Below are 233,547 nucleotides of genomic sequence, written 5' to 3'. Positions count from 1 at the left end.
CATCCTCTGGTTCTCTTCCCAGATGGTCTTATCTGCTGGGCCTGGGCCAGGCCAAAGCCAGGAGCTGCTTCCAGGTCTCCCATGTGGGTGCAGGGGCCCAAGCACTTGAGCCAGCTTCTGCTGCTTTTCCACGCATATTAGCAGGGAGCTGGTTGGGAAGTGGAGCAGCCAGGACTCAAATTGGATCTCAAATGGGATGTCAGTGTGATAGGCAATAGCTTAAGCTGCTGGGCCATAACACTGGCACCTGGAGGCAGAATTCTTAACCAGTGATAATGAAAAGAAGCAACTGCAAACTATATAATCTTGCCTATCTCATTAGTCCTCCCTCTGTTATCACAACAAATGGGTTGGGAGAATTGTGAAAAGAAAGCACACTATCATTCTGATTTTTAATTCACTATTTGCCAAAACATTGAAACACAAACCTTATTGCTTTTCTCAGTTAAACAAAAATCATAACATTTTCTGTTGAGGCAGTAACTGGTGTTGGCCTATACAATAAATTTAACCTTTCATATGAAATTGTCATTATCTTGTACGTCAATACTAATATATATGTACAGTCCCGAAATAATGGACATAAAAAGCATTTACGAGACTAGAAGACTATCCCATCTTCATGTTACAATAACTTGTTTTAGCTCTCTTAGCCATTATACAGTGTGGTCATATTTCTATTTAACAAGCTATCCTTTTGGTAAAAATTTAGAATTTCCAGAGGCAAGGTTTCAAACTGTCTAGCCCAAAGGAAATTTGCACTCGTTCTTTACTCAGGCTGTGCACACTGTATTGGGCCCCTAAAAAGGAATAAAGATATGCTTAAAAAGCAAATTTCTACGGCATCATCCAGGTAATAGTAGAAATAAGACAGTTTTCCCCTCCACCATCTGCACCAGAAAACACTGATGAGAAATAACTGAATACATGACTTTGAACTTGTCCCTTAAAAATTATTTGTTTCTTTATTTGAAGGGCAGAATGACAGAGACATATAAAGAGCAACCGGTCTTACATCCACTGGTTTACTCCCCAAATGCCTGCAACAGCCAAGGCTTGGCCAGGCTGAAGGCAGGAGCCAGGAACTCTATCCAAGTCTCCCATGTGGACGGCAGGATGAATTTTTCCTACGTATTTGGTGCTGCTTACAAGTTATTGTTATTTCCTCTTCATGTTAAACCTCAACCCCACTCCCCTTCCTATATGAGGGCTTTCTGGGTGCTAGTGCTAAGGCTTATTCACTAATAAAACTAGCCAGGTTGACCTGGAGCTGGGGGTGGATAGGGATAGGGAGATAGGCAATAAGCGAGTCAAGCAAGGCAATTTCAGTGGTGATAAACAGTTACATATAATGTACACTTGTTAAATAAAAATTATAAGAGGCCACTGTTTTGGACTAAGCTATTGCACTGGTCCCAACAGAACATATGAAAAATAAAAATGAAGTCATTTGGGGCCAGCGGTTAAGTCACTGCCTGCAACGCCAGCAGGCATCCATATGAGTGCTGGTTCAAGGCCGGACTGCTCCACTTCTGATCCAGCTCCCTGCTAGTGCACCTGGGAAAGCAGTTGAAGATGGCCTAAGTGCTTGGGCCCTTGCAATCCACATGGGAGACCCAGATGGAATGCCTGGCTCCTGGCTTTGGCCTGGCCCAGCTTTGGTCGGCAGCCATTTGGTGAGTAAACACTAAGATTTCCCTGTCTCTATCTAACTCTGCCTTTCAAATAAATAAATACATCATTTTCAAAACATGAAGCCATGGGGCCAGTGTTGTGGCACAGCAGACTAAGCATCTACCTGAGTCACTGGCATCCTGTAGGAGTGCCAGTTCAAGACTTGGCTGCTCCACTTCCAATCCAGCTCCCTGCTAATACACCTGCGAAAGCAGCAGAAGATGGCCCAAGTGCTTGGGCCCCTGCACCCACGTGGGAGACCTGCTGTGGCCATTTTGGAGAGTGAACCAGCAGATGGAAGATTTCTGTCTCTCCTCTTCTCTCTGTAACTCTGCCATTCAAATGAATTTTAAAAATTAAAAAAAAAAAAAAAAACTTTAAAAAAATGAAGTCACTCATTCTAAAGTTCCTTAGGTCCACACTGAAGCTAAGGTTGTTATCTACCTTAAGAAATTCAGGTCAGGGGACAGCGCTGTGGCTCACTTGGTTAATCCTCCACCTGCGGCACCACCATCCCATATGGGCGCCGGGTTCTAGTCCTGGTTGCTCCTCTTCCAGTCCAGCTCTCTGCTGTGGCTTGAGAAGGCAGTGGAGGATGGCCCAAGTGCTTGGGTCCCTGCACCTGCATGAGAGACCAGGAGGAAGCACCTGGCTCCTGGCTTCGGATCAGCATAGTTCCGGCTGTAGCGGCCATTTTGGGGTTGAACCAACGGAAGGAAGACCTTTCTCTCTGTCTCTCTATCAGTCAAATAAAAAAAAAAAAAAAAAAAGAAATCCAGGCCAATTTTAATTGGCATAATAACAAAGTTCCTTTTGCTTTAATCCTTACCAGGAAAAAAAAAGTTAACCTGAAGTTGTCCAATTGTGTTGCTTTTCTATTGTTCTGTCTCCCTGTCCCTACCTTAGAAGGAAAGTAACTTTGAATCTGTTCTTTGTGTCTGCTTCCTTCAACACTTCTTCGTCTATGAAACCAACCTCTTCTGCTCAGTTCATTTTAATACTTACTCTATTTTATGGAATCAATGTTCCCAGGTTCTACAATTGAAAATTATGGCACCTGCATGGGAGACCAGCAGAAGCACCTGGCTCCTGACTTTGGATCAGTATGGTGTGCCAGCCGCAGCACGCTGGCTGCAGCAGCCATTGGGGGATGAACCAACTGAAGAAGGAAGACCTTTCTCTCTGTCTCTCTCTCACTGTCCACTCTGCCTGTCAAAAAAAAAAAAAAAAACTGTCTTCAATTAAGATCTTTGAATTTGTTGTAATTTTATCTTTTGACACTTTTGAGGGAGTGTGACACAATATGAAGTGATGATCTTAGGTTGGCTGGTCAAGAAAGGCCTCTGAGCTGAGTCGTGAAAGATGGGAAGAGGGGCTGGCACTGTGGCATAGTGGGTAAAGGTGTTGCCTGCAGCACTGGCATCCCATATGGGTGCCTGCTTGAATCCTGGCTATTCTACTTCTGATCCAGCTCTCTGCTATGGCCTGGGAGAACAACGGAAGATGGCCCAAGTGCTTGGGCCTCTGCATCCACGTGGGAGACCCAGAAGAAGCTCCTGGCTCCCAGCTTCGGCCTGGTCCAGCCCCAGCCATTGCAGCCATCTGGGGAGTGATCTAGCAGATGGAAAGTCTCTCTTTCTGCCTCTGCCTTTCCTTCTCTGTAACTCTGACTTTTAAAAAACAAATAAATCTATATTTTAAAAAAAAAGAAGAAATAAGAAGAAGAAAGGAAGGAAGCCTCTGTGCTCATCTCTCTGGGAAGAGCATTCTAGATAGAAGGAGTAGCAAATATAAAAGCCCAAGAGCAGGAATGGACTTGGCATTTTAAAGAAAAAATATCAACATTGCTAAAGCTAGTGAGTAAGGAGACAGTGCTGTAAACCATAGGAGTGGCTTAATAATTTCCGATAAGTCTGAGTCAGGCAGAGGAGCAACAGGAATCGATCAATAGATTTAACTGATCATTTTTGCTCTTTATGTAATTGAAAGGGAAGGAGGAAACAGGAATAGGAAGACTGCTTGCAAGAGCTAACAGATGGGGCAGGTGTTGCGGTGCAGTGGGGTAAGCCCCTGCTTGGGACACTCACGTTGAATGTTAGAGTGCCTGGGATGGAGGCCTGGCTACTCTGCTTTCAGTCCAACTTCCTGCTAAAGCACCTGGGAGGCAGCAGATGATGACCCACACACTTAGGTTCCTGCCACTCATGGAAGACTGATGGAATTCAGGGCTCCTAGCTTTGGGTTGGCCAAGTCCTGGTTGTTGTGGCTATTTGGGGGGTAAACCCAGCAGGTGGAAGATCGATCTCTCTCTCAATCTCTCTCTTGCTCGTTCTCTCCCACCCCGTCACACTACCTTTCATAAAAAATAAATCTTTCTAAAAATATTTTTAAAACCACAAAGTCAATAATGACATTAAAAAAAGTGTTAATACATGACTCTAAGCTTTTGGCTTAGAGTTAAGTGAATTGAGGAAACAGCAGGGTAAAAACAAGATATTTTTACTTGTATGTTTTTTTAATTAATATTTTGAGAAATTTGAGCGGGGGCTAGGAATTGATAGTTCTATTTGCTCTAAGAGCTTTGCCTTCTAGCAAGACGTCAGATCTGCAGAAATAAGTCTGGGAATCACCAGGGCATAAAATCCATTAAGGGCTATGAATGGATGAGATGATAGGAGAGAATTTATTTACAAAAAGAATGTTAGTAGAATTCAAAAAACACAACATCAGACTCTTAACTAATTTATTTTAAAATAGACCAACTATTAATTGTAGAAAATAGTAACATAGCAATTTAAAATGTACAGTTTTAACCAATACAAAACAGCAATAAAGCATTACCTGAAGCCTTATTTAAGAAATCCGATACACGATCTCTGAAATCCCTAAAATTCTGTCACTAATTCTAATGTGAACTTGTTAGCAAAAGATCCAGAAATACGGTAAGCTCTTGTCTAAAATTTACTGATTGATATGCTATTCATGCAAAAATTAATGAAGAAATGAAATAAAGCTTTCTAGTGCCTTTGTTATTGAGATAACTGTCAACATAGTAAGTTTGATACTTAATTGAGCACAAAATAAAAATTTTGTTTTCTAACAAATAAAATCAGATTTCTTTTTCAAAAGAACTCTGAGTAGAAAAAGTGACTTTCCTAAAAGCTGGCTGCTGCTATCTTAAATACCACCTATTTTAAATTATACCATCTCTAAATAAGTTAATCACACAAGATAGTTTAAATACACCTTCAGGTGTAGGGAAGGGGGAAAGCGCCTCTTCTTCTAATGCAGCTATTTTAATTTGAAGCCTTTGCACAGTCAAATAGAAACATTAATGCCTAAGTAAGACCTTCGTTTACTTGCAGTTTGGACTAGAAGTAATGTGGCTTTGAATGTGCCAGTGTTAGACCATACTGACTTAAAACCCACCCACCCACCCACCCCACAAACACGCACACACACACTCACTCCAGACAATTGCCAGTTCAAAAGATACACGGAAGACATGTACCATTCCAGAGAAAACACACACCTTCCCAGATTTAGGAGGGCAGAATAATTGTTGAGATGCAATTAAACAAATCTCTATGAAAACAAAAAATTAAGGCTCCTATCCTTAACAGTCTGTTTATGAATAAAGCTACTTTGTATCTTGATTCTTCAAGGACCCAGAAACATTAGAAAGTGCACTTATGATAGATATACTGTGTTAGGGTCCTCTTCAGCAAAGCTCTGGCAGGAACACATCACTGTTTCAAGTACTACATGGGTACTTATAAATTCAGTGATCTGAATGGTTTAAAAATTACTATCAATAATCCCTCATTTTAAAGCACGAGTTGGATGAAGAATAAGTTCTTATGAATTCTGAGGTATGAAATCTGTGTCAGTAGTATGACAATATCATATGATTATATTTTGTTTTTTTGCTTGTATTTAAAACCTAAAATTTATAAAACAAGCACACAGTACATCAGCTTCCAATAGTAAAATAAAATCTAATGTGTAAAAATTAGCAATTTTTCCTAGTTTATAATAATATCTGGTAGAGCAGAAGAGTTCAGGATAATTTGGGTGCATGGGCAGTCAGTCAAATTGCATTTGGAAGACAGGACAAATTTTCTAGGGGTGTTCATGTTAAATTAAAAAATATACATATAAATTAATAAAAACAAGAGCAAACGTCACATATATGCTACAAGAGAAGGCAAAGTAGTCAGCCATGGGTTGTCAGGACTCCCACTTCTGGGGCATCCTTACTATCCGTAAAGCAGAGCAATTTTACTGTGGAAATGGAAATATCTGCCACAACATTCTAAATAACAGGATTTACACAAGATTTTCAATCTTGCACAGTAACAATGTATATCCCATTGACTACAACATTGCAGTAGCTTAGGAATTACCGACACACATATTCAACTCGGATCTGCACATTTTTTATCTACAAAAGAGCTGAAAATATTAAATATGGCCATAAGCAGAACCTGGGAGACACATATAGTCACATCGTGAGAGGCAGAGGTGTCCACGGTGTCCACCAAGCTCCTGAGATCCTCACTTTTCTTCCTTGTTTGAGGTATCCATATTATCATTCATTTTTTGCTTTTGCATTCTTGTTCGAGTAGATGCTGGAAGAAAAACCGAGAACTTGTAAATAGCACTGATAGTGCTGGTTAGGTTGGCAAGGGGCTGCCATATGTATTATGCCATGTCTGATCAATGGAGCTCAGTACCTTACAAAAGCAGCAGTCTCCAAATTTTTAAAAATAAATCTCTGGCAGTAAAACTGTTCCCAAGCATGTACCACTAAATACATATGTATGTATGTATGTATGTATGCATATATGTTATACGTATGTGTGCATAATTGCAAAACACATACCTGAAACCAACATTATAAAAGGACAGGATAAAGTAGAACTTCCAGTACTTTATTTTTGTCCCCCAAGGATGGTCTTCCACACTCCTGGGACTTTGTAGAGGATTGTTCTAGAGACAACGAGGCTGAGTTTGGCACACTAGAATTCTGGCCTGGCTCAGACTGGATCTGTCAGAGGGAGGAGTATCCTCTACAATGTCAGGGAATCCTTATGCTGGGACCTGTCTTGCAGCTAACTACAAAGGTATCAGCTCACAATTCATTTAGATTGGGTACTGACATCTTAAACGTACAGTACTGTGGCCGGCATTGTGGTAAATCTGTTGCTTGTGATGCTGACATCCCATAAGGGCACCACCTCCCTGCTGATGTGCCTGGGAAAGCAGCAGAAGATGCCCCAAGTGCTTGGGTCCTGCACCCATGTCGGGGACCTGGATAAAGCTCCTGGCTCCTGGCTTTGGCTTGCCCTTCTCTTCCCTTAAAGCTGTTATGGCCATTTGAGGAGTGAACCAATGGGTGAAAGATCTCTTGCTGTCATTCTGTAACTCTGCCTTTCAAATAAGTAAAACTTTACATATATATAAACTTTACATATATATATATATGTGTGTGTGTGTGTGTGTGTATATATATATATATATATATATTAACTATAATACTGACAAACCTTAAACACCTATTTATCTAAAAATCCTTAGCTTGACTTTAGAGGTAGGCAGGAGCTTTTCATAAAGAAGCACAAAGAACATTCACATTTGGAATAGAAGGAAAACAGCCAGTAGTTCTAACCCTTCCCCCACTTCTTGATCTTGCACTTTGGACAATTCAGTCTTTTGAGATGGTCTTTTTTTGAAAGCAATCCTTGAGGGCTGCTGAAAAGTATCTTAGAGAATGCCTTACCTAGCCTTTGGGGTTCAAATCGCTTGTCCCCAGTTTTCCCAGCTGCACAAAGGCCCTGAATTTTCGAGCTGGCTGAGGAAACACCTCATGGCCAAGGGTGTCGCTGGGAAATGTACCAACTTCAACAACTGAACAATCTATCCATGCTTTTACAAACTTTCTGCTCCCTTAAAAATGCATATTTGTGGGCTCTAAAATGTTTCCATGTTTTCAAGTCCTGATATTGACTATAAGTATTTATCTATTTTTATGTATGTGGTGGGGCAGGGGGGAGGCAAAACTATTTAAAAGTTAAAATGAGAATATATTTTTAGTGTAAATTTTTTTTTTAATTTTTATTTAATGAATATAATTTCCAAAGTACAGCTTATGGATTACAATGGCTTCCCCCCTCCATAACTTCCCTCCCACCCCCCGCTCTCTCTCCCCTTCCATTCACATCAAGATTCATTTTCAATTATCTTTATATACAGAAGATCAGTTTAGTATATATTAAGTAAAGATTTCAACAGTTTGCACCCACACAGAAACACAAAGTGAAAAATACTGTTTAAGTACTAGTTACAGCATTAATCCACATTGTACAACACATTAAGGACAGAGATCCTACATGAGGAGAAAGTGCACAGTGACTCCTGTTGTTGACTTAACAAATTGACACTCTTGTTTATGGTGTCAGTAATCACCCTAGGCTCTTGTCATGAGTTGCCAAGGCTATGGAAGCCTTTTGAGTTCGCTGACTCTGATCATATTTGGACAAGGTCATAGTCAAAGTGGAAGTCCTCCCTTCAGAGAAAGGTACCTCCTTCTTTGATGACCTGTTCTTTCCACTGGGATCTTACTCACGGAGATCTTTCATTTAGGTAATTATTTTTTTTGCCAGAGTGTCTTGGCTTTCCATGCCTGAAATACTCTCATGGGCTCTTCAGCCAGATCCAAATGCCTTAAGGGCTGATTCTGAGGCCAGAGTGCTGTTTAGGACATCCGCTATTCTATGAGTCTGCTGTGTATCCCACTTTCCATATTGGATCGTTCTCTCCCTTTTTTTATTCTATCAGTTAGTATTTGCAGACACTAGTCTTATTTATGTGATCCCTTTGACTCTTAGTCCTATCATGATCAATTGTGAACAGAAATTGATCACATGGACTAGTGAGATGGCATTGGTACATGCCACCTTGATGGGATTGAATTGGAATCCCCTGGTATGTTTCTAACTCTACCATTTGGGGCAAGTCCGATTGAGCATGTCCCAAATTGTACATCTCTTCCCTCTCTTATTCCCACTCTTACATTTAACAGGGATCACTTTTCATTTAAGTTTCAACACTTAAGAATAATTGTGTATTAATTACAGAATTCAACCAACAGTATTAAGTAGAACAAACAGAAAAAAAATACTAAAAGGGATAAAGTATTAAGCTGTTCATCAACAGTCAGGGCAAGGGCTGATCAAGTCACCGTTTCTTTCTTTTTTTTTTTTTTTTTGACAGGCAGAGTGGACAGTGAGAGAGACAGAGAGAAAGGTCTTCCTTTTGCCATTGGTTCACCCTTCAATGGCCGCCGCGGCCGGCACACCACACTGATCCGATGGCAGGAGCCAGGTGCTTATCCTGGTCTCCTATGGGCCATCCTCCACTGCACTCCCTGGCCACAGCAGAGAGCTGGCCTGGAAGAGGGGCAACCGGGACAGAATCCGGTGCTCCGACCAGGACTAGAACCCGGTGTGCCAGCGCCGCAAGGCGGAGGATTAGCCTAGTGAGCTGCGGCGCCGGCCATCAAGTCACCATTTCTCATAGTGTCCATTTCACTTCAACAGGTTTTCTTTTTGGTGCTCGGTTAGTTGTCACCGATCAGGGAGAACATATGATATTTGTCCCTGTGGGTCCCTTGGTGTATTTGATTTTTTTTGTTTGTTTGTTTGTTGACATGCAGAGTGGATAGTGAGAGAGAGAGACAGAGAGAAAGGTCTTCCTTTTTGCCGTTGGTTCACCCTCCAATGGCCGCTGCGGCTGGCGCATCTCGCTGATCTGAAGCCAGGAGCCAGGTGCTTCTCCTGGTCTCCCATGTGGGTGCAGGGCCCAAGCACTTGGGCCATCCTCCACTGCCTTCCCGGTCCATAGCAGAGAGCTGGCCTGGAAGAGGGGCAACTGGGATAGTATCCGGCATCCCAACCGGGACTAGAACCTGGTGTGCCGGCACCGCAAGGTGGAGGATTAGCCTGTTAAGCCACGGCGCCGGCCAATGTGTATTTGGTTTTAATTGTAATAGAAAAACTTGTGTAGAAGAAACTCAAGGTATTGTTTTAAATAATTCATATCAGTGTTTGTATCTACAAAGACATGTTGAAGGCCTCTCCTCACATTATTATTCCAGTTCAAGTCCCTACTGCTCCTCTTCCAATCCAGCTCTCTGCTATGGCCTGGGAAAGCAGTAAAAAATGGCCCAAGTGCTTGGGCCCCTTCATCCACATGGGAGACCCAGAAGAGGCTCCTGGCTCCTGGCTTCGGTTCATCGCAGCTCCAGCCGTTGCGGCCATTTTGGGAGTGAACCAATGGAAGGAAGACCTTTCTCTCTGTTTCTCCCTCTCACTGTCTGTAACTCTACCTATTAAATAAATCTTTTTTTTAAAAAAAAAAGAGTTCCTCATTACAATTTTGAAGTATTTTCCAACACAGTCATTTTGTGTTGAACATGTGGTCAAGCAGGATTTCACTTCTTAGTGTTCCTACACCAAGGATTTTAGAAGAGGTGAAGACATCCTTCACGTTGCTTCAGACTCAATCACTAATGTTTACAGATACATAATATGGTCTTGATTTACACTTTAAATGCATAAGTGAGTCTGCTAGTTGAAAGAAATATATATATGTATATTCTTTAATAAAGTAAAAAGACTGCAAGATAATCAATTTCTTCTTTCATTTACATAAGGTCAGATGATAAGTACTTACTCATTTCTGCGAGTTTCTGTTGAAATTTGGACTCCCCTGGAATATGTTTACTGCAGATTAAAAAAATAAAAAATAATTTATACATGTATAAATGGAAAACTCAAATTTCCAGTAACTGTATTGCTTTCAATGATTTATTTTGTTATTTCTTTGTGAGTAGCTTTTAATTTCAAAGATTTATAAACTAACCACTTAAAATATAAATGCCAAAAATTTGATTCCATATATTTTCCAGTATTTCTTATAAAACACAGTAGTCAATATTTTTCTAAACACTTTTAAATCTAATGTTAAAACTAACAAAATTTTATCAATAGCTTTGTAAAAAAAAAAAAAAAAAAACAACAGATTTTAAATGCCTGATATCTTCTTTGAATTTTGGTAGACAGTAGTATAATACTTGTTTAGGGTTTTTAACTTTGGGCTATATTCATAGCTATTATTTTGAGCCATTCTCACAATTTCCAAATGAAATTGGCCTGGAAGGAACTGGTAGGAGCGGGACGAGAGCTAGACTCAGGGTTTCCAGATGACTGGCTCCACTCCTGGGAAACATCCTGAAGTGGTTCCTACCTTCCATCGGCTTCATCCGTTCCTTCAATATCAAAACGCAGTTTTTTCAGGGGTTTGGGAGGGTTGCTTCCTTCAGCACTTCTTTTGAGCACTCGATCGCTGTTACATACCATCTGGTTTATTTTCTGGAACTTCTCAGAAGTCTACAAATTACAGAATTCTTTAAATCATTAGGTGGCAGCGTTTTATAGTTAGCAACCCCAAACTGTAGTTCTTTTTTTTTTTAAGATTTTATTTATTTATTTGGGAAGTAGAGTTACAGACAGAAAGAGGGAGAGACAGAAAGGTCTTCCGTCCACTGGTTCACTCTCAAATGGCCGCAATGGCTGGATCTGGACAGATCTGAAGCCATGAGCCAAGAGCTTCTTGCGGGTCTCCCACGTGGGTACAGGGGCCCAAGCACTCAGGCCATCTTCCACTATTTTCCCAGGCTATAGCAGAGAGCTGGACCGGAAGAGGAGCATCTGAGACTCAAACTGGCGCCCATATGGGATGCTGGTACCACAGGCGGAGGTTTAGTCTACTACCACAGCGCCGGCCCCCAAACTGTAGTTTTGAAGGGTGTCAAAAAAGCAGGCAGAGGTAATCTCTTCATTTTAATTTTTTACTCTACTGGACCAAGTTAAAGGTATGAAAAATTTCAAAATCAGAGTAAACTGTACCTAATTCTGTCCCAGCCACTCTTTGTAAATCCTCCTGACTTTTCCCATGAGGCTCCCACTCTTTCTCAACAGCCCTGACCACCCCAGTGGAAGCCCTGGTTCCTCATTTTCAGAACTCACCCACACACAGAAGCAGGGCAACTTCTAAGAAGCAGCCAAAGTTGGAACAACAGACCTGGTTTCTGTTGGCTTTTTTTTTTTTTTTTAAAGAATATTATATAACTAGAGGGATAGTCATAGGAATTTGATAAGAGGGGATAGGTTCGGTGGATACTTTTTAATTCACTTAATGGGTATTATGTTGATAAGTCATATAGCTTACATATTTTAAACTATCAATCTATGGTATTTGTTGAAATGCTGCTAATTCATAAAGTATAAAAATTTTTAAAAATCCCAAGAACTACAGAAATTAAGTATACCAGGAGTGTGTGTGTGTCCCCTAAGGGAGAATCCTGAGACAGCAAAGCAAAAACCTTTGGTAAGAAACACTAACGTGGGGGCTGGCAAAGTAATAGAAACACACATTGCATGTGGGACAGAATTAATGACATTAACAGGAGGCCAACTAGAGTAGTGAGTTCTCAGGCTAGAATTAACTGTTTCAAAGTTAAGCTTTCCCTTGGATCTCTTAGAACAAAGATTAGCATACCTAGGCCCTGCCATTTTCACTGAGGTGGGGGTGCATGTAACCAATTCCTAATCAATATTCCAGGGAAAGAATATCCTAGAAGCTTGAAAGGAAGAACAAACAAAAGAGTACACACAAATGTATGGAAGGAGAAGACCAGTGGTGACATCTGATTGTGGTGCTTATAGTTTGAAGTATCTCATTTCAAATCATAATATTAGTGAGTTTCAAAACTATTTTGTAAACATTTCTGTGGGATTATATACATACACATGTGCTATCACAGAAAGATTTTTAGTCTTTGTCCTGGGTTCCTGGGACAGGGCTCTAATACTCTTGGAACTTCCTGAATGATAAGAGTGATAGGACCATCTTTGTTCAATGCTTTTTGGGCTCCTAGATAGCAGCAGGATGGGGGCTGGTCACCAGAAAGACCAAGCTTTGACTTGGCACTTTCAGTGATACACCCATAACCTTCAGGGAGGGGTGAGGGGCTAGAGACCCTGTTTATCAATTATACCTATATAATCAAACCCCATAAAAATTCCTCAACAACAAGGTTGAGAAAGTATTGGAGTCAGTGAATTCCATAGGGACAGAAGCTCCTGTGTGAGGGACCCTGCTGCACCCAGCCCCATGTTTTTCTTCATCCTGGCTATTGGTTTTTTACCATTTATAATAACTTAGGGTAAGTAAAGTATTTTTCAGAGTTTTGTGAGCCACTCTAGCAAATGACCAAACACAAAAGGTGAGAAAGGTATTATGGAAACCTCAACTTTAACCAAGCTGGATGGGCCTGACCCCTGTGATTAACTTCTGAAGTGAGGACAGTCTTGTGGTATCAAGCCCTTGAACCTGGAAACTAATGTTAACTCCAATTAAGAACTATCAGAATTGAATTGAATTGAATTGTAGGTCACCCATGGGATTGGCACTGTGACACAGCGGGTACAGTTGCTGCCTGTGACATGGCACCCCATATGGGAACTGGCTGGACTCCTGGCTGCTCCACTTCCCAACCAGCACCCTGCTAATGTGCCTCGGTAAACAGCAGAGGATATGAAACCCAGATGGAATTCCAGGCTTCTGGTTTCAGCCTGGCCCAGCCCTAGATGTTGCAGCCATTTGGAGAGTGAACTAGCAGATGGAAGACAGTTTCTTTCCTGCTCTGTCTCTTCTTGTTATAACCCTTTCAAATAAATAAATAACCTTAAAAAATTGTAGGACAATATTTTGTGACCAGAGAATTGGAGAATAGATTGGCATGAGAACAAAACCTCACATTTGGTGTCAGAAGTGTGATTTGTTAAACCATCTCACAGATGCATTCGTGTATACACATGAATGTCTGTATAGGTATTATATAATCTTGAAGGAATGCCTAAGCACCATTTTGAAGTTCACCAATTATGATTATGATTTATATTTTACTTAAAAGTAAAACTATATACTTAGAAGATACACATGCAAAATGCCTAGATGAATATCTGAATAATAGAATAATAGAATTACAGAATTTATCAATTCGAATTATAGAAATATTTTATTCCTTATGGTTATGGTATATGCCATTATGTCTCATAGAAAGAAAATTACTCACCCCAAAAGATTCACCAATTGATACTAAGATTCTGTCAAGTGAAGATGAAATACAAATTAATAATGGAAACCATACAGTATTGTGCAGAGATGAACACAGACATCATTCTGAACTATCAGCAATTCTAAATCAAAGGCTTCCTTTACTTTAGATCCTCTGACAAACTATATTCATTAGGTGCTTATTCTAACAGTGCTAGTCTAATCAAACACTCAGCTGGCCTCTTAGGTTTTTACAGAGAAAACTGTGAGTCTACAAGAACATATTCTGCCAAAGCTCACATTTAAAGAGCGTAAAAGATGGTTTAAAGTTCACCCTTATTTTGTTCTCAATAGGTAAGTTATAAAATTTCTTTCACATTTCCTCATTTAAAGTTCAAGTTATATCTGCCAAAACTTACAGTATTAATTATCAATTCTAATTAGTATCTACATTGTATATAGTAAAGGCTATTTATCAGATACCCTAGAATCAGAGATAGTTATTAGTGTCTTTGTTTGAACTATATATTCTTATAATAAATCTGAAGAACAGATTTAGCCTGATATAACTCAATAGCTTTGAAAATATGTACATGGAACTAGAAGACCCATAGATTTTATTGTCTTCTAACTCCTTGACAAATAGTCATCATTACACACACACATACTTGATTAACTACAATGTGTAAATATGCTGGATAAATAGTGCTAAGATCATTTCTTAATGCCTGATTAATGACTTACCAGTTAGGCTTTTCACAATATGACTTTTTTTTTTTTTTTTGGTAAAGAATACTAACAGAGAATTGATTTCACTAGGATCAGCAAACAGCCCCTATTATTACCATAAAATGGATTAATTGTCATTATTTTAAAAACCACCTGCATGTACATCTTCATGTGATGGCATGGAACTGTGTAAATTTATTTAAATAAACATAGCATGGCATCCTAACAGCATATACATTATAAATATCACTGTGTAGATATCTAACTGAAGGGATACCAAGTAACTAAAGAATGGGGCATAGAAGAGCATTTGGAGTATATTACCATCTTTTTTTTTTTACTTCATAGTTTTCTGTAGAGTTTAAAATTTTCTGGAGATGCATTACTTGTATTTTCTGAAAGGCTCATTAATGTAGCTCCTTATCCTTATTTGTTTTTCTTGCCCATTAGGTGCCAACTGTATGGGCTGACAATTTTTAAGGTGAGACTACATTAATTATACTAGTTAATCTGCCTCCCACTTTAGACAAATAAACTCAGTTTCAACTAGCCCATGATAACATATAATTAGTCAATTGAAGCACTTCAAAGCCAGAGAGTACTTGTGGTTGGATGTGGAAGATAATATAATGATTTGTAGTTGCACATAACCTTTCATCTGAGAATTTAAAATAGCTTTACACATCATTTCCCTGGTCCACAGACCCTTCTGAAGTAGAGACAGAGACCTGCCCACAGTAATACAAGGAGGCCAAGGCAGAATTAGGGATGCATCTCTAAATACTTAATTGACAGTCATCTACATTTAGTAAGTCGTCCTCAATGTTAAAATAAGCAAAATGAGTAAGGTCTAAAAGGACTTTATAGGACATTCAATAAATTACAGACTAAAAATTCTAAAACTAATGTAATCTACTTTGTTCAGCAGATTGGCTACTTACAAAAAATATGAAAGTGCTTTGAAACATATAACCAAACTGGTTCTCAAGCTGTTTACAAAATGAGAGACCCCAATAGCCAGGAAAGCTGATGAGTAAATTTGCAAACATATCCAAGCAATTTTTCTTTCCCTCCAAATTCTTATAATGTCACTCAATATAAACAAGCAATTGAGACTCAAGAGTTTAGTTTATTTTTAAAACAAAGAAATCTTTATGGTTTTATGCCTGGATCAAAATAATCCCTCATTATTTTCCATATCCCTAAAGAGAAAACACAAACCTTGATCTTGGAGTCATTTTTGTTGGTGTTGGCAAACCTTCTGAAATTTTATATGGACTCTTCAGGGGTGATATATAGATATTCCCCCCAGGAATCCGTAAGGGCGAACTAGAAAATTTGTAAGGGCTTCGAGGAATGTGAGGTATTGGTGACAAGGTAGGGGGCTAGAGCAAAACAAAAAGGCATATTATTTAATGTATTAGTGGCATTCACTACAATTACATTTTCTCAATGAAAGAATACTTTGTACATACCCTGGTGGAAGCATACTGCAAAATATTTGTTTTCAGCCTCTGCATGAAGACCGAGTTGTAGAATACTATAATGGAGTCATATTCTTCTTCTCTTATCAAAACACGTTTGAATGTCTGAGGAAGAATAACAGACACTTGCTGAATGAACTTAGGAATTCCTCTCTTTAGGTTTAATTTTATGTATTTTGTAATTTTCTTTACCTAGTAAGAAACATCTATTATATAGGAGAAAATAACCTGAAAAAACTTTCTTAGTGTGTAGCTGCTCTAAGAGAAGCAAAAGGCCACAGAATGCTCCAGAAAAGCAGCAGGCAGCAGAGCAAAAAGGAACAAAAGCAAACAATTTAATCCATCAATATTGAAACCACGTTAGGCCGGTGTTGTGCCACAGAGAATTAAGCATCTGCTTGCAACGTAGGCATCCCATATCAGAGAAGCAGTTGGAACCCTGGCTGCTCTATTTCCAATTCAGCTTCCTGCTAATATGCCTGGGGAAGCAGAGGAGGATGGCCCAAACACGTGAGCCCCAGTTAGCCATGTGGGGAGACCTGGATGGTGTTCCAGGCTCCTTGCTTCAGCCTGACCCTGGCTTCAGCCTGACTTGGCTATTGTGGCCATTTAGGGAGTGAAGCATTGGATTGAAGATCTTTATCTGTCTCTTCCTCTCTCTGTCACTCTGCCTTTCAAATACATTTTAAAAAAATCTTAAAAAGGCCGGCGCCGCGGCTCACTAGGCTAATCCTCCGCCTTGTGGCGCCGGCACACTGGGTTCTAGTCCCGGTCAGGGCACCGGATTCTGTCCCGGTTGCCCCTCTTCCAGGCCAGCTCTCTGCTGTGGCCAGGGAGTGCAGTGGAGGATGGCCCAAGTGCTTGGGTCCCGCACCCCATGGGAGACCAGGATAAGCACCTGGCTCCTGGCTTCGGATCAGCGTGGTGCGCTGGCCGCAGCATGCCAACCGCGGCAGCCATTGGAGGGTGAACCAACAGCAAAAGGAAGACCTTTCTCTCTGTCTCTCTCTCTCACTGTCCACTCTGCCTGTCAAAAAAAAAATTAAGAAAAAAAAATCTTAAAAAAGAAAACATGGAAATCACATTCTCTGGCTTGTATCTCCTTGCTCCTCTCCCCTGCTAATCTATAAGGGTTCTAAAAACATGCATTATCCCATTGCAAGAAGTAGATACTTAGAAAAAGCAATACAATTTTTGAATAATTTTATTAATATTTTAGTTAGGTAAAAGCACAGGGGTTTTATAGTACGCAGATATTAAAGTGAATGAATTCAGAAAATAACTTCAAAAATATAAACAAAAATAACCTCACATGTATTACTTTTGAAAACTCCACTGATAAACTAGAAATACTCATTTTCAACCCATCTGTCACAGGGTATAAAGTGTGTGCCACACCAATTGCATTTTATCACTGTTGTTGATTCTGTAAAGAAAGGTAAACTAGAAACACAATGTGTTTGCACTTAAAGTTTTTATTATTTCTTTCTAAGGCTGTACTTACATTGCCTTTTCCTATACAGTAATAAAAATAATTTAGAAGGACATCTGGTGTCCTATTACTTTTTTTTTTTTTTAAAAAAAAAAGATTCATTTATTTACTTAAAAGTCAGAGTTACACAGAGAGAGAAGGCGAGGCAGGGAGAGAGAGAGATCTTCCATCTGTTGGTTCACTCCCCAACTGGCTGCAACAGCCGGAGCTGCGCCAATCTGAAGCCAGGAGCCAGGAGCTTCTTCTGGGTCTCCCATGTGGATGCAGGGGCCCAAGGACTTGGGCCATCTCTACTGCTTTCCCAGGCCATAACAGAGAGCTGGATAGGAAGTGGAGCAGCCAGGTTTTGAACCAGCACTCATATGGGATACTTGCACTGCAGGCTGTGGCTTTACCCACTATGGCACAGCGCCAGCCTGATGTCTTATTACTTATGTCAAGTTTATTATAATCATCCTGTGTATTACTGGTATGCTGTATTGTTTATTAAATTCATTTAAAAACTATTAATTTGGGGGTGGGACTTTGGCACAGCAGTTAAGTTGTTGCTTGGGATACCAACATCCCATGTCTGAACGCCTGGTTCCAGTCCTGGCTCCTCCCCATCCAATCCAGCTTAGCTCAAGTGTGGGTCCCTGTCACCTACATGGGAGGCCCAGATGGAGTTCCAGGCTCCTGGCTTTGGGCAGGCCCAACCCTGACTGTTGTGGGATTTGGAGGAAGGAACTAGTGGATGGAAGATCTCTGTGTGTCTGCCTCTCTCTCTCTCTCTCTCTGTCTCTCTGCTTCTCAAATAAAGTAGGGGGGGGGGGGACTTTACAACTTGCCTTGGCTTTTCAATTCCATTTTAGATACAAATAATCAATAACTCAAAAATAAATCTTGATTTTTGAATTTACTTAATAAGGTCTGAATATATGATCTAATTAATGACTGAAATGATCTGTATTATGGAAATGGATTTATCAAAAAAAATCTTGCCGGCACCGCGGCTCACTAGGCTAATCCTCTGCCTGTGGTGCCGGCACCCCGGGTTCTAGTCCCGGTTGGGGCGCCAGTTCTGTCCCGGTTGCCCCTCTTCCAGTCCAGCTCTCTGCTGTGGCCCGGGAAGGCAGTGGAGGATAGCCCAAGTGCTTGGGCCCTGCACCCACATGGGAGACCAGGAAGAAGCCCCTGGCTCCTGGCTTCAGATGGGCGCGGCGCCGGCCATAGCGGCCACTTGGGGGGGTGAACCAACGGAAGGAAGACCTTTCTCTCTGTCTCTCTCACTAACTCTGCCTGTCAAAAATAAAAAAGAAGCAAAAATAAAAAAAAATCTTATAATGAAAGATCACTTACCTCCTGAACAGCATGAGGAAGATCCTTGTATGCTGTCACAATGATTTTGAATTTAAGATCTATATTCTTTACTTTGCATATGCCATACATGGAACACATCATAATCTAATAAATAAATGTGATATAAAAACAGTCAACATTTTATTACTTTTCTTTTGGCTTCAAAAAAGGGTAATTTAATTTCCTAGAAGGTTATTTTGATGTATCCCAACCCCAGCCTGAAAGTCTATGTGAATTGTTTAACCAAAATTGTGTTAAAAGAGCAATATGCAAACAAAAAACACTAAATTGTTCAGGACTGATTATATGGTGGATAAATTACCCTAACTTTGTCTTCTCTTCCTTAAATGTTTCCCAGAAAAGTTGAAACTGGAACCTGCACTTCAAAAAAGCCAGGTGTGAGAAGTTTAAAACGGCTGGGTAAAACAATATAGCTTATACTTGATGGTGATGGTAGTAAGAGTGATGTAGTGATTGCAAAAGGACATCTGTATTGCTGATAGTGTTCTGTTTCTTGACGTGGATGCTGGTGACACAGGTGGGTTCAGCTCAAGAATTTCCATTCAGATGTACATATCTTTTTGACACACAGATTTTCTGTATGCATGTTACATTCCAATAGAAAGATATTTTAAATATAGAACTAAGGTTTGAAAATACACCCTGTGACTTTAAAGCATCAAAGTGTCTTAAATTTATTGCCTAATTTACATATCATCACTTCTGCAACATTCGCGTTTTCATCCATTGCCAAAAATACCTACTCAGCATCCTGCCAACCCAAATCTATTATTCCTCCCACCTAGAGAATCACTTGGTATTCTTCTTTACTAATTCACACTTTTCTTCTACTTTAATATTTTACCTAGAGCACCTTTCATTTTAAAAAAATATTGATTTCAGAGACATACTCTTTAGAAATCCCTAGCATTACAATGTTTTTACTTTGTGGAAAGAAGTAGAACCATAAAGCAACAAATACCTATTTTTAAAAAACACCAAAGTACTAGAATTTATACATCTAATTAAGCTCTTACAAAATACACATATTAGAGTAGGAGATTGGCCAGTAGTTATGAACCACATCTCACACTGGAAGCTCTGCTCTTTATTCCAGCTCCCTGCTAATGCACACCTTAGGATGCCATAGGTGATAGCTCATGTAGTTGCATCCCTGCCACCTACATGGGAGACCTACACTGGAGCCTAGCCTGGGCTGTTTGCAGGCATTTAAGGAGTGAATAAGCAATGGGAGCTCTGTTTGTTTCTTTTTCAGTCTTTCTCTCTCCAAATAAATAAAAATAATCTTAAAAATAAAATGTACATATTTTATAATGACATGTTCATGTACCAAATAAAATGATGATTATGCAATATTATGAACAATTGCATATCAATAAAACAGGCAACTAAGATGAAATGGAAAAGTTCCTGGAATATCACAAACTACCAAAACTGACTTAAGAAGAAAGAGAAAATCTGAGCTTGAATTAGTAATCAAGCTATTCACAGGGGGCCGGTGCCGTGGCTCACTTGGTTAATCCTCTCTGCCTGCAGCACCGGCATCCCATATGGGCGCCAAGTTCTAGTCCCGGTTGCTCCTCTTCCAGTCCAGCTCTCTGCTGTGGCCTGGGAGGGTAGTGGAGGAAAGCCCAAGTCCTTGGGCCCTGCACCCACAAGGGAGACCAGGAAGAAGCACCTGGCTCCTGGCTTCGGATCGGTACAGCGCCGGCAGTAGCGGCCATTTGGGGAGTGAACCAACGGAAGGAAGACCTTTCTCTCTGTCTCTCTCTCTCTCACTGTCTATAACTCTACCTGTCAAATAAAAAACAAAAATCTATTCATAAAAAAAACCCCAAGACCAAGAGGGCTTTAGTGGTAAATTCTACCAAACATTTAAAGAAGACTCAATACCAATTCTTTACAATGTCTCCTAAAATTAGAAAAGTTCCAAATTAATTATATGATGTCAGTATTTTTCTAATACTAAAACCTGATGAAGACATCATAAGAAAATGACGAATACCTCTTATGATTATAGATTCTAAAAATCCTCAACAAAGTAACAAGCTGCATCTAGGAAAACAGTTATATACTGTGACTAGGTGGGATTCATTCCAGAAATGCAAGAGTGGTTTAACATCTGAAAATAAATTAATCTAATACATGATAGCAATACAATAAAAGGAAAAAACCATATGGTAATCTCCATAAATATAGTAAAAGAATGGGACAAAATCCCACATTTTTTCATAATGAAAACATTAAAGAAACGAGGAATACAAGAAAACTTCCTCAAATGGTAAAGGGCATATACAAAAATACACAGCGGTAACAACATATGTAATTGTTAAAAGACTGAATACTTTCCTCTAAAATACACAGGGGTAACAACATATTTAATTGTTAAAAGACTGAATACTTTTCCTCTAATACTTTCCTTTCTAATATGCAAAGAAATCCTCTCTCAAGCCACTTCCATTCAACACTGGAGGTTGTACTAGAGGTTCTAGTCAGGCCAATTTGGCAAGAAAATGAAATGAAATCATTCAGACTGAAAAGGAAGAACTATGTACAGATGCCATCGTCGTAAGTGCAGAAAAGCTTAAGGAATCCACTATAAAATATTAGAACTATTAAGTAAGTTTAGCATGGCTACAGAATACAAGATCAATATAAAAACATCACAATACTTGTGTTGAAAAATCCAAAAATGAAGTTAAGAAAGCAATTCTGTTTATAATATTGTTAAAAATAATAAAGTACTTAGGAATAAACAATAAAATAAGTATAAGACTTGTAGTTTGCAGGCTATAAAAAACCATTGAAAGAAACTAAAGATGGTCTAACTGAATGAAAAGATATCAGATGTTCATAAATTAGAGGACTTAATGTTGTTAAGATGATGATATACCACAAATTGATCTACAATTCAGTGTCATCACTATCAAAATATCAGCTGGACTCTTTGTAGAACCTGTCAAGCCAATCCTAAAAATTCATATAAAAATGCAAGTTTTAGAATAGTCGAACCCAACATCGTAGAGCACTCACGCTTTCTTAATTCAAAGCTGTAGTAATCAAGACAGCATAGCCCTAGTAGAAAGAATGACTATATAAGACAATGGGATAGAACTGGGATTTCAGAAGTGAACATTTATACATTTTAGTCAATTGATTTGTTTCTTTTCAAGAAATGGTGCTGAAACAACTAATTATTCACAATCAAAAGAATGAAGCTTGGCCCTTCACTCCAGCTCAAAACTGATCAAAACTTAATATAAGGGCTAAAACTATAAAACATTTGGAGGAAAACAGGAGTATATCCTAATAACTTCAGATTTGGCAATGATTTCTTAAACATAACATCAAAGCACCCTTAATAAAAGATAAAATAGATAAATTAGACATCATCAAAAACTAAAAACCTTAGAATAGAAAGAAATATCTACAAATCAAGTATGGCATAAGAGAATTGGATGGAGAATATATAAAGAAGCCTTATACCTCAACAATAACAGGAAAAGTAATGTAATTGCAAGATGAGAAAAGGACCTTAGACATTTCTCTAAAGAAATACAAACAGCCTATAAACACATGAAAAGCTGCTTCTATCAATATTGATCAGGAAAGTACAAATCAAAACTACAATGAGATACCACCGCATACCCACCAGGATGGCCATAATAAAAGATGGAAAACAAGTTGACGAGGATGTAGAGAAATTGGAAGATAATACACATCTGTTATGAATGTAAAATGGTATAGTCACTTTGGAAAATATTCATCTTCTATTACCATATGACACAACAGTTTTAATCCTCAGTATATACCCAAGAAAAATGAAAACATATGTCCACATAAAATTTGTACATCAAAGTGAATAGTATATATAATAGCCAAAAGTGGAAACAATACAAATGTCCACCAACTGGTGAATGATAAACATAAACATAGTATACATCCATATAATAGAATATTATTTGGCAATAAAAATGAATGAAATACAATCTACAACGCAGATGAACTCTGAAAATTTTATGCTGAGTAAAAAAAGCCAAACACAGAAAATCCTATATTATAAGATTCCATTTATATGAAATATCCAGAAGAGGCAAATCCATAGAGACAAAGTAAATCAGTGTTGCCTAGGGCAAAAGGGGGTGGGTGATGGAGGGAAGTGAATGCTAAAGAATATGGGATTTCTTTTTCGTGTAATGAAAATGTTCTAAAATTGATTGTGGTGCTGGTTGTACAACTCTATGAATACACTAAAAACCACTGAATTGTAAATGGGTGATATGTATGGTATGTGAATTATAGAAATAAAGAAGTAACCAAAAATGTTCTTATTAACACATTTTACAAAGAAGAAAATGGAGGATATGAGAGGTCATTCTCTGTTTGTAAATACACATAAAATGCTTCCCATTCATAAACTGATTCATTAAATAAGCAACTTTAGATAAGCTAATTCTTAAATGTCATGCTTTTTCCATACTAAAAGGAAATCTAGCTTACTGCAACATAAAAAAAGCCTAAGACACACAGGATCTTCTGATTTTCTGTAAAGATCTTTTGTGTCATTAAATAAGTTACTAAATAACTTGTCAATAAATAAAGTTACTGAGCTCTAATTTGTAAGAATAACAGAAATATAAATGAGAACCATCAAGTGAATACAAATTAAGTCTATAAAATAGATCTATGTTCTCATTTCCACTCTTTTCTTAAGAAATCAGTATACAGTTAACAAATAAGTAGGGAGAAGAGAGGAGGAGTGCTTAATTTTCTTACCTGGTCCAAATGCCTATCTCTCATGAGTTCATACTCATTTTGCAGAGTGTGCTGGAAAAGGGTCCAGATGATGTGCTCTAGTTCTGGGTGGTCGGACAGAAGGCGTGCACATAGGGTATTTAGTCGGAGATATGCTAGCCGGTACACTGTGGCGACAAGAGTAAATCTGTTTAGTGTTCATTTTGAATTACAAACAGATTACAAGATTTTCTGCCATGAATTTTTGAAGATCCCTTGCATACATCGATTGCAGTTTTTTGCACCAAAAGGAACTTATCTTTTAATTTCATTTTTTTAAGATTTATTTATTTATTTATCTGAGAGGTAGAGTTACAGACAATGAGAGGGAGAAACAGAGAGAAATGTCTTCCTTCCATTGGTTCACTCCCCAGTTGGCTGCAACGGCCAGAGCTGCACTGATCCGAAGCCAGGAGCCAGAAACCAAGAGCTTCTTCCTGGTCTCCCACGTGGGTGCAGGGGCCCAAGAACTTGGGCCATCTTCTACTGCTTTCCCAGGCTACAGCAGAGAGCTGGATTGGAAGGGAGCAGCCTGAACTAGAATCGGTGCCCATATGGGATGCCAGTGCCGCAGGCGGAGAATTAACCTACTGCACCACGGTGCCGCCCCTTAATTTCATTTTCCACAACTTTTTTAAGTACCTTGATATAATGCTGTTGTAAACAGAATTTCAATAGCAACTTTGCCTCTACCACTGTTATTCTTAGGAACAGATGATTCTTAGTATTAGCACTATGTTAAGTACATATACAGAAGGCACAATAACACTTCTGAATTAATTGTTATAGCATGAAACTGAGGCAAAAGTAGTAGGCAGAAGAGAAAAGGTGATATTAGACAAACAATTAGCATCTGTTTCCATTCCACTGACAATCACTTATCACAGATGTTAGAAATTCCCACTATCAGTATTCAAGAAGATAATTATTTTTAAAAATAATAGAGCTGCTTAAGCCTATTAATTTTTCCAATACTGAAAAAAGTCAATTTACACATTTCTCTATGAAATATCAAAGGACATATTCTAGAAAATAGTAGAGTTGTAGACTACCTAAGTATAACATTACTGTGAAATAAATTTATTCAGCCACTCTATAAAAATTCACTAGAAATACAAGTTTTGAGGAAAGTAAAATTGAATTTTCCTACATCTACTTTAAAGACCCTTGGTTAAAAATGTACCTTTCAAAGATTTGCATAAAGTAATCAGAATTTTTAAAAGCCAACAATTATCCCAGTTGTTCTCAAACTTTAGCATACATCAAACTTGCCTAGAGAGTTGCTAAAACGAGAATTTGGGGCCCAATGCTAGGATTTCTGAGTAAGAAGCCCTAGGTAGAGGCCCCAGATCCTCATTTCTTCAACTTTCCATGTCCCCATGGTGGCATGGATACTACTGGTTGGGGACTATACTTTAAGAACCACTGTTCTTAGCGCTGGCCCGAAGCACCAGCATCCCATATGGACGCCAGTTCGAGACCTGGCTGCTCCACTTCTGATCCAGCTCTCTGCTATGGCCTGGGAAACCAGTAGAAGATGGCCCAAGTCCTTGGGCTCCTGCAACCACATGGGAGACCTGGAGGAGGCTCCTGGCTCCTGGCTTTGAATCGGCACAGCTCCTGCTATTGCGGCCAATTAAGACCTCTCTGTCTGCCTCTCCTCTCTCTCTGTGTAACTCTTTCAAGTAAATAAATAAATATTAAAAAAAAAAAACACTGTTCTGAGGGACTATGTCATACCATAGACCTGTAAAGCTTAGTGTATCTGTGACTTGAATAAAATCAGGAAAGACTTTTCACAGAAGAATCTGATCTTTCATTCTCCTTCAAGGAACTTCAAGTTGGTGTACATTTGTATGTACATACACACACACAGCCACTCATATCAACCTCCTGCCCTGCCACATTGACACACAGTCAGAGAATGCTACATAACCTGGTTACTAGCCTGTACGTATCCAGGAAATGTGTCTGCATCAGGCAATGGCACATTGCATAATCTCAGCTTTACATACACACTGGAATAGCATAAGTAATGGTAGGAGCAAATTTTTACAAATATTAACTTGAAGGTATAACAATGGCAGAAGCAGCAACAATATCTGACACTTTTCTGAGTGCTTTATGCAAGGCACTAAGGGAAGTGTTTTATATGTATTATTTCATTTAATTATTTAAAGAATCCCACAAAGTAGGTTATTATTATAAGGTACTTATTATCTTTTCCATTTTATAGATGAAGAAACTGAGGCACAGAGATAGTGAGTGACTTGCCAAGGTCATACCTAGTAAGTAGAAGAGCCAGGATTTGAACCCAGTCATTCTGGCTTCAGAGTCCATGCTCTTGAAAGTAATTATCCACTAACCTTTTTTGTAAAAGAGTGAAAGGGAGGTAGATTTCACTGGCTTCTGAGTCTGGAAGGCTGAGGTTGCTTGTGTCTCTACATTTGCAGTAGAATTTACACGTGTGGTTGAACTTTTTTTCTTTGGGGATCTTACAGGAGAAAGATACCTAGATATATTCAAAGGAAAATTCTTCATTTGAAGTTTGCTAAGAATCTCTCTCTCTCTCTCTCTCTCTCTCTCTTTTTCACACACACACACACACACAGACACACACACACCCTCTCCCCAGGGTTGAACACATACACCCAGATACATGTTATCTATTTAATCTGTGGTTCTACACTTAATTCCCTGGGCAGACTATTTAAATGCAAGTTGGGAAAGAAAGCTTAATAGAAAAACCACACATCATCATATCTAATTATTTTAGTAAGAGTCTCTTTCTGGGAATTACTGCCGTATTGGTAAAAATAGTTATATATGAATAATGTCTTATTAATAATTATAGGATTGAGACCATTAAATAATTTCTGCTAACAAAGCAATTTGTTAATACCAAATAGTGTTTTCATATTTCTCTGGCTTCCCTCCTGCAATTGTTTAAATTGAGAACTATGATTCACATATATGATGAGACTTAGGTTACAAATACAGACATACATACACACACACATATAAAGTTAAATTACATAGTACAGAATTCCATGAATTAATATGTAAAATAACAAGACAGATTTATTTACATCTGTATACTAAATATGTCAGGCATAAATCAAAGCAAAAATATTGATAAATATTATCAATTTCTGGCAATTCTCATTGCTCTGTATTACTCTCTATTTAGTAGAATAATTCAGGTCTTCTTTCCAATTTTGTTTAGTAGCTGAGAAATAGCTCTGAGCAGGAAGTAGGCTATGTACCTTACTACAAATGTTTCTACTACTTAAAGTATACTAACTAGTACACTTGGAAAAGGGACTCACTGTCACAATGATTCTATAAGTATGGGAGTCTGGTCCACCATGAATTTCCATTCAGTTCCCTAACTAACATATTGTAGACTGAGTTATCTCAGGCTGGCATCATGGTGTAGTGGGTAAAGCCACTGCATGAGACACTGGCATCCCAAATGAGCACTGGTTCAAGTCCTGGCTGCTCCACTTTCAATCCAGCTCCCTGCTAATGTGCCTGTGAAAGCAACAGAAGATGGCTCAAGTCCTTGGGCCCCTGCACCTACATGGAGGACCTGGAAGAAGCTCCTGACTCCTGGCTTCTGCCAGGCCCAGCCCCAGCTGTTGTGGCCATTTGGGGAGTGAACCAGTAGATGGAAGATATCTTCTTTCTCTCTCTCTCTGTCTCTTCCTCTCTCTGTGTAACTCTGACTTTCAAATAAATAAATAAATCTTTTTTAGAAAATTTATTCTTCCCTAAGTGCAAATATCCAACTACCTAACAGATAGCACAACTTGAATCTCAAACTTAATAAGGCCAAAGTGGAGTTCTGGATTTCTTCCCCAATTTGCTCATCTAAAAAAAAAAAAAAAGTTCCATATTGCATCTCTGAGTTATTAAAATTCATAGACCATGAGTTATTAAAAATATTTGAAAAAATTATTTGAGAAGCTGAGAGACAAAAAGAGAAAGCTCCCATCTGCTAGTTTACTCCCTAATTGCCAATTTTTGCCAGGGTTGGGCTGGGGCTGAAGTTGGGAGACAGGAACACGCAATCCAGGCCTTCTACACGGAAGCAGGAACCCAATTAGTTAAGGTATCACTGATACCTCCCAGGGTATTCATTAGCAGGAGGCTGGAACTAAATCCAGGCACCTTGAATTGGGATGTGGACATCCTAACTGGTGTCTTAATCACTAGGCTAAATGTTTGCCCCAGGAGTTACTTTAATTTCTCCATTTTTCTAAACTCTCAAATCCAATGTAAAAACCTACTAAATCTATCTTTAGATATATCCCAGATCTTTACATCTGTGATACCCTATCTTAGACCAAGTCATTATATCTCTTGAACTACTGAAATAGTCTCCAAATAGGTCTTCCTACTTCCTTCCTTGCTCCTATTCCTTTCCCTCCACAAACCTACCTGTATTGAAAATAGCACGCAGAGAGTGGTCCTTTAAAAATGCAAATTATAGAAAGCTGCGTCTCTCCTTAAGTTGTTTCCACTACCCTTCAAAAATTCAAATTCATTAAGATGGTCTATGAGAACCTGTAAGACCTACCTCCAGTCTTTCCAACCTAATCTTGTACCATTCTCCTCTTGCTCACTATACCCCAGTCACATTGGGATTTCTTTCTGGAACTCAAACAAGCTAAGTTTTCTCTGCCCTAGGACCATCACACTTGCCCTTTGTTCTGCCTGGCATACACATCATGCAGATTTTGCCTGGCCATCAGCTACTGGTCCTTGAGGTCTCAGGTCAAAATACCACTTTATCAGAGTAAGGAAGGCATCCCTAACCATTTCATCAATCTCTCAGATTCTTTCACATAATTCCATTTATTTCCCTTGTAGCACTTATCATACTTTAAAATCATCTTACTTATTAGTTTGCTTGTTCATTGCCTTCCTCCAAATCGAAGCTCTATTAGAGGAAGAACCTAGATTGTCTTACTACTGTATTTCCAATGCCTGGAACACATCTTGGCATTTAACGGATAACTGTTTATTTAATTAAAGAACAAAAATAAGGGTTGGCTTACTTATATGAAAGTATTGCCCAGCAAACAAATTCATGCATGAAGGCAGTTTCCATATGCCAGAAATACTTTGGGTATAAGTATCTCTGGAAAGTTGTCTCTACGTTATTCATAGAACACAGTAATATCAACCTCTCTATTGGACTAAAAAGGAATATAACATTAGGCACATTCCTTTGGAAGGCAGTGTAGCTAGAGTGATTAAGAGCATGGGCTTTGGGGTCAGAGTGCTTGCGTTGGATTTCTGTTGACTTTAAGCAAGTTACTTTATTTATCTAACTCCCATTTTGTAGAAAACTAAGTTTATAGCAGTTTTATAGTGTCATATATAATTGTTATGAAGATTAACTTTTTCAAAAGATTTTATTTATTTATTTGACAGGTAGAGTTACAGACAGTGAGAGGAGAGAGACAGAGAGAAAGGTCTACCTTCTGTTGGTTCACTCCCCAAATGGCCGCTATGGCTGGAGCTGCACCAATCTGAAGCCAGGAGCCAGGTGCTTCTTCCTGGTCTCCTATGCGGGTATAGGGGCCCAAGAATTTGGGCCATGTTCTACTGCTTTCCCAGGCCACAGCAGAGAGCTGGACTGGAAGAGGAGCAACCAGGACTAGAACCAGTGCCCATATGGGATGCTGGCGCCGAAGGCAGAAGATTAACCTAGTGCGCATGGCGCCAGCCCCGAAGATTAACTTTTAAAATGAGTCTGAAGTACTAGGCAATTGCCCAGCACAAAATAAGTCCTCAATAAATACTGCTTTCTTCTCCCATCATCATCATCATCATCATCATCACACTAATGAACAGTGTGGGTCTATATCACACACTACTGCCTATATCTTCCCTATGCTTCACTTCAAATGAATTGGTCTATGCTATCTGAAAAATGCTTCCTGCTTCCCTGGCAGTTACGCATTGGGGTTCACATCATGTCTGGTTCTTAGAACACTCTTCTGTCTCCTTTATTCTTTTTTAAGTTTCCATGTTTAAATTCTATTCAATGTGTAATGCCTATCTAAATTGACATTTCCACCATGAAAACTATCCATTTTATACCAATACTAGGTGATTCAGTAGTATTTTATATGACTGTTACATGGTCATGTATCTTATATTCCTAACTTTTAAAAGTAGAAACAATGCCTTATTCAGAATTCTAATCCCTGTAGCTCCTATATAGTACCTCGCACACACTAAATGCTCAAAACCTATTTGCAATTTGAATGGATGACATAACATTCTACTTACATATCTGCTGCAGTGTGATTATTTTGGAGAGGAAGGTTGAGAGGACAAGCAGATTCAAAATGATCAGCTGGTCCCTCTCTGTCCTTTGACTGTTTAATAAGATCAAATAAAGGTGAATCCTATATGAATGAAGATAATATTAAAACAACATTAGTATATACAACTTTCCCATGTCATTATCAAAATCACATTGTTTTACATGATGAGTACTATGAATGTCAGGCACAATTGACAGTGGCAATTTAAAAGTCAGAGTGAGATCTGTTTTTCCACTTTGAAATTCCTGATTGCCATTTTTTTTTAACTACACATCAATAAAGTAGTAGGAAACTGTAGAATCTTTAATGCTTTTATTAGAAAAGAAGTCAGAAGTTAGGGGAAAAGACACAGAAAACAAAAGAGCCAAAGAATGCAGAAAGAGGGAAATAATTTAGAAACACTTGGATAAGTTAAGACAATTGGTTAAATAAGAACTTAATATGAAACTAAAAACAAAGATAAAATATGCTACTTGATCAACAAAACAATTGTTTTTCTTTAAATAACTGAAAAAAAATAAGTAAACTTCCAGTCAAATTGATCAAGAAAAACAGAAGGGAGAGAAAGAAAGGTAAGAAAAAGAAATCAAAGGTATACAAATTGGGAAGGAGGAAGTCAAACTATCCCTATTTTCAGATGACATGATTCTATATATAGGGGATCCAAAAGCCTCCACTAACAGACTATTGGAACTCATAAAAGAGTTTGGTAAAGTGACGGGATATGAAATTAAAACACAAAATTCAATAGCCTTTGTATACACAGACCATGCCATGGCTGAGTAAGAACTTCTAAGATCAATTCCATTCACAATAGCTACAAAAAAAAATTAAATGCCTTAGATAAATTTAATCAAAAATGTCAAATATCTCTATGATGAAAATTACAAAACATTAAAGAAAGAATAGAAGACACACACACACAAAAAATGGAAAGATCATCCATGTTCATGGATTGGAAGGAACAATATCATTAAAATGTCCATACTACTGAAAGCAATATACAGAAACAATGCAAATCCAATCAAAATGCCAAGGAGATTCTTCTCAGATCTAGAAAAAAATGATGCTGAAATTCATGTGGAAACATAGGAGACCCTGAATAGCTAAAATAATCTTATACAACAAAAACAAAGCTGCAGGCATCACAATACCAGATTTCAAGACATACTACAGGGCAGTTATAATCAAAACAGCCTGGTACCAGCAAAAAACAAAACAAAACAGATGGTGGATAGAGCAGTGGAACAGAACAGAAACTCCAGAAATCAATCCATACATCTACAACAAACTTATCTTTGACAAAGGAGTTAAAATCAATCCTTGGATCAAGGATAGTCTCTTCAACAAATGGTATTGGGAAAACTGGATCTCCATATGCAGAAGAATAAAACTAGACCCCTACCTTATACCATACACAAAGATCCACTCAAAATGGATTAAACACCTAAATCTATGACTCGATATCATCAAATGATTAGAGAACATTGGAGAAACCCTGGAAGACACTGGCATAGGCAAAGACTTCTTGGAAAAGACCCTAGAAGCACAGGCAATGAAAGCCAAATTTGACAAATGGATTACATCAAATTGAGAAGCTTCTGCCCTGTGAAAGAAACACTCAGTAAAGTGAAGAGGTAACCAACAGAATGGGAGAAAATATTTGCAAACACTATAACTAATAAAAGATTATATCCAGAATCTATAAAGAGCTCAAGAAACTCAACAACAACAAAACAGACAATCCCATTAAGAAATGTGGAAAGGACTTGAACAAGCATTTTTCCAAAGAGAAAATTCAAATGGCCAACAGACACATGAAAAAAATGCTCAGGATCACTAGCCATCAGGAATATGCAAATCAAAACCACAATGAGGTTTTCCCTCACCCCAGTGAGAATGGCTTTCATACAAAAATCAACAAACAAATGCTGAGGAGGATGTAGGGGGAAAGGTACCCTAATCCACTACTGGTGGGAATGTAAACTGGCACAGCCACTATGGAAGACAGTATGCAGATACTTCAGAAAGCTGAATGCAGATCAACCATATGACCCAGCCATTCCACTCCTGGGAATTTACCCAAAGAAAATGAAATAAACATATGAAAGAGTTATTTGTATTCCCAGGTATATTACAGCTCAATTCACAATAGCTAAGATATGGAATCAACCTAGATGTATGTCAATGAAGCCTGGAATACTACACAGTGGTAAAAATAATGAAATCTTGTCAGTTGTAACAAAATGGATGCAACTGGAAACCACCATATTTAGTGAAACAACCAAGTCCCAAAAAGACAAATACCATATGTCCTCCCTAATCTGTGGTAATTAATAGAGTACTAAAAGGTAATCTACTAAAATAAAATAGACACTTTGAGATGTGATGATTTTGAACAGCTCTTGCCTCGACCATTGAAGAACAGTTTTTCCACACTATTTGTTGAACTCCTTACTTAGTGTAGGGTTAATCTTAGGTGTATAAAGTTAACTGAAAACAGATCTTTGTAAGAAATAAGAACATGAATGGGAGAAGGTGAAGGAAGAAGAGTGAGAGTGAGGGTGGGAGGGAGGGTGAGGTAGGAAGAATCATTATGTTCCTAAATTTCTATATATGAAATGCATGAAGTTTATATACCTTAATAAAAGGTTTCTAGGTAAAAAAAATAATATTTATAAAAAAGAAAGGCTAGCAATAAAAATTAATCAAAACATTGATTCAGAACCTATAATTTTCTAGAGGTGACTGCAAGTACATATAGTGGACTCCATTAAAAGAGGGATCATGTGTATTCTACTAGTGTTTTTTTAAAATATTTATTTATTTAAAATTTTTATTTGAAAGATGGTGGGGGTGGGGGACAATGAGAGAGGGATGCTGCTCAGGATGCCTGCACACCATACTGAAGTTTTAAAATACCATCCTCAGTCCACTCCAGCTTCCTGCCAATGCATACCTGGGCAGCATCAGGTGATGGTTCAAGTAGTTTGAGTCTCTCCACCCATGTAGGAGACCTAGTTTGAGTTCCAGAATCCTTGCTTTAGCCTGGCCCAACCCCAGCTATTGTGGGCACCTGGGTAGTGAACCAGTGAATGGAAATTTTTTCTTTCTCCCTTTCAAAAAATAAAAATAAATTTAGGGGCAGGCACTGTGGCATGGCAGCTTGTCTCTGCTTAAAATGTTTGTATTCTATATTGAAGTGCTAGCTTAAGACCCAGCTACTCTGTTTCTAATCCAGCTTCCTGTCAATGTAACTGGGAGACAGCAGATGATGGCTCATGAGCTTGGGTTCCTGCTACTCACATGGAAGATCAGGGTGGAGTTCTGGACTTCTAGCTTTTGTCTAGCCCAGCCCTTGGGCACTTGGGGAGTAAATCAGCAAACAGAAAGTCAATTTCTCTTTTTTTTCTTTCTCTCTCTCTTTCTCTTTCTGCCTTTCAAGTAGATGAAAATAAATAAACATTGAAAAATACCAGTTAAGGACGATTAATTAAATGCATACATTAGCTCCTAAAATCTCACTAAAATGGCAGTAAATGGGATTTTTTAAAAAAGATTTATTTATTTATTTGAAAGTCAGAGTTACAGAGAGGCTGAGGTAGTGAGAGAAAGAGAGAGAGAGGTCTTCCATCTGCTGGTTCACTCCGCAGATGGCTGCAATGGCCAGAGCTGAGCTGATATGAAGCCAGGAGCAAGCAGCTTCTTCCAGGTCTCCCACATGGTTGCAGGGGCCCAAGGACTTGGGCCTTCTTCTACTGCTTTCCCAGGTGTTTAGCGTGGAACTGCAATGGCAGTGGAGCATCCAGGACTAGAACAGGCACCCATATGGGATGCCAGCACTGCAGGCAGCAGCTTTACCCACTACACCACAGTGTCAGCCCCAAATGGAATTATTTTAAAAGACATAAATCTAAGAATAAAGAGAATGAAGAGCAGACCTCAGATACTTGATTTGGAAATCTGGAAAGCAAATGAATAAGTGGTAATCTACACAGCTGTTAAGAAAAACGCTGGCCGGCGCCGTGGCTCAGTAGGCTAATCCTCTGCCTTGCGGCGCCGGCACACCGGGTTCTAGTCCTGGTCGGGGCACCGATCCTGTCCCAGTTGCCCCTCTTCCAGGCCAGCCCTCTGCTGTGGCCAGGGAGTGCAGTGGAGGATGGCCCAAGTGCTTGGGCCCTGCACCCCATGGGAGACCAGGATAAGCACCTGGCTCCTGCCATCAGAACAGCACTGTGCGCCGGCCGCAGCGCGCCTACTGCGGCGGCCATTGGAGGGTGAACCAACGGCAAAAAGGAAGACCTTTCTCTCTCTCCCTCTACTGTCCACTCTGCCTGTCAAAAAAAAAAAAAAAAGAAAAAGAAAAAAAGAAAAACGCTGAATCAAAACCCAGCAAAGGAAAGCCAATAGGCAAATCAAATGAACACTTAATCTTTCAACAGGGTCTGGAAGTGGTGATACCAGATACTTTGGGCAGTAAGGTCAAAGCAGAGTTAATGAAGGATTGGCTGGAAGACCTCTTAAGAACAAGTTAGGCTTCGAAATATCCTCATCCTTTTCTCTTATTTTAATTGATGGAGAAAAATGAGTTTATTATTTAGTGAGAAAAAACAACATTCTCTAGACTGAGAGACTCTAGACAGACACATGAGAGGAGTTACTACACTAAAACTCAAGAGGATTAAGAAAAAGTTTACACAATGAATACTGTGTATCCTAACTGTTTCCTGTCTCCTGATCCTAGACCGTCTGCAGCCATGATCATATCCTTCAGGCATGAAATCAGAAGCGTCAGAGTTGAGTAATATGATGCATCTAAGAGAAAAGACCTACAAAATGGGGGCTTCTTAAGGCATCATCCAACCAAATCAGCATACAATTAAGTTCATAGTCTCTATCCACGTGCTCAGAGCTTCTAATTTTAGTGGTTTATACAAATATGAGTGATGATCAAATATCTCAGGCAAGTCTCTAATATGGAAGCATCAAAGAAAAACAAAATGGGCCCAGTGTTGTGGTACAGCAGGTAAAAGCTGCCGCCTGTGATGCTGGCATCCCATATGGGTGTGGGTTAGAGTCCCAGCTGCTCAACTTTTAATCCAGCTCCTTGCTAATGTGCCTGGGAAAACAGTAGATGATGGCCCAAGTGCATGGACCCCTATATCCACATGGGAGACCTGGGGGAAGGTCTAGGCTCCTGGCTTTGGGTTGGCCCAGATCCAACTATTTGGAGAGTGAACCATCAAATGGAAGATCTCTCTGTGTCTCCCTAAACATACACACACACACAACAAAACAAAACCAACTTGGGAGACACGGAAGCTACATAGGGAGAAGACATTTTAAAAGAAATAATTGGGACCGTTGTTGTGCCACAGAGGGTTAATCCATTGCTTATGATACCGGCATCCTGTATCAAAGTGCTGGTTTGAGTCCTAGCTTCTCTGTTTCCAATACAGCATTGTTGCTAAGGTATCTGGGAAAGCAGAACATGATGGCCTAAGTATTTGGGCCCCTGCTATGCATCTGGGAGGCCAGGATAGAATTCCTGGCTCCTGGATTTGGCATGGCCCAACCCTGGCTGTTGAGATCATCTGGGGGGTGAACCAGCAGATGGAAGATCTTGCTCTCTTTGTCACACTCTCTTTCAAATAAATAAAACTTAAAGTAAATCTTTAAAAATAAAAACATGAGGTGGTGGTGGTAGAACACTGTGGCACAGCAGGTTAAGCTACTGCTTAGAGTGCCTACATTCTGTAGTGCCAGTTCAAGTTCCACTACTCTGCTTCTGATCCAAGTCCCTAATAATTCATCCTGCAAGGCATTAAATGATGTCTCAAGTGTGTGGACCCCTTACATCTATGTGGGAGGCTCTGGTCTTGCCATGGCCAAGCCCTGGGTATTGCAGGTGTTTGGGAAGTAGTCAGTGGATAGGAGGTATCTTTCTCTCTGTCTCTGCCTTTCAAATAGGTAAAAATAAATAATAAGCGTTAAAAAAAAAAAAACCAGCAAATTACTCAACAGTCTTTTTGAATAGAAATTTACTCACATCTAAGCAATATATTCCCAAACACTATTTTTTTCTTATTCATCCTGTTCTCAACTCATAACAAGAAACAAAGAATAAAGAACTAGTAAATAAAAGTCAACAGCAGTAAACACACAGATTCTGGATTTAGAGGGATGTAAACTCAAATTCTGATTCCAAAGCTTACAAGTAATGAAAAGTTTTGCTCTCTGAAATTAGTTTCATTACCTAAAAAATAAGAATAGCAGCGGGATCAAATGACATAATGCATGCAATACCTACATCATTGCCATTTATATTTTTCTTCCTCCTTTCAGTGATTTGGCTTGATGATATTTGGGCCTCTAGAACTTATGAATGTACTTCATGAGTTTGTGGAAATAACAGAATTAAAAGTTAAATGTAGGGGCCAGTGTTGTGGTGTAATGGGAAAAGCTGCTGCCTGGGATGCCAGCATCCCATATAGGTGCTGGTGTGAGTTTTGGCAGCTTCCCATCTGATCCAGCTCCCTGCTAATGGTCTGGAAAAGCAGCAAATGATCCAAGTGATTGGGCTAGGAACTCAATCCAAGTCTCTTATTCAGGAAGAAGGGACCCATATCCTTGAACCATCACCTGTTGGTACCCTGCATACACATTAACAGCAAGGTGGAATCTGGGGTGGAGCTAGGACTTGTACTCAGCACTCTGATATGGGATATGGGTCGCTTAAGCAGCATCCTAACTGCTGTACCAAACACCTGCCCTTTCATAAACATTTTGAAGATCCCTCATATATCTGAATGTATTAAAGATGTACTGTCAACTCTTAACATTCAGGAGGGAAAAACATTCCTTTAAAAAAATTTACTCTCTGTAGATACCAAGTAGGTAACCTGATCAACTTTTTTTTTTTTTATAAAAAGAGATGTGATGATTACATAGTCATTATTACATGTATCACTGCAAAAGCTTGGTGGTTTTCAAAACTTTTTCCATTCTGTAGACCAACAGAAGATAGGCTACTGCATGTCACAGTAGCTTACCACAGAAATAATTCTGTAAGTGGAGGTGGTGGTGGCTGTGGGTTGTCTCTTGTGGAGGCATCAGATGAGAAGGTGACACACATGATTTGGAAAAACAGAAGTTCTATAATTCCCATGATGTAATTTTTATTGTTAGTCATTGTTTCCTGTTTTCATTAGAGACACTCTGAAGTGCCATCTGAGTAACTGCCTTCATCTGAGTTAACGATTGGCACCCAACAAATTCATCCCAGCTCATGCATGCATTGTTACGCTCAGTGTTTTACATTTTCTTGCCAATGATGAACTGAATATCTCTAATTGAAACAGTATGTCATAAACCCACACAGGTGGGATCTTCAAAAAGTTCACGGAAAAGTATATTATGAAAAACTATGCATGGATTTCAAAATTTTTATACCAAAATAAACATGCTTTAATTCAATTTTTCATGAGCTTTTCGAATTTTTCTTGTATATTCAGCAGAAATTGCCTACTGCCATTTTTCTCTCAAACAGACATTTTAGGAGACCCTGAAACCTGAGAAACATAGGCAATTAATAGGACTTAAATATGCTACTAATTAGGTGCTTTATCTACTTTTCAAGTTAAAACTTGATTCATACTTCAGACTAGCACAAAACAGCCATAATTCTCACTTATTTTCTCCCAACTCTGCTCTATTTTCTTCATAGCACAGATCAGTTCTTAAATTATATTATGTGCTCATTTATTTACATTTTTATTTATTGTTTCCCTCACTGGGATGCAAGATGCAGGCAGGGATGGGCTTTGTCTACCTTGATTACAGCTATATTCCCAGTTTTTTAAAACTGCCTGGCACACAGTAGGGGTTCAATAAACACTTGCCGAATAACTATATGAAGTGAGAAGGTGCTCAAAGTTCTCTGAGATTAATTTTTCCTTAAAAATGGAAATTTCTTGGGGCCAGTGGTGTTGTGGTATAGAGGGTATCACCACCGCCTGCAATGACAGCATCCCATATGGGTACCGGTTCAAGTCCCAGCTGCTCAACTTCTGCTCCAGCTCCCTGCTAGTGGCCTGGAAAAGCAGCAGCAGATGGTTCAAAGTCTTGGTGCCCTCCACCCATGTGGGAGACCCGAAAAAGATTCCTGGCTCCTGGCTTCAATCTGGCCCAGCCCTGGCTGTTATGGCCACTTGAGGAGTGAACCAGAACTCTGCCTTTCAAATAAATAAAATAAATCTTTAAAAAATGGAAATTTCCTAGTTATATAAACCTTAGATACTTTTAAAATAAAATATTTTATCTACTTTTCTTCCCCATTTTTTTGCTTCAAATATTAGTCAAACATAGATTGTGCACCCTGGCCATAAAGAAGGTATAAACATGTATATGGTTTCAGAATGCTTATTATTTAAAAAAACATTTTTAAGTTGCAATAGAGTACAATAGAATACTTTAGCCAAACTGGAGTAAAACTGAAAATTATTTTTATCTGTGAAACATTATCCATGGAATGTCAAGCATTACTTGAATACCTACTGTGTACTAGGCACTAGGTACAGATCTGGTTTCTATCCATACAGTGTCTGCAGTTTGGTGAAAAAAGACAGACAATAAATAAGCAAGGAAATAAGTATGTAATGATAAATTAAGAAAAATTCTATGAAAGAACAGTGAATGTTTTTGAAGTGTGGAAAAATTCACACCACAGGAAGAATTAACTCTATAAAGGGAACTAAACTAATGTGAGAATCAGACATTGAAAGGGGAACAGGACATGAAAGTTCTTGAAAGGAAGCTAGGATGTCTGAATATGATGAAACTCAGCAATGCATTGCCAAATATTGAAAGAGAGGGTTATGACTGAATGGAGAAGCAGGAGGCGGCCAAGAATAAACATGCTTGTACTGAGGAAGTGAGCTACGTTATTAATAATGCTGACGACCAATATTCGTAAATAAGTTAAAAACAAACAAATATCCTATGATTAAATGATCACAATTAAGGTCATTTCCTCAAATAATTCATGCATCTTAATGAGGGCTTCTATAACAGAAACTCAAAATCACCAGATTTTTGTCTATGCAAATCAAAACTAATACCCTTTACCCTTATATATTATTCTGTGACAGCAAATACTATATTAGGTTTAATCTATTTATAGCACCAAAGTTAATAACTGAACAGTTTTGTTCTCAAGAATATAAAACAAACTTAGAAACCTAAGCTAATTTCACTTGTCTTGTTGCTTCTGATTCTGGGTGGATCTACTCTCAGATCCCAGAAGTTCATAATGAAAGTTTCCAATTCTGAAACTGAACTAGATTGAGAAAGTAAGGGTAGGCTTATTGGCTGGGCTTGGGTTCCTTCCTAGTAAGTGATTTTTGTTGACATGTACACGTTACTATTTCCACATCTCATCTGGTTTCAGAAACCAGTTGGACATTCTTGTCCTGGAGCCTAAAATCATATATGGGTATAATAGAGATTAGACATGTACAGGTAAATATAAAGTTCCCTTGGCACAATTTAGGCAACTCCCTCATGAAAGGGATGAGTACCCTTCTTAAATAACAATACTGTCATAACAAACTCACTTCTTGTTTTCTTAGGTTCAACTCTGTCCCAAATTCTGTTTTTTAAAATAGTAATAGTTCAGGCAAATTTGAAGTCTGTCAATGTACAAATTACAATCTCTATTGTGAAGCTCAGAAATTCACTAAATCACAACATAGTCAAGCACTGGCAGAAGAGTTTTGCTACTCTTTTCCCAGCACTTGGGCTAAAATAATGATAGGGTGGAAAGGAGAATTTTAGAAATATCTCATTATTTTAGTTCCTGAAGATTATTTTTTTACTTTACCCACAAAACACAGGCAAAAAAATGTTGTGTTGGCCAGTTTAGGGTACTGCACAATAAAGAAGAGTAACAACCATGATTTTTCTACCATGCCTAATCTTTTTTTTTTTTTTTAAAGATTTATTTATTTGAAAGGCAGAGCAAGAGATGTGGGGAAAAAGAGGGAGAGTTTTTCTTTTTTTTTTAAGATTTATATATTCATTTGAGAGGCAGAGTTACAAAGAGAGGGAGAGAGGGAGAGAGAGGGGGAGAGAGAGAGAGAGAGAGACAGAAAGAGACAAAGAGAGACAGAGAGGTAAGTCTTCCCTCCACTGGTTCATCCCCAAATGGCTGCAACAACCGGCACTGGGCTGGTCTGAAGCCCGGAACCAGGAGCTTCTTCCAGGTCTCCCACATAGGGTAGGGGCCCAAGCACTTGGGTCATCTTTTATTGCTTTCCCAGGCCAGAGCAGAGAGCTGGATCAGAAATGGAGCAGCCGGGACTTGAACCGGCACCTATATGGGATGCTGGTGCCACAGGTGAAGGCTTAGCCCACCATGCCAAAGAGCTGACCCTGAGAGATATTTTTGATCCACTGATTCATTCTCCAACAGCCTAGCTGGGCCAGGCTAAAGTCAGGAGCCAGAAACTCCATGCAGGTCTGGCACAGGAAGGACAGGGGCCCAAGCAGTTTGGGCCACTATGCTATGCCTTTCCAGGCACATTAGCAGGAAGCTGAATCAGAAGCACAAGAGCTATCTGATACGAGATGCTGGCATCACAAGTGGTAGCTTAACCCATTGCACCACAATGCCAGCCCTCACACCTAATCTTGACGATCAAGACTAATGAATGATTCAAAGTCATTACCACTATTAAATAATCCTCTTTCATTTTCCTCGTTACCAAAATTCTATCTTTATGATTCTCTGAATTTAATAATAGTACAAATTAATGTTTCTCAAGCATCTACTATATGCTAAATATTTTACATATATTACCTCACTTAAACCTCATAAATATGTCTAAAGTAGAAAACAGAATTACCTCTATTTTGTAGATAAAGAACCAGAGGCACAGAAGTTGAGAGTTGTCCCATGTTACATGGCTAATAAGTGGGGAAGCAGGGATTCAAACACAAGTCTGTTTCTAGAACTTGTGCTGTTAGCTACTATACTAGGATGTAAGTCATGTTCCTTTCTCTTTTCCTTCATTCTTCCTTTGTCTGTTTTCATGCTTTAACCATGTTTACATGTTGTTGTCAACCTCTACAACTAACTCTGCCCCCCTCAGTTCCAACTAAAATTCACTCACACATTCATCTAGGCAGGTAAGGGAGATTCTATTACATTACATTAACAGTAGTACCTACTACACATGGTTGTTGTGAAAATTAAATAAAAATAACCTACACAAAGGGGTTGGTACAGTGCATGACATATAGTAAGGAATCAATAATTCTGCCCTTAAAGTTTATAGGCAACATTTATTAAATGCTACGAATACCAGCAAGTACATTATTTGTACTACTTCATTCCCCCAACAAAGTCTTAGGAGAAGGTGCTATGTTTTCAGTGCTAGTCTATAAGTGAAGAAAGGTAGGCTAAGAGTAAACTGTCTAGACACTTAATAAATGGTAGATCCAGGATTTGGCCCCAAGCTATTTGACTCTGATTTTTAACTCTTAGTTGCAGCTTATAGTCTAATGAAGAAAACAGATAAGTTAATAAAAAAAATAGCAACACAGAGTGGTAAGTACCATAATAAAAAAAATGCACAAAATACTATGAAAATCAAGAAAGGGGGCCAGCATTGTAGCATAGTAAACTAAGCTGCCTTCTGCAGTGCAGGAATCCCATAATGGAGTACTCATTTGTGTCCAGGCTGCTCTGCTTGTGATACAGCTTCCTGCTAATGCTAATGTACCTGGGAAAGCCCCTGCCACCTACCTGAGAGATCCAAATGGAGCTCCAGGCTCCTTGTTGAAGCCAGAACCAGCCCTGGCTGTTGTGGCTATCTGGGAAGTGAACCAACAAATGGAAGATCTCTGTCTCTACCCTCTCTTTTTCTCTCTGTCACTGTCCCCTTTGAATAAATAAATAAATCTTTTAAAAAACAGAGGGGGAATCTAATTCAGCTTAGGTGCATCAGCAAAAACTCTCTGGAAGAAGTTATGCCTGAGTTGAGTTCTAAAATAAGAAGAGAAGTTATTTTAAGCATAAAGCTAAGAAAAAGAAGGCTCAGAAGCAAGACAAGGGCAAATACGGCCCCAGAACAACTTCATATAGCTCATTTGTAAAATAAGGAAACAATACTTCTTCACAGGACGATTTTGACAATTACATGAGATGATAAATGTAAAATGTTTATAATAACATTCCATAAGACAGAAATTATTAGTTCTTTAAAGCTAAAACATAGATTACCAAGCAAGGAAATAGCAAGACATAACTCACTGAAAGATTTTCAGCAAGTGACTGCCTGGGTCCAGATAGTACTTTCAGAGACTTTTGAAAATAAAATCCTAATGCCTAACATATAATGAACATTCAGTAAATATTTTTAGAATATTAACATACTACTGAGCCATATCATGGGTTAAATTAAATATAGCAAAGCACAAACAGGAAAACTCATGGTATGATTTGCTGTTTAATTGACACTGAATGACAACTATACAGCCTCCAAGATCACTCCGGTAATCCCTGACACTGGGTGTTTACACCCTTGTGTAGACCACTCCTGAATTGTACTAGGGTTAGTGTATGTGCCAATAGCACACAGAAGTGATGGCATGTCACTTCTGAGACTAGCTTATACAAAAACTTCTAGTTTCCACACTAGGCACTCTCCCTAGGATCTCTTGCTCTGGGAGGAGGAAGCTGCCACAGAGGCTGCAGCTCTATATATAAAAGGACCCAAATAACAAAGAAATCAAGCCTCTGGCTATTAGTCAGTGAAGAACTGAGGCCTGCCAACAACCATGTGAATCCATTTGGAAGCAGATCATCCAAAACAGTTAAAGCCTTAAATTGACTGCAGCACTGGAAGACAATTTAAGGATCTCTCATGAGAAAACCTGAGCCAAAAACCACATGGCTAAGCCACTCCGAGATGCCTGACCTTCAGAAATTATGAAATAATAAATATCAATTGTTTTTGAGTTGCTGATAACTAATACAGCAATCCATAACTAATACAACCACTAACTTTTTAAAGAACTGTAAAGGAAAGATTTAATGGAATACTTAATGTTTCAAAGTAAGATAGATGTGGCTATAGATACAGATATTTCTTTCTGTATCACTGTTTCCATCTAGGACTCAGGCAGCAGTTTTCTCCCATACTCAAGAATGCTGTTCATGTCTTTACTTATCTGCTCAAATTACCTGTCAGCATAACTGCTCTCTGTACAACATTTCACTGTTTCACTACCTAATCTTTTTTTTTTTTTTTTGGACAGGCTGAGTTGGAAAGTGAGAGAGAGAAAAACAGAGAGAAAGGTCTTCCTTTTTCGTTGGTTCACCCCTCAAATGGTCGCTAATGCCCGCATGTTGTGCTGATCCGAAGCCAGGAGCCAGATGCTTCTCCTGGTCTCCCATGCGGGTGCAGGGCCCAAGTACTTGGGCCATCCTCCACTGCCCTCCTGGGCCACAGCAGAGAGCTGGACTGGAAGAGGAGCAACCGGGACAGAATCCAGCGCTCCAACTGGGACTAGAACCTGGGGTGCCAGCACCACAGGCGGAGGATTAGCCAAATGAGCCGCGGCACCGGCCTCACTACTTAATCTTGTGAAGGAAACCAGACTCTCACTGTCAGCAAGATTAGTATAGGTCCCACTGAATAAATAATATTGATAGTAAAATTAGAAGATAACAGTCTATTCTAAATGATCTTTCATGATTAACATATATATCTAAAGCAAGTAGGAACTTCTCCAGAGGATAAAGGACTCTGAAAAGAAATTGTGATTACCCAGAGCTACAAGAAAAATTACTAGAGGAAGTAGAAAGCAGGAATTGCCATTGTTTTCTGGGTATTTTAAGGAATATTACTGGACCTACATTACAGGAAATGTTTTTGTACTATCCAAAGCCAAACTCTAAAAGTGTTTTGCCTTGTAAAAGGAAATCAGAATAGAAAATAGAAAACTGTTGGCAGACCTTGACCTTTCTGACAGTTCTAACATAGTTAAGCTTTAACATTGACAGTCCTCTGGATCCTCTTGCCAATATATAAGGGGACTTTGAAAAGTTCATGGAAAATGTAATTAAAAGGTATTTTGGTACAAAAAATGTTTTGAAGCCCATGCACAGTTATGTCATAATATGCATTTTTGAGAAACTTTTTGAAGTGCCCCAGTGTATGCTGGATGATCCACTATCATAGCTCTGTAGTTATATGAATCTACATCTCTGACTAAAACCACTCTTTCAAGTCTCAGTTCCATATTTCCAACTGAATTCTAGAAGATCTCCACATGGGTATGTCACAAACAAATCAAATGTAATATGTTCAGACTTTAACATGAATTCATCACCTCCAACACCAATCAGTCATCAATTTCATCAATATCTTCTTTGATTAAACATGTTACCAAACATCTGATCTCCCACAATACAAATCTTTTATCTTCAGTTATACTTAGTTTCATCCAGGCTACTGATTTTTTATTCAATCTTTTGTTTTTAACAATATTTGTGTCATTATATTTAACATTGATTTCCCTGTGGCTAGCATAGACTTGGGTCTTGCTTTTTATCCACTCAATAATCTCTACCTTTTAACTGAGCTGCCTAGACCACTTATAGTTAATACAGTTTTGATATGGTTAGTTTAAATCCTACATCTATTTTCCTAGTCTATTCTTTGTTCCCTTTTTGACAAAGGTGAAAAAAGAAATCCATGGGAAAAGGACAGCCTGGGTAACAAATGATGATGAAACAACAGACAAAAAATACAAATAAAAAAGAAGCTTGACTTCAATCTCAAACCTTGTACAAAAATAAACTCAAAAGGGATCACAGATACAAACATAAAATGTGACATAATTAAAAAAACAAAAACTAGAGGAAAATCTTTGCGATCCAGAGTCCTTAGAGTTGACATCAAAAGCATGACTTACAAGAGGAAAAAATGATAGACTAGTTTTCATCAGAATTAAAAACTTTGGGGCCAGCATTGTGACACACTCGGTTAAGCCATCACTTGTGATGCCAGCACCCTATATTGAACGCTAGTTCAAGTCCCAGCTGCACCACTTCTGACTCATCTTCCTACTGATGCACCTGAGAAGGTAGCAGATGATAGCCCACGTGGTTGGGCCCCTGTCCCATATGGGAGACCTGAATATTGTTTCTGGCTTCTGGCTTCAGGAGCACCCCCTCTTCTGTTGCTCTTTCAAATAAATAAGTAAATAAATAGATAAATACATAAATAAATGTAAATAAATAAATCTTTTTTTAAAAAACTAAAACCTTTTCTGATAGGAATTTATTTTAGCAGTTAAAATGCCTGTATCCCACATCAGAGTACATGGATTCAATTCCCAGCTACATTTGCCTACTGACTCTAGATTCCTGCCAAAGGGACCCTGGGCAGCAGTGGTGATAATATATTACTGCCATACAATGTTTGGGGCACCCAGCTTTGGTCCCAACCATCTGCAGAGTGAACCAGCAGATAGACTCAGTGTGTGTGTGTGTGTGTGTGTTTGCCTCTCAGACAAATTTTTTTTAAGAACAGCCCATAATTTTTTTTTTTTCTATGAGAAAGACCACGAAGATAAAAAAAGAAGTTAAGATCAGGAGAAAATATTTGCTAACCACATATTCAACCAAAGACTGGTATCTACACTATATTAAGAACTCTCTAGGGGCCTGCACTGTGGCACAGTGAGTTAAAGCCCTGGCCTGAAGTGTTGGCATCCCATATAGGTACTGGGTCTAGTCTCAGCTGCTCCACTTCCGATCCAGCTCTCTGCTATGGCCTGGGAAAGCAGTAGAAGATGGCCCCAGTCCTCAGGCCCCTGCACCCACGTGGGAGACCCGGAGGAAGCTCCTGGCTTCGGATTGGCCCAGCTCTGGATGTTGTGGCCATCTGGGGAGTGAACCAGCAGATGGAAGACCTCTCTCTCTCTCTCTATCTCTCTGTAACTCTGTTTTTCAAATAAATAAAATAAATCTTTAAAAAAAAGAGAACTCTCTAAATAGTAAAAACAAAACCCAATTTAAAAAGGGGCAAAGATTTGATGACATATTTCACCAAAGAAGAAATATAGATGACAAATAAGCAAAGGAAAAGATGTCCAAGATCATTAGCCATCATCATGACAGGAAATGCAAATTACAACCTCCATGAGCTATCCCTAGACTATCAGAATGTAAAATAAAATTAGTGATAATAACAAAGCATGGCATGAATACACAGGAATGTGATAACTCATATGTTGCTGGTGGGAATTTAAAATGGTTCAACAGGCATTCAAAGAGTGAACCAGCAGAAGGAAGATCTTTCTCTCCCTCTCTTCCCCTTTCTCTCTCTGTCTCTCCTTTTCTCTCTTCAAATAAATAAAGTAAATAAACATTTAAAAATAAAAGGATCAACCAGCCTGTAAGATACTATGACAATATCATTTTTAAAAAAGATTTATTTATGTATTTGAAAGTCAGAGTTACATAGAGAGAGGAGAGGCAGAGAGATTGAGAGAGAGAGAGGTCTTCCATCCACTGGTTCACTGCCCAATTGGCTGCAACAGCTGGAGCTGCACCGATCTGAAGCCAGGAGCCAGGAGCCAGGAGCCAGGAGCTTCCTACAGGTCTCCCATGCGGATGCAGGGGCCCAAGGACTTGGGCCATCTTCCACTGATTTCCTAGGCCACAGCAGAGAGCTGGATGGGAAGTGGAGCAGCCAGAACTCAAACCAGTGCCCATACGGGATGCCAGCACTGCAAGTGGCAGTTTTATCTGCTACACCACAGCACCAGCCCCTATGACAGTATCTTATAAAAAAAACACTGACAACAACCATACAATCTTGCAATTGTACTCTCTGGGCATTTATCACAGAGAAATAAAAACTCATGTTCACACACAGTCCATATATACAACTTCTCACAGCAGCTTTGCGATCAGATATTCTTCAGCACACAGACGGTTAAAGAAAATGTAGTACATTCACACTAGGAAATCCTAGTCAGCAGTAAAAAGGTATGAACTATTAATACATGCAATATCTTGAATAGATCTCCATAGAATTATGCTGAGAAAAAAGCTGATCCTAAAATGATAATATTGTTGGATTCCATTTATATAACATTTTTGAAATATCAAAATTTGAGAAATGGAGGACAAATTACTAGTGGCCAGGGGTTAGAGAAAGAGATAATGGGACTAGAGGGAGGTGGGTACAATTCACTGTGGTAAGGTAACTGTTCTATATCATAACTGTGCTGGTATATAAGTGAACCTAGAATGCTGTGTGACAATGCTAGCCCAATTTTAAATGTTTTAAAACATCCAAGCATATTTTCTGAACATCTAAATATGATTTTATAAATAGAAAAGCACATGTACTTTTTAAATTAAACTCTGAAACAAGTGAATCTATTTCTAACAGGTTACATTGTGAATATGTCATTATAGTACTGAGGATTTAGCAGTTGATATGTATGATCATGTTAGAAATTAACTTATTCATTTCTCATATTTAGATAAGTGTTAAAAACACTGAGAAATTTATGGCAAGACACAGCATATAAAGTATAGTAGAAAGTATTTTAAGAGTTCACTTTTAAAACTTTAATATTTCTTTCCAAATATTAAAAAAAAAGCCTAGAATGATGTCATATATGATGAAAGTTGTGGAACTGGTCAGAAAAAGGTGAAATTTTGCTTCAAGGTAGTCTAGTGGGGTTGGGTAATGGTAATGGGAGTAAGGCCAATAGTTGGTTCTCTGAAGAACACAGATTGACAGAATCTGAAGGTAAATCCAAATTTAGGACACCGTTATTATCATGGAGAAAAGACAAATAAGATATAAGCATCTTCTAAGATCCTGGCTACTCATCCATAGGTAGGATAAAAGACTGTTGAAGCCATCAAACTGAGCTTTTTTTTAAAAAAAAAAAAAAGTATTTTATTTATTTAAAATGCAGAGTTACAGGAGAGAAACAGACAGATCTTCCATCCACTGGTTCACTTCCCAAATGGCTACAATCACCAGGGCCAGAACAAGCCACAGCCAGGAGCTTCATCTGGGTCTCCCACATCGGTGCAGGGGCCCAAGAACTTGGGTCATCTTTCTCTGCTTCCCCAGGCACATTTTAGCAGGCATATGAAGTGGAGCAGCTGGGGTATGAACAGGCACCCATATGGGATGCCAGCGTTGCAGGCGGCAGCTTAACCTGCTATGCTATAAGGCTGGAGCTGGGGCTCCTTTTAATGAAATACAGCTACTCTCTTAAAAGTATTTTGTTTGAAGAACACTGTCAAGACGTCAAAATAAAAACAAACATTCCTAGTCTATAAGATGTCATACAAAACAAAACCAGAAGTAGACATGCGGAATTTTATCAAGTTAAAATGTAATTTAGCAATTTCTAAATGCCAGGAAAATCTTGGAGACATGAACTTAGTGAGTAAATTTATGGGAGCTGAAGCTTAAAATTTAAGTTGGGGGAGACATTTTAAAGATGTTGATGACTTAAAGGCTAATTCCCTAAGCAAGCCCATGATCCATTCCTTCACTCCTTTCAAGCCCCTGTTCAAATGTCCCATTATCAGCAAGGCCTTCTTGGACCTTCTACAGAATAGTGAAAACCGACTCCCAGAACTCCTAATGTATTTTCTTTAGATAACTTATCATAACATGATCAATTATATAATTGCTTACTTACTGACTGTCCCCTTCAAATAAAATACAAGCTTAGGAATTTTGTTTTATTCACTATATTCCCAGCCTCTAGAAAAATACCTGGCTTGGAGTTGGCATTCAATAAATATTTGCTATTGAATTCACAAGTAAATATCAGTGTGCTTAGAGATGAAGATAACATAAGTAGGAAAAAATTTTAATGGCCTGTCCTTTACTATCTATATGACCAGGACAACAATCCAGCAACCTTTCTTGTTCAGGTCAAAATAGTGCACTTGTGTTTAACTAAAACAACAACAAAAGGCTGGGCTTTAAAAAGGGGCCTTTTGTAAAGGCAGTCTTTCCGGTCTTTTGTCTCTAACCTTTTGGAGGCAGTGCTGGCAACATCTGGTATTGACAGGAAATTCTCAAATTTTCCAAGAATGTGGAATCAATTGATCAATAAAAGAAGTGACTACAAAAATGTTATTGTAGAATTGGATGACTAACAACTTACTCATAGTTCTTCTGTTCCTTTGGGTATCAGTATCTGTTAAAGAGCTAATCTCTTTCTTCTAATTCTAATTGGGTTAAATGAAAAATATCTACATAAATGCCAAAAGTCAAAATACGTTTCTGATTTTAAGTGTACTTCCAGCAGTATTCCTAGAATTAGACCTTAAAAAAATCTGTCATGTGTTAAAAACATCCAATCAAATTTATAGTCATTTTGAGTGTGAAGGTCAAAACTAAAGAAATTAAAACAGTAAACATGGGTACCTAAAATTGAGAACCACTATTCAGTTAAGGACAAATATGATAAACCTATTCAGATTCTTTTCTCAATTTTTTGGAATGGTTTTTAATTTTTATTAGATTGTTCTAACATTTCTTTCCATAAAGAATTTTTCCATTTATAATATAAAATGCAGTAAGATAGACTGATATTTTCAAATAAACTCATATTTAATATTAATACTTAATGGCATTCTTGTAACAAAATTAAAATATTTAATTAAATTTATCTTTTTCTTTAAAACTTCAGACATATAATACTTAGCCTTTAATAGTGTACCATTATTCTTTAAATGTACTTATTTTCTTTCCTAATACTTCTATGGAGTCAATTTTTAGTGGAGTCATTTTTTATTGAAATTCTTGATCCAGCTAGAATTTTACTTTAAAAATATTTAGGTATTTATGAGAGAGAGAGAGAGAGAGAGAGTGAGCAACCATCCACTGGTTCACTCCCTAAATGCCCTGGTGGGCCTAGCAGACTCCAGGAGCTGGGAATCTGGGAACTCAATGCAGGCCCACCAAGTGTGTGGCAGGATTAACTGAGCCATCCCTCCATCTTCCAGAGTCTGCACTGACAGGAAGCTGGAGTCAAGAATCAGACCCAAGAACAGACCCCAGGGTCTATGATGTGGGATAGAGGCGTCTTAACTGCTAGGCTAAATACCTGGCTCCTTACTAGAATTTATTTTACTATAAAGATTAAGTTGAAATCTACCTATTTTTCTTTTAAAATGACTCATTAGCATGACCAATTAGCATTGAATTATCCATATTTTTCTTCAATAATTTAAAGTGCTAAAACTTTCATGTATTAACCTCCCCTAGGTTTGGGGTCTTTGGGGTCCATTTCTAGGCTCATCTCACATATGAAATATTAAAATTAGACAAGATATTACTTTAAAAATCTTTTATGTATTTGTGAGGCAGAGAGACTCGAGAGATTAACAGAGAACTCCCATCTGCTGGTTCACTTCCCAAGTGCCTGCCACAGCTGAACCAGGCTGGGGCTGAAACTGGAAACTCAGTTCAGGTCTTCCACATTGAGCCATCACCTGCTGCCTCCAGGGATACATTATCAGGAAACTGGAATGTATAACAGGACTGCGACTTAATCCCAGGTAATCCAATATGGGCTATGGAGTCCTGACCCATGTCTTAACTGATATGCCAAATGCCCACCCTCAAGATACTATTTTTGACCTATTAAAAGTCTGATTATAGGGGGAGGCACTTGGTACACTGGATAAGATACCACTTACCACTTTTGGAACATCTGTATCCCATGTAGGACATCCTATTTCCTGAGTTCACTTCAGATTCCAGCTTCCTGCTAATGTGCACCCTGGGTAGCAGGTGATGGCTTAAGTATTTGGACTCCTACCAGACAGGTGGGGGACTTAGATGGAATTCCTGGCTCCTGGCTTTAGCCTGGTCCAGCCCTGGTGTTTGCAGGCATCTGGGATGTAAAGCAGGCATTTGGGATGTAAAGCAAAGCTGTCTCTTTGTCTCTCTCTGCCTTTCAAATAAAAAGAAGATAAACAATTATTTTTAAAATCTGATAATCTCAAGTTAGCTGAAGGTAGGAGGAAGTAGGAAATATGAACTATAGACAGAAATACCAATCAGGAGAGGAAGAAAAATTTTCTTAGAAATGAAAATTCTAGGTTATATAACCCATACATGAATTCCTACAGGTGAACAAAGTTATAAGGACATTCACTGAAAACCTATTGGGTTTCTTTTATTGAAATGGGATTAAATTTATAGTTTTGTCCCAGAAAAACTGCATAGCACATATTCAAGTGTTCTTTAATGATCTTCATTAAAGTTTTGTGGTCTTTTGCTTTGTTTTCATCTAGAGACTGCACTTTGCTTATTATATTTATTCCTAAGGTATTTTACACTATTTACTGTTACTACAAATTGAATTTTTCTCCTGCTACATTTTCCAGTTGAATGTTGCTGATACAGAAACAGATTTAATCAGGAGTTAACCAAACAAAACTAGATAGGAAATCATTTTTAAATGATAACACATAATTCTTTAAAACATTTACCTGAACTGAAAAAATAAATAAGATCATTCAACAGTCTTTTAAAAGTCAAAGTTCTTTTTTTTTTTTTGACAGGCAGAGTGGACAATGAGAGAGACAGAGAGAAAGGTCTTCCTTTTCTGTTGGTTCACCCCCCAATGACTGCTGCGGCCCGGCTGGCGCACCGACTGGTGCACTGCGGCTGGCGCACCAGGCTGATCTGAAGCCAGGAGCCAGGTGCTTCTCCTGGTCTCCAATGCGGGTGCAGGGCCCAAGCACTTGGGCCATCCCCCACTGCACTCCCGGCCACAGCAGAGAGTTGGACTGGAAGAGGAGCAACCGGGACAGGATCCGGCACCCCAACCTGGACTAGAACCCAGGGTGCAGGCGCCACAGGCGGAGGATTAGCCTATTGAGCCACGGAGCCGGCTGAGTTGAAAGATTTTTGATAACTACAACCCACCTAGCATTTTCAAATACTAATTTATGACCAAATTAAGCCCTTATGCCCTAAAGCATACACTGTATGTGAAAAATTAACTTTTGGGAATTTAGAGTAGGTTATACAGCATGCCTGAGAGAATGGAGACAATAGTGACAGAAATAATTTTCTGTGTTTTAGGTTGAGAAAGGCCACATGACTTTGCTAATGGTACAACACCAGGACATTAACGGAACGGCTCTAGCTTTCAAGACATAAAATTTCAAAATTGTATTCAACTACAAAGGCTAGTCTTCATTAGACATTACCTCCTTTGGAAGCCCTTTAATGAACCGGTAGACTATCATCTCTGTGCTGTGCAAGTACTTACTGCTGTATTATGTGCTCCAATTATTTCTTTGTTTTAAAATCTTAAGTGAATTACACAAATATATCTTAAAAGCAAAATAATCTAAGTACTGTGGAAATACAGAAAAAAAAATGATGAGGCTGTGAGGACTCCACAGAAAATGATAGGATTTTAAGAGGTGGAAATGAAGGAGAAAGAGCAAGTAGAGAGAGAAAAAAGTAAGAAAGAGGAGGTGACTAAGCATGGGCAGACATAAATATGCTCACTGAAGTTTTAGATCTTACACCACAACAACATTCCTGCTCCTCTTAATTTCCTTACCCTGTTTGCTTGAACCTGCTTCAATCCTCCTTCCCATTCACTTTTACTTTGCTTTTACAGTCATTCATCAGCCTCTAAATCTTTCCTCTTCTACTCCCACCCAATCCTTACAAGCTAGTTCAACCCTTTGAACTCAGGTAGATGACTCATGCTCCAATAAAAAGCAACACATTATTAAGTGTTTGCAATAATGACGGGAAGGTAAATCAGTTTTAAATGATATCAACAGAATACGGTAATACTAGATTTGTCTAGAATTTAATAAATATTTTTCTTATGCTAAAAATTATTTTTATAGAAGTATATTCTGTCAACCTAAATTACAAATGTTCATTTATCAAAATAAAAATGTTTTTGTTTCTCAACTGAAATAGAAAATTTATTGTAGATTTTTACAAGAATTTAATTTTAAATTACATTTTAATTAAAACTTTAATCTTTTAATTTTAAAAGAATCCACAATGAAAAAACTTCTTTTTTCAAACCTGTATTACTAAAGATGGAAAAGGAAAAAAAAAAGGCCGTATCTTACCATGGCAAGCATTTGCTGCATTAAAATGAAAACATTTACAATAATTTTTCTGGTATTTTAAAATATTGTTTAACATTTTCTTTTGACCTTGAACAAATTAATTTATTGGTTTCATATAGTCACTCATCCATTTTTTTTGTACACTCCCTATTCTAAATGTTATTTCAGGCACAACTCCATATGTTTTTTTAGTTTTTACTGAGAGAATACTTTCAGGTTTTGGTCAATTTGTCTTTGATTAATTTCATAGTAAAAGAGTATGGTATTTTATTTGTATTTTGGAAAAGAAGAAGAGGTTCTTGTAACATTCCTCTTTAAAATATAATATAATAAAAATACTTTTTATTATAGTTAGTCAAAACAGCACAACAAAATATTTTAAAATTTTTGTTTTATAACACTCTTAGCTTAAGCAAAGACTATTTCTTGTGCATATTTCTTACACAGCCTGGTTTCAAAGTGAGAAATTCTTAAATATTAATAATGTAAAGTGATTCCTTAAATTGTTATATCTAACAGTGAAAAAAAACCAATGTGGCAGCTTAAGAATTCAAAGTATTCAAAGAATCAGAATCATATCCAGAAGCAAGAGGGGCCTTTGTGCGGTCCGACTCCCTTTCCACACTCAAGGAACCAGAATCCTGGAAAAGTCAAGTGGGTATACATATCATCAAGTTTTCCTAATACTCTGCCTGGTGTTCTTTATGCTCACACTTTGCCATTTAAACAAACAAAAAAATACAGATTTACATTTTACTATATCCACATACATATTTTACTTCATTCATAAAGAATCTGCAGTCTTGATCCCTTCTAGCCTGTCCACAGAAAAACACTTCACAAAATATTTTAGAGCTATTTCTAGATATTTCAGAGGACTAGCTTGCAAGGCTTGGTGGTCTTTCATTTCCTCATATCTTTGTTTCTTACTTGTTTTGAGTTACAGTGATAGGGAATCTCATAAAAATTATGGAACTAGTCTCCAAGGGGGGGGAAAGTCAAGTGACTGCACAGTAGCCTTAAAAATTTCAAGCTCCCCAGGGGGAGACTATTTATCCCAGGCTGCCAAACTTATCCCAACATTCAACCAAATTACCACATATAATTAATATACCAACAAAAATATGTTTTTCCAGAACCACGTTTTAACATTTGGTACTTTTCCTAAAATGAGGGCAAATAAGAAATGGTACACGATAAGTAAATCATTTCTGCCATTAGAATACATTCAGCAGCAGTTCATGTATAAAGATTCACAATATATTTCTGAGATAAAGCAAAAAATGCTTTTCCCTTCACACTCCAGAATATTTCCTTTCATTAAATGAGAGCTTCATAATTAATTATATATGCATTTTTAAACCTTGTGCCAAACGTGTCAGCTTCCATCAGGCTAGATTTTTAAAATCTTATTTCATACACCTTCCCAAATCTTCTCTCCCCACTAGAATTTGATTTTACTCTTTTACTGATAGATAAATGGATTTATGTTTTAAGAATTTTTTTAAAAGATTTTATTTATTTATTTGAAAGAGTTACAGAGAGAGAGAGAGAGAGAGAGAGATTGTTCCACCTGTTGGTTAACTCCCTAGATGGCCATAACGGCCAGCAATGGGCCAGTCTAAAACCAAGACCCAGGAGCTTCCTCCAGGTCTCACACATGGGTGGCAGGTGCCCAAATGCTTGGGCCATTTTCCACTGCTTTCTCTATGCCATTAGCAGGGAGTTGGATCAGAAGTGGAGCAGCTGGGACAAGAACCAGTGCCCATATGGGATGCTACTATTACAGGCTAAAACTTTACCTGCTACTCCACAATGCTGGCCCCAAGAATTTTTTTCTTTTGCAACTATTTACTGCATTCAAAATGAGTCATTTTTTGAATGAATGACTAACGTTTACATGGTTTATACTACATTTTTTAAATTGCTAATTCTTCCACTTTCTTTTTAAACTTTTTCATTAATGTATATTTACATATAATAAAATCTTAAATGTTTAATTATATCAGTTTTAACAGTATATTCATATATAATTTGTTTTAAATTTTTAAAAAAGATTTATTTATTGGAAAGGTACAGCAACAAAGGGAGAGGGAGAGACAGAGACAGAGACAGAGACAGAGATCATTCATTCCCAGGTTTACTCCTCAAATGCTGCTATAGTTAGGGCTGGGCCAGGCAGAAGCCACCAGTGTTGGAATCCTCCATGGGACGGTGTCAGAGACCCACGTATTTGAGTTGTCTTCCACTGCCTTACTAGGCACATTACCAGGAATGTTGGATCAGAAGCAGAGCAGCAAGGACTTGAACTGGCACTCTGATATAAGATGCCAGCATCTCAAGGGGCACCTTAACCTGCTGTTTTACAGACTCTGCTTTAAATTCTTTTTAAAGGCAAGAAGAGAATAAACAACTAGTTAATTTATTCATACGTCCCAGGAGACATACGGAAGAGGGCAGGCCTACATATAGGGAGATTAGATAAGACATTATAACAACTCCTTAGATAAGAGTGACTGGGTTTATGCAGAAATGTGGCAGTGAGAATGAAAATGGGGCAAGACAAGAAATATTACTATCAAGTCAGAAGTAAACACTATTAAAAACAGAGGAGAAAGAAATATAATTGGTATTCAATAAAGGTTTACTTATTCAACATACATTAGCTAGTATGAGCTGGATTTGAATTGCGCTTGAGTAAGTCAGGTTCTCCCTACCTCTTCAAAGTCAGTTACAGCAAAATTCAGTTAAAAACCCAGAAGTTATCCAAATCCTTAATTTCTGAACTTTAACAAAATATTCTCTCTCAAATTGAAAAAAAAAAAAAATTTACACATGGCTGGCGCCGCGGCTCAATAGGCTAATCCTCTGCCTGTGGTGCCCGCACCCCGGGGTTCTAGTCCTGGTCTGGGCGCCAGATTCTGTTCAGGTCACTCCTCTTCCTGTCCAGCTCTCTGCTGTGGCCGGGAGTGCAGTGGGGGATGGCCCAAGTGCTTGGGCCCTGCACCCCATGGGAGACCAGGAGAAGCACCTGGCTCCTGGCTTCGATCAGCCTGGTGCACAGGCCGCAGCACACCGGCCGTAGCATGCCGGCCGCAGTGGCCATTGGGGAGTGAGCCAACGGAAAAAGGAAGACCTTTCTCTCTGTCTCTCTCACTGTCCACTCTGCCTGTCAAAAAAAAAAAAATTTACACAACTAAGTGATTTATACCATTACTATACTGATAGGTAAAACCTGGCTTCTTGGTGTAATTAAATTCTGAAAAGCGATGATCTGCATAGTGAGATTCAATATATTCCATATCAATTTTACTTGTGTACAATTGCAATAGGTCTAAATAAAATCTGTCTTCATCACTTTAACTTCTGTCTGGCTCGGGTTTTCTTATTTCACTACTCCCAAAAAAATCCATAAAAGAAGAAACAGTTCCCAGATGTAACACACAAAAGTGTACAAATCTCCCATTAAATAAGAGTTGGACTCTATCAAACAAAGAAGCACCTATTAAATATAATTGATTCCTTGGATTCATTCAATTCCCTTTGAAAGTATTCTACATTTTAAAAATCCTAACCTAAGAATTTTTCAAGGTAGCTAATTTCACTTTCCTTAGAAGTCAAATAAAATATGAAAAATCCAGCATTCAAATATCTTCTTCCTGCTGAATCAGACAGCTCCTCTGCTACTGAACTTCCTCAGCAGAAACAAGTTTCAATAAAATTCAAGTTCACTGATCTGATTCACTCATCAGCAAACGTGTCTACTAAGGATCAAGACCCGTGGTAAGAATTAGAAATACTGGATAGAAGATTGCTCGCGCTCTCTCTCTCTCTCTCTCTCTCTCTCTCTCTCTGTAGTTCTGCTTTTCAAATAGATAAATAAATCTTAAAAAAAAAAAAAGGATTAGAAATACAAACATATATTCATATACTGATAACAATGAAAAGCTTAATTCAACAAACAGTAATCTATCTGTCCATTTTTAAGCACCAATAACCCAAACATGGAAAGACTACAAATGAACAATTTAAATGAACAAGGCAAGTGAATAATAGCAACATGTGGAAAAATATTCTAGTATGGAATTAATATATTTTAATTCTTTGAGAAAGTGCCATTCACAAAATGAAAGTAAAAGTAGAGAAGGTCAGGGAATGTATTTCACTATTTAAAGGTGACTAAAGAAGAAACTATAAATTTAAAAGTGTATTACTAAGATTTTATGTTTTTCTAAAATAACTGTTAACAGAAATTTTTTCTCCAATGAGAGTATAAGCTTCTTTTTTTCATTACTGCCCAGTTTCTACCAGTTTTCTAATATGAACACATATATAGCTTTTTTTATCCTAAACGTGATACAAAGAAATTTTGCCCTTCAAAATCTTAAGTTTATTGGTTATTAGCAATACTCCTATTTTTGTGTATCATTTCATTAGATAAATTTCCTAATCAAAACAATAAAAACAGATATAATTTTCCAATAACAAATTGCTGAGCATGAAAGATAAGTCCAATACATAAAAGATTTTTTAAAAGGTGTAAAATGATAATTCCTTAATTGATACTCCAAAAGGAAGAGTTTCAGTTCAAACTGATCCAAATATAAACATAGAAACAATAAAACACAACTATGTCTAGCCCCTCCTTGGAAATGGTAGCTTAAAATAAGAAAGACATGTATCTCAGAGGTTGTATTATCTTCAGGCTTTGAGGAAATAACATTCAAATTCAACTACTCTCATGCTACACATGCTTTTTTCTGATTAAAGGGTTTTAAAAATATTAAATATTTATTTAAATATAAATAGGAAAATCATTCATAGCAATTTTTAAATAAAGACAAACTGAAATATATTCCAAAATATAATATCATATTAAAGGAATTAAGGGAAGAGCTAGAGAGAATGAAAACAAAATTATGAACCTAAAATTTAGTCAAGTAGTAGAACTTTTATACTCCAAAATTTATTTCAGTCAATTAGGGTGGGGAGGGGGTTTCTTTAAAAAGATACAACTTAAATTCATGGGTACCATAACATTAATACCACACCAAAGATACATATTTTAAAATTTATTCTTTGGTTAAAGGAATGCTTTAAAAATCAAAATGGCCCTAAAATATTTATTCTATTTCAAAGTAAAGAGCATCATTAGAAAATAAAAAACTAAACACATCCAGGATTAGACCTATTCACAAGCTTACCAATTAAATCAAATTAAATCTTGAGGGGTGATTATGAAAAACAGAAGCCCAAGAGTGGCAGAACTTACCACTGGTCTCTCAGTCAAATCCTTTTTATACATAAAGGTTAAAGATCTCCCTTTCACAGTCAAAATTAAACAGTTCTTTAAAATGCTGTATTAAGATACCCCTAACAATTTCAATTTATAAACACATATGCATATACATTTTATTTTTGTAAAGAAAGTCATATCCCAAATGCAAAACAGAAAACAATCAAGTAAGAAACAAGCTCAGTGCTGATTTGTTTTCTCTCAGTTATTACTGCCAAACCAAAACAAAAAACCCAAAGAGGCTGCCAGTACCCCAGAAGGCATTTCCGCATCCAAAGAGTTAATGGGCAGCTAAAGAGCCAGTGACCATTTGCACGCCTGCTAGGTATATTCACAGCAGCCACATTATCAGATTAAAGGAACTGCAAACAAACTGGGCTGAAACCTTTCTTTGTCCAAACCCAGCCTCTTCTTCCTGTGATGTCACATTACAAACCTAGCAAGCCTTTCTTTTTCACTTCAGAGAAAGCCCATCTCACAATACAGCTGGCAACTGTGGAAAAAGCTTCGATTCAGCAAGAGCTAACATGCTTAGGAATTTCTTTGGGAACTTTTAAAAGAGTTTTCTGCTTACCGCCATCTGGGATTCACTGCAGGACTACCAAAAAGGAAAACTTCATGTAAAAGAAGCAAGAAGTAAAAGAGGACAAACTGGGAATGTTTAAGTCTCTGAAACTCTACACTGGAAAGCAAAGCAAGATTGAGAACTTCAGCTTAAACATCCCAGAACATAAAATAACTTTAATTTCGGAATATTCACCTTGACAACTTTACAAGAAAAACAACTTTACAAGGCAAATGGTTGTTTTCCTGTCTGGGAAGGCAACTTTTCTTTAAATTTATATTCCATGGATTGGCTTCATTGATTGCATGTTTTAAAAATTGCTCGTCACTTAACTAGACCCTGGATTTATGGATTTTTCTGGAGACTTGAAAATGAGAATTTTTTCTTGTTGAAGAACCGAATGGAAACCTTATAGCAACAAATTTCATGTTTCATTTGGAGATTTCAGAGAAAAAGGAAATATTTGTAAAACCACGCCTGGGTCCAAATAATTTGCAAATAAACTGCAGGTTTTAGTGGTCACAATCTGAATACCAAAGAAGACTGCGGACAAAAGGACTTCTATGCTGTCTACTGGCCGAGCCTTTATAATGGTAAGCGCTAACAGCTCCCACTGCTCCTATGATGACTCCTTTAAGTACACTTTGTACGGGTGCATGTTCAGCATGGTGTTTGTGCTTGGGTTAATATCCAATTGTGTTGCCATATACATTTTCATCTGCACCCTCAAAGTGCGAAATGAAACTACAACGTACATGATTAACTTGGCAATGTCAGACTTGCTGTTCGTTTTTACTTTACCCTTCAGGATTTTTTACTTTGCAACACGGAATTGGCCATTTGGAGATTTACTTTGTAAGATTTCTGTGATGCTGTTTTATACCAACATGTATGGAAGCATTCTGTTCCTAACCTGTATTAGTGTAGATCGATTTCTGGCGATCGTTCACCCCTTTAAGTCAAAGACTCTAAGAACCAAACGAAATGCAAAGATTGTTTGCATTGCTGTGTGGCTAACTGTGATCGGAGGAAGTGCACCAGCAGTATTTTTTCAGTCTACTCACTCTCAGGGTAACAACACCTCAGAAGCCTGCTTTGAAAATTTTCCAGAAGCCACATGGAAAACATATCTCTCGAGGATTGTGATTTTCATCGAAATAGTGGGATTTTTTATTCCTCTAATTTTAAATGTAACTTGTTCTAGTATGGTGCTGAGAACTTTAAATAAACCTGTTACATTAAGTAGAAGCAAAATAAACAAAACTAAGGTTTTAAAAATGATTTTTGTACATTTGGTCATATTCTGTTTCTGCTTTGTGCCTTATAATATCAATCTTATTTTATATTCTCTTATGAGAACACAGAAATTTGTTAACTGCTCAGTAGTGGCAGCAGTAAGGACAATGTATCCAATCACACTCTGCATTGCTGTATCCAACTGCTGTTTTGACCCTATAGTTTACTACTTCACGTCGGACACAATCCAGAACTCAATAAAAATGAAAAACTGGTCTGTTAGGAGAAGTGACTCCAGATTCTCTGAAGTTCAAGGCACAGAGAATTTTATTCAACATAACCTACAGACCTTAAAAACTAAGATATTTGACAATGAATCTACAATATAAGCTGCCTGAATAAACCACGGGGACAGAACTTCCAAGTTTCTTCAACTGTGAAAAGTGTTCTCTTGGACAAAATATTTCTCAACTCCAAAAGAAATGAACATGTGGACATTTTAAAGTTTTTTGTGTAAAGAAAACTTGTATTCTATGTATTAAAGCATTAAAATATATTCTATTCTTGTATACATTCCATCCTATTTTTTCTGAGCCATTTTGATTTGTTCCTTCTTCATTAAAAATCTGTAAGGCAGTTCGTCAATACGACTATGATTTAAATCATGTGGTGACCATCTGCACTGTCTTTGAATTCCATTTTTATACTAATTTACTAAGTTTTTTATTCTAAATGACTTATTCATATTAGAAGTTTAAGTATTTACTATTTTTATTCAACATACATCATTTCTATTTCACTATGAATTAAAACTACTAATCTTTCTTAAACTATAATCACAAAAGAGAATAATTTGAAATAATCAAATGTTTTTGGAGTATTTTATATAAAAGTAACTTAAAATGTAGTTTTCTGTAGAATTACTCTTGACTCATTTTCTGGATGTAACAAAATTCAGTTTCAAAATGATATATGTCAATTGGGAGGGAGGAAATGTTAATTTTGCTAAGTAAATTTTTAAATCATATAATACTAACAGTGGTACATTTTAAAGATACATTAATATCACAATAAAGAAATTTAAGTCAGAAAAACACTAAAGTTAGTGAAATATAGCACTTAGCACTTATAAAGTATTTTTTACTTCCTTTCCCTCTTCTGATCATTTAAAACGAAGAACAGTTGAAAATGTTATTTCAAGTGTCAAAATGATATAAGGATACATAAGTCTTTATATATAAAACAGCATAACTGCAAAGCCAAATATCCGAGTGCAACTATATTTTCATTCCACTAAACATAAATGAAGCTATAATTTAGAAAAGAAGTGTCAACTGTACAAAGACTTTTTATTTTTCAACTTTTTTTTCTCAAAATTCAAGCAGTTCTCAAAGTAAACCAAAAAAATGTTTTCTTTTTGAGAAAAAGGACATGTAATTAAATTCAGTGATCTATCTGGTTTTTACCATTTTAATCTTTTAAGTCCTGAACACAATGTGGACAAGATTTAAATTTACTTTTTGCTATCCTCTGTGTTTGAGTTGCAATGATTTCAGACAAAGCACACTGACTTGCTAGATTAAGTAAATTAATACTCAATAAAATAACAGTGGAGTTCTTAGGGAGAGGACCCATGATTTCCCTTAGATACGCCTAAAGCAAAAATAAATCGTTCTGAAAAACCAGAACAAAACCAGTGTTACATTAGGCATGGTCCTTCCCAACCCAAGAGAAGTAACTACATACTGAAAGCATCTCTTCTTCAATTGACCTGAGGTGCCTTTATCTGATACCACACTTCAGAAAACAAAAAATACATTCAGTACTCTTAAACATGTATTTTTGCATTAAAAAAAAGCACTAATAACTTACTGATACAGAGGTAAGGAGTTGGGAATTTTTGTAACTATGAGATTTCTTAGCACTTTCCACTGCTTAAGGGTCTGTGAATAAAACCTAGCGTAAGATCATAAAGTAAGGATATTACTTTGAAATACAAGCAAGAGTCATCAGATAATTCTTCATGTGTTCACTAGAGAAACTTTTGTTGCCTCTTATCAACAGGAGGATACATGAATCAAAGTTCTGTAAGATTCTTCATAAAGTAACAGATAATCAAGACTAGTTTTCTCATCCAGAGCTTCAAATATTGACTAAATCTTACCTGTGTGGCCAAAAAGGGTAGTTGAACAAAATTGAAGTTGACTTCCTTTGTCATGGTTGTACATTAAGGTATATTACATATTCTCAAATTTTTTTCTTTCCCCTTTACTCTGAAAACCTATATTAGTATTAGAACTTTGAGATTTTTTTACCTTAAAATGATAATGCCAACTCCACTCCCACAAAACCCTGCCTACTTTTTTGAACATTTTCATGTAAGAACAGATGACCTGGGTCCAGTGGTGTGGCACTGGGTAAAGCTGCCTCCTGCAACTTGTCCCAGCTGCTTCAATTCTGATCCAGCTCCCTGCTAATGGTCTGGGAAAAGTAGCAGAAGATGGCCCTGGTGCTTGGGATCCTGCTACCCACAAAGGAGATCTGGAAGAAGCTCCTGGCTTCAGCTTGGCCCAACCTGGCCATGGAGGCCATCTGGAGAGTAAACCAGCAGATGGAAGATCTCTTTATCCCTTTCTCCTAGCTCTGACTTTCCAATAATAACCCTTCTTCCACCACATATTAACCACCTTTAAATGAACAGAGTAAGAGGAGACATTTTCCAGGTGTGGAAAAAGCTTTCCAGCATCTTAATCATTGGTTCTGAACTGAGGAATCTTTCCTGAGCAAATACCAATCAAGTAGTTAATCAAAAAGGAGAAAAATGTATGTATTGTATTACCCGCAGAGAGTTAAACAAACACCTACTTCATCGAAGACTTACAAGCAAATCTTAATATTCTACATTCAAAATGCTGAAAGTAAATTTGATGTGTAAAACCTAATTATTGATATTGATATTTAAAGAAATTAGCCACTCAGCTGAGGCAGAGAAAATGGAGCAAATTTGATATTCCCAACTGATGTTTATCAGATGTTTGATTTATGACTGGTAAATAGTTATCAAGAATTTGAAGAATTGCTTTTTGGTCCTGTGACTTTGTATCCCCGATAAAATATTTTGGCTTATGTCAATACAGTTACTACTGCCTGGAAGAACCTCTGTATTTCTCAACACCCAAACATTTTAAGTGCCTGCATGCCAATCCAACTCCATATGTCTTCACAAATGAGAAAAGATGTGACTTGGTATTCTCAGTTGTGAATGAGTTTTTGCATAGAAACAATTTTATAAAGAGTACTTAAGCATGGATGAAATCTTAATTTAGGCCGGCGCCACGGCTCACTAGGCTAATCCTCCGCCTTGTGAGGCTGGCACACCGGGTTCTAGTCCCGGTCGGGGCACTGATCCTGTCCCGGTTGCCCCTCTTCCAGGCCAGCTCTCTGCTGTGGCCAGGGAGTGCAGTGGAGGATGGCCCAAGTGTTTGGGCCCTGCACCCCATGGGAGACCAGGAGAAGCACCTGGCTCCTGCCATCGGATCAGCACGGTGCGCCGGCCGCAGCGCGCCAACCGTGGCGGCCATTGGAGGGTGAACCAACGGCAAAAAGGAAGACCTTTCTCTCTATCTCTCTCTCTCACTGTCCACTCTGCCTGTCAAAAAAAAAAAGAAATCTTAATTTAATATTAAAGTAAACTGTTTTTATAAAATTGTGTTGGGTTGGCCTGGAAACTAAATTACCCCTTTACAACATGACCTCTAAGAAATAAATTCTAAATTAAAAAGGACTAATGAATAAATTTAAGAATATAGAACACATTTAAATCAATCAAAGTATGAGGGGTCTTTAAAAAGTTCATGCAAAATATGTATTATGAAAAAACTGCATTGACTTCAAAATTATTTTGCACCGAAATAAACATTATTTTATTTTATTTTCCTAAACTTTTTGAAGAACCCTCATTTGGTGAGCAATAATATGACTTAATTAGCAATATTTTCCAGAAATTAACATGTTCATACTCTTTTTAAAAAAAATATGGTGACTGTATTTTCTTCTTTTTTAAAGGTTTTGAAAGGCAGAGTTACAGAGGCAGAGAGGGAAAGTGAGAGGGCTTCCATCAGCAGATTCACTCAACAAATGTCTGTAACAGCTAAAGCTGGGTCAAACCTGGCCAGGAGCCAGGAGTTTCCTCCAGGTCTCCATGCAGGTGCAGGGACCCAAGGATTTGGGCCATCTTCTACCGTTTTCCCAGGCCATAGCAGAGAGCTGGATTGGAAGTGGAGCAGCCAGGACCTGAATTGCCGCCCATATGGGATGCCAGCAATGCAAGCAGTGGTTATGCCACTGCGCTATGCCACTATGCCACAGTGCTGGCCCCCATGCACCTACTCTTAAAAGCACTAATTCTCAAATCACTTCTCCTTATTCTCAAATCACTTATTCTCAGATTTATATTTTATTCTTTTCGTCATCACTTTTACTTGATACCTGTCAGTTTTATGAAAGTACAAAGAATATCAATTAAGCAAAGCAGCAGAGCCAATAATAAAACAAGAAATTAACTGCAAGCAAATTTCTCCACCAAGTCTTTTCCCCTCCCTATCTCAAAAAGATTTATTCCAGTAACTTAAAAAAGAGTACAAAATTCTCTTCAGAAAATCAGTGTTCTAAATATAATCCAAGAGATAAAACTTCACAAGTAGGTTTAATTCAAGAATTTAATAATCAGTTTTCAAATTCCAAACTTGATTTACTCAAACAATCAAGAGACTTTTTAAAATATAATTAAAGTTTAAGTGAATGTTAAAATTGAGAAACAAGTGTATTGTTTACTTACACCTGACTATCAGTTAATAGCCAGAGGAAGAATGTGTCCATTATCTTCCTATCAGAATGGCTCTGGAAAACTCACAATATAGGACAAAAAGGGTCTGGAGGTCATCTGATACAACTACAGCCCAGGTTGAGAAACTGAGGAACTAAAAGGCTAAGGAACTTGCATAAAGTCACATAACTAGTTAAGGAAGTGCCTTGGTAAGAACTCAGGTTTTCTGGACTTGCTGAATTCTTTAAGGGTAGCAAGGGAAATCACACATAAAGAATAGATTCAGACTTGAGTTACAGGGCTGAGGTCATGGGAGCACTACTAGACCATGTCAACTGCTGAGAATTTGTGAAAAGTGATGAAGGATTTCAAGGAGGAGAGACATGATCAGATTTGCATTTCTTTTTCTTTTTCTTTTTTTTTTTTTTTCTGACAGGCAGAGTGGACAGTGAGAGAGAGAGAGAGAGAGAGAGAGACAAAGGTCTTCCTTTTCCGTTGGTTCCAATGGCTGCTGCGGCCTGTGTACCGAGCTGATCCGAAGCCAGGAGCCAGGTGCTTCTCCTGGTCTCCTATGCGGGTGCAGGGCCCAAGCACCTGGGCCATCCTCCACTGCACCCCCAGGCCACAGCAGAGAGCTGGACTGGAAGAGGAGCTACCGGGACAGAATCTGGTGCCCCAACCGGGACTAGAACCCAGTGTGCCAGCACTGCAGGTGGAGGATTAGCCTACTGAGCTGTGGCACAGCCAGATTTGCATTTCAAAGAGCCCTCTTCCACAGGGTAGAAATGCATTTGCCTGCAGCAAAAAGGGAAAAAGTAACTACAGTGAGAGCCACATATACAATTTTTTTTTTTTCTGACAGGCGGAGTTAGAGAGAGAGAGAGAGAGAGAGGGAGAGAGAGAGAGAAAGGTCTTCCTTTTCCGTTGGTTCACCCCCCAAATGGCTGCTACGGCCTGTGCACTGCACTGATCCGAAGCCAGGAGCCAGACACTTCTTCCTGGTCTCCCATGCAGGTTCAGGGCCCAAGCACTTGGGCCATCCTCCACTGCCCTCCTGGGTCACAGCAGAGAGCTGGACTGGAAGAGGAGCTACTGGGACAGAATCCGGCGCCCCAACTGGGACTAGAACCCGGTGTGCCGGAGCCGCAGGTGGAGGATTAGCCAAGTGAGCCGTGGCACTGGCCCACATATACAATTTTTAAAGAAGATTTATTTGTATTTATTTGAAAGGCAGAAACAGAGAGAAGGAGAGATAGAGAGATCTTCCATCTGCTGGTTCACTCCTTAAATGGTCGCATCTGCTAGGACTGGACCAGCAGTAGCTGAGCCAGGAGCTTCATCTAGGTATCCCAAAAAGGAGCAGGGGCCCAAGGACTTGGGCCATCTTCTGCTGCTTTCCCAGGTGGAAGCTTAACCTATTATGCCACATTGCCAGCCCCCATATATACAATTTAAGAGCTGTTCTTATCATTTATTTTAATTATGCCCTTTCTCCCTTATTAAAATGGGAGAAATTATTTTTAAGTGATGGTGATTATAGAAGGAGAGAATATTGTGAGGTTTCCTTCCTTTACCTTCTTTCATATTGGTGACCATGTTTCTGTGTTTCTGTGTGTAACACATCTTTAAGCATCTTTTGCAGGGCAGGATGAGTGGCAACAAATTCTTTCAGTTTCTGTTTGCTATAAAAAGTCTTAATAAACCTCACAGCAAAAGATCACAGGAAGCTCAATTTCTCTTTGACATAGAATTAAACTCTGATGCTCTGTTAAAGCAATGTGTTAAAGTAATCTATTATGTTCTCTTGATGTCTGGTAAATTCTAATTGTTCAAAAACAGCTGAATTTTTATTAAGAGCTATGGGTTATTTAAATATGTGCTTATTTTCAAAGATTTGAATAATCACCTTGTAACAATGATCAAATTTGGTCTATATTATGTCATGATTTTAAGGAATCTTATTTCAACCAGATATTTTGGATTTTGAGCCTTCTTGGCATTCTTGACAGGCATTCAAAAAATCAAAGTTTCAAACAATCTGGTCTCTAAAATTTCCAGTAAATCCTGGACTTTGGTTTTTCCAGTTTGGGCCCAACTGAAAAAATCGAAGGACCTATGTCTCTCATCTTATAGAGACACCAACTAATCAGTCTATTTGGAGTATATTAGAAGGACTGTCAAGATGTGATGTGGTACCAGACTTTAAGTTTCTATAATGGAAAATGCTATTAATACAAATGTTTGAGAATTAAAAAGTCTAATGATCTTGTGTTACTAGACATGATAGTTATCTTAATGAGAAAGCCCCAGAGGCCTAAAGGGTTAAATACTTGTAAAATCCTACAGGTGCTTTCAAAAATACTGTGAAGTAAGAAAAAAAAAAAAAAAAAAAAAAGAAGGAGAGAATATTGTAATGCTACTGGGTGAAGTTTGCAGTCCCTGTAGAGCAGTAATTCATATCTTCATACATTGCTAGTGGGAATGCAAAATGGTACAACTCTTATGGATTGGAATTTGGCAATATCTAACACACATACTCATACATATGTATATACTCTCTGACCCTGTATTCTCACTTCTAGGTATTTATCCTGAAGACACAATTTCAATATTATAAAAATATATGTGTACAAGGCTATTTATCACTTCTAGGCATTAATCCTAAAGATATAACTGTAATAATAAAAAAGTATACATGTACAAAGTTGTTCATTGCAACATTATTTGAAATTGCTAGTACTAGAAACTACCTAGATTTTTAACCATAGATTGGTTGAATAAACTGTAGCAAATATCTACAATGTAGTAATGCAACTATAACAAAAGAATGATCTCGCCGGCGCCGTGGCTCACTAGGCTAATCTTCTGCCTTGCGGTGCCGGCGCACCGGGTTCTAGTCCCGGTCGGGGTGCCGGATTCTGTCCCGGTTGCCCTTCTTCCAGGCCAGCTCTCTGCTGTGGCCAGGGAGTGCAGTGGAGGATGGCCCAAGTGCTTGGGCCCTGCACCCCACGGGAGACCAGGAGAAGCACCTGGCTCCTATCTTCGGATCAGCGCAGTGCGCAGGCCACAGCACGCCAGCCGTGGCGGCCATTGGAGGGTGAACCAATGGCAAAAGGAAGACCTTTCTCTCTGTCTCTCTCTCTCTCACTGTCCACTCTGCCTGTCAAAAAAAAAAAAAAAAAAAAAAAAAAAAGATCTCAACAAACTGATATGGAATGATTCCAGAAAGTGCTGTCAAATGCAAAAAGCAAAGTGAGGAAAAGCATACATAGTATATGTACCATATGTGTGAAAGGCAGAATAAGAAAACATATGTAGTATTATACAAAGAAATCCGATAAACCAGAAAACAAGGGCAGGGGTAGGGAGTGAGGTAAAAAATATATTAGAATATGACTCTTTTCTGATTACACCTTTTTGTATAGGCCTTATTTAGGGGAATATGTTAATGTTGTACATTAGGAATTGGCAAATATTTTCCTCCAGGGTCAGGCAGTAATCATCTGCAGGCTCTATGGTCCTATTACAACTACTCAACTCTGCATTGCCATGTAAAAGCAGCTACAGACAAAATACAGATGAGTAAGGCAGCAGTTTTTCCAACAAAACTTTATTTACAAAACCAGTGGTCAGCCTGTGGGCTATATGTGCTGTTCCTATTATTCAGAATAAAAAAATTAAGACTGGGATGGGAGACAGAAAAAAAGACCCCAGAACTTCATTTATCTTGGTGCCTGGCACATAAGTGGTCTCATTAATTACCTGTTGAATGAATGAACTTTAATGTTCTATCAAAAGGGGGATATAAGTTTACTCAGTACTTTCCTACAAACTAGTATAACTTTCGTTAACTCCTTTTAACCTGTGTTGATCTCTTCATCTTTAGTGAAGGCTTTTGAACTATATACTACGGAAGATTCCTTTTACATCTTATGATTCTCTTCTCAGTTGGGAATTTCATCTATTCCCTCCTTTTAATAACCACTATCAATACTGTTCCCATGTCATATTGGGACTACAGCAATTATTTCCTCACTCAGCCTCCTTGTTACTTCCCTTCAATCCCAAACAGGACTGTTCAACCATTTTCACCTATTAAGTCACCACATTATGCTTGTCACTGAATGTCTGGTTTTAAAAGCTGTCAGATTCCCCATTGAAGATGAAAGGGAAAGTCCACTTTCAAAGTTCAAAGTTCTCCAAAATATGAACTTGACCTACTTCGTGTTTTAGTTTCTTTTCTGACTCCAAATAAGACTCCTCTACTTCAGTTTGTGATCAAAAGGACAAGTAGTAGGACTCTTTTCCTAGCTCTCACTTAATTTTTTTTTAACTTATTTTAATTCCATTTTCTAAGAACTTGTTTTTTTTTTTTTTTGTTTGTTTGTTTGTTTGTTTTTAAAGATTTCTTTATTTGAAAGGCAGAGTAACAGAGAAGGAGACAGAGAGAAAGTGAGTGATCTTCTATCCACTGGTTCATTCACAAAATGCCTGCCCACAGCCAAGGCTGGGCCAGGTTGAAGTCAAGAGCCAGAAACTCCACCTGGATCTCTCATGTGGATGGCAACAACTTGAGTACTTGAGTCTGCTGCCTCCAAGGCACAATAGAAAGCTGGACTGGAAGTAGAGTGACTCGAACAAGGCATTCTGAAATGGGATGTAGGTATCCCAACCCATAGCACCACAATGCCTACCTAGTCCCTCTCACTTTATTGATTCCAGACATTTAGGCAGACCACATGTTCTTTAGCTGCCACTTGTCCAGTCCAGAAACTCACTCTGCCCTCTTCTTTGTTAAAACCCTTTTCATACTACAAGGCTCAACTCAACTTCTAGTCTAAAAATCTTATTTGATAATGCTTATTGTCTGTATCTCTTAATTGGTATTTATTTACTGCTTCTATTATTTACCTTTTTACATGGGTTATAGCTTAACTTCCTCACTAAACAAATAAAGCTTCTTGAAGAAAGGCAATAATATAGGATTGAGATAGGGAAGATAGAGATTGGAAGGAAGAGGCCTAGTGTTAAGAACAAATTAGTATAGAGTTGGTCTTCTGTGTATAATTGAAAATGGATCTCAGTGGAGAATGGGTCTGAGAATAGGAGAGGGAGGAGGAGGAGGGGAGGGAGGGTGGGTATGGTGGGAAGAATCACTATATTCCTAAAGTTGTATTTAGGAAACACCTGAAGTCTGTATTCCTTAAATAAAAGGTTTTTTTGGGGGGAAAAATAAATTAAAAAAAAAAAGAACAAATTAGATGTCATTTACCTGCCATGTTAATTCTACACAATCAATGCCCATCTATATTTATAGACTTAATCTGGATATTTATCACTATTGTTAATAAATGTCCTATACTTATCTACAAAAATATAGAGAAAATAAAGATTGCTCTCCCGCCCTGCCCATCAAATCCATCACTCATTTAATTCTATAAAAGCTCTAGGAAAAAAGGCAAATTTTTTGGCATTATTACTCTGACTTGAAAATTCAACTCTTATAGAGTTATCATTACAACTCTTATTACCTGATTCATCGACTTTAAATTGTACCTGTTTAATTACCACCACTTAGATGAGGTCAAACAATTGCTAAAATAAACCACTTTGCTCTAGAAGTCTTTCATTATGGAACTGACTTCTTATTTGGAACAACTATTTTCTAGGCCTGCTGCATCCAAGGATTTTTCCCAATTTTTTCTTTCTACACTGCTGTAATAATTTCACTTTTTCTTGGACTGCATGATATCTCCTTTCTTGAATTCCTTTTTCATTTTTCTAAAACAGGTTCTCTAGTAACTTCATGTCAGAAAGAATAGCCAAGAGATAAACTTGCAAGTCTGAAAATCATTTCATTTTGCCTTCATGTTTGACAATGTAAATCAGAGAAATAATTTTAGGTCAAATATCCAATATTCCTGGGGAGAGCAATTAGTCTAGCAGTTAAGATACCTATGTCCCCATATCTGAGGGCTAGGTCCTATTCTGGCTCCTACTCCTGATTCCAGCTTCTTCTGCTAATGTAGTCCCTGGGAAACAACCACAGTAATTGGGTTCCTGCTACCCATGTGGGAGACCTAGATTGAATTCCTGGTTCCTAGTTGGTCTGGCCCACCTCTAGCCATTGTAGGCAAAAAAAAAAAAAAAATCAGTATTCATAATGAAAACTATGTTGCTGATCTGAATCTTAGTGCCCTGTAAATAACACTGTTTCTCTCTGGAAGTTTTAGAGTTTCCTTGTTATTTTCAGAATTTTGATTTTTCTACCAACATATATCCATATTCATTCATTATGTATAACACTATAGGAGTTTTCCAGCTGAAACCTCCTAGTTTTCTTTAGTTTTGGAAATGTTTCTTCTGTTGCTTTTTATTATTTTCTCTTTTCCATTTTCTCTGGTCCTTCACAGAGGGGCCCCAAAATACCAAAGTAAAGAGCTATATAAACTAACGTCACAATAGTTTAGAGCATTTTCCTCTTAGTAAGAATTATTTTTCATATGTCTTTCCTTTATCCAAGTCTGTTGCAGAAGTCTGAAACAGAAACTGTTACCTCAGTTTCTGCTCAGCTTCTCTCTTTGGTACCATCAGGAAACCCTAATCCTGTATGTGTATGCATATATAAAATTTAGGGTGAAGAAGAGGTATGCATGTACAAATGGTTCACAAGTTAAAATGGTCTGACTTGCAATTCCTAAACTTTATGATGGTGTGGAAGCAATACACATTCAGTAGAAATCTTACTTTTGAATTTTGGATTTCCCTGGGCTATTGACATGTAGTATAATACATTCCATGATGTTGGGCAGCAGCAGCTCAGTCAGCAATGCTATAATAAAGTATTGTGGTGCTACCATGGCTGGTATGCCAGGTATAGTGAATGCATTTTTGACTTATGCTATTTTCAAATTACAAAAGGTTTATCAAGGCTAACTGCATCTTAAGTCATGGAACATCTATAACCATAGTTTGTGTTCTACACAACAGCATAGTCTTCAACCTGATCTCTGCATACCAAGCTCAGGGCTATGTCCAGAGGAGCATCTTGCTAATTCATTAATACAGATGGAGGTGCATTTTCCTGATTCTTATAGGCTGCTATGGCCTTAGATGGGAGAATGGTCCAGGTTTCTCATGTTCTTAAAACATGATTCTCAGATCAGCAGCAGTAGCAGCACTGCCTGGAAACATGTTAAAAATACAAATTCTTGGCCTTTACCCTGAAGACTTTGGGGTTGGGCCCATCCATGTGAGGTCTGTGCTATAACAAGCCCTCCAGATGTGCTATATTTATGCTAAAGTTTGAGAACCATTGCCAGAGGGTACTTAAGAAAACTCTCCTGATTATTGCCCCATTCACTGTGTCAGCTACTTGGAGCCTGGAGGCTCTCTAAGACTTCCACTTCCACTGGAGATCTTTCCAGTATGAGTTCAGTGCTGTCTTTCTCCACCATGACTTTCATCAATACATTCCTCACTTAATTTATATTCTCAGAAATGAATCAACATTAGTGGGTGCTGTGGTAAATGTTAAGCCACTTCTTCGGACAGCCACATCCCATACTGTAGTGCTGGCTCCCATTCCAGCTCCACTGTTTCCTATGTAGCTTTCTGCTATTGCACCTGCAAAGGCTTTGGATGATGGCCGAAGTTCTTGGACCCCTGCCACCCACAATGAAACTCAGACTGAGTTCCAGGCTCCTGGCTTTGGCCTGGATCAGCACCGGCTATTGCAGGCATTTAGGGAATGAACCAGTGAATAGGAGATCTTTCTCTGTCCCTCCTGCTGTGTCACTCTGCTTTTAAAGAAACAATTTTTAAAAGAAGAATTAATATCTCTACTTCTCTCCTTGGTTTTTCACTTCATAATACTGCTTGGTGTGTGTGTGTGTGTGTGTTTTACAGAGAGAGAGAGAGACAGATATTCTTTTCTATCACTTTAAGATTTGGGAGGAAAAAATGTAAAGGTGTGTGGTAAGTCTGGTAGTGTGAACGAGAAAACAATTTATACAAGAAAAAGTCACACTACTTAAATCCCTTTAGTGTTGGCCAGCGCCGTGGCTCACCAGGCTAATCCTCCACCTGCGGCGCCAGCACACTGGGTTCTAGTCCCAGTTGCTTCCCTTCCAGTCCAGCTCTCTGCTGTGGCCCGGGAGTGCAGTGGAGGATGGCCCAGGTCCTTGGGCCCTGCACCCACATGGGAGACCAGGAGGAAGCATCTGGCTCTTGGCTTCAGATCGGCGCAGCGCGCCGGCCGTAGCAGCCACTTGAGGAGTGAACCAATGGAAAAAGGAAGACCTTTCTCTCTAACTCTGCCTGTCAAAAAAAAAAAAAAAAAAAATCCCTTTAGTGTTGCTAAACAATAATAAACAAAAGGCTTCTTTATCAAAACAGTATAAGTCCTGATATTATAAACAACACAATCTTCATTTTCTTTAAAAAGACTAATTTTCCAATTAATTTTACCAATTATTGTTACCTCATATTTTAATAGAACATAAAGGCCTATGAATCATTTATTGTAATTCTTTTTTACTTAATTTTTAAAATTTATTTTCATTTTTATTTGAAATGGCCCAAGGACTTGGCAGAGGGCTAGGCCAGGCCAAAGCCAGGATCCCAGAACTCTATCCAGGTCTCCCACATGGGAAAAGCCAGACTGAGACTCGACACAGGCATTCCAGTATGAGTTTACAAGCATGCTAAGTGGCAACTTAACCCTCTGTACCAAATTCCTGCCCCTGTAATTCTTCACTTTAAAATAAGGAACTTTAGGTACAGGTGTTGGGCATGGCAGTTGACATGCTGCTTGGGATGCCCACATCCTCTACTGGAGAGACTGAGTTTGAGTCCCAGCTCGGCTTTTGATTCCAGCTTCCTGCTCATATGCACCCTGGGAGGCAGCAGAAGATGGTTAAAGAACTTGGGTCCCTGAAACCCACATGGGAGACCCAGACTGAGTTCCAGGCTCCTGGCTTCCTGCCTGGCCCAGCCCTGGTTGTCATGGGCATTTGGGGCTGAGACAGGATACGGAGGATCTCTGGTTGTCTCTGCCTTTCAATAAGTAAACAATAAAATAAAAGAACATTTATTTTTTATTTTTTAAATAGAAAGCTTTTATTTAATGAATATAACTTTCATAAGTACAACTTTTGGATTATAGTGGTTCTTCCTCCCATTCCCAAACCATCCCACCTCCTACTCCCTCTCCCATTCCATTCTTCATTAAGATTCATTTTTAGTTATCTTTATATAAAGAAGATCAATTCTATACTAAGTAAAGATTTTGACAATTTTTACCACCCAGACACACAAAGTATAAAGCACTGTTTGAAGACTAGTTTTACTATTAATTCTCATAGTACAACACATTAAGGGCAGAGGTCCTACATGGGGAGCAAGTGCACAGTGACTCCTGTTGTTGATTTAAAAATTGACACTCTTAAGAACATTTATTTAATCACATGAGTGAAAATATTTACACTGGAGGCAGGAATTTAGCACAGCAATTAAGATGCTACTTGGGATGCCAGTATCCCATATCAAAATGTCTGAGTTTGAGTTTAGTCTACGCCCTCAATCCCAGTTTCCTGCTAATGCATACATGAGAGACAGCAGGTGACAGATCAAGTAATTAAGTCCCTGCCACTCACATGGAGACCTCCTGTGTTCAGGCTGGCCCAGCCTCAGCTGTTGTGGGCATTTGGGAAATGAACCCACGGGTGGGAGATTTCTGTCTATCATTCTCTGTCTTTCTGCCCTTTAAATAGGTAAAATAATTTTAAAATTGTTTTAATTCATACTATACTAAAATGTAGGTTTAACTGAAAGTTTTGTTGAACTGAAGCAGTTTAATTAGAAATGAATACTAGTTAAGACTCAGCATTAAAATATTGTATTACGTGACTTACATGTAACATATATAATTTTTGCTTATTACCACAGTAAGTGGTTTCAAATTGTTCGGCAAAAATTACTTTATGTTGTGGTCTCATAAGACTTCTTCAGATGAAAAAGACTAACACAGACATAATTTAAAACCATCTTTGCTCCTGACTGAAGAGAAGAAGAAAAAAAGATATGTGTTTTAAAAAAAGAAGAGGACAAGTTTACATAGTTTTTGTATAGGAGATTATAGAGTTGTTCCTAGGGAAATAACCACAAAGGCTAGGGATATCATTTTTACATTATCACATCAATCCTTATCAGTCTCTAACTGGCCCCCCACTCCAGGACAGTTAGTCTTCATTGGAACTGAACAGTGAAAAGTTTATTCTCAAAAGACCATGTTTAAACATGTGTATCCAACTAAAATAGAAGGTGATCTAAAGTCTGTAGTATTGGGGCCAGAGCCGTGGTGTGGAGGGTTAAGCCACTGCTTGTGAGGCTAGCATCCCATATCAGGTGCTGGTTCAGGTTCCCTGCTATACTTCTGATCCAGTTTCCTGCTAATGCTCCTGGGAAGGCAGTAGAAGATGACTCAGTACTTTGGCCCCTGCCACCCATGTTGGGGATTAGGATAGAATCATGGCTCCCAAATTTGGCCTGGTCCAGCCCTGGCTTTTATAGCCATTTGGGAAATGAAGTAGTCAAGGGGAGATCTCTCTCTCTCTCTCTCTGTCACTCTACCTTTCAAATAAACAAATAAATAAATCTTAATTTTAAAAGTACATAGCATTGAGAGTTCCCACTATTGCTATTTATGGATAATGTAAATGATTTCATTTTCAAGAACAACAGGGGCTGGTGCTGTGGCGTAGCAGGTAAAGCCGCTGCCTGCAGTGCTGGCACACCATATGGGCGCTGGTTCGAGTCCCTGCTGTTCTACTTCCAATCCAACTCTCTGCTATGTCCTGAGAAAGCAGTAGAAGATGGCCCAAGTCCTTGGGACCCTGTACCTGCATGGGAGACCTAGAGGAAGCACCTGGATCTTGGCTTCGGATCAGCCCAGTTCTAGCAGTTGCGGCCATTTAGGGAGTTGAACCAGCAGATGAAAGACTTCTCTCTCTGCTTCTGCCTCTGCCTCTCTGTAACTCTGCCTTTCAAGTAAATAAGTACATCTTTAAAATTATGACTCATATGTTAGTAAAATACAAGCCACTTCACTTCTCTCTTTCTCATTCTAATGCTTAAAAGAAAAAAATCCAGATGACAAGAGTATAAAAACTAGCATGACTTAATATGTAAATAAAAAAGCTTTTAGACAAATTATCTTAAAATATGAAAAAGATAATAAAAATGACTAGGTAGAGGTGCAAAAAAGGAAATGAATTCAAAGGATAGCTAAACAAATTTCTGTTAGTCTTTGAAAAATTTTTAGAATATAACCAAAATCTTAAAGAGAAATTCTCTTTTATATTTTAATGGAGGTAAGAAACACTGAAACTTAGCAAGAATAATAAAAAGGAAAGGGTAAGAAATGAACGCAGCTGTTTCCTATTCTACATTTCCTTATCATGTTCTAAATCTAGCACTTACAGGAAGACACCAAAAATATTTTTGATATTTAGCTATTTCTGACAAAAGTACAGAGCAAAACCACAGTAAATTAATAAAACCACATATGCAAGGGCAACAAATATGCATACTAAGATGACTGGGTTGTGACAGTTCAGAATTTTTAAAATACTTAGAAAAAAGAAATGCCAAAAAGTTGTTCTATCTAATAATTAAATGTGAATTTGACAATTTTAAGAATAACTGCCCTAGAGTGGTTCTAAATTTTTACTAAACTCACTAGTTAACAGCAACCTCTTACTCTGCTGGAGAAATTCAGGAGCTACATCAGTTAGGATATATATTTCATAAAGTATTTCTTTTCTTTGTTTTATGCATATCCAGAGTTCCAGAGCCCTTCCTTATTATTCCAGTTCATATGACTACAAGTTTAGAAGAAAATTCTAAGATTATATTCAAGTAATTGTCTAAATCATGATCTTGTACACGTGCTTCCATTGCCCCAGATTGAGTACAGAAGATAATTCCTAGCTATTCTTCTACAGTTGCCGTCTCCCTTCTTGTTTGTACTTGCAGAGTGAACTAACGCTGCCCTCAGGGAAATCACTGACATGAATCATAACTAAAGCAAAATAACCAATTCCAGCTGCACTGAAACAGCGAGCAGGGCCCACACTTAACAACGTGGGGCTCAGGGCCACCTCTTTCCCGTGGATCCTTTCCATTTTGAGAAAGCGATAGCAGTAGAGGATGGTGGGGTGCAGGAGAAAAGTTCTCCACACTTACAGTGAACCAGGATAAACATGTCCAACATAGTTTAATTGTAGTCTCCCTCTCTGTCTTTAAGAAAGCACTGCAGAGTTGAGGAAAGGGAAGGAAGCAATGAAGTGTTCTTACAAATGTTCATTTATTACTCACAACTCTGAGACATAAGTATTATCATCCTCACTTTAGAGACAAAGAAACCTAAGATCCAGAGACAGAACTTGCTCAGAACCACACCCAAGCAAGTTACATGACATTTTTGAACCTCAGGCTTCTTATCTATAAAATAAGGAAAGGAATGTTTATCCTCCCGGTGTCTGTGAAGATTAAATGAGATCTGGTCATGCAAAGCCCAGGCTTCTTCTGCTACGGCATAGTAACCCTCACCAAGAGGAAAACACATACTGATAAAACACGAGGAAAGAAACTAATCATGACGATGCACATACCAAACAGTAAACCAACATACACAAAGAAGGCAGTACAGAGGTTAAAAGTGCAGTCTCTGTAACCAGATAGCCGGAGTTAAAAATTTTGGCTCTGACACCAACTGGCTTTGTGGAGAAGGGATGATTCCTTAATTTTCTTTGCCTCTGTTTTTTCATCGTGAAACAGTCCCAATGATAATATTTCAGAGTTGTAAGAAGCATAAGAGTTAACACATTTTTAAAACACATTTACTTAAAAGTTGGAATTGAAACAGAGTATCTAGAACTCAAACCAGCCCTAAGGTGTCCCAAGCAGTGGCTTAATCCACTGTGCCACAACGCTGGCCCCTAATGAGATAACACATTTAACAGTTTCTGTATCACAACACATCTATCAACACTACCTGCAATTATTCCTTTAGACTAAAATGTCATATGTATAAGTGAGGATCATTTTGATGCTAGTCTGTATGACAACCAGGGAAGAGTCCAAAGAAGTAAACAGATCTTTTCTAACTACTTGTTAAACCAAACTTCTCTGAGCTAACTAAAGGACATTCTTGAGTTGCTGTTTCTTGTTTTTAAAGATTTATTTATTTGAAAGAGTTACAGAGAGACAGAGAGAGGAAGAGACAGACATAGAGATCTTCCATCTGCTGGTTCACTCTCCAAATAGCTGCAATAGTCAGGGCTGAACCAGGCCAAAGAGCCGGGAGCCTCTTCCAGGTCTCCCACATCGGTGAAGGGGCCCAAGCACTTGGGCCATTTTCTGCTGCTTTCCTAGGTGCATTAACAGGGAGCTGGATGGGAAGTGGGGCAGCTGTTATGCTGCCCATACAGGATGCCAGCATAACAGGGTAGCAGCTTAACCCACTATGCCACAATGCTGGCTCAATGAATTATTGTGTTTTTGTTACAAAAAAAAAAAAAAGAAAAAGGATATTTATTTGCTAATTTGAAAGGCAGAGTGACATAAAAACACAGAGAGAGATCTTCCATCTGCTGATTCATTCCCCAAATGCCTGCAACAGTCAGGCCTGGACGAGGTCAAAACCAGCGGCCAGGAACTCCATCTGGTTCTCCCACATGAATGGCAGGGGCCCAAGTATTTTAGACCATCAACTACTACCTCCCCAGGAACATTAGCAAGGAGGTGGATCAGAAGTTGAACAGGGGGCTGGCACTGTGGGTGCATGCAGTAGGTTGATTCTCTGCGTGTGGCACTGGCATCCTATACAGGCACCAGTTCTAGTCCCAGCTGCTTTTCTTCCAATCCAGCTCTCTGCTATGGCCTGGAAAAGCAGTAGAAGACTGCTCAAGTCCTTGGGTCCCTGCACCCACGTGGGAGACCTGGAAGAAGTTCCTGGCTCTGGATCAGACCAGCTCTGGCCACTGAGGCCATTTGGGGAGTGAATCAGAGGATAGAAGACCTTTCTGTATCTCCCTCTCTCTGTCTGTAATGCCACCTCTCAAATAAATAAATAAAATGAAGGGGAAGGGGAAGGGGAAGGAGAGGAAGAAGGAGAAGGAGAAGGGGAGGGGGAGGAGGGAAGGGGAGGTGAGAGTGGAAGGGGGAGAAGGAGAAGGAGGAGGAGGAGGGGAAGGAGAAGGAGAAGGAGAGGAGGAGAAGGAGAAGGAGAGGAGTAGAAGGAGAAGGAGAAGGAGAAGGAGAAGAAAGAAAGTCCAGCAGCCAGGACTCAAACCAGTCTCTGATTTCTGTTGCTTGTCATGGCAAGCAGCAGCTTAATCCACTGCATACAACAGCCATGAATTTTTTTTTTTAGCATCTCTGAATTTCTTTATTTCTTTGAGCTAACTCATGAATAAAGTGGTAATGTATACAGTATAGATGGTGTGATGAAGATGGGTGACCTGAACAAACAAATCATGAATAGTCCTCCACAGGGAACTTCAGTCAGTAATCCTTCTGTGTTTCACAGTGTTTTAAATGTTAAAAAGGGGCATATGTATAGAAAAAAGAATAGATTTAGGGGTTAAATACATCACTTGAAGGAAAGCTTAGATGTGGAAAAATCTTATGTTTAATACTATAACACAGCTGGGAATAAGAAATCAGGCATACAGAAGCATCTAATACAGAGAAGACCTGAATCACAGTTATTTCCATTTCTTTGGATTTTCTGCTTCTTGTTGTTTTTATGGTAACATGCACAAGTCTATTTAATGTCTCATTTAAAAATTTATGACAGTTATTAAGTTGAGCTCATACTCTTAATTTTTAAACAATCACCTATTTATATTTCAGTAGATAATTATTTATATGTACTATCTTTTTCTGTATATCTATATTTTTTAATGCTCTTTAGAATTCAGAACTTACCATTTATATTTCTCCCTCTTATACTGTTCCATAAGCCTGACTACACATTATAATGGTAATAAAAGCAGTGTGAATGACTTAACAGAAACAAAGTGGGACAGTGATGGAGCACTTTACTATAAACCAGCACAGAATTTGAAACTAAACTAATCTGGTTTCAAATGGCAAATGAGTGACCTCAGACAAATTACTCAACTTTCCTCAGCTGGTTTATACCGTTATAAAATGAAAACAGAATTATCAACTTCTCAGAATTATTATGAAAATTATATCAGGCAAATTCTTCTGGTGTACAGCATACTGCAGCTGGTCAAGAAATATTAGCTTTTTCCCTTTTTATTTAAGATTTATTTATATATTTGAAAGGCAGAATTACAGAGAGAAAGGGACAGACAAAGAGGGATAAAGAGGTCTTCTACCCACTAGTTCAATCCCCAGTTGCCTGAAACAGCCAGGGCTGGGCCAGGCTGAAGCCAGGAGCCCAAGCACTTGGGTGATCCCCTGCTGCTTTCCCAGACACATCAACAGGAACGGCTGCTAGACTGGAGCAACCAGGATTTGAACAAGTGTTCATGTGGAATGCCCACGTAACCCACTGTGCTACAGTGCTGGCCCCTACTTTTCCCTTTCTATTCATTACTAATTAGTTCCTGGATAGGATGCAGATATTCTCTTTCCTCACTTGCAAACTAGAGTCTTGCCTTCACTTTTAACTTTGCAGTTAAAGAACAAACAGGGTATTTCATTTCAAAGTCCTACAAAATGATATTCATCCAGAATCAGTCTTCTAGAATCTTGCTAAAGAGTGGCCCACAAACCAGGAACTCTGAATTACCAAGGAGCTTGTTAGAAATGCTGACTCTTGAGCCCTACCCTAGACCTACTTGCTAAGAATCTGTATTTTCATAAGCTCCCCAGGTAATTCCTGTGGACATTAAAGTTTGAAAAGCACTACTAAAAAAAAATAATTCTCAATTTGGAAGAAAAGAATTCTGTCAATTCAGTTGTTCCCGAAACCTAAAAGGACAAAGGCCATGTAGAATAATGCATATTTATTTAGGAGAGCAGGCTAGAGGCAACAGGTGCTGTGAACTGGTAGAATCTGAAACACTGAGAAATAACAACTCACAGGGAAAGGGGTTAAAAAGGCAGGGGAAACAAAACACCAGGCAAACAGCACAATATTCTCCAGCGGCAAATGAGGAGTCCAGTGCACAAACAATTGAATAATGTTTATAAAGATGTCCTTAGTTCAAAAGGTAGCTTGAATATTCTCTGCTGAAGAAAAAAGGATGACTTTACTATATTTCAAGATATCCCTCCAAAAAGTATGTGTGTGTACTCATGCACACATACTTTTAAAAAATTAGTGAATAAAGTTATCTGATACATACACTTTTGTACAATATCTCAACTACCAGAACTATTTTTCATTTTTAAAGATTTATTTATTTATTTGAAAGGCAGAGTTAGAGAGAGAAGGAGACAGAAAGAGAGAGAGAGAGAGATCTTTCACGGGCCAGCACTGTGGTATAGTGGGTAAAGGCACCACCTACAGTGCCGCCATCCCATATGGGTGCTAGTTCGAGTCCCAGCTGCTCCACTTCCGATCAAGCGCTCTGCTATGGCCTGGAAAAGCAGTAGATGATGGCCCAAGTGCTTGGGACCCTGCACACACGTGAGAGACCTGGAAGAAGCTCCTGGCTCCTGGCTTCAGATCGGCCCAGCTCCAGTTGTTGTAGCCATCTGGAAGACCTCTCTCACTCTCTGCCTCTGCCTCTCTGTAACTCTATCTTTCAAATAAATAAATGAATATTTTAAAAAAAAAGCAAGCAAAGAAAGACATCATCCATCCACTAACTCACTCCCTAAATGGCCACAATGGCCAGGGCTCAGCAAGTCCAAAGCCAGGAGCTTGGAAATTCATCTGTGTCCCCAATATGGATGGCAGGAGCCCAGTTATTTGGGTCATCTTACTCTGCTTTTACAGGCACATTTCCAGGGATTTGGAAGGGAAGTGGAGCAGCTGGGACTCAAATCCATGCCCATTTGGGATGCCTGTGTTGCAGGTAGCAGCTTAACCCACTGTACCACAATGTCAGCCCCCAGATTTTAATTTTTACAAGGTTAAAAACTCTATAACATAACTTAGAAGGCTAATTGAACATTCATCTACCACTGCCAATTCTGGGTCCTAATTTTCTCCCAATGTGCTTCATTCTAGGATTGCCTACTTCTGCCTTTTATTTCACAGTTTATCACACTGATGCACTTACCTACTAAATTATAAGCTTCTTTAAGTCTAGGGGTTATTTTCCACGTCTCTATACGCAATTACACACATTTACAAGAGCAATTCCACTAAAATAATTAATGTATAGAATATCAGGTTTGGCCCACACAGAACTGAAAAGAAATGAACTACAGAACAGAGCAATGAGACCTGTGTCCCTTTACTTGAAAGGATTTTTCTTCAATATTTTGTATATCATGAAACAATCCAAAGCAATATGGATCCACATTTAATAGTGGAAAATAATTCTGAACATTTGAATAGTTTTGTAGAAACAAAATATTTGAGCTAAAAGGACTTGAATCTTTTGATCTGTTTTAATTTACAGAGGAAGAAACTAAGACACAAAGACATTAACAGGTACATAGAAGTGCTAGGACCCCAATGAATCTTCTGACTCCATGTGCCACATTAGACCAGGTTATCTCTGACTGAATAAATGTGGTTTGTTTCAGAGATGAAAGAATTCTCTGGCTATAATAAGTGTCTAAGAAATAGTAAGGAAGGAAAGAAACTAGGGAAATAAGAAAAGTTAGGCTGTGATACTAAGGCAGGGTCATATTAACACAACCACAGAGAAGGTAGGCTCATCTGTGTGGCAAAAGAAAGCTACTCCAGGTTATTCAACAGGAGCTTGGCCCAAATAAGCATTTAAGAAGAATCACTTGGCACCAAAGTATAAGACAGAGAGGCCAAAGTTGGGAGACAAAATAGAAGCCTATTAATTGTAATATACATGTAAGAAGGTAGTGATCTGGTCTAGGGAAATGTAAATTAAAACAGATCTTTAGGCCGGCGCTGTGGCTCACTAGGCTAATCCTCCACCTGCGGCGCCAGCACCCCGGGTTCTAGTCCCGGTTGCCCCTCTTCCAGGCCAGCTCTCTGCTGTGGCCAGGGAGTGCAGTGGAGGATGGCCCAAGTCCTTGGGCCCTGCACCCACATGGGAGACCAGGAGAAGCACCTGGCTCCTGGTCTCAGATTGGCGCGGTGCACCGGCCACAGCGCACCGGCCGTAGCGGCCATTGGGGGGTGAACCAACGGAAAAGGAAGACCTTCCTCTCTTGTCTCTCTCTCTCACTGTCCACACTACCTGTAAAAAAAAAAAAAAAAAAAAAAAAAAAAAAAAAAAAAAAAACCGGCCGGTGCCGCGGCTTACTAGGCTAATCCTCCGCCTTGTGGCGCCGGCACACCGGGTTCTAGTCCCAGTCGGGGCACCGATCCTGTCCCGGTTGCCCCTCTTCCAGGCCAGCTCTCTGCTGTGGCCAGGGAGTGCAGTGGAGGATGGCCCAAGTCCTTGGGCCCTGCACCCCATGGGAGACCAGGAGAAGCACCTGGCTCCTGCCTTCGGATCAGCGCGGTGCGCCGGCCGCAGTGCGCCTACCGCGGCGGCCATTGGAGGGTGAACCAACAGCAAAAGGAAGACCTTTCTGTCTCTCTCTCACTGTCCACTCTGCCTGTCAAAAATAAAAAAAATAAAAATAAAAAAAATACCGATCTTTAAAACAGTAATTGGGGGGCCAGCACTGTGTGGTGCAGTGGGTTAAAGCCCTGGCCTGAAGCGCCAGCATCCCATATGGCACTGGTTCGAGTCCTGGCTGCTCCTCTTCCCATACAGCTCCCTGCTATAGCCTGGGAAAGCAGTAGAAGATGGCCCAAGTCCTTGAGCCCCTGCACCTGTATGGGAGACCTGGAGGAAGCCCCTGGTTCTGGGCTTTGGATTGGTTCAGCTCTGGCCACTGCGGCCAACTGGGGAGTGAACCAGTGGATAGAAGACCTCTCTCTCTGTCTCTACCTCTCTCTCTAACTCTGTCATTCAAATAAATAAAATAAATCTTTTAAAAAAATAAAACAGTAATGAAATAACGCTGGTAAAGTATTTATTTTATTTTTTAAAAAACTTACAGATCTCATCAAACCACAGAGAAAGAGAGAATGCTCAGTACTCAAGCCTAGATGACTTGAAAAGTAATGGGAAAAGACAGCAGTTGTATTTACAAGAAAGCAAATAAGTTTGTGGTGCAGTGGCTTAAGCTGCCAGTTGAGATGGCTGTATCTCATGCAAGAAATGCCAACTCTAGTCCCAGTACTTCTACTTCCAACGCAGCTCTCTGCTAATGCACCCGGGGAAGCAGAAGCTGATGGCTTAAGTACTTGAGTCCCGGTAACCTAAGTGTGAAACCTGGATTGAGTTCCTGGCCCTTGTCTTCAGAATCCCCAGCCCAGGCTGTTGAAACCACCTGAGGAATGAACCTGCAGATGGAAAATTCCTCTCTCTCTCTCTCTCTTTCACACATACACACATACTTTGCCTTTTTAATTAATTAACAAATAAATAAGTTTTCATAAGGGTAAAATATTCAGAACAAAATTCAACCATTTCACTTTTGAATAGTGAAGTCAAGTTTCTTAAATCACTGAGAAGCTACTAGATAGCTGTGGAAGTTTAAGGGTAAGATATTAGGAATAAAGTGAGTCAGACTGAAAAAGGTTAAAGCCTTGCCTATGTCTTCAGAAAGAATCAGATTTTTAAAAATTACTATATGTTCTTCTTGCTGGAAAAAAGTAAATACATGGTTATTTTAAATAACTCATAAGTAGTTTTTAAAAATAGAATGCAATTTTTCATTATAGCCACATGACTGTTATGTATGGTATTATACTGCTTCCATGACCTTATCCTTATTTTTAAAAGGCATAAAATGTGGCTTCATTATTTTCTTACAATTCATTTCCTCTCCTGAGAAGTAGCTCTCAGTAAATGTAACTTTTTTTTTGGTAAACAATGTCTAATGGTAAATGCTAAAACCTTTGTGTTAAGTGTACCAGAGGTTAATGATCCACCACATAGACATACAACAGATATCCTTTCTGGCTTTTTCAGAGCAACAGGCTTTTCTCCCTTTTGTGTTCACTTCCTGTCAAGTCTGACATTTCAAAATACCAAAGCTTAAAAATGTTTTTATAAGTTTTCAGTAAATAGGGACTTCAAAAATGTGGACTATTCATTACAACTATTCTGATGTATAAAAGAAGCTTCACTCACACATTTGCAAAAGTAATTTGAAATATTTTCAATCTTTTCCTATAAATTAAAATTTTGATCAAAATTTATAAAACTGAATGAAGAAACTTGCTAATGTTTGGTGACCACAGAAAAATAGCATGAGATAATCCAATTTAATGATTCAGCTACTTTTGACAGTGTTTAAAGGAGACAACTTTCTTGTGATTTCTTATAATTTAATATGAGGAAAGAGTTAAAAACTAGTATTTCTCTGTTCTTCATGCAGTAAGTTCTCCTCCAAAACAGGAATACTCAGAAGACATTGAAACAGAAATAAAAGACAGAAAAACAGAAATAAAAAACCTTAAATATTCTTTAGGTATATATATATATAATATATTTAACATCTATAACTACATCATCAATCAGTAAGTCTTATGTTTTTGTTTGTTTGTTTGTTTTTGACAGGCAGAGTGGATAGTGAGAGAGAGAGAAACAGAGAGAAAGGTCTTCCTTTTTGCCGTTGGTTCACCCTCCAATGGCCGCTGTGGCCGGCGCATCTCGCTGATCTGAAGCCAGGAGCCAGGTGCTTCTCCTGGTCTCCCATGCAGGCGCAGGGCCCAAGGACTTGGGCCATCCTCCATTGCCTTCCCGGGCCATAGTAGAGAGCTGGCCTGGAAGAGGGGCAACCGGGATAGAATCCGGCACCCCGACCGGGACTAGAACCCAGTGTGCCGGCGCCGCAAGGCAGAGGATTAGCCTGTTAAGCCACGGCGCCGGCCAAGTCTTATGTTTAATAACTCAGAGTTCCAAGATCCTGGCTTCAGCCTGGCCCAGCCCTGGCTATTGCAGGCATTTGGGGAGTAAATAATGGACAGAAGGTCTGTCTCTCTCTGCCTTTCAAATTAAAACATGAAAATAAATAAACAAACAAAACACAGCAGATGGGATTAGTAGAGTAGATACTTCAGAAGAAAAAATTAATGAACTTGAAGATGTATAAAAATTATCCAGGCCGGTGCCGCGGCTCAATAGGCTAATCCTCTGCCGGCACACCAGGTTCTAGTCCTGGTCGGGGCGCCGGATTCTGTCCCGGTTAATCCGCTTCCAGTCTAGCTCTCTGCTATGGCCTGGGAGTGCAGTGGAGGATGGCCCAAATGCTTGGGCCCTGCACCCGCAAGGGAGACCAGAAGAAACACCTGGCTCCTGGCTACGGATCAGCACGGTGCGCTGGCCGCAGTGTGCCGGCTGCAGTGTGCCGGCCGCAGCAGCCATTGGGGAGTGAGCCAACGGAAAAAGGAAGACCTTTCTCTCTCTCTCTCTCACTGTCCACTCTGCCTGTCGAAAAAAAAAAAAAAAAAGTAAATAATTATCCAAAAGGAAATATAGAACAAACACAGCTGGGTTAAAAAAGAAAGAACAGAACTTCAAGCAACTACATGTGGCCAGAGGTAGCAGAAGCCAGTAAAACTATTTTAGAAATAAGCATGTAATGCAGTGGGTTAAGCCATTACTTGCAACCAGCGACTCTGCTTCCAATTTAGCTCCCTGCTAATGCACCTGAGAAGGCAACAGAAGAGCACCTGAGCCTCCGCTACTGCTATGGGAAACCCATACATGGAGTTCCTGACTCCCAGCTTCAGCCTGGCCCAGCCCCGGTTGTTGTGGCCACTTAGGTTGTGAACCTGCAGATGGAAGATATTTCTGTCTGTCTGTCTCTCCCTCTCTCTCTGTTACTGTCTTTCAAATAAATGAAAAAAATACTAATTTTTTTTTCAAAATAATGACCAAAACTTCCAGATATGATGAAATCTAAAAGCCTACATATCCAAGCAGAAACCTAACCAAAACAAACATAAAAAAAAAAAAAAAACTAAACCAAGGCACATAATAACCAAATTGCTTTAAATTAACAACAAAGAAAATCTTACAAGCAGTTAGAAAGAGAAATCCCATTACATACAGATGGATACAAGGTAAATTTCTTCATCAAAAACAATGCAATGAACAGGGAGTACACCAACATTTCATTAACATTGGAAGAAAAAAATTTATCCACATAGAATTCTATATCAAAGAAAAGATCTCAGGGGCAGTGCTGTGGCATTATAGGTTAAGCCACTGCCTGCAGTGCTAGTCTCACACAGGCAACAGTTCAAGTCCCAGCTGCTCCACTTCCAACCCAGCTCCTTGCTAGTGGACTGGGAAAGCAGTGGAGGATGGCTCAGATGCTTGGGTCCCTCACCAACATGGGAGACCTGGGGGAAGCTCCTGGCTCCTGGCTTTGGATTTGTCCACCTCTGACCGTTGAGGCCATTTGGGGAGTGAACCAGCAGATGGAAGACCTCTCTATCTCCCCCTCTCTCTGTCTGTGGCTTTGCCTCTCAAATAAATATATAATTTTTTTAATTTGTGATAGCAGTTTTATTCAAGTCTCTGTGTGCTCTGGTGTTGGGACTAGGGCTGAGATTAGTATTACACTGTAATACACTAGGTATTGAACTAAGCCTGCTTGGCATCCCTAGTTAACAATTTATAGTACCTCAAAAGAAAAACAGAAAGCCAAAGGAAAGAACCTGATGAGTTTCCTTCAGGATATATAAATCTTTTTTTAAAAAAAGAAAAGATTTTCAAAAGCTAGTAAAATAGGGGTGTGTGTTCCATCTAGTGGTTAAAGAAACTGATTAAGACATCCATACCCTGGGAGCTGGCGCCGTGGCTCACTTGGCTAATCCTCTGCCTGCGGTTCCAGCATCCCATATAGGTGCCGGTTCTAGTCCTGGCTGCTCCTCTTCCAGTCCAGCTCTCTGCTTTGGCCCGGGAGGCAGCAGAGGACGGCCCAAGTGCTTGGGCCCCTGCACCCATATGGGAGACCTGGAAGAAGCACCTAGCTCCTGGCTTCAGGTCAGCGAAGCGACGGCTGTAGAGGCCATTTGGGGAGTGAACAAATGGAAGGAAGACCTTTCTCTCAGTCTCTCTCTCTCTCTCTCTCACTATCTATAACTCTATCTATCAAGTAAGTTAAAAAAAAAAAAAAAGTCCTTCCTCTGGATTAAAAAAAAAAAAAAAAAGATATCCACATCCCATTTGAGAGTACTTGGATTTAAAATCCAGTTCTGGCCCCCAACTCCAGCTCCTATTAATGCAGACCCTGAGAAACAGTGGTGATGACTCAAATAATTGAGTTTCTGCCACCTTGTGGGAGACCTGGATTCAGTCCCCAGTTCCCAGTTTCAGTCTGATGCTGCCCTGGCCATTGTGGGCATCTGAGGAGTGAACCAGTGATGAGAACTCTTTCTCTATCTACATGTCATTATCTCTTCTCAGATAAATAATTTTTTAAAAAAATTTTTAAATAATAATTCATCAGATCTCTCTCTCTCTCTACATATATATATATATATATATATACATATATATATATATATATATATAATGTTCTATAGGAAGAAGGGAAATAATACCAGATGGAAATCTGGATCTACACAAGGATTGAAGAATTCTGGGAAGTTAATATATGAATAAAAATACTTTTTCTTTTATTCTCTTTAAAAGATAATTGATAGCTTAAAGCAAAAGTCATATCAATGTATTATGGGTGTTTTAAAATAATTTTTATTTATTATTTATTTGAGAGGCAAAGTTACAGACAGAGGGAGAGACAGAGAAAGGTTTTCCATTGGGGCCGGCACTGTGGCGCAGTGGGTTAAAGCCCTGGCCTGAAGTGTCAGCATCCCATATGGGAGCCAGTTCTAGTCCCGGCTGCTCCACTTCCGATCCAGCTCTCTGCTATGGCCTGGGAAAGCAGTGGAATATGGCCCAAGTCCTTGGGCCCCTGTACCCACGTGGGAGACCCAGAGGAGGCTCCTGGCTCCTGGCTTTGGATCAACGCAGCTCCGGCCGTTGCAGCCACCTGAGGAGTGACCCAGCAGATGGAATACTTTTCTCTCTGTCTCCACCTCTCTCTCTAACTCTGTCTTTCAAATAAAGAAAATAAATCTTAAAAAGGTCTTCCATCTGCTGGTTCACCCCCCAAATGGCTGCAAAAACTGGAACTGGGCTGATCCAAAGCCAAGAGCCAGGAGCTTGTACCAAGTCTTCCACGTGGGCTACCTTCCACTGCTTTCACAGGCCATAAGCAGAGCTGAATGGGAAGAGGAGCAGCCAGGACATGAACTGGTGCCCATAAGGGAGGCTGATGCTGCAGGCAAAGGCTTCTCCCACTATGCCACAGCACAGGTCCCATATTAGGGGTTTTATAACTTAGGTTGATGTAAGATGTGTGACAAAAATAGCACAATGATTGGTAAGGAAAAATCAATGTACACTGTTCTAAGGTCCTTGTACGTGAAGTGATGTGATACTATAATGAAATATAAACCAGGAAATTAAAGAAGCATATTATAAGTATAAAGCAACCAAACAAAAAGGAAGAAGTACAGCAAAGAAGTCTACAAAGGATAAAATGGATGAAAAATATTCAATCAAAAAAAGTTATAAAAAGAAGAAGAGAACAAAAAGGAGATAGGACAAATAGTTGGGGGTTGGTGCTGTGCCGTAGTGGGTAAAACTGCTGCCTGCAGTGCTGGCATACCATATGGGTGCCAGTTCGAGTCCTGGCTGCTCCACTTCTGATCTCACTCCCTGCTATGGCCTGGGAAAGCAGTGGAAGATGGCCCAAGTAATTGAGCCCCTGTACCCTCATGGGAGACCCAGAGGAAGCACCTGGCTCCTGGCTTTGGATCAGCCCAGCTCCAGCCGTTGCGGCCACTTGTGGAGTGAACCAGCAGATGGAAGATCTCTCTCTCTCTCTCTCTCCATCTGCCTCTCCGTAACCCTGCCTTTCAAATAAATAAATAAATAAATCTTAAAAAAAAAAAAAGCATGATGGAGAATTTAAACTGAAACACATCAATAACCACATTAAATTTAAACCTGATAACCATCTCAATTAAAGGCAGAGATTTCAGACTAGGTTAAAAATATAGCAGGAATCAATTATATGCTTCCTATAAGCCCACTTTAAGTACATATAAAGACACAAATGGATTAAAAATAAAGACTGGAAGAAATAGTAATGGCTTTAGTAATATTAGCCAAAGTAGTTTCCAGAACAGAGAATACCACTGAGATAAAAGTCTTGCTTCATAATGATGAAGGGGTAAATTTGCTAAGGAACCTTACAGTTTTAATTGGTTATGCTCCTAAATTCTGTGTGTGAGACATTGGACTAGGTACGGAAAAAGATTTTTTGAAAGGAGGGACAGTAATTTTGCTCTTCAGGACCTCTCTAGTCCTCTGCCCACCTGGTCCCTCTTTCTCCTGATCACTTCCCTTACATAGAGAAGATTTCAGCCCCCAGTTCATGCTCCTTGCTAGCGCATGTTCTCTGTGACTTCTTCTTGATTCCTGGACCTCCTCATTTCCAACGGCCCTCATCTTCATTCCAATGCAGTGATGCACTGCCAAGTTCATGTCTTAGAATACATTAAACAATCATCAATGTTCTGTCTCTGGTATATTAGGTTGAAACATCCCACACTAACTATAATCTCTTATTCTCTACCTGTTGTTCCCACTGCACCTATTAAATTTCATTAGAAGTACCTATGTCTTTTTTTAAGAGATATTTTTTTTCCTAAAGAAAGCTTTTATTTAATGAGTACAAATTTCATAAGTACAACTTTAAGAATGCAGCGATTCTTTCTATCGTATCTGCCCTCCCACCCACACTGCCACCCTACCTTCTCCTCCCTCTCCCATTCCCAGTCTCATTCTCCATTAATATTCAATTTCAATTAACTTTATACACAGAAGACCAACTCTACACTAGGTAAAGATTTCAACAACTTGCACACACACACACACACACTGAGAACAAGTTTTACAGTAAATCTCATAATACAACATAATACAATCTCATAATACAACAGTAAATCTCATAATACAGAAGTCCTGCATGAGAAATCAGTGCACAGTGACTCCTGTTATTAATTTAACAATGAACACTCTTATGTATGATGTCAGTGATCATCTGAGGCGCTTGAAATGAGCTGCCAAGGCTATGGAAGCCTTCTGAATCCACAGTCTCCGACAGTATTTAGACAAGGCCATAAGCAAAGTGAATGTTCTCTCCTCCATTCAGAGAAAAGTACATCCTTCTTTGATGGCCACTTCTTTCCGCTGGGGTCTCTCTCATAGAAATGCTTCATGAAGGACATTTTTTTGCCACAGTGTCTTGGCTTTCCATGCCTGAAATGCTCTCATGGGCTTTTCAGACAGACCAGAATGCCTTAAGGGCTGATTCTGAGGTCAGAGTGCTATTTAAAGGGATTGTCATTCTATGAGTCTGCTGTGTGGACTGCTTCCCATGTTGGAACATTCTCTCTTTTTTAATTCTATTATTATTATCAGACATTTGATCTTATTTATATGATCCCTTTAACACTTAATCCTATCTATATGATCACTTTACCACTTAATATGGTCACTTTAACACTTAAGATGGCATTTTTAACATCTGTTCCTGTGTCCTTTTAAGAATTGTTTATTTAATTGAGAGATGAGACACAAGGAAGACAGGGGAAGAGGGAGAGATAAGGGGAAAAGAAAGAGAAGAAAGCACACTACCATCTACTAGTTCACTCCTCCAAATACCCAAAAATCCAGGAATGGGAAGGGGCAAAGGTGGGAGCTAGGAACTCAATCCAGGTTTCCCTCGTAGGAACCCAGTCACTTGAGCCATCATCCGCTGCTTCCCAAGGTCTACGTTAGCAGGAAGCTGGAGTCAGAAACCAGAGCTAGGAATTGAGCTCATGTCCTAAATTGTGTCTTACCCACTAGGCTAAAAGCCCACTCCTTTCTGTATCTTTTTTTTTTAAAGATTTATTTATTTATTTTAAAGTCAGAGTTACACAGAGAGAGGAGAGGCAGAGAAAGAGAGAGAGAGAGGTCTTCCATCTGCTGGTTCATTCCCTAACTGGCAGCATCAGCTAGAGCTGCACTGATCCGAAGCCAGGAACCAGGAGTTTCCTCCGGAACTCCTGCATGGGTATAGGGGCCCAAGGACTTGAGCTATCTTCTACTGCTTTCCCAGGCCATAGCAGGGAGCTGGATCGGAAGTGGTGCAGCCAGGACTCAAACTGGTGCCCATATGGGATGCCAGCACTCCTGGCCCCATCCCAGTTTCTTAAAACTTCTACTTTATAATTCTCCTCCTGTCTCCTCCATGCAGCTGAAAACTTCAAGCCTTAACACTCAAATCACTCTGACCAGCAACCTCAGCTTCCTTGCCCCATTATGATTCTATCACTTCTACTTAGTCATACCTGCTAGCCTGGTTCAGTCCTGCTGTTCACCTTTTCTAACCTCATATCTCACTGCTAAGAGATACTAGGGAAAAATACCATCACACTGAGTTGTGGTGGCCCTACAATTGCACAATTTCTACCCTCCGAATTCTTTTTGGAACTACCAAGCAATCCTCTTAACTTTCACTAGTCAATTGTCATTATTATTCTCCAGAGCAACAATTTCAAATTGTACCCCTTTTCCTCAAACTTCAGACTATGTTATTTTGTATTCCTCCTCACCCCACCCCCACACACTTCCACCAAATTACCTCAGGTTTATTTTACGTTCTTTTAAAAAAATCCTAAAATGAAAATTTTCTGAATGTCCCACCAAGCAACTTACCTGCTCTTACTATTTCCATTTTGCTCCAGCATTATTTGCCATTACACATGCTCCTCTGAAATGTGACCTCCCCTCTCCTAAAACAAGAGATGGTACCTATTCCCTGTTCCCCTTGAATCTGACTGCTTTGACTAACCAAAAAAAGCTTTTAACTTATGGTTCACTCATTCACTGATTTTTTGAAAGGCAGAGTGACAAAGAGGGAGAGATATAGAGAGAGACATCTTGTAGTTGCTGATTCACTCCCCAAATGCCCACAACAGCCAGAACTGGGACAGGCCTGAAGCCAGAAACCATAAACTCCATAAGGGCCTTCCATCTGGTGGCAGGAACCCAAACACTTGGGCCATTATGTGCTGTCTCCCAAGCACATTAGCAGAGAGCTGGATTGGAAGCATGAAGTAAAGTACAGAGTAGTCAGAACTCAAACAGGCACTTCAATATGCGATGTGGGCATCCCAAGTAGTGGTATGGTCCTTATAGAAGCCTTCTGGAAGACAGCAGCTATGTAAGAAGTGTAACTATCCTAAAACCAAAATGTTGTGAGAAGCACAGCTTCTCAAGAGTAGACCAGAAGAATGAGATGCCACGTGGAGGAGGAAAAGAAGGAAGGAGGGAGGCAGGCAGAGGCAATTGTGTACCAAGGTGCAGAAAAGTATTGGACTTATGAGTGAAGAAGCTTCTTGGAAGCGGATACTCAACCCCAGATGCCTGCTGGCAGCACACGGTCAAAATCTTCTCAAATTCCTGACCCATGAAATTGTGAGCAAAATAAAATGGTTGTTTTAAACCACTAATTTGTTTTCCAGCAACAGAGAATATTCCTAACATCTCTTTTCTATCAACATTTAAGTCCTACTTCACCCATTAAAAAAAAAAAAAAAAAAAAAAACCTTGCCATTTCACACACCTCAAGCTATACCTTTACTTCAGCTCTATAGCCATTTATCTTAATAAGCAAAACTCTCATGAAAAGCCATCAATAATCAGTCTTCACTTCTTTATCTGTCATTCACATCTCGTCCTATCCTCACCACTTCATTAACAGTTCTTGCTACTGTCCTTATTGCTAGACTTTTCTGTTCTTACTGGCTGCTTCTATTGTATCTAAAACAGCAAGCACTCACTCGGACTCTGTAATGCTCTCTCTCTTCATGACACCACTTCGGATATTCTTCCTGTCTCTCCGGTTGCTCTATTTGATCTATTTCCATCTCTTTTAGGCATAGGAATCTCTTTTCTCTTCAAGGTTTAAGTGTTGAAGCTCTTCAGGATTTTATCTTGAGCCACCTTCCTGTCTCACACTACTTTTTCCCCTTGGGTGGTCTTATCCATTCTTCAGATTTCAGTTTTCCAGTAAACATAAGGTTTAACAGCTTTGGAGCTAGAAAGACCTGAGTTCAAATCACAGCTCTGCCAGTTGGCTTCTGTGGTGGAAAACAAGTTATTCAACTTCTCTAAGTATTCATTCCCTCATTTAGAATAATACCACCTCATTCGTGGCTTATTAGAAAAATTGAATGACATTATAAGTGGTCAGCAAAGTGCTCAAAACAAGGTAAACTGTCAATAAAAGGTGGCAGTTTTTACTGTATCTGTACAGCAGTTCTCACATTCCCATTCCCAGCTTTTCCCAAAGTCTGACAAAAATATCCAGCTGCCATTTCACACCTCTATTTGAGTAATCTGCTCATGATTAATCTAAACTCCACATAATCAAATGGAATTCATCTTCCCAAACAAATCTGATCCAATCCTAGGTATTTTATTTTAATGAATGACACTACTATCTCCTTAGTTACATAAGCCAGAAACCTGGGTGTCATAAGTTGACCCCTCTCTGTGCCTTACTCACCCTTATATCACTAACTACTACATATTTTAATACAATGTCAAGCACTGTTTTAAGTGCTTCACAAGCATTCGTTCATTTAAAATGAGGTGTGTACATGTAATAAGATGTAAGGTGAAGGGAGGAGAGAACTTCCACTTTGACTATGACTTTGTCTAACTAAGATCGGAGTCAGTGAACTCAAAAGGCTTTTATAGCCTTGGCAACTCATGACAAGAGCCTACAGTGATTACTGACACCATAAACAAGAGTGTCAATTTGTTAAGTCAACAACAGGAGTCACTGTGCACTTACTCCTCATGTAGGATCTCTGTCCTTAATGTGTTGTACAATGTGGATTAATGCTATAACTAGTACTCAAAAAGTACTTTATACTTTGTGTTGCTGTGTGGGTGCAAACTGTTGAAATCTTTACTTAATATATACTAAATTTATCTTCTGTATATAAAGATAATTGTGCACTTGCTCCTCATGTGGGATCTCTGTCCTTAATGTGCTGTACATTTTGATTTAATGCTATAACTAGTACTCAAACAGTATGTTTCACTTTGTGTTTCTATGTGGGTGCAAACTGTTGAAATCTTTATACTAAATTGATCTTCTGTATATAAAGAGAATTGAAAATGAATCTTGATGCAAATGGAAGGGGAGAGGGAGCGGGAGAGGGGAGGGTTGCGGGTGGGAGGGAAGTTATGGGAGGGGGAAGCCATTGTAATCCATAAGCTGTACACTGGAAATTTATATTCATTAAATAAAAGTTAAAAAAAATTAAAAAAAAAGATAATTGAAAATGAGTCTTGATGTGAATGGAAGGGGAGAGGGAGCGGGAGAGGGGAGGGTTGCAGGTGGGAGGGAAGTTATGGGGGGAAAAAGCCACTGTAATCCAAAAGCTGTACTTTTGGAAATTTATATTTATTAAATAAAAGTTTTTAAAAAAAGATGTAAGGTATATAAGTGATTGGTAAATAACAATGGTAAATAATGGTAAAGTGTGGGGGGAAGGCAGGTGTCTGGCACGGTGGTTAAGACACCACTTGGGATGTCCACATTCCATATCAGAGTGTGTGGGCTCTGGTCCTGGCTCTGCTTCTGATTCCAACTTCTGGCTAGTGCACACCCTGGGAGGCAGCAGGTGACAGTTCAAGTAGTTAAGTCCCTGCCACACACGTAGGAAACCTAGATTGAGTTCCAGGTTCCTGGCTTTAGCCTGGTCTAGCCCTGGCTGTTGTGTGTATTGGGGAAGTGAACTAGTAGATGGAATCTCTCTATCTCAAAAAAATAAAAATGAGGAAAAATTTTTAAAAAATAAAGAAAGGTGAAGTGGAAGAAGTCCTTAGAATCTGGTAAACAAAAAGGTAGGGGAAAGCATTTTAAGAATCAGGCACAGGCAAACATAGTTGTATGAGTGATATTTAAGTAGATCAGTCTGGGGGCTGGCGCCATGGCACAGGCTAATCCTCCGCCTACCGCGCCGGCATCCCATATGGGTGCGGGTTCTAATCCTGGCTGCTCCTCTTCCAATCCAGCTCTCTGCTGTGGCCTGGGAAAGCAGTGGAAGATGGCCCAAGTCCTTGGGCCCCTGTACCCGCATGGGAGACCGGGAAGAGGCACCTGGCTCCTGGCTTTGCATCGGTGCAGCTCTGGCCGTTGTGGTCATCTGAGGAGTGAACCAATGGATGGAAGACTTCTCTCTCTGTCTCTCCCACTCACTGTCTGTAACTCTACCTCTCAAATAAATAAATAAAATCTTTTTAAAAAATAGATTAGTCTGAATGAAAAAGAGCATATAGACAGGGTTTCTCAAACTTTCTGGATTTATAACTCCTGAACATTCTCAAAATTAGGAAGGATTCAAAAAACTTTTGTTGATGGGGCTCTTATCTATTAATACAAGTATTTACTGTATCACACTGATCAAATGCTAATTTAATTAAAATTTAATTAAAGCTGAGAAATTTTTCAAATATGTATTTAAAGAATAAATCAGCTACATATTAATATAAATAAAATAATAAATAAAATAAATAAATAAATAAAATAAATAAATAAAAATAATCATATCCCTTAAAACAAAAAATTAGAACAGTGGTGCTCTTTTACAATTTTGCGTGTCTTTAATATCTAGATTAATAAAAGAGACATGACTCCTCTAACGGGTTGGTAAAGACGCCACCAGTGACACTGGCATCCATATGGGTGCTAGTTCAAGTCCTGGCTGCTCCACTTCTGATCCAGTTCCCTGCTAATGGCCTGAGAAAAGCAGCAGAAGATGGCCCAAGTGCTCGTGGCCCTGCACTCAGTTGGGAGACCTGGAAGAAGCTCCTAGCTCCTGGCTTCAGCCCAGCCCACTACAGTTATCTGGAGAGTGAACCAGCAAATGGAAGATCTCTCTCTCTTTTTTCTCCCTCCCTCCTTCCCTCCTTCCCTGTGTCTCTGTAACTTTCAAATAAATAAATAGATCTTTCAAAAATTTTAAAAATTTAAAACAAGAAATATGAATTCGCTACTATATTTCTACACTTACTTTGGTACAACACATCGTTTTGGTTGAAGTATACAAAGAAAATCTTGCCTCCATGGGAAAAACAAAGAGTATTTTAATAGGCTTTTTCCAGAAAACTATTGTATTCTTTTTTGATAGTACACAAAAACTCAACAAGTGCTAGTTTCTTAAAGGTTACTTGCAATGTGGAATTGGAAACATCAATGAACAAAACCAAACTTCATATTCTAAGACTTTTAAATTTGCTGGTTTATCTTGAACTTTTAATAAATCTTTTAAAAAATTATTTATTTATTTGAAAGTCAGAGTTATACAGAGAAGCAGAGATAAAGAAAGAGATTTTCTATCAGTTCATTGAATTCCCAGAGGGCCTCAACACCCAGAGCTAGACTAGGCTGAAGCCAGGAGCCAGGAGCTTCTTCCGGGTCTCCTACATGTGTGGGTGGGGCCCAAGTACTTGATCCATCTTCTGCTACTTTCCTAGGCCATTAGCAGGTAGCTGGATTGGAAATTGCCCAAACTGGCATCCATATGGCTTTACCTGCTATGGAACAACATCAACCCTTTCAATGAATCTCTTACTCATGCTTACTTTTATACCATTATATACAGGCCATTTAGAAATAATTAATTCATTGAACTATGTGGATCTTCCAAATGTTGACAGCTTTCTTCACACAATACTTAAAAAGCACATTTTCTGGCCGGTGCCGTGGCTCACTAGGCTAATCCTCTGCCTGCGGTGCCTGCACCCTGGGGTTCTAGTCCCGGTTGGGGCGCTGGTTCTGTCCTAGTTGCTCCTTTTCCAGTCCAGCTCTCTGCTGTGGCCCAGGAGGGCAGTAAAGGATGGCCCAAGTGCTTGGGCCCTGCACCAGCATGGGAGACCAGGAGAAGCACCTGGCTCCTGGCTTCGGATCAGCGCAGCACACCAGCTGTAGCGGCCATTTAGGGGGTGAACCAACGGAAGGAAGACCTTTCTCTGTGTCTCTCTCTAACTCTGCCCGTCAAAAAAAAAAAAAAAAAAAAAAAAAAAAGGCACAGTTTCTGATCTAATCAAAAAGACTTTTAAGAGTCAGGAAGCTGTCAATCTTACAATGTTGGGTATAAGCTTTTCAAAATTCTTTCATTTGAGAACACAAAATATATCATTTTCAACCTTTACTGTAATTTTCCTTAAAATGACAAGCTTAACTTAATTTTAAGAAAATTTTTCCAAGTACTCAAATTCTGAATAAACACAATTGTTCCATGTTTCATGAAAACAGTAACTATACTAGGCCAGCTCACAACTCAAACAATAACATAAGTGCTTTTACTCACAAGAAAACTATCATACTTTGGCATGTAGCTCTAGGCATTAATTTCATCATACTGAAATTAAAAGTTATACCCAAGAGATTTAATAAAACTATTAAAAATAAAACGGAAAAAAGGAGGAAGCAAAGCTTCTGGAAAAAAAAAAAAAGCCTTGGAGGCCTCTAAGAGTTGATTTAGCTCCCATTCTAAACATATGCACTTGATTCCTTTCACATTCTCTGTATGCTGAATAATTTTAGAGTAATACCTTGACACTGTTAGTGTTATATTGTAAGGAATCTAAATTCTTTTACTGTTCTTAAATGAGCATTATTCTTTTGTTTGTTTGAAGAGGCATTATCTTTGCTGAACTTGAACTGCACACTACCTCATGGGCAACAGGTCCAGTCTCAGTTCAGATCTCTTGTCCTTCATTAAGCAGCTCTGTGTCACACAGGAATGATTAAGGTTTCAGTCAGAGTTATGGGTAGACAGATTTGATGCCCTCTCTCTAGCTCTTTCCCTTGCAGGATTCTTCTACTTTCTTCAGTGACCAAGGTTTCCTTAGTTTCTATTTTCAAGTTTCCGTGGCCAGAAATTCCAGTTTTCCTGCTGGAAATTCAATGGCCCTTCCCCACAGCTCCTGCACTTAGCTCAGACTAAAAGCCTGTTCCCCAGCTCACAGCTCCCCTCCTAAACAATTACAGTCAGTTTTTCCTGTCCAGTGATTTCATTGTTTTTTTGTATCCTGTATAGGATGTACACTGGCCCATTTTACAGGAGGTCATTTGGTAGGGTCTTCTTTCATCAGTAGCTGAACATGTCTCCACAGAAGGTTTTTATCTGAGGAACTGGCATAACATCTGCATTAGAAGATTTCTCTGGCTGCTGTGAGGGAAATGGTCTCAAAGTAGCAGATGGGAGATCAAAAGGAAGAAACCATAAAAAAAAACAAAGAATCAAAAAAAAAAAAAAAAAAAAAAAAAGGAAGAGACCACAGCAGTAGTTCAGGAAAGACAGACCACTTACAAAAGAGTGTCTGGTATATCTTGGCTTATAAATATTTATTTTAAAAATCTGTTAAGTTTTTTAAATACTGAAACCAAGATATCCAAATCTCACTCTATCACTTGCTGATATTATGAACTTCTAAACAAATTTCATAGGTCTAATCACTTAGAAGTCATTTCATCTAACCCTTAGTTACAGTGCATTCTAAATCATTTCTAATCTCCCAAATTTCAGAGAATGACATTTTGCTAGATTTTTTCATTAGACTGTCCCAATATCTTATGCTTATACATAAGCATATCTCTCTGGGAAGAAAAAAGGGCAGAAGTGTGTTTTTTTTCTTATTATGATTTCTCAGGACTGTCAAGCAAGGATGTTGAACTTGTTGCCCCACATAATCACTAAAAATACAATGATGGAGGAGGGCATTTAGCCTAGTAGTTAAGACACCCAAGTCTAGATGGGATTCATAGCTCTGACTCCTGACTCCTGGTTCCTGTTAATGCAGACCCTGGGAGGCAGTGGTAATGACCCAAGTAATTGGGTTTCTGCTACCCATGTGGGAGATTTGGATTGAATTCTGGGTCTCAGCTATACTCCAAGTCAGGGGCTGTTGCAGGTCTTTGAGAAGAGAACCAGTGGATGAGAATTTTTCTTTGCCTGCTTCTCAAATACATTTTTAAAAAATAAAAATAAAAAATTATTTTTTCATTGTTCTAAGATTTTATTTATTTGAAAGGCCAAGTCACAGAGAGAGTGGGAGAGACAAGAGAGAGCAAGGTCTTCTATCCACTGGTTCACTCCCCAAATGGCCACAACAGCTGGAGCTGGGCTAGGCAGAAGCCAGGAGCTAGGAGCCTCCTCCTGGTCTCCCATGTGGGTGCAAGGGTCCAAGCACTTGGGCCATTTTCTACTGCTTTCCCAGGAGCATTAACAGGGAGCTCAAATGGAAGTGGAGCAACTGGGACTTGAACCGGCGCCTATATGGGATGCCAGCACTGCTAACAGAGGCTTAACCTACTACGGCACAGTCCCAAGTTGCCACTTCTGATACCAGCATCCCATATCAGATGTCAGTTCACGTCCTGGCTGCTGTGATTCTGAACCAGCTTCCTGTTCATGTGCCTGGGAAGGCAACAGAAGATAATCCAAGTACTTCCGCCCGTCACTCATGTGGGAGGCCAGGATACAGTTAGCGACTTCTGGTTTCAGCATGGCCCAGATCTGGAAATTATGTCCTTTTTGAAGTGAACCAGCAGATAGAAGATATCTTTCCCTTTCTGTCTGTCTCTATCACTCTACCTTTCAAATAAATAAATCTTCAATGAAAATAATCTGTAGTTCCATCCCCCAGAGATACCATATTTAGAATTTAAATTCAGAGGCTTATGATTTCCAGATTATCCCGTTATAATTAAACTATACTTTTTTCCAAACTTTAGGACTACCGCTTCTTTCTCTCCATTCTCAAAAATAAAAGAATATGGTTTAGAATCCTTGAATGCCATTCATTAACTAAAGAGGCTTGAATATAAGCATTTTTAAAACAGTGAATTTCTATTACTTCCTCCACAATTTTCAGAGCCTTCTTAAAACCACTTTCTGCAATGCCAGCATCCCATAAGGGCAATGTTTCACGTCCCAGCTGCTCCACTTCCAAAACAGATCCTTGTTAATGGCCTGGAAATAGCAGTAGAAGATGGTCCAAGCATTTGGGCCTCTGCCACCCACCTGGGAGACCCAGATGAAGCCCCTGGCTCCTGGATTCAGCCTGGTTCAGCCCTGGCTGTTGTGGCCATCTGGGGAGTGAACCAGTGGATAAATGATTTCTCTTTCTCCTTCTCTCTCTCTCTCTTTCTGCCTCTGCCTCTCTGTTACTCTGCCTTTCAAATTAACAAATATCTTTTTTAAAAGTACCATTACAATGTCTACTCCAAATCAACAAATAGAGCAGATGGTCAATAAATTTGTGCTGATGGAAACAGAGTTAACTCTTTAAAAGAAATAAGAAGAGTCAATTTCAGATGATATAATCAAGTCCTGATTTCAATTTTTGAGAGAAGAGGATATATAAGCTTCCGAAAATAAGTACTTTATTTATTTATCCATTTATTTATTATAGGTACTTTCATTTAATCCTTCAGATTCTAAAAGTTTTCTTCCAACCACTCATTTTCTTATCAAGAGGAAGCTGATTCTAAAAGTAGTTACCAAGTTCAGTAACAGCAAAGCAATACCTTCCTATCCTCTCTTCTCTATTTACCATGTGTACATAGCAATATAAGGAAACACCAAGAGAGGATTATCTTAACCACCAAGTATTTCAAAAATCAAAAAATTAAAACTAAGGTTAAATTGCAGATTAGGATTCTAATGTATCTTAAGTCTTAGTGCTTTAATTAGCATTTCTACAGACTAGTATAATCAAGTTTGAGGATCCCTTATCTGAAATGCTTGGAAACAGAGGTTTTTCAGATTTCACAGTTTTTCAGATTTTTGAATATTTGCATAGACTTTACTGGTTAAACATCTCTAATTAAAAATCCAAAATGTGAAATGTTTCAAAATCTAAAATTTTGAGCACTGTGTTGGCACTTTATACAATTAAAAAAAAAACTTTTAATCACAAATTTGATGAATTACAAGCTATTATCCAACTATCCAGATGTGAGGAGCACAACAAAACTTTCAAGTATGTTATTATTACTACTTAAGAAGTACCACTTTTATTAAAACAAACGCCTTATCAATACCTCACCCACAAACAGAATACTTACAGAACATGATTTATGCCCCCTTAATGCTTTTAAAAATACCTATAATCCAACTACAGTGTAGATTTTTCAACTACAGTGTAGATTTTGTGTGATTTTTAACAATGGAACAAAAACAGTCCTACTAAATTGAACAAGAAAAATGCTTTTTAATCATCTAAAACAGCATATTCTCAAAATTTTTATTTTGTTGAAATTTAATAACACATTTTCAAAGGTAACACCTGTATTTTATTTATTTATTTATTTATTTTGTATTTTTGACAGGCAGAGTGGACAGTGAGAGAGAGAGACAGAGAGAAAGGTCTTCCTTTGCCATTGGTTCACCCTCCAATGGCCGCCGCGGCCAGCGCGCTGCGGCCGGCGCACTGCGCCGATCCGATGGCAGGAGCCAGGTGCTTATCCTGGTCTCCCATGGGGTGCAGGGCCCAAGCACTTGGGCCATCCTCCACTGCACTCTCTGGCCACAGCAGAGAGCTGGCCTGGAAGAGGGGCAACCGGGACAGAATCCGGTGCCCCGACCGGGACTAGAACCCGGTGTGCCAGCGCCGCAAGGCGGAGGATTAGCCTAGTGAGCCACGGCGCTGGCTAACACCTGTATTTTAAACAAATTATCTGAATACTTTAAAGAATTCTCCTTCCTTTTAAAGCGCTATGTTTTAAGAAAAGCTATTTCTAAACAGATCAGTGTATTAGGTGGTTTGGGGAGCTCAAATAAAACTCCATTCTGATATTCCACCAGATTCTCATGCTATATACTGAAATAATACTACTCATTAATTGCATATTGATCTTGAGGTAAATGCTACGAAGCACCTCACAGTAACAAATGTAAATGAATACCTTATTTTAGGTAGTTACTTACTGAAAGCCATGCAAGGGACTCCATGATTCGATGTTCACATCGTTCTAAATGTTTTATCATTTCTCTTGTCAAGTTAGCTTCAGCTTTGATAAAACTTTCAATCACTTTGTAAAAATCAAAGGCTTTTAAATTAAGTACATTCAAAATCCATGGGAAGGACAAATCTGTTCCAGAATCAAGATTCTGAGATGTACTTCCTAAAAAAGAAAAAAAAAAAGAAAAAGCATATATAGATATGAAATGTTAAGACTTAACTAAGTATTTTCACTTGGAAGGTCTTATCAAACAAAGAATTAAAACACAGTAGGAAGGTTAAGCAATCTTTATTTAGAGTAAATTTTTTTTAAAGATTTATTTATTCATTTGCAAGGCAGAGTCCCAGATAGAGAAATAGAGACAGAGATCTTCCAATTTTGGGCCCATTCCCCAAATGGCTACCATGGCCAGAGTTCAGTGAAGCTGAAGCCAGGAGCCCCATCCAGGTCTCTCATGTGAATGGCAGGGACACAAATACGTGGGCCATCATCAGCTGCTTTCCCAAATACATTCGCAGAGTGGTGGATCAAAATCAGAGCAGCCATGACTCGAACTGGAACTCTAATATAGGATGCCAGCATCATAAGTGATGGCTTAAACACTGAACCACACCACCTAAATCTTCAGCAGAAATTTTTAGTTATGAGTCTGTGGACTCTTGGAAAATAGACTTCCATATTTCAAGTATATGTGCATGGTATAGTTTCCTTAGAGTAAAGGCTCACAGGTTATATCAGAATTTCAAAAGCTTAAATATCCTAAATTTATATCGTGGACAAGTTTAATATCTTACCAGCAATTTATTAGCATAACCATGTTAACTCTCTCATTAATCCTTAGTAGAGGGAGAGAAGGATTCTTTAAAATTTTGCTAATTTCACTTGTTAGAAAATAGCATCTCATTTTTTATGTATATTTCTTGGTTAGTAAATAAAATTTTCCACATCTATTTAGCAATTTTATTCCCTCTTATTAATTGTGTATTTTTTTGTATCCTTAGATAAATGTCCCTCTTTTGTTTTGGCAACTGAAAATTTTTAGGCATTTGTAACATTATTTGCAAAACAGTACATATTTAAAATTATACTTTAAGAAAACACCATTATCAGGGGCCAGCATTGTGGTACAGCAGCTTAAATCACTGCTTAACCCATATGCATCCCACATTGGAGTGCTGGTTTAAGTTCCAGCTACACTACTTCCAATCTAGCTTCCTGTTAATACACCAGGGAGGGTAGTGGATGATGGCCCAAGTGCTTGGCTGAGCCCCTGCCACTCATGGGGAAGACCAGATGTAGCCTGGATTAGCCCTGGCTGCAGCAGCCACCTGAGGAGTGAACCAGTGGATGAAAGATTCTCTCCCTCTCTCTCTCTCTCTCTCTCTCTCTCTTTTTATTAGACAGAGTTAGTGAGAGAGAGAGACAGAGAGAAAGGTCTTCCTTCCGTTGGTTCACTCCCCAAATGGCCGCCATGGCCGGCGCTGCGCCAATCCGAAGCCAGGAGCCAGCCAGGAGCCAGGTACTTCTTCCTGGTCTCCGAAGCGGGTGCAGGGGCCCAAGCACTTGGGCCATCCTCCACTGCCTCCCGGGGCCACAGCATAGAGCTAGACTGGAAGAGGAGCAACAGGGACTAGAACCTGGTGCCCATATGGGATGCTGGCAGCGCAGGCAGAGGATTAACCAAGTGAGCCAACGGTGCCGGCCCCAGATTCTCTCTCTCTCTCTTTCTCTGTTGCTCCCTCTCTGTCTGACATTCCATCTTTCAAATAAACAAACAAGTCTTTAAAAAAGAAAGAAAGAAAAGAAGACACTATTATCAGCCTTTGCTCTGTTTTTCTGATGGATTCTCTCACAACCATGGAGATTACAAGCAGTGCTTCCACATTTCACACAGGATACTCCTCTGGCATTTTACAATCTTACGGGTCTTTGAAGAGATTTCAGTAGGTACATTTACTGGATTCAGTATGCTCAGAATAGAAGCCTAGCAAAATACTTTCCTCAAGAGGACATGAAATGATTCAGATAAGCCAGTTAAATGGCTTATGATGGCCAACGATATTCTTCAGTATATACTGATCTAAAATATACATTTCTTCTCCTTAATTTCACATTGTTCTCTGTCCCAAAGAACACACAGCACACCTGAAAGATTTTTTTTACTGTAAATTGAGCCAAAATGTTTATTTATTAAAATTTAACTTACTGCTATATGTAGCCATTACAACTTCTAGAGCACACGCCAATAAAGACATATGAAAGATGTTGTCATTCAGGAGTTTGCTAATGAAAAAAAGAAAAAATGATTTTAAAATCTTTACTTTTAGAAAAAAGAAAAAGAATGCTATACTAAAACTAAAAAAGTTACCTAAAATTTTGAATGGATAATCGTTCTTCTTCCTAAAACAGATAATTTTAAAAACAGTTTAGTTGAGACCTTCTTTGGGGCAACACTGAATTTTTTTCAAGTATATTCTTTTTAACTTACTGATTTAAGCATGGATTCCATTACTCGGTAATACAATCGGACTCCAAGTTTGTATCGCTACAAACAAACAAAAAAAGAAAAAAAAAAATAAGATCCCTCTACTCTAGAAAAATTACAATTACAATGTTTTTAAGTCTTTTAAAAAATTTTTTTGAAACACTCTTTTGACCTTTCTTAGAAATAAGGCTACCAAGAGATGAAAAATTATTTTGTCTAAACTTAAGAAAGACTTCAGGGGCTGGTGCTATAGTGTAGCAGGTTAAGCCTACAGGGCTGGAATCCCATACAGGCACTGGTTCAAGTCCCAGCTGCACTGCTTCTGATCCAACTCTCTGCAAATGTGCCTGGGAAATCAGTGGAAGATGGTCCAAGTCCCTGGCCCCCTAAACCCACATGGAAGACCCAGATGAAGCTCCTGGCTCCTGGCTTCAGCCTGGCACAGCCCTGGCCATTGCAGCCATTTGAGAAGTGAATCAATGGATGGAAGATCTCTCTCTGTCTCTCCTTCTCTGTCACTGAAACTCTGCCTTTCAAATAAATAAATAAATCTTAAAAAAAAAAAAAAGCTTCAGTATAAAGTGATGGTTAACATTTCTAGTAAATTATCAAGAGGGTAGATCCACTACCTGATTTTCCTTTACTCCATTTCAGTTACGCCATTCATACTAAGGGTATGTTAAGTGCCTGGTACTACTGAAGCATTTCATGAGTATCATGTTTAACAGTAATTCAAAAAATTGTGGAAAATTGGAATTAAAGGGTATCCCCCAAATTTTGAAATTCATGCATAGCTTTATTTCATAATATACATTTTCTATGAGCTTTCTGGAGACCTCCTCATAAAATATTTTTTGAAATCTATAACATACACTTTCCAAAATGGCTGTCTGGGATTCAAAGAAGAGTCACTATCCATCAAACTTAGTAAAACTGGACAGGCAAAAACCAGACCAATCTTATCAGCAAAAAAGTTTTAACCAAATAACCTAGTAGTTGAAAGAATAACTAAATTTCAGATTTACACACACACACACCATATTCCTTCATCCCAAATTAAGAGCATAAAACTAGAAAGAATTTTTAAATATAGTTGGTTAAAACCCTGAAGGCAGCAAAATGTAACTGGAATAAATATGTATAGTGGATTATAGTTTTCAAACTCATTTTTACATATTACCTTCATTAATGCCATACAACAAAACAGAATACAGAACCTGAATCTCAGAGAACTTAAATGATATGTTCATAAATGGTAGAACAAGATATAAACCCAGGGCTGTAACTCCAGATTTTACACATTCTTATCCAATATATTGATTTTAGATTTCTGAAATAGTAATATCAATAAGAAATGGCATGTATAGTATGCTCCCATTCACATAAATATAAACATATGTGAAAATTCCTACATATAGAAGTCAAAGCATACACCCCCTAGCTTTAATAATATCAAAGATTTTAATTATTTTCTTACTGTACTTTCTAAAATTACAATTCGCATGTGTGCTTTTGATTTTTTTGTAATGCAAGTCAAAGTGCTTTCCCAGTTTCCCACAAATAGCAGCCTACACAGGCAGCTGGCATACAACATCTGCTAATAGTTTATCTATTGGTCATATAATATTATAGTATTTATACAATCTGCAGAGATGCTACCTTTCTATACTGTGGCACCAGTAAAAATAAACTCTAGTTACCTGTGATCCAATATCAACACAACCCTGTCCCACAGCTTTGGCAAATTTTTCTTTAAAGATGCATCCAATATCCTTCACTCTTTTCAGAATATTTTCTTTTGGATTCACTGTGCAGTTCTTTAAGAGGTATAAAGAGAAATCAACACTGAGGATTAATTTAATTAATCACAATTAACATTTGCTGTTTCATAATATATGACTTTAAACTTTCAATTATCTATAAGAAATGTGTAATATTTCCAAAGTAAACTTCGCATATACAACTACAAAGAATAAATAGGCCACAAATTTTTCATTGGATGTTAGCGACCAAAAAACATTAGAGTTCAATTTAAAAATCCTATTATCTATATTTTCTGCTGTTAGGCTAAGGGAAGAGCAGATTTGCCAGCATTTCCATCCATAATATATTTGCATAAAATGCCTCCAATTAAGATTTATTTATTTATCTATTTATTTATCTATTTATTTATTTATTTATTTTTTACTTATTTGACAGGTAGAGTTAGTGTGTGAGAGAGAGAGAGACAGCGAGAAAGGTCTTCCTTCTGTTGGCTCACCCCAAAAATGGCCGCCACGGCCAGCACTGCGCCGATCCGAAGCCAGGAGCCAGGTACTTCCTCCTGGTCTCCCACACGGGTGCAGTTGCCCAATCACCTGGGCCATCCTCCACTGCCTTCCCTGGGCCACAGAAGAGAGATGGACTGGAAGAGGAGCAGCCAGGACTAGAACCCGGCGCCCATATAGGATTAGCCAAGTGAGCCACAGCGCCAGCCCCTCCAATTAAGATTTATATTAACATGCATGTTAACACCCCAAAAGCTCATGAAGTAAAAAAAAGGTCTGAGCCTGGTATCGCTTTCTAATTTAAAACTGTTTTTGAAAGAGTTAAGAATTAATGGGGGGAGGGGGGCTGCACTGTGGTGCAGCAGGTTAACACCCTGGCCTGAAGTGCCGGCATCCTATATGGGCACCGGTTCAAGACCCGGCTGCTCCACTTCCAATCCAGCTCTCTACTATGGCCTTGGAAAGCAGTAGAAAATGGCCCAAGTCCTTGGGCCCCTGCACCCATTTGGGAGACCCAGAAGAAGCTCCTGGCTCCTGGCTTCAGATTGGCGCAGCTCCGGCCATTGCGGCCAATTGGGGCGTGAACCAGTGGACAGAAGACCTTTCTCTCTGTCTCTGTCTCTCTCTCTCTCTCTCTCTGCCTCTCATCTCTCTGTGTAACTCTAACTTTCAAATAAATAAATCTTTTTTTTTTTTTTTTCAAAAAAAAAAAAAAAGAATTATTAGGGTTAGCATTGTGGCACAGGATTAAGTTCTTGCTTGAAACACCCACATCCCACATTGTAGTGCCTGGTTCAAGTCCTGGCTACTCCATATTTCTAATCTAGCTTTGCTGCTAATGTTCCTATGAGGCAATGATCAAGGCCCAAGTTCCTTTTACCTACATAGGAGACCTGGATGGAGTTCTTGACTTCTGGCTTTGGATTAACCTAGGTTGAGCTACTGTGAGCATTTGGGTAGTGAACCAAAAACGGATCTCTCTCTTTCTCTTTCATCTTTCCCTCTCTGTCACTCTTCCTTTCCAAATAAATAATTTTTTTTGAATGATTAGACCACTTTTTTATTATAGTTGAATTGGCACAAGATTCATTTAAGATACATACACTTCATTTCTACACAGGCTTGTAAATAGAAAAATACATCTTCTCCTCTCAGCCTGAATCTTAAAGAAGTATCTACAAAGCTGCAGCAAATTAACTTTGAAACTATATACCAAACAGATAACTTAATGGGGATGGGGAGAAGCAGTTTGTACAAGACACCTATCAATCTCCACTGTGCCTTGTATCAGCTACAGAGAAGGTCACAGACAAGGGCCACTGGAATTAGTGGGTGCTCACTGGATGCTTCAACAGCTACACGACCCTTTCTCCTTTTCTTCATTTAACGGATCTGCAGAGGTATGCCCAGTGGAGCGCACCACTCCCTCAGGAATCCAGGACCTGTCCACACACTGTTCCATTCGCTTCATGATCAAGTCCAGGAGCATTTCAGTGGCTTGGCTTATGTTTGTCCCATTGGTAGCACTAGTTTCAAAGTAGGGGATTCCGTACTTCTCTGCAAGTCCTCTGGCTTCCTCCTCCTTGACCACTCTCTGCTCCTCCAGATCGCTCTTATTTCCACACAGCACTATGTCTGGGTTTTCACAGTATGCATGCATTTGTAGCTGGCTTATCCAGTTCCTAACATTGAGGAAACTTTGCTCATTTGTCAAGTCAAAAAGCAGAAGAAAACCCATGGCGTCTCCGAAGAACACCGTAGTCGGGCTACGGAACCTCTCCTGCCCAGCTGTGTCCCACAGCTGCAGGTGGATTCTCTGGCCTCTGCCAATGGCCCCATCGGGCCCATTGGCTCTGTAGGCCACTCTCTTTTCCCTGAAATCAATGCCCACAGTCGTGATGAATTTGGAATTAAATTTTACATCTGTGTACTGGTAAAGCACACTGGTCTTTCCTACACCAGAGTCTGCCAAAGCTAAAAACTTGATGAGGTAATCATAGTCTCCATCAGACTTAATGAAGGATCAGTGGTTCACCTTGGCAGGTGGAGAAATGTCCGTTGTGTTTTTCCAATTCTTTAGAGACCGGACCTGCCGACACTTCAGCAGTTGACAACTGCCAACCACATGTCCGCTTGAGGAAGGTTACTTCTTGTCTGTTGATGGCATCCCACAATATCCAGAGTGAACTCCCTACTCCTGAAGTTTCTGTCTCCAATACCACTTACAATTCCCTGCCTCCTGCTGACGAGCCACTAGGTTCCCCAAATAAATAATTTTTAAAAGGATTAAAAATCAGCTAAATCATTTAACTACATTTTCTGAAACATAAGATAGGAAAATAGTGACAAAAGAAATTATAATACATATTGGGCAAAGCTGCATAAACTTTAATAATTAAAACATATCACATAAAATTAAAATGAAAATCAGGATGTATTATAGCATTATGCTTTTCTTATTATGATGTTAATATATATATATATATATATATAAAACAAGCATGATTCTAACTTACTAAAATATAAACATGATTCTGATTTGCTACACAGATTGATTTTGTTTTAAAATCTTTATAGAGGGGCCGGTGCTGTGGCATAGCAGGTAAAGCTGCTGCCTGCAGTGCCAGCATCCCATATGGGCGCTGGTTCGAGTCCCGGCTACTCCACTTCTGATCCAGCTCTCTGCTATGGCCTGGGAAAACAGTGGAAGATGGCCCAAGTCCTTGGGCCCCACGTGGGAGACCTGAAAGAAGCTCCTGGCTTTGGATTGGCATAGCTCCAGCTACTGTGGCCAAATGGAGAGTGAACAAGCAAATGGAAGACTCTATCTGCCTCTCCTTTCTCTGTGTAACTCTGACTTTCAAATAAATAAATAAATATTTAAAAAATAAATAAAATCTTTATAGATCAAATACATTAAAATATTATACATTAGAAAACAGTCTAAAATTAACTATAATTTTCCATGTAACATATACAATGTCATTCAAAAATTTCATTCTAGAATATTAATAATTGTATATTATTAAATGAAAACATACAAATTTTAGAAACATATAACGAAGAAGTATTTCCAGGCCTAAATCATTGTTGCCAAAATGTTCATTAAAATGTCCACAGATTCTAAAACTGAAAGACAGGAAGGTCTCAAGTTTAAAAATGAAGACACATGAACTGATAAAGTCAAAAAAAGAAAAAAAATGTAATGACTTTCAATGAACACTCACTCTGAGATAGGCAGTTTGTCAGATGTGCACTAAACTTCAAAGTTAAGCTGTTAAGCTTCATTAAAAGTCAAGCTTTATATTGAAGCTCCAGGAAATATTTTTTAATTAAGATTTATTTATTTATTTATTTGAAAAGCAGACTGATAGAAAAAGACAGAGACAGAGAGGGATCGCATCTGCTGGGTTTACTCCCCAAATGGCTGCAACAGCCAGGGCTGGGCAAGGCTGAAGCCAGGAGCCAGGAACACCATTCATGGGTTGCAGGTACCCAAGTATTTGCCATATCTTTTGTTGCCTTCCCAGTTGCATTAGCAGGAAGCTGCATAGGAAGCAGGGTAACTGGAACTCAAACCAGCATTCCAATATAGAATGCTGCTGCAGCAGGCAGCAGCTTAACCCTCTGTGCTGCAATGCTAGCCTCTCCTGGGAATTTTTAAAGCAGAATTTTCTGCTCAAGTAATGTAATCCAAAACAAAAAAGAACTCCTACATATTCTAAATGTTGGAGGACATATTCAGAAATAATCTTTGAGAAGGAAGAAATTCATCATTCTTTTAACTTCTATCATTACCCCTTGCTAAAAGTTTTAGGTAACTGGGTAGATACCTCTTGGTAAATCTTCATGTGTTACAGACAACCCATAAACAAATGCAATATTATCCAAGTTAGACAAACAGTTCTTTTTTAAAAAAATTTTTTTATTTGACAGAGAGAATTAGACAGTTAGAGACAGAGACAGAGAGAAAGGTCTTCCTTCTGTTGGTTCACTCCCCAAATGGCTGCTACAGCCGGAGCTACGCCGATCCGAAGCCAGAAGCCAGGTGTTTCCTCCTGGTCTCCCATGCGGGTACAGGGGCCCAAGCACTTGGGCCATCCTCCATTGCCTTCCCAGGCCACAGCAGAGAGCTAGACTGGAAGAGGAGCAACCAGGACTAGAACCCGGTGCCCATATGGGATGCCGGTGCTGCAGGTGGAGGATTAACCAAGTGAGCCACGGCGCTGGCCCCAAACAGTTCTAAGCCAACACAATTATGACTATTCCGACAAGTACGACTACTAATTCCTGGGAGGAACATAGCAAGAGAATAAAAATCACAGGTAGGATATGGTAATAACTAAGTTGTAAGCTACAAAAAAAGTACATAATTATTGCAACAAACCAAGTTTAATAAGTATCCTGGTCTTACATCCAGTTTCCATAGAATGGGATTTCAGCAGATACTAACCCTCAACTGAGTTTAGATAAGGAATGAAGAAACAAGCAAGCAATACAGATGCTAGTTTTCATTCACTCTTCCTTTTTTCAGGGGAGGGAGGGTAGCAGGATCTTTCAGGTATCAAACTCAAAGTCTATTAGAAGTTTGCAAACTGCAATGTACACAGACCCAGGCAAGAACCATATTATGAAAATGGGTTGAATAAAGGATAAAAAACAGATTGCAGGGCTATGGCCAATATTAACTCCTTATGTAACATCACATTCAAAGATCTGTTTTTTTTTGTTTGTTTGTTTTTTGTTTTTTGTTTTTTTGACAGGCAGAGTGGATAGTGAGAGAGAGAGAGAGAGACAGAGAGAAAGGTCTTCCTTTTTCCGTTGGTTCACCCTCCAATGGCCGCTGTGGCCGGCGCATCGCGCTAATCCGAAGCCAGGAGCCAGGTGCTTCTCCTGGTCTCCCATGCGGGTGCAGGGCCCAAGGACTTGGGTCATCCTCCACTGCCTTCCCGGGCCATAGCAGAGAGCTGGCCTGGAAGAGGGGCAACCGGGATAGAATCCGGCGCCCCAACCGGGACTAGAACCTGGTGTGCCAGCCGCAAGGCGGAGAATTAGCCTGTTGAGCCACGGCACCGGCCAAAGATCTGTTTTAAAGATATATTTATTTTATTTGAAAGTCAGAATTACAGAGAGAGGGGGAGAGACAGAGAGATTTCCATCCACTGGTTCAATCCCCAAATGGCCACAACAGCCAAGGCTGTGCCAGGCTGAAGCCAAGGGCCAGGAACTTCATCCAGGTCTCCCATGTGGCTGCAGGGGCCCACGGACTTGGGCAATCTTCCACTGCTTTCCCAGTGGAAAAATCACAGGCATGAGCAGGGAGCTGGATCAGAAGTGGAGCATCCAGGACCAGAACTGGTGCCCATATGGGATGCTGTTTTAACCCACTGTGCTACAACGCTGCCCCCCACATTCAAAGATAATAGAAGCAGTCAGAAAAGAAAAGACAGATTAACCACAAAGAAGGAACAATTCGGGGAAGGTGTTTGGAGCAGTGATTAAGTTACCACTTGGGATGTCTGCATCCCAGATTTGAGTGCCTAGTTCAAGCCCTGGCTTCTCTTCTTCAATTCACCCTTCTGCTAATACATTCCCTGGGAGGTAGCAGATGATGGCTCACGTATCTGGATCCCTGCCACCCATGGGGGAGACACAGACTGAATCTGGGCTCCCAGCTTCAGCCTGACCCACCCTTGGCTTTGCACACATTTGGGGATTGAACCAGCAGATGGAAGATCTCTGCCTGTCTGTCTCTCTGCCTTTAACACAAATAAATTCTCCAAAAGAAAGAACAGAATGACAGAAGATTCCTTAATTAATGACAAAGGCAGCCAAGTAATAGTAAAGTAATATGTTTAAAATAATAAAGTAATATCTTAAACTTTTAATAGTAAATGTCAGCTAGAGCTAAGGATCCAGTTATCTTACTAAAATTGAGGAAAAGGATATTTTCAGACAACAAAACCAAGCCTTGTAAATTCATTCCAAACTAACCTCACTAAAGGAATTATTAAAGAATATTATCTGGGAAGAGGTATTTGGGCTACCAATTAAGACACCTGCATCCCGTATCAGAGTACCTAGGTTTAATTCCCAGCTCCATTTCCTGACTCCAGCTTCCCACCAAAGCAGACCCTGGGAGGCAAAAGGAAATGACCCAAGTAATTGAATTGCTACCACCCCTGTGAGAGACATGGATTGAGTTCCTGGCTCCCGACTCCTGGGTGTGGCCCTAGCCCTACCCTGGCCACAGTAGGCATTTGGGAAGTAAACCAGAAGATGTGAGCTCCCTCTGTCGGTCTCTGTCTCTCACTTTCACCTCATGTCAAGTAAATAAAATAAAATAAATTTTAAAAAGTAATGTATATGTAGAGGAAAGAAAATTATTTCAAAAGTGAGGTCTAGATTGCAAGAAAGAAAGCGAGCAAGACAAATGGTAAATATTAGAAAATGTAAAAATAGCTGGCGCCGTGGCTTAACAGGCTAATTCTCCGCCTTGTGGCGCCAGCACACCAGGTTCTAGTCCCGGTTGGGGCGCCAGATTTTATCCCGGTTGCCCCTCTTCCAGGCCAGCTCTCTGCTATGGCCCGGGAAGGCAGTGGAGGATGGCTCAAGTGCTTGGGCCTTGCTCCCGCATGGGAGACCAGGAGAAGCACCTGGCTCCTGGCTTTGGATCAGCGTAATGTGCCGGCCACAGCGGCCATTGGAGGGTGAACCAATGGCAAAAAGGAAGACCTTTCTCTCTGTCTCTCTCTCACTATCCACTCTGCCTGTCAAAAAAAAAAAAAAATGTAAAAATAGCACCTTCTAAATTAAAACAACACTACTAATAAAATCTATTTGGGGGTTAAAAGCAAGAAATAAGATCAAGGATAACTACATGTTGGATAGGAGATAAATGTCTTAAAATATTGAGTCTTTGATGTTTAATTTACAAATGTTTTGTCAAGATTAACAAAAATAACATTATATATTTGGCTTACATTGAAATAGGAAATCAGATTTTCTGATGGTTGATCACTTGCTGAGTTTAAAATCATCATTAATTGTTGAATGGTATTCATAACAGTCCTAGAAGAAAAAACAAAGAAGAGTTAAGCAATGAAGAGAAATAAAGAAAAAATGAAATTCATATATTTTCTAAATTAAATGTACTTTTAAATACACTTGCTCCTCTTTATCTTTTAAAAGTTCCCTGAAATAAGACTTTACCAGGGCTGTTTATGAAGCTGCAAGTTAAGTCACTGGCATCTCATATCATATGAGTGCTAGTTCAACTCCTAGCTGCTCCACTTTTTCTTTCTTCCTTTCTTGCCTTTCTTCCTTTCTTCCCTTCCTTTCTTCCTGCCTTTCTCTCTCTCTCCCTCTCTCTTTCTCTCTCTTTTTTTTTCAAGATTTATTTATTTGAAAGGCAGAGTTACAGAGAGGCAGAGAGAGAGAGAGAAGTCTTCCATCTGCTGGTTCACTCCCCAAATGGCCACAATGGCCAGAGCTGCACCAATCCAAAGCCAGGAGCCAAGAGCTTCTTCCAGATCTCCCACATGAGTGCAGGGGCCCAAGGACTTGGGCCATCCTCTACCTCTTTCTCAGGCCATAGCAGAGAGCTGGATCAAAGTGGAGCAGCCAGGACTTTACCCGCTACACCACAGCGCTGGCCCCACTGCTCCACTTTCAATCCAGCTCTCTGTTAATGCGCCTGGGAAAGCAGCAAAAGATTGTCCAAGTGCTTGGACCCCTGCACCCATGTGAAAGACCCAGATGGAGTTCCAGGTTCTGGTTTCAGTCTGGCCCAATCCTGGCCATTGTTGCTATTTAAGGAGTAAGCCAATGGATGGAAGATCTTTCTCTTTGTCTCTCCATCTCTGTAACCCTGCCTTTCAAGTAAATAAATCTTTTTCTTAAAAAAAATTCCTATGTGTACTGTTGCTTGCAAGAAATTCCATTTTACTTAAATCTTGAAGAAAAGATGTACTCAATAGCCAATGAGTTTATAATTATAGAACTGATATTTACTAATAATACTACATATCAATAAAACATTAATGGGTCAAATCAATGACACTATTTTTAGGAGTAAAGACAATGGCATTATATATTTTCATATTAAACAGAAATAAAGGGCATCAAAATGGCATTCTTTCAAAAAATTACAAGAAAATACTAAACACTTTTGAATAAAAACAAGCAGATATTTAAAAGCTCAAATAAAGAATCAGGTGACTGCCCTTTATGGAAATATTTGAAGAAGAAAGGCACTAAGTTCCTGAATAATTTTTAAAATCACTATTTTCAAAGCATAAAATCAAGTCAGTATCATTACATCTTTTTAATTGTATAATATCAAGTGTGTGTGTGGCAGAATGTATAGGAAATATGAGCGCTCCAATTTTGGAGTAGCAGTGTATTTGAGACATTGCTTAATGATGCAAAGATTTTCAGAATGTTTTGGGCTGAAAGGGTCCTTAAATATTAAGTAAAATATTTTCAGTGTTCTCAGCTAAGCCCCTCAGAGCTATAGCTACACTTCTTTACCTTTCACTCACAGTATTGCAATGTGGCTTTCCTGTGCGACTATGCTTACTAATGTATTTCAGCTAGAATGACTAGAACCACAACTGTTAAAATCAAAAAACATTTGTCTTTCATATCATTTGTTCTGATATTTGACTTCTTTGATGCATTTGACACCTAAACACTCTTTCCTCAAACCCCCTCCCTCCTTGGACTTTTCTTGGCTTCACTCTCTGGGCCTTCTCATTCTTCAGAATCTAACTTCCATTTAGTCCTTAGATGCTAGCATTCTTTTGGGTTTGGCCCTTAGCCAACACACTTGCCATTAAAAACCTTTGCTTTAGGCAATCTCATCTATTTTCACGGTTTAAGCTTCCCCTATTTGTCCCCTAATTTTTAAGAGCCTTACATTATACCATTTACCAGATATCCTCTTCATAAGTATCCCAAGAATAATATTCTAAATATGAGTTCATCAAAATTTATCAAACCTTCATTCCCACCAGCACCCTATTGGTTCAGATCTTCTACATCTCTGAACTTAACTATCACAATAGATCAGTCCAGAGATTTTCACTATGCCTGTGGTCATAAAACCTAGGCATGTGCACCTTGAAAAAAAAACCCTCAGGTTATCCTAATTTGCACCCCTAGTTAAGAACCACTGAGATAAGTAGACAGGTGGATCACCTTGTCTTATCCTCCTCAGTCCATCTACTCACAAACTATTGCCATGCACACCTGTAAAATGAAGTCTGATTTTAATTCCTACCCCTGTTTCATAACTATTTATAGCACAAGCTGTATCATGTACAAGCTACAGTGTAAACCTGTGAGTATGCCATAAAAGGTCTGTCATGTCTAATACCATACCTCCATGCCTACAATTTTATCCTCTTATTTTACAATCAACATAGAGCTACTAACAGTTCTAGATACACTGTGTTGTTTTACATTTCCATTACTTTGCACATGCTGTTTGCACATCTTTAAGATTTTTTTTTATTTGAAAGGCAGAATTACAGAGAGAGAGAGAGAGTGAGAGAGAGAGAGAGAGAGACATCTTTCATCTGCTGGTTCACTCCCTAAATGGCTGGAGCTGGGCCAGTCTGAAGCCAGGAGCTAGGAGCTTCTTCTGATATCCCATGTGGATGCATTTGAATATGTCCCAAGCATTTGAGCCATATTCCGTTGTTTTCCCGAGCACATTAGCAGAGAGATGGATTGGAAGTGGAGCAGATGGGACTTGAACCAGCACCCATATGGAATGCCAGCATTGCAGACAGCAGCTTTACCCACTAAGCCACAATGCCAGCCCCTATTTGCACATCTTAAAATGTCTGTCCTGTTAAACATTTCAATAACATTGCTTCATAATTCTGTGCCATCTCATTAACTTGTTCATTAGTCTTTTATGATATTAATATGAAAATGTATTTGTTTCATGTCTATACAGTCATTTAAAATATATTAATGATTGTCTACTATGTACCAGGTATTAGGCTAGGTTCTAATTATTAAATGGTAAACAAAAATAGCCATAGCCCATATAGTATGAAATTTAAAGGATATTGTGGGTATTGGTGAAAACCATATGCAAAGACAAATGAATTTATAATTATAATTGTGATATACATTATGGAAGAAATAGAACAGTATGCTATGAGAAGGAATAATACAACACTTTAGGGAGAAATATAACCTTAAAAATGCAATATTTGTGCTGAACCTTAAGGAAGAATAGCAGTTGACAATCCACAGAAAGAAGAGCTTCAAGAAGACAGAATATCAAGTGTGAAGGTTTTCAAGTTCAAAAGAGTTCGCAGAATGCAATAAAGTAGAAGACCAAAGTGTAGCTAAAGCAGAATGTGCAAGAAAACAAATAAGATCAGAGAGGCACACAAGCCAGATCATACAAGGTCTTATAGGCATTGTTAAGGAAACTGCATGGGAAGTAATCAGCAGGTATTAATAGCAGGATACATATCATATGATTTACATATCTAGAATATTATTCTTGGGCTCAGTGGAGAATAGATCTGAGGATGGGAAAGGAGGGAGAGTAGAAGCAGTCAGATCAGTCAGTAGGCTACTGCAAAGAACTATCCCAAGACGAGAAAGATGTCTTGAACAAAAGTGGTAAGAATAGAAACAGAGAGTAGTAGATGGACTTAAGAAATATTTTAGAGGAAACTGGCACTGTGGTGTAGCAGGCAACGCCACTCCTACAGTGCTGGCATCCCATATGGGCACCGGTTCTAGTCCTGGCTACTCCACTTCCGATTCAGCTCTCTGGTATGGCCTGGGAAAGCAGTAGAAGATGACCCAAGTGCTTGGGCCCCTGCCACTTCGTGAGAGGCTGTGAAGAAACTCCTGTTTCCTGACTTCAGCTAGGCCCAACTCTGGTGATTGCGGCCATCTGGGGAGTGAACCAGTGGATGGAAGACCTCTCTCTCGGCCTCTGCCTTTCTGTAACTCTTGACTTTCAAATAAATAAATATTTTAAAAAATATTTTGGAGGTATATTCAACAAGACTTGACAACATACTTAGATGTGAGAAGTGAATAAGAAAAAGGACAGACAATATAGCTCTGCAAGGTTATATGTAGATAAAATGTGATATATATTTTTTTCTTTTTTGTTTACTAAGATGGAACACACTCCCATTTCAGTAATGAAAACTGAGGGCAGGTAAAGCCAGGTTTAATAACCATACTATTGGCAACTAGTAAACCACCTGGCACACAAAGCACATCCAATATGTATTTGTTGTATATGTGTACAAATATATAATGAAGCAAATGAACAAATCTGCAACACTACAAAGCACTGAATAATTACAAGGAAAATGAAAAATAAGGAAATTCATACCTAACTGGAGTGTGTGGAGGAATCACATTTACTTCTTCATCAGGATTATTTTTTCGTGGCGTTCTCTGCAATTCAAAACTAAAAAACAAAAACAAAGTCATTCTTAACTAAAAATTTACAGTTTGTGCTTTATAAGTCAAAAACATAATACTTCCTGTTGCTTCATAACATCATACAAAATGATAGATTAATAATAAAAATGATAGTAAATACATGATCCAACTGCTGTTTAAATAGATAAAAAGGTTTTTCACACCATTGTTTTTTAGTATAGACCTCTTCTCATGACAAACAGGGACATCATTCATTATTTTTTGAAAGGGAAAATTAAGTGGTTTCTTCCTGATAGTATTAATAACCAAGTTGTTCAGTATTTTAAAAAAATCAAAGCTCAAATAAATCAATCTGGCCATTGCAGCCATTTAGGGAACAAGCCAGTGGATGGATGATCTCTGTTTCTCCCTCTCTTTCTGTAACTCTGCCTTTCAAATAAATTAAAAAAAAAGAGCCAGGCAGGCAGCAGTAGATGAAAGTATGGAAAAAAGATAGAGATCAATGCTTCAGTAAATTATTACTGCAAATATTTTCTTTTGATATTTCTTTTGATATTCAGCTAACTGAAAATAAAGATAGCTGTTACTGAACATAATTCATATTTAATCCTAATAAATTATATGCTTAGAATAATATTATACTTTTTTTTATTTAAAGGCATTTGAAAGTAATTTATTATTATTAATGGTATTTAAGTCACTAAGTTAAATAAAATCAATTTAAGCCACCTAAAACAATATTGACCTATATCAAAAGCATATCAATAAATAATGATATATTATATGCAAACCTGTCCAAAGGATCATTCTGGAGAGTTTTATCATGATCCAAAAATAATCTTGCATCTAGATCTTTGTTTTTAAGATAAATTTCTTCATATCGTTTAGAGAGACTTTCAACCTCAAAAGAAAAAATACAATCATCTTTTTCATGTTATATCTCTTAGCATACAGGAACACAAACTTATTGAAGAATTTTATAATAAATAATAAATATGCCATTTTACAATAGACACTCACATGCAATATTTAAGGCCTATCTAAAAATGAAGTACAGAAAATTGTAAAAGTTTTTCAACTTCAATTTTAAATGTATTTTATATATGCATTCCATGTATGTAGAAATCTATTAGACAAAAATAGGTATTATAACTACTTAATTGCTAAGATTCTGCAAACATCTCACATATCCTTCACTTTGAATCTTCTTATTAATTTATCCATATAAAATAAAGGGTTGTTCCCAAACATCATAGCAAATTCTCTTAATTATATATTCTGCCTATCTTTTCTAAAATCCTTTGGTTCACTCCAGCTCCGTTTGGTTAAGAATCTTAGGCAAGAGAATTAGCTCAATAAGTTAACCCAATTAACACACCTGCATGATTTATTTCCAATCTTAGATATTTTTCCACTGTTCCTGGAAAAGCAAAGTGTCTAAGATTGTTTAGAGTTGTGAATAGTAATTTTTTTCTTTAGCCAAATGTAACAAGACTTACTAATATTCAATCAGTTCTTGCCTCTCCAATACCATATCTGACACCTCTTATGGCCTGTATCCCAGTCTTAATGAATTACTTGGATTTCACTTAACAGAAAATACTATCAAAATCACTGTGCTGTTGATCTGACAATGTTTACACCCTGGAAATGTCTTTCATAAAAATCACATCACCTCCTGACAATTTTCCACAAAATCTCTCTGCCCCAGTTTGGATTAGGTAGCCCACTGAGATATCACAAAAGCCTGTGCATGCATCCTCATACGTCAATCAGACTCTTAAACTCTTATAATGTTCCATTTCTTTACCTTTTCCATTAGTACTTTAAGGACAGTGACTGAGATGAAGTCTCTATTCATGGTATCTAACATAATGTCTGGCACACAGTAAACAATATTGTTTAAGAAATGAGACGTTTTTAATGTTTCTAAGATGAAACATTAAACTAATTAAAAAACTAATACCAATTTAGATAACAAAATCAACAGTCTGTCTACCTGATCTCACGCTTTTTGGCTTGGGTAACTATAATGAGGTACTTCTAAAGCACTGCTTTATCACTGAATACTTGTTCTTTATCAGTTATCAAAGCATCTTTTCCTTTACATAGTCCATCTTACCCCCATAAAGTCCTCAATTATTCCGCTTTCACTCAAAAAGACGTTTGTGGCAAAATGTGAAAGAAACAGGTAGAGTGCACCACTATAGTAAAATATATTTCTGTAACACAAAATCATTTTGCCAAATTTATTTCAATTAAATAGTTTTTAAAAATACTCAAAAAAATTGGCCAGTGCTGTGGCACAGTGGGTTAAAGCCTTGGCCTACAGTGCCGGAATCCCATATGGGCTCTGGGTTGAGCCCCAGATGCTCCACTTCCAATCCAGCGCTCTGCTATGGCCTGGGAAAGTAGTGGAAGATGGCCCAAGTGCTTGGGCCCCTGCACCTGTGTGACAGACCTGGAAGAAGCTCCTGGCTCTTGGCTTTGTATCAGCTCAGCTCTGGCCCTTGCAGCCATTTGGGGAGTGAACCAGCAAATGGAAGATCTCTCTTTCTCTCTCTCTTTCTGTCTCTGGTTCAGCCTCTCTCTGTAACTCTGTCTTTCAAATAAATAAAATAAATCTTTAAAAAAAATACTCAAAAAGATATGTTATACAGCAATGACAATAGGTTGATGGCATTAATCACAGACCCTATGTTTGATGATGTACCACAAAGCAAATAAGAAGCAAATTTGAAGGTATATATTTGTGCAATATTGCATTTCAATATTTAGTCACACAGGCATTTAAAAGCCTAGACTTTGAATTTTGAAAGATTTCAGTAAATATCAATTCCTAATATAAATCACAAAATGATGCATATTTATACATCTGAATATATATTGAAAAGTTTTTTGTTACTATACACAATTCTACTTAGCTAAACTCCTTTCCAAGGACAAAAAATACTGGATATATACTAAATTAACTTGAAGAAACCTAGACAACTATCTTACCTCTGGAAGTCCATTAAAAGCAACAATTCCAAGAGAATTCATAAAGGGTATAAAATTTTTGAAATAAACATTTTTCACCTGAAAGAGAGAAAGTCACAACATAACTATTAAAATTTAGAAAAGAAAAAACCTCTCATCTCTGTCACTATTAATACTATAATTAAAATATTAACTGATATTTGATTAATAACATACTCGAGTGAGTGTGCTACTTGTTTATAGTTATTTACTTTTTAAATGCATGTGAGAGAGACTTCAGGTCTTAAAATGAAGGTAAGTGAACTGTTAATGAAATAGAATTTACGGAAACAGAACTCCTTGCAAACCAATTTCAATATACCATATTTATCAAACGATAAAAAGATATATATTTTGCTATATAAATATATATCAAAATATACATATTTTGTATACATGTCAATATATATCAAAATATACATACATATATTTTGATATATATGCATATATATACATACATACATATTTGATACATAAATATCAAAATACTAAAAAAAAAAAACCAACTTGACTAAAGTTGCACAGCTACAAGGTGGCAGAGTAGAATTAAAATCCAATCTGGGGGCCGGTGCCGCGGCTCAACAGGCTAATCCTCCGCCTTGTGGCGCTGGCACAGAGTTCTAATCCCGGTCGGGGCGCCGGATTCTGTCCTGGTTGCCCCTCTTCCAGGCCAGCTCCCTGCTGTGGCCAGGGAGTGCAGTGGAGGATGGCCCAAGTGCTTGGGCCCTGCACCCCATGGGAGACCAGGATAAGTACCTGGCTCCTGCCTTTGGATCAGTGCGGTGCACTGGCCGCAGCGTGGCCATTTGGAGGGAGAACCAACGGCAAAGGAAGACCTTTCTCTCTGTCTCTCTCTCTCTCACTGTCCACTCTGCCTGTCCAAAAAAAAAAAAAAAACTACTGTCTTGGAGATGTACATTTCAATGGTTCCAGAGCAAGAGAACTAGTCTCTTTAAAAATCAAAGTAAATGGCCAGCACCGCGGCTCACTTGGCTAATCCTCTGCCTGCACCCCGGGTTCTAGTCCCAGTGGGGGTGCCAGATTCTGTCCCGGTTGCTCCTCTTCCAGTCCAGCTCTCTGCTGTGGCCCGGGAAGGCAATGGAGGATGGCCCAAGTGCTTGGGCCCTGCACCTGCATGGGAGACCTGGCTTCGGATTGGCGCAGCGCGCAGGCTGTAGCAGCCATTTTTGGGGTGAACCAACAGAAGGAAGACCTTTCTCTCTGTCTCTCTCTCTCTGTCTAACTCTGCCTCTCAAAAAAAAAAAAAAAAAATCAAAGTAAATGAGGGGAAGGCATTGTGGTACAGTAGGCTAAACCACTGCTTGGGACCCTGTGCCCCATATCAGAGTGTTGGTTCAAGTTCCAGGTATTCCATTTCCAATCCAGTTCCCTGCTAATGCCCCTGGGAAGCAGCAAATGACTGTTCAAGTACTTAAATCCCTGCCACCCAATGTGGGAGACTTGGATGGAGTTCCGGGCTTCAGCCTGGCCCAGCTCTGGCTGCTGCAGTCATTTGGGTAGTGAATCAGTAGTTGAAAGAGAGATTGACTTTCTCTCTCTCTCTCTTTCTCTCTGTCATTCTGCCTTTCAAATAAATAAATAAATAAATAAAATAAATCTTTAAAGAAAAATCCAAGTAACTGAGTATGAGAACTAAAACTTTTTCTAAATATTTGCTACTGTAACAGTTGGCAAAAAGCATGCTCATCACAAAAGAAATAGATACTGCTAAGAAGAACTTAACATCGAAATCTACTTGAAATGTTTTAAAGAAACCATGAAGTTAAGTTACCTCATCTATATTACAATCATGTTCTTTACAGAGCATGTCAATAATTCTTGTATCTTGCTCTGGCTGTTTTGCTATCCGGGCACTTCTGTTTTGCCCTCGCCTGGGTGCTCGAGGTGAACCATTAATAGGTATTACAGCTGTTTCTGTAAAAATAGTAAATTAGATAAGAATACCTGTACATTCTATCATATAAAATAATGAAGCACTGTAATTATAACTTGGAAGGTCATAAATAATCTTGGCAACATCTTACTTTTATTTATTAGGCATCATTAGAAGGATAAAAATTTTATCCATTTATTGGTTATGTACATACAAGAATTGACATTTGTTTTCACATCCCTATTTCCTTCTGTCCCTAAATAGCCCAGAAAGAAATATAAAATACCTAGTCTTAGAAACAAATACAAAGAGAAATCTGGCAAACAGCCCATTTATAAATTAATTCTAAGTATATCCTACTTAGTCTACAAGAGGAAAAAAGTGTTTTCTGGGGCAGGTATTGTAGCACGGTGGGTTAAGAAGTTGTTTGGGAAGCTCGCGAACCATACTGGAGTGCCTGGTTTGAGTACAAGCTACTCTGTGCCTCCAATCCAGCTTCTGACTTATGTGCCTGGAAGGCAGTAAATGATGGCCCAAGTCTTTGGGTTCCTGTCACCCACGTGGAAGACCCTGACGCAGCTGCTGGCTCCTGGGTTCAGCCTGGCTTAGCTTTGGCTGTCACAAGGATTTGGGGAGTGAACCGGCCAACAGAAGAACTTTTTCTCTGTCTTTCCCTCTCTGTCACTCTGCCTTTCAAATAAATAAATCTTTTTAAATAATATTTTCAATCTTAGTCTTTAAAATGAGAAAATATTTATGGGTTCAATTCCTAGCTTCAGTATAAAAATAAATATAGTTTTAGTGAAAGATGATGTCTATAAAAGATGGATATATAAATTTAATAAATTTGTGACTTTTAAAAATCCCACATTATTTTGAGCATTCCCAATTCAAACTGAAGACACAGTCAGCTGTTAAAGATTACAGATGATTAAGTATAAAAAAATATTATTGCCATGAACCCAATCAGTAACTTAAAGGAATCTGAGAGTACAAAGAAACATGTTAAATTATAACATAAGATATAATCAGCAAAAGCTGAACTGTGGGGAGCTTAGTGGGACAACCCACCTGATTATTTAATAAACAAACTATGAATGGGAGAAAAAAGGAAAACAAGAGTTGGAAGAGGAACTTTTATCAGCTAATCAAAAGGTAGGCTTTATTTAAATTCTGATTGAGTCAACCTATAAAAATATTTTAAAATTACAATGATATTATAATTGAAAATCTGTACACTTATTAGATATTAGATATACACTTATTAGACTTATGATATTAAGGAATTATGATTACTTGATTTTACCTGTGAAAATGGTATTGTCATTACACTGTTTAAAAAATATTTACCTCTTGGAGATAAGTACTGAAATACAAAAAGAGGCAATGGTATACAAACATGTGGTTCAAAATAATATAGATGAGGGAGCAGCGGCACTGTGGTGTGGTTGGTTAAGCCTCTGCCTGCTGTGCCAGCATCCCATATGGGTGCCAGTTCAAGTCCCAGCTGCTCTTCTTCCAATTCAGCTTCCTGCTTATGGCCTGGGAAAAGCAGTGGAAGACAGCCCAAAATCTTGGTTCCCTTAGTGGGAGACCTGGAAGAAGCTCCTGGCTCTGGATTGCCCAGCTCCTACCATTGTGGCCATTTAGGGAGTGAACCAGTGGATGGAAGACCTCTCTCTCTGTCTCTCCATCTCTGTCTGTAACTCTCAAATAAATAAATAAAACAAGAAAAAGGAAGGAAGATAGGAAGGAAGGAAAGAAGGAAGGAAATAAAGAAAGAGGGAAAGAATAGAAAAGAAAGAAAAGAAAAAGAAAGGAAGGAAGGAAGGACGGACGGACGAACTGGGGGAACTGGGCAGGAGAGATAAGGCTACAGGTTGACCATAAAACATGTCAAGCTAGGTGATATCCACTTTTGTATTCTTTTGAAATTCTCTATAACAAAAGTTAAAAGTTTACCACATTCAGTCAATTCAATACCTCAGCCTGGTTTCTCTTTAACATAGCTTTTAAAGATCTGAATTATCCAAAAGAACAAAGACTGTCAAGCTAAAACAGACATTACATCAACTTATTAAAGTTATAGCATTGAAAAAAAGTGAAGAAAAGGTATATAAAGAAAAAATTTTAAGTCCAAGAAAATTTTGAAGTATACTATTGATATAGTTTTTCCTCTGCTTTCCATATGGGGCCACCAAAGAATGCAATTCTGGTCTAAGAGGAATATATACAGAAAGATTAATGTTATCTAATTATTTAACATCTAATTATTTAATATCTAAATACACTTCTCATCTCTGTAATCATCCACTAAAGTAGTATTAATTACATTTTATGTGCCAAAAAAAAAAAAACTAGACACATAGTTATACAGTACTAATAAAAAGTTAAGTTGATCTTGTGGAATGAGCCACTCTTTTCCATATAAATTCGTTCATATCTTCATCTTGGTTTTTGCTATTCTTTACTAAGAATACCACTTCCAGTACTAACTACTCTTCAACACTCATTTCAAATACCAATTCTTTTATATGGTATTCCTTGGTCTTCAACATTTCAGAATGCTTTCTTATCTCCTGAGCTCCCAGAGCAGTTGTCGTACTTTGACCCACATCACTTTCTATCATATATTCTAATTATTTGCTTACATGTCTTATTTTACTTTTAGAACTTCCATTACTTGAGGGCAGAGCCAATATCGGATTTATTTTTTTAATATCAGCTTTACAACCATACCAGCCCTACTAAACATTCAATAAACAGTTGCTGAATAATAAAGTAGGGGAGCATAAATTATTTACAATACTTACTATATGGTTCTTTGAGTAATGCAGGAGGTGAGAGTTTGATAAAATAGTCAAGAACACACAACATTAACTGAAATGAGATCACCAGGTCATCTTCCATTTGTAATACCTCTCCTGAGAATGAAAATGGTTCACATTTTTAAGAACATACATAAAAAATTTATCTGGAGTGATCATCACATAATTTAATAATAATTATTCTGGGGTAGATTAGGAAAATTTTTATACTTTTTAAAAGAGGGGGAGGGATAAAGAATGGAAATATTAGAAACAGAAATGAAATATTTCTAATGTTGTTTCCAGTACCAGAATTATAAGTACATGCTAACAAGGACCAGCTCTGTGGCATAGTGGGTCTGTGGTGCCAGCATCCCATATGGGCACCAGTTCAAGTCCCAGCGGCTCCACTTCAATCCAGCTCCCTGTTGATGTGCTTGGGAAAGTAAAGGCTGCTCCACTTCTGATCCAGCTTCCCGTTGATGTGCCTAGGAAAGCCATCGGAGGATGGCCCAAGTGTTGGGAACCCTGCACCCCCATGGGAAACCCAGAAGTAGCTCCAGACTCCTGGCTTCAGACTGCCCCAGCTCCAGCCATTGCAGACATTTGGGGAGTGGACCAGTGGATGAAGATCTCTCTGTCTCTCTCTCTCCCTCCCCCTCTCACTCTCTCTCTGTAACTTTGCCTTTCAAATAAAATAAACAATTTAAAAAAAAAAAAAGGGTTGCTAACAATGAATAAGACACAGAGAATGGATGGGGTGGAGTGTGTGTATTAATTGAAAAAAAAATGCATTTAGTCCAAAAGAATGTCAATTTAATTATTATATTTGAGACACTGGCATATAATCAAAAAACAAATTTACCTTTAGCTAGTAAAAATGTGATCCAAGAAACTTTTAGCACCAACAGAGAATTTATTTCAGTAGATACCCTAGTAAACAAATAGAAAGCAGAAAACAATTTAACACTGAAAAAAATTTTTAACTATCCCTTTTGGATGATTTTTTTCTTTTTTCTTTTTTTAAATAGAGAACTTAGATAAATGCATAATAAAAGACAATCTACTTTAAATGCACAACTTATATTTGAACTCAATTCATCTCAATTCACCTGGGTAGTTTGCCAATTTAACATCCTGCTTTGATAATTTTTCCACAGTTACTCACTTGTTGGAATTAACAGCTGTGTATCAATTAATTAACAAAGATAATTTTCCTTTCTATCGATCATCTTCAACTACTACTACTTCACTAGGGCAGAAAATCTCATGTATTACTTGTTTTGTTTCCAGAGAAAAACTCTAGGACTCTATCTACATGGGTATATTTTCAGAGCATACACTATACACTAAAAAATAATAATTTAGAAATTTTAATATAGGCTTTCACATTTTTTTTAAGGTTTTTTGGAAAGGAAGTAGGATTTGTTTGTCTGCATGAATAAAGAGGGGGCAGCACAATGGAAGCCCTCATGTGTACAGGGCTTACCACTTGTTGAGGGCACCATGACTGGAGATGTATTTGACCTCACAGCCATCTGAAATGAGTCATTTCTCAGTCACTAAGTCTTCAAATGCATCTGCACTAAACAGTAAAGCTCCATTTCTTTGAGGAGTGGATCTTCTGGTGGCCAGGAAACTTGAACTTGTTCCTGCATAGGGCCTCAGTCACATGCTCTTTGTTTTGCACCTTTGTGCAAATGGAATTGATAGTTTGGCCAATGTGAACCCTGGCCACCAAGCCCTGGGGCTTTCTAAAAGACACCCAGAACATCTATCTGCAGTCTAGATTAGACCAGCTCCAGACATAGGTCCATGGGGAAGGGTGTCTTCAATATCCCTAGGACAACCCATACAAGAAACAGGCTGCATTACTATAAAGGAGGAGGTGGTCTGCAGCCATTGCACTGTACTTATTCTTTGAAAAATTATGCTCTGAGCCTTTAACAAAATACCTATAACAGACTGCCAATAAAGATTTAGCCAATGAACTTGCATTTTTTCCCCTAAAAATGTTGGTGATACATTGGTAGTGAATCAATTTCCACCTTATTCTTGCCTCGTGGTACACATAGGGCATGCATTTCAAATCATTTTCTTTGTGAGAAAAATAATAAATTACACAGAACTTAAGTCTATAACTTTACTCATAGAGTAGCATGCTGCAACATATCAAATATCACTGAGATTATTCCAGAAAAATCAGTTGTTTAAAAGTGACAAATAACATAGTCTGAACTACTTACGAACTGCTGGGTTGTGTCAAATATATAAGTTCACATGTCCTGAAAGGAAGAAAATTATATTAACATTATGGCTTTTTAAAAAGTTACATTTTAGGGTCTGGCATTGTGGCATAGCAGGTACAGCCACTGCCTGCAATGCCGATATCCAATATGGGCACCAGTTTTGAGTCCTGGCTGCTCCACTTCCTGTTGAGCTCCCTGTTAATGTGCCTGGGATAGCAGTGAAAGATGGCCCAAGTGATCAGGCACTTGCACCCATATGGAAGACCCAGGTAAAACTTCCCGGCTCCTGGCTTTGGCCTGGCCCAGCCATCTGGGGAGCATACCAGCAAATGGAAGACCTCTGTCTCTCCCTCTCTCTCTTTCTGTAATTTCAAATAGTCTACCCTGAAGCAAATAGACTTTGGTATTAATCTCCCCAATTACTCTCCAGAAAAATGTAAAAATAGGAGAAAAAAGTCACTCTAAATTATCTCATATGACTAGTCAATAAAAGTTCTACTCCCTTTTACAAAGTCTACATGTTTAAGGCCAAATCTGACTGTCACTCCCCAGTTTATAATTATTGAATGACTTTCCATAGCCTATAGGATGAAGTCCAAGTTCATCACCACTTTTTTTTTTTATATTATTTATTTGACAGGTAGAGTTAGACAGAGAGAGAGAGACAGAGAGAAAGGTCCTCCTTTTGTTGGTTCACCCCCAAATAGCCGCTACAGCCAGTGCTGCACAGATCCGAAGCCAGGAGCCAGGTGCTTCCTCCTGGTCTCCCACGTGGATGTAGGTGCCCAAGCACTTGGGCCATCCTCCACTGCCTTCCCAGGCCACAGCAGAGAGCTGGACTGGAAGAGGAGCAGCCGGGACTAGAACCCGGTGCCCATATGGGATGTCGGCGCCACAGGCAGAGGATTAACCAAGTGAGCCAGGGCACCGGTCCCTCATCACCAGTTTGATCCTTTCACCCCTTTCAGATAATAACAATTTCAAAGTAGTACATCCTTCTACTGCACTGGCTTTGCACACATTAATCACTGTCTAGGATGCTCAGCCATAATTCCTACTCATTTTGGTTGGTGAATTTTTATTATCTTTTCCATTTTAATTAGACATTGTTTTCTTCTACAATTTTCTTCCTGACAAAAATCATCCCTAAAGTACCCTTAAACACATAAATGCAATACTTTGCTCACTACGTAACTTCTACTTCTGGGGGTGGGTTTGTGGTACAGCAGTTAAATCATTGCTTGGGACACTCACATTCCCTGGTTTGAGTCCTGGCTACTCCACTATGATGCAGCTTTCTGCTTATACACACAGTGGGAGGCAGCAGATGATGGCTCAGTACTTGGGTCCTTTCTACCCACATGGGAGACCATTTGGAGTTTTAAGCTCATGGCTTTGGCCTGGCCCAGCCCTGGCTATGTGTGAACATAGGCTGAGTGAATTAGTGGAAGGAAGATCTGTCTCTCTGCCTTTCAAATAAAATAAAAATAAATTTTTAACTTAAAAAAAAAACCTTTCTTTTTTTAACTATTATTTAATGAATATAAATTTCCAAAGTACAGCTTATGGATTACAATAGCTTCCCCCCCCCCATAACTTCCCTCCACCCGCAACCCTCCCCTCTCCTGCTCCCTCTCCCCTTCCATACACATCAAGATTCATTTTCAATTCTCTTTATATACAGAAGATCAATTTAGCATATATTAAGTAAAGCTTTCAACAGTCTGCACCCACACAGAAACACAAAGTGAAAAATACTGTTTGAGTACTAGTTACAGCATTAAATCACAATGTACAACACATTTAGGACAGAGATCCTACATGAGGAGTAAGTGCACAGTGACTCCTGTTGTTGACTTAACAATTTGACACTCTTGTCTATGGCGTCAGTAATCCCCCTAGGCTCTTGTCATGAGTTGCCAAGGCTATGGAGGCCTTTTGAGTTCTCAGACTCTGATCATATTTAGACAAGGTCATAGTCAAAGTGGAAGTTCTCTCCTCCCTTCAGAGAAAATTACCTCCTTCTTTGATGACCTGTTCTTTCCACTGGGATCTCACTCGCAGAGATCTTTCATTTAGGTCTTTTTTTTTTTTTTTTTTTTTGCCACAGTATCTTGGCTTTCCGTGCCTGAAATACTCTCATGGGCTTTTCAGCCAGATTCAAATGCCTTAAGGGCTGATTCTGAGGCCAGAGTACTGCTTAGGACATCTGCCATTCTGAGTCTGCTGTGTATCCCACTTCCCATGTTGGATAGTTCTCTCCCTTTTTTGTTCTATCAGATAGTATTTGCAGACACTAGTCTTGAAAAAAAACCCTTCTTTAAAAGAAAATTTCCATTTAAACATAATCCTCCACAAAGAAGCATCACATTTATTAATGCATTTAGTTTTATAAAAGGTATAATTTATTTATTTACTATATGCTTTTTAAAAAAGATTTTATTTTATTTATTTGAAAGGCAGAGTCACAGAAAGAAAGGGAAAGATAGAGAGCAAGCAAGCTCTATCCACTGATTCACTCCCCAAATGGCCACAACAGCCTATGCTGAGCCAGGCTGAAGCCAGGAGCCATGAACTCCATTACAGTCTCCCACATGGGTGGCAGCAGCCCAAGCACTTAGGCTATCCTTTGCTGCTTTTCCAGGAGCTTTAACAGGGAGTCAGATGGGAAGTGGAGCATCCAGGAATCAAACAAGCAGCCATATGGGATGCCGGCATTACAGGCAGCAGCTTAATCCACTGCACCACAACACTGGACCACTATAACTTCTTGATGATCATGTCACATGATTTTGTATCCCCAGTACCTAACATAAAACCTAGTACTGGGGCCGGCGCTGTGGCACAGTGAGTTAAAGCCCCAGAAATGCAGTGCTGGCATCCTATATGGGTTCAAGTCCCGGCTGCTCCTCTTCGTATCCAGCTCTCGGCTAATGGCCTGGGAAACCAGTAGAAGATGACCCAAGTTCTTGGGCATCTGCACCCACATGGGAGACCTGGAAGAAACTCCTGGCTCCTGGCTTCGGATCAGCTCAGCTCTGGCCATTGCAGTCATTTGGGGAGCAAACCAATGGAATAGAAAACCTCTCTCTCTGGCTCTACCTCTCTCTCTAACTCTGTCTTTCAAATAAATAAGATAACTCTTAAAAAAAAAAAAAAAAAAAAAAAAAAAAAAAAAAAAAAAACGGCCGGTGCCGTGGCTTAACAGGCTAATCCTCCGCCTTGCGGCACCGGCAGGTTCTAGTCCCGGTTGGGGCGCCGGATTCTATCCCGGTTGCCCCTCTTCCAGGCCAGTTCTCTGCTATGGCCCGGGAAGGCAGTGGAGGATGACCCAAGTGCTTGGGCCCTGCACCCCATGGGAGACCAGGAGAAGCACCTGGCTCCTGGCTTCGGATCAGCGAGATGCGCCGACCACAGCGGCCATTGGAGGGTGAACCAACGGCAAAAGGGAAGACCTTTCTCTCTCCCTCTCTCATTATCCACTCTGCCTGTCAAAAAAAAAAAAAAAGAAAAGAAAAAGAAAATGTCAAAAAAAACAAAAACAAAAAAACAGTACTAATCCTTAATGTTTGTTTTAGTTTCTTAGTGTATTTTCAGGAAAAGTTAATAGTGTAAAGTCTCTTAAATTACAAAATACTTTCATAAGATTTTAATTGAATACATATAAATATATGTAATTTTAAAAGTTCATGGAAAATGTAATTAAAAGATGAACTTATTTTGTTGCAAAACTTTTTGAAGTCCATGTATGGCTTTTTCATAATAAGCATATGAGTAATCTAATAAATTTAGGAAATGCTGAACTCAATAAAGTTCTATAGATTTTACTATATGGGAATGGTATGTAGTATTTCCCAAATTAGGCAGAAATTTTTTGTTTTAAAAGTTAATGTTCATGTAGAGTTTATACCAGACAATAGACTCATCAGTTAAAGCCCCAGAAAACTTAACAGGGTAGGTACTACCATTAATTCCATTTACACATTAGAAAACTAAGCACTACAATTAGGTAACTCACTTGCACAAGATCACCCAGTATATGCTGGAGCCCAGACTTGAAGTCAAATCTGTTTGACTCAAAAGTCTCCATTCTCATCTTCACTGAGCTCTGCTACAGCCTCCCTTTTCTGGTGAGGTATCAGATCAGACTGTTGTTTTCCAGAGAATTCTTTGGGAACTCTAGTCATGTATGCTACTTACTAATCTGGAAACACCAGTGTTTATGTGGACTTTAGGAAAAATATGGGAAATAAAAGCTTCAGAATTCTTCAGAAATAAAAACTTCAGAATTCTCCATGTAGTTTTTAAAAGCTTCACTTTTTAAAAAAAGATTTATTTATTTATTTGAGAGGTAGAGTTACAGACAGAGAGAAGGAGAGACAGAGAAAAAGGTCTTCTAGCTGGTGGTTCACTCCCCAAACGGCCACAATAGCCGGAGCAGGGCTGATCTGAAGCAAGGAACCAGGAGCTTCCTCCAGGTTTCCCATGCATGTGCAGGGGCCCACGCATTTGAGCCATCCTATACTGCTCTCCCAGGCCTAACAGAGAGCTGGGTTAGAAGTGGAACAGCCAGGACATGAACCAGCACTCATATGGAATGCTGGCACCACAGGTGGAAGTTTAGCCCATTACGTCACAGCGCTGGCCCTAAAAGCTTTCTTTTTCTTTTTCTTTTTCTTTTTTTTTTAAAGATTTTATTTATCTGAAAGGTAGAGATATAGTGCGAGAGAGAAAGATCTTCCATCCACTGGTTCACTCCCTAAATGGTTACAACAGCTAGGGCTGGACCAGGATAAAACTAGGAACCTGGAACTCCATCCAGCTTTCTCATCTGGGTGGCAGAGGCCTATGCACTTGAGCCATATTCTGCTACTTTCTCAGGCACATTAATAGGGAGCTGGATCAGAAGTGCAGCAGCCAGGACACAAACTGAACTGGTGCTCATATGGGATGCCAGCATCACAGATGGTGGCTTAACCCACTGAGCCACAATGCCGGCCCCTAAAGCTTTCATTTTCAACATGTAATAGTTAAAATATTCAAGTTCAACTTTCTTTTCCTACTTTATTATCTAGGTTGTCCATCATCTAAATAATTCTCTATAACCTTCTCCTCCCCATCCCTCCAAACTACTTACTAACCCAAAATACAGACACAAAAAAAATATACATTATGTAATGGAATCTTAACGTGAATCTGAATGTTAAAAAAACATTGGCTTAATCTGCACATTAATGTTTATTGCAGCTCAATTCACAATAGCTAAGACCTGGAACCAACCCAAATGCCCATCAACAGTAGACTGGATAAAGAAACTATGGGACATGTACTCCATAGAATACTATACAGCAGTAAGAAACAATGAAACCCAGTCATTTGCAACAAGATGGAGCAATCTGGAAAACATCATGCTGAGTGAATTAAGCCAGTCCCAAAGAGACAAATATCATTTGTTTTTCCTGATTGGTGACAACTAACTGAGCACCAAAGGGAAACCTGTGGAAGTGAAATGGACACTATGAGAAATAGTGACTTGATCAGCTCTTGTGCTGACTGTTGATGTACAATGTAATACCTTATCCATTTTAGTATTTTTTTTTGTGAACTCTGTAATTAACACACAATTATTCTTAGGTGTCTAAATCTTAACTGAAAAGTGATCCCGGTTAAATATAAGAATGAGAAAAAGAGAGGGAGGAGATGTACAATTGGGGACATGCTCAATCGGACTTGCCCCAAATGATGGAGTTAGAAAAGTGCCAGGGGATTCCAATACAATCCCATCAAGGTGGCATGTACCAATGCCATCTCACTAGTCCAGGTGATCAGTTTCAGTTCACAATTGATCACACTGATAGATCTAAGAGTCAAAGGGATCACACAAACAAGACTAATGTCTGCTAATACTAACTGATAAAACCAAAAAAGGGAGAGAAGGGTCCAACATGGGAAGGGGGAGACACAGCAGACTCATGGAATGACAGATGTCCTAAATAGCACTCTGGCCTCAGAATCAGCCCTTAAGGCATTTGGATCTGGCTGAAGAGCCTATGAGAGTATTTTAGGCATGGAAAACCAAGACACTCTGGAAAAAAAAAAAAGGAAGAAAGAAGGAAGAAGGAAGAAGGAAGAAGAAGAAGACCTAAATGAAGGATCTCAGCAAGTGTGATCCCAGTGGAAAGAACGGGGCCATCAAGGTAGGAGGTACCTTTCTCTGAAGGGAGGAGAGAACTTCCACTTTGACTATGACCTTGTCTAAATATGATCAGAGTCGGCGAACCCTAAAGGCTTCCATAGTCTCGGCAACTCATGACTGGAGCCTAGGGAGATTACTGACGCCATAAACAAGAGTGTTAAATTGTTAAATCAACATCAAGAGTCACTGTGTACTTACGTCCCATGTGGGATCTGTCCTTAATGGGTTGTCCAAGGTGAAGTAATGATATAGCTAGTACTGAAACAGTATTTTTACACTTTGTGGTTATGTGTGGGTGCAAACTGATGAAATCTTTACTTAGTATATACTGAAGCTATCTTCTGTATATAAAGATAATTGAAAATGAAAAAAAGAAAAAAACCTTGGTGTTAAATTGGAAATTACATAGAAAAGTAATCAATCTTTTTTAAAAAATATCATGCAGGATATCATTAATGTGCTGTACACTGTTATTTAATGCTATAACTAGTACTCCAACAGTATTTTTTCACTTTGTGTTGCTATGTGAGGGCAAACTGTTGAAATCTTTATATATACTAAACTGATTTTCTGTATATAAAGAGAATTGATGTGAATGGAGGGGGAGAGCGAGTGGGAAGGGGGAGGGTTGTGGGTGGAGGGGAAGTTGTGGGGGGGGAAGCCTTTGTAATCCATAAGCTGTACTTTGAAAACTTATATTCATTAAATAAAAAAAATTAAAAATCAAAAATAAATGTTGGATTACATGGTTTATTTATTGATCTTTGCTCTGTTTATATGGAAAGAGACAGCAAACCACTTAAATAAAGGAGGCTATAAAATCTGCTACTATCTATCAGGTTATTCTACTTTATAACTTGGTTTTCTGACTCTCCCTTAATATCCATCAGTAGGAGGTATGAGGGGTAAAAGAATGAGGTAAAACCAAAACTAGTATCAGATTTCTGATCTCATCACATAAAGCAGAGCCAAAAAACCTGGAAGTATCCAGTTAAAATTATTATAGCAGGAAAGGAAATAAAGACTATACTCTAAAATCAATCCTACCAAATTAGCCCCAAATTTCTATACTTAGAAATAAACTGATGATTATAGGTTTTTAAATATCAACCTTTAAGCAATAGAATTTCCTTTAAAATTGGCTTAGAGAAATTTTTGCTTACTTTATTATATCCTCCTTAGAACTGTAACCTATTCACACAAAATCTCAGTTAAAATTTCAACAAACTTCTCTCTAGTCATTTCATTTTATGTAAAACTAGTCTAGATTTTTCCCCTATAAACTGTCATATCATAGATCTTGTTTTATTTATGTGACATTAGCAGTACTTTCTCATATTGTTATTATTCCTCATCAAAACAATTTTTAAGATTTATTTATTTACTTGGAAAGCAGAGCAACAGACACACACACACACACACAGATAACTTTCATCCACTGGTTCACTTGCCATATGGTGGACCCCAGATCTAGGTGTCCCACGTGGATGTCAGAAGCCCAAGTACTTGAGCCATCTTCCACTGCCTTCTCAGGCTCATTAGCAGGAAGCTGGATATGAAGATGAACATCCAGGAAGCTGGCACTGTGGCGTAGTGGGTAAAGCCACCAGCTGCAGTGCCAGCATCCCATATGGGCACCAGTTCAAGTCCTAGCTGCTCCACTTCCAATCCATCTCTCTGCTATGGCCTAGGAAAACAGCAGAAGATGGCACAAGTACTTGGGCCCCTACACCCGCATGGGAGACCCAGAAGAAGCTCCTGGCTTCAAATCAGCCCAGCTCTGGCTATCATGTCCTTTTGGGTAGTGAACCAGCGGATGGAAGATGTCTCTCTCTCTGCCTCTGCCTCTCTGCAACTCTACCTTTCAAATAAATAAACAAATATTTAAAAAAAAGGAACATCCAGGACTCCAGTCCAGTCAGCACTCTGATATGGGATGCTGGCATCACAAACATCAGCTTAACCACAAGCCACAGTGCTAGCCACTCCCCCAATCAAATTTTATTTCATATTTATATTATTTTGTGTTTAGGCTATATTTACAATATTTTATTGTTTAACTTCAGTTGTGAATAAACAGTTTCCCATTTTTCAGGGGTATAATTAGTGTGACAAAAATTTCAAAAGGATTTTTTTTTTTTTTTTTTTTTTACTTAGGATCATATTCTTAGGATAAGCTCAAGAAACTAAGTAGGGGTCAGCACTGCATCTTACTAGGTAAAATCACAGCCTACAATCCCAACATCCCATATGGGCACCTGTTGGAAACCCAGCTGCTCCACTTCCAATCCAGCTCTCTGCTACGGCCTGGGAAAGCAGTAGAAAATGACCCAAGGCCGGTGCCATGGCTCACTAGGCTAATCTTCCACCTGCGGCACCGGCACACCGGGTTCTAGTCCTGGTCAGGGTGCCGGACTCTGTCCCAGTTGCCCCTCTTCCAGGCCAGCTCTCTGCTGTGGCCCGGGAGTGCAGTGGAGGATGGCCCAAGTCCTTGGGCCCTGCACCCGCATGGGAGACCAGGAGAAGTACCTGGCTCCTGGCTTCGGATCAGCGCAGTGCGCCGGCCACAGCATGCAGGCCACAGTGGCCATTGAGGGGTGAGCCAACGGCAAAGGAAGACCTTTCTCTCTGTCTCTCTCTCTCACTGTCCACTCTGTCTGTAAAAAAAAAAAGACAGATGACCCAAGTGCTTGGACCCCTGCACCCTCATGGGAGACCTGGAAGAAGTTCCTGGCTCTTGGCTTTGGACTGGGTCCGCTCTGGCCATCGCAGCCATTTGGGGTATGAAAAAGCAGATGGAAGACCTCTTTTTCTCTCTCTCTCTCCGCCTCTCTATAACTCTGCCTTTCAAATAAATAAATAAATAAATAAATATTTTAAAAAGAAAAGATATTAAGTAAACAGTTATAAATAAGTTCAAAGGACAGAAAGTAATTTAGAAAGTCACTAATAGGTAAATTTAAAAAAGAAAAAAATTGGGACAGGCTTTTGGCAGGCATTCAGGGAGTAAACCAGATGGAAGATCTTTTGTCTGCCTGCCTTTGTCTCTCTGCCTTTCAAATAAAAAGACAAAGAAATTATATATGCAATGTGAGCTACTTGGTGTTAAAAAAGAAAGAAAGAAACATACTATAATACATGTGATTATCTCGAGATTTGAAATTTTGGTTGATTCATATTTTATTTTTTTTTAAGATTTGTTTATTTATTTGAAAGGCAGAGTTACAGAGAGGCAGAAGCAGAGAAAGAGAGATCTTCCATCCACTGGTTCACTCCCCAAATGACCGCTACAGCTGGAGCTGGGCCAGTCCAAAGCCAGGAGCCAGAAGCTTCTTCCAGGTCTCCCAGGCAGGTACAGGGGCCCAAGGACTTGGGCCATCTTCCACTACTTTCCTAGGCCATATTAGAGAGCTGGATTGGAAGTTGAACAGCCAGGACTCAAACCAGAGCCCATATGGGATGTCAGCACCACAGGCAGTGGCTTTACCCACTATGCCATAAAGCCGGCCCTGCGTATTTTCCTATTTATGCCTTTCTGAGTTTTTCAAGTATTCTATAATTATTTCACAATTCTTATGCAAACTGCTGAGGCAATTTCTTTTTTCTTTTTTGTAATAAAAACATTCCTTTTTTTGTCCTGTGCAAAAAGCTTCTATCATTAAGAAAGTTAAAAAAAAAAAAAAAAAAGCTAATACTACCATATTACAAATAAAAATCAAGACCAAGAAAAAACCTTCCTTCAAAAGTCCAGGCCAACTTTTAAGTTTCTCCCTCCATTCTCCTCTCCCTCCAGCACACCTTTGAAGTTTTAATGATATCAACAAAAAAGAAGGGAAGAAGAAAAAAGATATACATCTTCAAAGAAGATGCCTCATTTCAGCTCTGTCTTTATTCTCTCCAGAATATCTAAATATGTGCCTTTTCCCCTCTCCTTTTACCACCTTATTACATAATTGCTTATTTAGCCTACAATATTAATTTGTATATTCTCTTACCCAAATGAAATGAGCTCCAAAACAAACACAATTACAGGGACATGGCATAATAAGGGCTACAGTTTTAATGAGAGATATAAAAAAAACCCAAGCTTTTTTTCATTATTCTTCCAGTTGAACAGTAATAGTAAAAACCTTTGTAGACTGACCATGGAAGTACAAATTATAACTTGGTAGTACATGTCACATCTGCTTTTCACTGGCAATATGTTTTTTCTTTCTAAACTAAAATAACAGTATGAGAAGAAGTTTAAATTGTAAGTCTTCCAGCAGATAAAAACTAAAACAGGAACCAAACTTAAAGTTTGCAAAAACAAATAAGAGATGTGTAAAGACCCTAAAACATTTAATTTTGGAGGATACATTCAGAATGCCTATGACTAAATAAATAAGAAAGCTAAGAATTAATAAGAAACTTGGTGGCAGGCACTATGGCACAGTAAGTTAAGCAAACGCTTGCATCACCTGAGTCCCATATTGGAGAGCCAACTGCCCTGCTTCCAATCCAGCTTCCGGCTCTGCACCTGAGAAAGCATCAAAGGATGGCCCAAGTGCTTGGGTCCCTGCCACCTAAGTGGGAAACCCAGATGGAAATTTTGGTTCCTAGCTTCAGCCTGAGCCAGAGCAAGCTATTGTGGCTATCTGGGGAAAGAATCAGCAGATGAAAGATTTGTTTCTGGTCTCCCTCCCTCTGTTGCTCTGCCTTTCAAAGAAAGAAAAAAAGAAACTAATAGGACAACGGACAAGTCTAAGAGGTAACAATACTTAATAACTTCACTAATTATGTAATAGTTTCCAAGTGGACTCTATCAACAATGACATGAAAAATCAGGGTATAGCCCTATAAAATTTTTACTTTACCTTTCTAATTTGCTGTAGAGTGCACACAAAACATTATACTTCTTCAACAATCTTGACATAGCATTATCAACTTTGGTACTGGTATCAATTTCTTTTAGTAAGTCAAAGAATTTATAGACACTACAAAAATAGAAAAAAAAAACAAGTAATGTTCGAGTTTCATTTCATTTTGAAAGTACAGACATATCAATTCAAAAGATTATTAGTTCTATACTAAATCACTATTATATTCTTTGAAAGGAATTACTTTTTTGCATTGTACTAGAATTTGAAGAAAAAATCAGTTAGTCTTCAACATACACTCCTATGTCTATATATCTGTGCTTGTATCTGTTTATAGTTGAGAATACAGAAAAAAAAGGTCATGAAGGGACCATACATGTATGTTTATTTCTATAACAAATCTGTGTGTTTTAAAAACCATGAGATCCCAACCATTTACCAATTCCAACACAGAATCATAAGGTTCATTCCAGTGCTTACCTTCCTACAATTCTCTGACAGTGAGAAACTTAGAATCAATGTATCCTTAATTTACTTACTCATTTAAACAATTCCCCTGCAAGAAATGGTCTTCCATTTCTACAGCCAGCCACTCCTCCACATGAACACTCTACTCTTCTGTTCAGACTGACATCCTATTCTGGATGGCATCTATACCCCCTTTACAAGGACGTCTTCCTCACCGTGGGAGGGCTCTGACTTCCCACACCAGGCTCTCCTCACCTGTTTGATATCACTCCTCACACCAGCTGCTGGCATACCCTGTGTATGCTCTGATGCTGCTCCCTGACACTGCCTGTGTCCCCCAGTATGGATAACTTCCTCACTCTACTTTGGCATCTTTTCTGGGCCCCATGGCACTCCCCTGCCACAGATGAACACAGTGATATTCTTTGCTCGACCAATGGTTATGGGACTGAGCTTTTTTGAAAAGGGAAAAGGAAAGCTGATTACAATTCTGAAGATACTTCAATAATGACTTTAAATCAATCATTGTTCCCTAGAATAATTAACTTATTTCAAACTTCAACACATATGCTTTTCAATAGAGCATTAAAGACAGCACTGCATCTCACATACTGATTACTAGTCAAGTTGATTGGAAATTCTACAGCTTTCTTCAAAAAGGAATACTACAACCACTTATTTGGTAAAATTATTTACAGTTACATTTTGTAAATATGCTGCAAAGGAAATGACTGCAAGTCCTGAAAGTTTTCTCAAGATAAAATTCATAAGTCATTAGAAACAAATTAGCAAACTCTCCTATGGCTTACAAGGTCAACAACAAATATTTATTAAGTAATTATTTGATCAAGTATTGGAGTATATACTCAAGTCTGAAATATTAGGTAATTATACCATCTACTATGTTAAAAAAAATCTTAAACCTCAATCTCCTTTAAGAGAAACCTAGATTACCTTCATAAAGTTTTAATAATAAAAATTTGTATCTTTGTAAATTCCTATTTTTGTTTCCAAGTTATCAACAGCTACAAATAAGAAAGTTTACAGATAGACAAAAATATTCCTAGGACAAAACTGCTACATTCTTAAGAAACAGCAAAAATTTTCTTTCATTGAGGGCTCCATGATAGAATGACAGATCACTATTTGACCCAACTCCTTTACATTTTGCTTAATTGTAGAGTTTCTCACTAATTTTCTAAAGTCTATATAAGGAAAGTCCAGAGGCAGTTTTCTTCAATGGCAGAGGCCTATATAAGAAATTTTACCTTATTTCTATGTTTTTCTGTAGTTCAGTAAAAGTGAATGGCATCTCATCGAGGTCAACTGCTGCAATAAAGATACAGATTCCCCACAGTTCCTTTTTCTTTTGAATATAACCTTCCTGGGAATGAAAAAAGTTCAAATATTTCATCAAGTCATTTACACACTGGCAGTGTTAAAGTGTATGCTTTTTTTTCTTATTCAGCATAACAAAATACACGTGTCTCCAAATGCTTATGATGGATTATACTAGAAAACATATCACTCTACATTAATAATATGCAAATTTTACATTATGAGGCAAAAAATTACAAGAAAGACCAAAAGTTAAATTATAACTTACTGTGGAAACTACAGAGATCAGTGAGTTCTTTGAAATATTTTCATTTTTCAATAACCCAATATAATATATAGTATATATATAATATTACATAATATGAATTTAAAAGACTTTAGAATCTGTGACTAGTTTTTTAAAGAAATTCTACTTTCCTATATTATCCTTCCTTTAATCAATTTATCAATTCAAATTTTTTAAAATTATATATTTTGTTTTAATTACTTAATAACTTTCTTTCTAAAATGAAAATAATATCTAAAATGGGTAACACCTTTACCATCTAAGAATCAAATGAGATAATATTTATACATCCCTTAGCATAGTGTCTGCCATGTATTCAGTACTCAGTGAGTGATGGCTACCATTATCACTAGAATACTTTTTCACTGTCATTAGGAAACTTTTTTCCCTACCATTATATACCACCTTTTAAATATGTAAACTTTATAGGTAAAATTCAGATTATATTGTTAAAAACAATGAAATGTCAAAATATCTAATACTCTATTAAGCAGCTAGAACTATTTGCTTACTCTTAACAGAAGATTACAATAGAGCTGAACAGAAAAATACACAATGCAATTCTACATTATGTTGAAAGTTCAATTATATACAAGTTTTAGCATAAAGAATTGTTCTGGATTGTCAAGTCTAATGAAAAAGTTTACCACCACCATCCATCCAACTCTAAACTTTTTCTTAATATTGGATACTTGTGATACAAATAATTTTTAACACATAACACAACCATACATCCACTAAAATGGTTAAAATTAAAAAGACTGAAAATATCAAAGGTTAGCAAGCAGTAAGACACTGAAAAATTGACATAGAGCAATAAGACACTGAAACACTGCTGGTGAAAAATGTAAAATGGTACAACTGTTTTGGGAAACAAGTTTGGCAAATTCATTTTTTTTTTTCAAGAATGAGATTTTGAGTCTCATTCTTTTTTTTTTTTTTAAGATTTATTTATTTATTTGAAAGAGTTACACAGAGAGAGGAGAGGCAGAGAGAGAGAGATAGAGAGAGAGAGAGGTCTTCCATCTGCTGGTTCACTCCCCAATTGGCCACAATGGCCGGAGCTGCACCAATTTGAAGCCAGGAGCCAGGAGCTTCTTCAAGGTCTCCCATGCGGGTGCAGGAGCCCAAGGACTTGGGCCATCTTTACTGCTTTTCCAGGCCATAGCAGAGAGCTGGACTGGAAGTGGAGCAGCCAGGTCTCGAACCAGCACCCATATGGGATGCCAGCGCTTCAGGCCAGGGTGTTAACCCGCTGCACCACAGCGTCAGGCCTGCGAACTCTTATATATGTATAGTTTGTATAACACCTAGCAGTTCTATTCACAGGTACTTATATCCAAGATAAATGAAGACATACATGAATGTTCATAGTACCTTAATTTCTAATAGCCAAAAACTAGAAATAATCCAAATATCCAAAATCAGGTGAACTGATAAGTTACACTAAATACATACAATGTGATATTTGACAACAAGAAGTTCTAATAAAGTTAACACAGAGAACTCTCAAAAGCCAGGCACAAAAGGATATACTGTATGATCCCTTTCACTCATAATTCTTGAAAAAGCAAAACAAATCAGAAAGTAGATAAGTGGCTGCTTGAGGATCAGAGGGAAGGTGTTGGGGAATGAGAGAACTTTCTGATGTAATCAAAAGTTCTATACCTTAATGGTGATGATTACATGGGTAACTATCTTTCAAAATGAATTAAATTGTGCACTTTAAATTGATACAATGTAGTATATACAAATTATGTATCAATAATTTTGACACTATATTAATTATGTACTACTTCTCAAGCTGAACAAAGTATATACTACCTCATTGTTATGACTATTATATATTTTGATAAAATGAATAGCACTTTTTATGTGCTTACATTATTATTAAGGTCAATTTCTCAAAATACTAAAATGTGAAAGACTGTTTGGCTCCATAATAAATAACCTCCAAATACATGCGTTTTGAATTTTTATGCTTACTTCTTTACTTTTTTAAAATTTCATTTATTTGAAAGGCAGAATGACAGAGGTATCTTCCACCCACTGGGTCACTTATCAAATGGCTGCAAAGGCCAGGGCTGGGCCAGACTGAAGCTAGGAGTTTCAAATTTCATCTGGGTCTCCCTCATGGGTAGCAGGGGTCCAAGCACTTGGGCCATCTTCTGCTGCTATCCCAGATGCACTATGGGATGCCAGTGTAGTAGGAGGCAGCTAAACCCACTGCACCACAACATGGGCATAAGCATGGACCCCTATGCATCTTGTTTTTTGTCTGCTTCTTTGCTGTCAGGCTATCATATATTGAATGCAACTGCTCTCAATGGGTCTGCTTACATGAAACCCAGCCTTTTAAAAATTTATTATTGTTCTTTGAAAGACTGGAAAATTAAGGAACAAAAGTGATTAAGATTCAGTATGATGTTTATTCATTGGGGAAAAAAAACAGCAGGGGCCAGTGTTGTGGCATAGCAGGTTAAGCCACTGTCTGCAGTGCCAGCATCCCATATGGGCACCAGTTCCATTCCCAGCTCTTACACTTCCAATCCAGCTCTCTGCTATGGCCTGGGAAAGCAGCAGAAGATGCTGTTCTCTGCATCCGCGTGGGAGAGCTGGAGGAAGCTCCTGGATCCTGGCTTCAGATAGGCCCAGCTCCAGCTGTAGTGGCCACTTGGGGAGTAAACCAGCAGATGGAGGACCAGCGCCATTCTCTTCGGATCTCGGGAACCCTGAACGTTTACCCACTCTCCTCACCCCCCACCCCCACTACTTCTCGCACCAGATGCAGAAAGAAAATAGTTCTAGTCCATGGAGTGTGGAAGGGCATGGAATTCTGGGGCAGTGGACAGACTTCTCGCACCAGATGCAGAAAGAATAGTTCAAGTTCATGGGATGTGAAAGGGCACGGAATTCTGAGGCCGCGTAAAGACTGCCGTCCGCAGACACCGGCAGCCGCGCGCAGAAGGAAACAGCTGGCGCGTCCTTAGGGGCGGTGCCCATGGTGGCTCCTTACTGCCGCCATGCGGGGCTGCAAGGTGTGCAATGGGAATCTGGGTCCCGATTTTGCCAGACCGTGGCCTTGGATCAGGCGCGATTTCCTGGAGCTCTTTATTTCTATTGTTAATATGAAGAGGATGCGTAATGCGTTCAGCACATTATTAAACTGAAGGAAACGGGGTGGGGTGGGGTGGGGGGAACCTAAAAACTCTTAAGATTTACTCGTCCGTCAATGCCACGGTTCTAAACGCCAGGTTTCCTAACACTCAGTTTAGTTGTTTCCGTTTAAATTTGTCCTTAGTCCATTTTTACATGGATGTCCCTCACATTTTTACCACTAGAATCCTTAGTTTAAATGCTGTCATCAAGAATTCTGTACTCGGCCGGCGCCGCGGCTCACTAGGCTAATTCTCCGCCTTGCGGCACCGGCACCCCAGGTTCTAGTCCCGGTCGGGGCACCGGATTCTGTCCCGGTTGCCCCTCTTCCAGGCCAGCTCTCTGCTGTGGCCCGGGAGGGCAGTGGAGGATGGCCCAAGTGCTTGGGCCCTGCACCCCATGGGAGACCAGGAGAAGCACCTGGCTCCTGCCATCGGATCAGCGCAGTGCGCCGGCGGCAGCGGCCATTATGGGTTGAACCAACGGAAAAAGGAAGACCTTTCTCTCTGTGTCTCTCACTGTCCACTCTGCCTGTCAAAAAAAAAAAAAAGAGTTCTGTACTCTTTTTTTTTTGGTGGGGGGGTGGGGGGGGACAGGTAGAATTACAGACAGTGAGAGAGAGACAGAGAGAAAGGTCCTCCTTCCGTTGGTTCAGCCGCCAAATAGCCACAACAGCCGGAACTGCGCCAATCCGAAGCCAGGAGCCAGATGCTTCTTCCTGGTCTCCCATGCAGGTGCAGGGTTCCAGGCACTTGGGCCATCCTCCACTGCCCTCCAGGGCCACAGCAGAGAGCTGAACTGGAAGAGGAGCACCCAGGACTAGAACCCAGCACCCATATGGGATGCCAGTGCGGCAGGCGGAGGATTAACCTAGTGCGTGCGCTGCGGCGCCAGCCCCTGTACTCATTCTTTAAAAAAAAAATTAAGATTTTATTACTTGGAAAGGCAGAGTGACAGAGGGGGAAAGAGAGAGAAAAAGAGATCTCTCGCTCACTGGTCACTCTCCAAATGGCTGCAGCTGGACAGAATTCAGGAACCTGGAATGCCATCTGGCTCTTGCACGTGGGTGGCAGGGGCCCAAGCACTTGGGGCATCTTAGCTGCCTTCCCTGGCACATTAGCAGTGAACTGGATCAGAAGCAGAGCAGCTGAGACTGGACCCATAACTCCAGTATGCGATGCCAGAATTGTACACTGTGGCTTCACTGCACAACATCGGCCTTGAGTTTTGTACCCTCTACTGATCATGATTTCTATTTTATTGAAAAAGTTGAAGAATCACAATCTCTAAGGTTTCAACATTTTTCTCCACATAAAATCATTTCTAGTTACCATTTATCTTCCAGTCTTCCTCAAAATGTTGTAGTAATTTACCTACAGAATTTGTCTCCACATCTCATTTATGAAATTTCATCTATGAATTCCTTCTCCTCTGTCTTTGACAGATGGACATTCTCCTCCATTTTTTAAATTAAGAACTCATCCCTTCCTCCCTCACACTTTAGATTACACAGCCTCTCATTTCCTTTAAGACTTGGCTTATTGATTTCTCCCTCTGTCCTTTTAAATTTCCCAAACAATTTTTCTAAAAGTTTCTTTCCCTTTGGTTACAATAAGCATTCCTTACCTTTTAAAACAACAAAGGTCCTCATTACATACACATTCTCCCTCACTAAGCTCTCACCTTTCTTACTGTTCTCCCTATTTATATATACATTCACTATACATATTCTTGTATATATACTGGATCCATTGAATACATACCCTTCTTACCACACAAGCACTACTCTAGAAATGGGCATTTTGCTTAGCAGTTTGCTGTTTGGGACATCTGCATCCCATGCTGGATTGCCTGGGATCAAGTCTCACCTCGGCTTCTGATCCAGTTTCCTGCTAATGTGCTCCCTGGGAGGCAGCAGATGATGGTTCAAGTACTTTGGGTCCATTTCAAATAAAATAAATAAATCTTTAAAAAAAAAAAAAAAAAGGTACTTGGGTCTCTTCCCCTTCCACTCGTGTACAAGGCCTGGATTGAATTCTAGGCTCTTGGCTTCTGTCCAGCCCAGTCCTGGATATTGGAGTCATTTGAGGAGTGAATGTGTTTACATATATCCACTGGATATAAGATTTGTCTTTCAAATAAAATGAAAATAAATAAAAAGAACTTTAAAAACAAAGAAAAAAGTATAATTTTCAACAAACATTTGAACAATGCTCAATCTCAGAATAAAGTCAATCGAAGGATGGCTTATTAATATGTATCTAGATCCTTAAAATCATTTTTATAACTAAGAATTTAGCCAGTAAAAATAATTGGAGAGTTGATTAAATAATTGGAGAGTCAAGATTAATTGTAACAGAGATTCAAAGAATACTTATGATGAAACTGTATCACAGAATAACATAAAACTAAAAATGTTCAAAGAATATTAGAAGAACATGGGAGAATATCCAAGATATAACATTAAGTGGAAAAAAAAAACACTAGAATTAAAAATTCAGTGTATATTTTCATTTCAATTTTGTGAAAAAGGTAAGAAAAGGTGAAAAATTTATCAAAATGTTAATGATTATCTCTAAGTTGGTAGAATTATGAAGTTTTCATTTTCTCATTAATCCTAGATACATTTTCTAAATTATCTATAATTGTAAAATAGAGGGAATTTTTTAAATGTTAAATTGGGATTACACTTGAGAAAAAATATTTGAAATATCCAAACTTCAATTATACATTTTACATTCTTAATCAAAATCTCCAATTAACACTTGAAGAGGCTTCCTATGTTATCACTTAGGTGAGTTCATTTGTACCACCCTAATAATAATCTCAAATTAATGACATCTTGTCCTTACCTTTTTTTTTTAATGACCTTACTTACAAAAGAGCTCCACCAAGTGGTAAAATAAAGCATCTTGGAAAATGAGAAAATTAAGCAGAAATAACTACTTGTTAAACTATAACTTAATGAACGTGAGTTTGAATGGAAATTTTATGTTAAAAATATTCTCTTTGGAGCCGGCGTCATGGCACATTAGGTTAATCCTCTTCCTGCGGCACCGGCATCCCATATGGGCGCCGGTTCTAGACCCGGTTGCTCCTCTTCCAATCCAGCTCTCTGCTGTGGCCTGGGAAAGCAGTGGAGGATGGCCCAAGTGCTTGGGCCCCTGCACCCACGTGGGAGACCAGGAGGAAGCACCTGGCTCCTGGCTTTGGATTGGCGCAGCTCCAGCCATTGCAGCCATTTGGGAAGTGAACCAACGGAAGGAAGACCTTTCTCTCTGTCTTTCTCTGTCTGTAATTCTGTCAAATAAATAAATAAAATCTTACAAAAATATATTCTCTTTAGCCTGTACTTTTTGAAAGAAATAAGATAGACATAAGTCATATGAAATATGCTATCAGGGTCCAAGGCACATATCCTTATACTGAATTCATGAGATTGCAGTAAGTGATTAATCATAACGTTACTTAAATTTATTATTGGAAGGTCTTACAGGAAGAGCTACCTTTAACTTCTATACCTGATTTCCTACTCACCTGGGTTATATGTAGGAACAAAAGGAGTAACATACTAATATGTAGAAACATCTCCCCTCTCTTATGTAAGCACTAGCTGACTACAGTCCAATATGAAGTTTGTCTTGGAATGTGCACGGAGGTAAACGCAAGAATGGCACAGCTAAGGAGAGGAATGTAAAAAGCTAACCTTGCTTGTATTTAATCACAATTTTTAATACCATGGGGAATTTTTCATACCATGGGGAAAGGGATGTGTGTAAGACTAGCCGAAATTAGCCATCAGTTACACAATGCCTTTGTGGAGAGTTTGTTTTCTACTCCCAGAAAAACATGTACTTGCCATCTTCAGATTTATCTGACCCTCTGCCTAAAAGATAAGCACCTGCGACTTGCTCCTTTAAGAATACCTGCAGAACTCAGTGCACAGTCCTATCTAAGCTCTAGCTGGTTACTTACTTGCTCATTTGCCCCTATCAAACTACTCTGTAAGCATCCTAAAGGCAGAAAAACCATTATCGAATGTACTACTTAACCCCCAGGAGCTTGGTATAGTATCTGGTATTAAAATGTGTTAATTTTTTTTTTTTAAAGAGTAAGCTATGGCAATAGCCATAACCTACAGTGAAATGGGGTGGCCTTTTTCATCTTTTTGCTTGGTATGCCCTGAAAAACAAGCACCAAAGATTAACCAAAATATAAAAATAGATAGTTGATTCTATTACAGTTTCTTCAGCATTCATTCACACACAGATGTCAAACTAGTAAGTATCAGCAGGAGTAATTCACACCAGCTTATTTATTTTTGCTTATGTTGCCTGTGTAACATAATTATTATTGCCAAGACCAATGTCATTGAGACCATCTCTCATGTTTTTTTTCTAGGAGCTTTATGGTCTTAGGTTTTACTTTTAAGTCTTTAAGCCATTCTGAGTTGGTTTTTTTCATTTGATGTAAGATGGAGATTCAATTTCACTTTATTTGTAAATATATGAATATCCAGTTTTCCCAAAAATATTTACTGAGGAGACTATTCTTTCCCTCATTATATATTCTTTTATTTCTATTTTTAAAATTTTAAAAGAGTTATTTATTTGAAAAAGTGACAGAGAGGGAGCGACTGAAAAATCTTCCATCCTCTGGTTTATTACCCATGCGCCCCCAAGAGCCAGGGTTAGGCCAGCTCAAAGCCAGGAGCCTGGAACTCAATCTGGGTCTACCATTTGGGTGACAGTGACTCAAGTACTTGGGCCACCATCATCATCTGTCTTCCCAGGCACAGTAGCAGGAAGCTGGATCAGAAGCAGGGGAGCTGGGACTCTTCACACTCCCATTTGGGATACAAACATCCCAAGCAGTGGTTTAACTTGCTGTACCACAACACCTGCTTCCAGTCTCCCACACTGTGCTTTCTTGGTACCTTTATCAAAGATGTTAACCATATTTGTTTGAGTTTATTTCCGGGCCTTGAATTCTGTTCCATTAGTCCATGTGTCTGTTTTTATGCCATTACCATGCCATTTTGATTATTATAATTTGATAACATACTTTGAAATCACCCAGTGTGATACATCCAGCTTTGTTCTTTCTGCTCAATACTGTTTTGTACCTATTCAGGGTATTTTGTGGTTCCACACAAATTTTAGAGTTGTTTTTACTATTTCTGTGAACAATATCTTTGGAATTTTGATAGAGATTGCATTGAATCTGTAGACCATTTCAGGTACTTCAAGTATTGATTTTCTGCTTCACAGACACAGGACATCTTTACTTTTACTTGTGTCTTCTTCAATGCTTTCATCAGTGTTTTATAGCTTTCAATGGAAAAAAAAATCATCTCCTTGGTTAAATTTACTCCTAGGTACCTTATCTTTTGTATGCTAATGTAAATGGAATTATTTTTTAAAATTTGTAAAGTTCACTGTTAGTTTTCTATATATAAGGTCATGTCATCTGTGAACAGAGATAATATTTTTTCTGAACCAAGAAAAGGAGTTGCTGATTGTTGAAGGTTCTATCTTTCTGAGTTTTCACAAATCCAACATGATGCTCTGAAGATTAAAACTGATCCTGAATTGGGGGGGGGGGGACCCTGAAAATGGATAAAGTTTCTTTAGTCAGAGTATCAAAAAATAAAGAATTCCACTTTTGAAGACTGGGAGAATATTTGAGGACCCAGAAAACTGAGAACCCTATCAAGATGAAATCCAGAAATCCTTAAGGCTAAGAAAGTCGAAGCTGGCGCTGTGGTGTAGTGAGTAAAGCCACTGCTTGCAATGCCGGCATCCCATATGGATGCCAGTTTGAGTCCCAGCAGCTCCACTTCCAATCCATTTCTCTGCTATAGCCTTGGGCCCCTGCACCCTCGTGGAAAGAAGCTCCTGGACCCTGGCTTCAGATTGGCCCAACTCCAGCTGTTGTAGTCATTTGGGGAGTAAACCAGTGGATGGAAGATCTGTCTCTGCCTCTCTGTAACTCTGCCTTTCAAATAAATAAATAAATCTTTAAAAAAAAAAAAGAAAATGTTTTTAAAAAAGACTAAGAAAGTCTGATTATGTGGATTCTTTTTTTCTTAATGAAAATACTATTGGCTGGACTTCCCACTAAATGCTGTTAATCCAATGGGAAAAAATTTCAGATCTCCAGAAAACTGGATATAAGTAATCTGATAGGAGATAATTTTAATAAGTCTAAAAGTCTTTATACTCCTCAGCTATTTCATTTGTTAATGAAACAGTGCTGTATCATTTTATACTTTCCAATAAAAATGTGAACATTGCAAAAAGTATATATATATATATATATATATATATGTAGATATATATTTCTTCCTCAACTATTTGGATGAATTTCATTTCTTTTCCTGACTAATTGCGCTGGCTAGGATTTTCAATAACTTGTTGAATAAAAGTGGTAAGAACAGCAAGTCAAATACTTTTTCTGCATTTATTGAGATGTTCATTTTTTTTGTCTTTCATTCTGTTCTTGTCATGGATATTTACAGACTTGCATATGTTGAAACATCTTTGCATACCAGAGATAAGTCTCATTTCATCATGGCATATGATCCATCCCACGTGCTATTGTTAGTATTTTGTTGAGGATTTTTGCATTAATGTTTCCTCTTGTTGGAAGGAGAAAATCTCTCTCTCCCATTCTGTCTCTGTATTTCTGCCTTTCAAATAATAACAACATTTAAAAACAAAAGAAAGAAAGAAAGAAAGATTTCTCTGAGTTTCAGGTATTAGAGTTATTATTAAAGATTTATTTATCTGAGAGGTAGAGTTACAGAGACAGCGAGAGATCTTCCATCTGCTGCTTCACTCCCCAAATGGCCCCAAAGGCTGGAACTGGGCCAATAGGAAGTCAGGAGCCAGGAGCTTCTTCCAGGTCTCCCAGGATGGGGTGGCAGGGCCCAAGCATTTGGGCCATCTTCCACTGCTTTCCTAGGTCGTTAAAACAAAGCTGGCATATGGGATGCCAGTGCCCCAGGCAGAGGTTTAATCTATGTTCGCCACAGCACCAGCCCCTAGGGTTGTTGTTTTGTTTTGTTTTGTTTTTAATAAAAAAGCAGGGGGATGTAAGGAGCGGCTTTGTTGGCAGAACGCACGGGGAAGCGCGCTGGCAGCAGTCAGATCTTGCAAAGTCAGTCCACAGCAGGCACGTCTCCGGTCGCTGTCCATGGTGGCCTACGCACCACCGGGGTCCGCGGCAGTCCGCGGCAGTCCCGGCCGCACCGCCAGGTACAGCACGTCCACAGTTGCCCGCAATTGTCTTCACAATACCCACCATCCACAGTCTCGCCAAGTACCTAGGGGGTTGTCCATCGGTGGGGTGCTTGTACTCCACGTCGTGTCTTCCGTCACGGTCCTTTAAGTGCCTAAGTATACCGGCTCTATCCAATGCAGTTCCTAAATGTCTGCATGTCAGGCCTGCCGATGGTTGCACAACACCACGCCCTGCACATTACCCCAGATGACAGAAGCCAGAAGATTGGGGGTGGGGGAAGCCACTCAAGCGCTGCTTAAGTTCCCGCTGTGCCAGCAAAGTAGCCACTCAGACTGGAAGCATCAACGAATGAACCAATCAGTTGGAACAGTCTAATCACTGAAGGGATTCAGAATGATACCGGCCGGCGCTGTGGCTCACTAGGCTAATCCTCCGCCTGCCGCGCCAGCGCCGGCACTCCGGGTTCTAGTCTCGGTCGGGGCATCCCGGTGGCTCCTCTTCCAGTCCTCCCAGAAGGAAGCACCTGGCCCCTAGCTTGGGATCGGTGCAGCCCATTTTGGGGGGGGTGAACCAATGGAAGGAAGACCTTTCTGTCTCTCTAACTCTGCCTGTCAAAAAAAAAAAAAAAAAAAAGATACCACAGGCGGCAACGCACTACGTCATAGCATAAAAACAAATCTAAATTCCTTAATCCGATATGCTTTTTGAAACAAAAGAGAGGGTACTAAGTGAAAGAGAAGATATTTCTGTTCTATCTACATGGTTTTTTCCACTGATCTCCTTAGCACTCCTGTTCTACTGTGCCTCTGTGAAAGAAACTTTCCCACAGTGTAGCCCCAGCCTCAACTTCTCCAGCCTGTTCCTGCCCATTAAAAGGGGAATTTAGGAGGCAGCACTGATGCTGTGGCATAGTGAGCGAAGTATACGCCTGCAGCGCTGTCGCCCATGTGGGTTACTGTCCAGGCTGCTCCTCTTCCAAATCTACTCTCTGCTATGGCCTGGGAAAGCAGTAGAAGATGGCCCAGATTCTGGGGCTCCTGCATCCACGTGGAAGACCCAGAAGAAGTTCCTGGCTTCGGATGGGCTCAGCTCCAGCCTTTGCAGTAATTTGGGGAATGAACCAGCAATTTGGGGAGTGAACCAGTGGATGGAAGATCTCCCTTGGTGCCTCCCTCCCCCTCTCTGTCTGTAACTTTACCTCTCAAATGAATAAATAAAACCTTTAAAATAGATAAATAAATATAAAGGGGAGTGTATTGTTCTTCCGCCTTTGGACTCAGATGAATATTAACTCTCCAGGCAACCAGTGACAACATGGTTATATAGATTAATGTCTTGGGCATCCATCCCACTTAGTTTGCCTTGTTTCTTTCAGGCTTAGTCCTGTGGGAGAGAAGCGGCAGAATCTTCTTTTATTGGAATCTTGCTCTGGCCTTATTTTTGGAAGGTCCTGACATATTAGAACAAACACTGTATGATATCTTGTTGGATATTAACATCCTCAATCATCATCTGGTGACTATTTTTAATTCCATTCATCTAAAAAATTAGTGACTGAAATAATTCCAAAGGACTATGTTGATGTAGTTATAGGAAGACGCATCTGGCTAGTATGATAAAAGCTGTAAAAATAAAATGGATATTTCATGTAGCTAAAAAATTCTGAGTTTGTAAAATTACCTTCATTTCCTTGGCATTAAATGCTTATATTAAAAATAATTTGTTGACACTTTCTCATATAAAATAGTTTGTACTTTTTTAAAAATCATTCCAATTTTAGTATATGTGCTGCCGAAGCGAGCACGCACTTTTTAAAAATCACAACAACAGGGTACTAAGGGAGGGAAAAGATGAAAATATTTTATAAAAAAATGTATACTATGTTTACAGAGATTAAAAAACAACAAAACACATTATGATTATTTTCAAAATTTAATCATAAGATCCCACCTTGTAACAGAAAGATTTTTAAAAGGCTTTAGAAACTGTACATAAGACCAAAAAGAATCCAAAATAACTTATTAAATAAATTGGGTACTTTTTTCCTCTTTAAAAGAATATCTTTATTTTATTTATTTGGAAGCTAGAGAGAGAAAGAGAGAGCTCTCCCATTTTGTCATGTCACTAAAACTACCCCAAATCCCAAAAGTAACATGAAATTCTTCTGTTGTCTTCCTCCAGCACCTAGGAAGGATTTCACACCTCCTAGTCCCCATCATGCACTCTTTTAGGAAATGAGGTTTAAACTGTGTCCCGGGAAAGGTAGAGACAAAGCCAGGAGGAGAGTAAGAAAAAAGGACAGAATAAGAAAGCAGTATCATTTATTCAAATATGTATTCAAATCTGAAGCCCCTAAGGCTTCTAGGATTAAAACCAACCCTGCTATCCACTAGGTCCAAAAAATCATTTTGTGTACTTGACTGGAAATTCAGCTTCTATTTGCACTTGCAGATAGATTTGGAATGCAATACACTTATAAAGTAGAAACTAACTGTATTCACTAAGAGTCTATATGAGGGGCCGGCACTATGGCATAGCAGGTAAAGCTGTTGCCTGCAGTGCCGGCAACCCATATGGGCACCGGTTCGAACTCTTGGATCCTGGCTTCGGACTGGCTCAGCTCTGGCTGTTGCAGCCATCTGGGAAGTGAACCAGTAGATGGATGACCTCTCTCTCTCTCTCTCTCTTTCTCTGCCTCTCGAAAATTCTGCCTTTCAAATAATTTTTTTAAAAAAGAGTCTATATGAGAGAAATTCAAAAAAATTCATGAAAAATGGAATTTTAACAAGATTTTGGTATAAAACATTTTGAAATTCATGCAATTTTTTCATAATATGCATTTTCCAGGAACTTTATGAAGATTTTCCATGTATCAGCAATCCCTTCCAACTTTCTGAAACCTAAAACCTCATGTTTTACAAAAAAAGAGAGGTAAAGAGCTTTGACTGCCTTTAACTGCATATGCTCAAAAACCGATCTGTATATGAAGTAACCAAATTAACGAAAATATACATTAGATGTTTGAAAAGACAATACCAAAGTAATACATTCAAGACAGTTCAGCATTCCTCTCATTTTAGATAAAGAATGAGACAATGTTCAGATCTTGGGAACAGTAGGACTTGTTTTGTCCTTTTTATTGCCAGAGGTTTTTAGAAAAGAATTTTAAACAGGTGTTTTGTTTTGCTGTGTTTGATGTGATATACATGTATTTTGCTTCATTCATCTGGTCAGCAAAAACAGACATCTACCTTTACACTATGATGATGAGAAAGTAAATCCATTAAAAGGGTCTATTTAGAGTTTAATTTAGTGATAAAAATGTTCATAGCTTTAGACTCAATAATTCAACTTATAAGAATTGATTCTAACAAAATAATCATAGATTCATTAATTAATTTAGTTGACAAATTAGCAAAGACTTACTCTATGCCAGGCATTAATAATATGGATGCTTATTATATTACTTTAAAGCATCAAAAAGTTGGGGGGAAAAGCCAAATGTCTAATAATAGAGAGGGTTAATAAATTAAAACACATATAATAGATAAAATATTATACTACCACTAGGAACCATATTACCAAAAAATATTGAATAAAGCAAATATTTGTGGGGCCAGCATTATGTCATAGCTGGTATTCCTGCTACCTGCAACACCAGCACCGGTTCAAGTCCCAGCTGCTCCACCTCCAATCCAGCTGGAAAAAGCAGGAAAACACATCCCAAGCGCCTGCCCCTGCACCTATGTGGGAAACCTGGATGAAGCCCCTGGCTCCTGGCTATGGCCTGGCCCACTCCCAGCCATTGCAGTCATTTAGAGAGTGAACCAGCAGACCAAAGGACTCTCTGTCTCTCCCTCTCTCTCTCTAACTCTGCCTTTCAAATAAATAAATCTTTAAAAAATGTGTTTGTGACATGTTAAGCAAAAAAAAGATATAAAACTATATGTAGCTTCATGTAACTACATATCATAACTTTATTTATGACCCCAAATTTGCATTTGAGAACCTATTTCTTAGGGATCTTGGACTAGTTACTTGACTTCACTTTACTTCCTTTCTTCATCTCCAAAATGATGATTTTATATTTTGCATATGAAATATTTTATTTCATATCTCAAAGGATTGCTAAATGAGCTATTTGCAGAGCACTTATAATTTTCTCCCAGTATATATAAAACACTAGATATTACTTGTTGCTACTATTGTTATACATATATAAAAATATACATATGCAAAAACAACTAGAAACATATCAAAATATTATCAAAGATCCCGAATCCTGATCTAATTCTTTTTTTTTAAGATTTATTTTTTATTTATTTGTAAGACAGAGTTACAGAGAGAGTTAGAGACAGAGAGAGACGTCTTCCATCCACTGGTTCACTCCCCAATTGGCCATAACAGCCAGAACTGCGCCAATCCGAAGCCAGGAGCCAGGAGCTTCCTCCGGGTCTCCCATGTGGGTGCAGGGGCCCCAGGACTTGGGTCATCTTCCACTGCTTTCCCGGGCCATAGCAGACAGCTGGATTGGAGGAGGAGCAGCTGGGACTAGAACCAGTGCCCATATGGGATGCCGGCACTTCAGGCCAGGGAGTTAACCCACTGTGCTGCAGCGCCAGCCCCCTGATCTAATTCTAAGACAATCAGGAAATGGGAACACTGAATAGAAGATATTTTAAATTATTTTATAAAATATGCTTTTTAAAAAGTCTTTATGTTACAGTGAAGTACTTATGAAAGAAATATATCTAAGATTTCCTTTAAAATGGGAGGTTTGTGTGGGGAAGTTTTTTCCAAACACTCTTAATTTTATCAGAGGTAAATTACCTCTGGATACTGGAACTATATTATTTACATTTTTTTCATTTTCTACAGTGATTTAAAATTATTTTTTAAATGAGAACAAGATTTTCAAAAAATTTTAAGAGAATCCTTACCAATACTCCATCCACAGATGATACTTTCTCCCAAGTTAACCAAGCTCTTTCTCTGACATGATCTGGTATCTTTAATTTCTGACATAATGCAGTAAAATCGGGGTCTTCAGTTTCTTCAAACTCAAGCCTACCAAATGAAAATAATCATATAACAGCACATACTTGTACATAAAACTAAGTAAATATTTTGGTAATAGTTTGCAAGCAGCATAATTCTGAAAAAGAATATCAGTAACCAATTGAGATTTTATTTTATCTTTGAAAACAATTACACTCAGATTGAAACATGTTTATCTTTTTTGTGGTCTTTTCAAAATAAGGATACCACACAGTGAAACATATTTGTTAAATAGAGTCAAATATAATCCAGGGCAGCAAAACAGCTTTGTGAAGGAAAGTGAATATAACAGCTAAAGATTTTGAGGAAAATAAATTATGACAACAGCAAGAAAAGAAAAAGCCACAGATAATATCATACAATCACTTTTACACCATTGACTTTGAAAAATTTTAGTATCCAATGTTTCATATAATTGCTCTAACTACTAACATTTCTTACCTGATAATTAATTTGGTATAAATTATCACATTGCTTGTCTCAGCACTTTTTTATTTGACCTTTCTTAAGATAGGCCTTCAATAAGTTGTTAGTGGCTAATTGTTTTTCATTCATTTAATGTCTATTTGACACATACAAAGAGTAACAATTAATGTTTTCAGTATTTACCAAAATCCTACGCAAAGTACCTTGGATGCCTGGTTTCACTGAATCTCCACATCAGCCCTATAAGTTAACTATTCTCATTAGCCTTAGTTTTACAGATGTCTTGTGAAATCACAGAACTTAGAGCACTCCACCTGATGTCAACGCCAGTGAGGGGTAAACCATAATATGAACCCAACCATCTAACTCCATAACTCATGCCCCTGACCACTACTTTAGACCTCCAACTCCTTCTTCAAAACTTAATTAACTTTAGGTTCTTTCAACAATAAAGATGGTATGCTGTCCCTAGTGATAGTTTCCCTTACAACTATATCATTTAGACAAGACCTAATGCAACAGAAATAAGTTCTCAACACTCAAATAGAAATAGACTCTTTCACTGGAAGTGCAGCTGGACTGGGCCCTGAATCCATCCCTAAGCATATTTCTTAACTTCAGAATGCCAAGCAGTGTTTCGACCCTTGCAAAGTCCAGTCATGCACTGCACAGTGACATTTTGGTCCATAACAGACAGCATTTGTTACAGTAGTCCCACGGAAATGTAAAGAATTTCCATTGCCTGATAATTCTATGATAGTCCTAATATCCTAGTGCAAAGCATTAATCACATGTTTGGGGTGATGCAGGTGGAAACAAACCTACTGTGCTGCCATTCATAGGTATTTATATAAAAGAATATTTAATAATTATAAAAGACTATACTACTGGTTTAGGGATTTACTAGACTATGCTTTTGTGTTGTTATTTTAGAACATATTCCTTCTACTTATAAAAACAAAAGTTTACTATAAAACAGTATATTGTGTTACACTGGCAACAGTCACGTATATTTTACGTTTATCACATCTTAATGCATCAAGAGGCCATTTGGGGTGATTGAGCAAGATAATCAAGGTTTATGTTAAGTACATTCTATGATAGTCACACAATGACGACATCATCTAACAGTGCATTTCTCACAACACGACCCTTCTGTTAAGTGGTACATGGCTGTAGTGAATCTATAGTTAGGGGGTCTATGTTAATGAAAATCTTTATGGGTATGAATAATCAAGAACAAAATGATATCTTGTATATCCTTGACTTGTAGGAAAATTTTTTGTAATTCCATCATTTAAGGATACAAGCATATTTCATTTTCTTGTCCTTTGCTTTACTGCACATTATAGATACTGCCTTTTTTTTTTTTTTTTTTTTTTTTTTTTTTTTTTTTTTTGGACAGAGTGGACAGTGAGAGAGAGACAGAGAGAAAGGCCTTCCTTTGCCGTTGGTTCACCCCTCAGTGGCCACCGCAGCCGGCGCACCACGCTGATCCGAAGCCAGGAGCCAGGTGCTTCCCCTGGTCTCCCATGCGGGTGCAGGGCCCGAGAACTTGGGCCATCCTCCACTGCACTCCCTGGCCACAGCAGAGAGCTGGCCTGGAAGAGGGGCAACTGGGACAGAATCAGGCGCCTCGACCAGGACTAGAACCCTGTGTGCCAGCGCCGCAGGTGGAGGATTAGCCTATTGAGCCGAGGCAACGGCCTAATACCGCATTTTTTTTAATAGAAGGTTTTGGGAACCTTGCACAGAGCAAGTCTATCAGCATCATTTTTTCAACAGCTTGGGTGGTTGTTAGCAATTTCTCGCAATAAAATATTTTTAAATTAAGGAATGTACATTGTGCTTTGAGACACAGTGCTAATGCACACTTGAGGGACTACAGTATAGTACAAAAATAAGTTTAAATGCACAAAGAAACCAAAAACGTCGTGTTAACTCGCTTTATTGCGATATTCACTTTATTGCAGTGGTCTGGAATGGAATCTGCCATTTCTCCGAGGTCTGCCTGTATACTGTGCTGGATGAAAAATGAAAGAAACAAAAGCCTTCTTCTCCCAGGGGACGGCCAGAACTTCATTTCTTGTTACCATACAATAATTGAAAGTGCTTCTTTAGAACAGGTGTACATTACTGCTCTTTTCATGGACAAGTACAATGGCATTTAATCAAAAACTAAAGTGATATCTTCTCCCAGCATATCCCTCAGACTTGGCTTTGTTTTTATTTTCACTAGTGAGTATTATTTTGAACTGACTCATTGTAAGATAGTCCATTTAAATATGTGAATTTTTAATAGCTTTCCAGAGTCCATTTCCAAAATTCTATTTCAATGTTTTACAATTCTGTCTGAATTCAGCCAAGATTCCATGGAGTGCAAGGAAAGATACTATTCAGGGAGCACAAAACAGGACTTGGTGATAGACTAGAGCTGGGGAGGGAATGCCACTGGAAAACCAGCGACATTCCCGGGCAATGGCTAGAACAAGCACTGACAATAATACTAACTCTGCCCGTTCTGTACTAGCGACTTCACTGTTAAAGCCTCACGATCAAGATGTTGCAATACAATATGCATCTCTCTGTCTCGTAGCACTGTGTCCACAAGGACTTGCTTAAACGTAGAGATTCCACTCGCTAAGGGGTGAGGGGGTGACAGCGGAGTTCCGCGTGAGCAGAAGAACACCATTAATTTCGTACCAAACTCAAACAAAACCAAAAAGAGGGGACACCAAGCATCCCTGCTGGCTCAAAGTGAAAGGCAAAATGGAAGAAATAATGAGGCATGCGGAGGCCTCGCAAACACGCAAGCGAGTTCTTCCATCAGAAAAAAGAAAAAGAAAACGGAAAGTTTGGTAACTTTCAAGCGCTTCACTAAATGTCTCAACGAAACTTTAGCCCAGAGGCCAGTTCATCTTAAGAAAGTTAGGCTCCACCAGTGTCTACAGCTGGCTTTAAATCCTCGAGGCCTCCACGCATTGTTCTAGGGAACCCCACAAAGCCTCGCGGCCGTGTAGCCCGTGGGCAATTCACACCTAACACCCTGCCCTTCAGGTCCAAGGCCTTCCCGGGCCTCTCCCAGTTCTGAGCTTCGGAGGTAGCGCACGCCCAGAGGAAAAAAAAAAACAAACAAACAAACTTCCAACTGTTGCGTCGCAGGGGATCGAAACAGAAAGTCAGGCGACCACCGAGGACTCCAGATCTCCACTGGAGAAAAACTCGCCAACACACGTACCAGTCATTTTTGCACTTTAAAAAAGATTATTTTTTTCGCTGCATGAGGGCTCGTAATCAGCCGCCGGCTGCGAGCCGCTGTCTCGCTAGAGGAGACTGCACCTGTCACTTCGCTCTGGGACCCGAGCCCCACCCGCCCGACACCTGTCAAGCTGGAGCCGAGACCCCTCCAGCAGCCCTCTCCCCGTCGCTCACGACTCCGGATCTCTGTCACCGCCCCGCAGACGCTCCGCTGCCGTGGAGGCGGCAGGGAGGGACCCTCGGACCCTCGCGCCGCCGGGACCGACCCCGGCGAGGATGCGCCCGCGCCCAGCCGCCGCGGCGCCCGCCCGCCCGCCGCACCCCCGGGACTCCCTCCTCGCGTGCCGGCCGCAGCGGCGGCGGCGGCGGCGGCGGCGGCGGCGGCGGTGCCCGCTCACCTGGCCAGAGGCAAGTCCTCAGGACCACTGTCCTGTTCCGCGTCCTCCTCAGGAGGGGGCGGCGGCGGCGGCGCCGGGGGTTCCGCGGCGGCGGCGGCGGCGGCGGCGGCGGCAGCTGCTCTTCTCGAGGTTTTGGGCGGCATGACGCCTTCTCGGGGCAGGAGCAGCGAGCTGAGGAGGAGCGCCGAAAACTGACGGCGCGCGCGCACCTCGGGGCACGCCCCGTCCCCTCCCGACTCCCGTTACAAAAATAATTTGAACGTCCCCTGAGAAAAACCGGACGCGCCCTCCCCCGCCCGGCAACCGAGCGCCGCGTCCAACCGCGGGAAAACGTCACTTCCGCCCGCGGCGTCACGTCCGCGAGGCTCTCGGGCCCGCCGGCGTCTGGGGGGGAACCGGGGCGCCAGGCGGTGCGCGGGCCGGGGCGCGAGGTCGCGCGGGAAGGCCGGCCCGGGTCCAGGCACCGCGCTGCGAGCCCTGGGCGCTGCCCGAACGTGTTTTTCTCCGACTGCCCCCCGGCGGGCCGGTGTCGCGGCTTTACAAAGAACCCGGTGGGTGACACGGGGGCCGCGTCGCTATCGCTGGGTCTGGGCGGGAGCGCTGGGCGAGGGCACCCCGGGCGGGCACGCCCCTCTCCCTTTCCCTCTGCCTCACCCTCCTCCTCCTCCGTGGGCGGCGCCGTCGCTCCCCGCCGCTCTCCTCCCGCCCGCTCGGTTTAGCCTCGCGTCTTTGGCCAAACAACAACAAATGGGGAGCACCGAGTAGGTGCTGGCTTCTGGCACTTGGGCAGTGCCGGACAATAGCTGCCCCTTTTGGGGGGATCGCTGGGTGCAGAGGGCGCGGCTGTGGCCATGAACAGACCCTAGCTTGTAAAAGGTCTTAGTGGTGATGTAAAAAGAGGCGGCACCATCCAGACGTCAAAGGGAGGTTTTTGGAGGGGCAGTGGCAATTGAATAGAAGTTTCCTAGGCCAACCCAATATTTAAGGAGCGCTTGCTGTGTACCGCAGACTGCGTGGAGCACCTTCTGTAATTATCTGGAATCCTCCGAAACGGCCCTTTAAAAGGAGGGCTGGGGGACGGTACAAGTGCATTTAAGAAAGTTCATGAAAATGACATAAAAAGAGGGATTTATTCGTGTGCCAAAAACGTTTTGAAATCTGTGCGTATTAGGGATCTTCAGAAAGTTCGTCGAAAATACACATTCTCAAAAACTAGGCATGGATTTCAAAAGTGTTCACACCCAAATAAACGTAGCTGTTAATTCTGTTTTTCCACGAACTTTCTAAGGTACACCGCCTGGTGTTAGTCTTTCATGTTGTGAAGGGAGACGCAGGCTTGGAGAAGTTAATTAATTTGACCAAAATCCAGAGCAAAAGGATGGCAGAAGGCTTGCACTCCACTTATCCGTTAGGTTCTGTCAATGAAGAAGCCAAGCAGGAAGTGCTGAGGCACAAAGACAGCAAAGAATGTAGTGGAGCCACCACCTTAAAACCCTGGCTGAGAAGCTGTGTATCTGTCTCTTGGTATTTATTTATATTAATGGATTGTCTAATTTAAAAAAAAGATTTTATTTATTTGAAAGGTAGAGTTACAGAGAGAGGGAGAGGGAGAGACAGAGAGAAAGGTCTTCCATCCACTGGTTCACTCCCCAGATGACCACAACGGCTGGAGCTGGGCCATTCCGAAGCCAGGAGCTTCTTCTGGGTTTCCCACACAGGTATAGGGGCCTGGGTACTTGGGCCATCTTCTGCTGCTATCCCAGGCCACAGCACAGAGCTGGATCAGAAGCGGAGCAGCCAGGACTAGAAGCAGCACCCATATGGGATGCTGGTGCTGCAGGCAGAGGCTTAGCCCACTACACCACAGTGCGGGCTGCTAGATTGTCTAATTTGAATATGTTTTTCTCTCTCTGGCAGATTCACCACTCAGTACTCCCCAACTGAGGTTCTATGAATAAAATACAATTTTCTTCTGGTGTCAGTCCCCTCATCCTGGAAGAGCTGAGCAGGGCCTGAGGAGTTGGGAACCTCCAAGGAGTTCATGGCTGCAAGCCTCTTGAGTTTAGCCCTGCAGGTTGTACAATGGATTTGCATTTTCTCTGTGAGGCAGTGCCTTAGTCAGTTGGTGAGAGATAGAATGCAGAAACATTTTGAAATCTATATAGTTTTTCATAATACGTATCTCCATGAACTTTTGAATACTTCCCATATGCATGAACTTCAAAAGTTTTGCACCAAAAAAACACCTTTGTCTTTTAATTCCATTTTCTGTGTGCCATGACATATGCCAGGATGTGGGAATGCATGGCATCACTGGCCTACCCAGCAGCCAGTCTGGCCTAACTTGAGGAGGAAGGCCCAGGTCCAGCCAGAGAGAATGAACACAGTAAAAGTGGTAGCCCCTTCACCTGGCCTAGTTTAGGCCAGAGCTCAGGATGCAGGCTTGACCTTTAGAAGATGAAGGATAGTCTCCTGGGAGGCTGAAAAAGAAAGACACAGGATGACACAATTCTGTCCCTTGACTATTAGGAGAATGTGACACTTGGGATTGCTGTAGCAATTGTAACCTTGAGGCAAGCTGACCTAGGGATGAGGCAGAAATGCTGAGGCTGGAACAGTGGAAGAGCCAAAGAATCGGTCCTTAATGACGTAACTGAGCTGCTGATTGAACCAACCCTGGAGCTGACCTCAAGTGAGCTGCTAGTCCCAGTTGTATCAGAAAGCATTATGATAATAATATTTCTCCTGAGAGCCCCCTTTAGGGTAAAGACCAAATCTTAGGCGTCGATGAGTCTGTAATGTCTAGCATTGTGTTAGGACACAGGAAATGCTAGCTTGCTAAAAGTAGTGAGGCCAGGAGAGCAGAGGAAAATTCTGGGAGCTGAAGTCAACCCTCCTCGTGTGGAGATGACTTGCTTTATTTAAACCCAGTTTACCAACATTCTGAATTTATCACAGTCAGAATAAAATCAAAGAGAGATACCTCAATTTACAAAGGGATGTGTCTCTTTATCCTGCATTGATTTAACCATGTTCCCTGTAACATTTAAAATATAAGAGACTCAAAAATTCATGGAAAATGTATATTATGGGAAAAAATTCATAGGTGGAAACATTTTGTACCAGAATCAGCTTATCTCTTAATTTCATTTTTATATAACCATTTTGAGGTACCCTTGTATATTTTCCTTTCATGCAGCTCAGGAACAGTTGAGTCAATCAAAATCTTTACACTCTCTCTATCTCCAGATTTCTGTTGTGCTATCGAAGAAGTATGAGGGGGCTTCAAAATTCCATGGAAAAATCACAATATCTTTAAATTGCATTTCTCCATGAACTCTTTTTGGGGCCCCTTAGTATTAGAAACTTTGCAGCTTCTTTTTTTTTTTTTAAGAAAACTTTTATTTAATAAATATAAATTTCGAAAGTACAACTTTTGGATTATAGCGGTTTTTCCCCCCATAACCACCCTCCCATCCACAAACCACCCCATCTCCTACTCCCTCTCCCATCCCATTCTTCATTAAGATTCATTTTTAATTAGCTTTACATACAGAAGATCAACTTAGTATATACAAAGTAAAGATTTCAACAGATACCTTGCAGATTCTTAAAAGAACTTTCTTCTGATCTCCCTAAACCTGCACAATAATTTTAAGATCGCTGTGAGCTTGGGGTCAGTGCTGTGGCACAGCGAGTAAAGCTGCCGCCTGCAGTGCCAGCATCCCATATGGTTGCTGGTTTCAGACCCAGCTGCTCTGCTATGGCCTGAGAAAGCAGTAGAAGATGACCCAAGTCCTTAGTAGGCCCCTGCTTCCACGTGGGAGACCCAGAAAAAGCTCCAAGCTCCTGGCTTCGGATTGGCCCAGCTCAGGCCATTGTGGCCATTTGGGGAGTGAACCAGCGGATGGAAGACCTCTCTCTCTCTGCCTCTGCCTCTCTGTAACTCTGCCTTTCAAGTAAATAAATAATTAATTAATAATAAATAAATATTGCTGTGAGCACCAGAAAAAAAATGCTCTCTCAGATTTTCTGAGGAGGAACTGGTCTTCAACTCGAGACCCCTTCAATGATGTTAGAATGTTTTTCGGTGGGTCTGTATTCACCCAACAAAGTCTTCCGTCAATGTGTTTGCACCCATGATTGCACAGATATTCACAGTTGTGATACACGGACTTTCAACGATCTTCAATTTTCCTCTTTTCTTTGTTTGAATTCCCTGATTTTAGTCACCAACTGATTCTTTAAGGTTTGAGGGAACAGAAACCTGTTGAGTTTATCTGAATTATCAAGGGTTAATGATAAGTTTAAGGAAAGATAATGAAGAAAACATCAAAATAGTGTCCCTGCAGCTACACTTGCATGTCTTGTCATCTACCACCAACAGGCTCCCCTCCTTCCTTCCATTGTGACTATTATTCTTCATCTCCATACTACTACTGTTACACGGACCTTCTCTTAATGCCAGCAATTCACACTCCTCATTAGCGAGAATGTGATTGGTTCTACTAAACTGTAATTTCCATGAGCACTTGCATAATTTCTAGGACATAGGCCAAAATGAAAATGCATCACCCTTTATTCAACAATTATTAAAAATTTCAAGATGGTAACAGAGTTGGTGGTTGGCATTAAATCAAGCATGGGCTCTTCCAACGTGACGGTTACGTGATTTCTTAGCTTACACGTCCATGAAGTTTTCTAGCCTTTGAGGGTAGGTCTGTATTTGTTCTGCTAACCAGTGTGTTCCTATGCCTAGCATGTGCCTAGCCCATAGAGAATTTTAACAAGTACCTGTTGAATGAATGAATGAGCCCTCATCCATTGTGCAGAGCTCTCATATCTGAGTTCCAAGTCTCTTCGGAGGCCTCTATCCACCTTGTAAATACTGCCTTTGGATCAAGTGCGGTCCCTGCCTAATCATTTGTAACAAGGTTGGCAGTTCACAGTGACTGTGTGAGGGTCTTGCCATTAGAGTCTTCCTCAGAGATGGCCAAGACCATGATGTCATGTCCTAAGATGGTGACAGTTCTTTTGATTTGTCCTTGAGAAAATTCTTAGTTCTTTGGGATCTGTTTCTTCATTTGTAAGGTCTATAAAATGTGGATAGAAATAACTGCCCTACCTGCCTTCCTCACAGGGCTATCAGAATCATATATCAATAAACACAACTGAAAGGATTTTTATAGTTGTTTGTTCTCACTCTGGTACTGCCAAGAGCATACACATATCGTGCCCTCCTGACAACCAGCAACTCTGGGCTGGAGGAATGGCTCAGTCTTGTTTAGAAGTTATATGGATGATGGTTACTATATTTCTCTACTTTGTACTATGTCTAGAAACAAGACCTTAGAAGACACTTCTTTCAATGTAATACAGAATCTAGAAAACAATGAGTAAGAGATAGAAAAGGACAGTTTTCCTGATAGTAATGGTATGCTATTTGATGCAGCAACCACAGACAAAATAGAATGTCCTGATCTCTCAGTTGTCCCTCTGTGTAGGCAGCAAGCTAGGTAGGTTTGCACAACTTCTCCACACTTCAGGACAAAGAAACCTGGCATATGAGTTCCCTAGGGCTGTTACAACAAAGGCACACAGACTGGATGGCTTAAACAGCAGAACCTTATTGCCTCACAGTGCTGGACGACAAAGTCTGAGATCAAGGTGTCAGGAGGTTGTTTTCTTCGGTGACCTCTCTGTTGGGCTTGCCGATGTCTGTCTTCTCTCCGTGACCTCCTGTTATCTTCCTTCTGTGTCTGTTCTCATCTCTACTAAGGACACCAGTCATTTTGGATCAGAGCAACTGTGGTGACTTTGCTTTAATCTCATGACCTCTTAAGACTCTCCAAATACAGTCACATTCTGAGTGAGTAGGGGTTAAGGCTCCAGCATGTGAATTTGGAGGGAACACAATTCAGCCCGTGACTTGGACAGGTCTGTGAGTGCTCCTATAATCTAGAGATCATATAGCTCCCAGAGTAGATGGGGGGAAACGTTAAATGTTCAAGCAAATCTAACCATCACATAGACTCTAGCTTGCATCTCAGGGGACATGGAGGTATAAAGATGACAGGCAGATCTTAAAAGGAAAAAAGGCATTTCCCATAATATTTGTATTAATCTTTATTTTAATGCCTTCAGCATAGGCCCAATTCTCCTTGGCAGTGACAAAGGCCAGAGAGAGTAACCAAAGCAGCAAATGCTGGGTTATTACCATTCAAGCCAATGAACAAAGCCAGTGCACCAAGAGAAGAAACTTCCATTTCCAAGTACATGGGTTTTTCAGTATAAAGAAAAACAGCAGCTATGGTTTGGATATATACCCCTAAAGTTCACGTATTGGAAACTTATTCCCCAATAAAACAATGTTGAGAGGCAAGACATTTAAAATCCTCATGGTTGGATTAATGTTGTTGTCACAGGAGTGGGTTTGTCATGAATCTGAGTTTGACCGCCTTTCTTGACCTCTTTCCCCCTGTGAGGCAGTCTGCCATGTTGTGGTACAGCAGGAAGGCCCTTATGTAATTGGGCCCCTCAATCTTGGGCTTCCCAGCCCTAAGAACTATAAAACGAATGAATCTCTGCTCTTTATGAATCACCCAATCTACAGTATTCTGTTATAAAATAGACTAAGACAATGGCTAAGCCCATTTGTTGACATTTTCTCTAAACAGGTCATCAGGGGTTACATAAATGTTCAGTACCTAAAAAGTCACTGAGACTGAAGGCATGTCCCTTTATTTACAGCTCTTGTAATCCCAGCCATTGTCTAATGCACAAAACTTTCCCTAGTTCTTCCTACCATCCCTCATCTCCAGACGAGATGGTTATTTCATTTGCTTGTGGCTTTTCTCATCATTAATATCATTAACATGAAGTAGCTCCTAACCAAGAAAACCAGAAAGCAGGTTTGCCATGAGGTCTTACTGAGAGCTTTTTCTACTTGACCATATACCACCTTGTTCTAGATTTGTCTCTTGTGGGTTACAGGAATATAAACATGTTGTCGCTTCACTAATTGTTTTCTTAATGGATTGATGACCTATATATGTTTCTCTGAATTAATTGATTGAAACCCACACCATTTCTGCCAACTAAACCTGAGAAATTTCCCTTTTCTAATGAATAAAAGCCATCAGATCATCTTGGGTTAAGGTGAGTGGAAAGTAAGAAATTACATACTAAGGAGTATGGTCCAAAAACACATATAAAAAGATTATATTTCATTAATGTGATGGTTAGAGTTACTTTAGTTGCTAATTAATAGAATACAAAATAGTAACAGAAAATATGTTAGGTTATTTTTACAAAACTTAGGTAAAAGTCTAGAGGTAGGAATTCCAAGACTCAGTGAAGATTCTGCTAAACAAAAGCTCAGGGACACAGGCACTTTCACATCACAATTCTTTCATCACATTCTTTCATCAGGTCTGAGAGGGCCACCAAAAGGACATTTTACCATTTGCTAGTTTTTGTTACGTAAAAAAGTCCCCTTTGGTCAATTTCAAGCTACCAACATCATGTCAGTCAACACAGAGTTGAGAAGAGATGTACACAGTTGGCTCCTGCAAGCTGGTATAAACAAGCTCCAACCCACCTGTGTTCAGAACACTCTGGCAGAAGCTCATCTTCTCTTGCCTGTAAATCATGAAATGACTCCATTGGATAGGTAACTACTCAAAAAGACTTGTCATTTGCCAGGATAACCATGCACTGGTAAAAGGGATATTTAGATTCTTTAAAAACTGTTTGATACAAAGGCTGAACTGACACACCAAAAGGCATCACCCTCCAGTTACAATGGGGCCCAATGGAGTTTTGGCTCAATTCTAACTTACAATGGATCCAATGGGCCCATGAAAACGTTCTATGATTAAGTCACTTAATAAACAATTAGGATAGATAATCTTACCTGAAAAAACCTCACATTGGTTCCCTGATGTGTGGAGTAATAGCCATTATGTTAGGTTCACCAGAGGCCTTTGAAACTTGCAGTATCATCCCTAGCTAAAATAGTAAATCAGACTGGCATTGTGGCAGCAGCTTTTCCTGTAATGCCGGTATCCCTTATGGGCACCAATTCCTGTCCTGGATGCTCTGCTCCCCACCCAGCTCCCTGTTGGTGCTCTGGGAAAACAGCAGAAGTTGGCCCAAGTCTTTGGGCCCCTGCCACCCACATGGGATACTTGGAAGAAACTCCTGGCTTTGGTCTGGCCCAGCCCTGGCTGTTGTGGGCATCTGGGGAGTGAACCAGTGGATGGATGATCTGTATCTCTCTCTCTCCCTCTCTGTGTAACTCTTTCAAATAAATAAATAAATCTTCTAAAAAGTAAGAAGCAAGGTGGCATTCTTGGAAGAACTGCAAAGACTTACACTACTGGGGCAGGTGCTGTGGCATAGTGAGTAAAGCCGCTGCCTGCAGTGCCAGCATCCCATATGGGCACCAATTCAAGTCCTGGCTGTTCCACTTCCAATTCAGCTCTATACTATGGCCTGGGAAAGCAGTAGAAGATAGCCCAAGTCTTTGGGCCCCTGTGTCTGCATTGGAGACCCAGAAGAAGCTCCTGGCTCCTGATTTCCAATCAGCCCAGCTCTGGGCATTACAGCCATAGGGGGAGTGAACCAGCAGATGGAAGACTTCTTTATCTCTACCTCTCTGTAACTCTGTCTTCCAAATAAATAAAGATTTAAATATATATATATATATATATATATATATATATACACATTACTATCAAAGATACAAAGGATGCAGTGTCCTATTCAGGTCTCCTGTCTGAATCCTGCAAAAAGGTACCATAACTGGGGGCTGGAATTGTGGCGCAGCAGGTTAAAGCCCCAGCCTGCAATGCCAGCATCCCATATGGGTGCCGGTTCATGTCCTGGCTACTCCACTTCGGATCCAGCTCTGTGCTATGGCCTGGGAAAGCAGTAGAAGATGGCCCAAGTGCTTGAGCCCCTGCATACTCATGGGAGACCTGGAAGAAGCTCCTGGCTTCTGGCTTCAGGTCAGCACAGCTCTGGCTGTTGTGGTCATTTGAAGAGTGAACCAGTGGATGGAAGATCTCTTTCTCTCTTGCCCTCGCTCTACCTCTCTCTGTAACTCTTTCAAACAAATAAAAATAAATCTAAAAAAAAATTTTTTAAAGTTATCATAGCTGATCAGCTCTCCACCTAACCAATAGAAACTACAGTGAAGCATGTGTTGTCTTCAGGACAGATCAGTATAGATTTTGGCATTTGGTATGCCTTTATTAATTTAATAAATATGGTTTTCTAGATTCCCATCAATAGGAAGGATCAAAAGCAGTTTGTGGGGACAAGTGTTGTGGCACACAGGTTAAGCTGCTACTTGGAACACCCCCATCCCATATTGGAGTGCCTAGGTTTGAGTCCCACCTCCACTTCCAATACAGCTTCCTGCTAAGCCACATCCTGGGAGGCAGCAGATGATGACTCAAGTACTTGTGTCCCCACCCAAGTGGGAGACACAGATGGAGTTCCTGTTCCAGGCTCTGGCATGGCCCATCCCTAACAGTTGTGGGCACTGGAAATTGAACCAGTAGATGGAAGATTCCCCCCCCCCTCCTTTCTCGCACATGCACTTTGCCTTTTAAATAAGTCAGCTTCTTTAAAAAGCTGTTTGCCTTAACATATTAAGGACAGGGATACACGATTATTTTCAGACTAGGATTATTTTAACTCTTCTACCCTCTGTCATGTTGAATGTGAAAGAGCAAGTACTCTAGATCAATGGTTCTCAAAGTATCTGTGGTAATGTAACATTCTCTCTGTTTCAATATATTTTGAAATTACTGAACTTGGCCACTATATATTTTGCTAACACATGAAAATCACTGTGAGTTTGACAATAAAATAATCTACACTTTGTTCAGTGAGATGAGTCTTCTGATCATGTGCTTGGATGTCACAGCAATATCAAATTGCTATAGACATTCTAAACATAGATTTTTCAATTTCTGAATTTATCTCACCATGGAATAACCAAGTATTCAATAGTCAACACTTGTCTGTAGACTACATCTTGAGTGGCGTGATCTAAATGGCCTAGACAAACACATGCACGTGAAAGAACAGCAGATAAACTCCAAGATAATCAAGGGTTTACCACATTGGTGAAATTTTTAGGATTCATTGCTCTGAGCACGTTGGTAATCTCTTTAATGTAAAAGGACAAGTTGTTCCCCTCTAACTACCTGCCACTAAGAGAGAGTCTCTTCATTTACAAGGCCTCTTTGGATTTTAAAAGCAGCATATGCTGTCTTTGGGAATACAATTCCAATCCACTTATTAAGTGGATTAGAAACTGCCAGTTGCAAATGGGTACCAAAGCTAGAAACACCTCTTAATCACGTCCAGCTGTATACAGCTGCCCTGTCACTTGAGGTATACAACCCAGAATATTCAGCAGCATTGGAGGTGTTTGTGGTGGATAAATGTTGTATGGCCTCTCTGGAAAGCCCCAGTAGGAGCTACCCCCTAAGGCTTTGGAGTAAGGCAGTGACTTATGCAACAGCAATTTCTGTCTGAACTGCCAGTAATCTGTAGGAGCTGAGGACAATCTCCAGCTGACACCCAGTAAGACATTGAAGCCCTAGGGCATACAATCACAAAGACGTGAATTCTGCCAAAAACAACATGAGTTTGGAAGCAAATCTTTTCCTAGTTGAGATGCCATGTGAGGACCCAGTCTTGGCCAACACTTTGATTGCAGCAATAAGCAAAACCATACCTAGACACCTGACCCATAAAAATGTTGAGATAATAAATGTATGTTGCCTAAGCTCTTAAGTTTGTGCAATATTTTTACACAGTAGATAACTATTAAGATAGTATAACCAATCTGGAAAATGGTGTTATATTTTCTTTTAACTGAACAACCAACCACCCAGCAATTCCACAGCTAAGAGAAGTGGAAAACAAAGTTCCCCCAAAAGACTTTTATAAGACTATTCATGACGGTGTCATTTATGGAAGCTAAAAATCAAGAAAAAAGTTCTGTCAATATAAAAATGAATAAATAGTGGTATATTAATATAATACAATGCATACCGCTCAGCAAAAGATACAAGAAACTTCTGTCACACACAAAACATGAATGAGTCTCCCAAATGTTATTTTCAGCTAAGGAATTTAAGAATATTAACTATTTGATTCCATGTATATGCAGTTCTAGAACAGGTGAACCTAATTGATGGTGACAGAAATTGACCCAGTGAATACTCTGGGGATTGAGGGCAGGCAATGACTTCGAAAGGACATTTGAGGACTGGCGCTGTGGTGCAGTGGGTCAAAGCCCCAGCCTGCAATGCCAGCATCCCAGTTCAAGTCCATGCTCCTCCACTTCTGATCCCGTTCTCTGCTATGGCCTGGGAAAGCAGTAGAAGATGGCCCAAGTCCTTGAGCCCCTGAACCCACATGGGAGACCCGTAAGAAGCTCCTGGCTCCTGGCTTTGTATCAGCTCAGCTCTGGCTGTTGCAGCCATTTGGGGAGTGAACCAGCGGGTGGAAGACTGACCTCTCTCTCCCTGGCTCTACCTCTCTATGTAACTGTCTTTCAAATAAATAAAATAAATATTTTTAAAAAATAAAGGGCATTGGGATAATTTCCTGCAATGATGGACATGTTCTGTGTTCTAAGGTGTGGGTCATACAGGTACATGTATTTGTCAAAACTTTTGAACAAAACGAACTTTTTAAAAATATGTTAATTAGCCGGCACCGCGGCTCACTAAGCTAATCCTCCACCTTGCGGAGCCGGCATACCGGGTTCTTTTTTTTTTTTTTTTTTTTTTTTTTGACAGGCAGAGTGGACAGTGAGAGAGAGACAGAGAGAAAGGTCTTCCTTTTTGCCGTTGGTTCACCCTCCAATGGCCGCCGCGGTAGGTGCGCTGCGGCCGGCGCACCGCGCTGATCCGATGGCAGGAGCCAGGTGCCTATCCTGGTCTCCCATGGGGTGCAGGACCCAAGCACTTGGGCCATCCTCCACTGCACTCCCTGGCCACAGCAGAGAGCTGGCCTGGAAGAGGGGCAACCGGGACAGGATCAGTGCCCCGACCGGGACTAGAACCCGGCATGCCGGCCGGCGCCGCGGCTCACTAGGCTAATCCTCCGCCTTGTGGCGCCGGCACATTGGGTTCTAGTTCCAGCCGGGGCACCAATCCTGTCCCGGTTGCCCCTCTTCCAGGCCAGCTCTCTGCTGTGGCCAGGGAGTGCAGTGGAGGATGGCCCAAGTCCTTGGGTCCTGCACCCCATGGGAGACCAGGAGAAGCACCTGGCTCCTGCCATCAGATCAGCGCGGTGCGCCGGCCGCAGCGCACCTACCGCGACGGCCATTGGAGGGTGAACCAATGGCAAAAAGGAAGACCTTTCTCTCTGTCTCTCTCTCTACTATCCACTCTGCCTGTCAAAAAAAATGTTAATTACTAAATTTCAATTATACCTTAATTTTTTAAAAATTAAGAAACAAGGAATGAGCATTTGGCCTAGTGATTGGGACACCAGGTAGGGATGCCCATCAGATAGGATCCCATGTTGGAGTGCCTGGTTCAGTGCCCACTTCTGTGTCCAGATACGAGTTTCTTGCTTGAATAGACCCTGAGAAGCAATGGTGATAAATCATGTAGTTGGGTTCTTATCACCCACATGGGAGACCTAGATTAGTTCCTGGCTCTCTGTTTTAGCCTCAGCCCAGCCTCAGCCACCAGGAGAATTTGGAGGGTTAGCGAGTGGATGGGAGTGCTCTTGCACTCTTTCTGCCTCTATATAATAAATACATTTTAAAAAAAATTATTAAAGAAGGCCAGCGCCGCGGCTCACTAGGCTAATCCTCCGCCTTGCGGCGCCGGCACACCGGGTTCTAGTCCTGGTCGGGGCACCAATCCTGTCCCGGTTGCCCCTCTTCCAGGCCAGCTCTCTGCAGTGGCCCGGGAGTGCAGTGGAGGATGGCCCAAGTGCTTGGGCCCTGCACCCCATGGGAGACCAGGAGAAGCACCTGGCTCCTGCCTTCGGATCAGCGCGGTGCGCCGGCCGCAGCGCGCTACCGTGGTGGCCATTGGAGGGTGAACCAACGGCAAAAAGGAAGACCTTTCTCTCTGTCTCTCTCTCACTGTCCACTCTGCCTATCAAAAAAAAAATTATTAAAGAAGCAAAGACATTATCTGTTTGCAAAAGGATAAAAGAGGCCTCAAGCCAACCTACCCTAAGCTGCTTGCAAATATAGAGGAGGACAGTCTGTAAGAACACAAAAATCAAGAGGAAAAGGCATCTTCTTGTGTTTTTATTTAAGGTATATAAACTTCATGCATTTCATAAATACGAAATTTAGGAAAAAGGCATCTTATTGGTTCTGTCCTCTCAGCTGATCTTTCACCTTAAGCTTCATTAACTTAATCATGACACAGAGAGGGAGAGAGGAGAGAAAGAGAAGAGATGAGGAGAAAGTGAAAGAAGGAAGGAAACGCAAGAGAGAAAGGGAGACAGAAGGAAAAAATAAGAAAGAAAAACGAAAGAGAAAGAAGAAGGAAGGAAGGAAGGAGAAAGAGAAAGAAAGAAAAGAAAAAGAGTAAAGAATAAAAGAAAGAAAGGGGCCAGCATTGTGATATACCCCATTTGGGCACCAGTTCCTGTCCCAGCTGCTCCGCTTCTGATTCAGTTCCCTGTTAATGTGCCTGGGAAAACAGCAGAAGATGTTCTAAGTCCTTGGGCCCCTGCACCCACGTGGGATAAAGGATGAAGTTCCTGGCTCCTCTTTGGTCTGGCTCAGCCCTGGCCATTGTAGCCATTTGGGGAGTAAACCAGCAGATAGAAGATCTCTCTCTCTCCGTCTGTCTCTCCCCTTTCCTGCTATCTCTGTAACTCTTTCAAATACATAAATCAAAAAAAAAAGGAAGGAAGGAAAGGGCTAAGCCAGGTCTAAGCCAGTACCAAGGTTGTCCATCCTTGTCTCACGTGATGGCAGGAACCCAAGCAATTTGGACCATCATCTGCTGCATCCCGGGCACATTAGCAGGAAGCTGGATAAAAAGAATGGCGTCGTGGGGACTGGAACTGCACTCCAATATGGGATGCAAGCTTCCCAAGCAGCAGCTTTACCTTTCTGCCTTAAAATGCCAACCCTGATAGTTGTTTTTGATGATTTTGTAGAGAAAATGGAGAAGGCAGTCATGATGAACATGCTTTAATCCCTCTTAAATTGGGTATCTACAAGGATATTACTGGAACAATAGTGAAATTTGGATATAGGTTGAATATTGGAAATTGTATCACATTTAAGTTCCTGAGTGAATTGCTTCTCTAGGAATATGGCCTTGTTCTTAGGAGACACATGCTGGAACATTTAGTGGTAAAACGTTATGATGCCTATTACCAACCTTCAGATGGTTTCAGGAAAAATATACATGTGCTCATTTCTCTCTGTTATCTGACTTATTTACACACAGAATGTATGTACACACAGATTTATACAAATGTGCACTCTATATGTATTATATGCAAGGGGTCCACAAGTATTTATTGTGCTAGTCTCAATTTTTCTAAAGGTGTAATATTTTTCAAAATAAAACATTTCTGGGCATCTCCCTTAAAATGCCTGCTCTTTGTTGGTCAGTGTTGTGGTATAGCTGGTAAAGCTGCCACCTGTGACGCTGGCATCCCATATGGGCACCAGTTCATGTCCTGGTTGCTCCACTTCTGATGCAGCTCTCTGCTATGGCCTGGGAAAGCAGCGGAAGATGGCCTAAGTACTTGGGCCCCTGCACCCATGTCAGAGACCCAGGAGAAGCTCCTTGATCCTAGCTTCAGTCTGGCCCAGCCCTGACCATTGCAGCCATTTGGTGAATGGACCAGTAGAAGGAAGTCCTCTCTCTCTCTCTCTCTCTCTCTCTCTCTCTCTCTAACTCTGCCTTTCAAATAAATAAATTTTTTTTAAAAATTCTTCTCTTAAAAATCCACCTGTGGCTCTTCCCTACCAGAGGTCTTTCTCTCAACACTGCTCGAGCTTTGAAGGCTCCCAAGTTCTCCACAAGATTTCTACCTCTCGATAATTGTTTACAGCCCTTTTCTCAATTGTTGAGGAACACTGTTTTTTTTATTATTATATTTGTTTAACTCTTTACTAGTGTAGGGTTAATCTTATGGGTAATGTAAACTGAAAGCAGTTCACTGTAAAAATTAACAGTGGGAACAGGAGAGAAAGGAGGAAGAAGGGTGGGAGAATGGGCAGGAGGGAGGATAGGGTGGGAAGTATCACTTCCAAGCAGTGACTTAACCACTATGCCAAACACCCATCCTGAACTATCCATGTGAAGACCCCGGATGTCCTCCACCCTGTCCTGCCTTTTCCTGCGTTGTCTCCTCTACCACAAAAATGATATCCCTCCCCACAAGGGAGCTTTTCACCTCTTTAACAAAGCTCTTTCATGTATATTGGCTCAGTTTTCTTGATAATTCAATAGAATGTATTTTATTCAACCCTTTCACAACTGAAAAAAACTGAGCTTCAAGGAAGTTAAGGGAGTGCTCAAGTTCTATTAGTTAGCAAAATCAAAACATTTAACCAAGCTGTGATTTCACTTAAACATGTAATTGGTCTCCTATCTTATTTATTTACTTATTTGAAAGGAAAGTGACAGAGAAAGTGACAGAGTGATAGACAGGCATGTCTGATTTGCTGCTTCATTCTCCAAATGCCTGCAACAGCTAAGTCAGGACTAAGCCCAAGTCAGGAGCTAGGAATTCAATCCACATCTCCCACATGGGTGGCAGGGACCCAACTACTACTTGAACCATAACCTGTTACCTCCCAGGATGTGCATTAGCAGGAAGCTGAAATCGGGGGCTGGGCTAGGACTTGAACATATGCACCACAATATGGGATGCAGGTGTCTCAAGCAGCATCTTAACTACTATGTCAAATGCTCACCCCCTAGACTATGATTTTAAATCTAGTATCATTTTCCCTGCACTTCAAATAAAATTCCAATTACAGGGGTTTAAAGTATCCACCATGGACATTCTAGAAAATTAGGAAATCCTGTGAATGCTGTATGGGAACCACAATGAAAATAAAAAGAATGTTGGACATTCATCAGGCTTTTTTCCCTCTTATCTGACCTGTCTCTTCTTTCTCTTCCCATTAGAAAGAGGCTCCTTCTGGCCGGCGCCGCAGCTCACTAGGCTAATCCTCCACCTTGCGGCGCCGGCACACCGGGTTCTAGTCCCGGTCGGGGCACTGATCCTGTCCCGGTTGCCCCTCTTCCAGGCCAGGTCTCTGCTGTGGCCAGGGAGTGCAGTGGAGGATGGCCCAAGTGCTTGGGCCCTGCACCGCATGGGAGACCAGGAGAAGCACCTGGCTCCTGCCATCGGATCAGCGCGGTGCACCGGTCGCAGCACGCCGGCCGCGGCGGCCATTGGAGGGTGACCCAACGGCAAAAAAGAAGACCTGTCTCTCTCTCTCACTGTCCACTCTGCCTATCAAAAAAAAAAAAAAAGAGGCTCCTTCTCCAGTTCCTCTCTCCTTTCTCCTCAAGCCCTCTCTACTCTCTCACCAGGGACCCACTTCCTTTTTCAACAGCAAAAACTAGATTAGCAATGCTATGAGTAAGAGAAGACTTTGACCATGTAATTTGTGAATGAAGGATATCAGAGTTCTAAAAGAGAAGTATGTGTAATGGTTCCACATTTCAGCCCACAAACCGTGGCTATGTAAGAAATAGTAACTTTATTTTTATCTAGTGGCTTTTTTTTGTTCAGTACCTCCACTCTCTAAGTGGTAACAACTTAAATTTGGTCAATATATACTAGAGGGATAGAGCTACTATGCTAGGGTGTTCATGGAGTGTCATAGTATCATCAGGAGCTGGGGCACCTGGCCCTAGGCTTCCATTTAGCTGTCCATCAGCCTGTTTGCCATTGGTTTACTCACATGGAGGCAACTGCCGAATCGTCCCTTAGGATCCTATTAGAGGTCCTTGCAGCTTGACAACTGTTATTAATCTATTTTCTCATTACTATAACAAAACACCTGGGACTTGCATTATGGCATTATGGGTTAAGCTGTCACCTGTGACACTGGCATCCCATATGGGCATCAGTTCAAGTCTCCACTGCTCCACTTCCAATCCAGCTCTCTACTAATGCACCTTGGAAAACAGCAGAAGATGGCCCAAGTCCTTGGGCCCCTGTACCCACATGGGAGACCTGGAAGAAGTTCTTGGCTCCTGGCTTTGGCCTGGCCCAGCCCTGGCTGTTGTGTCATTTGGGAAGCAAACTAGTGAATGGAAGATCTCTCTCTCTCTCTCTTTTTCTCTCCCTCCCTCTCTCTTTCCCTCCCTCCATTTATGTAACTCTGACTCTCAAATAAATAAACAAGTAAACCCTTAAAACACACACACACACACACACAGGCTGAATCAGGCTAACTTTATAAGGAAAACAGGTCTATTTTGATTGATGGTTTTGAAGGTGCACGAGCTAAGGAGTTCATACAATGGTGGCCTCCTTGTTGGCAGAGTCCTGTGGTGGCACAGAGCATCACATGGCAACAGACACGGTGTGTCCATGTGAGTATGTATTTCCAGTGTCTCTATGAAGCCACCAGGATTCAACCAAGAAGGCTCCACCCTAACCTTGTCTAATCCTTATTCCTCCTAAAGGCCCACTTCCATATGCCCTGATGGGATTAAGTTTCTACCCTCTTAATATCTCACAATTTCAAAACACGAAGGCATGAGGGACACTCAGACCACAGAAACATGATCCTTTGTCAATGTCTGCACAGCTTCTGGGTGCACAAGAATTCATTGTATTGTCAGGGTGAATTACAGACATTGCGCAGTGCTACTTAAGGCCCTACGTGGCACCCTCCAGCCACAGCATACTCCATGTACTTCCAAGCCACACTGTGGCCCATGGGGCTCTGAAAGCTGTTCCAGAGTCCTTCTGCCACACGGCCAGTTCGCCTCTACCTGAGAACATGCCCCAGGTGCCTCTCCTCTCTGTGCCCAGCCTGTCCCAGTGTGCCTGGCTCATCCCTCCATCCCACCAGGGCCAGTTTGGTGCTCCTCTCAGCCACCACCAGTGCAAGTTCTCTTCACACTCCATCTGCCATTGGGACCATCCTTTTCCCCTCACTGGGAGGGATTCTTGGGTCTGAAATCGGGAAGCTTTTTGCTGATTCCTATTACAATAAATTCTGCATGATTATTTGTGCTCTGAGTCCTCCTCATGGGGTCTTATGAACATTATTTTTGTTGTTTATTTTTATTTTATTTATTTGAAAGATAGAGTTATATAGAGACATACACAGAGAGAGAGACAGAGATCTTCTATCCACTGGTTAACTCCCCAAATGGCCAAAGCCAGGAACCAGGAGCTTCATCCACATCTCCCACATGGGTGCAGGGCCCAAGTACCTGAGCCATCCTCCATGGTTTTTTCCAGGTGCATTAGCAGAGAAATGGATCAGAAGTAGAGCAGCCAAGACTTGAAACAGCACCCATATGGAATGCCAACATTACAGTCAGCAGCTTTACCTGCTGCACCATAGCACTGGCCCCAAATGAGATTATTTTAAAAGGTATTGATCACACCGGAGTTAAAGTTGGCTATCAAAAATGTTTAAGCCACAGAGTTTTTAAATCCAGAGTAGTTTGTGGAAATAATTTCCTATGAAAAATATAATTTCTGAGGGGTAGGTATTTGGCCTACTGCTTAAGATGTCACTTAGGGCACCTGCATCCCATATCACCGTGCTTAGGTTCAAGTTCTGACTCAGCTACTAACTCCTGCTTCCTAACAATGTGCACTCTAGAAGACAGCAGATGATGGCTTGTATATAAGCCACATAGTTGGGTCCTTACCACTCACATAGAAGACCTGGATTGAGTTCCTGGTTCCTGGCTTCAGTTTGTTCCAACCTTGGCCATTATAAGAATTCAGGGAATGAACCAGTAGATGGGTGCTCAGTATCTCTGTCTGTCAGTGTCTCTCCCAAAGAAATAAAATAAATGCTAAAAAATATAATTTCTGGATCTATCATCTTTCATATTTGAATGATGACTTTTTCTTTGTTCAGTTAACATGATTTTTATTTCAAGTAAATTGAGTAGAGGCTTACCTTCTGATCTAGTCTTCATTTTCCTTTGTCATACCTTCCAAAGTATAATTACAGAATGTACAGTTGAGGAACAACTTGTTCTTAGAGTTATCTCATTTTCTTTTGCTTTTTAATTTAATTTTTCTTTCTAAAAACAAGCAGAAAAATTCAGTTTTTATGCATAGGTGTAGGGGGAATATAAAGCAGGAAATTCATCAACCGTCTCCTCAAGCAGACTGGGATCGTTTTAGAAAACAAACTCTAGACATCTGTGAAAAGTTCCCTGGTAAGGCAAAAGTGTGCATGCAAAATATGCTGTTGGAAAACTATTCCAAGTGATATAAAGCTTTTTTGTTAAGATTTCTGGGAGGGGCCGGCATTGTGGCATAGCCGATAAAGCCACCACCAGCAATGCTAGCATCCCATATGAGTCCAGGCTGCTAAATTTCCATTCCAGCTCACTGCTAGTGTGCCTAGGAAAGCAGCAGAGGATGGCCCAAATGCTTGGGCCCCTGCATCCATGTGGGAGAACCAGATGAAGTTCCTGGTTCCTGACTTTGATCTAGCCCAGCCCTGGCTACTGCAGCCATTTGGGGAGTGAACCAGTGGATGGAAGACTCTGCCTCTGCCTCTCCCTCTCTGTAACTCTGATTTTCAAATAAATACAAAAATCTTAAATTTTTTTTTGCAGTGCATGCATCCCATATAGACACCAGCTCATGTCCTGGCTGCTCCACTTCCGATCTAGCTCCCTAATAATGGAACTGCTGGGAGAAGCATCGCAGGACAACCCAAGTGCTTGGCCCCTGCCACCCATATGGGAGACCTGGAAGAAGCTCCTGGCTCCTAGCTTTAGCCTGGCCCAGCCCCGGCTGTTGCAGCCATCTGGGGAGTGAACCAGTCAGTGGTTGAAAGATTCTCTCAGCCAATGCCACTTGCATCCCATATGGGCCCCGGGTTCTTGTCCTGGTTGCTCTTCTTCCGATCCAGCTCTGTGCTGTAGCCCAGGAGGCAGCGGAGGACGGCCCAAGTGCTTGGGCCTCTGCACCCACATGGGAAACCAGGAAGAAGCACCTGGCTCCTGGCTTCGGATCAGCGCAGCTCCGGCCGTTGCGGCCACTGGGGAGTGAACCAACGGAAGGAAGACCCTTCTCTGTCTCTCTCTTACTGTCTATAACTTTACCTGTCGAATAAATAAAATAAAAAATTAAAAAAAGATTCCCTCTCTCTCTCTAACTCTGACTTTCAGATAAATAGAAAATCTTTTTAAAAATTTTTTTAAAAAGATTTCTGGGAAACTAGACTTTTGAGAAATTTGTGAATCTTAAATAAGGGTTCTGTTATTTTATGATTAATTTTTTAACAGAATGAGGCCAGTAGAAAAATCCAACTTAAATAAATATGGCTGAAAACGCATGTTTGTGAAACTCACAAAACCAGAATCCCAAACCGCCTTTTCTATTTATGTGCTGTGTAAGAGCTCTCTGTCTACACTTGACTGTAGGAGTGGTTTTGGTGGATCAGAGGAGAGGAGAGAGAAATTGAGGATAAGGAAGTGGAGGAGAAGCCAGCCACCCACTCCCACAGCTGCCTACTCTCTGCATGTCACAGAGAAGGGAAAGCTGTCTAGCTGTCACCAGAGTGACAGAACCATGGAAAGTGTGTGCAGTTACAGAACTGCATCTGCACCCACCAGCTGGTGAAAGCTGTGATGGTAACCTCTCTGTATTTATTTTTGTCGACTTATTCATCTAATAAATATTTCTCAAACCCCTACCATGTGGGGTACTCAGGACTTGGGCAGAAACTTACAGACATAGATCCTGCACAGCTGATGGAGGCAGCAGACACTACAAGTTACTCTGACTTGTCTTCACCCACTGCGAAGGAATGGGATGTAGAACTAGGAAAGGGGTAAGGGCTGGCTGGCTCTGCTCTGGGGACTCAAGGACAGCTTCTCTCAAGCTGAGCGGAAGCTCAAGTTAATTTACCTGTGGGCAAGCCAGAGGGCGCTGGAGGATCAGAGACTTGTTGGGGCTGGAGCACTTCCATGGAGGAGAAGGTGGCATGAGATGAGATTGGAGAGATTGTCAAGGGCGTACAGAGCCTTGAGAGCCATGATATGGGGCACAGGGAAGGTTTTTAACACAAGGAAGGACACAATCAGATAACCTGGTGCAGTGTGGGGAAACGAGTAGAGGAAAAGGAGGGTGAGAAGATCAGTTGGGGCGCGTGGCAGGGGCAGGAGAGACTTTGGGCTGCACCTTGCATGCTGAGGGGAGCTATGCCCGTGTCCTGCATGAGGGAGCCCTGTCAGCGGAGGTGGCCCAGGTCACGCTGCTGATCGCCTTCCTGTGCGTCTGGAGCTCTCCGGGGCCCCACTACAGCGCCTACAGCTTCTTTGAAGTGGTCACCATCTGCAACTTGATCATGATCCTGGCCTTTTACCTGGTCCACCTCTTCCGTTTCTACCGTGTGCTCCCCTGTATCAGCTGGCCCCTGTCGGAGCTCCTGCACTATGTGATCAGCACCCTGCTCCTCCTCATCGCCTCCATCGTGGCCGCCTCGCAGAACAGCCAGGGCAGGCTGGTGGCCGGAGCGGTCTTCGGGTTCATGGCCACCTTCCTCTGCATGGCCAGCGTGTGGCTGTTCTGCAAGATCTCGTGCGTGACATCGTCCACAGATGCAGCTGTGTGAGGAGGCCGCGGCCCCTGGGGGCTCTGCAGGACGTGGGCCAGCAGGGAGTGGGCCCGCGCCTTCCTCCTGCTTCTCTGGACGCCGCGTCCCCGAGCCTCGGAGAACATTCCGGCCCTGCTGAGGGGAAGGCCGAGCAGCCCCCGGGGACCTCCACCCGCCCTGCTGAGTGGGGTCCTGGGTGCGTCCACCCAGCACGTGAAGTGAGGCACGGGCACCCTGCACGGGAGACCCCGCATCTCCACTCCCTGTTTTTCCTTGTGAACCGTGTGTGTGAGAATCTGTGTTTTTTAAATAAAATACTGACTTGGCAAAAAAAAAAAAAAAAAAAAATCAGTTGGGAGGCCACTGCCTCACTGCTCAATGCAACCAGCACACACTCATGTCCTCCTCTCTGGACTTCCAAGTCCAGGGTCTGCTGCATGACGAGTCTCACCAAGAAGAGAAGCCTTCAGGAAGTCTGTGACAACATTCGGACTTTGGCTTGACTGGTGGCCAGTCTTACAGAAGAGGATTTGGTAAATGAAGTCTCATGGTACCCCCAAATCTCCAATGCCCTTTTGCAGGAGACCAGGGTTCTGCAAATGGATCACAGGATACAGTGTCTAAGATCAAATTGCTGAAGTAAGAGTGATGGATCCCCTGAGGGTGCAGCCGAGACCATTCAATAGAGGGAGAGCCAGGACTCCTGTGAACAAGGGTGCCAGGCTGCACTGTCTCACTCCTGGCTGTCAGGATGAGGGTGGAAGCCTTGGAGACGGAAGAGTAGGGCTGTCAGTTGTGAGTACTTGAGGTCTCTGGATAAGGAAAATTTGGGTAACATCAACCTTTAACTCCAGCTGGTTTTATTGCAATGAAATTGGAGAGCCGCTTCACAGCTGAGAGGGAGTCAGGAATGACTTCCTGAAATTTGTCACACAGTAAAGTTTGTGCCAATCTCTGGGTCCAGGAGATGAAGATTCTAGAATACAAATGAATGAAACTGTGAACTGTTTACCAGTTCTAGTGGATGACCCAACTCCTGCCAAAACCTATGTGAACAACTCCATTGGGGGAGTTCATGTGTTCATGGGAAAATAGCAATCTTCCTTCTGGTCCAACAGAAGAGTGACCATAGTGGGGCTGTAGCCTCAGCTGTGGAATACAAGGGCACCTGTTAACTAAATACGAGATGTGGGAGACCAAACCGTGCAGGTCTTGCTGTTGGGTTGGACTTAGCTCAGTAAGTAAGTCTCACGTCAGAACTTTGATGCCTGTGGACAAATCTCTTTACACAAAAATACAATTTTTTGGCTTATAGGGTAGGAAGATAGGAGATTAGATTCTCAGTTTTACTTCAGAGAGACCTAGGAATTGGAAAATAACAATAGCCCTGGTAAGAAGCAAGAGGTGGCCGCACAGAAGGCAGATGTGGTTAGAAGCAAGTGGCCAATTCAGTCTAATCCAAGAGGCAGAAGAGTCAGGTCCTACAGAATGCTTCTTCAAAAGGACAGGAACTGATGCAAAATGATTCCTGATGTCCATGGTGTGCTCAGCAGGCATCAAATCAAGCTCTTCCACACCAGGAGTTGTGAGCCTAAAAGAGATCTACTTAGCAGGTGTTTGACTCAAATGTGAAATCAAGAAAAGAGATGGACAGCTTTTTAACACCATGCTTGTGGCAGCTGCTCGCAGTATAGACATTCCTCCCTCTGTAGGATGACTGTGGTGGGCAGGCGGGCCCCATTTTTGTTTGCTTGGCCTGTTATTGGGCCAGAAAAAAATCAGGATGGGTTTCAAGCCATCATGTGCACAGGCAAGATGGGAAACCCAGCAGTGCTACCCTCAAAATGCCCCATCCAGACCTGCCCATCACAACAAGGCCAATTTCCTTTTGATTCCTCTGCTCCAAGTCCACCTCATTAGAAGTAAGGGCTTAGCAAACTCAGGCAAGAAAGATCTGACAATAAACTATGAGGAATCAAGCACTTTTATGGCAAGATTGAACTGACCAACACAAAGTTATCTCTCACTTATTGTACATTTTAAACCAAACTTTACTGAATGTTAGTATGCCTCTTAGATTTGCTTATTTTCAAGCAAATAAAACAAGCTGGCATTTGCTTTACTTTTTCCTTCTAATCCTTCTGATTATACAATCACAAATGAAACCTTAACAAATCTCATCATAGGGGGCAGGTACTTGGTGCCACACTTAAGATATAGCTTGGAACACCCACACCCCACATTGGAGTGCCTGGGTTTGAGTCCCAGTTCCACTTCTCATCCAGCTTCCTGCTAATGTACATCCTGGGAGACAGCAGGTGATGGCTCAAGTACTTGAGTCCCTACCAGACCACCTGGGCTCCTGGCTTTGGCCTGGCCCAGTCCTGGCTGTTGCAGGCATTTGAAGAGTAAACAAGTGTGTGTGGAAAATCTTTCTGTCTTTTTTTCTTTCTCTGTCTCTCTTAGTTGCTTTGCCTTTTGAATTAAAAAAAAAAAAAGAAAGAAAGAAATTTTATCTATTATGGTTAGTATTTATTGTGTGCCCCTTTTATTCTCGTCAACCTATAAGTACTACCATTTTACCTCTTTTATAGATGAGAAAACAGATATTTTTGAGGGCAAAGGAAATTCCTCAAAGCTACAAACCTAACAAGTAGCAGAGAGGGAACCTGAACTGTCTCTTTGTGCATACAATTCTCAACCACCACTGTGCTACTGCCCCCTGATGGTGAGGCTTGACTACAAAAGGGAGTGAGTCAAGGACATAGGTGGGATTTTGGCAGATGGCTGGATGGCTGTAAAGTAACTTGCATCCTCCCTGGAGAGGCTTGGCCAATCCCAAGCTAGCAGTTCTTCAACATTTTGATCTCTTAGATTCTTAAAAATTATTCAGGGCTCCATATGGTTTTTGATCATATAGGTGATATCAGTTGATGCTTAATATTTTATAATAAAAATTAGGAGACTTTTAAATACGCATTTACTAATGTAATTAAATAACATAGCTTTAAAAATTTACTTATTTTCATTTTATTTGAAAGGTGAGAGACAGAGAGATCTTCCACCTACTGCTTCGCTCCCCAAATGCCTGCAATATCCAGGGCTATGCCAGGACAAAGCCAGGAGCCTGGAACCCAGTTCAGGTTGCCATGGGGTAGCAGGGACCCAAGTACTTGGGCCTGCTGCCTACGAGGGCATGTATTAGCAAAAGGCTAAAGCTAGAATTGTAAGTTGAGCTGGGACTTGAACCCAGACACTCTGTTAAGGGATGCAGGTTCCCCAGGGGTATTTTAACCAAGGGCCTGCCTGCATCTATAACATAGTTTTATGAATACTTTTTAAAATTAAAAATAATTAGTAAAGAAAGTAGCATTATATTTTATGAAACCTCTGAGTGAAAGATAGTTGGATCCTCATATCTTCTGAATTCAGTGAGGTGCAATATCACCTGTCATGTAGCATCTGGAAAACTCTGTTGTATACTAATGATAATGAGAGTGAAAAGGGGAAAAATAATGTCTTAGTATGATCAAGAAGGAGTGTTGGCCTCACAGATCTCAGAGGCTTTCAGCTCACGCTTGGAGAAACCACTGCTCCAGGCTGACAGTGGAAATGAGGGACGGAGGAGCACCACTCAATTGCTGGGAGGGCTGAAGGCCGTGAGGAGCTGATGAGTGCTGGAAGTGGCTGCATGAGTCAGACAGGCTGAGTGGACAGAGGGCGGGCCTGTCTCACCTGCCTCCCCCACCAATACAAACGGGAAGTCAGGCTAAAACGAAGGTCCTTGATGTTTCCAGCCGTGCCACTGCGGAAGAACAGTGATAAAACTGCTATCAGGAAAGGAAGATGCTGAGACATGCATTCTCCATCCAACTCAACAATTTAGGACCACCTATGGACTCAACGTTTAAATGAGAGGGGAGGCTCTTTTGAGGGCTCAGGTTTAAACTAAGGAGGGATGGAGTAGATGAGAAATAAAACAACTTCTTTGATAACCCCTAACGTGCACACCATTATGTAAACGGCCGATCAGTCAACTTTCTACCCCATAGTCTACGCCAAATTTTAAGAATCTCTCTACTTGCTATTTTTGGCATGTGTCCAGACTGCAAGATTTGAACCAGAGGCTAGAGGGAGATAAAGGACCTTTAAAATTTTCCTTCCACAAAGACCAAAAGTTGATTGGCAGCTATATGCCTCATAATTTCAATGGTTACCTAACATAGAGCACAATTGCATCTATTGATTCTGTAGTTCCATGATTAGTCTTTGATTATACACCTGCTGTTTGAAATAAATCTTGATATAACTGAGATAATATCGGATGCTCAACTGCTTTTTATTTTGACAAAAATTAACCAAATTTTCAAAGCCAAATAGCAACAGTTATCAAAGTATAATCTTGGGGGCCGGCATCGAGCTGCAGGGGGTTAAGCCACCACTTGCAATACCTGCATCTGATATTAGAGTGCCAGTTCATGTCCCAGCTGCTCCATTTCCAATCCAGCTCCCTGCTAATGTTCCTGGGAAAGCAGTAGAGGATGGACCAAGTCCTTGGGCGCTGCCACCCATGTGGGAGACCCAGTTCCAGATTCCTGGCTTCGCCCTGGCCCAGCCCTATTTCAGCCATTTGGGGAGTGAACCAGTAGATAGAAGATCTTTCTTGCTCTTTATCACTCTTTCAAATAAATTAAGTATATCATATGTGTGTATTATATATATATATATTTATATATGTATATATGGATTAGCAGCATTAGCTTCATTTAGAATTTTTAAAAAAGATTTATTTATTTATTTATCTAAAAGAGAGGGAGAGACAGAGAGAAAGAGAAATCTTATCTTCCATCTACTGGTTCACTCTGCAGATGGCTGCCATGGCTGGGGCTGGGCCAGGTGGAAGCCAAGAGCTAGTAGGTTCTGGGTTTCCCATGTGGGTGTGAGGGACCAAAGCACTTTGGCCATTTGCTGCTTTCCCAGGCCATTATCAGGAAGCTGGATGGGAAGTGGAGCAGCTGGGACTCGAACCAACACCCATATGGGATGCTGGTGTCACAGGCAGCAGCTTTACCAGCTATGTTGGCTACTTGAGAATTTTTAGAAATATGAATTCTCAGGCCCCACTCCAGATCTGCTGAATCAGAAACTCTGGGAGTGGTGTGAGTTTTAAAAAGCCTGACCTACTGGCCTAAATAAATGATGAATTATATAATGTTAATGAATTAGAAGACTCAATATCATAAAGATGATAATCCTGTCAGATTTTCTTTGACAGATGGATGAATAAGCAAAATGTGGTGTGTATATATATATATATATATATATGTACAAAGAATATCCCGTATAAAAAGGAAGGAAATCCTGACAGATGCTATGCACAGATGAAGACTGGGAACATCACATGAAGTGTAATAAGCCAGTCACAAAGAGACAAATACTATATGATTGCGTTGACAAGAGGTACCTAGAGGAGTAGAATTCACTGAGACAGAAGGTAGGATGGTGGTTGCCAGTGGCTGGGGGAAGAGGAAGTGGGGGTTGTTTGGTGGATTATGGAGTTTCAGTTCTACAAGGTGAAAACAGTGCTGGAGTTTGGTTGCATAACAACATGAATGTATTTAACACTCTGATCCTTAATGCTTTAAAACCCTTAGAGTGGGAAATCTTACCACAATTAAAAACAAACATTTTTAATTTGAAAAATGGTATCAGTTTCAATGTAGAACTCTTATCTGAATACTGATTCAAACTTATCAATTTTAAAAAGAAAATAATTATGAAACCATTCAGGAAATGGCAATAGTAACTACATATTTAATGACATTAAGTTATTTTTTAGGTGGGATGTGGCATTGTGGTTGTCCTTTTTTTTTAAGTTCTTGCCTTCTAGAGATAAATACTAAAATGTGTATGGATAAAAGAGTTCAATGTTTGGAATTTTCTTTAATAAAGTCAGGATGGAGGCATAGGTGGGAATATAGTTGAAACTAGATTGGCTATGGGTTGAAGTTGGCTGAGGAGTACATCTGAGTTCTTTTTTCTCTCATCATTTAATTATTTATTTTACTCTGAGGTAGAGAGAGACCGACAGAGAGAAAGCTGCTGGTTCACTCTCCAAGTGCTCACAATGGCTGGGGCTGGGCCAGGGCTGAAGCTGGGAGCCAGGAAAGCAGCCCGGATCTCCCACATGGGTGGCAGGAACCCAGTTAGTTGAGCCATCACTGCTGTTTCTCAGGGTCAACCAAACAGGAAGCTGGTGTCAGGAGCCAGAACTGCGCACTGAACCCAGTTACTTTGATGTGGGCCGCACGTTTCTTGACCACTAGGCTAAATGCCTGCTCCTATAGTATTTTTTTTAAAAGATGCATTTTATTTAATTGAAAGGCAGAATTACAGATAGAGAAAGGGAAACAGAGAGAGAGAGGGAGAGAGATCTTCCACTCGCTGGTTCACTCCCTAAATGGCCACAAGGGTAGAGACTGGGCCACGTGAAAGCCAGGAGCCTGGAACTCTATCTGGGTCTCCCACGTGGGTGCTGGAGACCAAATACTTAGGCCATCCTCCGCCACTTTCCTAGGTACTTTAGGAGGGAGCTGGATTGGAAGTGGAGCAGCGGGGACTCAAACCAGAGCTCTCCTACAATATTTTATAATTTATCTCATTTGCCTAAAGATGGATGGGTATCTGATATTATCCTTTACTACTGAATGTGTCTGTAGGAAAATACTATATTTATCTCAGCCCACAATGACATGCTTATTTTTTACCTCATCTAGTAAATCTGTTCGTTTCTGTCAATACCATGGAACTAAGCAGTTCTCTGCATGTCAACTGCTCGAAAGCCAGAATAAACAGCCATGTACCATATCACTGCACTGTTTACAGCCCAGAAATATCATTATAAAATGGGTAACATTCTTAGCACATGGGCGGGCATCTGCTATGAGATATCCTATAAGCCACAAAGTGTCAGAAACTTGTGGCTTGATTACTGCGCTACAAACAGGACAGCACTGGAGACACTGAGGCTGACTTAAGGTTAAATTTATCCACGAAGGAAACCAAGAGGCAATGTTTCTATGCAACAGTAGGAAACTGAATAGTAAGCACATCATCTAGCTGCTTCAAAGCATTGTCCTCGGAGCTTGTGGCCGTTTCCTGCCATTTATTTCTAATCTTTGTGTTTACATTTTAAAGCATAGTGTGATGAAAAAATTATGTTTTAATTTTCAAGAGTGAGTTTTCCATATCTGTCTTTCATATATTCTTGCATTTCTATAAAAAAGAGTGAAATCAGTAGCACTGCAGACAAGCTACGTTTCTACTTTTCTTTTGGAACTAAAAGGTTGAATCATCTTAAAAGGCATTTAAGTTCATCTATGCAAGCAATTATGTTAAAATAAAGAAAAGGAACAATATAATCACAGCCTTAGTTAAAATGTGTTTGCTCGCTCTGCTTCCCATCCTGCTTTATATCCTGGCCCTCAGCTTTCACAATAGTAGGAAACCATTTTTGGCATGTGTTTTACAGCAGTAGGACATGCCTCTGAATCCAAATCCACCCTAAGTGTAAGGAAAAGATTATTGAAGAATTTCCTTCTGTTCATTGGGTGGAAAAGGCTCAAAGCAGGTTAAATTCACACAATGGAGATATAAACTGCACGATAAAGATGCTGAATTCAAGTCATGCCTTGAAATCAAAGTAGTTGTGTGACCTGTTGAAAATCACTCAAACCGCTGGGAGTTTGGACTCTCCATTATATACTGAGAATGTTCCAGCAGTAATCTTTAAGATATTTTCCAATGCAAAACTTCTATGTTTCTTTAAATGAATTCATGTGACTAAAAATTTATACGACATAAGATTTATAGGTAACCCAAAATCCAATGTCCTCTGTTACTGCTCACGGCCTACTTTTCCATTCTATTACCTACTACAAGTTAAAATCATCAGCAGTCAGTATCACAAGAAAAGATCAACAGTAAAGATGAAGAAAACCATGGAAAACTTCAAGATTTATTTTTCATTTGAAAGGTAGAGTGACACAGAGAGAGAAATAGAAAAAGATCTGCCATCCGCTGGTTCACTGCACAGATGGTGGCAACAGCCAGGTTTGGGTCAGGCCAAAGCCAGGAGCCAGGAGCCAGGAACTCCATCTGAATCTCCCACATGCATGACAGGGGCCCGAGCACTTGGCCATATTTCATTGATTTCCTAGGCACACTGGCAGGGAGCTGGATCAGATGTGGAGCAGCTGGGACTCAAACAGGTGCTCTGATACAACAAGGAGCCACTTAACTCACTGTACTGCAATGCTGGCCCCGAAAACCCCCTTTTTTTAATTTCACAAAAATGAAGACCTTTTTGTATTTTGTTTTCATATACTTAAATAAATTTGCCTGGATACGTAGCAAATAAAGTCTCTCAAGCGTTTTAAGCAACTGTTAAGTTTTTTCACATCCATCAAGTACATTCTTAACTGGCCAGATAGATTGGACTTGTTTCATATCAGGAGATCACACATTCAGGAAGGAAACAAAAGTTGGGACTTTGGACTTGGAATCAGAATTCTAAGACTCTTTGGACTCAGAGTTAAAGCCTCCAGGAGGTCTGAGTTTCAAACTCCTCTCCTGTAAATGGGGAATGGAATACCTCTGACAAGGTCACTGTGAAGATAAGTAAAAAGTAACTTAAGAGCAATTGCCACACAGCAGATGCTCAAACTATATTTTTTCCTTTCCTTCCCTTCTTCATTCCAAAATCACAATAAGCATCCCAATATAGTGAGCAACCTAAGGGCTTATTGGATGATATTTAAAAGGGTAGCAGGGAGGCTGGCACTGTGGCACAGTGGGTTAACGCCCTGCCTGAAGCACCGGCATCCCATATGGGCGCAGGTTCGAGACTCGGCTGCTCCTCTTCCGATCCAGCTCTCTGCTATGGCCTGGGATAGCAGTAGAGGATGACCCAAGTCCTTGGGCCCTTGCACTGGTGAGAGACCTAGAAGAAGCTCCTGGCTCCTGGTTTTGGATTGGCGCAGCTCCGGCCAATCTCTATCTCTGCCTCTCCTCTCTGTGTGTAACTCTTTCAAATAAATAAATAAATCTTAGGAAAAAAAAAAAAAGGGTAGGAGGGTGGGCATTGTGGTGCCGTGGTTAAGCTGCCACTTGAAATGTCTGCATCCTATATCAGAGTGCCTGCGTTAGAATTCCACCTCTGCTTCCACTTCAGATTCAACTTCCTGCTAATGTACGCCTTGAGGAATAGTAGGTGATTGCCCAAGTAATTGGATCCTGGGAGACCCAGAAGGAGTTCCAGGTTCCTGATTTTGGCCTGGCTCAGCCATGGCTATAGGGGGGGTGGCATTTGGAGAGTGAATCATTAGATAGAGGTATCTCTGTTGTTTTGACTTTCAAATAATGAAAATAAATTTTAGTATTAATAAATAAAAGGGCAACTTGAGTCTGATAAGAGAGGAGGAAGTTTTGAAAATGAACAACCAAAACAGAGAAAACTAGAGAACCATATATCTACTGTAGATAGAAGTCATCTTTGCATTGTGCTAATACATTTGCTTTTTATTTTCTTTTTTGTTGTTTTCTCAATTTTAACTATGAACATACTACATTCATGACCAAAAATTTAAAATTTCATTTATATAAACCTACATGAACCCATTAATTAAGCTGAACATAATTTTCTATGGATATGATGCAACAGAAATATTGCAGCACAGCTAATGAAATACATTTAAAAATAAATAATAAACTGAATTGAATCTCCCTTTCAGATCTATCTCTTCACAAAAAACACAGAGGCTACAAGAAGATTAAAATGACATCATGGGGAGGCACTGTGGCACAGAGGTTTAAAGCCCCAGCATCTCATGTGGGTGCCAGTTCAAGTCCTGGCTGCTCCACTTCCAATCCAGCTCTCTGCTGATTTGCCTGGGAAAGCAGCAAATATCCCAAGTCCTTGGGCCCCTGCACCCATGTGGGAGATCCAGAAGAAGCTCTTGGCTCTGGATCTACTCAGCTGTGGCTGGCCGTTGCAGCCATTTGGGGAGTGAACCAGTAGATGGAAGACCTCTCTCTCTCTCTCTCTCTCTCTCTCTCTGTAACTCTGCCTTTCAAATATAAAATAACTCTTTAAAAAATAAAAAATAAAATAAAATGACATCATGAAAATTCAATCAGAAAAATCCAGAACACAGGAAGTTTCACAGGACATATGACCCAATTTTTCAATTAATAAATGGCAAGGTGAGAAAAATCCATAGATTAAAATTGACTTGAGTTATACAGCAGCCAAATACAAAGTGTGGATATTGCTTGAAGCCCAATTCAAACAAACTCACTGTAAAAAAAAAAAAATAGTTTTTCAACGCCCGTGCCATGGCTCAACAGGCTAATCCTCCACCTAGCGGTGCCGGCACATCGGGTTCTAGTCCCGGTCGGGGCGCCGGATTCTGTCCCCGTTGCCCCTCTTTCAGGCCAGCTCTCTGCTATGGCCCGGGAGTACAGTGGAGGATGGCCCAAGTGCTTGGGCCCTGCACCCCATGGGAGACCAGGAGAAGCACCTGGCTCCTGCCATCGGATCAGCGCGGTGTGCCAGGCCGCAGCGCACCGGCTGCAGCGGCCATTGGAGGGTGAACCAACAGCAAAGGAAGACCTTTCTCTCTGTCTCTCTCACTGTCCACTCTGCCTGTCAAAAATTAAAAAAAAAAAAAAAAAGTTTTTCAGCCAACTGAAAAAATCTAAACACTGAGGAAAACTGAACACTGATTTACATATGAATTATATAAGAATTATTATTGTTAATTTTGTTGAGGATAAAAATAATAGTGTTGTGATTTTGTTTTAAAAAGAAAATATAGTATTTATGAGTGAATTAATATGATGTTTGGAATTTGCTTTAAACATTCCAGTAGAAATAACAGAATAAAATACTGGAGCATATATGAAATGAGAAAGAAAAATACTGCTAGTACGTAAAGTTGAGTTTATCAAAGAAATGTTTCAACTTTTGTGTCTATGTTTGAAATTTCCCTAATAAAATGTCAAAAGTGTTTGTGATCTTAGAAAAATAAAAAGAGAGTGTTCAATAGGCAAAAATGCCTCTTCTCACAGCCGGCGCCGTTGCTCAATAGGCTAATCCTCTGCCTTGCGGCGCCGGCACACCGGGTTCTAGTCCCGGTCAGGGCGCCGGATTCTGTCTCGGTTGCCCCTCTTCCAGGCCAGCTCTCTGCTGTGGCCAGGGAGTGCAGTGGAGGATGGCCCAAGTGCTTGGGCCCTGCACCCCATGGGAGACCAGGAGAAGCACCTGGCTCCTGCCATCGGATCAGTGCGGTGTGCCGGGCCACAGCATGCCGGCTGCAGCGGCCATTGGAGGGTGAACCAATGGCAAAGGAAGACCTTTCTCTCTGTCTCTCTCTCTCTCTCACTATCCACTCTGCCTGTCAAAAAAAAGGAAAAAAAAAAATGCCTCTTCTCTTCCTGTGTCTTCTGCTCTGCTCTCTGGCTTCTCCTCTATTCTGATGACCATGGAACCACACCACCTGCACATCTAGGATTGGCTGGGTGGGTCAGTAATGTTGAAAATTGTTTCAAAGTCATTGCTGCAAGCTTTGAAATTTATTTAATTAATTAATTAATTTTTTGACAGGCAGAATTAGACAGTGAGAGAGAGAGACAGAGAGAAAGGTCTTCCTTCTGTTGGTTCACTCCCCAAATGGCCCCTACAGCCGGCGCGCTGCACTGATCCAAAGCCAAGAGCCAGGTACTTCCTCCTGGTCTCCCATGCAGGTGCAGGGCCCAAGCACTTGGGCCATCCTCCACTGCCTTCCGGGCCATAGCAGAGAGCTGGACTGGAAGAGGAGCAACCGGGATAGAATCTGGCACCCCAACTGGGACTAGAACCTGGGGTGCCGATGCCGCAGGCGGAGGATTAGCCTAGTGAGCCTTGGCGCCGGCTGGAAGCTTTGGAATTTTTAAGATCATTCCAGGAAGTCCAAAGCTTCTGGGTAACCCATAAGGGTCCTTCAAAAAGCCCGTGGACAATGAAATTAATAGACGTGTAGGGTTATGGTGTGGTGAGTTAAGCTGCTGTTTGTGACACCCACATCCCATATTGAAGTTCTGCTTCAAGTACCAACTACTCTGCTTCTGATCAAGCTTCCTGCTAATAATGTGCCTGGGAAAGCAGATGATGGTCCAAGTACTTGGACCCCTGCCATCCAAGTGGGAGACCAGAATGGAGTTCCTGGTTCCTGGCTTTGCCTCCCCCAGATGGCTGCAATAGCCATTTGGGGAGTCAACAAGTGGAAGGAAGATCTCTCTCTCTCTCTCTCTCTCTCCCTTGCTTGTTGATCTTTTTTTTTTTTTTTAACTTTTTTTTGTTTTTGTTTTTTGTTTTGTTTTGTTGTGTTTTTTTTTTTTTTTTTTTGACAGGCAGAGTGGATAGTGAGAGAGAGAGAGAGAAAGGTCTTCTTTTGCCGTTGGTTCACCCTCCAATGGCTGCCGCGGCCGGCACATCGTGCTGATCCGAAGCCAGGAGCCAGGTGCTTCTCCTGGTCTCCCATGCAGGTGCAGGGCCCAAGCACTTGGACCATCCTCCACTGCCTTCCTGGGCCATAGCAGAGAGCTGGCCTGGAAGAAGGGCAACCGGGATAGAATCCAGCACCCCAACCGGGACTAGAACCCGGTGTGCTGGCGCCGTAAGGCGCAGGATTAGCCTGTTAAGCCATGGCGCCGGCCTGATCTATCTTTTAAATAAACAAGTAATCCTTCAAATTTTTGAGATCCATACATAGCTTTTTCACAATATGCATTTTCTATGAATTTTTGAAGATCCTTGAGATGTATGGATTTCAACATTGTTTTGCCCCCAAATAAGCTTATTTTTGTAGCTTTCTTAAGTACCTTCCCATGGCCCACAGGAGAAAAGACCTTTCATTTTCTGGCTAAGGGTTGATTCTTTGAGAGAGACAGGTCAGCAGGTTGCAACTTGCCTTAAGCTCACCATTTTAAGCGAACTTTATTGACAGAGTCTCAACACGGAGCCAGGTAAGTTTCTCCTGTTAGCTTGTTTCTTCACATGGAGTTGGTGTCTTTTGTTGTGGTAGCCACTGGTGATCTGAATTCCACCTGTGACTTTTCCATCTGGTTTCCATTCTTCTTCTCTGTAATGTCCTAAGAGTGTGGCTTTGTGATCAACTAGAGGTGGCCCTGCCCGTCCTTGGCCAAATTCCTTGTGCTAAGTTGATCTGCACCAGACTTGTTCACTTGAACAGAATCCATCACAGGATCCACATACATTTTTTATTTTGCAGATTCAGTCTTATGTAAACTCAGCCACTTCAAAAACTCATTCCTTGGAGCTGGCGCTGGGGTCTAGCAGGTGGAGCCGCTGCCTGCAGTGCTGGCATCCCATGTGGGTGCCAGTTCGAGTCCCAGCTGCTCCACTTCCTGTCCAGCTCTCTGCTGTGGCCTGGGAGGGCAGTGGAGGATGGCCCAAGTCCTTGGGCCCCTGCACCCGCTTGAGAGACCCAGAAGAGGCTCCTGGCTCCCGGCTCCGGATTGGTGCAGTTCCAGCCATTATGGCCAATTGGGGGGTGAAGCAGTGGGTGGAGGACCTCTCTCTCTCTGCCTCTCCTTCTCTCTCTAACTCTTGACTTTCAAGTAAATAAACAAATGTAAAAAAAAAAATAAAAACTCATTCCTCTTCTTTTCCTCTATTTATTATTTCTGCCCAGATTCTAGTGGGTGGAATGCTCTGATACTGGCAGGACCCATAATAACCACCTTCCTGACCATACTCTTTTAGGTATTTGGGGAGGATGAGCTACATATCTAAGGTGTACAACCCTCCAAGCCTGCCTAATCCCCCTACCTGACAACAAAATGTCCAGACATAATATCAACTATCCTGTCAAAATGACATGATCAATGTAAGCCTCTCCCATGTTACAAAAGGAGATTCACAAAAACCAGTCTTATTAATCAGCATCCATTCTTCCACTGGAAGCAACATTTACAGACAGATTCAAGTTTACTATTCTGCTTTTAACCAAGTCTCAGGCAGATAGAACTTGGCAAGTCCTTTAGGGCAAAGCTTAGTGCTAGAATCTGCACATACGGCTGCTCATCCCACATTATTTATTGACCACCAGGAAATCGGATGTTCTGGGTCATCTGGCAGAAAATGCCTTACTGTAATGACAATGTGGACTTTTTCAAAAACAGAATTAGGCTGACGTATTTGAAGTCAGTATCCGATATACTAAACATTAGATAGAATTGTTTGTTAGACTAAATCAGCAAGAAGCTGCTTACAATTTCTGAGTCTCTGTACTATGCAAATCCATCCAGATACCCACACACAGGGAGTTCTAAAAATGTTTTCTCCCAAAGGCCTTTTCCTTGCATAGCAGTCTGAATTTCAACACACCCTTGGCCATGTTTTTTCTCCAGTGTGATTCTACACCATCACATTCAAGAAACCCCTATATTAGAGGTAATTTGAACTTCAGAAAGTTAAGAATAGGTTAACTTCTCTTTCTACTGAACAATGTACAACTCTTTTTCTTAAAAAATATATATATATATGAATATATATATATATATATATATATATTGATTTGAAAGGCAGTGAGAGAGAGAGAGAGAGAAAATCATCTGCCAGTTCACTCTCCAAATGGCTGCAATGGCTGTGACTCTACCAGACCAAAGCCACAACCTGGAGCTCTATCCAGGTCTCCCACGTGAGTGATGCAAGCCACCTTCTTGCTGCTTTCCCAGGAGTATCACTAGGAAGTTGGATTGGAAGCAGAGCAGGTGGGATTCAAATTGGTGCTCTGATATGTGATGCTGGCATTGCAACCAGCAGCTTAACCTGCTCCACAATGCCAGCGCCCCCCTTACTTTTTTAACTTGGCAACCTAACTAGTACCAAATCTGGGGTGTACCTAACTTGCATTCCTGTGGCCATTCCAAACCCCAAATAAAATTATGAAACTAAGAGAAGAAAAAAGCCAAAACGAAAGCTTGGTTTTGTTTGATGTCAACAGCCAATAAACTCTATATGATTTTTTTTAAAAGGAGATACAAAGAACCATATTAAAGACGCTGAAAGAAATTCATTCAGTCCATATTTATTGAGTATGTAATATGTGCCAGGTGCTGGTTTTAGGTGCTGGAAATGCAGCATGAACAGGAAGAATGAAGTTTTTCTCTTTAGGAAATTTTCCTTTTACTTGAGAGACATATATAAATACACACATACGCCAGGTGGTGAACAGCAACACGGAGGAAAATAAGGCAGTGTGCCAGGCCATGGGCAGGAAGAACAAAGCCTCATTGCACAGGCATAGATGAGGAGCGACTGTCACAGAAGGATACCTGGCCATGAGCCCTGCTAACCCAGCTCACTGTGCAGCAGGATAAGGGAGAATAGGCTGCTTCTGGTTGTTGAATGGCTGGTGTATGGGGAGGCCCAGAGAGGTGAAGCACAGGTTCTACACTAGTCTTTCCTGGTGATTGCAGTCCTTGTAGGCTGTAGAGACCACCAATTCTAGAGGAGCCTCTAGGAGAAAACAAGGGAGGCCAAGAGAAAGGTGGCCCTCAACGATTCTCATATTCTTTGCATTGCACATGAGCTGTGTTATAGATCTTAAGCAAGTCCTAGTCATCATTTTTGCCTATCCTTGCACTTGAAGCGGTCTTTATGGTCTAGCCTGGGTAGGGCTACAGCCACAGAGCCAGCCCTGGACATTTTTCTATCAATCCTAACAACAGTCAAGAGAACAGTAAGTCTTTTCTGAGAAGGCACTCGTGGGAGAGTCATTCTCTAGTGCTCCATTCCATCTCCAGGGATGGAATCTAGACTCCTTCAGGAAACAGCTCAGATTCCACAGCTACACCTTCCTGGCCTCTCAGCAAGGCTGCTAGTAGGAGTTGGTTATAACTGGGGTGGAACTAGAATGTTCTCTTGTTGATTAAAAGTTAACTGTTATAGCAACTAAACTTGTAGTGGGCTAATTATGCTTTAGGAAATGTTTTAAGAACTTACCATATTTGTGCTCAAATGGAAAACCATTCCTGTCTATACATAGGTGGGTATTTACTAGATCCATTTTTTGCCTGGTATTCACAGAGTTCTTCTGAGTCTGCTTTCTGCTTCCCAACAGGGGCAGACTAACAAATTAGGCAAAGCAGCTCATTTGTTGTGCAAACTACTACTGATGGGAGTTCTGGGGTCCTGGCTTTGGCTACACACACACAACTTACAAAATACACAAAGCAGAGAAGATGCCCATCTGCTGCTTCACTTGCCAAATGCCTGTAATGGCCAAGACTGGGACAGGGACAAAGCAGGAAGCCTGGAACTCACTCAAGATCTCCCACATGGTGGCAGGAACCCAGCTGCTTGACCATCACTGTTGCCTCCCAAAGTCTGCAAGTACAAGAAGCTGGAATCTGGAGCCAGAGCCTGGAATCAAACTCACGTACTCTACTGTGGGACACAGGCTTCTCAATCAGCATCGTAACTGCTAAGCTAACCCCCACTCTAGGACCAAATTTTGAGCTCTAAAGAGCCCTCTTCCACACATTCTGCTTCTTAGGACAAATGTGCAGAAGGCTGAAGAATTAGTGTGGGATCTACATTCCACAACCTGAACATTATCAGGAAATATTTGGTGCTCTTAATAACGGTTTTCACTAAGATAAAGGCCTAAAATGACCAACAGCCAGAGAGCTAAGACTAAACTATGCCTCTTTTCTCAAAGTATTAATCACAAACGAGACAGAAGAAAACCAGCACCTTGGAGATGGAGAGTTGCCCTCTATTTATAAAGACACAACATGAAGTCCTCTGCTAGGACACTAAGTTCCAAAGAGTTAAACATGCAAGGATTGGCATCAACACAGAGTAGGATCTGTATAATTCTGGGCAACAAATTCTTTTTCAGGTGTAAGAGGGAATCTAGTCAAGTAAGTACTCAGCAGTATCTTATAGATTCTGCCAGTATTAACTCAAAGCACAAATGTATAATCTGGACCTTTTATTTTCCAATAACCCATTTGCTTTTCATTTGCATTAAACTGCCTTTGATTTTAAGTCCTTTACTCCTACCTCTGTTATTTGACACAAATACATCATCCAGAAGAGTATGTGGTTTTGGTTTTTTTTTTTTTTTTTTTTTTTTTGCATTCGATTTACTGAGTGTAGAGAATATAATAAAGGGATCTTGGCAAAAGAGAAATGAGAAGTTGCACATTAAAAACCAAAATCAGGAGGCAGGTATTGTGACATACAACTAGGTAAGCCACTGCTTGGGACACCCACATCCCATATTGGAGTGCCTGGTTCAAGTCCCAGCTGCCCTACTTCTGATCCAGCTTCCTGCTAATGTGCATGGGAGACAGTTGATAATAGTTCATGTACTTGAGTCCCTGCCACTCAAGTAAGACCTAGATGGAGTTCCAGGTTCCTGGCTTAAGCCTGGCCCAGACTGAGCTGTTGTGGGCATTTAGGGAGTGAACCAGTGGATGGAAGACTTCTCACATCCTCTGTTGCTCTGCCTTTCAAATACATAAGCATTTTTAAAAAGAGTGCCACTTTGTTTACCTGCTATCATAGTAACAATAAGGCTCACCGAAACTATGAATTGGAGAGCTGTACAGAGCAGTTTTCATTATTCTATTTTTCAGCCCTTTGGGTCAGAGTCTCACTCCCACGTTACAGATAGGCAATCAGGGTCAGGGTCCTAACAACTTGCCAAGATTCCTATAATGTTATCTTCAATGTTTTCTAATCAGTGCAACAGAATAGAATGTGCTGCAAAGAAGGATGAGAGTTATCTTTTGTAAATGTACACATAAGATGGGGTACCTTATGGGACTTCCTGTGGTCTAAATGCTTGTGTAACCCCAAATTCATCTTGAAATCCCAATTCCCAGGCTGATGGTACTAACACAGGGTTAGATCAGGACGGAGCTCTCAGAAATGGGATGGACTCCTCTAAGAAGCCCCAGGGAGTTGTGCCCTGTGGAGATTACAGAGGGGATGGCTGGCCATCCGTGAGAAAGCAGACCCTCGCCAGACACTGAATGCACAGGCACCTTGATCCTGAACTTTGCAGTCTTCAGAACTGTGAGAAGTCAATTTCCATTGTTTATAAACTATTTCATCTATGACATTTTGTTACAGCACTCCGAGGACAGGGAAGGATAGCTCAATCTCCTAGAAACCCGCCAGGAGAATGGGGAGCCCTCTCAGCATGTTTGCTTCTCGGTCATTTCACTCACCCTCTGGTTATTTTCAAGCCACATCAAGACCGCAGTCTCCAGAATGGCACATGAGTTCACATGGTATCCTAAGTTCCAACATTCCAGGGACACACCTAAATCACCAAGCTTGGGTGAGATGGGTACTTGGCATTCACTTGATGCTAAGTAAGGGAAATTATCATAACTGTAGTAAAAATTAAGTAAAATCATAGATATCAAGTTAGACCAATCTGGCCAAATCAATAGCTGTAATTTTTAAAATGTATTTTGCTCAAGAATTATCTAAGAACCTTTAAAAATTCTAATGAAGTCATTGTTTTGTAGTGAAGTATGAGTCTGGGTCCCTGGGAGACCACACTATTGTGAGAAGCCAGTGAGATCCTGGAGCTATCTGTAGTTCCGGTACCTGACACTGCATTACTACAACAATGGAAAAAGAGAAACTAATATGCTCTTTCTAAAAATACAAACCTCCAACAGTGGCCCATGGTTTGGTGAATGAGGTCTTCTGTGACCTGGTCATATTCTGAAACCTTCTCAAGCCTCCTAAGGGTTCTGGACCTGTTCTCTCCCCTTAGTACCAACCACATGTATTGTACCTTGCTGGATATCAACCAGACTCACTAGATTGATGTACCTTCAACACTTACTGTTATTGTCAGGAACATAAATAATGCTCACTAAGTATTTGTGGAATGAGTAATGTGCTCCTGAATGTTCATAGCTCTCTGAAAAACCATGAAATTTTAGAGCCTGGAAGGGAAGGAAAAGAAACTCTCATTTTATTGAAAAATGTTGTCGTCTAAGATAAATTATCAAATAAACATCCACCTGGCTGGCCAAAAGCTATGAAGTGAAACCAGGAGTCAGGAGTCAAACAATATTCCTGTGAACTAGAACTGGATTCTAGAGGTTTTTTTAAGTTTAAAAAATTTTTATCTTCTGAAGTCAGAAATGAGCTATTTTTGTCTTAAATTTTTAGTGAATCACTTCTTAGTGTTCCAAATTGTGGGTTCTGAATGATCTCAGAAAGGAAGCAACTTGAGAAATGTAAAAATCACCACTATAAAGCAAATCGCACCAGGTCTGAACTGGGGTGGATGTGCTGGGTGTTCATAGTATTTTATGCTCCTTGGGAAAAAAGTTAGGCTTTAATAATATAGCTCCTCTACTAAACAGAAAAGCATTTTATATTAAACAGCATCATTCAAAGTTGAGTTTTAAGTGTTACTTTAATGGTATGTATTAAGAATCTGATTTAGTTATTTTTAAGTAGTTTTTAAAATTTTTTTTGTAAATCTATGATTTTACTAAGAGAACTGGATTTTAAAAAAATAGTTTCTTCCCTTTTATGTGGATTATCTTAAGATATGAAGAACCAAATGATTCTTTGGCTTTATTACATGGGAAAAACAACACACAGTCTAGTCAAACAAGTTTGTGATATTTATATTCCATTGCACATATATGGGTTATACAAATTAGTTACACAAGTAATTTTTTATATTCCAAACATTTTCTAAAATATTATTACAGCAGATGCCGCGGATATTAAAACAGCAAGGTGGAAATCATACTCTAGATAGTTAAATGCAACACTGAAAATCCTGCACATTTTAATTCAAGGAAAACTAAGATGTGTGCTCAAATGCTCTAATAAACCAGGTAGCAGGGCTACTAACAAATGCCGGTAAGTCACTGTGGTCCATTTTACGTATGCATATGTGTGATTACTCTTTAGATAACCCCTCCTCTTGAGGATGCATAATTAAAACAAAAATCCAGATAAATGATTTAAAGAAATTTTAATTCTTCCTAACACCTAAGATCTACGGTGAAGTGTGCTATTATCTATGACTTCATACAACTACTAATTCAAATATAAAAGACACCACACTTGGAAAGAAGAAAAGATTTTTTAAAGGTAATGGTTTTAATTGAAGTCAAATGAGATGAAAGATAGTGAAGCCCTGGTTGCTACTTACATGAAAGAAGATTTTAAAAAATAATCACTGCACAAAATACAAAGGGTGGGGTTATGCTGTGGTATTAAAGTTTTCTCCATTAATGGTTTTCTTGACTGTTCAAGAACAAATTAAAGTTTCCACGGCAAATTTGTTTTCAAAATGCCGAATTGTGACACAATCACTGACTTCACGTTTCTGAATACCTGTTAGGGAAGGAAAAGTTGTTAAATCTTTGGTTTTCATTTAGTAATTATTCACCTTAATCCTCACAGATGTATAGAAGTATCTCATCCTATATTCCATGAATATATATAGACTGAATTTCTGAACTAAGTGTCTTAAAATAGATCATAGCAACAATATTACATGCAGATTACTCACAAATTTATGAACTGTTAGGGACTGAAAGTGTTGTTCACTTTGACTGTGGTGTGTTTGCATGACCATGTGTGTCTTTGTGGAAATTCACAATTGCCCACTAAAATGGCAAATTTCAATGTATGTGTAACTCTGACTTAAGAGTTATGAGCTGAGATAACTTTAAAATCTAAGAAATTAAGCAGTAGCTTTTATGACTCATTAGCCTTAGCTAAAAGTATTACTTAAAGTGCCTATAGTAAAAAGAGAAAAAAATACTTTTACTGCGTGACACAATTCCAAAGAAATCATACCAGTGTATTCAAATGGTATGTCTCACTTTCTATACTTCTGTCACGTTTACTTTCATTTTATTTTTACAATGATCATAAAAGGAAATAGGGGCGGCTGGTGCCGTGGCTCAACAGGCTAATCCTCCACCTTGCGGCGCTGGCACACCGGGTTCTAGTCCCGGCCGGGGCACCGGATTCTGTCCCGGTTGCCCCTCTTCCAGGCCGGCCCTCTGCTATGGCCTGGGAGTGCAGTGGAGATTGGTCCAAGTGCTTGGGCCCTGCACCCCATGGGAGACCAGGAGAAGCACCTGGCTCCTGCCTTCGGATCAGCGCAGTATGCTGGCCGCAGCGTGCCGGTCATGGCGGCCATTGGAGGGTGAACCAACGGCAAAAAGGAAGACCTTTCTCTCTGTCTCTCTCTCACTGTCCACTCTGCCTGCCAAAAATTATAAAAAAAAAGGAAATAGGGAGATGCTATTGTCTTTATTTTTTAGGTATGAAAATGATTTGGCAAAGTTACATTAGTTTTGTCAATGCTCTTAGGTTGTCACCCAAATTTCTTATTAACCTGAACTGATTATTCCCCAACATGATCCAAAAGGGAAAGAGCCTGCTCAGAATCCAGACACTGAGAATACAGTTGAAGAGCTGGTCGCAAGACTCTCAGGCTATTAAGAACCTTTATAAGGAGGGTTGGCGCTGTGGCTAATGGGCAAAGCTACCTGAGGCACTGGCATCTCATTATGCATGCCAGTTCAAGTCCCGGCTGCTCCACATCCTATCCAGCTCCCTGCTAACATGCCTGGGAAAGCAGAAGATGGCCCAGATACCTGGGGCCCTGCTACCCTCGATCAAGTTGAAGGCTCCTAGCTTAAGCCTGTTGCAGCCATTTAAGGAATCAATCAGTGGGTAGAAGCTCTCTCTGCCTTCCAAATAAATAAATAAATCTTAAAAAAAAAAAAAAAAAAAAAAGGAATCTTTGTAGGAGCAGGCATCCCATATCAGACTTCTGGTTTGAGCCCCAGCTACTCCACTTGCAATCCAGCTTTCTGCTAATGCACCTTGGGTCCAGTGGATGATGGCCTAAGTACTTGGATCCTTGTCACCCACACAGGAGACCTGGATGGAGTTGTGGAGTTGCAGGCTCCCAGCTTCAGCTTGGACCAACCCCAGGTGTTATGGGAATTTGTGGAATAAACCAGCAGACAGAAGATTGTTATCTTTGTCTCTGTCTCTCTCTTGCTCTTTCAAGTAGATAAAAATAAATAAATATTAAAACAGAAGAACCCTTTTGGTATGTCTGAGCCAAAGGGAAGTTGGACTAACAGCTACGTGGAAAGGGAGGCACAAGAATTTCAAGACAATCGCATTTCACATGGGCCTCTTGACTCTTCTAAAAGGAGTGGACTTAGAATTGGGATGGTTCTATAGAAATATTATGTAATGACACAATATAATTTTCTTTTTTCACCGTGACAAGCATATTTGGTAAAGACGACTAGGTTTCCTCTAAATCTAGCTCTATATAAAAGTAGCGGGATGAACTTTTCTGTCAACACTTTATTACCTTTAATAGTGTCTCTGCGTTGCAGTTTATAAGTTTCCTTGTCATGACACAGTCGATAAATAAAGAAACCCAGGTGATCGATGTTTTCAATGCGATCAGTAATAACCATGTGCTCATGAAGCAGGTATGACTGAGGCAAATAGGTTCCAGCCTACATTTAGACAAGAAAATATACATGAATATCTTAAGACATACCTTGAACAGACTAGAAAAACAGGCAAAATCCTAACAGATTGACAAACTCCTACCCACCACCTGTTTTTATACAGTTTTTTGTTGGAATACCATCATGCCTGTTTGTTTACATATTATCCATAGCATAAGAATTAAGTAGTTAGCTAATGTTTAGTTTTCAGCAAATTAAGAAAACAATCATAGTTTAAGAAACTGTAATTTAACTTTAAAACATAAAACATTAAGAAAGAAAAGAAAGAAACAAAAATCATTAGTCTTAGCTTTTCTTTGTAATATGGTTACTAATACTTTGGAAATTTGGACTCTTTTAGGGATAATGTTTCAACACGGAATTCCAAGACACTGTAATAGAACTCAGCATGTTTATACCTTGATGTTAATAAGTAACTCCAACAGGTTTCTGGGTGGCATGACAATGGAAGTGTTCAGAGGGATCACATAGCACTTATCCAGGTTAAGATCTAAGTAGGCCGTGAGTTTCTGGGAAGAGAGAGATACATATCTGCGCATTACTATTTGTAGACAGGTAGCAATTGGATTTTCAAGAATAATCTGTACCATTAAAATGGGTTAGTTTAGGCTTTGTAAATCATATACATTTCAACAAATCAAGAATTTGATGGGACAGGGATGGAAATAGGAATATGAGAGGAGTTTGTTTCTATAGTAATAACAAAATATATTAAAATTAACTTCAAATACCTAGCACCTGATGAAAAGATTTAGTGCCCCTACTCATAATCCCAATTGCCCTCCAAGGCATCTATCCATCATGTATAAAGATTAAACTTCTCGTACCAGCCTTAGGCAATGGAAAAAGTTATTTAAATGATTTTGTTCTATGGTTCCAATGAGAAACTTCAGTTGAAAAAAAACCAAAAAAGACCACTGCCTAGGATGGTTACATGGTTTTGTTTAACTCTTTCCTAAAGATTTATTACCTATTATTATTATTTGCCTTGAAAATGTTTATTATCTTAACGTAAGTAATTTTCAACTATTTTAAAATTCATCAAATGTATTTACCACACATGAAATGTTTGTAAAACTAACTTCAGTGACATGTGGCGGGCTTATACAGAGGCATAAAAAACACAGGTAGCAGGCCGGCGCCGTGGCTCAACAGGCTAATCCTCCGCCTTGCGGCGCCGGCACACCGGGTTCTAGTCCCGGTCGGGGCACTGATCCTGTCCCGGTTGCCCCTCTTCCAGGCCAGCTCTCTGCTGTGGCCAGGGAGTGCAGTGGAGGATGGCCCAAGTGTTTGGGCTCTGCACCCCACGGGAGACCAGGAGAAGCACCTGGCTCCTGCCATCGGAACAGCGCGGTGCGCCGGCCGCAGCGCGCTACCGCGGCGGCCATTGGAGGGTGAACCAACGGCAAAAGGAAGACCTTTCTCTCTGTCTCTCTCTCACTGTCCACTCTGCCTGTCAAAAATAAAAAAAAACAAAAAACAAAAAAAAAAAAACACAGGTAGCACATAACTCCTGAATCTCTGAATCCTGGTTTGAAAAAAATTAAAAATCATTAGGACAAAAGCTGCTATGGAAATTTAAATATAAATTAGATATTAAATAACACTGTGTTATCAAGTTAATTTTCTTAGATGTGACAGTGATACAGAAGTTATATGGGAAAATACACAGCTTAAATATTCAGGGATGATGTGTTCAATAAGGGGAAAAGAGATGAAGCAAGTATGGCAAAATTCTGGAACTAGGTAGAGGATTTAGGGTACTCCAGCTTCTCTGCATTGTGTAAAAATGTTCAAAAGTGACAAAGTTTAACTGCTATAAAGAAATCAGAACACAAATTATTTGTTATTTAAGAAAATGTGGGTACCTATAAGACATAACAGCAACTTTTGAGCAATGGCAGAATGGCATGAGGTAGGCTTTCACAATAGACAAGGCAGGGCTGGTGTCATGGTGTAGCGGGTGAAGTTGCCACCTGCGATGCGGGCATCCCATATGGGCAGTGCTTTAAATTCCAGCTTCTCCACTTATAATCCAGCTCCCTGCTCATGAGCCTGACAAAGCAGCAGAATATGGCCCAAGTACTTGGGCCCCTGCACCTGAATGGAAGACTTGGATGAGGTTCCTGGCTCTGGGCTTTGATCTGGCTTACCCTGGCTGTTGCATCTAGTTGGGGAGTGAACCAAGAGATGGAAGACCTCTAATCTCTCTTTCTGTCTAACTCTGCCTTTCAAATAAATAAATAAAATCTAAAAAACAAAAGAATAAGTAAGGCAAGGACAGGACTAGTAAGATGACGAAGGCTGAGTCACTGTTGACAGTTTATCTTGTCCATTTTAAAGTAAAAACTAAACAGAACATTTAGCAGAGATTGAAATTAAGACTACAGAAAGCCTATAACCCTGGATCCACGACTCACCTTGTTGAAGTCATGAACAATGTTGGCAGGATCACTGTCTGCAAACTCCGGGACAGGTACACTGATGAACTCAACTTCATCCTCCTCAAAGATCTTAATATTCTCTTCAATTGTCTGGTAGCGAGCGGCTGGGGCATCTGCAGAAGGCTCATTTAAGATGACATCATCCTTGATGTACTTGATTCCACAGTAATACACGTCATCTGGCTACAGAGAATTCCAACATTCATTTCAGCAATTGAGAGAGACAGGCTTTTAAATGTAAGCATTACTTAATCTGCCATCTCTATCTAAGTAGCATTTTGCTTGCAAACTCTTACTTTTAGATGACAAGTCAGACAGTTTAATTATAGAGTTAGCACATTCTTTAAGATCAGGTTTTGAAGTATTGTTTTAAGAAAAAGCAGTAGCTGATTTCCTCTTTACTTTCTGAGGTAGATAAAAATAGGATTTAAAAGTGATTATCCTTCTGGTGGCAAGTAAATCTGTAGAAAACCCAAGCCCCCTTCTACCTATACGTATTTTTCTTTAACAGAATCTATTTTGAAAGTAGTATGGTTCAGACAGAACACATTTAAAATATTTTTATGTGGTTCACTGATTAAATGATATTTCTCTTACCAAAGAGGTGTTATTTTTCTGCAATTTCCACATTTATAGAGGTAATTCTAATTTTTCCCTAGACTCCATCACAATTAGAAAATATTGGATTACTGCAAATCTTCATGAAAAATTATATTTAAAAATATGACTAGTATTTCAGTAATATCTAGCAACATACCATTATCCTGAATATAGGCAATGAACATGAAATTTAAACATCCTCTCGTAAACTGTTTCAAAATTAGCTATTGAAATTTTAATGTATTTAGTTGTCAACTGTTTCCCCAACTTTTGATATGTAAACACTTTAAGTAGTCATAAAATCTTGAGAGTAATCACCCCCAACCAAGATTCTTTAAAGGGTGGTTAACCACATCTCTCACAAAACATAGGTCATAGATCAGGATTAACTGAAATAAACATCTCTATCTTAATCTACTGGGATTACTATTAAACATTTAAATTGCAAGCAGCTTTCATCCTAAATCACTCAATCTCAATCTCACTGCTGAATTCACCTGATTCTTTATAGAGATACCAGTGACAGGGAAGGAGGCAGAGAGATGTGGTGCCAGCATGCTCTGAGCCAGAGACCAAAAGGCTATTGTGGGGGAAGCCAAACTGGCTATCAAGTGGCAGTCTACATTTGTGGCTAATGTATTGTATCCGCTGGCAACTGACGATGCCACACCTGTTAGCCATTAATTATGGTAGGAGAATGAAGGCTGGTCAGTTTTGAAAAGTCATCCAAACTAAGTCCCTTAGTCAGCAAGACTGCCAAGCAACATTATTCTACTTTCAGTGATTATATGTCCAATGGGCTCAGCAAGCATGAACAGGAGACTTTAAACACAGCTTTAAAATAGGGCCACTACTCTGTCTTTATTAAAGGCCACTGACAAAGAATGCATGTTTACCATCAAGTTAGGAACAATTTTCTAATACACCTGAAGGAAAGACTAAAAAAGTCAAAGAGAAAAAGAATTTTTCTACTTACTTGAAGTGCAAAGTATTTGTACAGGTATGCCCCTCCTAGGATGACCCCAGCAAGCATGAATGCTAGTCCAAAGCACATGCACCAACACCAGGCTCTTCTCTGGCCAACTGGTACCACATCATCTGGGTCCTAAAAGATGATAAGGAAAGTCAATGTACCTCCAGGCAGAATTGTAGAAGGCTGCAGACTGGAAAAACCTTAAGGATTATCATTTTAATAAATGACGACATAAAGATCCAAGGACTTAGATCTCTGCTCAAAATCAACCAAGGAACAATTAAGCGGTGGTACAAGGACTCATCACAATGCCTCTTGGGCTAGGGCATAGGGAGAGTTCTGTGTACTTCTGACTTTGAGTACTCTACCTACTAACCATGTCTCCAGCAATGATACACTCCATAATTTCTATTTTATAAGCATAACTTCTGGAGACAGCTTCTTCTAACATTTAAAAATTCAGAAGCGGGGAGGGTGTTTGGAGGTAGCAGTTAAGACACCTCTTGCGGGGCCGGCGCCTGAGGTGCCAGAATCCCACATAAGCGCCCGTTCAAGTCCCAGCTCCTCCACTTCTGATCCTACCCCCTGCTAATGTGCCTGGGAAAACAGCAGAAGATGGCCCAAGTGCTTGGGTCCCTGCACTCATGTGGGAGACCAGGAAGAAGCTCCTGGCTCCTAGCTCCTGGCTTTGGATTGGCCTAGCTCCGGCCATTGCAGCCCTTTGGAAAGTGAACCAGTGAATGGAAGATCTTTCTCTCTCTGCAACTCTGCTTTTCAAATAAATAAATAAAAATTTAAGAAAGACACCACTTGTGTTGCCTGTATTCTATATGAGTGGCTGGTTCAAATCTCAGCTCCACTTCTGATTCAGCTTCCTGCTAATGCACGTACCCTGAGAAGCAGCAGATGATGACTCAAGTAAATGGATCCCTGCCAGCCATATCAGAGATCTGGATGGATTTCATGGCTCCTGGTTTCTACCTGGCTCGAGCTGTTGCAGGCATTTGGGGATTAAACCAGCAGATGCAAGATACCTCCCTCTCTCTCTCTCTCTCTCTTTCTGCCCTTCAAATAAAATGAGCATAAGTAAATAAATTAAAACCTGTACCTAAACTCAGGCTTGCAAAACAGCCAACTCAGGCAACTGACAATTTGTTTGAAAAAATAATAAACAAATAAGAAATAAAAATAAAAATTCAGAAAAGGTTATAACACAACTTTGCCATGAAAAATTATGATGTTGCTAGCCGTGTATATTACAAGTTCAGGTTATCTCTGAATCAGGTCATTTATAAAATTATATGTTAGCCTGCAACAGGTAGCTTATATTTCATATAAAAAGCCATTCCTAACAATCCACAAGAAAAAGTCACAAAAAAATTAGACAGGACAGAACAGACACTAAAACATTAGGAAACCAAATTTCTTCAAACAATTAGAATCTCAAAAGGACAAAGTTACTTGCCTAAAAACAATCCTATAATTCCACTGCTCTATTTTAAGCCCCAGTTTAATATAATTCTGCATGTCCTTTTTAAGATATTAGCATAAAAATGATGAATATTGATTCAAGAACAAAACTTATAAAGTCAAGAATGATAAAACTAACAAACAATTGTTACAGAATTTTGATTTGGATCCACTTAAGGAAATAATTTAGCATTAGACCATTATTTGCAGCCATGAAATTTCATGGTTCCTAGATCTCCTTGTACACTTTTAACTCTGTTCCTCTACTCTGTCAATTTGGAGTCATAGTGAATTTTTGATGCTGTACCCACATTCATGTGCACAGAGGTAACATAACAAATTGATTAGCTGCTGGTGCTATTTAACTAAGGCACAAGAAACAATGCAGACAACAAAAGTGCTTCCACTGACTTGAAACCATCACTAACAAAAAGCTATCTACTTTGTATCATGCATAGATATTCTCTTAAGTATATAACTCCACTCTTTACTTGGAAAACCCAATATGGAGTAGCTGAAGAGACAAAGACTTAACCAAAGCCCATATATTAGGATATAAGCAAAGTTAAGAAGAAAATTTGTCAAAATGACACACAAAAATAGAGTGGGACTATCAGATCAAGCAAATGAACATGGTTGAAGCACAAAATCAGTAATGAAACCTAACGATGTTATTCAATTCTAAGTAAAGAATTTTATCTTGATACTATTGCTATGACAATCTCATATGTCACAACAATCAGCAATAAGGCTAGATAAATGTGCTCCTATGTTGAGGTTTTAAACATAGACTTTAACGCTGAAAAACAAATACTGCTGTGGCACAGCAGGTTAAAGCCCTGACCTGCAGCACCAGCATTCTGTATGGGCGCAGGTTCTAGTCCTAGTTGCTACACTTCCAATCCAGCTCCCTGTTAATGTACCTGGAGAAGCAGAAGAGTATGGTCCAAGTTCTTGGGCCCCTGCCCCCATGTGGGAGACCAGGAAGAAGCTCCTGGATCCTGGCTTCAGATCAGCTCAGCTCCAGCCATTGTGGTCATTTGGGGAGTGAACCAAAATTGGAAGATCTCTCTCTCTCTCTCTGTCTCTACCTCTCTCTGTAACTCTATTTTTCAAATAAATAAAATTTTAAGAAATATGACAATGCTGTTTATCGTAAGGATCAGATCAAATGCTGAGAGGGCCACACTACTGTAGTTCTTGTCAATATTCTGTGAGTAGATACTGAGGGCATTGAATGTATTGCAAAGAAATAGTATATAATGAGAATAAGCCTAGAGTCATCACACCATGTACGATAATCTCATATATGCAAAAGAAGTTACAAGAATTTCACAGAGTCATAAAGTATTATGAAATCTGAAAAGTAGTCATGTTTTGCTTGAGCCTCTGTTGACAAAAATACCTAAGGAGATAAGAAACTGTTCCTAACATAATTTTAGGGTGGAGGCAGGGTGGGGGATGAAAATGACAAATGGAAATAGTCATGTCCAACATTTGGTATCAGCTGCCGAGACAGCCAAATGTGCACACGCCCACCCCATTTGGCAGGCTCCCTCTTCTAACTGTACATAAATGAATAGTCAAAGAGCACACACAGATACTTGCAAAAGAATTTGCAACCAGCAACTGTCAGACTGATGGCAACTTTCCAGGTCTTTTTATATATCACTGTTAACTATTCAACAAACAGTAATTTTGCAAATAAATTATAAATGTCTACTATGTGCCAAGAGTTGTGCTAGACACTGGAAATACAGCCTCTGTCAACAAAAAGACTGGTTGGATATTGAAAATAGACAAAATTGTGGGGAGAATGTAAATATGATATAAACTCTAAAGGAAAATGTAGAGGGAATAAGTTTAGGGAAGACTTCCCAGGGGAAGGAAATAGTTGAATAGAATGTGAAAGGACAAATTTTCATTACCTATGCAGAAGACAGAGTTAAAAGAAATTATGTGTGAAGCAAAGAATGAATAAAATCCTGAAGCCAGAATGCATGATGCTACCAAGGGCCACATGTGTGGCCCAATATGGTGGGAAGGGGGTTGAGGGATAAGGCAAATAAATAGGGCAGATCACAAAGGGACCTGTATACCATTCTATGGAATCTGAATTCTCACGTTCAAGTGGAAATCACTTTTTGGGATTTGCACAATAAAATTTAAAAATCCCAATTTCTTGAAGACCAACTTATAAAATATTTATTCATAGACTATTTATTCAACACCTCAACAATGTGAAATATAGCTTAAAAATCAGGAAATAAATTCTTTGAATAGTCAAATCATGGTTCCCATCCATGGACCATAGTCAGGTACTTCATAAAAGAGCTATCAAGTCTCAAACATCTGTCTAATCTCTTCTTTTTCCTCTAAATTCCTAGTGATCACTTTCTGTCTTGCATTAGAATAATTCATATATAGATCTTATTTCTTCCTAACTAGGCTATAAGGTTGTTGACTCTTCACATTCATTCTGCATTATTGTTAGCTTGGCATTTAGCTGGCACTCAAATAGTGATGATTGAATAAAACTTAAATACACACAAAAAAAACCCCACAAAACTCAGCTATTTAATTTTCTGTAATTCTCCAAAGTTACAACTGCTACCAATATAATAATGAGGCAATGAGGCTGGAGGATAACATAATTCATGACATACAAAAAAACCAAAGCTATTTAGTAGAAATAGTAGCCCTCTTTAGTCTAGTTCTTTATTGAGAGCCTGTTATTTGCAAGGCACTGTGCTTGATCCTCTGGGAAATTAAAATGTGATTAAGATATAGCTCATACCTTGAACAATTTGTGGTCAAGAATTAGCATTAGATGTGAGGGATAAATGATGTCCCACATTACAATCTAAGTCACGTAGAAGAGACTAAAATACACTGACCATTTATAAGTTTTTAATCTAACAGATTGATTTTAAGTTTTTTAAATGACTATATTTCAGCACTTGAAAGAGTAAACTTTTTTTAGTAGACTAAGCCACATATGTAAGATTTCAGAAAACTCCCATGGCTATCTCAAAACATACAGAAAACACATTTTACAAAATTCAACTTTTGTTCACAATAACATCTCTTTGCAAACCAGGAAGGAGTGAAATTCTTTAACATTAATAGGCAAAATCAAAATCCTACAGCAAATCTCATATTTAATAATAGTGAAATTTTAAACTTTTATCTTACCCTTCCCAGTCAGGAATACAGGACTGCCCACTAAAACTGCTCTTTTGGTTTCATTCAACATTGTACTAGAGATACCAGCCAGTATTCAAATATGAATAGGTATAGGATTAGAAAAAAGAAAACAACACTATCATTATTTGTAAAAGATATGTGTATGTTGAAAATCTAAAAATGTCAAATTATTCAAACTAATAAGAATTCAGCAAAATTGCTAAAGATAAATAAGCAAAAATCAAGGAGACAGAGATTTATACATGAATATCCATGAGGGAGCTCCCTAATTAATAAAAATGTAAAAAACAAGGGTGTATGTCCAGCAATGTTCACAGCACAACTGTCAATAACAACAGAAACTGGAAAGAGTCTAGATGTCCAGAGAAGAACAGTGTATTATATAATACTGATAAAAAAGAATCAAGTAGCACTGTCGATTTTTAGGTTAATAGAAAGTTTCAATACTTAAACACTTAATGATACTTAAACAATATTTAAAGCTATGTATTTAATTATATAATTTTAAGAATGTAAAAACAAGCTGGAATTGTGACACAGGGGTTCAAGCCACCACTTGCAATTGCGCTGTCATCCCTTACTGGAATGCCATTTCCAGCCCAGCACCCTGTTAATGTGCCTTGGAAGGCAGCAGAAGATAGTCTAGGTATTTGGGCCCCTGCCATCCATGCGGGTTATCAGGACGGAGTTCTGGCTCCTGGCTTAGGCCTGGGCCTGGGCCTGGGCCTGGCTGTTATCAGCATTTGGGGAATGAACCAACAGATGTAAGATCTCTTTCTACTACTCTTTCACATAAATTTTTAAAATATATGTAGAAACATATAAAACTTAACACACATTTTCTGTACTTTCATATGCTTGGAATACTTCATAGAGAAAAAAGAAAACTCACTAATAAGCAGGAGATTTTCCACTGGGGTATGTAACTTTACCTGGCCTAATTTAAAACAAGGCACGGAGACATTTCCTCCCCTTGTACTGCAATAAAACTAGTGCATCTTAAATTGTGCTTATAAGGTAACAGAACTCCCACAGGAGCTGCACAATTATCATCTCATTAGTCTTTCTAAAACCTCAAGTTTTTAGCCCAGTTTATAAATGAAGACACTGAAACACAAACTGGCCTATAACTACCTTTCAACAGCAGATGCACAAAGACACTGCCTTCTGCTTTCTGGTTCAAAAACATCTTATCATCAGATGATAAAATAAAATTACTTAACCAATTATATCTTAAGCAAAATGAAAGATAAATGCTTTCTGGTACTTCAATTAGCTAAGAATCAGGTCACCTCAATCAGTTCCCTAAGAGGCTTTAGTAAATGTACTTCAATTATGAACTTAACTCACATAAAAAGATTTAAAGGTTTTTTCCCCCACAGTTTTTGTTCTGTTCTCTAACAAACTGCTTCACTTTTTTTTTTTTTTTTTTAGATTTATTTTATTTATTTGAAAGACAAGAGTTACAGAGAGAGGTAGAGCCAGAGACAGAAGTCTTCTATCTGCTGGTTCACTCCCCAGAAGACTGCAATGGCCAGAGCTGAGCTGATTCGAAGCCAGAAGCCAGGGCTTCTTCCGGGTCTCTCACACAGGTGCAGAGGCCCAAGGACTTGGGCCATCTTCTATTGCTTCCCCAGGCCATAGCAGAGAGGTGGATCAGAAGTGGAGCAGCCAGGACCCGAACTGGCATCCAAATGGGACTCCTGATCCAGCTCCCTGCTAATGCGCCTGGGACAGCAGTAGAAAATTGCCAGGAAGAAGCTCCTGGCTCCTGGCTTTGGATTGGCCTAGCTCTAGCTGTTGCAGCCATTTGGAGAGTGAACCAGTGGATGGAAGACCAACTTCTGCCTCTGCCTCTCTGTAGCTCTGCCTTGCAAATAAATAAATTAATTAAAAAAGAAACAAAACGGGTAGCATCCGTAAATATGCGGTGCACAGGTCAGCTACCTACAGATGTGTTGTTTAGCCTGTAACATGTTCTCTGAAACAGAAAATTAACTGCCAACACTTTAAAAAACTGAGTATTCAAATTTAAAAAAAATGGATTTTCCATAAAATATTCCAGTGTTCTCAACTCCTCTCATTATTTTTCTCCCTACTCAGAAGAGAACTGACATACCAAACAAGTGCCTTTCTACAATGGTCATGGAACAGCCAGGATTGGAACCTGTGTTCATATGGGATGCTGCACCACAGCCCCAGCCCCACATATTATAATTATTAACCCTAAGAGACAGTTTCCTCTTTAGTATTCTGGTTCCTAAAGTGTGTTGCACTTGCTATAATAATGCAAAATAGGATATCTGTGAGCCTTGGGGAAAATGTCTCTTAAAGTCTTCATTCATCCTATATAGGTTCAAATAGAAGCACCTATGAATATGAAGCAATATGGGGCAGACACTGTGGTACAGTGGGTTAAAGCCTGGTCTGCAGTGCTGGCATCATTGATTTTGAACTCTTATCTTCATTTACAGCTGTGACTGGATATGCTTCCTTCTGAGAATCTACTAGCAAGGAAATTGTTTCCTGGGTTTTCGGGACTGGAACATTTCCTATTCACCTGGCTTCTAGCTTAGGTTTCTTTCCCCAGTTCGGAAACATTAAATAGATGTGATCTAATCTGTTCTTTGATGCCTGCACTGTGGCCTTCTTCAACACGGGCATCCCATATGAGCACTGGTTCAAGCCCCTGGCTGCTCCACTTCTGATCCTGCTCCCTATTAAGGTGCCAGGGAAAGCAGCAGCAGACGGTCCAAGTGCTTGAGCCCCCACTACCCACATAGGAGGCCGAGATGTTGTTCCAGGCTCCTGGCTTTAGCCTGGTTCAGCCCTGACCACTGTGGCCATTTGGGGAATTACCTAGAAGACTAGAGATATCTCTCTCTGCAATGCCTTTCATATAAATAAATCTTTAAAAAACAGGAAATCTGTTCACTATTAACCATATTAATTACCAATATACTATATATAAAACTCAAAATCTCTGGCTGAGAATTTAACAGTCTATAGACACCAATTATTTACTTGCACTTTCTCTTATCACTTAAATCAGTAATTCTCCTTTTCAAATAAGACTGCTATTGCTACTGCCTCAACTGTGGTATCAAAGTACATATGAGAAAGGAAAGGAAGCAGTGACTGGCATGATATAGACAAAAACAGAAACTACTCTTTGTATCTGTAGATACCATTTATTTTACAAGAACCTCTCATCTTCTTAGTAATGGTTTTTGTTCAGCCAAGTTAAACTGAATCTGCACTATCACCAACTTGTTGTGATTAACAAAGTTATTGCATTATTCTGCATCTAGAATAGGGGAGAATCTATAATTTAATCTCAAATTATAATGTCTATACAAGAGATTTCTCATTAACATACTTTTTGTTAACAAATTGATAAATAAGCAACATAACAATTTACTGTTAGAAATCCAAAAATTCTGAACCACTTTTTAAAAAAAAAAAAATTATTATTTATTTGAAAGAGAGTTACAGAGTGAGGTAGAGACAGAGACAGATAAGTCTTCCATCTACTGGTTCACTCCCTAAATGGCCACAATGGCCAGAGCTGAACCAATCCAAAGTCAGGAGACAGGAGCTTCTTCTGGATTTCCCACGTGGGTGCAGGGACCGAAGGACTTGGGTATTCCTCTACTACTTTCCCAAGAACATTAGCATGGAGCAGCAGGGACTCAAACAAGCACCCGTATGGGATGCTGCAGGCTGGAGCTTTAACCCACTGTGCCACAGTGCCAGCCCTGAACCACATTATTAACATCATATCAAATTAGCACAGGTCTAGGTTAAAGAAAAATAGGTCATGGGCCAGCACTGTGGCACAGCGGGTTAATGCCCTGGCCTGAAGCACGGGCATCCCATATGGGCGCCAGTTCTAGTCCCGGCTGCTCCACTTCCAATCCAGCTCTCTGCTATGGCCTGGGAAAGCAGTAAAAGATGGCCTAAGTCCTTGGACCCCTGCACCCACATGAGAGACCCGGAAGAGGCTCCTGGCTCCTGATCGGCGCAGCACCGGCCATTGTGGCCAATTGGGGAATGAACCATCAGATGGAAGACCTCTCTCTCTCTCTCTCTCTCTCTGCCTCTCCTTTCTCTGTGTAACTGACTTTCAAATAAATAAATAAATCTTTAAAAAAAAGAAAAGAAAAGAAAAGAAAAGAAAAGAAAAGAAAAGAAAATTAGGTCAGATCTAAACAACAAAAAACCAGGTAGGCTGTCAATGTGTTTAAGGCTAGATAATAATTTAATAAATATTTTTTGTATCATTAGAGAAACACAGTATCTGGTGCAGAGTAGTCTATTATTAATTCATGAATAATACCTTAAAAATCTATTCTTTTTTTCTACTTAAAAATTAACCTTTCATTCTAGGCAATGTGTATTGAGTTTATGCTATACAGAACTATACTAAAGTGATAATATTTTATGCAGTAAAATCTAAGATTTTCAAATTCAAATTGGTGAGCTAAAACGTACTGGGATGGAGCTGGTGCTATGGTGTAGTGGGTAAGGCCGCCACCTGCAGTGCCAGCATCCCATATGGGTTCCGTTTCATGTCCCAGCTGCTCCACTTTCAATCCAGCTCTCTGCTACGGCCTGGGAAAGCAGTGGAGGACGGTCCAACTCCTCGGGCCCCTGCACCCACGTGGGAGACCCAGAGGAGACTCCTGGCTTCAGATCGGTGCAACTCTGGCCGTTGAGGTCAACTGAGGAGTGAACCAGCAGAGGACTTCTCTCTCTCTCTGACTCTCTCTCTCTCTGTGTAACTGTGACTTGCAAATAAATAAATCTTTAAAAAAAAAAAAAAAGGCACTGGGATGGCTAAAACAAAGCCTAGACTAGCATAAATAGGCAGATGTTTGTAGACAATAGCATTATTTACAAATGTTATTTACTGTTATAATAACAGCCTTTACCAACAAGAGAAAAATGAGTGAAGATAGACCTTTTTCTTGCCACTGGCTGAATCATAACGGGTTCATGTTGTCCCCAATAATATTAACTGCCTTACTAAAAACTTTAAGCATGACAAGAATGCTCTATTATAGAATTCATTAGAAATCAAGTGTCAAGATTAGAGAAAAAGAAAGCAAAACTATTCTGGCCTCATTTTTGTATACATGTTGGGTATTAACGTTATTCAATAAGATAATTATTACATATTCACATTCAAATATGGGTAATTCCATTTGAAATGCAGAATTTTGATAAGAAAATTCCAAGCATATTCTTCTGAAAGTATAAAATAAATGTGAAAAGTTACAGGTATCTGCCTTCCAAATTTGGAATTTTATAAGTTAAAAAATTGATGACCAGAAAAAAAAAATTTGGTTTTGTTTAAAGACATTTATTTATTTATTTTTTGACAGGCAGAGTTAGTGAGAGAGAGAGAGAGAGAGAGAGACAGAGAGGAAGGTCTTCCTTCTGTTGGTTCACCCCCTAAATGGCCACTATGGCCAGCGCAACGTGGCCAGCACACTGTGCCAAACCGAAGTCAGGAACCAGGTGCTTCCTCCTGGTCTCCCATGCAGGTGCAGGGCCCAAGCACTTGGGCCATCCTCCACTGCCTTCCTGGGCCACAGCAGAGAGCCGGACTGGAAGAGGAGCAACCGGGACAGAACTGGCACCCCAACTAGGACTAGAACCCAGGGTGCCGGCGCCACAGGCGGAGGAGGATTAGCCTAGTGAGCTGCGGCGCCGGCCAAGACATTTGCTTTTAACAATGTTCTGAAATTTTACTATTTATTTTATTTCTTTGAGAGGCAGAGAGACAAAGATAGACAAAGAAAGATCTCACATCTGCTGGTTCACTCCTCAAATGCCTGCAGCAGCTTAGGCTGGGCCAGGCTGAAGCCAGGAACTCAATCTGGGTCTCCCACATGGGTAGCAGGGAGCCAGCTCTGTAAACCATCACCTGCTACCTTCCTATTAGAGCACCGGAACACGTACTCCAATTCCAATTCTTGAGATTAGGGATATTGTTCTTGCACAGTGGGAAGTGCTTTGATACTATGAGTTCTACTACCCAGTACTGAAAGCATGTAAAACAAACAGTAGTAATAATTGATCTTGTTCCTTTAATCCACTGCTCTCCTGGTTCTTGGATCCAAGGGTGTGATTTTCTTATGAAAATATATATAGACATTTAAGTAGATTGTGATTAATTTGGTTTACACAATGGGTTGGTCTTTCCTGGCTAAACTACATGCTTCTTAAAGGGTATGGTGCTTCATTATTTTTAAATTACTAAGTGTCTAGATATGCAGAGATGCTTCTGAAAATGCAATCAGTATAGTGCTTAGATCCTCTACCGAAGGTTATTTATTCCAGTGCATCATTTTGTAATAAATAATGAAGCCCAGAGAAGGTAAGCTATTGGTGCAGTATCACAAAGCCTGAATATCAGCTGACTCCACATGCATCTTGGGTAATACTACTCATATCCAACCAGAAATTACTCTAGCTGAATTTTCTCACGGCTAGCACCGTGGTGTAGCTGGTAAAGCTGCCGCCTGCAATGACAGCATCCCAGATGGGTGCTGGTTTGAATCTCAGCTGCTCCTCCCCTCTGATCCATCTCTCTGCTATGTTCTGGGAAAGCAGTAGAATATGGCCCAAGTCCTTGGGCCCCTGCACCCATGTGGGAGACCCAGAAGAAACTCCTGGCTCCTGGCTTTGGATCAGCCCAGCTCTGACCATTATGGCCATTTGGAGAGTGAACCAGCAGATGAAATACCTCTCTCTCTCTCTTTCTCTCTCTCTCTGCCTCTCTGTAACTCTACCTTTCAAATAAATAAATCTTGAAAAAAAATTTTCTACAGAATTATGTTCTTGTAATTGGCTTACTTAAATTGAGCCACACTCAATCAGCATGGATTAATTACAGCAGTAATATTGCTACTTTTAATATGCTAACAGATTAATAATCAAATTATACAGGATAGTAACAAAAATATTAAAATTATATACATAAAGCAAAAACATTATTAGAAAATAACTCAATTATATCAGTATATAAGCATTTCAAAATAAATGAAAAAGGAAGGGTGTCAATTACAAAAGTGAAACCCAAATAAAATCAGAGTAAAACAAAATCACCATGTTTGTTATGAGTTGTCTCTAAAATTACTCAGGAAGGCGACAGTTTTGGTACTTTGAAAAGAAAGACCATAAGATGCCTCACCTATCTTTCTAGGACACCCTGTCTGAACTTATACTAATAATAATTCAGATGGTTTCCATTATTACTCATTATTATCATCAAGTCCATTTTTAGCATAAAAGAAAATATTCTAATTGATCTTTAAATAGCTACCAAGATAGGTGAGTTGGAAGTCCTGGTATTGACTTCCAGTTAATTATTTATTTTTGCTTCCTCCTGAAAATCCAATAAAGTGACAGTAAAGGGTAAAACAGATAAACTTTAAGCCACAGAGAACGGAAATCAATGACAGCCAATAAGTTATGTCAAAGCCAAACAATTCAGCCGGCGCTGCAGCTCACTAGGCTAATTCTCCACCTGCGGTGCCAGCACCCCAGGTTCTAGTCCCGGGTTGGGGCACCAGTTCTGTCCGGTTGCTCCTCTTCCAGTCCAGCTTTCTGCTGTGGCCTGGGAAGGCAGTGAAGGATGGCCCAAGTGCTTGGGCCCTGCACCTGCATGGGAGACCAGGAGGAAGCACCTGGCTCCTGGCTTCTGTGCCAGCAGTAGTGGCCATTTGGGGGGTGAACCAATGGAAGGAAGACCTTTCTCTTTGTCTCTCTCTCTCTAACTCTGCCTGTAAAAAAAAAAAAAAAAAAAAAAAAAAAAAAGCCAAACAATTTAAGACAATGGTTTTTACACTTCCATTCCCACTAATTTACCGTGGAATTTTCCAGAAGCTGATCATTTGATATCATTACAGACTAGAGGCAGAAGTTGAGATGAGAATCCAGCTGTCTTCTATTAAGCTATCCAATAAAGAACAGTAAAACACTATAAAACAAGGTTACTTAAATCTTTTTGTCTTGAAAAATTTTATTAATCATAAAAATTATACATTAGTTTTATTATTTTAAATAAGCATTTTTGAAACTTTCTAATACAGTAAACATCAATATATATAACCTACACAAAGTAAAATCCTAACAACTTTTAAGTTGTTTAGAGTAAGATCTTAAACAATTTTTGAATATAAAGAGGTGGGGAGGGTTTGGCACTGCAGCACAGCCAAATGAAGCTGCAACTTGCGATGCTGGCATCCTCTATCAGAGGGCTGGTTCAAGTCCCAGCTCATTTGCTTCCTATCCAGTTTCCTGCTAATGCACTTAGGAAGGCAGATGTTGGCACAAGTGCACCCAAGTATACCCTGTCATCCATGTAGGAGACCAGAATGGAGTTCCTGGCTCCTGGTTTCCACCTGGCCCAGTCCCAACAGCTGGGGTCATCTGGGAATTGAACCAGCAGATCAAAGATCTCCTTCTCTCTGTTAACTCTGATTTTCAAATAAATTTTTAAAAAGAAAGTATAAAAGGCTTCTGAGACCAGGAAGTTTAGGGAAATATGCAGCTCATCTTACATGGCTGGGCAAGTGGTCTCCAACACAAAGACACTAGGCCAAAGGAATCAGTGGGACTGGAATCTAGTTCATGCTCTGTTCACCAAAACCCCATAGAAGGCATCATCCTCTCTAATTTGCAGAAAGGCAGAGTCTGGCCTAGTGATCATTCTGGCAATAAAAAAGCAGAAACAGCCAAGGAATGTGCGTTTACCTTGAATTACTTTATGGGGATGAGAACTAGCACAATGGCTGCCTCTGAGGAAAGAGCAGGACAAACTATAAAAGGATATGAGATAGCTTTGGTAATGTTCTATTTTGATTAGCGTGTTAGTTCAGGTACATACATTTAAAATTACCTAAATGTACACTATTGTGAATTTTACAGTGGATAATTATATCACAATTTTTTACAAGTGTGTTCCTCTGAGTTAGATCAGGACTATTTAAATTTTTAAAATAAGTATATATGACTTTGGTAAAACCCCAAATTACAATTTAAAATTTCTATCACTACATATTACGCAATGTAGAAATGTACATTTTTAAATGAAAATGGACATAGTTACTGAATCCTGGAGTTTTTTTTTTTTTTTTTAAGATTTATTTTTTATTTACTTGAGAAGCAGAGTTGGATAGGATAAGAGAGATAGAGACAGAGACACAGAGAGAGAGAGAGAGAGAGATTGTCCACCTGCTGGTTCACGCCCCAAATGGCCACAATGGCCAAGGCTGGGCCAGGCTGAAGCCAACAGCCTGGAGCTTCTTCCAGATCTCCCACACTGAGTGCAGAGGCCCAAGCACTTGGGCCATCTTCTGCTGCTTTCCCAGGCACATTAGCAGGGAACTGGATCAGAAGTGGAGCAGCCAGGTCTTGAAGCCGTGCCCATACGGGATGCCACCGTAGCAGGCTTAACCTGCTATGCCACAACACTGGTCCTATCCTGAAGGTTTTTATGTTCCAGGAATGAATTCTCACCATAATACTTTGCTGGGAAAAAAGTACCAGCAATACTGTTACATAACTGACAGGTGAAGTACGGACAAGCAGCAATAATAATACAAGTAATATTCCAAAACGATGAAGGGATTAAAGACGGACTTTAGTAACAATACCAGCCAATTGCCTACTGATTCTTACTCTGTTTCCAGGCATTATGCTAATCTCAGTAGAGATTATATACCCCAGTTAGCTAACAGAGAAATTGAGGCACAGAAGGTAACTTATTCAAAGTAGCAAGGTTAAGTGGAAGAGACAAGAACTAAACCCTTGAGCATGACTGCACAGCTGCACCACAGCACTAGACCCACAGCCTGAGTTCTTCATGATGCTTTTCGAATGGCAATCCTCTATTTAATCAGAGTAATGAGCAAAAAGGAAGAATATCATTCTTGTTTTTCCCCCTCCAATCACTTATAAATGCAATCATTCCTTCCTCAGCAATGGGAAAAAACAGATGGCAGGTCATATCAGAATGCACGAATCATAATTTGCCAGCTTTGTTTTCCACTTTGTAAAATAAAGGCCCTTGTCAGAACTTCCATGCTTTGGCGCTGAGATTCGATTACAAATTAAAAAAAAAAAAAAAAAATCCTGGTTTCTAGCTTGCCTTTAAAAATTGGAACACTGGGGGCCGGCACTCAGCCCTGGCCATTGCAGACGTTTGGGGAGCGAATAGCAGAATGGAAGACCTGTCTGTCTGTCTCTCTCTGTAACTCTTTCAAATAAAATAAATCCTTAAAAAAAGAAAACTAGAACGGGGTCAGCATTGCAGTATGGCAGGTCAGGCTGCAGCCTGCAGCATCGGCATCCCATATGGGTGCCGGTTCACATCCGGACCACTCCACTTCCAATCCAGCTCTCTGCTGATGACCTAGGAAAAGCAACAGAGGGTGGCCCTAGTGCTTGGGTCCCTGCCCTGCACCCACACCGGGAGACCTGGAGGAACTCCTGGCTCCTGTAACTCTGCCTTTCAAATGGATAAAATAAATCTCTCGGGGAGGGGGAAATGGAGGATCCAGTAACACCAGATCCATTTTTTAAAAATGAAAACCAAGAATATTCTAACTTATTTAATATGCAAAAAGCCCAGCCTTACTCATTCATCTGCTTGGGTGCAAGAGGCACTGAGTTTGCCTTCTCTATTTTATACGCCCACCATGGCCCTTGCTAAAACTGATGGGCATGTCTTAGTACTAAAATAAAAGAAAAAATGAATTGAAGGAGAAAATTATAAAATGAAAGATTAAAAACTGATAACATGCAGACCTAGACTGGCTCTCAAAATCATTTCTCCCAGCATAAAGATGTGTTTCCTTTTGGATGTACAGCAATCTAAGTGATTTCATTAAAAATATAATTTTTTTCTGTCTGTTATATTAAATAATTTTAAACATTAAAAGCATATATAAGTAGAGAAAACAATTCAAGATTTAAGTCTTATCCTTAATTCACTTTAAGAAAAATTTTTAAAAAATTTTTGTGGGGCCAGCACTGTGGTGTAGCAAATAAAGCTGCCGCCTGCAGCGCCAGCATCCCATGCCAGTTCAAGTCACGGCTGATCCACTTCCAATCCAGCTCCTCAGTAACGTGCCTAGGGAAAGCAGCAGAGGATGGCTCCTAGCTTTGGTCTGGCCCAGCCCCAGTTGTTGCGGCCATCTGGAGAGTGAACCAGCAGAATTCTCTCTCTTTCCCTCTCTAACTTTGCCTTTCAAATAAATAAAATAAACCTTTAAAATAAGAAACCAGGGTGTGTGTTTGCATAGTGGTTGAGAAGCCTCATGGGATGCCTGCATCCCTCTTCAGAGTGCCTGGGTTGGAGACCCAGCTCTGTTGACTCTAGCTTCCCGACATGCTCCATCGGAGACAGTGGGTGATCACTTAGTATTTAAGTAACTGCCACCCATGTGAGAGAGTCTTATTGGGTTCCAGGATCCTGGCTTTGGACTAGCCCTGTTCTAGGATGCTGGCATCACAAGCAGTAGCTTAACCCACTGCACCACAACACAGGTCTCAAAGTGGTATTATTTATAAACTATGAAAATTTTATTTAGACATTAATTTCTCATATTTATATCAGCTCTAAGTTATAAAAATCACTGCTGGAAAGTCATCAGCATGAAAAGATAAAACCTTAAATGAAAAATCAGACCATCCCTCTATCATAAAAACAAGGGTAATTTTTTTTTTAAAGATTTATTTTATTTATTTGAAAGACAGAGTTACAGAGAGAGGTGGAGAGAGAGAGAGGACAGAAGTCTTCTATCCGCTGGCTCACTTCCCAGATGGCCGCAACAGCCGGAGCTGCGCCAATCTGAAGTCAGGAGCCAGGAGCTTCTTCTGGGTCTCCCACGTGGGTGCAGGGGTCCAAGGACTTGGGCCATCTTCTTTTGCTTTCCCAGGCCATTAGCAGGAAGCTGGATCAGAAGTGAAGTAGCCTGGCCTCAAACTGGAGCCCATATGGGATGCCGGTGCTTCAGGCCAGGGCTTCAACCTGCTGTGCCACAGCGCTGGCCCGAAGGGTAATTTTCTTATTACTACAACTCAAGATTCAATTTTTCTATTTAAAAATAATAAGTCTATGGTTCTTACTGATCATTCCCAAAATAGTCATTTATAGAAATGCTGTATTTTTTTCCTCCAATCAACTAAAGGGATTTAAAAACTTGCAATTATTTAAAATCTTATTCGTTCAACTGGTTAACATTTATAAAGTGAGAATATACTGTAGATTTCCTTAAAACTATTAAGATTATATACCATAAATACTGAAAAAAGAGGGACTGTAAGAACAATATAAATTTCTGATTTTCAACTTTCAGCTGCCTATCCTATAAGATTTTTATTGTTAAGCTTTATGCAAATAACTATCTTTATATCTAACATAAGCTTATTGCAAGTACAGCTCCAGTGCTACTATTTTCTTCATCTTTTAGTCAAAATCCACCTCACTGAGAAATTCAGAACTGCCAAATCCTCTAACAGGTCAATAGCGTCAGCTTGAAGTCCTTTGGTGGGGAAATCCTTAACTCCTCCTTCAGTCTTTAACGTGTTTTGAAAAGCGCCATGCTTGCAAAATTACAAAAGGATGAATTCATTGATGAAACGACACAATTTTATTCCTGGATCTTTCTTTACTGATACCAAGATATACAAAGCAGTCTAAGAAGCTTTAGTTAAAATATTGATTCAGAAAGCATTTCTTTATGTGACTTTGGAATAGATACTTCACGTATTTTAGCTTTAGTATGATAAAACTAAGAAAAAAATGGCCCTGTCCACTTAGTACACTTTTCTATATGTATGTATACACAAGTTATCACAGCACAATAAACACCTAATAAGTTAAATTTGAAATCAACTTAAATAGGCTTATGTCATAAATGTGTTTAAGATATTTCTAGTTAAAACATATTTCTATTCATATAAATCTTACATAGCAAAGTCAAATCCATGAGGTCTTACAGGTTTCTGATTATGCTAAAGGGAACAGACTTGCTCCTGTGTAGTTGGGAAGATTACCCAGGACTTGGCAGAGAACTAACTTCGCCTCCAATTGCACAATATGCAACCCTGCACACCAGCTACAGTATCTGGGTTCCTTTGGGGATGTGTACTTCGAAGTCTTGCTCCAGGGCACTTGAGATGCACAGAGGTGATGCATTTATCTCCCAGCAGGAAATCCTCACTTCAATATCACCACCCTCATGGAGAACCCAAGTGTAATGACTGGTCAATGTTTGCAAAAAATTATGCATTCTGGTTAAAGACGACGTAGGCCCCAATCCATTCTCTAAAGATCAAGACTTTTCAGTAAATGTCCAGTCATGCATTTCATGTTCCTCCTTCCTCCCCACAAAAAAAACCAAAAACCACCACCATAAACAAAAAGCTTCATTACCAAACCCTTCAGTGCTGATGGTGCAAATACAGAAAATGAGAAAGGATAAAGGACTAGGGTCCAAACAACCATGCTGTGACGGGCAACTCAGAACTTACTACTTCATCTTCCTTCATTTTCTCTCCCTCTCCCATCCCTGCCCTACTTCACTTTTCCCTCTTCCTTTTACGAACATCTCCAATGCAAGGTAGAGAAGTAACACTTTATTAGCAAAATGGCTGTGAGGATATCTGTGAAGCAAAGGTAATCTTTTCTGCAGCCTGATATTGGGAAAGGGGTTTCATAAGCAAGCATTGCAACAAAAAAGAATTACTGACGACTTTACTGTTCCATAGTGAGGTAATCAAAAATGAAAATTTGCTTTGTTACATAATCCCTCTACTCATCTCCTCTTGGATCCAATGCTCCTTATTATAAGGGAGGAATGGAACATGTTAAACAAGGAAAGGGAGAAGGGGAACAGTTTGGGCAGGGTGAGAGGTAGTTGTTATTTTTCACATTGGAAACAATTTAATTCCTGCCAAATATAATTATGTAATGCCAGCATCTTTACAGAATTTTAAAACTGGAAGAGTCCTTATAGACCATCTGGTTCTACCCTCTCATCTTACTGATAGGAAAATAAATATTGAAGCCCGAGATCAAGCAGTTATATAATGACAAAACTGGGACTTCTGATTCAATATATTAAATATTTTCTTTGATAGATGCGCATAAACAACAAACAATTTTCCTAGGGTCAAAGTTATGGACACAAAAATAAATGAATGAATTGCTGCCTGTAACACAAAACCTGCATGTAGTTTCAAATTCACCTTTGATACATAAAAGAAAGATCGTAGGCTCTTCTGTTTCTATACTTATGAAAGCTTTGTGCCAACCAGGATAGGTGAAGGTAAAAAATTTTAATTAAGAGAAAAATACAGTAAAAGAATAAATAGCAAGCTATTGAAATAACAGAAGTAACTGAAAAGACAAGAAAAATAGAGCAATGGAACTGCTTCTGGATGTTTTTCATTCTGTAGAGAAAAACAGCAGAACACAGAAGCAGTGTAAAAGTACTAGAATGCATGTTATATAAGCCAGCCAACTAGAGGGAACAGAATTCTGGTGACATAAGGTAGTAGGATCTGCATTTTAAAATCAGAATTCAGATGACACCAAAGCAGGTGGTCCTTAACAGCACATTTTGAAAAATACCAGTAACAGGGGTTATGGCATGTTGTGGTCTAGGAAAGTTAAAGGTATTAAACATTTGTCTCCCGCAGTTCTGGACCATAACTAGCTTCACTTGATCCTCTCAGCACCAATCAAGGGAAGGAAATGCCCCAGGTAAAACTCACTGAGACTAATTCTGTTCCCAGCTCAGGCAGTCAGACAAGGTGGTTGCCACACAGCCACTCATCCCCAAGGAGCGGCAGAACATTATGTAATCACCGCCCAAGCTTGGAGATGGAGAGATCAGAAGTTCTCTCCCAAACGTCTCTCAGAAGTCAGGTTTTTTCTTTGCGTGTAATTGACTGATTTTAACAATTAACGCAGTGAAAAAATCTGCCATCCACTTAAAGAAAACTCGTGCTTTTCAGCTTAAAGCTGGAAACGGACTTATTTTCTATCTACCAGTTCATCCATGACGGCTATGTGGTTACAAAGGAAGACTATGGCCCTCATTGTCAGTCCTAGTATTTTTTCTTTAGATACGAGAATCTGAGAAAATAACCAGAAAACAAAGCACAAAGCTTCGAATACATAGCTCACCTTTTATAGCTGTTATGACCACAAAATTTAAATATGGTGAACTTGTGAGAAACTCTGAGAATCTGAAAACAGGGTCACAACTTCAGGAACGACAGAAACTGTCAAGATAGATTTAAAGCGGCTCAGTAAATGCAATCATATTTGCCCAGAGTTTCAAACCTCCTTCACTATAGTGGAACAGAGCAAAGCTGTCTGAAGTGACATCATCCAGTGCTTTCTCCTTCTCTTTTTTTTAAAAACTGGGAGGAGTTATATCTGTTTATAAGATTTTAAAAATACATGGAATAGCGTTTAGAATAATGTATATATCGAAGTTGTAATAATTGAGTACTTGACTGTCAACCTATTTTAGACACAAGGAATATATTAAAGACCTAAGATAATAATTTCCTACTGAAATTTCCGTCTATATATTCCTAACATTTTCTTTTAAGACCAAGACTGTTTACAATGGGCTCAGAAAAACAATACCAATCCTAAACCCCAAACCTTTAATCCTTTTAGGGAATCCGTTCACTGTTCCTGTTTCAAAGCAAGGCAGTCACTTAAAAAAATCAACCCGTGCCAGTTCTGCAGGGAAGTCCAGATTAACATTACATTTTCAATTTCTATCAGTGGCCTACATTTCAGGAGTAATTTTCATTAGAGCATATAAAAATTTTTTATCACTCACACCTGGCCCACAGACGACTGTATTTTTAAAAACAAATTTACACAGGTCCTGAAAAGTGATACTGAAAAAATAAGCTAAGCGACCCAACTTCTACAGTTAACTTCTGCAGGATGGAATTTCTGCAGCCTAGAGACGATCTGGTAGGCAGAGGTAACTTTTGAGACAATTCCACTCAACTTAAATGAATAATCCTGCAAGCGACTAAAAGTTAACACAGCAGAATTTTATTAGGGACGCGGGGGCAAATTTCTTTATAGCATTAGGAGCACTCGCTGAGACGATCTGAAAGCCAACTGTTGGATTTAGCCTCACATCTACCTAACTGTTGACCTTCACTGGGAATAATCGGTTTTCATTGTGAGATACACGGCCAGAACCTACTCCGGGCACGCTGTCACCTTGTCCCCTCCTTCTCCGGACCCCACGGTGAGGTTCACCCGCCAGGACCGAAGGGCCGTGGAAAAAGGCAGTGAAGAGGAAAATGCTTGAAAAAACGAAGACGCTCGCAGTGGCTGGACTAAGTCCAAGTGCTACTCGGCTAGAAACGAAAGTAGCAAACAACAGAGGTTTAGGCTTGGAATGTCAGCCATTTTAGGCACATTATTTATCCTGGGAAGGGAAGTCCCGGACTCGGCTGTTGTTGTGTTGCTGTCGCCGCCCGGACCCAGGCGGAACCAAGCCAGCCAGCCAGCCAGCCCGGACCTCACAAACCACAGGGAACGCGGCGCAATTCTCGACGCGTCCACTCCCGGGCCTGGCGAGCGCCGAGCGCCGCTCCCCTGCACACGCACTTCCCTCACAAAGGAAGGCGAGCAGCGCCCGCCCGCCCGCTCCGGAGCCGCTCCCGCCGGGTCCCGCACCCCCGCTCCCTCCCCCCGGCTCGGACCTTGCAGTCCACCGCGACGGCGTCGGGGGGGATGATGAGCGCCTCCTCGCCGCTCTTGGGCTCGTCCTTCTTGGCCTCCTTCTGGGCCAGAGCCGAGTTGAACGTCACCTTCACCATGGCGCGGCCTGGGGCGCCCTCGGAGAAGGGCGGCGGCGGCGGCGGGCTGGAGGCGCGGGCTGCGGGCTCCCGGCTGCGGCTGCAGCCTCCTCGGCCGGGCTCCGGGCGAGGATCAGCGGCGGCAGACGAGACTCGGGCAGCTCCGCGACGGCTGAGGCGGCGACTGCGGCACGGCCCTAGCAGCCACCCAGCTTCGGCGCGAGGGCGGAGACGGCTCGCGCAGCCCCGGGCCGGGGGCGGGGCCGGCGGCGAGGGGGCGGGGCCGGCCCCTTCTCGGGCCCCGAGGCCCAGCGGAGGCCCAGCGGAGGCCCGGCGGCCGGAGGAGCCCGGGAGGGGGGGTGACGTGCTTGGTTCAAGGGTCGGCCCTTCTCCTGCGTCGCCTGGCCTTTCCGATTCTGAACTCGTTTCTGGCCGGTTTGCCTTGGGACTCAGTGTTGCAGGTTCATAGGAAAATCGGCTGAACTTTCCTGGGTTCGCCGTGTGCAATGGATTCACTTCAGGTAGCACCAGGCCGTCTCTTCCCCGGCCGCTGCCCCCGCCCCTCTGCGAGCCTCAAGACCGCGGAATTTTTATGCGTCCACGTCTCCTTTGGCTCTTAGTAGGAATCCGCCTCAGTGGAGCACGGAAATATTTAAAGCTCTCTATCCCTTGGGGTCTGACCTCCGTTCCAAGGACCTCACCCAAGGGTGTGCCTCACGCAGTCTTGTCTTGTTTTCTTTATCTGCCTTCCCCGGGACGTCCGCGCCTGCCCAGCCTAATCCCACAGCCCTTTGGAGGAAGACTCTTAGATCTGTTTCAAACAAATCACACTGGTAAAACAACGTGTTCCACGCTTGTGCAGACTTGGGGGGAAAACCCTGCACACTGGGCTGGTTTGTGATTCAAGGCAAATCGGTGCTCGGTGAGGAGGAATCCTTGTTTTTCTGCAAAATGAAAGATAATCTCTTCATGTCTCCTATTTTGAAGAGGTTTCGCCGAAAGCCGTAACAGATACTGGCCAACACGGCTGTTGGGTTTATAACTGACAACAGATGGCCCCTTGGACAAACGGTGTGGTTTTGTACCATTCTCCCATCGGAAAAGATTGGCCTGGTTCAGCCAGAGTTGTGGGTGTGCTCCAGAATGTTCCAACTATGTCAGCTCTGCCCTGGATCAACCCCAAGAAAAGTAGGTTGAGTTTGAGGTTCTTGGGGA

The 233,547-nt window shown here is 40.0% G+C and overlaps 4 protein-coding genes and 1 pseudogene across 5 annotated transcripts; 1 reads left to right on the top strand and 4 right to left on the bottom strand.

Moving 5' to 3' along the window:
* Positions 1-5,118: 5,118 nt before the first annotated feature.
* Positions 5,119-162,548, bottom strand: RB1 (RB transcriptional corepressor 1). Of its 2 annotated transcripts, none has more exons than XM_062194190.1 (27): positions 162,333-162,548; positions 158,133-158,259; positions 142,436-142,551; positions 140,697-140,816; positions 129,642-129,680; positions 128,261-128,328; positions 127,402-127,512; positions 124,487-124,629; positions 122,677-122,754; positions 120,468-120,577; positions 119,624-119,701; positions 115,224-115,311; positions 107,674-107,790; positions 105,977-106,033; positions 105,857-105,888; positions 105,695-105,771; positions 103,454-103,650; positions 30,022-30,140; positions 26,082-26,227; positions 23,698-23,843; positions 18,901-19,005; positions 16,062-16,175; positions 15,808-15,971; positions 13,877-13,907; positions 10,984-11,126; positions 10,411-10,460; positions 5,119-6,324 (listed from the first exon to the last, which is right to left on the bottom strand). In XM_062194190.1, exons 1-27 carry the CDS (start codon positions 162,473-162,475, stop codon positions 6,266-6,268), a joined length of 2,778 nt encoding a protein of 925 aa, XP_062050174.1. In that variant the 5' UTR covers positions 162,476-162,548; the 3' UTR covers positions 5,119-6,265. The 2 variants fall into 2 exon arrangements, with proteins under 2 accessions (XP_062050174.1, XP_062050172.1); XM_062194188.1 differs by having other exon boundaries at positions 5,119-6,305; positions 162,333-162,545.
* Positions 58,885-60,910, top strand: LPAR6 (lysophosphatidic acid receptor 6). Its single transcript, XM_062194187.1, has one exon. The coding sequence runs from the start codon at positions 59,669-59,671 to the stop codon at positions 60,728-60,730; it is 1,062 nt and encodes a 353-aa protein (XP_062050171.1). The 5' UTR covers positions 58,885-59,668; the 3' UTR covers positions 60,731-60,910.
* On the bottom strand, positions 109,478-112,091 carry LOC133762547 (ras-related protein Rab-27A-like). Its single transcript, XM_062195549.1, has 3 exons — positions 112,039-112,091; positions 111,282-111,369; positions 109,478-110,251 (listed from the first exon to the last, which is right to left on the bottom strand). The coding sequence occupies exons 1-3, from the start codon at positions 112,089-112,091 to the stop codon at positions 109,589-109,591; spliced, it is 804 nt and encodes a 267-aa protein (XP_062051533.1). The 3' UTR covers positions 109,478-109,588.
* On the bottom strand, positions 129,219-129,366 carry LOC133762649 (small nucleolar RNA SNORA70; annotated as a pseudogene).
* Positions 162,549-203,845: 41,297 nt separating the features above from the next.
* ITM2B (integral membrane protein 2B) lies at positions 203,846-232,514 on the bottom strand. The gene is made up of 6 exons (XM_062194186.1): positions 232,237-232,514; positions 210,793-210,921; positions 209,193-209,399; positions 207,171-207,281; positions 206,607-206,757; positions 203,846-204,592 (listed from the first exon to the last, which is right to left on the bottom strand). Exons 1-6 carry the CDS (start codon positions 232,351-232,353, stop codon positions 204,507-204,509), a joined length of 801 nt encoding a protein of 266 aa, XP_062050170.1. The 5' UTR covers positions 232,354-232,514; the 3' UTR covers positions 203,846-204,506.
* Between the last annotated feature and the right edge of the window lie 1,033 nt (positions 232,515-233,547).

Source organism: Lepus europaeus, chromosome 6 (assembly GCF_033115175.1).
Source record: "Lepus europaeus isolate LE1 chromosome 6, mLepTim1.pri, whole genome shotgun sequence".
Taxonomy (NCBI): Eukaryota; Metazoa; Chordata; class Mammalia; order Lagomorpha; family Leporidae; genus Lepus; species Lepus europaeus.
Note: the sequence above shows the minus strand (reverse complement) of the source record. Positions and strands in the feature narration are given on the sequence as shown.

Excerpts from the sequence above, each read along its gene's own strand:
- LPAR6 (XM_062194187.1), top strand. The coding sequence starts at position 59,669 with ATGCTGTCTACTGGCCGAGCCTTTATAATGGTAAGCGCTAACAGCTCC.
- LOC133762547 (XM_062195549.1), bottom strand. The coding sequence starts at position 112,091 with ATGAAGATTTACCAAGAGGTATCTACCCAGTTACCTAAAACTTTTAGC. Across the intron at positions 111,370-112,038 it reads CCTAAAACTTTTAGCAAGGG|TTTTAGAATCTGTGGACATT; the intron begins GTAATGATAGAA and ends CCTGTCTTTCAG. Across the intron at positions 110,252-111,281 it reads GTTATATGTTTCTAAAATTT|TCTGATGGAGACTATGATTA; the intron begins GTATGTTTTCAT and ends TCCTTCATTAAG.
- RB1 (XM_062194188.1), bottom strand. The coding sequence starts at position 162,475 with ATGCCGCCCAAAACCTCGAGAAGAGCAGCTGCCGCCGCCGCCGCCGCC. Across the intron at positions 105,889-105,976 it reads TGGAATCCATGCTTAAATCA|GAAGAAGAACGATTATCCAT; the intron begins GTAAGTTAAAAA and ends TATCTGTTTTAG. Across the intron at positions 23,844-26,081 it reads TTCACTCTTTTACAAAAAAG|TGTACCGGCTAGCATATCTC; the intron begins GTTAGTGGATAA and ends TTGTCGCCACAG.
- ITM2B (XM_062194186.1), bottom strand. The coding sequence starts at position 232,353 with ATGGTGAAGGTGACGTTCAACTCGGCTCTGGCCCAGAAGGAGGCCAAG. Across the intron at positions 206,758-207,170 it reads AGTTACTTATTAACATCAAG|GCTGGAACCTATTTGCCTCA; the intron begins GTATAAACATGC and ends GTCTAAATGTAG. Across the intron at positions 204,593-206,606 it reads ACGCAGAGACACTATTAAAG|GTATTCAGAAACGTGAAGTC; the intron begins GTAATAAAGTGT and ends CTTCCCTAACAG.